Source organism: Mustela lutreola, chromosome 10 (assembly GCF_030435805.1).
Source record: "Mustela lutreola isolate mMusLut2 chromosome 10, mMusLut2.pri, whole genome shotgun sequence".
Classification (NCBI taxonomy): domain Eukaryota; kingdom Metazoa; phylum Chordata; class Mammalia; order Carnivora; family Mustelidae; genus Mustela; species Mustela lutreola.
In genome coordinates, this window is record NC_081299.1 from 16,282,672 (window position 1) to 16,558,395 (window position 275,724).

The 275,724-nt window shown below is 53.5% G+C and overlaps 4 protein-coding genes, 1 long non-coding RNA gene and 1 pseudogene across 11 annotated transcripts in view; 3 read left to right on the forward strand and 3 right to left on the reverse strand.

Moving 5' to 3' along the window:
• The window catches only part of C1QC (complement C1q C chain), a 3,119-nt gene extending 662 nt beyond the window's left edge, over positions 1-2,457 (forward strand). Inside the window, exon 3 of the mRNA XM_059137446.1 lies at positions 1,613-2,457. Coding sequence (XP_058993429.1) covers positions 1,613-2,169 — 557 coding nt within the window. The 3' untranslated portion in view covers positions 2,170-2,457. The remainder of the gene's footprint in view (positions 1-1,612) is intronic.
• A 4,253-nt stretch (positions 2,458-6,710) lies between these two features.
• C1QB (complement C1q B chain) lies at positions 6,711-12,071 on the forward strand. 4 transcript variants are annotated; one of them, XM_059137020.1, is made up of 4 exons: positions 6,720-6,869; positions 7,407-7,541; positions 9,988-10,185; positions 11,346-12,071. In XM_059137020.1, the coding sequence occupies exons 3-4, from the start codon at positions 10,011-10,013 to the stop codon at positions 11,918-11,920; spliced, it is 750 nt and encodes a 249-aa protein (XP_058993003.1). In that variant the 5' UTR covers positions 6,720-6,869; positions 7,407-7,541; positions 9,988-10,010; the 3' UTR covers positions 11,921-12,071. The 4 variants fall into 4 exon arrangements, with proteins under 4 accessions (XP_058993002.1, XP_058993003.1, XP_058993004.1 ...); XM_059137021.1 differs by lacking the exon at positions 7,407-7,541 and adding an exon at positions 9,813-9,898 and having other exon boundaries at positions 6,725-6,869; XM_059137019.1 differs by lacking the exon at positions 7,407-7,541 and having other exon boundaries at positions 6,711-6,869.
• A 40,271-nt stretch (positions 12,072-52,342) lies between these two features.
• EPHB2 (EPH receptor B2) lies at positions 52,343-235,971 on the forward strand. Of its 3 annotated transcripts, none has more exons than XM_059136590.1 (16): positions 52,343-52,567; positions 115,175-115,239; positions 118,319-119,003; positions 191,518-191,673; positions 192,833-193,168; positions 209,859-209,983; positions 217,848-217,917; positions 219,932-220,040; positions 220,625-220,692; positions 227,385-227,507; positions 228,085-228,332; positions 229,319-229,534; positions 230,439-230,588; positions 231,671-231,864; positions 233,579-233,734; positions 234,193-235,971. In XM_059136590.1, the coding sequence occupies exons 1-16, from the start codon at positions 52,507-52,509 to the stop codon at positions 234,299-234,301; spliced, it is 2,871 nt and encodes a 956-aa protein (XP_058992573.1). In that variant the 5' UTR covers positions 52,343-52,506; the 3' UTR covers positions 234,302-235,971. The 3 variants fall into 3 exon arrangements, with proteins under 3 accessions (XP_058992573.1, XP_058992570.1, XP_058992572.1); XM_059136587.1 differs by having other exon boundaries at positions 52,344-52,567; positions 217,755-217,917; XM_059136589.1 differs by having other exon boundaries at positions 52,346-52,567; positions 217,755-217,917; positions 220,628-220,692.
• On the reverse strand, positions 179,475-187,746 carry LOC131809472 (uncharacterized). 2 transcript variants are annotated; one of them, XR_009345185.1, is made up of 5 exons: positions 187,319-187,506; positions 186,213-186,301; positions 182,729-182,859; positions 181,606-181,697; positions 179,475-180,285 (listed from the first exon to the last, which is right to left on the reverse strand). It is a non-coding gene; the product is annotated as an uncharacterized LOC131809472 (long non-coding RNA). The 2 variants fall into 2 exon arrangements; XR_009345184.1 differs by lacking the exons at positions 186,213-186,301; positions 187,319-187,506 and adding an exon at positions 187,519-187,746.
• On the reverse strand, positions 205,357-205,824 carry LOC131809471 (large ribosomal subunit protein uL23-like; annotated as a pseudogene).
• Positions 235,972-251,731: 15,760 nt separating the features above from the next.
• LACTBL1 (lactamase beta like 1) lies at positions 251,732-262,712 on the reverse strand. The gene is made up of 6 exons (XM_059137456.1): positions 262,649-262,712; positions 260,167-260,276; positions 258,195-258,352; positions 256,969-257,204; positions 253,618-253,723; positions 251,732-252,713 (listed from the first exon to the last, which is right to left on the reverse strand). The coding sequence occupies exons 1-6, from the start codon at positions 262,695-262,697 to the stop codon at positions 251,732-251,734; spliced, it is 1,641 nt and encodes a 546-aa protein (XP_058993439.1). The 5' UTR covers positions 262,698-262,712.
• Positions 262,713-275,724: the final 13,012 nt, after the last annotated feature.

The following is a 275,724-nucleotide window of genomic DNA, read 5'->3' on the forward strand; positions in this document are numbered from 1 at the left end:
GTGAGTCTGCCGGCCTGCTGGGGAGGCATCACTGGAGGCCTGGGGGCAGCGGGCAAGTGTCCATCGGGGGCTACAGCTGGGGGGAGGACGATGGCCACTTGCTAGCACGTCTGTGCAATCCTCTGCTGCACCAGCTCTCTGAGCAGAGGCCAGCTTTCCTGGCAGGTGTCACCCATCTCTCCTCAGACCCCAGGACTCGGTCCCCCTGTTCCCCAATTTTGTGCCTCAGTGTCTCATCTGACACCAAGGAGAGAATGAGAGCACCCGTCCCAGGAAGTGGGGGGAGGATCACAGGAGATGATCCCGGAGACCTTTGGCAAATTCTAAAGTGTTGTGCTCTTTGATTACAACCCCTCCACCACCTGCTCTGCAGCATGGACCTCAGGGCGGGGGGGTTGCTGGGGAACCCGGTGGAGTGGACATGGGGAGTGTCCACAATGCACAGATGGCCCTACCACTTCTTTGTGCAAAGAGCCTCAGTGTCCTCATCTGTCGAATGGGGAGACAGTAGTACAGGCGGCCCCGGGGGCGCTGGGATGATTAAACAAGTTGGAATGTAAAACAGGACCATGCACGTGGTAAGGTCTCGGGGACGCGTAAGCTATGCACGTTCAGCTGTCATCATTGCTTTTATGGGAGGTCTGTGCTCACTTCCCTCCCTAGGATCCTAAGGAGTTGGGGGCATGAGGAGAAGTCGGGATTGCAGAATGATGGGCAAGTGCTAGCATGAGCAAAGAGGGCTAAGGACATGGGGGGCGGTGTGGGTGCTGGGCAGGTGCTGGAGTCTGGGGGCGCCTTCTGGGGCAGGTGCATATCTGGGATGCAGGTGTGTGTAGAGCCAGCATGGGTGAGACTGGGGTGAGGTTGGATGGAGGTGCTGGGGGGCGGCAGAAGCGGGGGTGGGCAGGCCAGGGACAAGGAATGTCCTTGGATTTTCTCCACTGCCATTCCCTCCTGGCACTAGAATGGAATTTTGCCAACAATCCAGAAGGAATTCTTCGATTCAGGGTGAGCCAAGTGAAGCCCCCAGGTCTGCCATTTTTTCAAGAACTTATACTACAAGGCTATCTCTGGCCATCCTGTGGCCTGGGTGGCTGACGGTCCCCAATTATTGAGCTCCTACTATATGCCAGGCATGGTTCCAAATGCTCAGCATATGCCTACCTTATGGAGTAGGTAAAATTGCTAACTCTGTTTTACAAGTGAGAAAACTGCGGCCAAAATCCTTTTTTAAAGTGCCATACGGCCATTTTATAAATGTTAAAGCTGAGGTTCAGAGAGACTGAGCAACTTACCCAAAGTCACACAGCGGAATCTTGTCCTATGCCAAAGGCCATGCCTTTGGCCACCACCCCCCACTGCCTGTCAGGCCCCTCCCCCAGCACGTCTGCCCCCTCCCAAACAGTTGCTGGAAGCTGTCCTGAAGGATGAGACAGGGCCCTGCAGTGCCTCCAGGCCTCACCAGGAGCTGACCTTCCCGAGCACTTCCTGTGCGGTGCCCGGCTCTCGCACGCTCCCGCTCCAAGCTCCCAGTGGCTCTCTGGGATCTGATCCTTCCTCGGGATCCCTGTTCCCTGTCCCATCACTTCCTTCCCACCTGCTCTCTCCCCAGGAATCCCAGCTATCCCGGGAACACGAGGACCCAAGGGTCAGAAGGGAGAACCCGGCACACCTGGCTTTCCTGGGAAAAATGGCCCCATGGGAACCTCTGGGATTCCCGGGGTTCCCGGCCTCATGGGACCCCCAGGGGAGCCGGGCGAGGAGGGTAGATACAAGCAGAAGCACCAGTCCGTGTTCACAGTCACACGGCAGACGGCTGAGTACCCCAGGCCCAACAGCCTGGTCAAGTTCAACACAGTCATCACCAATCCACAGGGGGATTACGACACGAGCACCGGCAAGTTCACCTGCAAAGTCCCGGGGCTTTACTACTTTGTGTACCACACGTCGCAGACGGCCAACCTGTGCGTGCACCTGTACCGCAGTGGTACCAAGGTGACCACCTTCTGTGACCACATGTCCAACAGCAAGCAGGTCAGCTCGGGCAGCGTGCTGCTGCGGCTGCAGGTAGGGGAGCAGGTATGGCTGGCAGTCAATGACTACAACGGCATGGTGGGCACCGAAGGCTCCGACAGCGTCTTCTCCGGCTTCCTGCTCTTTCCCGACTAGGGCGGTCAGGCTGGCTCCAGCCCCAGGGCCACCCCGCCTCCCTGAGCTTCCCCGAAAAAAAACCACTGTGCTCAGGCCATTCTCCCTACCTGATGGACTCCTCTTCCAGGAAGCCCGCCCTGACCCCCTGCCCCACGTTTTCTCTCTCCTCTGAGCTCCTTCAGGAGTCACTGCTTTGAGACTTAACCAACACCTTCTAATACTGTCAATGTTTTTTGCCCCCCCCCCCAACCCCAAGTCTTGGGAAAGGCAAGGAGATATATAAATAAATAAATAAGTTGATAAATATGCAAGTCTCAGGCTTCTCACTGCCAAGTTCTCCAAGAAGCGGCCTCTTCATCCTCAGCTTTGCACCTGCCGCCGCCATCTGTGGGCTCTAGATTTAGACAGAGCATCTAGCTGGTGCTCAGTAAAGGTTGGCACTCAGCATCCCGTGGCCATTTGGGAGAGTGTGATTGAAGGCCGCCAGAGGTCCTCAATGGGCCATCTGCTGTCACTTGTTTGGGTGAGAGGTGCTCCTGTCATTAAAGCTGTCCATGCTCACGGGTAAACAGCCGTGTTCGAATTCCCAGACCCATGCGGAATTGTGGCTGCGCCTGTCACAGGAGGGGTTTGGGCTCAGGTAAGCCCAATGTAGACCAAGAGCAGATGGGCAGTGAATTTGTGCCGAATTAATGAGTTAGTTGGGGCGAATGAATGATTAAATAGTGGGTAAATGAGTGACTAAAAGCAGAGTAAGTGTATGAGTGAGATGGGCACAAGCCAGTAAGAGAGAATCTGTCCCCCCATTTGTCTGATTCACCCCAAGTAACCGACAAAGTCTGGCAGCCCCCAGGAGCTCTGCGAACACCACTGCTGTCCCCAGGCCGGTAGGCTGCCCCCACAAGGCTCCTGATGGTTGGACCCGGATGTCACAATCCTTGCTGGAGGACCAGGAGGCCAGATTCTAGTCACAGCACTTTCCCTGTGGTGACCATGAGAAGGGTTGATAGTTCAAGTTCAAAAAAGATAAAAAGTGTAACTTTCCTGGGCAGACTGCCCGTCCAGCGTTAGAGCCCACCTAGTCCCAAGGAGAACCTACCCGGCCCGGCTGGGATCTCAGCTTGCTTCCACAAGGCCCCCCGGGGCTCACAGGGACATTGACCCACCCAGCAGGGGGTGTCAGAACAATGGCTAAGGCCCACAACCAACACCACCAATTTTGGCTCTTTTGTTCATGAAAGGAGCCATTCCACACCCTCCTGCCTTTGCCATGTTGTTGGGTGCCATGCCCCCCGCCCCGCTCGCACACTAGCCCTCCGTCCACCTGGCGGATACACACTCAGCTGTCAGGGTTCAACATAAAAATCACCTCCTCCACGAAGCCTTCCCTGATTCTCCCTTCTGTGTCTCCGCAGTGCCCTCCAGAGCCTTGGATCACAAATTAGGTGACTTTTTAGAACCTATGTTCCCAAATCCGGTGGCACAAGAAAGTCATGCATGTATACACACACACACACACGTACACACGCACACACAAACACACAGAGTGGGAACAGAGGCAAGAGCCCAGGAACCCCGGCTGGGTCACGGGGTGCTTCTGGCAGGGCCAGGGCCAGGTCACGGGGCCACTCCCCTCACGGCTCTCCTCCATCAGCCACTTAGCAGTCCGCCTAGCAACGCCTCAAGTGATACAACTTTCTTCTCATTTCTCTTTTGTTTAAAAAATCAATACACCATTTATGTAGGCCACAGTGTCAGATCAGAAACCTGTGCTTTGGAAATGACAACTATTGTGCCGTTTTTATTTTCCATAATTGTTTCCTTGTTGTTCTCGCTTTGTCATGAGAGAAGGGCCTTTGAAAATGCCAGCTTGTCTGCTGGGCTGAGCGGAACCCGGCGAGGGCTTCGAAGGGGGGCAGGCAAGGGGAGGGGAGTGGGACCAGAACGAGAAGAGGATGCCCCAAGGCACGGCTTGAGTCTGCTTGAGGTTCTCTCTCTCCCTCTCCCGCGGCTTTTCCCCTTGAACAAAATAAATAAACAAAAACTTTATAAAGAAGACAAAGACACCCCAAGCCTCAAGGAATCCCTCTTAGACCGCGGAAACTTGAGGAATTGTACGTCTCTGCTGCCACACTTGGTAGGGATCATTCCCTCTGTGTCAGGGATGTGAGGCGGAGTTTTACAGGTACAGACACCAGCTGACTCCTACTCAGGGGCCGAGGCCCAGAGACCCCTCTGCTCCTGATCCCTGATCCAGGCATGGCGCCCATGCACCCAGCCTCCAAGAATTCATTCTTCTCTTCGTATATATAACACGGCCCCTGGGTTCCCATGTGGGACCTACAGAAGGCTGGGCCCTAGACATGCCAGGTTACCTCAATGGCCCCCCACAACCCATGCCTTCCATTCACATATGGGGAAACTGAGGCCAGTAAATGTGCCTGAGGCCACATGGCTAGACCAAAGCAAAGCTGGGATTCAAACTTGGGGGAGGATGACTCCTAAGCCCTTTCTGTCCTCCCCTCCCTGCTGCCTCCTGCTCTTAGTCTTCAGCTGTCTCCTTGAACTCCAAGTTCAAGCTCATGTTCTCTCATTGCCAACAGCCACCGAAGAATTAGAAGCCCAAGGCCAGGTGGCCCTTGGGGGCCCTAGAAGAACCCTAGGGTTCAGAAGAAACCTAGACTTGCAATCTATGAATTTACAATTTCATAGGCACAGAGACTAGGTGGTACAGAGCTCTACCCTTCTCCCAGCTCAGAATCCAATGCCTTCCCTCCTCATCCAGGCTCAGTCCCTTTGAGTCTATAGCTGGCCAATCCCAGAGACCCTTTGGTTTTACCAAACTAGTTTCTTCTTTCCCTAATACCCACTGCAGGTAACCATTAATTTCCATCAGTTAACATCCACAAGCTCAAAGATGTTCTGTCTCCAAACACAGATGTCAAGTAGGACTCTCCTGACCTGTGGCAGCTCCTGATCTAGCTGAGCACCTATCACTAGGAGGGGCATCCATCCTTGTGAGGGACACCTGTCCACATGAGGGGTACCCATCCCTGTGAGGGGCACCCCTCCCAGTGAGGGGCACCCATCCCAGTGAGGAGGACCCGTCCCAGAGAGGGACACCTGTCTCTGCGAGGGGCACCCATCCCAGAGAGGGGCCCCCGTCCCAGAGAGAGGTACCTGTCCCCACAAGGGGCACCCACCGCTGCGAGAGGCATCACGTTGCCTCAGATGCAGCATCAGCAAACAGGCTGAGACCCTGGCATCGGGGACGGCTGGCTCTGAGTCCCGCAGCTGCCACTTGTATGAGGCGTGGGCTGCAGCAATCTTTTCTTTTTCCTTTTCCTTTCCTTTTTTTTTTTTTTTAAGATTTATTTATTTATTTTAGAGAGGAGAGTGTGTGCAGAGAGGCAGAGGCAGAGAAATAAGGAGAGAAACCAGCGCCCTGCTGAGCAGGAGCCAGGCACCGGGTTTGACCCCAGGACCCATGAGATCACACACTGAGCCAAAACCGAGTCCGACACTCAATGGACTGAGCCACCCAGGCGCTCCTAGTCCCCTCTTTTCTCTAACACTTATCACAGAGGCCGTGAGACCACTGCATCATTCCATGCTTAAACCGGTCTCCCCCAGTAGAAGGAGCTCTCCCTGGGGACAGGAGACACAGCTGATCTGCTTGTGACCATCTCCAGCACCTAGCACAGGGAGGCTCGTGATAGACATTTGTTCAGCGACGACTTTCTCCCCTCTGAGCCTCAGTTTTCCCATATGGAAGGTGAGGGGAATGAGCTAGGTGACCTCCAAGCTCGTGTCCAGCCCGGACCTGGTGTGATTCCAGGATCAACAAGCAGTTAAACCCCTGCCTATGCCCATCATGGTCACCGGCTTCGAGCCCTACTGTAAGCAGAAGGAAGGGCTCTCAATAAATAATGACCACATTCAAAATTCATGATTAGATAATTTTCTGAGAACGGGGCAAGAGCGGAAGTATAGAACGGGAAGAAGACAGAGAAGATGCACCCAGAAAAGGGAAGCCTGAGACATGCGTGATCTTAGCAATTAACACGTACCCTGTTCTTTCTAGTTTATCCTCTGCTTTCTCTTCCATGATCGCAAATGAGCCCCCCAGTGCCCTGTGCTGTCTACAGCACAGGTGTCCTTATAGTCCCATCATCTAGCAGAGGAAATTGGGGCTCCCCTGGGTCCTCTTGGTGGAGAATATTTTGGCCCCCTTTCGAGACCTCAGGAATCAAATTCACTGATGAGTGACAGAGCCAGAAAATGAGTCACGGTTTCTGACTCCAAATCCAGTGCTCAGGCCCCAGGCCAGCCATGTTCTCATGTCAGGGAGGAACGCCCATGTCTGCCGGAGGGGATCGCAAGGCTGGGGGACCTTGGCACGCAAGCCACCGGTTGTGGCCATTCTCCCAGCACAGCCTGTTCCCAACAACTGCTGAGCTGGTGAAACCAAACCGGCCAACCACCCTCCCCATTTACAGTAAAGCCCTCCAGATTGCAGAAACGGGACCTGAAACTGCCTGGGTGGGCCAAGAGTAGAGGGTGCTGTCCTGCTGGGCCCAGGGGAGGGGGCCGTCAGGGGAAGGCCCTTCCTGTCTCTGGGGACTGGAACTTCCGCTTCAGCCTGAGAGCAGCAGGCGCCTAGGTCCTGGTCCCACTGCTGCCCAGCCCAGCGGCATCACCGGACTCCAGGTTCCCAGGTGAGGTTGGGGCTTGGTGCCTGGGGGGAGCAGCAGCAGGACCCATATGGCAGAGGGTAATGAGTTCCAAAGGGGACCCCTTGCGTCCCCTGCCTCACAGCCACCAGGGGCAAATAACTGTGTGGATCCCTGGGCCCAACCCCTGACCCCGGGGAGTCAAACTCCCTGGGGGCGCGCTTGGGGGTCTACGGCTAGCCCTGAGTGATGGGAGGCACCCACATAAGAGCTTTGGAGTCGGTAAGACTCGAGCTGAGTCCCGCTTCTGTCTCTTAGATGCCGGTGACCTGGGGTGAGGCAGGAAACCTCTCTCAGCTTGGACCCTCTCTGGGAATAATAGAACATTCTAGGGGCACTGAGAGCCCCAAAGGAGGTCAGGCTTGACCTGGTTCGGGATATGTCAGAGGCAGAGATGAAATTAGAACCCAGGTCCCCCTCCGCCTAGCCCAGCATTTCTCCAACACCTACCTTCTCTCATTTCCTCCCCGTCTGCTAAGAAAACTCAGCCTGACTCTTTCAAGGAACAAATTTGACTCGTAGGGGGAGTGGCGAGCAGTGAGTAGTTAGCCCTGAGTGAAGCGAACCCTGTTTGTCAAGGAGGGGGTGGGACCACACACCCCACGAGAGACCGCGTTCCTCTCAGACTCCATCTCACGGAATCCTCTGCCCTGACAGGTAAAATTAGCTTAAGAGGTCCAGGGAGGTTAAGGTCCTTGCCTGAGGTCATGCAGTGAGCGGGCAGCCAAGGGGCAGTGTAAGTCCAGTTGGCCTGATTCCAAGCTGGGGGCGGGGAAGGGACTGTTGGGGGCTGGAAGGATTTGGGAGAACTGCTGACACGGAAAAGATGTGAGGGGCAAGGCTGGCGGTGGTGACACATGGCGGGGAGAGGGATCAGACCAGGTGAGTCCTAGGTCCTTGCCCAGATCTGAGACTCAGTGGCCCCTGAGATGAGCCAGAACCCGGATCTTCCCCTCTCCCTCCACCCTACTTCCTGCTTCCCCAGCAAGCCTGAGTCTCATGGTGGGTCTGGGACCACTGCCCTCATGCCCCGCCCCCGTCAGATTAGAGCTCTCCACCCCTGCGCGACATCCCCCTGAGACCTCCTTTCCCCGAGCCCCATCTCCCAAAGGGGCTGGATTCTGTTTTATACTTTTCCAACCATCCTCTATCATATCCGGGGGTTCGTAGATGATGGGGATAATACAGAAACAGCTACTATTCGTTCAGCCTTTCCTCCATGCCAGGTCCTACCTCATCCGTCCTCCCGCGAATCCTACGTGCCAGAGGTTAGTATTATCCCCATTTCGTGGAAGGGGAAACACGCCAGAGAGAAGCGATTTGCCTGAGGCCCTTACCTGGGAGAGGCAGAGGACTGAGTGGGTCCCTGGCAGTCATCAGGGGTCCCTCACCACCGCCCCTGACACAGACCCTGCTACAGCAGCAGGAGCAGTAAGGACAGACGCCTCCACTGAGTGCCATACCCCGCGCTGCTCCAAATGCCACCATACTTAGCCCCATCAGCCCGTCTGGCTCCGAAGCCCACGTTCGAACCACCAGGCTCAGCAGCCTCTTAACAGAACATGCTGTGAGGTTGAAGATGCAAAAGACATGGGTAGGAATCCCAGCCCCAAAGTGGCCTTGTGACCTTGATGGGGGTCCCACCCTCTCAAATACCCAGTCTCCCCATCTGGAGAAGGAGAAAGCCGGGTGCCTCCCTGGGGGTGGATGGGGGCTGTGTGGAGGACCACATGCAATGAGACAGCGGCATGTATCATGTTTGGCCCAGAGCCTGGCTAAGTGCCCAATGTGTGGGTTACTGAAGTGGTCCAATCCGTCATGCTGTAAAACCTCCAGGAAGAATGGGAACTGGTCTCATGCAAAGATAAACAATTTAGGTTTAATTTTTATTATGTGAATGACCATCAATTTTTTAAAAGATTTATTTATTTTAGAGAGAGAGAGTAAGCATGAGCAGGAGGGGCAGAGGGAGAGGGAGAGAGAATCTCAAGCAGACTCCACACTGAGCCCAGAGCCTGACATGGGCTCACAACTCCAAGATCACAATCTGAGCCAAAACCAAGAGTCAGGTGCCTAACCGACAGCACCACCCAGGTGCCCCTGTCCCCTCAATTTTGTAAAGCAACAGTGGATCTGATGAGTTTTAAGTTCCCTTCTGTCTTGAGAATTGATGCTATGGGGGGTTGGCTGTGCTGACCAGATCAAGACAGCACAGTTCTTCCTAGTTCTCTGGGATTCAGAAGGGGCCAGTGTTTCCCTCCTCCCCCAGCCTTTGGAGGGACCTGAGGATATTTCATCTGCAGAGATGGCCTGCTGTGCCAGCAGGCATACTGGCTTGAGAGGCAGACAGGCCTGGGTTTGAGTACTGGCTATAGTCCTTTCTGTATGACCCTGAGCAAGTGTTGCGGCCTCCCAGAGCCACCAGGTCCTCTTTGGTATAAAAATAACAGCTTCCTCCAGGCTGTGCTCTGAGGGTGTAAAGTGGCCCGCTCTGGAAACAGCACTGGCTCCCTGAACTCAGAAGCTCTCTTGAATGAGAACGCTTGCAAGAAAATCCAAAGCCAGAGAACCACAGCTCTGACGTCCGGTTCCGCTGACCCCTCATGCCCCTCCAGCCACACTGGCCTCCCTACAGGGTCCTCGATGCTCCAGGAGCTGTCCTGCCTCTGGGTCTTTGCCCCTGCTTCCTTTCCTCCTGGAACATTCTTGCCCCAGTCCTTGCTGAACCTCCAGCTGTCAGCCCGAACACCCCTCCCAGAGATGCCGCCTGCCCACTCCCAACCCAGAAAACCATCCACCTGCCCCTCAACCCCCGTGGCTCTCCCTCTCCCTCCCAGCACCCCTGCGTTTCCTGCAGAGCACTCTGCAGACTCTCCCTGCTTCCATGGACTTCTCTGTTGACCTGGTTATCATCCGCCTTCTCCTAAGGCTGCCAGCTCCATGCAAGCAGGAGCCTTTGCTGTGTCACCCCAGCACCCTGCACAGGGTCTGGCTTGGTGGAAAGGACACACTCAGTGAGTATGGGAAGGAGTGAATGAATGATGGCACACATGGTGCAAGTCGCCCTGGCAATAACCCACTCCATCTTCTTGTCCTCCCGCAGGCGGTAGCTGAGACGGAGTGGTGATGACGGCCCCGAGGGGCTGCGTTCTGGTGCTGCTGCTGCTCCTGAGTCTGTCGGGCGCCTCCTGGGCCCAGAGCAGCTGTACTGGACACGCGGCCATCCCTGGCATCCCGGGCATCCCTGGTGCACCAGGCTCTAACGGCAAACCTGGGACCCCAGGGACAAAGGGAGAGAAAGGTACTGCCCGCTTTGGGGGATACATTCGTGTCGTTGAGCAAGGCCCCATCTCCTGCCTCCCCGGTCACAGCGGCTGACCCAAGAGATCGCAAAAGCACTTGCAAATCCATCAGCTTGCCAAGCACCCCCTTCTCCTCCGCCCCGCAATGACTTTGAGAAGAGGGAATTCCGATTCCCGTTTTACAGCCCGGAAAACTGATGTCCAGAAGGACTACTGAATTGCCTGAGGGAGCCACGTCCATATCGAGGCTGAGATCAGACCGTGGCTCTCTCACCCCTAAGTCCAGGCAGACAGAGAGCTCCGCGGCAGACACGCACTCCCGGGCTGCCTCCCGGTGGGGTGGCTTCCCCTCCCTGAAATGCAGTTTCTTTACCTATAACATGTGGGCAGATTCTTTTCAGGGTTGTCACAGGGTTCAAATGAGACTTCCCCCCAAGAAAACCCCCTGGAAAATGTTCGTTTGTTCGTTCATTTAACCAAAACCAACTTTTGTCCTCACACAATCCCCAAGTGACCCTCGAAATCCCACAAAGTATCCTCATGAGCCCATTTTACAGCGGAGGAAGCTGAGCCCCAGAGAGTGTGACTCCATCAAGGGCACATGACTAATAATGGCAGATGTCGCAGGACATCTGTCTGTCCCCTGGGCCCATGCTCTCAGCCACGATACTCTGCCCCTTCCCTGGAAAAGAGGTTTTGTCTCGCACTGTGCCAGACAGACGGGTAGCGGCCACATGGAGGGCATGAGAAGGTTTCCAAGATTCAGTTCTAGGCTCCAGTGAAAGGAATGTCGGGATTGATTAAAGATGTCTACCCTGAGGGGGGAGTGAGGAGGGAGAGTATGTGGGCTGAAAATTCATTCTCCGGCTCCAGGCTGGAACAGGGGAGCCTGTATGAGCTGGTGAGGACAGCAGGCCCAGCACCCTCCCTAAGGAGACACCACTGTCCACTCCTTGGGTGTCAGGTCCCATTGCTACGGGGAAAGCGGGGCTGGGAGGAGACCACCCCCCCTTCCACACACAGCAAGCTGGGGCCCAGAGAGGAGCAGGGACATGGCAGAAGTTACACAGCCACGCTCCTGGACTCCTAGCCCGGGGGCTCCTTCTTTGGGTACTCAGCGATCCCTGGCCCATCATGTCTCTTGTCTCTGCTTTTCCAGGGCTGCCAGGGCTGGCTGGAGACCATGGCGAGTTTGGGGAGAAGGGAGACCCAGGGATGCCTGGGAAACCAGGCAAAGTAGGCCCCAAGGGCCCCATTGGTCCCAAAGGTTCCCCAGGCCCCCCCGGACCCCGTGGCCCCAAGGGCGAGTCAGGGGACTATAGGGCCACACAGAAAATCGCCTTCTCTGCCACGAGGACCATCAACAGCGTCCTGCGGCGGGAGCAGCCCATCCGCTTCGACCACGTGATCACCAACGAGAACCGCAACTACGAACCCCGCAGCGGCAAGTTCACCTGCACCGTGCCCGGCATCTACTACTTCGCCTACCACGCCAGCTCGCGAGGGAACCTGTGCGTGAACCTCATCCGGGGCCGGGAGCGCATGGAGAAGGTGGTCACCTTCTGCGACTACGCCCAGAACACCTTCCAGGTCACCACGGGCGGTGTGGTCCTCAAGCTGAGCGAGGGGGAGAACGTGTTTCTGCAGGCCACAGACAAGAACGCCCTGCTGGGCTTGGAAGGTGCCAATAGCATCTTCTCTGGGTTCTTGCTCTTCCCAGACGCAGAGGTGTGAGCTGTGGGGCTGGCTGGCTCCCTCCCCATCCCTTACCCCTGCCAGCAAGGCTCACTTGGACCCCCATCCCCACCCCCACCAGACCGAAACGCACAGTAGGGCTCCGTGGATGTTGCTGAAGGAATGAGCAAATAAACTTTCCAAGGCCAAAGGACAGTGGTCTAATTCAACTTTGTCCCCCAATATCTAGCACACAGTAGGTGCTCTGAAGTGCTGCTTGAACGCTGGTTGAATGAATGAATGAGTGAATGAGCTCTGAAAGCAAAAACTCCATCTGTTAGAAGGTGAATGGAGAACCAGACTGCCCAGCTCTGTGACAGCCACACAGTGGGAGATGGGGAGGGAACACCGGCTACTGAGCACCTACCGTGTTCCAAGCGCTGGATTAGACCCTTTCATTGTCTCATTAAGCCTCACACTCATGGGGGGAGATAGGGTACATCATGCCCAGTTTATAGAGAAGACTGAGGATCAAGCGGACGAAGGGATTGTCCTTCATTCCACAGGGAGAACTGGGTCGGCCCACTGATGACTTGAGACCCCTTTCAAGGCAATGTACTGAGGCTGGACACTACAAAGGTTGTTTTGTTTGTTTGTTTTTGTTTTTGTTTTTTAAGGTTTTATTTATTTGACAGACAGACAGAGATCACAAGTAGGCAGAGAGGCAGGCAGGGGGCGGGGAGCAGGCTCTCCGCTGATCAGAGAGCCTGATTCCGGGTTCAATCCCAGGACCCTGAGATCATGACCTGAGCCGAAGGCAGAGGCTTAACCCACTGAGCCACCCACACACTACAAAGGTTTTGTCTTTTCTTTTCTTTTCTCTTTTCTTTTCTTTTCTTTCCTTTCCTTTCCTTTCTTTTTTTAAGATTTCTTTTGAATCTTTATTTGAGAGTGAGGGAAAGAGAGCATGCAAGTATGGGGAGGGGCAGAGACAGAGGGAGAGAGAATCTCCAGCAGACCCCAAACTGAGCACGGAGCCTGATGCAGGGCTCCATCCCACAACCCTGAGATGGTGACCTAAGCCAAAATCAAGAGTCAGAGTCTTCATCGACTGGGCCATCCAGGCGCCCCACTTACAGAGTTTTTCTGCTTATAACATCACATCCCCCTGCCCAAGGGATCAAAGGGTCTTCCTGTAACATCTAAACTGACTGTGAAATCAAGACCCTTCCCCTCTTGATTCTCCCCACACGCCCCCCACCGAAATCCTTCCCAGCCTGGCACAAACTTGGCCATCCAGTTAGAACAAACATCACTACCCTGCTCACTAACCTGTTGTGGTTCCCCACGGTCAACTGGATAGACTCCCAGCCCATGAGCCTAGCCCTCCAGGCTCTCCGTGGACTGGACTTCCAGTCTTACCCCCGCCTCTCCTGGACAAGGACTCCACTGGGGACCGCTGGGTCCTCTATCTTCAGGCAAGCTCTGTGCTGCCCCACCTTGATGCCCTTATGCTCACAGCTCCCCTCGGCTCCTACACAGCCCCACTCAAGTCACATCATCTCCCTGTAGCTGGGCCATCCCTGAGCTCGCTCTTCTGGCTCCTCTGATCTCCCCCCGCCCCACTTCTCACATGTGCAGGGCTGAGCACATACAGCCTGCCTCGGGCTTTTCACTCATGCCCAGCCCATCCGCCCAGCTTGGCAAGGCAGGTCTCACCGAACCCCACAGAGCCCAGTGGGCACCACAGCCACTCCATAAAGACCAAGGACACAGGCATAGGACCGTCCACTGTCGCACTCCTCTACCTGCTCGCTGTAGCCCCTCCTTCTAGCGCTAGTCCACCAAGACCAAGGACCGATCCTGACCTGGGGTAGGAGGGATTTAAGGCTCTTTGGAGATGGGCCTGTTTCTCAGGACTCCGTTCACGGGGCATCGCTTCTGGTCTCCTGGGCCTCAGGCCTGGCCTTGACAACCTGCCCCAACCTCAGACTCTCCAACAGGGACCGGCAACCTTTTCTCAACGGGGCTGGGCCTTCTTTTTTGCTGTTCAACCCTTTCCGTACAAAGCATCTGCTTGGTCTTTGACTCAAGGAGTGACCGTTATCACATCACAGTGGAGTTACTGAGCCCCTGTCACTCCGGGTACCTTGTTCATTCAAGTTCCTCCACAAAGCCCAGGAGATGCAAAGTGCTCTCCCCCTTTCACAGCTGAGAATCTGAGGCTCAGAGAGAGCAGATGATTTGCCCAAGGTCACACAGCGGCAGGGACACAGTGAGTGCCGGAGCCTGTGAAGCCACCCCCCTTCCTCCCAAACCCATCAGACCTTGGGCGGGGTTGGGGGGGTGTGGTTCTTGAGCCTTTGCAGTTGGATCTCTCCATACAGGGCTGTACTCCCCGCCCAGGGGCGGACCCGGCTGCAGGTGTCAAGCACACGCAGGGCACCCCCTCTTGCTGCAAGGACCCAGGCACAGCCGGCTGTGGCCCAGAAACCAGCGCTTGTCTCCAGTGGTGCCTCCAGCCCGCTGGTTCTCTCGCAGGACCCACGCTCCCTAAGGCCTGACGCTGCCGCCTTTCCTCCACCGGAACCAGCACCCCCACCCCAGGCAGGACCCTCTTCACAGGGCCCCTTTCGTGCCCTCCTCAGTCAGCTCCCAGATCGGCCAGAAATCCAGGGCTCACTGTGTGTCCCGCCACACTCACCCCGTAAAATACACGTGAGTGTACACAAACGGGAGTACAGGGAAACCCTTCACCTTTATTATTGCTGTTTCCCAGCCAGGGGGGAGGGTTCACCTCGACGGCTCTCTGGGGAGAGGCTTGGGGTTTCAGCACAGGAACCAGGACCAAGATAACGGAGGAGCCCCGAGGCAACCCCTGACAGCTCTCAGGACCGGGCTAGCCCATCACTGCCTCAATGCCCCCTTTTCTCCATTGCGCCCTTCTCCTAGGGAGCAGGATGAGGGTTGAACCTCAGATCTCCTGGCTGGGCCAGCAGTTGGGCTAGGGAAGAGAGGGAAGTGGTTCCCCTCAGGCCTATGACCCCTGACCTCGCACACTCCCCTTGACCCTGATTCCCAGGCCTCCACATGCCAGAGCCCTCTAAGATGCAAGTGACAAAAACCGCTCATACTGACTTAGGAGCAAAGGAGGAACTTCTCAGGAGAGGCCAGAGGTGTCCTACTGGACCCAGGAGCAGGTAGGACAGCCCAGTCTCTGTGGACATAGGATCCAGACATGGGTGACCCCAGTCTAGGGCCATCTGGTCTCCCTTTGAGATGTCTCAGCTCTGAGCTTCTCTCTGCAGGTTGGCCCTCTCGACTATTAAGGCAAGTGGAGGGAAATGCATGTCTCCAAACAACAGTTTTGCCCAACAACTTGGGCCCTTCCCCTCACAGGCGTGACACAGAAACTAATGTCTCCAATTTCCAGATCCCAGCAGAGGGGATCCAACTGGCCCTTTTTGGAGCAGGGATACTGCCCGCCCCATCAGCAGAGGCCCAGAAGGCACAAGCCTGGAGCAATGACAGCAGCTACTGGAAAGCATTTTCTCCTGTGCTGTTGCAATAAGCCTAACGGGTAGATGTTCTCACCGGTGGTTCTCAAACCGCGGGAATGTCACAGTCCCTGGGAGGGCTGGCATTAGCATTGCTTCTGAGCTCCCTTGTCCTGGTGCTGTAGCAGCCTCTCAGGACCACGCTTCAAAAACCGCTGCTCTAGGGGCGCCTGGGTTGCTCAGTGGGTTAAGCCTCTGCCTTCAGCTCAGTTCATGATCCCAGGGTGCTGGGATCGAGCCCCACATCGGGCTCTCTGCTCAGCAGGGAGCCTGCTTCCCTTCCTCTCTCTCTGCCTGCCTTTCTGCCTACTTGTCATCTCTGTCTGTCGAATAAATAAAATAAAAATCTTAAAAAAAAAAAAAAAAAAGAACCGCTGTTCTAATCTTCCTGCTCCTGTTCTATAGATAAGAATGTTGAGGCGCCGGGAGGGGACATTACCTGCCCATGTCACACGGAAGATCTAGAATTTAGATCCAGGCCTATGTAACCCAGCAGTCCTCATATTTAGCTCTATCCCCTTTCCCCAGACCCCAGGGGCCCGCTAAGAAGAGGAAAGGAGGATAATGGACAAAGAAGGCAGGTGGGGGCTGAATGACCCTGCTCCCACAGGGTCTGAGAACTCTCCCGCTCTGAGAACTCACGTTGAGTCCTGTAACCTTTACAATTATGTTCCCTTTTCACAGATGGGAACACTGAGGCACAGAGCAGTTTAGTGACTTGCCCATACTGCACAGTAAGTAATAGAACCGGGATTCAACGCAAGGCAGTTCAGCTCCAGAGGCCACGCTCTCTGCTGCAGGGGGTGCAAAGCTTCCTGAGGGGTTGTGCCGTGTTGCCCTTAAGAGCACTCACTCTCGAATGGGACAGACCCAAGTTCAAGTCCCACCTGGGCTTCTTGGCAGCTCTGTGGCCCTGGTTTCCTATTTTACCCTCTTACAAACAGCATAGCCACGAGCAGCTGGCTTGCATCCTTGATTCTTCTCTTCCATTAAATGCCAGCAAGCGGATTCCCTAAGGGCAAGTGCGTGCAAACTTTGAAAGCTTTGAAATGCGGTTCCAAATGCAGGGACCAGTGGTGAAGGCTGAGCGTGCCAGGCCAGCTCCAGGTTTGCTGCCACCAGGGGGGAGCAGACACCACAAGAAGGACAGCCTGGAAGAGGGGCTCAGATGGTCTTTGGAACTCTACCTCCCGCTCTCTCTCCTTCCCAAGACCCCCCCCTCCCCCCCGACTCCCAGCCTGCGCTCTGAGCTGCTCAGATGGGGCCAAAGGTCAGCTTTGAAGCCCGAATGTCCTCAAATGTCCTCAAATCGTGGCTCCAGCGTCAGCTGGGAGATGGTTAGAAAGGCAGATTCACGAGCCCCTGGCTGGGTGACTCAGCCTCGGGAGTTGGGGGCTGTGGGCGGGGGGCTGCAGTCCGTGTGTCTGCAGCCCTGCAGGTGATTTTGAGGGAGCTAAAGTGTGAGAATTACTGCTGTAGATGAGCAGTTGCCAAACTTTTTCCATAAAGGGCCACACAGGACCAATTTCAGGCTTTGTGGGCCATAAATACGGTTTCTGTTGCAACCACTCAGCCCTGCTGCCGACGTCCGGAAATGGCCGTGGACGATCTATAAATAAGCGAGGACGGCTATGTTCCAGCCAGTCTTTATGGACACCGGCAGGAGAGTTTTACACTCCTTTCACGTGTCACAAGATATTTTTTTCTTTTGATTTCTCTTCATCCACGTAGAGACGTAAAAGCCATTCTTTACTAGCGAATGGCACACACATCTGTGGGCTTGATTTTCAACCTGCTCTAGACCCAGGTATGAATCTAGGCTTGGAAGAAGAGGAGGGGAGACTTGAACCCATCACCGCCGGATTCCCAAGTCAAGGACGGTCCCCAGAGTTCCAACCTTGGGACATGGACAGAAATACTCTCGACTGTGGAATAGGCATCGCAATCCCCGAGTGATCAGAGGCACGGGGGCTCCAATTGTTAGACAGTGAAATCCCCTGGAGACTGGCTAGTGTCCAGGCCCCATCACAGACATCCTGATTCCACAGAATCCGGAGGGATCTGGGGAAGGGCCTGCACTTTGCTCAGATACCCCCGGTCACTCCCATGGAGAGGGTTCTCTGCCCCCAGTGTGAAGGCTGAGCCAACAGATCCAAGATGAGAAATGCAGCAAATGAGGCAAACCCGGGGCCTCAGGAAGTGGAAGGACAGAGACGCTGAATTTAAATCCCACCTTTGTCACTTACATGCTGTGCGTTCTCCAGCTGAGTACTTAACCTCTCTGGGTTACAATTTGCTCCTCTGTAACATGAAGGCGATAATCCTATCCACCCCAAAAAGCTGATGAGGCTTAAATGAGATCCTATGTGCAAAGCCCGTGGCACCCAGGATGTCCTCCACAAGTCTGAGCCCCAGCTCCCGGCAGGTTGCTCTGAGAATTGAGGTGTTGCCAGGGGCGGGCGCCTCAAGCTTTGATGATTTGCACCTGGAGTCTTGGGAAGATGTGTATCCCCATTCAGGAAGGGGCCGAGGGTGGAGTCCGAGAGTTTGTTTTTTCTAACAAGCTGGGGTTGGGGAAAAGGTGATGCCACGGAGCCAGGAACCACTCTGGAAGCAGCCAGGACTAGGCCAGAGACCATTCTGGAAGTGGCCGTGGTTGGGAGCTCTGGTTCTGCTTGCTGATGGCCATGAGTGGGAATTCTCTTATACCCGGGCAAGCACTTGGTGGTGAACCTCTCACTGTTACTGCTGCCACTGTGGTCCCTGTGAGGACATCCTGATGGGGATGGCAAGGGAGTTGGCAGGCAGACAAAGGAAAGGACAAAGCGTGAGCAGTTGGTTTCCTGCCGCTGCGCACCCCTTGCTCTGAGCACTGCGGGCCTCACTCTGTTTCTCCTCCACGTCCCCGCCTCTCTGGTCTCCTGCTGACAACGGGCACCAGGTGCCCTGCCTCCGACCGCCCCCACCCAACGTGCACACAAACACATGCCCTCCTCGGAGAGCAAGCTGCGAGCTGCGTTTATTTCTGCACGTAGCCAGGAGGCATATTCATAGACAGCCCTGTTAGCCAGATGCAGGAAAAAAGGGGGTGTTTGTTCAAGAAATCCGGCATGGCCCACCCAGGCAGGGACACCCACAGCGAGGGGACCTGGCAGAGCAGGAAGCCCCCACGATGGCAAATCAAGAGCTCCCAGTTCTAGTCTGGCCTTGGAACCTGACTTACTGTGTGACCTCAGATGGCTCGCTACCCCTCTCTGAGGCTCGGATTTCCCCACAGAAAGAGGGGCTGAACTAGATCAGTGGCATTGGACTCGCCCAGGACAGACACAGATTCTCAGTCCCCAAGCCCGTTGATTGGAAACCGAGGGGAGCTTGGGACACCCTTAAAAGAAGGGAGAAGGGTTCTGAAGGCTGGTGATGGGGGAAGAAGCTGAGTCCCCCATTCTACCTCACCTATCCCGCTGCTGCACCTACACAGAACACAGCGAGGACCCAGGCAGGAACAAAGGAGGCCAGACAGGCTCACTCACAGCGCAGAGAGCCCAGAAGAATCAGAGGAATGAACGAAAGCATGGATATACAGAATCATTTATTGACGGATGAATCTTTCTTACTCCAGAGCGTGCAGGGCCTGGAGACAGACATCAAACATGCCCAGAAAATGATTCGATGCAAGGAAGAAAGAAAAAATGGAAAGAATGCCAAAATTATGTCTTATCTGGGGCCCCTAGGTGGCTCAGTCGGTGATGCATCTCACGCCTGGTCTCAGCTCAGGTCATGGTTTCAGCTCAGGTCGCGATCTCAGGGTCCACGCTGAGTGTGGAACCTCCTTAAGATTCTCTCTCTCTCTCTCCTACTGCCCCGCCCCATATCTCCTTCCCTCTCAAAAAAAAGAAAAAAAAAATATATATATATATATCCTGCCTAGGAGAGGCTGTATAATAATATTTCCTAGACCCTTGGGGCAATTTCGATGGGAAGACTTGGCACTCCAGGGGAAACAAAGGCAGGCAGGGAGAAACATAACGAGGTCATGAGTGGGCCCATTTAATTCTCACAACACCCCCACCCATACATGGGTGCCGTTGCCCCCCCCCATCAGATGCACAGAGACTAGGTTACACCGTGATGTTGCAGCAGGGAAGGGAGCCTCAAGGGCTTTCCAGAGGGACGCACTGGCCGCAGGTGTGCAGGTCCACAAGGAACAGTGTTTCTTGGGAGCCCCCTTCTTCCCTTCCATCCGAGACCTTCCTGCCTCCCCCACCTTGTTTTCCTGAAGTCTGTCACAGAGCCGCCACCTACTCTTTCTTTTTTTTAATTTTTACAATTTTATGTATTTATTTGGCAGAGAGAGAACGAGAGAGTGAGCACAAGCAGGGGGCGTGGGAAAGGGAGAAGCAGGCTTCCTGCCGAGGAGGGAACCCAATGCGGGGGTTCCTAGGATCCTCAAATCATGACCTGAGCTGAAGGCAGAGGCTTAACGACTGAGCCACCCAGGGGCCCCGTCACAGTCTTCTCATCTGTGCCATGTGGTCACACTTGTCCCAGTGAGCACTTACAGTATATGGGGAGCAGGGAAGATGCATACGGGCCACAGCAGACTGAGGGCAGGAGAGGCAGATGCGGCACGTGAGGCACCATGTTCCTGCCCCGAGCTCCATGCACGTTCCCTCCTGGCTTCTCACAAGGGCCCCACCGGGCTCAAATCCAGCTTTGCTGGGCGAGGACGTCACCCACGCTCTGGAAAAGGGAGCTGTACTGGCTAATACTGGTGTGAGAAATGAGCCAGGGGATACACAGTGCCTGTCCGGCACACAGTAGGCACACAACCAAGAATGGTTGTCATGAAGAACCACACACCACACCCAACACATAGCAGGTCCTCAACTCATATTAGCACTGTCGTCTGTAAAATGAAACTATTTGTTGTGAAGTTTCTTGGCATGGTCTGCAAGGGACCAAAAATCTTTGCAGCCACAAAGGTCCTGGGCTCGCCTTGGGACAAATTTCCCTTCCTCTGTCCCATGTGGGCTGGTAGCTGGGGAGCGCAGGCCGTGCCCCCCGGGGCAGGCATATCTGCGGCTCTGGGTCCCGAGGCAGCACGTCTGGGGCAACTCTCCCTATCTGTCCAGGTATCCACGAGACAGCTGGGCCCTTGTTAGGAGGGCATCTGCACACCTTGTTTGGAACGTGTCGGCTAATGTGATTTAAGACAATACATAAATGTCAACTTGGCCGGGACTCACCCCAGCTGGTTTCCAGGGAAAGAGACCTGAAAAATATGTCTTCATTCCTTCTGTGTCATGGCTCAGGCCATCGATGGCTTGTAGGGGGACGTTCACGGGGTTGGAGGATTGTACGGAGCCTGTGGTGAGCGGCAAGCAGGAGACTCTGCCTTCAGCCTGCAGAACAAGAGTGTGACCCAGCGTCTCCTGTCCCCTTAGAGACTGCTTCCGCATCTGTAAAATGAGGACAATTAAAATAAAATAAAATAAAACAAAACAAAATAGGGACAATAATCTATGTATCATGGGCTACTGAGAAGATAAAAAGAACATTCAGTACCCAGGGCAGCGCCGGGCACAGAGGAAGCACCCGCTGCAAATCAGGAAAACAAAAACACGGACACCGGGAGATCAAGCCGCATGCTTTGTATACAAAGGTGCTCAATGACTATCTTTTAATTGCATGCAGGTTAGTAAGGACTTTGAGATTCTCCTGAACTGATATTGGAAGAGAGTAAGGTTCAGCAGCACTGGTCCCAGAGTCATTGACCCCACTATGTGACCTCGGGTAAGTGACTCTACCCTCTGGGACTCAGTTTCCTCATCTGTAAAATGGGGAGCTTAGCCCTGGCCTGCCCAGGCTCTTCCTTCTGGAGCACTGTGATTAAGATTGGCCTGCCGGGTCCTTGCAGGCTCTGACAGACAGAGCATAGAACATGCTCGGATTTTGGAGCTTCCCAGGGTTTGAATCCCGCCCCCCCCCTCCATGGGCTGTGGGCCTATGAACCTGTCCCCTCACATCTCTGGTTCTCCACACGCTCAGAAAGATTGAGCATTCGTATGGCCAGGCCCCCCGAGGGAGCCAGGCATAGAGAAAGCACTAGATTGGCAGCCAGAGGTCAGGTTCAAGTTCTGGCCTGAGCTCTACTTGCCATGGGCCTTTGTGAAGCACCCTTCCCCTCTGGAGCTCCAGATGAAGGGGACGTGAGGACGTCTGCATCCGCAGACCCAGGTACAGCAGGATGAGGGCAGGGGCAGGAGTGAAGACTGCTTTCCTAACTGCTTCTTAACCTCAGAAGCAGAGAATAAGAGCCCTGGCATTGGCTAGGCTCCTCCTTTGTTCCCAGCTCTGTTTTCAACACCTTTTAGGTCTTCACCTTGTTTAATTCCCATGAGGCAATCACTGGTATTAGGCCCATTTCGCAGGTATAGAAACTGAGGTACAAGGAGACTACATAACCTCACAGCTAGTACGTGGCAGAGCCGGGACACAGACTAAAATAGTCTAAACAGACTAGAATGGCCCCTAAGTGGCTCTCTTGAAGTATTGGTGATGAATCAATGAATGTGCGACAAGCCATCTAAATATCCATCTTTATTGGGCGATCTCTTTTCACTGTAATTGTAACAGCATCCTTAGGGAGAAGGTGTTTCATGGATCATATTTCGTGGATCGGGACGTGAAGGCCCAGAGAGCTGCGGGGCCTACCCATAGTCACACAGCCAGAATGCTGGGATTCCCACCCAGACCTGCCTGTGTCTAGGGCCTGGACAGGACCCCTCCTCAGAAACCCCGAGGCGGTGCTAAAGCATGTGTCAAGAGAGACACAGCCACGGCTGTGTGGACTGTGAAGAAAGGCCTTCAGGCCCTACCTCAGAGCCAGGGAAGGGGGGGGCCGGAACACAGCGAGGTGGTGGGGGGCCCCCACGAAGGAAGTTTGGGAACTTGAAGAGCTGCCGTGAAGTTCACACAGCACCAGAGTCACGAGGGCAGGCATCTTTATTGAGTGCCTGCTGTGTCCGGGGCATGAGACTAAATTCTTTGCATCTGGCGTCGCTGAGTTCTTACCTGTGATGTAGGTGCCATTATCATCCACCCTCATTTTCTGGATGAGGAAATTGAGGCTCAGACAGATGGACTCATCAGTCCAGGGTCACACACGTAGCAGGAGGCAAACTCAGGTCCGTACGTCTCAAAGTCATTGCCTTTCCACAGGGTAAACCTTCCCTCCCGAGTTCAAGTGCTCAGCGCCTCAGAAGTGCATGGTATCCAGGGCCGGGTGCGTACACTGTGAGTGGAAGCCTGCCCTGCCCCTTTCTGGCTTCCTCCCAGGGCCCTCAGAGGGTTAACTTCCCTGCAGCCTGGCGTCAACCCCATCAGACCCGGCCTCTCCCCTGCATTATGAGGAGCAGACCGGCTCCTTGCTCCCGGCAGCTGATGCGTTCTCTGCTCAGTGGTTCGCGCCCCAGATATTAAATTACTCATAAAATATTTGGCCTGTCCCCAAAGTGGCTGCTGCCTCCTCCCTAGGTCTGCCACTCATCGCCCCCTCCCCACTACCAGGTCAAGTTCTTCTGTATTGGGGGGAGGCTCAGAATATGAACTGAACTTTGCCTGGAATTAGCCTATGTTAGTTCTTCGGGTTGCTGGGGAGGGAAGAGGCTCTGGTAGGGTTGGGATTTTTCAGGGGCAGGGATCCTATCTGTGACCCTTGTTCTGGGTTTGCCAGACCTGGCCTGAGCTGAGGCTATTCCCCCAGATCCTGTTACTGCCAGGCGTGGGGACCCCCGGACTCCTGACCACCCCAAGTCCCTGAAGACAAGGCCAAGGGTGATCTGGATCGGTTTCCATTGTCTGAGGGGCAAGTGGTCTCTCCTCTCCTCCTCCCTCCCCCACTCAGTTGTCATGGTAACCACAGTGGGGGGTGGGAGGCTGGACCGCTCAGCTCCTGGCCAGGCTACCCAGCATGCTCCGCTTTCACCCAGTTTTCTCCCTCACTGCCCTTTGACAGGCGAGGAGGGGGAGTGGCAGGGGGGGTCGATCCTGCCCTGTCACCAGCCTACGGACGGTTCATATCCAAGGGTCACCACTTGCAGTCCCCTGCCTTTAGGCAGGAGGTTTTCCTGCACAACCCTCAGGAATGGGACTTTTATGAATGTGGTTTGACAGAGAATGATTTGGGGGGTCTCTTTCGAGCCCCCTGGAGTTAATGAAGTCAGTTAAGCCCTAGGATTAGAAGGTCGGGGTCATGGGTACAGCCCATGTTTGCAGAGTAACACCCCACCCCACCCCTAGCTCCCACCAGCTGTTTCAGAAATGCCTGATGCTGGTTGTCTAGGGAACTGGTGAAGGGGTGTGGATGGGGCCTGGCAACCCCAAGCCCAAGTACCACAGTCACAGTCCCTTAGAGCCCACACCCTACAGGCTGGGCATTGGGAGCCTCACTTCTTTCTTTCTGTCCAAGAGAAGGCACATTTTTACAACAGTAGTACCTCTATTAACGACTTCTCATCACCCCGGCTTGGGGGTTCTTAAATGCAACACCCAAATAAACTGGGCTTTGGCCTTTATCATGGCACTTCCATTTGGGGTACACTGCCACCAGGTGGCGGTAGTCACTGCCAAGGTGTAGGGTTTCCCTGAGATTCCAGAAGGTGATTTTCCAGTTCCTATTCTTCCACAACCTACAAAACACAATATCTTTGCTTCTTTTACTTTTATATTAAGGTTACAGGACTTTATAAATCGCTGGAGTTAAGCAGGCTTTAAACAAACTACATGTTGGTGTGTTAGTAGCAGGTAGCAAAGACTCAGAAACCAGACCGCCTGACTTCGAATCCTGGTGCAGCTACTTGCTAGCTGTGTAGTTGGGCAAGTTTCTTGTTCTCGCTGTGCCTCAGTGTCTTTCTCTGCAAAACAGAGATACTAGACGGTCTCTCGCCCCCGGGGCTGTTGTGAGGACTTAATGAGTTAAGGCACTCGTAGTGCTTAGAACAGTGCCTGGCGCAGCATTAAGCTCTTAAAAGAGATTGGTTATTAATATTTAAAGATGATGCATGACAGCAAAGTTTCAAAAATAGTTTGTATTCTGAGATTTCACAGACATAACTTTATCTATTCGGTCTTTTATCTGGCTTTTCTAATCTGGTGATTTGTTTTAGAGCTGCACTGCTAGGCACCCACAGTCTGTCCAGATGCTGCATCCAGCTCGCTCAGCCCCACATTTAAGCCCATATCCTAATGTTTTGCCTCCTAAGTGTCTGTGGGGATCTGCCCCCTCCACTCCAGACTCACTGACATCCTAATCTCACTCTTGAACCTCTGCCACTAGCCCCTGACTCTCCAGCTGCTCCCCGCAGACCCCATCTCCTCCCTGTAGCCATAATGATTTTTCTAAACTAAAAGTACTCCTCTGCTCAAAGAACCTGTATGGCTCCCCAGCACCTCCACGTTAAAAACCAGGCTTTGTAGCTGAGTCCCACTCCATCCCACTTCTCATTCCAGCCTCATCGGCCTCCCTTTGCTGTCAGAATGCCATGCTCCTGCACCAGCAGACACCTTGCCTTTCCCCCAAAGCCTCAGGCGCCCTGCAGCTCTATGGCTGATGCAGGCGGGAGGTGGGGGGGAGGGCTGTGCCCTCTTTCCTTATCTGTTCTCTCTCTCTCCTGCCTGCTCAGCCTCAAGACTTGGCTCCTGTCTCCCCTGCTTTGGGAAGTCTTTCCTGATCCCTCAGCAGCCTCCAGATCGGGTGAAGGCCCTTTTTTGTGTGCTCTGACCTGTCTGCACTCAGGAAGGGCCTGTCTTCGTCCACCTGCGCCCTCGGAGATGCCCTGCACAGAGCAGGTCCTCTGTGAACCTCTGGGAAACAAATCCAGGATGACCATCCCATGCTGTTCAGCCTAAAATGTTCCTCTTTTCCATCTTCTCTGTTCCAGTACCTTCTATTGATCCTTCCAGGCTTGGCGAAATGTCTTCTCGGAGACTTTTGATCATCTTGACTCCCAGTTTTATCCATGCATGACATTATTTCACTCCCTCCTCCAGCAGGCAAACATAATGGGCACGAACTGAACACTTGGAATGCCACAGCTGAAGCCGCAGGTCCTACCAGAGCCCCCCGCACACCCTCGGAGCCCAGCAAACACATCAAACACATGAACAGAAGAAGGACAGAATTATTGTCCAGACCAACGGTTTTCAACCAAGGTGATCTTGCTCCCCAGGGGATATTTGGCAAAGTCTGGTGGTTTGTCACACAGTCGGGGGTGGTGGTGGTGTAGAATTGCTACTAGAACTAGTTGGACAGGGCAGCCCCCCACGATACAGAAATGTCTGCCCCAAAGTGTCGGAGCACCCCTGGTTTAGAGCCCGTCACACTCAAATCTGTCCCCCTTGCACACTGAGGGCCCTTAAGGGTAGGACCTGATCTTAGTTCTCTGTTTCCTCTGCATGGCCCAGAAAGTATGCACTCAGCAGTTTTTTAAAGACAAATTTTATTTATTTATTTATTTATTTTAGCATTTTTATTTTTTTTTATTTATTTGTTTATTTTAAATATTTTATTTATTTATTTGATAGACAGAGATCACAAGTAGGCAGAGAGGCAGGCAGGGAGAGAGGAGGAAGCAGGCTCCCCGCTGAGCAGAAAGCCTGATGCGGAGCTCCCGGAGCCCGAGACCATGACCTGAGCCGAAGGCAGAGGCTTTAACCCACTGAGCCACCCAGGCGCCCCTATTTTAGTATTTTTAAAAAACTATTTATTTGAGAGAGAGAGAGAGCGCGCACAAACTGGGTGATGGACAGAGGCAGAAGCAGACTCCCTGCTGAGCAGGGAGCCCAACCTGGGCCTCAATCCCAGGACCCCAGGATCATGACCTGAGTCAAAGGCCAACCCTTAACTGACTGAGCCACCCAGGCGTCCCTAAATAACAATTTTCAATCATTCTTTCATCGGTAAGGTGATTCCTGTCCCTTTCCTCTCCGCAGCTGCCACGTCTTGCTTGGAGCCTGGTCTCAAATGCTGTCAGATGTCCGCGCTAGGACAATTCCCTGTTTCCCGGCTCCAGCCGGCCAAGTTTCCCGTTTCTGCTGGCCCCAACCTTCCTTCCACAGCTTTTCCTGATCCCCACACTCATGAGGAATGAGCCCTCAGAGAAGGGAGAGCACATTTTGAAGATGGAAGGGAAACGCTGGGTGATGCTCCCCAGGGATGCTCCCCCCTCCCCCAAGCAAGAACAGGCAAGGCACTAACTTGCCCTGTGACTTGGCTATGTCCCAACCCCTCCGGGTCTCGGGCTCTCAACGAGGTGATGAGTGCGGACGCAGATCCTCTCTGAACATGTCCTGGGCATCACCCCCTGCTCCCTGCCTGGGAGCATGCTTTCCGCTAACCCCTCAGGGGATCCCAGGACTTCTGGTCCTTCCCAGAGCCCGGGCGCTCCAGCACACACAGGGTGCCGCGGTCTCCCAGGGCGCCGCTGTCAGCTGTGACCCCTGCGCCCCCGGAGGCAGTCAAACAAGCCGCCTTTGTGGTCTGGGCTCAGGCGGCCTCAGGGAGCGGCACAAAGGGTGGGAAGAAAGACGCCAATCCTCTTAGGGCCAGCGCCGCGCTTTCCCACTGCGGCCCATCTGCTCCCGGGGAGCCGGGCATACCCGGTCGGCCGGCCCCACGGCAGAAAGCAAGCAAAAGCTGCCCAGGAATGAAAGACGGGCCTGGACGGCCCAGATCCCCACGGCAAACACAGGCCTGGCCCAGGGCCTGGGAGGGAGCAGGGCTGTGCCGGCAAGAGAAGGCGGTTAAAAGCACCGCCCCAGGAGGGGGACCCCGGGCTAATCCCTGCCTGCCCTGTGCCTTCCCTTCCCACACCCATGAGCCAGGCTGGGGCAAGGGGACTGGGGAGGAGGGGAGGGGCTGCGATCCAAGGTCCTCCCTAAGCGCCAGGCCCTCAGTGGGGCCCTTTGTACTCAGACTTTCTGTGTTCCTTGCAGCACCCTGTTTGACAAATGGGCTCGGCAAGGTGGCACTTGCCCAGAGTCACCCAGCTGCTATACGGCAGAGCTGGGTCTCAGCTGGGGGCCAAATCTCAATTCACTCATCTGCGTAACTGTGGTTCACTCAGCCAGAGCTCTCCCACACCTCTTTCTCGCAACCACCCTTGGACAGATGGGGAAACTGAGGCCCAGGGCAGAAGGTGATCTGCTCGCAGTCACAGACCTCATAAAGTCCTGACTGTACCCCGGTCCCGGGTCCCAGCCCCCGTAACTCCATGGGTGACCTTGGGCAAGTTAGCCTCTATGGACCTCAAGGACTTCACCTGTAAAATGGAGTAACATTAACCACCTCATAGCGTTGTTCCAAGCACTAATTTTTTTTTTTTTTTTTTTGACAGAGAGAGAGAGATCACAAATAGGCAGAGAGACAGACAGAGAGAGAGATAGGAGAAGCAGGCTCCCTGCTGAGCAGAGAGCCCAATGCGGGACTCGATCCCAGGCCCCTGGGATCATGACCTGAGCCGAAGGCAGAGGCTTAACCCACTGAGCCACCCAGGCGCCCCCCAAGCGCTAATTTAATTAAATCATTACTTAGAGTCGCTTAGAATGGTGTCTAGTTCGCCTTTAAGTGTCCCACAGTGTTTGCTGTTATTGGTTGCGGAACGGTTCACAGCGGCTTTGAGGGGGGACAGGTCACGTTATTTGTCCCATCTTGTTAATGAAGAAGCTGGGGTTCAGAGCGGGAGGGTGATGTCCTTGAGGGCAGGAACAGAACCGGGACCAAAGTCATCTCTCTGGCTGCTTGTCCAGCCTCTCTGTAGTGCCAGAGTTGGGGTGGTGGTCTGGGGAGCCCCAGCGTCAGCCTCCGCCTGAGGTGGGCCCCAGGGCCTGCTCTGCCATCTGAGACTCACATCCTCAGCCTGGTCCCTGCCCTGCCCCAGCCTCCCTGCCCTCAAATGTGAAGTGGGCACTGGCAGAGAGGGTTTTTTTTTAAATTATTTTTATTAACATATAATGTATTATTTGCCGCAGGTGTACAGGTCTGTGAATTGTCAGGCTTACACATTTCACAGCACTCACCATAGCACATACCCTCCCCAGTGTCCATAACACAACCACCCTATCCCTACACCCCGCCCCAGCAACCCAGAAAGGGTTCATGAGGGTTTGATGAGAGGACGTATTTAAGATGTTAGTTCTGGGCCTGGCACACAGCAGGTGCTCAATAATGGCAGCCACAGTCAGTATTGGATGGCCTAGAGCAGGTCGGATCCCAGAATGGGAAGAGAAGGAAGCACTGAGTTTCTACCCGTTGATGGCTGGCCCCAAAGACTCCTTTTTACACCCCCCCCCCCATGGTTGGGGTTTATCTGGCGGAGTGAAGAAGGACTCAGGCAAAGGGTAGGGAGGTGCTGGGTTGGAGAAGGGGAGGTAGCAGCTGAGATCCAGGCTGAATCCCTTCCAGAGAGGGGACTGTGGACCAGCTGCCCCCGCCCCCGACTTCCCAGCCCCGTGAGGCCTTGAGCCCAGGAGTGCTGGAATCCAGGATATCAGAGGCAGATGCTGTCCTCTACACACACACACCCCCGCCCCAGCCCTACACCGACCATGTTACAGACGCCGAAACTGAGGCTCAGGAAAGGGGCCACACACCTGTCAGAAGATCACCTACCTCTAGAGCACAGCCCAGGCCTCCAGCCAGCCTCTCCCCTCCCAGAGGGGATCTGGCCCTGACTCCCACAAGCCTCCCCCCGCTGAGGGGTCACACAGGGGCGAGGCGGTCAGGGTCTTCATGTTCGGGTTGAAACAGGCCTATAAACTGTCCCAGCCTCTCCATTGCCCAGCTCCGGAAGTGGGCTCTGCCCAGAGAATGGAAGTGAGTCTGTGGTTCTCTCCTCTCTCCTCTGCCTCCCCACTGTCTCCCTTGCTATTATTTTGCTACTTGCTTTCCATTTCTGTCTCTTCTCTCATACACTATCTCCCCTGTCTCTCACAATGTCTCTCCTCTCTCTTGCTTGCTCTGCCCTGCCCCCACCCATGGCACACTTTGCCCCAGAGAACCTAGCCGCGTGTCCCTTGCCCTGAACCAGGGGCTCTCCTGGGAGCTTCCCAGACAGGTCTTGTCCCTCTTGGTCATCGTGTAGGGCTAATCCCAGGCAACTCTTTGCTCTTCTCATAGACCTTCTTCCTCTGTGTACCCAGCTGGGGGGTACATGGCCTCACAAACACTCCATCCCCAAGAACCAGGGTGCTCGCTTTGGCTGCACATACACCATCCCCAAGAACCAGGGCCATTCGGTGATTTGAGAAGTTACGTAAGAACTGTATTCACCTTTGGAAAAGTTTCTTCCTCCAAATCCTAGTGTCTTTTTTGGCCTCCCTGGACAAACCTTCCACACCCTGTGCCCCCCAGGGACCCCCATCTCAATCACCCAACCTGACCTCCTGCCCAAAGCTCTTGGATTTCCCCCCTTCCCAGAGCACAGTGAGCCCCAGTGAGGTCCTGATTCTGATTCACCCCAAGATGCTACCAGCGGACCACAACATTCCCAGTTAACCTTGGCATTGAGGTTACAGAAATAAGTAAGACTAGGAATTTGATAACCACGGTTCAAATCCCGTCTCTACCCCATACCTGGTTGACAGGGTCGGACAAGTTACTTCCCCTCTCACGGCCTCACTTTTCCTCCTCAGTAAGCTGGGGATAATTACCGATTTGTAGCTGAAATTTGGGAAGCGGATATTGTGAAAGAATCAGGGCTAAGGTGACATTTCGTTGAATTCATGGATGAGCTAATTAACATACAACAGAATGTCTGCTCAGCATGAGCCTTTTTCACTGGAGAAGAAACTGAGGCTGGGAGAAGGAAGGCCCCCTGCCAAGGGTCCAAGAGTGAGCAGCCGCAGTGCCCAGACTTGAATTCCGGCCTGGCTCTCAGCAGTTACTCAGTGCAGACTATCAAAGACAGCCAATTCCAGAAGGGACATCAAAGACCTACTTCTTTATTCACAAAGAGAAATCCTCATTAAAACATGGCCAACGGCTGAGGCAACCAGGAAGACGGGCCACGTATGCACAAAAAGAGAATTAATGATCCCAGGCAGACCGTGCTGAGCGGCAAGGGAGCCATTCAAAGGGTCAGCTGTGGAGAGCTGGGGTCAGAGCGAGGGAGGTCTGGGAGGGCTTCCTGTAGGAGGAAAAGACTCGGGCCAGCCTCATGGGGAAGAGAGGATGTCCAATGAGAGTTGACTCTAGCTACCATTTATTGAGCACCTACTGTGTTCTAGGCACCAAAAGGATGGGGATCCTATCCCCATTTCTAGAGAAATAAACAGAGAGCTAAGGGACCAGTCCGAGTGATGTCCTTGGGCAAGCCAGGGCCAGAATTTAAATCAGCTCTGGGGTCCCCACACCTCCTGTCTCCACTAGACTGCACTGCCCTTGTAGGGACAAGGGTGTGTCTAGGGGGAAGAAGGGGATGGGAACATGGCCTGTCACCACTGCAATTTGCCAAAGCAAAATCCCTGGGAGGTTGGGGGGAAGGGTCTGGGAAGGGCCTAAATGGAATGGCAGGTTGGGGCCAGGCCGAGAAAATGTCCTCCAAGAATGCCAGGCATTGGATTCATGCATTCAGCCATTCTTTGATTTGGCCAAATGTTTCGTGAGCATCTCCTGTGCAACAGGTCGTGTTCCAGCTACTAGGGACACAGCAGTGATAAAAAGAGATGGCGCCCATGGAGTCTCATGGTGTCTCATGGAGCTGATCCCTTGTGGAGAAGCATGGGGAATGAACACATAAATAAATAAAATTTTGGATGCTGTGCTATTGTCCTGGGACTGCTACAACAAAACGCCACAGATTGGGTGACTCGGAACAACCAAAGCATAGCATCTCACAGGCCCCAAGCCCCAGGGTCTGGATCTGCACTGTGGCGGGGCCGCGCTCCCTCAGAAGGGAGAACCCCTCTTTGGCCCTTCCAGTTTGTGGAAGCTCCTGGCTTTTCCTGGCTTAGGACAGCGTCCCTCCAGGCTCCACCTGGAAGACAGGCTCCACCTCTGTCTTCACACGGCCTCCCTCTGTGTCCTCTTACAAAGACTCACTCCCTTCCACAGAGGAGGAAACTGAGGCCCAGAGAGAAATGACTCCCTCCAGGTCCCACAGCCGGAGGATGGGCAGCTGAGATGGAAGCAGAATCTGACCGACCCTCAAGTGCTATGTGGGGACCCCGGCTCTACACTGCATGTAAGGGGGGGCTGGGTGCTCGTTGCTTCTGGGCGAGGAAGGCCCTTGGCTCTGTGGGCTTCAGTCTGAAGGAACGGTTGTCAGTGGCCCGAGGCCGCGCCCCTTCTTCAGGCAGCGACCTCCCAGATTTCCTCTGGGGAACTCCTGTCCCCACTGGGCCCCCCCCCACCCCCCCAATCCAAGAGCAGGCACACATCCCAGGCCTGACCAATCCACACAGCCTATTACTCTCAGCCCGCGGGAACCTGTTCCAAAGCGGGCACGTGACTCATGTCCAAGCGACAACAATCTGTCTGGGAATTTTGTGGACAAATATTGAGAAGAAGGTGTCCTTTTCCCCCCTTGGCTTACTATGGAGGAAGCCGCCTTGCCAACGCTTGGGGAGAGAACACTTGAGGACAAAGCCCTTGAGGAGGGAAATCGAGGCAAGGGGACTGCCAACCTCGTGTGAGGGCCTGGAGCCAGCTGTGCCAGGGTGGGGCTAGCAAGTGGGCGGGTCTCACCCTGTTGCCTGAGGAAGGACAGGGGCAGCCTGGGGTTGGCATTCCCATGGCCCGACTCAGCCATAAGAGACCATAGTCTCTTCATCAGTGAAGGCCTGCACATGAATGTCTCCCACCTCTGGACATATCGTACACCCTCTCTGGACCCCATCTTCTGGGCCCCCAGCTCACCCCTCACTGTGTCCCCACTTCCCCTCTGGGCTGAGCTCTCACTAAGCCTCTCCTTGGCTGCCCCTCCATGGAGCTGGCTTGGATCAGGCAGTGTTTGCTCAGCAAGCTGGAAGGAGACAGAACCCCACAGCTCCCCCCCACCCACCATGGCTCCCGGTTGTCTGGCGAGCAGGATCCAGGCCACACCCCCCCTTACCAACCTCTCCCCTTGGTCCCACAACAGCTGCAGGTGTACCCCAGATCAGGGACCATTCCCCTGGTCCTCAGTGGCACTTTCTCTCCCACACAAACCCATCCCACCTCCAAGGCCCCAGTGCCAATCTGTGGGGGGGAACCACACACACTTTGAGCCCTGGAAGTTCCAAACATGATTTATCATCCCCTTCCCAAATTGGCTCCTGCAGCAGAGCCCTGGCCCAGCCCTAAGCAGGCAGCCAGACTCTGACTCCCAGCCCTCCTGTCCATCCGCCCCCATCTCCCTCCTCCCCCAGCCCTCAGTTGTCACCCTGCCCTGCTCCCAGGAGGGGAAGTGATACAAAGGCCGCCTCCTCACTGGCCCCTGTTTCTCCAGGATTCCCTCATCCGTTCATCTGCCTCAGAGTGTGGATCCCCAAGACCCCTTCGGGGAGTTTGTGAGATCAAAAGTTTTTCACGATAATAAGCCAGACATAAAAGAGATCTACAAGGATTTAAAACAATGCCACTCTGCCCACTAAAGACTCTCATGTTGGAAAGTACAGTTATCTTTAATAAAAATCTATTCTTTATTTTAATGTGTCATGGGTTTATTATTGCTACTTTGAAATAATAAATATTTCTTTTTAAAAGTTTTTTTTATTTTTTATATATTTGACAGAGAGAGACAGACACAGAGAGAGCACAACCAGGGGGAGCAGCAGAGGGAGAGGGAGAAGCAGGCTCCCTACTGAGCAGGGAGCCTGATTCGAGGCTCGATCCCAGGACCTCCATTTGCTTATCCGTGAGATGGCATCAGTGACACGACTGCTCCTCTCTACTTCACAGAAATGTTTTGTAAACCATAAGGGGCTATGCATTGTCATATTTTCATTATAACTCTTGGCAATGGGAAGGAACTTGGAGATGGTAGGATAGCCTTAATCTCAAGGGCTGAGAGAAGAGCTACCCAACACAATTAGCCAGCCTCCTCATTGTACAGGTGAGAAACTGAGGCTCGGATGGAAGGAGTTATTCATTTCATGCCACAGAGTGACATGGAACACAGGAGGAGCCTTTTCCATTCTTGACTCATAACCCTGCATCTCCCTTTATCAACTCAAGGGACCCCAGGATCATGGGGAAACCTCCTTTCCCAAGCATTGGAAAACTTGGTTTCCATTGTGGGTTTTCCCTAACTTGCTTGGGGAAGAAGTTCCTCACCTCTGTGCCTGTTTTCATAACTGTCAAAATAAAGGGCTGGATAGATAAGCTCCAAAATATTTGTCAGTATAATTGATCAATAAGCATAATAACATGTCCAAAGAAATACAAATTAAACAACAATGAAACAAAAAGCGATAATACCTAGTGCTGGCAGGCATGAGTTGAAATTGGCACTCTTGATATTTTTGAAGGCAACATTCATCAATACTGTCAAACCTTATAGCCAAAGCCTTTTAAAGATGTATTTATTTTATTTATCTTAGAGGGAGAGAAAAAGAATGCGTGTGGATGGGGGTACAGAGGGAGATGGAAGGAAAACTCAGACTCTGCACTCAGCACAGAGCCTGACACTCGGCTCAGTCTCACCAACCTGAGATCATGACCTGAGCCGAAACCAAGAGTCAGATGCTTCACTGACTATGCCACCCAGGTGCCCCGCCAAAGTCTTTAAAATACAGTATGCAAAGCCTTTGGCCTAGAAACTCCACTTCTAGAATTTCATTCTGAGGCAATAATGAAAAAATTGACTTCAGGAATGTTGTTGATTGTTTGTAATAGTGAGGAAGCCGATAAGAGAGAGAGAGAGAGAACAGACGTCCAGTCTAAGGACTCACAGTGAGATACTTTGCAGCCACTCACACTGATGAGGTAGCCAGTGGTTCATGCAGAAAAAAATGCTGAGTGGAAAAAAATCCTGAATGGAAAAAAATATTGAATGAATTATAAACAACACAGGTAACACATTCCTGTTAATGTTGTTTTGAAAGTATGTTTGAAATAACAGGCAATATATTCACTAAAATGTTAAAGGTGATTATCACTGAATTCTTGTTGCTTTTTTTTTTTTAAGACTTTTTAAATTTATGTGTCAGAGAGAGAGAGAGAGCACGCACAAGCAGGGGGAGGGACAGGCAGAGGGAGAAGTAGGCTCCCCAATAAGCAAAGACCTTGATGTGGGACTCGACCCCAGGACCCTGGGATCCTGACCCGAGCCAGAGGCAGACACTTAACTGACTGAGCCACTCAGGTGTCCCAGATTCTGGTGGCTTTTAAAAATATACAGAGGGGCTCCTGGGTGGCTTAGTAGGTTAAGCCTCTGCCTTTGGCTCAGTTCATGGTCTCAGGGTCCTGGGATCGAGCCCAGCATCAGGCTCTCTGCTAAACAGGGAACCTGCTTCCCCCTCCCCTCTGCCTGCTTGTGACCTCTCTCTCTGTCTACTTGTGATCTCTCTCTCTGTGTCAAATAAATAAATAAAATCTTAAAAAAAAAAAATACACATATGGGGACACTGAGTAGCTCGATCGGTTAAGTGTCTGCCTTTGGCTCAGGTCATGATCTCAGGGTCATGGGATGGAGCCCCACGTGGGGCTCCCTGCTCAGCGGGGAGTCTGCTTCTCCTTCTCCCTCTGTTGCTCCCTTTACTTGTGCCCTCTCACTCTGCTCTCTCTCTCTCTCTAGGAAGTAAATAAAATCTTTTTTTTTTTTTTTCTTAAAGATTTATTTATTTATTTATTTGACAGAGAGATCACAAGTAGACAGAGAGGCAGGCAGAGAGAGAGAGAGAAGCAGACTCCCTGCTGAGCAGAGAGCCCGACGCGGGACTCGATCCCAGGACCCCGAGATCATGACCTGAGCCGAAGGCAGTGGCCTAACCCACTGAGCCACCCAGGCGCCCCAGTAAATAAAATCTTAAAGAAGAATATACACATACCATCTATACCATCTTTGGGCGTTGTTTTGCAGCGATCGTGGGTTACTTGTGAAATAAGAGAAAAAATAGAATCAAGTCCTTTCAGCTCTGAAATTCTAGCATGCTCCCCCCACCTCCTTGGCTGCCCCCTCATTAACCTCGGCCCGTCCCTTCCAGCCCTTGTGTGAATCAGGGCAAACAGGAGGGATATAGTCAACTGGACAGGAATGTGGATTTGGTCGGGGTGGGGGGTGCTGCTGTGAACCTTTGGCCAGGACGTGAGCAGTGGAAGCTGCCCAAGTGTGTCATCCATGAGAAGGCCCTTCTGTGACGGCAGAGGCAGGAAACCAGGTGTCAGTGGAGACAAAAGAGTCCTCGGCGCGTGAAATGGGACTTGGAGCAGGGCCCACCGGGAGGGGATGGAGGGTGGCTGCCGGGCCGCGCAGCCCGGTCTCGACGGGGCGAATTCCAATCACCAGAGCATCTTGGGGTGATCTGGCTTCAGAGCTCTTCGCAGCACTGCGGTTCTGTCACCGCCTTCTTATACTCGGGAAACTGAGGTCCAGCAACGGAAATCTGAAATGCCTGTAGACCCACCTGGGCAAGGAGGATGGGGCCCTACCCTCTGCCCTTGGTGACCGGTGCTTCTCACACTACCATCGCGAAGGACCGTTTTGTTTTTAAATTTCTGATCTGTCATAGACTGATACTTTTATGAAAGACAATAAAAATGAACTACTAGAAACGAGCCATCCAAAGGGGTCCCATTCATAGAAACGGCAGCATGGTGGTTACCAGAGGCGGGGGGCGGGGGGAGTTGTTGTTGAAAGGGTATAGATTTTTCCATTCAGAAAGACGAAACCATTCTCAGGATCTGTTTCACAAGCCTATGAATATACTGAACAACTAAACTTAAAAATGGTTAAGATGGTCAATTTTATATTATGTGTTTTCCGCCACAATTAAAAAGAAAAGTTTTATAGCTCACAGTGATACGGATGTCGATATAGAAAATCTTCTGAAATGGTACTTAAGGGACACCTGGGTGGTTCAGTCAGTTAAGCGTCTGCCTTCAGTTCAGGTCATGATCCCGGGGTTCTGGGATCGAGTCCCACGTCAGCCTCCTTGCTCAGCAGGGAGCCTGCTTCTCCCTCTGCCTGCTGCTCCCCCGCTTATAGTCTCTCTGACAAATCAATAAATAAAATCTTAGAAAAAAAAATGAAATGACAGTCAACGCTTCCTAAAGCAACAGCACTAAAATTAGACAGGAAATGAGAGAAACATATTTGTCTTAGAACATTTCATAAAATAATTACAAAAAAAGAGAGGAATTACTAGAATGGCGAACGCCAGCGCTATGGCTATAAAAGTTTTGAAACCCTCTGGGTTTCTGCCAGCTCCTGCACCAGCCACAGCCCTACCAGACCACACAGGAGGGACACAGAGACCCCCATGTCACAGACACAAACAATTGATTAAGGAACACGTGCAGCCCCGGTCACTTGGCATCCGCACAGCCCCTCACGGTCAACACCCGCCCTCGTGACTGATGCGGCTCAGGCCCCAGGGAGACGAGGAAAACGCTTTCTTGCTCATCTCTCGCTCCGTGTCCTCGACACAAAGAACAGCTGCGTCCAGGTGCCACCAAAGCTTGTAGACTGTGGGGTGACCGACACTGCACGGGGACCGCCTTGGAGCACAAGGAAGAGGCTTTCATCAGGGCGAGGGAAGCCTTTGCTCTTAGGTAAGAGAAAAGACCAAATAATTTAAGTCCTTCCTCTCAGGACAAATGACATCGGTGCTCAGTGGGACCAAGCGTGCATCTCCTTGCTTGGCTTCATGTCCCAGTTTGTGGTTCCGGCGGTACTCAGAAAAGGCCCTGGTGTCTGCAAGAGCTGCACAGCGTGGTTGGAGAACATTTCACGATATCACAATATCAAATAATTCATAATCCCTTATATTTGTATGTATGGAGTCGAGAGGTAACACGCTTACAGCACAATAACCAGTTGCTTCCATGACTGACTGTTGGGTCTAGATATTGCTTTGACAGATGGTAAAAATCAAGATACACATGATAGGATTTAAATGATGAGCTTCAACTGTTTGTAATATTTTCCACAATAATCATAACGTATGCAACCCCATTACGGCATTCGAGCTCACCGTGTAAAATGCATGGCTCATTTTCTAATCTAAATATTGCTTTAAGGATATTATGGACAATTTGTTGCTACCTTCTCAACAGAGCAAGTGTTTCCCAAACCGAAATTAATTAAAATCCATCTAAGGAATACAATGACTTGAGAAAGATTGTCTAACTTCACATTACTATCCACGGAACAGAAATTATGTGAAAATCTTGATTATAACAACACAATTACTGATTTTGCTTGAGTTAGGCAAGAAAAACAAAATTGATAGAGTAAATATATAATTTATGAATCACAGGAGGTTTATTTGGAAATTTTATCACTCAATGTCATCAACCCCTCATGAGACAACCCAGACATGTGATAATAATTTGATCCAATAGTCTTTGATATTTTGCTGACTTTCAGTCATACAGAAATCATAGCTTTACACATACTTTAAATTTTGTTATACCAAAGGTATATTTGTCATAACTCATTTACTATTGATTGGTTTCTTTTTGAAATTTTATTTATTTTAAAAAATATTTCATTTATTTATTTGCCATAGAAAGAGAGAGCACAAGCAGGGGGAGCAGCAGGCAGAAGGAGAAGCAGGATCCCCACTGAGAAGGAGCCTGATGCAGGACTTGATCCCAGGACCCTGGGATCATGATCTGAGCCAAAGGCAGACACTTAACCAACTGAGCCACCCAGGCATCCCTGCTTTTTACCTTTTAAATGTTCAGATATATGGTATGAGGAACTCCATTTGTATCTTGCCTCAGACCCCACATATGTCTGGATGAGTTCAGCCAAGGGAACTGCCCAGGGCCACACGTGTTCCAAATGCCTTGTCTCTCCTTCAAACACTTACTCAATGAGGTTGCCAGGTATGGGGATGAGATTAAGATGTGTAGCTTACAGCCTCTGCTCTTGGGAGTCCGCCGGCTTATAATGGAGCCCAGGAAGACCTGTACTCAATCCCGGGAGTGCCTCTCGGAAGTGTAGGACACAGACTTCCACTCGAAGCAGCTCTTAATTTAAATGAGCCAAGGCTGAGGTCTTGAGCCCACCACATCCTTCCTGAGTGGCTTTAAGCGAGAGTCTTCTCCTTTCTAGGCTTCAATGTTCTCATCTTTAAAATGGGGATAATAACACCTACATATATGTTACAAAAGTTAAATGTGATCCTATGTGTGTTCTCATTATTACATATAAACTTCTTGGCCTCAAATAACAACCAGTTATCACATGGCGGTTTCTGTAGGTCAGGAACTCGGGAGTGGCTCGGCTGGGTGCTGGTGGCATAGGGTCCCACCAGGTCACAGTTGGAACGCCAATAGGGGCGGCGGTCATGTGAGGGTCTGGTTGCAGGTGGCGTGTCCCCTCACCGGATGCCTCCCCCAACCAGCTGACGGCAGGGCTGGATTCCTCTCCATCTGGGCCCTCAGATACGTACCTGAATGTCCTCAGACATGGGAGCTGACTTTCCTCAGAATGATCCAAACAAGAGGAGAAAGTCAAATGCCTCCATAGGACCTAGTCTCCAGAGTCACATAGCGTTTGCCTTATGCTATTAGTCAGAAGCAGGTCGCTAAGTCCCAACCATCCTCCAGGGGAAGGAATCAGCCTCCACCCCCTGAAGGGAGGAGGACCTGAGAATTTGGGGACATATTTTCCAACAACAACAGCATGAAAATGCTTGGCGGAGGATGAGTGAGTGTCCCCCAGGAAGCCCCATGATCCTCTGCCCAATTTGTGTTTCTTTTGACAATTAATAGTGTTCTTTGCATCCCTTAGTACCCTGCATGTTCAGAAGAAGCCTACGGGGTCATTATTTCCATTTTACAGATGAGAAAACCAAGGCTGGCAGAGATGTGATTTGCCTAGAGGCACCCAGACTTTGGTGGCAGAGCTGGGCTTGAAACTCGGCTCACGATCAGCTTGGTGTTTCTGTTTCTGTTCCTGCTTCCCCACGGGACAGGAGCTCAGGGTCTGCGTCCTCAACTATGGGGGGATGTTTGAGAAGCCATGGAAATCCGGCCGGTCATGAACAAGGCCGTGACTCTTCCGGAAGAAGAGGACGGCACAGGATGAAAAGGGTCTGGTGAGTGTGCGAGCGGATTGGGACGAGACAGGGCGCGGCCGGCGCAGAGAAGTGGCCATCGGAGCGTGAAGTGGCGAGGGATGAGGGCGGGGGAGTGATGGGGAGACCTGTGCCAGGTGTCAGCTGTACCCGAGAGCAGACGGAGGCAGGTGATCACATCCAAGGGTTTACAGCAGGGTGAGGGGAAGGTTGGGTGGGCTCTGGGGCCTGGGGATCCAGGCCACTGTCCTTGGAGACAGTCCCCCCCCTCCCCAGCAAAGGAGGGGGTAAAGCTTGAGTTCAAGCCTGGGGCTTGGAGTGAGGCTGTCCTGACTCTACCACCCCTGCACTGTGTGCCCCTGGGCAATCTCTAAACCTCTCTGAGCCTCTGTTTCTACAACTGCTCAGAGACAGCAAGATCTACGAAGCCCCATACCCTGTAGGAACATACCTACCAGAAATCCTCTAGCCTACTGGGGTGCTTATGTGCCTTCACGGGGCAGAAAATCTTAATGGTCTGGAGATCTGCCATCTGTAGGTAGCTACTAGCCACAGGCAGCCACTTACACTGAAATATAAATTAATTAAATGAAATAAAATTAAAAACTCACTTTCTCAGTCACAATCGTCCTATTCCAAGCTCTTGATGGCCGTCTATGACTTAGTAATACCACAGTGGACCATGCAGAATGGCCCATTGTATCACTGCAGAAATCCCTATCAGCACGGTCCAGAAGGATTAAACTGCCCACCAGCGGATAATTTGAAATCTTCTGGTAGCCACACCAAAACAAACAAACAAACAAACAAACACCAGGTAAAACTAATTCTAATAACATTTTATTTAACCTAATATATCTTGAATATTATTTCAACATGTCACCAATATTTTTTCAAAAAACTGTTAATGAGATATCTTACATTCTTTTTTTTTTTTCTTACTAAGTCTGCAAGATTTAGTGTCTATTTACATGATGGCAATTTCAGTTGGTACTAGCCACGTATCAGTTGCTCATTAGCACGTGTGGTCTGCGGCCACCATGTTAGACAGAGCGGTAGGAGAACACAGGCCCTGGGGACCCACAGAAGCTGGGGTGAGGCCCCCCCCTCCTTCATCTGCTGCCGTGCCATGTGGCCTTGGGCAAGTAATTCAGTTTCTCTGAGCCTCAGAGCCTCTATCTGCAAAATGGCTATGATTTCTAGATGGGCTCTGATTCTATAGGTGGTACCATTATAGTCCACGTGTGCCACTATTATTAATATATCACTGGTTTATATATTATGATTATACCAGCCAGTGATTATGGCGAGGATGTACAAGAAGGATGAGCATAAAGCCTATAGCACGGTGTACACTATGGGGTACGCTTTGAATAAACGCCACTGCTGGCAGTGGCAAGTGTAACTGTCATAGGTCTGACTATCCCACCAGGCAGTGCGTTCCTGGATGGCAGGACCCAGGCTCTGTTTTCTTCTGCCCTCCCCCCACCACACGCACAGCCTAGCCCCTGCCCCGGCACCTGACCCAGAGCTCCCCGTCTGTCTGGGCATCTCTCTGTGGTCAGACAAGCGGGAAGGCCGTTCAGCTTTCGTGCCTGTCCCCACCCCAGGGTCTTGCTCAGAGCTCATGACTCAAGTTTGCAAACATTCTCAGCCCGTGAGGCTGTTAGTGGCTCAGAAATCCGTTCCCCTGTGTGAGTGGGGGCAGGGAGGGAGGAAAACTCTGGGCTGGCCAACAGAAGACCTGCTCCTAATGCCAGCTGCTACCCTGGATGGGTTATTTTCTCTCCAGGAGCCTCCAGTTCCCTCACTGTAAAATGGGCAGGTCAAACCTGATGAACGTTAGGGCCCTTCTGTGGCATCGAAACAGCTGGTAATCAGGGGTGTCTGGGTGGCTCAGTCAGTTAAGCCTCTGTCTTTGGCTCAGGCCATGATCCCAGGGTCCTGGGATGGAGCCCCACATCAGGCTCCCTGCTCACGGGGAACCTGCTTCTCCCTCTCCCTCTGCCTGCTACTTGCTCTCTCTCTGGATGTGTCAAATAAATAAATAAAATCTTTTAAAAATATAAAATAAAATAAGGGGCACCTGGGTGGCTCAGTGGGTTAAACTTCTGCCTTCAGCTCAGGTCATGATCCCAGGTTCCTGGGATCGAGCCCCACATTGGGCTCTCTGCTTGGCAGGGAGCCTGCTTCCCTTCCTCTCTCTCTGCCTGCCTCTCTGACTATTTGTGATCTCTGTCTGTCAAATAAATAAATAAGATCTTAAAAATATATGTATATATATATATATATATATATATATATATATATATAATAAAATAAGCAGCTGGTAATGAGGACCCCTGACCAGCGAGGCTCTGCTCAGAGGAGAGAGCACAACAAATTGTCCCTCCTTATGCACATACTCCCAGGGAAGCCAGCATAGGACACCCAGGCCCTGTAGTCTGAGGGAAAGCCAGACCCAGACCCTGAATCTCCTGACCTTGAGGTATCTGCCATCCCCTTCCTTAGCTGAGGAAGGTGAGAGAAACATGATCGCCCTGCTCATAGGTGGGAATCAACTAGCCATCCCGGCTCGGCAACTTACCAGCTATGTGACTTTCAGCAAGTCTCTTAACTTACCTCAGTTTCCTTATCCATTCAATGGGTGCATTGTATTTACCTCACAGGGCTGCTCCGGCCTTCAAACGAGCTAGCGTCCGTGCGGAGCTCAGAACATTCTCCAGCTCCTGTCGGTTCTCCTCAAGCGTTTGCTGCTCTATGACACCTGTTTCTGTGTCTGTTTGATGTTATGTTATTACACTGTTTATGCTACTACCATTATAATATTACGTGAATCATGGTTATGTTCATTCCACATGAAGCAGGTGGCCAAGGAGACCCACCATGTAACGGACGGCATCTCCTCTGGTGCTCACCTCAACCCCAGGAGGGTGACGCTGATGACAGGACACGAGGCTTCTAGGAGTGATTCGGCGCGGCCAGGGCCGCACAGCCAACAGGTAGCAGAGCAAGGATGCGGATCCACAGGCTTTATCCTTTCTCCTCTGCCTCCGCCTGCTTGGAGAAGTCCGTTCCGCTTCTCTGGCTGAGCTCCTGTAAGGATGGTCAATGCAAACTCCTCTCTGCCAGAAAAACCTGCCTCCAGATTCCTTCTAGAATTTCTGGCCCTTGGCTGGGCCCTGTGAAGTCAGGTTCCCTCCAATCCAACCGCCTCCCCGTGGTCCTTGTCCCTGCTTGGGCCATGCTGGGTGCTTTCTGGACGGGCCTTTCCTGCAACCAGAGCAACCGGGAGCTCAGGAATCTCCCTTTCTATGGCCTCATTTGCATAATCCCCACAATCCAATGCAGACTCAGCGTCTCTTTGTGATATTAATTATGTGGAGGAAAATGTCCTGGACAGGGAAGACCGGATCCTGATTTCCAACCGTTGTCCCCTCGTGCTATCCCGACTGCTCACCCCTCTCAAATATGGCATGGTATGGAGCAGAATCGGGGTTCGGGCACCAGAGGTTTGAACGGGCGGCCGCGTGTCCCTCCAACTCTGCGTTGCCCTGGGGCTGCTTGGGCCCCTGGAGTTACTGAAGGAAGGAAGGTCTGGCCCCCGCTCAAAGATCAGCTATCGGTGGATGTTAAGTGTTCGAGTGTGTGATAAAACATACCGTTTGCATTTAAAAATTAATCCCAGAGGAAAATAATAGACTATTAGTTAATAGGGAGAATTGACAAGCTGGCTGCTTTCCAAGGCCATCTCAGACAGTTACAACGCTGAACTTCATTCACTTCGCCTTCACGATGGTCCCAGAAAGAGGAGAGCCCCCTGCCTGGGTCTCCTTGGACTCTCCTTGAGCTCCTTGTCCCGGCCCCATCGTTGGAAGCCTGAAACCATTTGCTAATTCTACTTCATAACCCAGGGAACATCTTATCACTAACTCGCTGTGTGACCTTGAGTTAATCACTTTCCTTCTCTGAGATTCAGTTCCTACATCAGTAAAATGAGACGGGTAGAGAAGCTGATGCCAGGCTCTTGCGAATCTAGAAATTCTCCGGTTCTATCCTTCTCATCATTTGCGTGGAGACACATCTTGAGGCCTCTTTCCAGAAACAGTCTGTCCGAGAGAAGTCTGGGAAGGCTGAGAAGTTTGGGCCCACTGACCTCAAAGCCCCTTCTTCTTTTTTGCTTCTCAGAACCTATTCTGGACCCCTGCCTGCTCCTGGGAGATCTGAGTTCTAGTCCTGACACTGCTCCAGCCCACCTGAGATCCCAGACAGCACAAGACCGAAGGGCAGCAGGACTTTGGACTGGTCAGGGGTCCGGGAGGAGGATGGACACTGTCTATGCTGTACACAGATCTGCGCCGACCCCAGACTCTCCCAAAAAGCAGAGTCAGGCAATACTGGGGGGAACAGCCTGCAGAGAGAAGGGAGGGCCCAGAGCCCCAGGCAAGCACCCTGGGAGAATTTTTTGAGGGCTAAATGAGCTCACATTGGTGAAATGCTCAACAGAGCCCTCATTATGACGCTCATGATCTCAGTGGTTAGAGATGCCTTCAACTCTGAATGATCACAAGTCATGTTCAGGCCTCCTTTTGCTGGGTTCTATTAAGTCCCAATCACGGAGTAGAGCTTCCTGGTTTTTGATTGCCAGATGTGTCCTGAGTCCATTTCTCATGATCCAGAGAATTGTCACGATCGTATGCCAACGCCTCCTGGAAGCAGACCTTCTGTTTTCATCCTCCCTCCCTTTCAACCATCCAGCCATCCACCCGCCCGCTCTCCTGGCTGGTAAATACTTCTAGAACACCTCCCTGTGCCTGCTCTTGTTTCGGTGGGAACGAGCTAGAATCTTTGCCCTGCTGGACCTCTACTCCTCCCCCAGAACCTTTCCAGAGAGCTGAGCTACACCTGGTTCTATGGCTTTTTCTGTTCCCGAGCAGTGGTCCTTAAACACTGCCTGAGCCCTCTCGTTTTCTCTGCAATCCGGCAACCCCAGTGCCCAGCTCAGCCTGGGTCTTTTCTGAGTGTGCCTGGAGGAGGGCAGCTCTCCTAGTCTTCAGCACCTCCACGCCCAGCACCCAGCTTTCCCGCCCAGCGACCCCACCCTGCTGCACCTCTCTTGCCAGGCACCCACCCAAACCGCTCTTTCAAACTCCAAGAGAAAGGTGAATCGGGAAATGGCCCGCCAGGTGACCAGCCATAAAAACCCTGTGTACTCCGGAGTGGCGCAAAGATCAAAGCATCTTCTATCGGGCTAGATGGGCCACCTCACAACCTTTTACCTGGATCCAGCACCCACAGTTTACAGAGGAGGTTCCCATCTCCCGGCGCCTTTCATCTCCCAACGGGGGCCCCGCCGCAGGGACAATGGGGCTCAGGAAGTGACACAGCCACGCAAAGCCACGCAGAATGTAAATGGCGGCATCAGGATTTGAACTCTGGTCTCCCAACATTTCATCTGATAACTTTTCAAAGGGACTTCAAAGGGGCCTTCACCTGGGGGTCAGGGAAGCTGGCTCCCGGTCCAGCATTCAGGAGTCTGTTGAGTGACCTTAGCTAAGTCACTTCCTCTCCAGGCTGCTGTTTCCTCCACCGTAGAGTGGGGAAGGCTGCCATGCTCATGAGATTGCTGTAAGGATCGCAGCAGATGAAAGGTGGGAACAGGCTGTGGAGACAGGCTGCCCACTGGGACCCTCACCCACCCTCCCCTACCAGGACCCTGGGCTGCACACTGCTTCCTGCAGGGAGTGACTCTGGCCCTAAGTAGTAATTCCCACGGTCATGGATACTGAGGAGTATTTTACCACCTGTTTCCAAAACCAAGCAGGTTCTTTATGCTGTTGGGGAAGAAGTTTCCACTCACTAGAGTGAGCAATTATTCAGTCCCCAGGTGCCAGGCCCTCTGGGGTTCAGAGGGGAACAGTACGCCGTCCACCCCAAAGGGGATTCCTGTCTGGAGAGAGCATGAATTAGCAGGAAAAGGAAAGTAACATCCTGCAGGTTCCTGCTTGGGGCCAGCATTTTGCATCATGCCCTCTCATTCCGTACTCCTGACAAGCCTTGAAGGATTAGGCCCATTTTGCGAAGAAAGAAACTGAGCCTTAAAGAGGTTCGGATCACGCTTACCTGAACCCAGACTCTTTCCGCCCTGTGAGGCTGCAAGAACACAAGATGAAGGACAGCAGGCTGTGTGCCATCAGTGCTGGGGACCCTGAGGGGGAGTGACCTGTGGAAGGCTTCCTGGAGGAGGTGGAATGTGACCAGGACTTTGGAAGCTGAGTAATCTTCTGAAGACAGGATGGAGAGAATGTGGTCTAGGGTGAAACAGGATGTGAGAAGAACCTGGATATGAGAACATGGAGGGTACTCCTGGGGCACTGAGGACAACCCTTTGGCTGGACCAGAGGGAACCCAGAGGAGAACAGTGGGAGGTGAGACTGGGAAGCTGGGCTGGGTCCTGTTTCTGAAGGACCTCTAATATCAACTACAGAGTTTGTATTTCTTTCAGGGAGCAATGGGGAGCCATTGAAGACTTTTGAGCAAGAAAGTGGCTCAATTGAAGATTTAGAGTTTCAGGAAAACCTTCCAGGAGCTGGAGGGTCGTGAGCAAAGACCTAGACAAAAAGGACGAGGCTATATAGCTTTCCTCTGACATCAGTTCATTTAAAACACGGGCTCTGTGGTGAGCATTTCATGTAATGTCTCATTTCACCACTCTAGGAGATGGACAGTATCATTAGCTTATGTTATAGATGAGGAAAGGGAGACACAGAAAAGTGGAGTGGCTAGCCCAAGGTCACAGGGCTCAGAAAAGGTAGAGCTGGGTTTGAACCCAGGCTGTCCCTCTCCCATACCTGTGGCCCTTCAAAATGGGAGCAGAAGGGAAGCTCTTCTCCAGAATAGATGCTCAGATGACCTCCACTGCAGAAGGCTGATCACAAAGTCTGGTGGAGACCCAGATGTGGAAATCCTCCACTCCAGCACCTCCTGCCTGGGTCTCTCTACCTTCTGCCGGCGCTCCCGGAGGGTGCATTAACTTCCGAGGCCGCCAGGTGGCAGTGAGGAGTCTGTCTGCTCGGAGCCTCAGCCCAGCCCAGCCTCCCGCTCCCAGCCACAAAGACCCAGGGCTGCCAGTGAGGAGTGAGGCACAGTGAGACTTTCAGGGGACCCTCCCCTCCTGGTTGCTCCTCGCAAAATCCCTGCAGGCTCTGTGCTCAGAGGGGCATCCAAAGCGGAGTTGGGTTTGCAGGTATCTTTAGGTGAAGCCGGAAGGTGCACAAAGTTGCCAGCTTTATGGTCATTCGGGCCCTGGAATAGTACACAGCTGATAGCAATACGGCTGCAGGAGAGTTTTTGGTTTTCTTTTCCTAAAGATTTTATTTATTTATTTGTCAGAGAGAGAGACAGAGAGCACACAAGCAGGCAGAGTGGCAGGCAGAGCCAGAGAGAGAAGCAGGCTCCCTGCCGAGCAAGGAGCCCGCTGCAAGACTCGATTCCAGGACCCTGGGGTTATGACCTGAGCCGAAGGCAGCGGCTTAAGGCAGCGGCTTAACCGACCGAGCCACCCAGGCATCCCTGCAGGAGAGTTTTTAACAACCCAGGGAAATGCACCCCCACCATAGCAGGCGGGGGGGGGGGGGATAGGACAGAACACAGTGCATTTGGAAAGCTTCTAGTTATGTGCAAATTACTTGCATCTAGAAAAATGCCTGAAAGGAAATGGATCAAAACATGAATAATGGGGGCACCTCGGGGGCTCAGTGGGTTAAAGCCTCTGCCTTCTGCCGGGGTCATGATCCCAGGGTCCTGGGATGGAGCCCCGCATTGGGCTCTCTGCTCAGTGGGGAGCCTGCTTCCTCCTCTTCCTCTGCCTGCTTCTCTGCCTACTTGTGATCTCTGTCTGTCAAATAAATAAAGAAAATCTTAAAATAAATAAATAAATAAAATCTTTTAAAAAATAAAATTCTTTAAAAAAAAAACATGAACAGTGGCTCTCAGGCTGGGGAAATGATGGGTGGTTTTTGTTTTCCCCCTAAACTCTTTTATATCTTCTTTATTTTTATCAGTGGGTATGTTCCACTTTTCTCATGGAGGTATAAAATGTTTTCTTAAAAGAGAAAGGAAAGATATGGACCATCAGTAAGATTCTTTCGTCTTTCAATTGTCACCTCCTCCAGGAAGCCTTCCTTCTCTGGAGGGAGGGAGTGACTTCGTCCTCTGTGCCCCTCGAGTGTTTGAACAGCTTGTATTAAAGAGCACTTTTTGCTCCGTAGGGTAATTATTGACGTCAGTGTCTAAATCTATGCTATTCAATATGGTAACCACTAGCCACTAGTCACATGTAGCCAAGGGCAGAGCCCTTGAGATGTGGCTGGTGTAAATTGAGAGATGCTAAAATATAAAATACACACCAGGGTGCCTGGGTGGCTCAGTGGGTTAAAGCCTCTGCCTTCGGCTCAGGTCATAATCTCAGGGTCCTGGGATCAAGCCCCACATCGGGCTCTCTCCTCAGCAGGGAGCCTGCTCCCCCCTCTCTCTCTGCCTGCTTCTCTGCCTACTTGTGATCTCTGTCAAATAAAAAATAAAATCTTAAAAAAAAATACACACCAGATTTCAAAGACTTAGTACGAAAAAAAATGTCAAATGGTTCATTAATTGCATGTTAAAACTAGTATTTTGAACATACTGGGTTAGATAAATATATTAAAACAAACTTCACCCTGTTTTTTTTTCCTTTTTTTAATGTGGTTACCAGAAAATTTAAAAATTGTGTGTGGGTCTTAATTATATCTTGCTGGACAGTGCTGGTCTGTGAATTTCATGAGAAGGATCTGTGAGGAAAGATCTGCCCGTACCAGTGCAGGTCCAGAGAGGGGAAAGGCCCTGTCCAAAGTCTCACAGCAAAGGAGCAGCAGAACTAGAACTTGAACTCTGGCTGGTCTCGCAGTGGCTCCAACTGGGGTCTGACCCACCCCTGGCCGTGTCCCCCACGGGTCCTGCGTGTGGGGAGAGAAGGGGCATTGGGATGGAAGTTAGAGACATAGTTATACTGTGAAGTAACCTCTACGTCTGTCACTCAGCATAACAAGTTTTCTTTTCAGAAAGCCCTCAGGAAGAAGGCCTCAGAGCCCTGAAGACCCAGGACTCATTCTGCTGGTATGGGGGAGATGAGGACACAGCTTTTGTTGTCTCCGCTGAATCCACAACAATGGAGTCAGAGCAGAAAGTGGCCTCAGAAAGCCACCTCAGCCAAGGCCTTCATTCTGTGTTCCTGGCAAGTGGGGCCCAGAGAGGGTGAGCGCACTGCCCAAGGTCACACAGCGATTCTCTCTTTATAATCCTTGATTCCTCCCCATTGTGCTTAAAATACAATCCATTTTTCTTCTCTCTGACCTAATCTGCTCCACACTCCGGTTGCTTGCCATGCTTCAGCTACGATTCCTAGAAGGTGCTCAGGATAGGCTCACCTCAGGGCCTTTGCATTTGCAGTTTCTCCTTGGAACTCTTTTTTCCACCCTTGTACATGGTGGCCCCCTCATCATCCAGGTTTTAGCTGTCATGTCTATGTTTCAGTCTTCAAAGAGGACTTCTCTGATTCTCCAGCTAGAGTAGCCTCCTCCCGCCCCAGTCACCCAAGTTCCCATCACCCTGTTTTAGCGTCTTCCTGGCATGTATCAGTACCTTAGTTATCTTTTCCGTATAAAGGTCTTATACGGCAGAAGGAAGGTTCTAGAAGAGCAGGGCCTTCTCGCGCCTGGCCTTGCCTCCCCCATGCCTGGCATGTAAAAAGTGCTCCATTGATGTTTATTAATCAAATTGGATTGGAAGAGATCTGGATGAATCGGGTGACTGAAGGCTAGTTGCAGCCATACATCTACCCCCAAATCTGCTGTGTGTCCTTGGGTAAGTACTTTTTTTCCCCTCTCTGGGCCCCAGTTTCCCCTTCTGAAAAATGGAGCTTCCACTGCTGCCAGGCTGGCTGGCAGGATAGGCTGGTTGAATTAGCATCAGTCGAGCTGATGGGTGTGAACACTGCTTTGTAAACTGTTAAAGCGTGATTGCAAATGTGAGTAGCTGTTGTCATTAGACAAATGAAGTTAAGCCGTGTCTTCCTCGCAGCTGAGGGGAGTGGGTCAGCTGCTTTCCTGGGCCTCCTGCCCTGCGGGTTTATTATTCTGAATCCCAGTGCTGCCTGCAGGCAGCTCACAGTCTGCAGGGGTGGTGGAGATAAGATGCAAATCAGAAACAAACAATCTGAGACCCCAGCAAAGGTTCTGCAGGGGGCTGACCATCTTTCAGGAAACTGCCACGACGTGCAAAAGCTCGGAGAGGGAGTGAGGCCAAGGTCAATTAAAGCTCTTGGTGGGGGGTGAGAGGGGCCAAATTGAAGCCTTGCAGAGCGGAGGGGAGCACCCTGGCAGACTGCACAGCAGGGACAAAGGCATGGCCAAGGGCAGTTGCCTGAGATCCGTGAGGAGAGGCGCAGCCAGAGGGTCCCAAATGGGGAGTAAGATATTGTTTAGGGAGAAAAAGATGGGAGCTAAGGGGGCTTTATTTTATTATTATCATTACTTTTCTTTAGAGCCAGTTAAAGCCCCTGGACTGATCTGTATTTAATTATATAATGTTGAGTAAGTCATTTCCCTCTTCAGGCCTCAGTTTCCTTATCAGTGTAGAGGGGATATAGGAAGTTGATAAATGGGTTCCTGAGTTTGAAGGATCCATGAAAGTCCTGAGAGGGGACGGAGCTGGGCTCAGACAAGCCTGGCGTGGAACCCTAGCTCTGACTTGCTGTATGACCTTGGACGAGTTTTCTGGTCCTCCGTTTCCTTGTCTGAAAAGGTGAGCACCTACCTCACAGGGCTGAAAGTTTCAGGGAACAAGCTATAAGGGAACAAGGATCTGGTACCAGATCCATGATTAATGCCTCCACTGTCCCTATTTTGGGTCAAAGGAGGAGGTACTGATGGAGTGGGTAGGTGGTGACAAGGGCACAAGGAGAGAAACCATGCAGAAGAGCTCGGTCCACGGCGCACATAGTAACAGGTGCTCCAGAAACATTTGTTGAATTGGGAAGGGATGGGGCACCTGGGTGATGGCTCTCAGTGTGTGCAGTAGCTTGGGCTGCTCTGCGCAGGAGAGGGAGTCTTGTCCCAGGATGGGCCAAGCTCAGGGTCTCCCAGACCCTGGATCCTCTGCAAAGCCTGACAAAGCAAGAACTGCCCTACCTCCAGCGGATCTTGACCCTGGTCAAGGAGGAACCCACGGGCTTGGGAGGGGGATAGACCCCCCTACCCCCCCCCCCCAATTTCTTCCGCTGGCTCCTTCCCAAGCAGTCTACCCCAGCCGTCAGGGCCCACTTCCTCCTGGTGACTTTCTAGGATCGGACTCCCGAAGCTTCCAAAGATGACCCAATTTTCCAAATCTTAGATGGGCTCTCAGAGTCTGTGGTCCCCTTTTCTTGGTATGGAGAGGGCTCTGAAGGGAGGGGATTGTGGGGACATTTTGAGAGTTTGTGGGACAAAGGGGCAGGACAGGTCTGGGTGGTGTGCAGTGAATTTAAACTGTCCATACCTCTACTGAGCTCTTACACCCACTCCACAGAGCAGGAAGGTCCTGGTTAAGTCTTGTTTGTCAGGAGGCAGCTCAAAAAGGCCAGGGGCCCTGCCTGGGTGATTCCCGCAGGCCCCCCTGAAGCTTGCCCACCATCCAGTCTTGCAAGGCCTGTTAATGATGATAGTGATGAAGGCTGTCAGAGCTGGGCTGGGCCCACAGGGATGGAAAAGGGGTTGTGTCCTCCCCGAAGGGACAGCCGTGCACAAAACCATGGCCGCACCGTGAGGTCCATTCCACCCAGGGAAGGCTTCCGCAGATGCCCCCCATCCGCCTCTTTCACCCCCAAACTGCATTAAGAACAAGACGAACAGAGAGAGAGAATCCTAATGTACAGATAGAAGGGTCTGCAGGGAGGGGCTCGCGGGCTCGCTCAGAACAAGGCGGGGAGGGTAGGCCTGGGGTCTGTCTGCCAGGCCCGGCCCACCCCCGCCGGAGTGACCCCCCCCCCCCAGGCCCTCGTGTTATGCGCCAAGGCCCACTCTCCCGGGCGGAGGCCCCAACCCAGCCCCAGCGCCTGGGAAAGCCGCCTGTTTTGTTCCCATCTCCAACCCCCCTTCTCTCTCTCTCTTTCTCTCTCTCTCTTTTTTTTCATTCATTGCAGTTCGGTCCCTTTCGGAGCCGCAGGGACCCGGGTGGCAGGGCTGAGGCAAGGGGGTGGCACTCCCGGCCCTGACAGGTAGGGCCAGCCCTCGCTTTGGGCAGCCCCTTCCCCGCCCTCCCCCCGGGTCCCCTCTCCCTGCCCCTGTCAGCCGCGCCAGACGCTCTCCGGCTTTGCAGCATTCAATAAAAATTCAGAAACATTTGGGCTGAAATCGCTGCTTTATCTGGAGGAGCCACAGCGCCGGGAGAGACCACTGCTGCGCGGGGGGAGCTCCGGGTCTCTATCGCCCCGACGCGCGAGGTCTCGGTGCACCAGCGCCCGCGCCGCCCCCGGGGTGGGCCCGCAGGCGCGGGGGGTGCTCGGGCTCGGGGGGCGTGCGCGGCCAGCTGGGGTCCCGGGTGCGCGCGGGGGGCGGCGGCCAGGCCGGGCTCCCCCCGCGCCCGCAGCTCAGGTGGGCCGTGCCCAGCGCTGGCGGAGCCCGGGTCCCCGTTCTGCCCGGGCTGGATGGCTCATTCTGCTGGCTGCGCGGTGGCGGCGGCTGTGTGTGCGCCGCGCCTCGCCGCTCCCCCCCGGCCCCCCGAGCCCGGGGCGCGCGCTGCCGCCCGGGCCCCGCGGCGCCGCGGCCCGAGGCCCCGGGAAGCGCAGCCATGGCCCTGCGGAGGCTGGGGGCCGCGCTGCTGCTGCTGCCTCTGCTCGCCGCGGTGGAAGGTGAGCGGGCGGGCGGGCGGGCGATGGGGGCGGGGAGCGGCCGGGCACGGGCGGCCGCCGGCGCCCACCTCCGCCCCGCGGCCCGCAAAGTTTGCCCCGGGGCTCGCGCCGGGCGCAGGTGGCCGCGGGGAGGTGTGTCCGGCCGCGCCGGGAGGCGCGGGCCCCGCGGGCGCCCGGGGAGCGGCGGGCGCTGATTGACTGTGCCAGGAGGAGGCGAAGGGACCATCTTGCCGAGGCTTTGTAGCCAGCCCGGCGAGCGCCGCCCAGGGCCGGGGGCTGCCCACGCGCGCTCGCCGCCCTCGGCCCGGACACCCCCTCCGTGCGGGCCTGGCCTGGCTCGGCACGGGGTGCAGGGGCGCCGGCCCGGGGGCCCGGCGCGCAGTCGGGGCTGGAAAGTTTGGCAGGGAGCAGAGGGAGGGCGGCACCGCGGCTGGCCGGGGCGGGGGCCCGCGGTCTGCGCCCCCGGGATGCGGCCGGCGCCCCGAAGAGCAGGGGTGGGGGGGGACTGGCAGAGTGAAAGTGAACGCGCCAGCCCCCCTGCGCCGGTGCCTGCCCATCGCCCGCGGCGTACAATGAGGTCCCCTCCCGGGGAGGACTCCGGGGGGCGGGGGATGGGTCCGTGGGCATCTCTCCGCGGCGCGGGGTCTCCGGGCACCCCTGCCGGCCACCGCCCCGCTGGCGGCAGAGCTCAGCGTGGCCGCTGGAGCCCCGGGAACTCTCCAGCTGCCGCCAGGGCCGGACCAGATGCTCTTGCCATGTGTTGGCCTTGGCCGGGGTCGCCGGTCCCTCTCCCCATGGCTTCGTGTGTTGGTACTACCCGACCCCCAAGGGGTCAGGGTGGCTGCCAGGTCTCCCGAGCCAGCTTGCTCTGGAGGGAAAGTTAGTGGGCTCTGGGTGTGTCCACAGAGATGGCCAAGCTTGTAGGGCGAGAAATGAATACGAATAATGATTCTCATGCGTACTGCACTTTACAGTTTCCAACCCGCTTTACAGTTTATGAAGTACTTCGCACTACATGCAGCTCTCAGTGGTTTACAACGTGCTGCACAGTTGACAAGGTACTCTAAGCTTTACAAAGTGCTTTCCCACCCACAATTTTGTTGGATTCCCCAAAATAAGTCTTCCGGAGAAGCCGGGTGGGTATGATTGTTACTCCCTTTTAATAGAAAGGGAAATTGAGGCTCAGAAGGGTCAGCGGCTCGCCCATGGCCTTTGCCTGATAAAAGATAGAACCCAGGGCTGGGGTCTCTGAAGCCTGGGCTCTGCTCATATTGCTGGCTTTTCTTGCCCCTGAACCTGGTGAACCCTTCTAGGATTCTGCCACCCCAGGCTGAGGGGTGAAGCATATGTTCCCTTCATCTCAGGCCATTTTAGGTGGGTGGGGAGCCCCTTCTCCTTTTGCAACTCAAAACAAAAACAAAAACAACAGAACAAAAACCTGATCAGACCAGGAGCAGGACTGTGGGTGCTGCAAAGGGCATGATGGGGGACCCCATGCTGTAACTTTAGTTTTGCACTTTTGTGTGTGGTGTGTGTGTGTGTGTGTGCTTTAGTGACCACAGTTTGGGGGTAGAGGGGTGTCCCTAGATGGCAGCCGGTTTCTCGAACGCAGGCAGCTGTCCTTCAGCTCCTAGAGGATTTGGCGGTTGCCTGTGGTTTCCCAGAGTGGGGCCACTGGGGCACCAAGGGTGGCACGGGCCCTGGGTGTGGAGGGCAGCCCGGGGCCTGGCTGCTGGCGGGAGTTCCCTGGAATATGGCTGAGGTACCACTTATTAACTATGGCTTTGGGGAAATGACTCATGTGTTGGCCCCGCTATACATTGGGATGTTTACAGTATTATGGGGAGCTTGGCATAAATATTGCTCTTTAGGTTGCCGTCAGCGGTGCTGGAGGGGAAGAAAATTGGCCCCTCTCGCGTTGGAAGAGGCCTGGGTGTGTTTTTAATTACCATGGGGTGGATGGAAGGCCCGTGCCTGTCCGGCCGTGGCCCTGGCTGGGGATGGTTGGGATCTGGTAGACCGTGGCTTGGCTGGACTATGGGCCCCGGAACACAGAGCTGATCGGCTGCTGACATCACTGGAGGGGACCGCTGCTGGGGTGGGGGAGGGCACTCCAAACCTTGCTTCAGGCCCTTCCTTTGCCCCTCCACCCCCAAGATACGAAGCAATCTTGTCTGTTAGGAGTTAACCAGGAGCTAGCCAAACAGATGGGGCTGTGGTGTGAGGTGGAGGTCAAGGGCCCTGCTTCTAATTTACCCCAGGACGCTGGGCTATCTCCCTCCCTTACAGCGGCCTCAGTGTGCCCCTGTGTAAAATGGTCTAGGAGGTCTCTTGGGGTTCCATGATATGCACCCACTTGCTCTCTCTGAGCCTGTTTCTTCCTCGTCAGGCGAAGGCGCAATTATAGGGCCCATCCTTTCTGTCTCACGGGGGTGTTTGTGAAATTCAGACCACACAACGGACAAGAAAAGCCCACCTTAAGGAGCTGTGTATGGCCCTTGGGAGGTGGAGGATGAGGATGGGCAGGGCTGCTCGTGGCTCATCCCAGAAGAGACGGGGTTCAGCTGGGAACAGTGCAGTCTGTGGAGACAGGTCTGCAGCTTGGGGTGTCGGGAGGACTGCCCCCGAGACAAAGAGTCCCCCGAGTCACATGGCCAGCACTCCCTTCCCTCCCTGCTCCTCATACCCTGTGCTAACAAGGTTGTCCCGAGGGACGCCTGGGTGGCTCAGTTGGTTCAGCAGCTGCCTTCGGCTCAGGTCATGATCCCAGCGTCCTGGGATCGAGTCCCACATCGGGCTCCTTGCTCCGCAGGGAGCCTGCTTCTCCCTCTGCCTCTGCCTTCCACTCTGTCTGCCTGTGCTCGCTCTCACTCTCTCTCTCTCTGACAAATAAATAAATAAAATCTTTAAAAAAAAAACAAAAAAACAAAAAAAAAACAAGGTTGTCCCGAGCATCAAGATCTTAGGAAACCCCCAGGCTTTAGAATGAGAGAGGGGAGAGAAGGTGTATGTGCTCCAGGGGGAATGGGGGGCGGGGGGCTCCAGGGTGAGTATGGCAAGCTCAGTAACTCCCCCAAACCATGAGATACTCCCCGCCCCCTCACCCAGGGAAACACAGTCTGGAGCATCTGGAGTGGGGGCTTAGAGAGGGATGGAAGTGCTCTGGGGACACGTCCAACAGGAGAAGAGGCCAGTGACAGACCAGCCACTAGATGGAATCCCAAGGTTGAAGTCTAGAGAAAATCGGTCTCTGTGCATTTGCTCATTTGGTCTCCAAATGTTTGTGGAGTTTCCTCTCTGGCTGCTGTGGTGCTAGACCCTGGGGCCAGCAGGGAGATAGGGGACAAGCTGATAGGGAAAGCAGTTGGCAGTATATAATGTGATAAGTGTGCCCCAGAGTGTTGCCAGGAGGAAGTCGGGCACCACCTGGGGCTCAGGGACCGTTTAAGGATGGGAGAGGGCTATTTCCTCTTTTATGGCTTTAGTTTTTGCCTCATTCTCTCTCCCTGTTTCATTCTTCCTGCAATGAAACTTCCCCAACCACCTGTCACAATAAAGAACTGTGTTCTCTAAAAGTGAAGGAAGCTGCCTTTGGGACCAGAGGACGAGGAGGATTTTACCTGGAAAGAGAAGCAGTGTGTGGACGCACGTGGAAGCGTGGGCTGGGGGCTCACTTGGGTGTGCGTCCGAGGACGGCGGGTGTTGAAGGCAGCAAGGGGGGGGGGCGTTGAGGCTGAAAGTCGAGGGCAGGAAAGTCCCGAAAGGCTAGGACGGAAGGCTGAGGAATTTGGGCTTGATGCTGAGGGCAGTGGGGAGCCATAGAGGGACCTGGGCAGATTTGTGTTTGGAAAGATCTCCGCCAGCCAGTGTGTGGGATGTTCAGAGGAGCCAAACGTGGCCCCACGCACTTGAGAGAAGGCCGGCTTGGCTGTTCTCAGCTAGACTGTGAGCTCCCTGAGGATACGTACCTGGCTTACTTTATGTCCGCAGTTGTGGTAAAAAGAGGTCAGTTCCAATGGCACCTCCCCAGAGGCCTTCCGTGATTACCTCATCTAAAACAGACTCAGTCCCGCCACTTTCTAACCCACCTGCTTTGTTTTGCTTCCTAGCACGCACGGCCACGCGACTCGGTACCACGGCGTTGTTCGTTTCCTTGTTTAGTATTCACCTGGCCTGCTAGACTGTGAACTCTGGGAGGGAAGAGGCTGTTAGCGACCGTGTTTGCTGTGGCATCCCCGTGCCTAGAACTGCACCCGGTCCCATGGGTCCCCGGGAATTGAATGACACAATGTCATTCAATGAATGTGTGCCGAGTTGAGCGCGTGAACGAATAGATCACATTGTGTTCTGTGGTAAGGGTCAGGGGGGTGACACAGAGATGAAAGAGAGAGTCCACCTGGCCGGAGAGAGGAAGGAAGTCTCTCCGGAGGGAGAAGCTGCGGGTCCGGCTGGAACAGGTACGCAGGACACAGCTCAGCCAGGCCTGAGGGTTCAAATAGGTGAGCAGCCCCTATGTGCTAGACGTTGTCCCCTTCTTGTGAGGGTGGAGGGAGCCCGCCCTCCCCGCAACACCCTTCTGGTCTCTGCCACCACCCCCTCCTGGCTCTCTCCTGGGCCTACCTCTTGGGCATTGCCTAAGGCCCAGCGACCTTCAGTGGGATTAATTTGGAATTGGTTTTCCTTTTATGTTTGTTTCTTCCGCTTTTCATTTTTAAAGGAGGCTGCTTTCATGTATCCGTCTTAGCCAGGAAATCTGGGCTTAGATTTAAAACCCAAATGCTGTATAATTCAGAAGCAAGTTGACTTATTCATTCATTCCCACATCCATCCATGGGCACCCACTCCATGTCAGGTGCAGGGTCGGGGGAAGGCGTTCTGGCTTCGGAGGGGAAACAGAGCCAGCGTGGGGTAGAGAAGAAACACCACGTTCTAAGGCAGTCGGATCTGGGTTTAAAATCCCAGCGTGCTGTGTCCTAGGCAAGGAACTCAGATCCCCGGGACTTCTGTTCCCCCAGGGGTTTCAGTGGACACCCACATAAAGTGTCAGACACTCAGGCACGTGGCCGTGAACATCCGGGCCCTTTCAAGGACCCCTCCCTTGGAGCGTAGGCGTAGTCTGTTATGGCCATGTCCTAATATGGCCTCCTTTTTGGCATTTGGATTGTGCAGGCAACAAATCAACCCTCAGTGTCTCTCTCAACCCATGGTGGGGGCTCCCAGCGCCCCCCAGTCTTGGGATGGCAAGCCCCAAGCGTGGGAGGGCCCTGAGCTCCATCTCCGCCTCCTCCTCCACGCTTTGTTGGGGGCAAGTACTTGGGTTCTTCTACCAGAGGGACTCTCAGCAGGGGTCCACAGGCCTCCTTAGTTCTGGGCATCTGTGATCACCCTGTGAATGTAATTGAGTACTGGATGTTTATACAGATTTTCCTAGGAAGAGGGTCCTTAGTTTCAGAAGTTGCTCACTAATGGTGAGAACACTAACACACGCGGTGGGGGGCTTGCTTCTCCTAACTCTGGAATCCCAGATTTGCTCCCACCCCTGCCAGCCCTTCTGCTCTGCTGTGGCCCCAGGCCCTCCCATGAGGTGGTTCTTCCTGGTGCTTTTGCCTCTCTCCCCCCAACAACTCCATGAAGGTTTTGCATCGGCTTGAGAGCAGGTAAGGTTCTCTGGGCAGCTGTGCTGGGCTCTCAGCAAAGCCCAGGGTGGCAGCAGGGCAACTCCGCCACCCAGGGCTCACCTATGAGTTTAGGCTGCAGGTCCGACCCCTGCAGGAAGGTGTGGATGGAGCTGGCTGGGGACAGGAGGCCTGGACCGGGCAAGGTAGGGGAGCTATGCTCTCTCCCTGGGTGGAGGGGTGAGATCCAGACGGCCTCCTGGCAGAGGTGGGCCTGGCCTGCTTGCCTGACTTAGCTGGAGATTTGATAGATCAAGAACAAGGCCTAGGAGTCTGTATCTTTAACACATTCCCCTGGTCTTTTCCATTGGGCAGACAGATTTGTCCCCCAGAGGCCTAAGATAAACCACAGGACTCCTGGGAAAAAGGAAGAGAAGCCGCAGCGGGAAACTGGAAAAGACTGAAATGAAGCGAAATCAATCAGAGTTAGCGCCACCTGCCCGGGCTGCCTGCCTGCTGGTGAACGGAGAGGCTGGGCTGGGGGGAGGGCAGGGAAGAATGTTTGCACAGCTCCCGGGGGTGGGGCAGGCCGTTGATGCGACAGCACCTAGAAGCTTCCTGATTGGGATCGGCTCAGTCTGATAAGGCGGCTGGAAATCCCTTTAGGGCCTCTTAAGGCAGCTGCCTTCTGGAGGGTGGGAGAAGGGACACCTGTCCCTTTGGCGCCCCTGTGTCACCTGGGGAGCTTGGGCAGGCCACGTTAGCCTGGCCCATGCGAGGTGAGCTTCCTGGAACTATCTATCACCCCGCTGTAGCCCCCTGGGGGCAGGGGGTGTCCTCGGGGAGGAGAACTTGCCTGCTCTGTGGCCCATGACAAGTGATGTGCCGAACCTTAGCTCCCTCACATTAACCTGGAGATGTAAATGTATTTGCTTCGCTCCGGCTCCTGGAGAGGATTAAATGAGATGCTATAACAATGACCAGCCGTGCAACCTGCCCCGTAGTTGTTTCCGGATGTTCACTGGTTGTCATTACTGTGAAATGTCAGCACCTTCACTCCTCACCAGAGTGCTTGCTCCTTTCTCTGAAACCCCACGGCCCTTTAGCTTAGCCCTGACCACTTTCTCTCTTGTTCCATAAACAGCCTAGCCTGGGAGCTACAGGAAGGGGTTCTGGAGTCAGACCATCCTTTACTGTGTGTCTTCTGGTGGATTACTGAACCTGTCTGAGTCCCAGCACCCTGTTCTCTAAAATGGGGATAACAGCAACACCTGGGTGGCTCAGTCGGTTAAGCATCTGCCTTTGGCTTAGGTCATGATCCCAGGGTCCTGGGTTAGAGTCCCGCATCAGGTTCCCTGCTCAGCAGGGGGGGGGGTCTGCTTCTCCCTCTGCCTCTCCCCCCGACCCAGCCCCCAGTTTGTGCAGTTACACACTCTCGCTCTCTCTCACTTTTCTCTCTCGAATAAATAAGGTCTTAAAAAAAAACAAAACGAGATGGGGATAGTTTCCTGCTCTTGAGGTGGTTGTGAGGAATGAACGTGTTCATCCACACAAGATAAAGGCGAGTGTGTGCGTCAGGGCTGATGGCCATGGGGTAAATATTAACCGGTCGTTACTGCCCTATACCAACAGCAAACGGGCTTCCAAGTGGGGAAGCATGGGTGCTGACTCACTGGGGGACTCCGGCTCCGGCTCCCCCCACACCACTTCACTTGACCATCAGGAAAGACCAGAGATACAGTATCAAGTTCTGAGCCTTCTAGGGCAAGGATCTGACTCTTCCTGGGTAGTTGAGAGACCCCTTCAGCCTCTCTCTCTCTCTCTGGGACCCATCCCTTCCCCAGTTCTGCCTCTCTAATCTCAGGAGAGCGGTGGGCTCCTCTATAGCTATGTGTTCCTTCTTGTCTCTGCCTGCCTGGCAATGTGCCATGGTAATGATAACGGCCATTGATTCTTGGGCCAGACATCGGGCATCGTGTATGTCATCTGGTGCAAGTGCCCCAGGAGACACCATCTGGTTTTAGTGTCATGCCCATTGTACAGATGAGAAAACTGAAGCTCAGAGTTTTAGCCCAAGGACCTAAAGCTACGCAATGGGAGTTGGGAATTCAAACCCAGGTCCAGATGACTCCAAAGCTCTTGCTGCTTACTGCCATTCAAGCCGCTTCTGGAATGTGCCTCCCAGCCCAAAGAAAGGGCTTGGCTCTGGTGAGGGTCTCCAGGGCAGCTGTCCAACCTCTGACTCCATCAACATCCTGAGATAATGCAAGCGGGAGGGTTCTGGAACTCACAAACCTGCCATAAAAATGCAATCTCTGTCATAATGGCCAGAATAATGTTGTTCTAACTTAGACAAATCGGGTGTTAACTCGTTATATTGTAAGGGGCGCCTCCACAGAGATGGGAGACGCTGCGCCATTTGTAGCTTGTCCTTCCAAATCTATTAGCTCATCCGGTTCTTGCAGCAACCTAATAAGTGGGCAGGAGCCAGGGGGCCCATTTTAGAGATGAGAAAACTGAGGCCTGGGGGGATAACACTGCTTGCCCAAGGTCAGCAGCCAGACCAAGCTGGAAGCCCAAGGCCAATCTCAATGGCCCAGAGATCATCAATCCAATTTGAATTCTTTGCCAACATTTAAAAATCAAGAGATTTTAGAGAGAAATCCTCTTTCTGGCTTCTGTGAAAAGTCAGACAATCTGGCTTCGCTGGGCGCACATCCGACACGGCCACAGTTGGTGGAGCTGAGTAGTGGCTGCCTCTTCCAACGGCTTGAGAGCTGGGGGTAACTTGCTAACAACTTGCGTTACACCTTTGTGTAACTCTTCTCCTCCTCCTCCTCCTCCTCCTTCTTCTATTTCTTCTTTTTAAAGATTTTATTTATTTGGGGTGCCTGGGTGGCTCAGTGGGTTAAAGCCTCTGCCTTCAGCTCAGGTCATGATCTCAGGGTTCTGGGATCAAGCCCTGTATTGGGCTCTCTGCTCAGCAGGGAGTCTGCTTCTCCCCCCCCCCACCCCACCCCCTGCCTACCTCTCTGCCTACTTGTGATCTCTGTCTGTCAAATAAATAAAATCTTCAAAAAAAAAAAAAGATTTTATTTATTTATTTGACAGAGAGAGAGAGAAAGTGAGAGAAGGAACACAAGCATAGGGAGGGGGAAAGGAAGAAGCTGGCTTCCCGCTGAGCAGGGAGCCTGATGCGGGGCTTGATCCCAGGACCCTGGGATCATGACCTGAGCTGAAGGCAGATGCTTAATGACTGAGCCCTCCGGGCACCCCTGTGTAACTCTTCTTGCCCCTGGAGGCACAAGTTTTCCTTCTAGATCTGCCCCCTTCTAACTGTGTGATCTGGCGTAAATTACTGCTCCTCTGTGGGCCTTAGCTGCCTCTTTTCGTAAGATGAAGGGGTGGGACTCCATGGTTTGGGAGGCCCCTCCCAGCTCCTGCATTCAGTGCCCAATGCCAGGCTCCAGGCAGGAAGGGAAGGGGAGAGCTATAAAAAGCACAGGGATCTGTTCCTGGAAAGTGTATCAGTTATCTTTTGCTGCGTAACAAGTCATCCCAAAACTTGCTGGCTTAAAACAATGGGTTATTATTTGTTCTGATTCCATGGACAGACTGGGTTTTGCCCGGCATTCATTCTGCTCCTTGTGGCATTAGCTGGGATCACTCTTGAGCCCACACTCAGCTAGGTTGTGCCGGAAGGTCCATTGTGGCCTCATGTACCTCTCCAAGGCCCTGGTCAGGATGGCGGGGGCTGGGCCTGCTCTCACCTTCCTCAGGATCTCTCACCAGCAGTGGTCCAGACTGACTTGCTTTCCATGGTGGTTGGCTCTCAGGATGGGGAAGCAGAAACCACCCAGACTTCTGAAGACCCAGGCTGTAATGTTACAAAATAACACCCCTGCCACCAAAAAAAGGTCACAGAGCCATATTAGATTCCTCCTGGACTTCCTTATCAGGTTCAAGGTGGGGGGAAATAAACTGGGCTGGATTTTCTGCTCATTTGTTAAAGGAAAGTCCCATTTCTTTCTTTCTTTCTTTTTCTTTCTTTCTTTCTTTCTTTCCTTCCTTCTTTCTTTCTAAGTAAGCTCTGTGCCTTGTGTGGGGCTCAAACTCACAACCCTAAGAGCAAAAGTCGCACATCCTGCTGACTGAGCCAGCCAGGTGCTCCCAAGAAAGCCTCATTTCTAGCTCAGTGGTTTAACACATAAAATTTGGCTCTGCATTGCCCATGGTCTTCAGCACATCTTTGGAGGAGATTGGTATCTCCCACCCACCGGCACACATCTCCAAGTGCTCTGAGCCAACCTGTGGGCCAAACTTGGGCTTAGACCCCCCCCCCCTTAATGGGAGGAGTGGCTTTGTGTCTAGCCATGGCAATGGGAGGCATTAGCAGTGGCCATATTTGGAGACGATCTGCTACAGGGAGCTTATAGTCTGGTGCAGGGGTGTGTAGAACAGGAAGCCAGAAACCCTACTCCCTACCTTCTCTTCCCTCCCACTCCACCCCCCCACACTACTTCCCTGCACTGGCTTCCAGGGTGATCTGTCTCCCCCGAGAGGGCGAGGGACTCTTCTCTTCACCTTATCCCATGCTCAGCACAAAGCTCGTGACAGGCATGAAATAGATGTTTATGCAGCAAATGACAAATAATTAAACGCGGCAGCCAGAATCACAGATATTCAAGATCTGGCATGAGGCATAAGATCAGAGAAGGGGGCCCTGGTTTGGTGGAACTGAATTTGGAGAATGGGGCCAAGACATCCCTGTGGCCTGGGGCAGGACACATCACCCCTCAGGGCCTCAGTTTCCTTATCAGTAAAATTGAGGATCATGATTTCACCCACCTCAGAAGGCCATGGCAAGGAGCAACTGTGTTCTTCACTGAGCTGTAAAAGAACCCGTAACGGTGTGACCGGTTTGTCACTCCCACCTTGGCCAAGGGCCACTACAGGGGTAGGGAAGCCTTGGCGGAAACTAAGAAGTCTAGAGGCATTGGCCTGCTGCTACCAGATCTAAGTTTGGACCATAGGTTGGCTCAGAGTGCCCAGATACGTTGTGCCAGTGGGGAGATGGAGTGGGTTGGGGGGGACACTGAGCTCTGAGTGGGAGCCGATTGTTAGATGACAGTGTCCCAGAGATAGGACCTGTCCTCCAAGGAAGGCAGGTGCTACCCCCGCTCCTGACTGTGTTGCTGTGCTGGAATTGGGGTTCAATTCTCTCACATCCTCTGATTTTTCAGTGTTTTGATGTGTATGGGAAAAAAGAGCTTTTACACGTTTGTGCAGTGCATTCTAAAACATAGTCCTGGTCAACCCAAACCGTGTTTGGGGGCTGGATCTCGTTCACTGACTGGCAGTTGATAAGCTCTGGTTCAGGTGTGTTGGGGGCGGGGGCAGGGGGAGGAGCCAAATAGCAAGAGCATCGTTATCCCCATTTTACAGATGGAGAAACGGAGGTGCCAAGAGCTGAAGTGACTCACCCCAGGTCACACAGCTCGTAGGTAGGGAGATTGTCGGAAGTGGGTGTTAATCTTGAATTGGGGGATTCCTTTCCCTGTAATTTCGCTCCACACTTCCTCTTCCTGCCTTCCAGAACAACCCAGAAGCATAAGCTCCTTCTTGCAGCTATCTGCCGTGTTTGAAAGCAAAGGGCATGTCTTCCGTTGGGTTTCTTCTTTGAGGTAGAGTGGCTGGAGTGGAACTGAATTTGGTCTTACAATAGAACCGTGCCAGGTTGGACCTTCGGCTTGACTCCACAGCATGACCTTGGCCCTTTAACTTACCTCCTTGAGCCTCCATTTCTTCCTCTGTGACACGGGGCTAGGAAAGTCTTCCTAAGAAGCAACTTCTTAGATGATTCTTAAGGAGGAGCCGGGGAAGACGCGGCGAGGCAGGCATTGTAGGCGATGAGATGGCATCTGCAAAGGTCCGGGCAGGGGGCCTCTGAGTGTGCGGTGCGCCGGGGAGCTGGAGAGAGCCCTGTGTGGCTGAGAACAGGGCGTGCCAAGCACCAGGGCGGGGTGCAAGCTGCCTGGCCGCAGCAGGGAGAGAGCGTGGGGTCAACATTCCCATTATGGCGACGACATATGTCCACAGCACCAACTTGTCACTTGGCCTGAGTCCATGGGAAGCCGGAAGGACAAAAAGCATCGGAAACATGTAAGTGGGGAGAAAGCGGCTTAGCGCACAGTGGGATGCGTCCCGCCTGAATGGGGCTTCTCCGCCTCTCACGGGGAGGCAGAGCCTGGGAACAGCCTCGGCCAGAGCCCGCAGGGCCTTTCTGGAACCCACGAAAGGCCGTGGCCCAGGGAGTCTGTTCGAGTCAGGGCCCCGGCCCATCCGTCCTCTTGCCTGTCCCCATCAGCATCAGCTGTCATTCCCCCACGGCCTCAGATGGCAGCTCCCGTGGCTCTCGGGAGAACAGCCGAGAGGCCCTGACGCTGGGTGTCCCCGAGCCGGCCCGGAAGCCCGGCCATGCCAGCAAAGCTTGGGACTCCCTTCTGGAGTTGAAAGGGTTCTGATGTCCCCTTGGCCTGGGTCCAGGGACGTGGAAGAGGCAGGAGACCCCAAAGGAAGATCCTGGACGTTGGAGACAGGCAGACCGTTCCAATCCCGGCTTCTCCACGTGTCTGTCGTGTCACCTGGGGGTAGGTCACTTCATCCTCCTCCGCCTCAGTTTCTCTCGTCTGTAAAATGAGGATGATCTTGCCTGCCCTGTGGCATCGTCTGGGGGAGTTAAAAGAGATGACGTATGAAAAGCAGGTGTTTGCTGAACCCCTCCCCACCTCAGCTTCTCAGCGGTTCCTGTGAGAAGAAGAAGAAGAATCATCAGAGCAGCAACTAACATTTACCGAGGGCTTGCTAGAGACCAGCCACAGGATTTGGGTGTTACTAGGACCTGCGTCCTAGAGACAAGAAAATTAAGGCTCAGAGATGTTAAGTAATTTGCCTACAGTCAGTAATGGAGCTGGAATCCTATCTCAGGGAGCCTGACTTTACGACAGATCAACAAAGAGTTGATTTCTTCTTCTCTTTAATGTTTCAAATATACAGGAAAGTTGAAAGTGTAGTACAATAAACACCTATGGATCCTTCATCCAGATTCAACAGTTATGGAAGATTTTGCCCCATCTGCTCCCCTCTGGGTACGGGTATGTGTGCACGTATGTGCGTGTTTGACCAGAAGTTACAGGCGTGGACAAAGAACTAGTATTATTGAGAACTGACATATGCAAGTCTAAAGCCCACGTTCTTTTTTTTAAGATTTTATTTATTTATTTTGACAGACAGAGATCACAAGTAGGCAGAGAGGCAGGCAGAGAGAGAGGGGGAAGTAGGCTCCCTGCTGAGCAGAGAGCCTGGTGCGGGACTCGATCCCAGGACCCTGGGATCACGACCTGAGTCGAAGGCAGATAAAGCCCATGTTCTTAACCACTATGTTAGATCACATGCTGAACCTTGGCAGTGCCTGGGGAGAGTAAGTAGGGTTCCCTCCAGCCAACCAGCTACTTCCCCCTGGTTTGCTCATTCAGTCCCCACCATGGCCAAGGCGGGAGCCAGTCGTGGCTTTTTCAGTTTTGGAAGAGGGAAGGAAAAAATCAGAGTTTAAGTAATTTCAAGCAAAATATGAGGTTGGGATTTATACCTGCATCTGCATGACAGCAAAGCCTGTCCCACAAAATGTTGGGGGACCCACTTTTCTCCCTTCCGGATGTACCCCTATTGTCACCACCAGAATGCAACCCAGGTCAGCAGAGGGCAGTTTGGTTCCCAGCTACAGAATAATGTGGCCCTTTCTTTTTGGGTATCGAGAGGAAATTATAGAGTCCAGTGGACTTGGAAAAACTGAGAACTGGCCCATGGTTCACAGTTAACCAGGTGGTTATAGGGACTCAGGCCTTTGGACTTCTAGAATCCACCATGCTGTTTCCTGATGACCCCTTTCCTGGGTGGCCCTCTCTCTGGCTAATTTCTGCTGCTTATCAAGACCAAGCTTGAGCATCTCCTCCTGTTTGAAGCTTGCTCTGACCTCTCTCTCTGGTCCTTCCTGCTGCTGTGTACGATGTTGAGCCAACTATCCTTGGTGGCCTCTGTACATACCCATTTTATAATGTGTACTGTGTCGACATGCCGGTCTTACTTCCCCATCCCAGCCATACTGGGAGGTCCTCAACCATACTGGTTGGGTAGTGTACAATTGGATGAGTGGATAGCAGCTCAACAGTTGGATGGGTGCTTGAGCACCCATTGCTTGATTGACGGTTGGATGGGTAAGAGGCTGGATAGAAAGAGGATGAATGAATGAATGAATGGATAGTTGCATGGATGGATGGACGGTTGGTTGGCTGGCTGGCTGGCTAATGGCGGATAGCTGCATATTTTAGATAGCCGGATGGATAAATGGGTAGAAAAATTAGCAAACACCGAAACCGCAGTGCAGTTCTCCACCTCTCTAGATGCCCTCTGGTATCTAGACTGTGATATTTCCTTATTCTCCAGTTTCTGGCCCTGGAAAGTGCTGGCAAACAGCATACTCCCCAGGTTTGGAGAACTCTTCTGAGCCATTGACTGTGGATTTGCCAAACTTTCTGCACTGGGGAGTTCCGGAGAAGTTGGCCCCCAAAGTGAATTTCTGTAAAGTAAATCCTATTTTCCCATTGACTTGGCTCATACTTTTGGAGATATGTTCCTGCTGTCAGGGGCCGGTGCTCTCAGAGGCTGGTGACAGGTGGAGGAAGAGCGGGAACTCCCCTGGGCATCAGCTGCCCTGAGCTTCCACTCGCTCAACCTTGAGAGCAGACTGATGCTGGCCAGGAGCACAGGAGCTTGGAGCCAGGGGGAACAGATTTGGCATGTGGTCCCAGAATCCTCATCTGCCAGTGGGATGCCGTGCTGCTAGGCTTCTGGGATAGCACACTCAGTCACCTCCAGACCTCTCTGTTTCTGTTCATCTGTCCACACACCCTTCCTTCCTTTCCATATTCCACCTTCTTTCTATCCATCCGTCTGTCCATCCATCTATCCATCCATTGTCTATTCATTCAGTAGTCCTTAATGAAAGCTTATAGGATGCCAAAGGACATAGGAATTCAACAGAATTCGCATTCTGATGTCAATGAGTTGTATCCCAGTAGAGTAGTAGGACAGGTCCCCTTCCTCTTCTTTCGTTTCCTCTCTTGTTCCTTCCCCTTCTTGTTCTCTTTCTTCTCTTCTCCATTAACCTCATCATCAGAACCGCCTCCCACCACCGAGTCCCTGTTACATGCTAGGCCCCATACTGGCTGATTTTCAGACACGTTCCCGCTGACTCCCCGCAGCAGCTGTAGGTAATAGTTATCAGCACTTGCTTTGCAGATGAAAAAGCAGGTTCAGAGATGATGGTCTATACTGAGTGCTACAGGGGAAATGTCTTCCAGCCTGGGCTGTCGGGGGAGGCAGGTTTGTCGACCTAGGATTTTTGACACACAAGGAATGGAATGAGGAACATGCTTCGCAGTGGGAACAGCCTGAGCAAAGACCTAGAGGCTGGGAGAGGGCAGGTTCTCAGGAGCCACAGGGAATAGAAGTGTGTTAGGGAAATGGGAGGTGAGGCTGGCAGGGAAGGTTTGAGCCACGGAAGAGAGCCCTTGAGTACAAGCAAGGGGGTTTGGACTTGGAGGCAATAGGGGGCCACTGAAGGAAAGCAAAAGCAGGGAAGGGTTCAGGAAGGTGGCCACAGAGGCTGGCATCCAGGGCAGATCCAGAGCAAGGAGAGGCAGGCTCGAGGCTGAGGGGAGGGGCTGCCCAGGGCTGCCCTCAAATAAGCCAGAGCCTGGGTGCAGAGCAGTTGGCCAGCTACTCTGGCTGGGTGTGGGGCCAGAATGTAGCCAGTATACGGGGGGAAGGTGGGCCAGAATGGTGGGGACCCTGACAGAGTGAATATATCAGGGGAGGGCAGCTGCCTAGCCCCTTCTTCCCTCCCCAGAGCCTCCCACCTTCCAGAATGTTCTTTGGGATCCTGTCCTCCCTACCCCCACCCTCACCTCACCCCTCTGCGCCAGGGAAGGGTTGTGGCCACTCTGCTAGGGCTCAGCTCTTCTACAGAGCCTGGACAAACAGCACACCTGGAACCATCACAGCACTTAAAATGCTAGAGCCGGACATATGGGGAAACTGAGGCCCAGAAAGAGACAGCACACCGCCTGAGGTCACACAGAGCCAGCCACTGGCCTGGACCTTAGGGCTCGGTCCATAGCCGCTAAAACTCTTTACGAGGCAGATAGGAACGGTAACCTCAGCGGCTCCCTTTCCCCGCTCTAGGGACTTGGATTACGCATTTCATATCTGCCTCTAGTCCTTTCAAGAGCAAGGTGTGATAAAAATAAGTAACGGAGGGCGCCTGGGTGGCTCAGTGGGTTAAGCCACTGCCTTCGGCTCAGGTCATGATCTCGGAGTCCTGGGATTGAGTCCCACATCGGGCTCTCTGCTCAGTGGGGAGCCTGCTTCCCCCCCCCTCCCGCCATGCCTGCCTCTCCGTCTACTTGTGATGTCTCTCTGTCAAATAAATAAATGAAAGATTAAAAAAAAATAAAATAAAATTTAAATAAATAAATAAAAAATAAGTAACGGAGATGTTTAAAAATGACTTAAAACCATTTTGGTCTTCAGTTTACCCTTCTGTAAAATGGGAATAATAATAATGGGGAAAAAATTTCAGAGCATCCGATAGTCATTGTTTTTCTCCCTGTAAGACTGTAAGCTTCGCAAAGGCGGGGCTTTTGGTCTCTTGTTTGCACGTGTCCAGCTTGGTGTCTGGGACATAGTCAGTGTCAGTCATCGGCAAATGCGCGAATGAATAAGGGAGCATCGTCCTTTGTGGACTCCTTACTATGCGCCAGATGCTGCACAAAGGCTTTTACGTGCAGACGGCCGCTTCGTCTCAGAGCCAGTCAGAGGGGTGGCTGTGATGACCTCCACCGCACCGCCAGGAAGGCTGAGGTTCAGCGAGTTTCTAGGACTTGCCCCTGCTTCCAGAGCCCCGGAGCGATATTGCTGGCCTGGAAGCCCAGCCCTGGGGGACCGCGCAGGTGCACAGGGGTTGCAGAGCTGAGCGAGTGCCGTGGCGTTTCTGGGACCTAGTTCAGGGTCTGGCACCAAGCAGAGCTGGAGGTGTTGCCTGTCGCTCCGTTCGTCCCCCTTCCCCTTCCCCGGACCTCCATTTTCCTATCTGGAAAGCTCCCGAGCTGGACACTGGCCTTCCCGGGGTCCTTCCACATGGAGCTCTCCCACTAAGGAGGCTTTTCCCCTTCCCTCCTCCATCCCAGCTGACAGCCCTATGGCCAGCTGTCCTGCCGATGGTGACCAACTCCCATTCCAAAGAGAAAAGGTCTCCGGAGGTCACTTGACGCTCGCCTCCTCTCCTGGGACGCCAGCATTTCCGAGGTCTCTCCATGCACTCCTGAGGGGCCCCGGTTTGGCCTCCAGACAGATCCACCTGGATGGCAGCAGCCGGTGGCCCTCGGGAGGGGCGTCTTCTCCCTGATGGCGTCCGTCCCAAGGTGCGAGGCTCCAGCTGCATGCGGCGGCCGGGCTGCCGCTCTGTCTGGAGCGCTGCTCGGAGAAACAAACACAGCTGTGTTTATTCCAGAAATTACACATCCTGATAATCTGCTCACTGGGGTAATGCCTCCCAGATCACAGGGGGAGCCGCGCCGAGTTTCCTGAGTTTCTGGGTGGATTTTAATTCTCTGTGACAACTGTTCTGTTGGGCAGACCTTGGGCAGCAAGTAGACCTCAGGCAGCAGACACCGAGACCGCTTTGGAAGGCTCAGTCCTGGCAGGTGTTCTCACCTTGCCCTGAGATGCTGCAAGGAGAGGATCTTTTGCCTTGAAGCCCCCAAACCGGGGTACTTGAGTTTGATCCCACCAACCCTGACTACGCTGTGACACAGACACAAATATATGCACCTATGTTAAGGGAGCATTACCTGGAATTGGATTTTGAATCCCATCTTCTCTCTCTCAAACATTCCTAATTCTTTTAGGATAAAGACCCACCTCTGCCCTTTCTCTAGCTTGCCTCCATCACCCACCTCAGTTAGGGGTTCCAGCCACTCTGACCTTTCATCCCTCACACTCCCTTCTGGCACTTGCTTTGCACTGGCTGGTCCCTCTTCTTGGAATGCTGTTCCCTTCACTCATCGCCTGGATAATTCTTACCCATCCTCCATTTCTCCAGGGAAGATTCCTTGAGTTTCCTGAGAGCTCCACAGGCCGATCTTGTGCAGCATTTGTCCAAGTCATCATTTTAAATATAATTAATGTGTTTCTTTGCTCATCCGTCTGTCCCGCCAGACTGTAAATTCCATAAGAGCAGGGACCCTTATTGAATTGCTTTATCACTAGGTTCCCCAGACCTAGCATAGGGCCTGGCCCATAGTAAGTGCTCAGTAAGTATGTATTGATTGGGAGAATGAATGAATGAGCGAACAGTTCTCAGGATAAACGAAAGGAGGGTACACTTCTGTTTGTTCTTTTGGGTGACAGTTGGCTGAGTGCTGTGACATCCGTCATCTCTCTTTAATTGAACAGACTGGTATTGAAGTCTGCAGGGGCTTGGCACAGGGCCAGGAGCCAGGGTGGGGGTGGGGGTACCCACAGTGCTTCAGGCATCATGGGTTTTGCCTTCAGGAGCTCAGCACACTGGATGTGCCCAGCCCCCTGAGAGGCAGAGCCCACGGGGAATATACTAGACAGAGGGAGGAGGCTTTGGATACTCAGAGAGGAGATATAGTTTGGTGGGGCCACACAGTAGGTAAGTGGGCACAGATGTACCCTAAGATATGGTGGACATCAGCCTACTGACCCTTCCCCTGCTTCTCACTCAGATGGGGGCTGCCAGCAGGTCCCTGGCCTCTGGGGGTCTATGGCCTGGTGCCTTGACATCCAAGTCTCTTCCCGGTGGGATTGGAGGCGGCATGGACTGTCCTGCCCTAGGGAGGTTTCCTTCTAGTGGGCAAGACTGGAAATAACATCCAGTGAGTCGGGTGAGTGGTGAGGTTGCTGAGAAGACTAGGGCAGAGGAGAGGGGTCAGGAGAGGCCCTTTAGAGGATGTGATATTTGAGCAGAGGCCTGCACGAAGTGAGGGTGTGCTGTAGAGACCTCGAGGAAGGTGTTCTAGGCAGAGGGGCAGTCAGTGCAAAGGTCCTGAGGGAGGAATATGCACAGAGGCAGGATGACCGGGGGTGGGAGGAGGCGAGTGGGAGGAGATGACATCAGAGGGGCAGGGACCACTATCAGGACTTGGCTTCCATCTTGAACAAGATAGGAGCAATGGATGGTTTTGAGGAGGTGGTGGGATCTGATCTGTATTCAGAAGGCACTGCCCTGACTGCTGTCAAGGGAACAGATCTGGAGACACCGGTGAGGCGGGGTCCAGGAGGAGATGATGGAGGGGCGGGTGGCAAGCTGTTGATAGACTGCTCTAGTCTTACTCCCTGAACTGCTTCATTCAGTTTGGGAGGAGGGGAAGAAGCACGGTACATTTCTTCTGGTCCTGACCCTTTAGCCCTCCCCCCGCCCTAGGAGGCCCTATTGGCATTTGCGATGTGGGAGTATCTGTCTTCTTGTTTCTAACAGAAATTAATAATTTATTGATGACTCGATCTCCTGGCAGCCATGTTGGCAGCCCCAGCAAACACTGGGCTGCTCTCGGGGACTGGCGGGCAGAGGGCAGGGGACAGGCCTGGCCTGGGTCCCGTCCCAGACCTGGTCAGGACCCACAGGGTGACTGTACCATGCCTTTCCCTCTTTGGGCCATGGCCCATCTATCTAGAATGAGAGAATGAGACTTAGGACCTTCTGCCATGGCCGGTATGACCACTGGCTGGCATCCCAAGGCCCGTGCTCAGGAAGCACCTGCCACGTGCCGAGATCCGTAGAGCAGTACAGAGAGGACTGGGCCTTGCTGCCACCCTCAAGGAGGCCAGTCGCAGCCAGCCGACTGGGTTGAATAATAGATGTATAGGAGATCCTGGGTGGTTAACGAAAGCCAGGCTCTGGGCTGCAGTGGAGGGCCGCTGACCAGCTGGTTTCAAGTCCCGACACCAACTCTTGCTAGACATGACCCAGGACAAGTGGCTTTGCCTCTCAGAATCCCAGTTTCCTCGCCTGTAGATGGGCAACGATGATAGCCCACACTTAACTTACTCAGTTCTGACACGAAGTAAGTGCTCAGTAAATGGTCATCATCATTGGGTAGAGCACAGGGCACAGAAGCCAGAGGTGTGAAGGCCTCTTTTTAGGCCGTGCCCCGACCCAGTCCACATCCGAGGAGAATCTGCCTAATCATGGGTCCCTTGGGTCTCCGACCTTGCAGAGCCCAGCTGCCGAGGTCAGGGAGTCAGAGCCCTCTAGAGAAAAGGATTCCGCTTCAGGGCCCCAGAGACCGTGGGCAGGCTGTGTAACCTTAGGCTGTGGACACAGCCTCTCTGAGCTCTGGCGTGATGAGTGTCCCCATCTGTGAGGTGGGGATAAGAAGAGTTGCCTCCCAGGGTTCCTGAGAGGATGAAATTTGGAAAGGGCTCAGAGCGTGGGGCTCCGTGCATTCTGGCTCCCTTCTGCCCAGATGTGTGGGCTAGCTGCCTCCCAGGAGTGGGAGCGGAGAGCTGAGGGCCCTGGGAAAGGTGAGGCGGGGACTGGGGAAGGTGGCTGACAGATCCCTGGAGATGGGAGAAGGGAAGACCTGGGAAGGGCTTGGGGGCGGCCCAAGGGCGGCTCTAACAGTTCTCTTTAATTTTTGAGAAAACCTTTCCCCCATCTTCATATAATTAAGAGTATTTTTAAAATGCTGTGTTGAAACAAAAATAGTCCATTTCCATATGACCTCATTTCATTCCACGCCCCCCAGCGCGCGCCCGCGCGCGCACACACACACACACACACACACACAGAACTAGATGTTAAAACTGCCTTTTGTGCCTCTGCTGGAGGGTTCTTTTTTGGGGGTGTATTTTTTTTTTTTTTTTGCTTAGCAGGTAAATATTTAGGGGACCTCCCCTCTATTTTCCGATTTACAAGCCGAGGTCCTTGAGGGACCCCAACAAGGCTGACACCACAGCTCTCTGCAGTGTAAAAGGCGCGTTCACAGGTCCTGTCCTGTCTGAATTGCCCCCTCTCCCTGCAGTCCTGGGAGTGAACATCACCGTGATCCACCACCTGGAGGGGTCACCACACCGTCATCATCTTTCTGCCAGCGGCATCTGGCCCTGGGCCTGGCATGTTCCACACTCCAACCCAGCTGGTGTCTGTTGAATACAGATGAGGAAGGAAGCCCATGTACCAAGATGGGGAAACTGAGGCTCAGAGAGGTAGGGTTTTGCTCTGATTCAAGCCCAGGACTGTCCACCTGCTCTGTGTCCCCTCTTTGGCTGCCCCTTCATGTCTGCCTTTTCTAGTCAGCCCCTTTATTTTCACGGCGGGGGGGCCAGACCCAGTGAGGACAACGGACTTGTGCACGGTCACACAGGGATGAGTGATGATGGGAAGGACAGAGAGCGTTGAGATGGTGTTGACTTTATAAAGCAGGTTCATATAAGCGACTTGAGCATATCCTGCGGCCTTACCCTGTGTGAGTTCCAGTGCTTTGTTGAATCAGCTGTGAGGCAGGACCATTGTTATCGCTGCCTTCAAGATAAGAAAAGTGAATCTCTGAGAGGTTTGGTACCTGGCCTGAGACCATGTGGCCAGGAAGTGGCAGAGCCGGGATTTGAACCCATGATTTCTGAGTCCACAGCCCATGCTCAAAACTGTTATATTGGGCTGGTGGGACTTGGTGGGGGACAGAGGCAGGAGCTGAACTCAGGACTCTGGACTCTTGGCCCCCTGGCTTCCAGAAATAAAACTGCACCCAAGAGGCTACCTCCATTAGGAGCTCCTGAGTAGGGAGGACAGAGCTATGCCCTGGCCGCGCCCCACCCCCCCACCCCCCGCCGCCTCCACCCACTAGAGGCCAGCCTCGGGTGGGGCAGGGGACTGGTAGCTCTCCCAGGCCCCTTTGTGTGGGGCTCAGGAGCAACCCCAACACTTTGCAGGGTCCTTTTACCTCCACTCTCGACTGAGATTCTGAACCTCCTCTTGAGACCAGCAAGGTGGGGGCTTCCTAGTTTTAGAGAAACTGAGGCCCCAGGAGGGTGCTATAGAAACATCAGTGGTTTTGTTTTTGTTTTTAATATTCTTAACTTCTTTGGGGTCACGAGGAACCTTAAGAAGCTGTGAACTTCCCACGTCCCAGAAAATTGGAGACACGCCCACATGCTTTTGTGTACAACTTTAGGGGACGCAGACTCAGAGCTTCTGTTGTATTGCTCTGTGGTGCCAATGACGATGAAGACAGCACCCTTTCACTGAGCTACTCCTCTGTGGCAGGCAGGGTGTTTGATGCCATAGACACATTTTTTTCATTTAATCCTTGTAACAGGCCTGCGAGGTGGGGAAACTGAGGCTCAGAGACGGTAGCGCTCGCTAAGGCTGCCCAGTAGCGGTTTGAGGCAGTTCTGCCCCGGTCTGCAGGTTGCACTCCATTACCCCCGGCCTGAGGCAGGGGGCCCAGGGTCACAACATCCTCTGGAGGCTCATGCCGAGAATCAGGTGCTCTGAGGAAGCTCGAAGTCCGTGGCCTCTGCAGGAGGAGTGCTGGCTTAACTGAGCCCTTAACTGGAGCAAGGACTGATTCTCTAACTCCCCGTAATTCCCAGCATGGTGACTCTACATCCGCTTCTCAGGGGTCTGATCTGAGGACAGCCCCTCTCCATTCTCTATGACTGGAAAATCTGCGGTTTACCCTGGACTCCTTTGGACTCATCCAAATGGAACTTTATCTAATTTGGGGAGCCTGTCTTCCCTGAAACTGCCCCTCCCACCCCAGGGTAACCTCCTCATTCTTCCAAGGTCCTCAGAGCTCTTCCGGAAATGCGTCTGCCCGAGGGCTGGGGAGGTGATGAGGTCACTGGACTTAGAGGAGAACCCCTGCCCGTTCACCCCTCATTAGCAGAGCAGCCACGAGAGCCTCGTGTGGTGGTTAAGAGCGTGGGCTCCGGAGTCTGACAGGTGTGAGTTTGAATCCTGGCTCGGCCACTTGTAATGCTCTGTTACCTCAGACAGGCCTCTTTCCCTCTCTGAGCCTCCATTTTCCGTTAGTAAATCGAGGATGATAACATAGCACAAAGAGGCCCATGATGGCGTGCCAGGCACCGGGGAAGTGCTGGGTGAAGCCAAGGGGTTGGTCATCATTGTTGTTGCCTTCCACAGAGGCGGGGTGCGTGTGTGGGAGATGGCACTGACTGCATGGGTTCTGCAGGAGGCTGGGCAGGGTGAGGCCTCCCTTTCCTCCTTGGCAAGACTGTACCTGGAGGGGGTTGAGGGAGGAGCGAGCAGCCCAGTGGGGAGGGTGTGGCGGGGAGGTTGGGGACAAGGAGGCCCCTCTTGCCTGGTTGGTGTGGGGAGTGAGGCCTCGGGGCTGGGCCGAGAGGCACAAAAGACTTTCCCCTTCAACTTCTCTCCCAAATAATTCTGGAGGCTGGACAAAGAGTTTCTCGGGGCCCCTTCCCAGCACATCCGCAGGGGCTCTGTTTAGCTCCCTGCCCGCCTCCACCCCCGCCCCGAACTTCACCAGCCTGCCTTGGTCGCCACGCTGGCCCGAGACGGATTCCCCCCGGGGGGGCGGGACGAGGCCTGGGAGCGTCAGTGGGGCCTGCAGGCCGCAGTCTGGTTCCCATAGGAGGCCCCTTCCCAGCTTCAGCGCAGGGCCCTTTGGGGGTGGAGGCAGCCTCTGCAGCCTGCCACGTCTGTGCCGCTGACACTGCGGCAGGGTCACCGTGCATAAAGGCCCTGCCCAGACCCCGGGCCCAGCCTGGAATGGGGCTTTCTTGTCAGAGAGGAGCTTTTCTTCCCAGCGCACTGTGAGGTGGCGGCAGGGGGTCATCCAGCCTCAGAGGATAATGGAACTTCGTTGATGGAGACACAGGACCCCGCCTGCCCCCTCAGTGCCCCTCATCAGAGCGGGGGTAGGGGGGTTGTCGGGGGAGGCTGGGGGGTGCTGGTTGGCTTAGAAATGTCAGCTGCCACCTTGGCAATGGCTCTTTCTGAAGGGAGACTCCCCCTAGAGGCCTCTGGGTATCTGTGAATCCAGCCATTGGCCGGACCAGGACTCTTGGGCCAGTCCTCCAATGCCTCAGTTTCCTAATTTGACTGGCTTATGGATCTTGGGAGAGTCCCCGGGCCGGAGCGAGCACAGTCACCTTCATCTGTGCCTCCCCTTCTCCCTGGCCATTCCAGCGGCTCCCTGACTCTCCATCCCTCCAGCCACCACCTGAGCTCAAGGCCTTGCCCTTCCTCTCCTGGACCATCTCAGGGATCTCTAAATCCCATAGATCTATCACCACTGAGTCTTCTCAACTGCAGCTCAGACCCTCTTCTTCCCCTGCTCAGACCTTGGGTTCTTCGTTGTCTCAAAAATCAAAGTCAAACACCTTCTCCTGGTTTTACTAACCCAGCTGCTTGGTGGCCTGGTCCCTGCTGACCTCCCTGCCTGCCCTCGTCATTCTCACCCTGAAGCTTTAGGTTCCATACATAAATGCCATAAACTCCTGTGCCTCTAGACCTTTGTTCAGGCTCTAGCTATTGCCTAGAATGAATGCCCTTTCCATCTAGCAAACTCCTAGTCATCCTTCAAGGCCCAACTCAAATGTCCCCTCTCCCACCCCCTCTCTCCCGCTTTGTATATCCTGCTTGGCACCCACCCTCGGCCCTTTATTCACAACTCCTTTATGGATGACCTTATAACAATAAAATGTAGCTAATTTTGTCTGCATTAGCCTTCCTGTTAGACTAGAATGTAGAGACTTTTCTGAACTGACTCATCATAGGGCTGCCAATGCCCAGCACAGGGTCTGTTACCAGCACACTCTTAAACCAATGCTTTATGAATGAGGGAATGAATGAAGACACTGTCTGCCCATAAAAATAACTTCCCCCTCTATCCTAGAAGCATTTACAACTCAGCGTGACGCCCTCTCAAGACCTTAGAAGTGGGAGGAAGTGATCACAACGCACAGGCTGTTCCCGATGCAGCAAAAACTAGGCAGAACCTAGAAGGAGCCTGGAACTGGGTCTCGGGCCAGAACAAGGTGGCTCTTTTATCAGCCCCGCCTTCAAAAGCTCTTGCGTTCATGCCCTGCCTTGAGCATGACCTAATGAAGCCATATCCAGGTGAAAAACACCAACTCCTCTCAGAGATGAGAAATCCCCACTTTAGGGCTGGAGGGACTCAGCCTTGGGGGCCCACCCTGGCCCAGCCCCCTCTTTGGGGATGATTTTCACAGCAGCACAGATGGCTTTATTCCCTTGGGAGTCTGGTCTTCGCTTTCCCTTCTTCTCTTCCCTTTATCACTTTATTGTCCCTAAATATGCCTGGCTCTATCCGTGTCTGTGTCGATGATCCTTCCAAAGCTGGAAAACCTCAAATGTCCTTGGTCTCAGGCCCTCGAGCATCAGGGTAATGGTTCTGCTCTGGAAATCCATGCAGATGATGGTCTCTAGACTAACAGCTTCCATCTCCGAGCATGCCTGGACAGCAGGTGCTGGGCTGAATGCTGCTGGTAGCTTAGCCCATGGCATCTTCAGAACAAGCACCCTGGAATGGGTGCTACCATTCTCCCCATACTGCAGATGAGAAAACCAAGGCTCCCGGAAGCCAGGTCACTTCCCTGAAGTCACCCAGCTCGTAAGTGGCAGAGCCGGGATTCAAATCTCCATGTGAGTTCCTTGCACTTTTCTGTCCGGGGACCACACTGCATCCCTCAGTCTTCTCGTTCATTCATTCATCAGCTCACAAGAGAGCTTTGTGCCGTCTTCAGTCATTCCCATCACCTACTCATGCCTTGCATTCAGCAGTTTACTGAGGACCTACTACTATGTGCCAGGGCTCCGCTGCAGAGGTTTCCAGGGGAGAAGAGATCGGTAGAGAGGAGGAGAGGTGTTCTCAAGCGAGGATGGAGGAACCCCGAGGGTCAAGGTGTCCCCATAGTCTGGCAGGTTGGGGACAGTGCCCCTGGCCATCAGCAGTGAGTGAGCGAACATGCTCAGGAGTCCGGGTTGGGAAACTGAGGCATACTCAGGGTTGTGGCCTCATCTCCCAGAGCTTCTAGGCTTACCTGCCACCTTTTCCTTTTCATTACACTTCCCCTTCCCTGAGCCTCATTTCTGGAGTGAACTAAACTGCCCCGCTTGCCTGGCCATTACAAGGCTCCAAAGAGCTCACCTGTGCAGAGGGCACGGCCTCAGAGGTCAGACCCTAGCCAGTCTGGGTATTTCTGGTGGCACACAGGGCTGACCCCTGGGGGGTCAGAATCAGAAGAGACTGGCCTGAGCCCACCCTGCAAGGCAGCCCAGCCCCGGGCCCAGCCCAGCCCAGCCCAGCCCAGCCCCGGAGCTGGGAGCACAGCACAGGCTCCCTGCCCCCACACCCTGCCTGGCCTGGAATCAGACTTGGATTTGATGAGTGATTCATAACCTGACGCTGCAGAAAGTTTGCTGGGCTGCAGAAGGGGCTGCCCAGAGTTTGTGGTTTTGAACGCAGAGAAGAATTCCCTCGTCGGCTCAGGGTAGGATAACTTACTTGTTGAGAGAGACATTTTCACAAAATAAATCCTTAGAGAAACCAGGCGCTGAGGCAAGGAGGCCTGGGGAGGGATTATCTAAATAAACCCCGTTTTTGAAGCTTCAGGCCCAAACGATTTGCCTGAGCCTTTTGTTGCTTCCTTGTACTCAGCTTGAGGTCCCCTGTGACCCTGAGATCTCTTTCAGTGGTACCAACACAGCCAGGTCCTTGCCATCTGAGTGATGTCCCCGTCATTCGGCCTCACTATAGTTCTCTTCACATAGGGTCACTGGGGTAGGGTTCTCCTATTAGGGGGTGGGTGTCATGATTAGTCTAATCTACTTTTATTTTTTAAACAAGGCTGCTGTTCATATCTTGGCCAGGACAGTTCCTCCTCTTGTGGGACTGTTCTGCCCACCGCAGAATATTTCACTGCCCAGGCTCCACTCTGTAAAGGCCAAGAGCAACCCCCACTGGGCCTCCACGGTTCTTCAATGTTGGCCCCATGGCCCTGGGGTCCTGTGAGCTAGCGGGCTGTCATTGGCACTGCCATGGAGTCCATTGTGAGCAAGCGTGCCTGCATGTCTGTCATCATATGGCAACCAGAGCTGCCTCGACGCCTTTCTCCATGCCAACCAGGGGGCAGGGTGCCCAGTTGGACCTACTGCCCTCCTCACGGCCCCATGTTCTGCTACCCTCAATGTCTTGCTCTGCCTCTTACTCACCCTGCCTTTCCACACTGCCCTGCCCATGTGCTGCTGCCGTTCCTGCCCCTGGAATGCCCTTCCCCACCCACTCCGTTCCCTTCCAGATACCCAGTCCCTCAGTCCACAGACCCCTATATAGAGCAGTCAGCAGCGTAGTGTTTTCTCCGCCGTTACCAATGTTTGGCGGCCTTGGACTTTTTCTTGGGCTCCCCAAGGCTCATTGTCTTCATCCCTAAGAGGAGGAGCGGAATAGAAATTTCTGCCTTCAGTTGTGGGGCGGGGTTTGTGCAAAGCTCTTAATTGGGTGCTCGGTCAAGTGGGCACCGGGAGAGGGTGAGCCGCCCCTGCCGTGGCCATGACTTCGCTCACTGAACGCAGGGACAGGCACCCTGGCTGGGGCGCTCTGCTCACTGCTGCCCCCCACCCGCCCACCACGAGGAGGTGGAGGGGGCAGTCCCACATCCAGGGCCTGGATGTGTGGGGTCCAGTGTGCACTGGTGGGAGTGGGCTAAGGGGGGGCGTCTGTGGGGCTGGCACTGGCTTCAGAGACCCTCATCCTCTTATCTTCTTATTCTGTCCCATTGCCCACCCCCCGCCCCAAGGCTCTCCCTGAAGCGGCAGCCTTGGGAGATGTCTCCTCACGCACACCAGGGCTGCTGGGACTTGTCTCCCTCAGCTGACACCTTGAAAGTCTGTCCCCTCTGCTTTATCCTCCTTCTAAGTAAAACTCCTGAAGACCGAGTTCCTAGAGCCATCTGCTTTCCCTCCCCTCCTGACACCTGGCTGTTCTCCCCCCCAGCCCACGTCCCCTCGGCTCCCTCTTATCTAAATCCCAAGCCATCTTGTCTCTCCTTGAGAGATAAGGGGATTCTCGCCCCCGCCTGCCCCCACAAAACCACCGTGGCACGTGAGCCACTCACTCACTGCCTGACACTTAGAATAACTGCTGGCACATAGTAGGCACTCAAATACTTGTTGAGTGAGCGGATGGGCCGTGGGGCCCATCTGTTCCTCCTGTTCAGAGATCTGGAATGAAATCGAAAAGCCTCCGGGAAGGCAGGGTGTGTTCGCTCTGACAGCCCGGTTTTCTTCCCAGCAAAAAAACTTGATCAGTTTCTCAAGTCGCGGAGCAGGAGCAGTAATGACGAGCGCGGCAGGAATAGTCGCAACCCACCCCAGAACTTGAAACGTGCCACGCACTGGGCTAATTGCCTTTCTTGCCCATCTGTGAGGTGGGCGCTATTTTTTTCTCCCTGTTTCAGATGCAAAAAAATTTGAAGCTCAGTGTGGGTTAAAGCACCTGCCCCCGAAGGGATGTGGTAGAGTGGGGATTTGAACTCGGCGTGGGCCTCCAAGGCCCATGCACAACAGCACTGCCCCCACGTCTCCTCTGCTCTGTTTTATTTTCCTCACAACCTCCTCCTGTTACAGATGGGAAGACAGGCTCAGAGAGGGGAACTTACCTAAAGGTCCTGGGTGAATAAGTGGGTGGGGGCCAAGCCAGGGTTATCCCCAGGGCCCCAGCTCCGGGGGTCTGAGCATATCCCCCTGCTGGCCCGATGAGTCCAGAGGCTACACTGGCTCTGGCGCAGTTCTGGGCTCATGGTATGGTCAGGTCCCACAGTCACTGGCCTAGAGACTGCCAGGCTGATGAAGCACGGAGCCTGAAATGAGACATGTTGGAGACAGACGGCCATTTCTGCAGTCAGAGCAGGCATTGGGGGCCGGTCAGGAGTCATGGATGGAATGTGGGTGGCAAGGGTTGAGGTGCGGGCAACACCGGGAGCTAGAGCTCTAAACAGCGTTCCCAGGTCCTGGCCTCCCCCAGCACAAGAGAGGAACAGTGTTTATCGACCCTCTATTCGAAACGCTTTGATATTGTCTGTCTGGGCAGAGAAGTTAACCCCCAACTTTGCCCAAGCGTCCTTGTTCTGTTTCCATCTTGACATTAGCTACACTCACTGGTCTTTCAGTTATTAGCAAGCCTTTCTTGGGCACAGACCTGTGCTGGTATCGTTCACTTGGGCACGCAGTGGCTGTTAGTGGTCACATTAACCTAGGGCTCCATGATGTTCTTAATGCCCTGATCAGCTTCTGACCTGCAACACCAGGAAGCCACTCTTTCTGTGCACTTCTTTTCCGTGAGACCCAGGCTGAGGCACGTCCTTCTCTGAGCCTCAGTTTCCTCCTCTATAAAATGGGATAGTCATTACTGCTTCCCAATACATTTGGGAGGATTAAAGGAAATGAATAGAAGCCTAGTACACAGGACCCAGCCTCTTCCTACACCTCTATAAATGGTCATTTCATCTGCTTCTGGTCTAGAGCCCCCGACTCCAAGTCCGAGAGCCTGACCTGATGTCTGGGTCAGCCATCAATGGGGCCACATTTGTCTGAAACCCCAAATTGCACATAGGAAGTCTGATAAAGAGTTTATAATTGATTTGTGAGTTTCTTTCTTTCTTTTTTTAAATAAATATTTTATTTATTTATTTGACATAGAGATCACGAGTAGACAGAGAGGCAGGCAGAGAGGTGGGGGAAGCAGGCTACCTGTGGAGGAGAAAGCCCGATGCGGGGCTCGATCCCAGGACCCTGAGATCATGACCTGAGCCGAAGGCAGAGGCTTAAGCCACTGAGCCACCCAGGTGCCCCTGTGAGTTTATTTCTAATGGCAATCACCGGTAGTATTGCAAAGAGTCCAGTCCCATGTGATTATTAACACAATAAATCAACTTTATCCAAAATAACCAAATCACCCCACACCATGATTTCCCTAAGAAACAGTTTAGGGCGATGATGGGAGTACGGTCACATAAGACCTTTTGGAAAATAGTTTTGCACGTTCTAATACAGCTAGATGTGTGCCTACCCCATGGCCCAGCTGCCCTACTCCCCATCCAGTGTATACCTAAAGGAAATGAGTGCACACGCTCACCAACGCACGTATTGGGCTAGAACGTTCGCAGAAGCTTTGCTCGTAATAGCCCCAAATTGGAAAAGACCCAAATGTCCATCTACAAAGACTGGAAAAATCAATCATGGTGTATCCACACAAGAGAATACCACATAGCAATAAAAAAGAACAAATTGCTGGCAACACAGCTTTGTGGATAAATCTTAAAATCCCTATGCTGAGGGGAAAAGGCCGGACACCAAAGAATACGATCTGAGTGATTCATTGACGGGAACTTCACAAACAGGCAGAACTAATCAATGGTGGTAGAAGCTAGTGACTGCCTGTGGTGGTCGGTGCGGAGACAGGGACACGAAGAACATTCTGGGTAGTAGTTATGCGGGTATAAACATTTGACCATCAAGCTATACACGTCATATCTGTGCACCTTACTGTATGGGTATTATACCTCAATGAAAAGATTACAATTCAAACAGTGCCCCTCTCCATTTTCTGATACTGTAACTTGGGGTAAGTGGTTCTACCTCTCTGAGTGTTAGTTCCTTTCATCTCTAGAAGAGGGTGACAATCCTTACCTCAGGGGGTTTTGAGAATTTAATGAGAGAATCACCATCCGTGCAGGGCCCTGACACACGGCGGGTGCTCAGCTGTGGGGACTTTGTTGATGTCATGTAGGGCCCAGGCTGGGCCGAGAGGGGCCAGTAGCCTTGAGCCAAAGAGGGGCTGGTGTCTGCCCACAGATGTGACTGGAGGGGCCAAAAGCTCATCTGGTTTCTGTGCTGATCTGCAGCTTCTCTTTCAAAGCCTGTCTCTCTGCCCACCCCCCATTCCCACACCCCTGTGATCCGTCTGTAAAATGGGAACACGGTGGGATCACTTTGACCTCTCAACATGCCACCAAGGCTTTGTGCACAGGACCTCCAGCCACCTAGTGATTGGCTTTGTTGGCTTTGCATTGAGCAAGATCCAGTAAGGACTGGGCATCCACTGTGGACCGGGCCCTAAGCCAGGGGCTTGACCCAGGAGTGGCAAGACCACGCAAGACGCCTGCCCCTCAAGAAACATAGAGCCTGTTGACTGAGCAAACAGTCATCAGAGAACCTCATAGATGTGGGACAACCCCTTCTTAGCTACTTCAGAAGAGGTTGTAAGGGAGGACTGGATGTGATAGGGAGGTCAAGGAAGGCTTCCTGGAGGAGGTGACATACAAGTGTGGCCTGAAAGATGAATGGGAGCTGACCTGGCCTAGAGGGAAGGGAGGTTACACCAAGTGGGGGCCATAGCTTGGGCAAAGACACAGCAGGAGTGTGGATTATTGGCAGCCGAGAGGACCTAAGGGGTTGGAAAGGGAGAAGAGGGGATGAAGCAGGGAGGCCTGCAGCTCTTGCTTAAGCCCCACCCTGTGTATCCTCATATTTGGGGCAACAGGAAGACATTCCAGACTTTCCTGCAGAAGAGAGAGGAGGTGGTGAAATTGGTCTTTGAGAATTACAAAGCCTCCTCACTGACCACCTGGGGTGTACCGTGCTGGCCCCTGGGCATCTTCCTCTTCCTGACCCTCTCCTGCAAGGGGGTCTCCCTCCCTTTCAGGTGCAGAAGTCCGGTCAGGAGGGGGTGAAGCCTTTCCTTCGCTAGCGTCCAGCTAGGGAGTGGAAGGGCTGGGCTCCAAACCCAGCTCCGTCCGAGGCTGTGTCCACACGCTTCCCGCTGCGCCCTTCTTTCTACAACAGCCTCGGGGTGTAAATCCCTTCACTTCTCACTCAGTCTTGCTTTCCTCCTCTCTGGAGGGGGGGTCAGGACCCACGCTGCCTCCCTCCTTGGTGGTGTCGGGAAGCCAGATGAAGTAAAGGATGAAATGACGAGGGGTCAGGGTCGGGGAGCCCCTCAGTCCCAGCCCCTTATTTTATAGAAGGGGAGACTGAAGCCCAGCGAGGGGGATGGACTGACCCCAGATCACACAGCCAGCCGGAAGCAGGGCTGGGATGGAAACTCTGCTTTCTGCACCAACTGCTTTATACCAGAAGCCCAGGCAGAGCGGTAGACAGAACAGAACTGTCTTTTGCTCTGACCTCCGTCGCTGGGCTGGGGCCCTAGTAAGGCAGGCTCGTATCTGTCCACCATGGTCAGAGCAGCTGTGGACCCCAGAGAGGCCCAGGCCAGGTTAATTGCATTAATATCACCCTAAGGTACTTTCTATGTGCCAGACACCATTGCTTTTACTGAATTATTTTAGCCGGTCCTTGCTGTTCCCCCCCTAGTAATGAAGTTACCTGCCCAAACTCCATTAAGGTCTGTGGGCTCTGGACAGGCCAGGCTCTTCCAGAAGCTCTGTGATCCAGGTGGGCAAGTTGAGAGGGGTTTGGGATCCTCCATATCCCTTCTGCGGACACCCCACACAAGCACAGGCAGGAGGCAGGGCTTTGAGATTACTCACCCGCTCAGGGGAGCAAAGCAAACACCTTGGCATGGCTTGTGGCCTGTGTTAACCGGCATTGCCAGACCCCCCAGTCAGCAGGGACCTGTGCCGACAGGGGACGGCCTCTAGGTGAGCAGACCGTCAAGCTACCAGGATGCCCCTGCCGTTTGGGGGCTCAGATGTGACCTGTCTCATCACCGGGAATGAACCCTTTGCTTCCTATTGTCAGTGGCATGAACTCTCCAAGCTGTCGTGCCATGGAGCTGAGCCAGTATTTGAGGAGGGAAGGACAGGGAGGTTGGCCAGGGCCCACTGTGCTATTGGCACGCTGTGTAACTTTGGGGAGGTCACTTTACCTCTCTGTGCTTTGGTTACGTCATTTGGCAGATGCAGATAATCATGCTGCCTGGTAGGCCTAAGGGAAGCCAGGGGGAAAGCATGGGAATAAGGCCTGGCAGAACGGCGTGGTGTCTCGCCGCTGGCGTGGCTCTAGAGCTACATTTCCTAGTTCGTGTCTTCACTTTCCAGTTTGCTGGCCCCATGAGCAAGCGACCCAATCCTTTCTTGCCTCCATTTCTCCATCTGTACAATGAGGCCAATGATCTTATCTCTTTCACAGGGTTACTTTGTTATATCGCTTCCACACATAAAGCTCTTAATGCCTGGCACAGAGTGAGCACTCAGTAAGTTTTGACCATTGTTGTGATTTTCCTTCCTCTTCCCCCCCACCCCAACCTGTTTCCTTTCTCACTTTGGCTGCCAGGAAGCTCAGGGCAAAACATTGTTTCCTGATTACAGTTATGCTCTCATTCCAGATTTATGGAACAGTTCTTTTTCCCTTACCTCTAAGCGTTTGGGGATTTTTTTTTAACTTAAGTGTAGTTTAGCTGTCATATATAGATTTTTTTTTTAATTATAAATTTCTCTCAAATTCTTTCTAGAAAGAGCCGAGTATATAGTATTTTATAAAAGCCAACAGGGCAGGCTACACATGTCATGAAGTCTCTTCTCTGTGAGCTCCTACCATCAGGGCCTGTCCCATTCTTCTGTACCTCGTGACTGCTGGTCACCAGCACATGTTGATGTGGAGAAAGAGGAACGGAGGGCAGAGACTGGGATGTGCATTCCCTTTGGCCCTGTCTCCCCTCACACTCCATTCATAAACCCCCAGCAGAGACAAGGGCATGAATCAAGGGCTCCAGACGAAGGTGTTCAGTTTTGGGGGTGACTACAGAAGATGTTTTTGGTTGTGTGACATCACAAATCCTAGCATGACATCAGCGCCCACTGAGGGGAGTTGTCCCTCCAGTGTTATGTTCAGGGAAGGGGAAAGGAAACTGAAGGGATAAGGTCCAGTATGGCGAAGGGTGGACACTACCTTGCCCTGTCCTCAGGCTGTCTTAGGTCCCCCGAGCCATGACTTCATTCATTCATTCAACAAACTCTTGGGCAGCTGGGCTTCTGGGGCGTTCCCGCCCTATACTGGTGGCTGAGGGCACTGACAGGAGCCAGCCGGTCCCTGTCCTCACGGAGCCCTCAGAAGGACAGACAGACGGAAAGGTGGGTATGAGAAGGGGAGGCATGAAACATTACAGTTACTGTAATTAAGACGCAGGGTCGGACAAAGGACTTCTTTCTCCGATTTTGCATTTATCTGAAACAACGACGACCACAATCACTGACTGTGCTCGATCACTGACTGTGTGCTCGTTCTGTGCCCAGAGCTGTGCTAAGCCCTTAAGCAGCACTGCCGTGCTGATGCCTGGGCTAACCCTCGCAGGTAGGTAGTTTAGCCTTATCTGGCAGCTGAAGAAATGCTCCAGAGCCCAGGATAAGACTCTTCCGAGGCAAGTCAGAAATGAAATTCAAAGTCCCAGAATCTTTCCGCTCCACGCCTCCTGGGGAACCACCTCCCTGCGAAGAGAAACAGAGTGGGACAGTTGAAACGGGGCTGACGGGGAAAATCCAGATCGGGCGGTGGGAGAGCAGGACAGGGAGGGCCGTGGGGGTGGGGAAGGGTACCCTGGCCCAGACCCTTGTGTGGCGTCAGAGGTTTGCTCTCCTCTCTTCCTGGAGTCCCAGGCCAACAGAGCCAGGCTGGGGTGGATGTGCTTTACCCTGTGTTTACCGGAGTGTCCAACAGCGCAGAGTCTGGGGAGGTGTGGGACGGGGTGGGGTTAGGGGGGAGGGGGAGACACGGAAATGGCATTAAATAACACCAAATCACCTGGTAAGAAAGTCCCCCTTCCTCTCTCCTGCGTGCCTGTTGATTACTCACGGAGAAAGTCTCTGTTTCCTGCCAACATGTCTCTCACACCTCTGTGACAGCCGCTAATCTCTCTTTTCAATAGGGAAAAGCAGGCCTCAGGCTCAGACCCTACTGGGGAGCTGGAATGCCAGGGCGTCGTCTTGCTTCCAGGGTGCCTAGCTTGTTTTCATATTTTTATTTTAATAGACACATCTATGGGCTTTGCAAATACAAACTCCTTTTATCCTCATAACAACTTTATGAGATCAGCATCGTTATTATCTGTATCTTACAGATGAGTAGGCTGAGGCTGTGTTCTCCACCACCTCGCCAAACTACGTCTGGTTACAGGAATCAGTGCTGGCTTTCTTCTACTGACAGGGCGGCCCGGTTTCTCCTTTGCTAATGAGCGTTATTTCAGTAAAAATAGGTGAGTTAATTGAAAGGTAAACCAGAGTTCAAGTGGTTACATAGATGCGGCCAAAGTCCTAAAAATAATTTGGGAGTGACCGGTTTTGAGATGATCCATGCTAGTCCAAGCCCCTCCTCTACCAGATGGGGAAGCTGAAGCCCAGATTGGGGACAGGACCTGCCTGAGGTCACACAGCCTCCAGGGCGGATGGGGGCGGTGGGGAGGGGGGCTCACCTGCGGCTCACACCTGTCTGCATCCTGCAAGGGGCTGATGGGATGCCAGGCGGCGGGAGGGCTGAGATGCTCTCCCCGCCTGCAAGTGTGTGGGTAACATGATCCCCGTGTCTGCTGTGCCCAGCACAGACAGGCCCTCACCCCAACAGCCTCCGGGTCACCTCTGAGCTGACTTTCCTCACATTTTCTACCTTCTCTCCCAGGACTCCTTTCAGCCTGAGTGCAGAGCTCTGTCCTCAGCCATGTGTCCCTGCTTACCTTCCCACTTTCATACCTTTCCAGTAGATTCCACAGCCTCTGCTTTGCAGAGGCATAGCTGACCTGGGTTCAAACTGTGGTCCTGTGATGGACCCAGATGCTTCGCCTCTCTGGGCTTTGCTGTCCTCCTATGTAGAGTGAGGATGAACAAAATCAGGGACAGTTAGTGGGGTGGGGTGTGTGTGTGTGTGAGCTGAAGTGGGCCCAGCTGCCCAGAAAGGTGGGAGTGGGTGTCACGGCTCAGCTAGCTTCTTTCACAGTCACTGAAAGGGCCACCTCTGTCCTGGAGGGGCAGAAGGCTCTGCTGAAGGAAACTGAATGGGGGGGGGGGGTCACTGTCTCCATCACAGAGATGAGAAGACCTAGGTCCTGTTGGGGGGGGCAGCTTTTCCCGAAGCCAGGAGGTGGTCTGCATGTCACCCTAAGGGCGGTGGTCCCACTCCCTGGCTGAATGCTAGAGCCTGTGGCCTTGGGTAGGTCGTTTCTCCTCCTCAGTCTCCATCTCCTCATCTGTCAAACGAAACCTACCACACAAGGCTATTTGGAGACTTACGTGATGAATGCTCTCTGTAAGGTCCAAGGCCCTGTACAGATGTTACTCATGACCGTTTACATGCCTCGTGTGATAGAAAAATCACCATGCGGCCCTCCTACCATGTAGACAGGACATACAAGGGAATCAGAACCCTTTTTCAGTAAGATGCTTTGGAAAGGACCATGAGGAGTTGGATCTGAGCAGATACCTGGTTTCCCATTCATTTTCCCGGCCCGCGGTCATTGTTCGCCCACAACTCGGGTAAGGTATCGTGGTGCAAAAGAAAGAGCCTGCGCTCCGTGCCCTTCTTTCTGGCTGTGTGACCCTGGGCAAGTTGCTTCCCCTCTCTGAGCTTCAGCATCCTTATCTGTAAAATGGGGATGATGAGAGGCCCTGACTCACCAGGCTGTCATGGGGCTTAGATGAGTGGACACGTGTGGAGTGTGTAGTGTCCATCCTGGCCCACGGTGGGCACTCGCTAAATGAGGGCAGTTCTTGTTGTCCTATATTTCGACACCCTGGGCCGTCCACTAGACTCCTGGGGCCGAGTCCAGTGGCTGGGCAGACATACGAGACAATCCAGCCCAGGCACTGGAGGAGGAAGGCCAGGTGCCACACCCAGCCTGGGTGGCCAAGGACGGCTTCCCGAAGCCCCGTGAAAGGGGACAGGAAGAGCACACCAGGCAGAGGGCTGGGCTCTTGGCGTGCTGAGGGGGAGCCATCTCTGCCTTTGGCCGTGCTTGGACGGCCGTGCTTGGACTGCGTGTGGGGGAGAGGCAGGAGATGAGGCTGCTGAGTAGACGGCCCCCCCGGGGACAGTTTGTCGAGGAGCTTGACAAGGTTAAGGATCTTCCTCGAACATCCTTTCACTTCCCCTCAATAACCTGGCGCGGATCTATCATCCCCATATTTATCTAAACCCTTGCTGGACCCATTTATATCCTCCGACTCTCCAGCTTCTCGGCATAATGAGCTGCAGATGTGGTGAGGCGGCCTTCCCAGAACCTCTATCTCGAGCCCAGAGGGTGCTGGGATTGGGGGGGACAAGGGAAGGACTCAGTCTGCTCCCTGACCCCGGCATCATCTTTCCCCAGGCCAAAGACACTTGGGTCAGGGTAGGGGCTCCAGGCTCTGCTATGGGACCCTGCAGCCTGGGCCTGGGCCTGGGCCTGAGCCCTCTGCCCGCCGGGGCATTGGTGGGCCCCTCAGGGCACCCCAGAGAAGTGGGGCCCTCTGTGGCCACCACAGGAGAGAGACAGGGCAGCCAAGAAGCTATTTCAATGCACAAAAATAGCAGAAATGTCCCCAGACTGAACCAGAACGTTAGGGCTTAAAGGGGTGCAGAGACCTTTCTCGTCCTGTGGCTCCCAGGGGTCAATCTCAGCTTCTATCTGCTCGAGCCATGTTCTCAGTGCTGTTCTTGAAATACCTCACTTTTCTGTTTACTGGAGTAAAGGTATTAGAAGGAAAGTCCATCTCCCGGCAATCAATAAAACAGCACTACCTCTCGACACAAGCAGAAGGGAATGAACTATGAACACAGCAGAGGGAGGACAGCATGGCTGTGGTCGGGCTCCAGCCCACGCTCCCTCTCCTAGCTGGGCCCTGGCAGAAAGGAACGGAGCCCGAGGCGGGATTTAGGGGACCAGAGGGGCACCAGGAAGCGAGCAAAGGCCATGCAAGGGCATGGCCCAAAGCTGGTCATGGCTGCAGACACCTGGGGCTCAGTCTCACCAGGATGTCGGGACGGAGCCTCAGACTGGCCCCGTCCCCCTCCCTAGCCAAGGTTGCTCATGGGAACTTGCTTCCCGGGCATGTCCCTGTTTGCTAAAAGTGAGACGGTAGAGGCCCCTCAGGCACTGGGGCTGGAAGGAGAGGGCCGCAGGTGAGGCGGAGAGCTGAGCACCAGGGGCAGCTCTTCATAGACCCTGAGTTCGAGGCCCGCTTGCCACTCACTGTTAAAAACCCCAGCGATATTTCAGGAAGGCGTTGAAGTCTCAGCAGCCCCCAGTGGAGGCTTTCACTTTGCGGTCAGGGGATTGAAGGGAACTGGACAGGGAGAAACGTTCTCACTGTGCAGCATTCTAGGAAACGGTTTCAGGTCCCGCTGAATCCTCTCGCAGATGGTCCCCGTGAGAAACGGGTCTAGGAGCAAAAGGGGCTCGTCCACGTCACAGGGAACCTGGAAAACTCGGTCCTCCTTTCACGACCCTGACCTGCCTGCCCCCAATCCATTTGCACGCACTTTTACAGGGTTTTCAAATATAAAGACCAGGAAATATTTTTGACATGGATGCAGGAGAGGGGAGGTCCCCAAAACTGAATAGGCAGGGGGCTGCCTTCAGCAAAGCTGTGGTCTGATGGAAAGGACAGAGCCCCGGAAAGAAAGACTTCTGTCCCAACTGTCCCCGCCCAGGTTCAGTGTCCTCAGGGTGACTCTGAATTCTTGCTATTACAGAAATGACGTTAAGACAGAGCGAAGACCATCTCCCGAAGCTTCCAAAGGCTTTTTGGAGGAGAGGTTACCTGGGGATGCTAGGTGCCCAGGGCTCAAGTTTTTGTTCTGCCCCCCTCTGCCAATGACCTTGGACAGTTACTTCACTGCACTGGACCTCAGTTTTCTCATCTGTGAAATGGGGAAAATACGGTGCCTGTCTTACAGGAGTGTTACGATTAAATAAAGTGAGATACATGTAAATGTTTCCAGCTGTCCGGGCACAGGCACTACGTGTGTTTGCTGATACGATGATCGCGGTGATCGTGCAGGAGCACAGGGAGGAGAGGAAGGAGGTCCTTCTGAAAGGCCAAGCCTTGTGCCTCTCATGGGCGTAGCTCATTCTTTTTTTTCTTTTTCGTTTAAGATTTTTATTTATTTGTTTGGCACTGAGAGAGATCACAAGTAGGCAGAGAGGCAGGCAGAGAGACGGGGTGGGAAGCAGACTCCATGCTGAGCAGAGAGCCCAATATGGAGCTCAATCCCAGGACCCTAAGATCATGACCTGAGCTGAAGGCAGAGGCTTAACCCACCCAGGCGCCCCTCTGCATATCTACTTCTATGCAATGCCCACAACTCTAGAAAGGCAGCTCCCTGTCCCATAAGAAGATAGGGCTCCAACAGCACAAGTGATGTGCCCACAGTCACATCATTGTCGGGTGCAGCCCACATCTGTCTCTGGGTTCATGGATATTCACCACGTGGACTTAGGCAGAGTGGGGAGGTGGGAACATGCAGTGAGAGAAGCCGACCCCTCTTGGTTGAGGGGCCCTGGGGTGTAGGGGGGGAGACATCAGGATGGAAGGGCCGCTGGGGCTGGCTCAGGAATTCCGGGGGAAGAAGTTCGCACTTTCTCCCACAGGCCCCGGGGAGCCACCAGCCGGCCACAAGCAGGGAGTGATATGATAAAAGGGGTGTTCAGGAAAGGTCTGTGTGGCTGCGGTTTCAGGATGGATGGGCGGTGGAAAGGTCCAGAGGGGAGGCTGAAGCTTGGCCGGGCAGCTGGACTGGAATGGTCCCCTGAGACGGGCACAGGCAACCTTCGGTCAGATTGACCCCGAGGACACCCCCCCCCCAGCCCCCTGCCGCCCCGTCCAGGGCAAGCCCAGCTGGGTCAGGGTCTGGGCCAGAAGTGCCAAACGGGCCCTAGAGACCCAGCCCTCTGCCCGTTTGCAGCTTTATCTGGGAGTCCCTGGAGAGTGTCCCGGCAGGTTGAGCAGGCCTGGCTGTCTGCAGATTTATGAGGTGTGGGGGAAGTGGGCCGAGGCAGGCGGCGGTAGTGGGCGCGGGAGACAAGCCTGTTAGAAGAGGGGAGAGTGGGAGGATCTTCTCTAGCCCGTGGACCTGCTCTGACCCCACTTCCACCTCGGAACCCAGCGGGCCCAGCAGAGGGCACAACCCCAGGCCATTCCACCCGCCATTCCTGGAAGCCCCTGCACCTGTTGCCTCAGTTTCTCCTCACAGACTCCCTGAGGGGTGAGCAGAGGGGGAGCTGCATCCTCGAATCTTAGATAGGATGAAGCTGTCCCACGCTAGATTACCAGTCGCCAGGAGAAAGAATGCGCCAGAGCTTTCTGTACCAGGGTCAGAAGGTGTCTGTAAAACGTTGAGAGCAGGTTACAAACAGTATGTTGAGTATGATGTCGTCTGTGACTTTCAGAGGGAGAGATATGCATTTATGCCTCTCTATATACATTTTATGCACGGGAAATGTCTAAATGATTCCTAATTGTGACTCCCTCTGGAGAAAGAGCTTTGACTTTCCATTTTATACTCTTCAATAATGTTTCAATGTCTTATAATAAGCATATACGTCTTTCACTTAAAAACCATGTTTTTAAAATTCAGAGTAATGGCGGGGTGCGATGTCAGAGAGAGAAGGGAGGACCTTCTCCATGCTCTGGGGGATGGGCAGGCTGCTGTTGCCAGGGCCTCAGGGTTTGGGTCATTCTGCCTCTGCTGAGATCGCTGCCCAGGCCCCCTTCAACCCCCCGCCAGAAGATCCTACTGACCCACAGGCAGACAGGCTGTAGGGAGCATTTGAGGGGAATCGGGCCACTAGAGGAGGGTTTCCCAAAGGCAGTGGCCCTTGTAGTAAGATTTGGCTAGATGGGAAAGAGAGCTAAGGGCATTCTAGAAGGACTGGAGCAGATTAGAGTCTGGATTCAGATGTGAATGTAAGTCTTTGCTCTTTTTACTTAGCAACTGTGGGACCCTGAGTAAATTTTGTCCTTGCTCTGAGCCTCAGTTTTCTCATCTGTGCAGTGGGGATCCTAAAAATAAGACTGTGCTTACTATGTGTCAGTCATTATTTTTAGGTATGGGGGTCCCCAAAGCTGGGGATGACCCTGCAGAGCTTGACGCCCCCTGCCAGATCTCCAGCAGCTCAACCTGGAAAGGCAGTGGGTCAGAGAGGGTTGAGCGGAGCAACACAGAGGGGAGGCAGTTCCTCCTGGAAAGGGCTTCCTGAGGCAGCTGGTCGAGGGCAGGGAGATTGGGTGCACCTGGCGAGAGCACCAGGCAAGTCAGTCCTTGGATCAAAGCCCCTCAGGCCTGGGTATCTAGAGGCAGCCGGCGCTCATTTGCATGGGCGCTGCCTCCCAAATGGGCATACGGGACACCCAGAAGTAAACACCATGGTGCCCATCCTCTAGGTAGCCAATGAACACTCTGGAATCAGATAATGAATACGCCCTCCTCAGGGCCTTTGCACTTACTCTTTCTTATGCTTGGAACATTTGTTCCCATAATCTTCCTGGCTCACTCCCTCACCAGCCACAAGGCCTCCCAGAAGAGCACAGCATAGCCATCAGTCGCCATGGGCCTTGGCCTCACCTGTACAATGAGGCCACCAAGAACTGTTTCCCGCGTGGCCCTGTGTGCCCCCCTTGAGGCAGTACCTGTTACCCTTTATTACACATAAGGGGGCTCTGTCTGCCCCATGCACATCCTGTCCCCACCTCCTTGTAGTCGGCATTGCCCCAGGGGCTGGAACCCATTCCTCCAGCCCGAGGCAGATAGGGGATGCTCAGGGAAGGGGCGAGGAATGAATGAATGTCCGTGTGGCAGAATTGTGGTAAGAGAAGCACTAGATGATGAAGGGGCCAGTGCCTTGTAAACTGTGGTGCGCTGGGCCACCATCTGGAAGGAGTCTCATCTTGGCCTCTGGCCACACTGACCACTTACCCTGTATGGCTCTGCCTTTAAAAGGGCCACTTCTCTAGGTGTCTCTGAGCCTCTGGGCAGAGAATTCAAAGCATTTTCCACCCCCACCCGCACTGTGTTCTGCGCCACACTGTAGAGGAGGTGTGGGCAACGTTGTTCTCACACGGAGCAATTAGCAGCTCACCTCCCCTAATGACAGTAGCGCCCTCAGAGGGCCCCCCACCCCCACCACAACCACATTTTCCCGACGGCTCCTGCAGGCCATGGCCTGCAATGCCAGACTTTGGGTTTAGCTGACAGCAGGCCTGGGTGTGTGTGTGGGGGGGGGGGGGGCAGGGACACCTCAGGGACCTGCTTCAGATCCCACCCATGCAATTCTGCCCGCCAGCTTAAGGCTTATGTACTTACAGTTTTCAAAATGCATCCACACCCTCTAATTTACTATAGATGACAAACCTCTGAAGCACGTGAGAGAAATAACATGACTCGCCCATTTCACAGCTAGGAAAACTGAGACTCAGATTGCCGCTTCTGCTTGGTTTATCCAGACAGAATGGAATCTGACCCAACCCCGCCCTCCTAGACCCCACAGTTTGCTGCGGGTGGGGCACTGAAACCATTCTATCTCAGCATGAGTCAGGGGCGGGGACACACAGAAAGGGGCCTGGAGGGAGCCCAGCAGGTGACCTTGGAGCCAGGCCCTGAGAGTGAAAAGAATTTTGGCAGGTAGTGTGGGCTGGGCTAAGGTCATTTCCAGGCAGGGTAGGGGGTGTTTAAGGGACTAGAGTGGTTGGTGTGTGGAGGAGGTGGGGCAGGTAGGAGCAGGGAAGGGAATGCAGGAGCTTCATTCTGGAAGCTTGGTGCCTAGTGGGTTCTCAGGAAGTCTGTGGTAGTGAGGAGCCACCGATAATCCTGGAGTGACAGGGTCTGAGTTGTGCCTTGGAAAGGGATGCTCTGGGAAGGCAGAGACGGGGTCTTGATCACATATATTGTGCTTTTCCTTCTCAAAGTGCCCCCTGCCTCACCTGCGCCCCTCTCCCCTGGCTCCAGGTGGCTTTACATAGGCCTGGCCTCAGGGAGCAGCCTCCCACCCTTCCCAAAGCCTGGTCCCCAAGAATCTGCACCCTGTCTTCCCTGCGTCCTGTCTTCCCCACCTTGTGTCCTGCAGGAGGGATGGCGGGGACCTGTGGTTCCCACGTGCTCCTGAGTCCAGGAGGGCCGATGTGCCTGGGGACATGAGACAGCTGATCATATCCCAGATCTTGTGGTGTTGCTTCCTCTGTTGTACCCAGTTCTCTCTCCCCTGGGGCCCTCTCCACCCTACCAGCTGTACCCAAGGAATGTGGCCTTAAGACCCTTATGTTGGTGGTTTGGGGACAGTTTTGATGACAGCCTTGGGAGGGTGGCCATGTGTTAGGCAGATGTAAGAGCCTGTTTGGCCTTTTCCTCTCCTCCCCATCACCCTGCAGAGGAGGTTCCCATTTTCCCAGATGAGGAAACTGCAGCTCAGAGAGGGGGATTCACTCATCTAAGGCCACACAGCTCAGACCATGGTCCGGGCAGGTGGATCTTGGTCCAGCTCACGGCCATACTAAGTGCAGGTGGGCTGATCAGGTCTGGCTGCTCCCCTATTACCTGGGAAGCTGGTTGGAAATACAGATTCCCAGCCAGCACCGAGTGCCAGCCGTTCCCAAGATTCTAATTCGTTCTGTCTTACAGGGTAAGGGACAGCCGGGATCGGTGTTTTTTAAAAGGCACCTGTGTCCATTGTGATGCACAGCCAGCTGCTCCCCTGTGCCACCAGCAGATGCTGTTAAAAGCATCACAAATTATGTGAATTAAAAAACAAAGAGCAGAAAGAACATACCAGAATGTTAGCAGTAGGTCACGTAGGGGTGGAGGGACAATAGCTGAGGAGATGATGATTTTGTATTTCACATTCCCTTCTGCCTTTTCTACATTTTCCAAATCGTCGGTAATGAGCATATACTGCTTGTATAATGAGGAAAGTAAATAACCGTGGACAGGAGCAGTTTGGAGAGGGCCAAGAAGAAGCGGAGATGTGCCCACACAGACCCCCTCCCCAGCTACTGGGCTCTCGGGCAGGGCCTCTTGTTTCCTCATCTGTTAAATGGGAACAGGAAATCCCCCCGAGTGTGGCTGGAAGGGTTAAACAGCATCATCCCCCACAGCCGGCGACTGTCCTTCCTGCCCGTGCACGTCACGCCTGTCTTTCCCTGGCGACGCTGCCCCCGACGTTGGACACCCTTTGCCGCCAGCATCCAGGGGAGCCTCCTCCCCTGCCCCAACCCAGACCCTCAGAGACTGTGCAGCCAGCAGGGGCTTTGGGAGCCGCCTCAGCCGGCCCCGCTTTGTGGCTGGGGAAACTGAGGCACAGCGCAGCTGCAGGACCTGGTCGCGGCTCCAGTCGCCCCAGCTTGGGGAGGAGGGGTGTTCGTGTGTTCGCTGCGCATCTCTCCTGCTGGCGCCTCGCTCCGTGTGTGAGGGGCAGCAAGTCACCATCTGTGTTTTCCAATAAAAGAAAATGAAAATTGAAGCACATTAAAAATAGCTCAATTGGGATTCCGAGCGGGGCTCTGAGGCCTGCTGTGGCAGAGACGCGCCGCCTGCCTCCTCCCTCCTCCCAGCCGGGCACCGACACCACCGGGAAGTCATCTGAGGCGAACAGCTCCTGGGAGGGGCCGGGGTACAGCCAGTGTCCCCGTGAGTACCAGGGCTCATTGGGGAACCTCCAGTTCCAGCTTCCCAGGTCCTAACTGTTTGTGCCCCGGCTTGTGGATGCATTTAGAGCCATATGCCACACCCCCTGGGCAGACTCAGAATCCATCCGCCACCCCCAGACTCCCAAGGCATTCAGCTGGAACCCCTGCCTTCCAAGGGTGTCACACAAGGGATGCCCTGTGACCAAAAGGAAGGCGAACTCATCGGAGGCCCGGAGACCTGGGTTTGCGGCCCACTCCTGTGCTCACTCTCTGGGCATGGAGCAGGCCAGGAGCTTCCCTGGGCACATTCGCTCTTCTGCACGGCAAGGACATGAACAGAGGCCCAGGAGGGGTGCAGGGCTGGGCTTTTGAACCCCAGTGTGCTCGTTGAAAACAAGCATGATTTCAGAGTGTCCTCCTAGGGGAGGTGTCACAGGACAGAATGAGAGGACAGCGGCTGGCGTAGCCTGGCGCCTGATGTGGCCAGGGGCTCCACAAATGGCCCTTACCAGAATCATTCTCCCTCTCGTTTTCTGTGCAATGGGAACGGGCTGGCGAGCTGGAGGAAGCCTGATTGAGATCCTATGGGAGAGGGCTTTGCACAGAGCGGCAGCCGCTCCCCATGAGGAAGGGCTGGCTTCCATCCAGGGGTCCTGGTTCTGCCATTTCTCAGAGCGCCTCTTCCTCCCCAGCAGCGCCCAGCACTCTGAAGGGCATCCGGCCCCTGTGACCTTGGCTACCGTGCTGACCTCTGTGAGGCAGACGTACCCCTGAGGCCCCAGGGAGTAGTCCCAGGTGCCACAGCCGCCTGCAACGGAGGGCCCCAGGCTGGGACTGGCAGAGCTGCGTGGCCTGGGTGCAAACAGGGAATCCAGAGAGGGCCGGGGCTGCCCACACCTGTGCTTGTACGTGTGGAAGCCAGACAACCTTGGGCATGTTGCTTCATTCTCTGGGCCTCAGTTTCTTCATCCATAAAATGGGGCTGGTTCATAGTTCTCAGGCTCTGTGAAGACTGGGTTCTGGGCAGGGTTTGGCACATGGTAAGTACTAGAGAGACGGTAGCGCCTAGAATAGCCCGTCCCTACCGGCTGTCTCATGAGTCCAGAACAGAGACTTGCTGGGCCTCCCTGGTGCCCAGTTACATGGGACCGGCCCTTGGCCTGCCACAGCCACAGGCCACGTATACCACTGGCAGGCAGGATGGGAATGCTGGAGGTGGGGGGTGGGGGGGCAGCTGTCATCACCGCAGCCGCGGACCCCCAGCCTCCACCACTACCCTCTCTCCGCAGAGGGGCTGGGCCTTTCCTTGGGTTCTGAAGGATGGAGTGGTTGCCAGTGCGCAGGAAATGAGCACTTTCTTTATTAAGGATGGTATCGTGGTTTCCTACTGGTGCCATAACAAGTGATTAAAACAGCACGATTCCTGTCTTATGGCACTGGAGGTCAGAAGTCTGAACTGGGTGTCAGTGGGGCGGCATCTCCCCAGGAGCTCTGGGCACGAATCCATTTCATGGCTTCTTCCAGCTTCTTTCCCTGGTTTTAAGCCCCTCTGTCTGCAATGTCCCACGGTGCCCTGTGCTCATGTCCCCCATTTCTGAGACCTTGGCCCTCCTGCCTCTCACCTCGATCCTGGTGACTGCGTCGGACCGATCTGGACAATGCAGGGAACTTTCCCCCACCTCGCCATCCTCAACTTGATCTTGTCTGCAAAGTCCTTTTTGGTCTGTAAAACCGTCACAGGTTCTGGGGATGAGGTCATGGACTTCTTTGTGGAGGGGGCATAGTTCTATCTACTGCAGACCTAGAGTCAGCTTTGGCCTTGACCTGAGGGGTCTGGCTAATGTCGGGGGGGGGGGCAATCACAATACCAAAACTTCCTTTACTGAGTGACTGTGCCAAGTTGTGTAGAACCTGAACTTCTAGTAACGACAGCCACTTTTTTACTAAGCACTTACTACAGCCAGGCACTAGGCTCAGCATCCTCGTGCATGAGCTCACGTATTGTCATGGCCACCTGCACGGTGCTAATGTTGTTCCCATCCCGCAGCTCAGAGGTGGGGAGGAAGTGGCTAGCCTGAGGTCACAGGGTAGGAAGAGGGTTCAAATGTAGCTCTGGCCACTGAGCCCACACCATCCTGCAGGATATGCTTTTTCCCTGTGTTTGGACCCAACACCCAGCTTCCTGATCTCCTGCTCCCCTCGTCCCCCAGCCCAGCATATGCACCTCGCCCTGATGGTAAGCACAGAACTGCTTGCTGGGTATCCCTCTAGCAGCCTGGGAGCCTCCAGGCAGGGGCTGTGGCCACACAGCATGCACCCAGAGAGGGAGTCTGTTGAGATCAGAGGAGAGAAGATTGGGGGTCAGGGGGGCATTGAGACCTCATGCAGGAAAAGGGAGTGGGTGTGTGCCTGAATCATTCTGTGTTGGATTGGGAAGAGGGGGATGGGCATCCAGACTACCTGGGCTTGGGGTCAGGAAAGGAGTTTGGGTTACACAACCCAAAAATCGAAGTCTACCTTCCTCACCAACCTGCACAGGATCTTGGCCCACTGACCTCTCTTCACTGAGCTTGATGCTGACCATACCCTCTAGCGGCCGACATGCAGCCTTGGCCCAGCCCTTCCTTTCTGAGGATTTTCGTCTGTGGGATGGGACTCCAGTGACGCTCTGTCCCCAGTAAGGCCTTCAGGAAGCAGCGGCCCATTGAAAAGCCCGAATCCATTCTGCGAGCCCTGTTACTCTCTACTCAGTCCTCAAAGCCCTTTCCCAACTCCCTCTTTCCACCTCTCAGTGGGCTTTCTGAGGCCCTTCTCTGGGTCTGTGTCCCACGCACACTGCGGCTTCAGTCTCCCCATCTCTACATTGGGTGCTATCTCATCCTTGACCCTTGGTATGAGCCCTTTGCAGCCTCGGCAGGACTGACAAGGCACCATCCACTCTCCCAGCCCCCATGCTAGCCTGGCCAGCTCCCTGGGGCAGGGGCAGAGGGAGAGAGGCCCAGGAACAGGATGAGAACACACATCCTCTGTGCTCACTTAGTCGCAGGCTCAGAAAAGGATTCCTGAGGAACTCCCTGTTCATGGCATCCTCCATCAGGGTCTTCCCACCTCCCCGGAGAGCTCAGCTATATAACCAGCAGGAAATGGGACAGATAATTGCAACTTTAAATAAGGCCAAGTTAATGCTCCCTGCCAGGCCCAGCACGGGGGACTTCCTGAGTGTTGATGGGAGGCAGCGGGAAATCCCAGATCTCGCTGAGAATCCCCATGCTGCCACCAGCTCCCTAGAGACCACAGGCAAGTCACTGCCCTTCTCTGAGCCTTAGTTCTCTCATCTGTCGAATGGGGACCAAATAGCATCACTTATGGTGAGAAGCTAGCAGAGTGCCTGACACCTAGTAGGTACTCAATAGCCAGATGTCCGGATTACGACAATTATCCCTGCTCAAATGCAGCTGCCCATCCCACCGTACCCAGAACTTTCTTCGGGAGCTGTCTGCAGTCCCATTGGCGTCCTGGCAGGCAGGGGTGATAAAAACTGGTACTAACCTCTCCCGAGCCAGGGTGACCGTACCAGGCCCTGTGCTAAGATCAGAGCTTTGAATCCATACACATAGGTAAGTCTTGTTTCGTGCTCCCATGTCCCAGATGAGGTCACAGCAGGGGGCAGACCTGGGACAGGTTCAGGAGCTCCAGCTGGCATGAGGGCGCAGGACCACCCACCACACACCTTGACCCTGTCAGAGAAGCATCCCGTCCTAGCAGGGTACACACAGCGGGCTGAGGGCCACAAGGCAAAGGTTCCAGATCCACTTCCTTAATTAGAACAGGAATCCCTCAGCCTGCTCCCAGCATCACGTCTGCCAGAGCTGCCGCCGCCCCAGAATTCCTGGTGAGGAAGAGGCCCATGTGGGGCTGGGGGATTGAGAGCTGATCAGGGCAGGGCGCTGGCCTGACTGCAGCCAGCAGTGCCGTGGTCTCAGTCCCTGACGGACTTGTCTTGACGGACTTGGTCTTGTCCCTGACGGACAAGCCAAGAGGCACAGCCAGCAGCTTGGGAAGGCGCCTGTTCGGCTCAGCTCTGAGGCAGGCTGAGCCTGCCATGTTTGTGAGCTTGAGGCCATCTGCTCCCTGTCTCACATAGCCTCCCCTGGTGCCCAGTGGAAGCCAGCTCCTGGTCACCCTGGACACCAAGGGCCACCATGTTCCACTCCATGGCCAGCCTTGCAGGACCCCTGCCCCGTCCAAGTACCAGCTTGGAAGGGGCATCAGACAAACTCAGGTGACTTGTTGTCCAGAGAAAGGCTATAGGACCCAAGTTGGGGAAAGGGGTGAAGGGGGTCAGGAAGGCTTCCTGGAAGAAGAGACACCTGAGTTTAAGTCTTAAAGCGTAAAGAGGAATTTTCCAAGTTAAGAAGGTAGAGTGAAGGGGGGCCTGGGTGGCTCAGTGGGTTGGGCCTCTGCCTTCCGTTTGGGTCATGATCTCAGGGTCCTGGGATGGAGCCCTGCCTCGGGCTCTCTGCTCGGCGGGGAGCCTGCTTCCCCCTCTATCTCTGCCTGCCTCTGCCTACTTGTGATCTCTCTTTCTGTGTCAAAGAAATAAAAATAAATAAAATCTTCAAAAAAAAAAAAAGGAGGGGGGGGTGAAGAGGGAGGCAGCTTCGGCAGGTGATGGAGGCAAAGGAAGTGTCTAGAACATTTGGGGAGCTCCTCTTCCCTGCCCTGGGCCCTGCTCCTGCTGCCTGCCTGCTATGCTCCCATCTTTTCAGAGAGGGTATTCCAGGCAGGGGTATGAGGAAGAGAAATGCCTCAGCCATGGGACAGCTGAAGGCGTGGCCTCCACTAGGGAGCAGCCTGGCCCTGTGGGGTAGGGGGAGGTGCTGTCGGGGTCAGAGGCCAGGGCCCACCCCTAGAAGGCCTTGACTGTCAGATGGGTCTGGAGCGGGTCCCCTCAGGGCAACTGATGGCGGCATCTCTGCCTGGCCAGGCGGGGTACCTGGTCAGCTTCCCAGGGCAGTGCTATAAAATCAGAGGTGAGGAAGAGGGGCCCTGCCCTCCCAGCACTGGGGCCAACTCCCCTTGGAAGCCTTCCATGACTTCATGAAATGAAATGATCTCTCACATGGGCAAGAAGTCTGCTCTGCCACCAGCCATACCAGAAGCCCAGAAAAGCCCATTGCAGGTGATGTGACTGTCACCGCCCGCCCCGGGTCCCTCCTAGAGCAGGCAGCGCCCCCCTCCTCACACTATCAGGCCTCAAAGGCACCCAGCAGTGGTGGTGGGAAGAGCACCAGACTCAGCGTCAGCAATCACCTTCCCTGGCCACAGCCTCCTGCCTCCAGATCAGACCGAACCTCCCTGATTCCATGCTGCCACCCTCAGGCCTAGAAGCTCCCACTTCCTGACCCTACCCCCTGCTTTGGCCCTCACCCCCTAGCCTGTGGACTCCCCAGAGTCATGAAAGGAGTTTGGGTCACTCAGCTCAGACATTCGTCCACTGTCATCGCTGACTTGCAGGGGATCCTTGCCCACTAACTCGGCCTCGCTGAGCCTCAGTTTGCTTATCTGCAAAATGGGGGTGGTGATACATCCCTTGAAGGTTTGGGGGAAGCTTGAATGAACTTAGGTGCGATCCTGGATGTCCACGGCATGGCACGGGGCCTGGCATAGAGGAGGTGCTCAGTCAACATCTCTCCATGGTGATGGGGATGCTGGGGGGAGGCGGTTATATTCCCTCCCTGTCTGGCCTGTCCCCTTCCTGCCTGGCTCAGGGTGCCCCTCTCCCAGTGTCCTCTCCACCTTTCAAACCCTGTGCCTTCCCAGTCCTTCCTCTGTTCATCTATGCCTCTGTGCACAGCCGTGTCACGAGCCCCAGCAGCCCATGCCAGCTCTTCTTCTGGCATCATCTCAGGGTGTCAGGGGCCGTGAGGAATGAACAGTAGCTGATGACAAAGACATGGAGGCTGTGAGCACGAAGACGATGACAGGAGCTTGCTGGGTGGCTCTCCTGTGAAACATGGACCCATGAGAGAAAGCCCCAGCAGAGCCATGGTTGCTAAACTGCCCGAGATGCTGGGCGCAGTTGGCAAGCGAGCCTGGGGACTGAGAGGAAGCAGGTGGAGTCACGCTGAGCAGAGACGGCGCCCTGGGGGTTCTGTCACTGCACCCATGCTGCCAAGGGCCATAGCCGCGGAGCTGGAGGGGAGTGTTAACATAGGAGGGAGGCATTCTGGAAACTGCTCCTCTGAGACAGCAGCTGCTCTCAGAATGAGTGAGGGCTTTGGAGCCATCAAAACTGGGGTGGAATTTTTGTTCTGCTTGTGACTAGCTGTGTAGCCTGGGACAGTCCTCTGTATCTCTCTGACCCCCGGGCTGCAATTTCTTCATCCATAAAATGGATCAGGGGCGCCTGGGTGGCTCAGTGGGTTAAAGCCTCTGCCTTTGGCTCAGGTCATGATCCCAGGGTCTTGGGATTGAGCTCCACATCTGGCTCTCTGTTCGGCAGGGAGCCTGCTTCTCCCGCTCTCTGCCTACTTGTGATCTCTGTCAAATAAATAAATTTTAAAAATCTTTTTAAAAAAATGGATCAGGGCGCCTGGTGGCTCAGTGGATTAAAGCCTCTGCCTTCGGCTCGGGTCATGATCCCAAGGTCCTGGGATCGAGGCCCACATCGTGCTCTCTGCTCAGCGGGGAGCCTGCTTCCCTTCCTCTCTCTCTGCCTGCCTCTCTGCCTACTTGTGATCTCTGTCTGTCAAATAAATAAATAATTAATTAAAAAAAAAAAAAAAGGAAAAAAACCCAAAAATACAAATAAAAAAATGGATCGGTTACTCAAGAGAATTCAGTGACAGCTGAATCAGGCCACCCTCCCCCAGTCTTCCAGAGGCTCCCTGCTGCCCTCAGGATGATCTCAGCCTGTTGGCCAGGCGTTCAAGGCTCTTTGTGGTGTCTGGAGTTCTTCTAGGCCTTCCTTCTCCATCTTCGGACTCCTTGTAGGGGCCATGCACATTCTCTCCTTCCGGCGTTTACACAGTTTGTTCCTTTCTCTTTCTCTTTTTCTCTCCTTCCAGGCTGGCTGTCTCTCTCTGAGTCAGTATTTGGGGTTCAGGTCAGGTATCACCCATTTGGGAAGCCTCCTCTGAGTCTGTCCCAAATCAGAACACTTCTTGAGGGAAGTGACAGTGTCTGTTTTTGATTCCCCGGTATTTAGCATGAACCTAACACATATATGCAGCCCAGCCGGGTGGCAGAAGTGGATAGACAGGTAGCAGATTTTTAGGTATGTAAGTGGTGTGAGTAGAAGGACAGGTACATGAACGGACAGGTAGATAGACAAAAGGAAAGAAAGGCGGGGAAGGAGGTTGGTTCAATGGAAAGATGGATGGCGGAAGGCGGGGCAGATACCTGAGTGGGATGCTAGATGTTGGGGTGGCAAGTGGATGGTGGATTATTGGGGAATAGAAGAACAGACTGATGAATGGGGTGAGGGGGGAATGGATGGATGGACGGATGGATGGATGGATGGACGGATGGACGGATGGATGGGTGGGTGGATGGACGGATGGATGGATGGATGGATAGGTGGATGGACGGATGGATGGATGGATGGGTGGGTGGATGGACAGATGGATGGGTAGATGGACGGATGGATGGGTGGATGGACAGATGGATGGGTGGATGGACAGATGGATGGATGGGCAAATGGCAAGAAGGCAGAATGATTTCAGGAGTATTTGCTTGGATTTGGTGGTTCAGTGGACGGACGGGTATGAGAATGGGTAGGTAGATGGACAGGTGGGTGGACCATTGGGTAAGTGAGTGGGTAGACAGATGGATGGAAGGATAAGGGTGCGCAGGTGGGTAAGTAGGCAGGTGGATGGGTGAATAGATAGCAAGAAATTTTCTGGATGATTGCAAGGATTCGACGGTTGGAAAGACGGATGAGTGGGGGTGCAGGTCAGTGGGTAGATGAATGAACAGTAAAATTTCATGTAGCTAAATGCCTGACATCTTGCCCAGAAGCAGAGGGGTGGTCTGGATTCTGGGATTTGAGTTAATTGTCCTTCACTGGGAGAAACCAGTGCCAATTAGGCAAATAGATCCAGTCCCAGCAGGTCCCATAGCAGGCTTGCTAATTGAGTCCAACCTGACAGACCCTGGCTTGGACTTACAGTGGCCCGTGTCTTACTGATTTGTAATTTACACTCCACACACATATCCAAAAGGATGTGAGGTGACAGAGTAGTAAACCTGCGTGCAACGGGACGGTTCAAAATAAAGTGAGAATGTGGGAGGCTACCAAGCAGCATGGTTAAGAGCATACCTGCGTTCGGCTCCCGGATGTGCTGCTGGCCAGCTTTGTGACACTGGGCAAGGTACTTCACCTCTCTGAAGCTCGTTCTCCCACGTGTGGGAAGCCGGGGAGGAAGAGATGACGGAAGGAAGGGAAGCTGGCTTCACGGAATAATGTATGAATGATGAATGGCTTCCTGAAGCGGGATGCTAGCTGTGCGGGGTGGGTGGGCGAACCAGCGGTGGGTTATGGGGCCCAGGGAATGGCAGACAGATGGAGAAGGTGAGTGAGAGTGAGTGGGTGAATGGGTAGATGGATGATGGGTGGTTGAGCGAATGGGGACACTAATAATTCTATCTCAGGTGACAGCACAGTGGTTGGCACTGAGTAAGCACTTAGAATGATATAGTAGTATATGGAGTCATCTTGATACCGGAGACTATATTTCCCAGAGGAAAAATCCAGTCACCCAGACGGATGGTGTAAGAAGGAGAGAGCATGTGATGTCTGGGTCATGGGGATGAGGTGGGAGAGTAGATGGTCTGAGCAGCGAGCCAGACGCAGCCGGGCCCGCAAGGCGCTCACAGTCCAGTCGGGCTGACGAGTCAAGGTCACAGGGCAGGGTGACAAGTTTCCTCTCTTCTTACTTATTTTCTTAATTTTTATCGTTGAAGTATAGTTGGCCTTCTCTCCTCTCCTTTTAAATGGCCTTGACCGTTGCTCTCAACCAATCCGTCATTGTGAGGATCTTATGAAATGAAGTCAAAGAGCACTCAGCACACACGGGGCGCGCAGTTGGCGCTCAGTAATGCCCACGGCCATCACTATTTTTATTACCTACTCAAGGAAGGGTCTGCGGATTCACTTAAGGAAAGGGGCTTTAAAGGTTAAAAATCACAGAGCCGATGCTGGCCAGCGGGAGGCAGCTTGGGGCGTCAGGGAGGCTCAGGGGCAATTCGCTTCGGTTCAACTTCTGAGGTGCTGTGTGGCCTTAGCCAAGTCATCTAACCTCTCGGATCTTCAGTTTCCTTGTGCGTCAAACGGGGCCCGGAACCGGCATCCCTCGGGGTTGTCGTGAGGACTCCTGAAGCTCTTCTCCGTGCAGAGCCGTTCCGTCCCTGCTTCTCTTCTCCCCTTTCCCCAGGCAAGCCCTGGTGTTCATTTACCGCCCGCCCCACCCCCAGCAACCCCTTCCCAGACCTCCATCCATCATCCTGTCCTTTGCGGAGGTTAAGTGGGTCCCCAAGCAGCGAATCCAAACTCTCCCGAAGCCCCTGCCGCACAATGCGGCCCGCTGTTAGCGAGCAACCCGGCTGCCCCGGAGGATTGGGTTTCAGGCGGGCGGCCGGCGCTGGCGGATGCCCAGGCCGGCAGCAGGCAGGCGGGGGACGCAGCGGAGGACCCGGCGTCGCGGGGACTCCTCCGCCTGAGCCTGAGAATGAAAACAAGAGCCGGCTCCAGGCAGGCAACCGAGGCAGAGGAGGGCCTCTGAGCGGCAGGAGGACCAGGAGGGGCAGGGGCAGAAGGATTTTCCATTAGCTGGGTCCCCTTTCCGTGAGCCTGAGGGCGGAACTGGGGTAGGGGGCGGGTGGGCGGTGAACTGGAAAAACAACGCGTTGCCTGTTGGCTGTTTCACCTTAGAAAGCCCGTGTTCTTCCGGGGGGGCAACTCCTCGGGGCTCCTCCGGCACTGCCACCCTCCCTTCAGCACCCCCACCCCACCCCCGCTCTCCTTGCTTGGGGCCGAGACTCACTCAGCCACCGATCTGCTCTGGTTTTCAGGGGAGAAGCCTGGGGGAAGCCGATGGGGCTGATCTGGGTTCAAATCCAACTCTGCTGCTTTCTGGCTGGGTGACTTTGGGCAAGTGTGTTAGCCTTTCTGAACTCGGTTTCCTGATTCACACCATGAGCTCACTAAGGCCAGCTTTGCCAGGGGTGTGGAGTGACTGGCTCAGGATCTGGCACCGAGGGCGTGGGACACAAACTGTGATTTTTCCCTCCCCTTTGTGAGGCAGCATAGCTGGTCAGACCAGAGGGGTCAGATCCTGCCTCACCCCTTACTGACTATGTGGTCCCAGAGGAGTTCTTGATCCCTTCAAGTCTCGGTTTCCCCAGAAGCTTGCTCTGGCTACAGTGAGACAGACAATGTTGATGAAGTACCTTCCCAGGGTCAGCCTTCAGGAGTGTTCGCGGGTTTCACTGTTGCCTCCCCTTCGCAGGGCGCCTGATTGCCTCAGTGGATTAAGCATCTGACTCCTGATTTTGGCTCAGTCGTGATCTCAGGGTCATTAGATCGAACACCATGTCTGGCTCCATGCTTAGTGGGGAGTCTGCTGGAGAGTCTCCTCCTCCCTGTGCCCCACCCCTGCTCATGCACTCTCTGTCTCAAATAACTTTTTTTTTTTTTTGTAAGACTTTATTTATTTGACACAGAGAGAGGGAATTCAAGCAGGGGGAGTGGGAGAGGGAGAAGCAGGGAGCCCGATGCAGGGCTTAATCCCAGGACTCTGGGATCATGACCTAAGCTGAAGGCAGACAGACTCTTAATGACTGAGCCACCCAGATACCCCTCAAATAACTAAATAAATCTTAAAATTTTTTAAAAAATGGTTTGCACCCAATACCTCCTTGGATCTTCAGAGCAACCCTGTAAAGTACACAGAGCAAGGACCTTGTGGTCCTCTCTTTACAGAGGAGGAAACTGAGGTTCAGAGAGGTGAAGCGACTTTTCCAAGTCACCCAGTTTGTCAATGGCCTTGAACTTTATCTCCTGGTTCCTGCCTGTTGCCTCCTCTTGGAATTTCTAATATGGATGTGGACTGTGGAAAGAGAGTGCCAACTCCCAGACATCGGCTGCTGGTGTTCGAGTCACCACAGCCCTATTAGCCCCAGACAGGGAGCAGCCAGAGCTGCCAGAAATGGTCCAGTGCAGCACCAGGCTGATTTGCCACCTGGGCTGTGGGATGCTGGCCGGTCTGGAGCAAAGACCCCACGTGTCTGTCCATTTTCAGGAGAGACCACATCACTCCCCTTCTCAGGAATCCTCCGAACTCCCCCTTGCCTATGGGACAAGATCCAAAGTCCTTAGCCCCACATTCAAGAAGGCTCTAAAAGTTCTGTCCCTACCCTAAGCCTTCTGTGAAGCATTTTGCTCCTACTACATGGGACAGAAACTCTAGCCTGGTGCAAGTTTAAGTACTGCTCTCTGATGGACGGCAGACCCAGAGGCACCACTTCCTGGCCATGCAGACCTTGAACCATCTCTCCTAACTTCAGTTTTCCCATCTGTAAAGGGAGATAACCAAGTACCTACTTTACAAATCAGTATGATGAAATGAGGTAATGAATGCTAAACCCTTAGCTCCGGGCTCATGACTGAGAACCAGTCCTCAGGTCTTACTATGGTCCAAAGTGCCCCGGAATTTTCAGGCATCCATGAAAATTGGATGCCGCCATGCCCCTGATATTCCCTGATCTTCCCTTGTCCATCTCAAACACTATCTCCACTTTGCTAATTCCCTGCTCAATAACACCTTCTGTCCTTGGGTTTCCTGGTCCCTCACTGGGACCAGCATTCTCACCTCGCCTCTTTGTGTAGAAAGTTCCTGTGTCAGGCACTAATCTGGAAGGTCCTTGAGGGAAGTGTTTGCTCATCTATTTTGATATCCCCAGTGCCCAGCACAGGGCCTGGCACACAGTAGGTAGAATAGATATTCATGGAATGACCATGTTCTTGTTACTTAACCCAGGAGAATTCAGGAATAGCTGCCAGGAAGAAAGAGACTTTGAGTTAAGTTATGGAAGAGAAGTTAGCCAGGCTAACAAAGCTGGAAGGGCCAGGCATTCTTGGCAGAAAAACCTGGAATGGTCAAGTGACCAGAGCCATGCTTGCAGAAGGAAATTGAGGGTGGCTGGACACTAGGGACATAGGAGAGCATGGCTGGAAGATAATTAACTGACCTGGTCAAGCAGCAACCTTGAAGGCAGGGAGCTAGGAGCTAAGACTATCTCTTGGCCACCAGTGGAAGCTCTGAAGGGCATAACGATGAGTTAAGACGTGATCAGACATGGACTTCAGAAACATCACCCAGCTGCCACGTGGAGGTCAAATACAACTACTGTGGGCCAGAACCAAGTCTCGGTCCTGGGATATAGCAGTAAAGGAGGCAGACCAGAGCTCCCCCAGAGTGAGGACCCTGGGAAACGGCAGATCAGCAGGACTCCCCCATCTAATGCTCACATGACCCATTTTACAGATGGGAAACTGAGAGCCAGAGAGGAGCACAGGCTTGCCTGTGGTTACACCCTGGAGAGTGCCAGAGCCAAAGTTCTAGCCTGGACAGTCTGAGCGCTACTCCCCTACTGCCCTTCCCTCTTCTCCTCCCGTCCTCACCCAGGCCTACACAGAAGGAGAGGGTAAACACGTACAGGGAGTCCCAGTGATTGTGTGTGTGTGTGTGTGTGTGTGTGTGTGTGTGTGTGTTGTCTGTTTTTTTTTTAGGCTATACTTGCAACATCTTAAAAATTATGCAGATGGGGGTGCCTAGGTGTGTGTGTGTGTGTGTGTGTGTGTGTGTGTGTGTGTTGTCTGTTTTTTTTTTAGGCTATACTTGCAACATCTTAAAAATTATGCAGATGGGGGTGCCTAGGTGGTTCAGTCAGTTAAGTGTCTGACTCTTGATTTCAGCTCAGGTCATGATCTCAGGATGATGAGATTGAGCCCCATGTCAGGCTCTGTGCTAAGTATGGAGCCTGCTTAAGACTCTCTCCCTCTCCTTCTGCCCCACCCCTCCACTTGTTCTGTCTCTCTCAAAAATAAAAAAACCAGTCCTGCAGATGTGATTTCAGATGCCAGCCTCGCCTGTGGGCCCTTGTGAAGGTTGCTATATCTCCCTGACCTCAGTTTCTACATCTATAAAATGGGTTTAATAGCATATACCCAACAGGTCATCATGAGCCAGAAGCCATATTAAGAATGCCCCTCTCGGTGCCCTGCACACAGTAGGTGCTCACTGAAAGTTCCTCCCCCTCTCTTTGGAACTCACACACTGCCATTCATCCAGACAGTGTCCATGGCCCCCATGGGGGGGTCAGGCCAAGCTGACCGGGGCTCAATTGGCGAGCAGAGGGTAGCCGTCTGCTCCAGCCTGAATCAGCGGCGGTGGGAGCCTCGGCCAGCGCCTCCTCGTACAGCCACCCTCCTGTCGGCTCCACACTAACGACTTCAGTGTGTCTCCCCTTTTAGCTCAAATATTTCTGAAATGCACACTGCTCGTTCACACATAGCCAGAGGGGCCTACAGGCCTCCCCAGCCTGTGCAATCAGGGCCTCCTGATTGCTTTCTTCTGTGCAGTCTCCAGGAAGGAGAGGGGGTGCGGGCGCAATGGGGCTCGTGGCGCAAACCCGGTTTTCCCACCGAGGCAGGCTGCCCAAGTCAGCGGCTGGAGACCCTGGTTCCGGCTTTCTCCAGGGTGCCGAGAATCTGTCCGCACAGCCTCAGTCTCCTCATCTAGCCATTGGGATTTTGAAAGATGGTCATGGAGCGCACTCAGCGCTTGCAAAGAAGACCCTTCCACAGGGCTCGCTGGGGTGGGAGGGTCCAGGGGTGAGGAAAGGGGCAGCATGGGGCAGGGCTGGGCTGGGGGTGCACAGAGAAGTGGGCAGGGATGTGGGCAGATGGACGTGGTCCAGCCAGGGGGCCTCAGAGAGCTGCCGACCGTTGCCAGCTCTGACCCATTCCCACCACGCTGTTGCTCACCTCCTCGCCTTTGCCTCTACTGTTCCCTCTGCCTCACATGCCCTTCCCATTCAGCGTCTCTGACTCCCTCTTAACTCATTCTTCAAGCCTCCATTCAAGTGTCACTTCCTCCAGGAAAGCCATCCCTAAGTTTGAGGTTTTCTTCCTCTCTTTCCACACCCAGTTCTCACACCCACGGTACCCCATGTGCGTCCCTGTCACAGTCTTTGTCACATTGTGTGGTGATTAATTATGTGTACAGCAAAAACAGCTTCCCCTGCATGAGGGATTGTCATTGTCACAGTGGGCATGGGATGGGGACATTTCAAGCGCTTCGGAAGCAGCTCGGCACCGTCCCGCGGTCCCCAAAGTGTGGGAAGTGAAATGACAGGTACTTTTCAGAGGAACATTTTTAATTGTAGTAGTTGTGTGTTTATTTTCCTTCTTTTTATGGCAAGTGATATTGGTTTCCCATTTATAATAATGATAACTCTTTCCTCTTTAAAATACACTTAAAAGAAGAGTCAGCTGGAAGAAAAATAGTAACTAAATATAGTGCAGGTTGTAGGTGGAACTGGCTGAAGTCAGGAATGTTGTTCTGATGGAGCCGAACATTAGCCTGGGGACGGTGGGGGTTTTGGCTTCTGACTGTAGACCTTTTATGTGCCAAGCCCCTGTGCTGGGTGAGGGCAGCCAGAGGAAGTGTGGCGGGGGAGACGATCAGAAGCAACAGTGTGTATGAGGTACAAGGGTGAGAGAGCCCCACACAGACCATGCAGCTAGAGCACAGCTTGTGAATGCAAGATGTGTGACCTTGGGCAAGTTCTTGACCCTTTGTAAGCCTCAGTTTTCCCATCCGTAAAATGGGATGGTATCAACTGTGTCTTGGCATTTTGGAAGGACATTGGTGAGGGTCTCCACCTCCTAGTAGAAAGGTCTCCGTCTCAGGGACCATGAGTTCTCTCTCTCCCTTTTGCAGATTTTTGGGAATGGAGGGAGATGTCTGGGTTGATATGGGGAGAAGGAAGGAAGTGCTGGTGGCGGAGGGAGTTCTGGCTTCCTGAACCCACCCAGGTTCCTGGGGCAAGAGCTACTAGCCCCAGACTCCCGAGGAAACCGAATATGACTTTTGTGCTCGTTTTGAGAGGAACAAAGAGGAAACTCAGGGCATCCCAGGAAAGCAGCGTCAGACGGGCCAGGAAAGGCTCCTCAGAGGCTGCGGCACGGGAGCAAGATGCTGATGTTTGTCAGATGTTGGCAGGCCCCGTCTGGAGTGTGGGGGGAGCCTCTCGGACCTGCCTTCACTTTCAGGGGCCACCTCATGAGCCCAGAGGAAATGGCGTATGCACAGACCCTGGGCCAAAAAGCATAAAAGCACCGCGCTCCATCTAAAAAAAGAGCATCTGCCACTCACCAAGGCTCTGCTTTGTGCTGGGCTCCAAGTGAACACACTTCCGTGTCCTTCTGTCCTCCTGGCCCCACTCAGAGGGCACTGTGGCCATTTCCCAGGTGAAGAAACTGAGGCTTAGGAAGGTTACAGGTCCAAGGTTACGAGGCAAGTAGGTGTCAGAACCGAAGTCCCTCTGACCTCCCGCCCCCTGATTCATCTGCTCTGCCGACCTGCCTTGCATGCAGTGGGTGCAGGGAGGTGTCAACATTGAAAAGCAAAAGGCGGAGGGGAAGCTGCAGTGAGAGCACCCATGGGTGTCCTCTTGCCCCAGCCCCGAGGACTAACAGCTTTCCCAGAGGCAGGCTTCCAGGCAAAGCCAGGACTGGCACCGGGAGAAGGGAACTTCTTGCATCCCTCCTGGGGCATGTGCAAATTTCACATTCCCTCTTCACCCCTTCCTGTCTGAACCCAACTAGCCCTTGACTTCCGGCCTCCTGAGATCCTCCCTTTGCTTGTTACGTGTCGGGTGGGAGACAGAGGGGGGCTATGGAGCACCCCCGAGGCTGAGGTCCCTGGGAGCCTGGAGCTTGAGCACCAGCCTTTAGTCCATGACTTTCGGCCAGTCATTTGCCCTCTCTGGGCCTGAGCTTCCATCCCTACAGTGAAGTTGTCAGCTCACAGCCCCTCCTCTGGGCCGTGGAATCCTCTAGTGCTTGGCCTCTGGGTCAGCCCAAGAATCCAGCCAAGGGGTGGGGCCACCTGCTTGGCAGGCTTGCCTCCCCCACCCGAGCCCTTTCTAGTCCCAAGCAGAGTCTTCTCTCCCTTGTTCCACACGGCTCCCAGCAGCTGTTCCTCAGGCCCAGGCAGAGAGCCCGGCTTGGCGCGTCTCTGGCTGAGGCCGATGAGAGAAAACAGGTTAAAAGTTCAGCCCTTGTTCTCTCCAGGAAGAAAAATCTGTAGCATTCGGAGTGTGAAAAGGAACCCTTTTTTCAGCTCCAAAGCAGCACAATAGAACTTCCCTCCAATTTGCCATCAAAAAGATGCCCTTGGCACTGGACTTCACCGTCCCTGGCACCCCTCCTTCCCCCTTACCAGCACCCCCCCCCCAGCAAAAGGACACAGTGACCACAGACAGAAGCCGCAGGCGGTCATGGGGACATTGCTGTTTCCTCTGTTGTCAACTCATGGGTCTGACTGGGGTCACTTCTGGCTGAATGCGTCCTCCCATCCACGCTGCTCCTGCCCTAGTTCAAGACCTTGTTGCTCCCATTTTGACCTTCACAGCAGCCTGGGCACGGTGCACCCTGCCCCTACTGTTCTCACCCAAATTCATCCAGCCCAGGCCATCCAACTAAGTATCTAGAAGTTTAAAGGGTTGGAGGCAGGAGACCTGCCCCTCCCAGTCTGCCACCAACTCCTGTGGGATCTTTAGGAAGTCTCTCCCCCTCTCTGTGCCTCAGCTGCCTAATCTCCAAAATGAAGCCGTGGGGCTCAGCCAGGAACAGCATCTCCCATGGTGTGGGTTCGTTTCCTGGCTCAGCGACCAGGAGCATCTGTGGCCACAGAGTGCAGGGATTGATTGGTGAGGTCTGCCGGGGCGCAGAAGTGGGGGCACGGCAGCAAGCAGACTTCACCTGTGCCCGCTGGGCTAGATGGTGTAGAAGGTCCAGCTGTGACCTTCTACGTTTCTCTGCCTCCTCTGTCTTGGCTATTTGTAGTCACGCCTTATCACCACTACTAGATTGCGAACAACTAGGGTCTCACTCTTCACTGTTTTCTCTCTCAGGGTCCCCAGTGTATCCGGGTCTATTTGTTGAATGAATGCTTGAAAGGGGCCAATTAAATCTGCTCAATGCAGTTCAGCTCCAGAAGTGTTTTGAATTCCCTATGGCAGCAAAGGGGAAGTGGGAAGGGGCCCTGGGCCATGTCTGGGATGACTGAGGCTCTCTCCGGCCCTGGGGGTCTTCTTCACCATAGGTTGTGCAGCTCCTTCCTTCCAGCTACTGGAGTTGGGGGAGGGGCAAGCCCCCCCCCCTTCCTGGGCTGGTTCAGAAGCTCATTTGAATTTCCTCAATGCCCCCCCCCCCGCCCCAGGGGACAGGTGACAGACTAGAGCAACTTTCGACAGTGCTCGCCCTCAACACCACCACCCCCCACTCCTAGGGCCCTATCCTAGGAGCAGTTGACTTGGCCTTCTGGGAGGGAGCCCCAGTGTGGGGACACTATGGAGGACTCCAGGTGCCTGGAGAAGGGGGAAGGTGTCCCTGATAGGAAGTTTGGGCCAGAGAGCCAAGGTGGGGTAACTGATGGGGCTCAGCTGGGACCAAAGAGAGGCCTTTCCAAGGGCCACATTCTAGTTTTTGAGAATTAGATGCAGGCAAAAAAGCAGACAGACACCCTAAGTCTGATGTAAACTTTCCAGGGCTGCCTGGTGGGCTCTCTGAAGCCCCCCCCTCCACCCCAGCAGAGTCCAGGTTAAGACCCTTCTCCACCAGCAAGGGAGGGAAGTGGCAGTAGACAGGTTGGTGTGACATGATGGGCGGTGAGGAGACACGACCATGGGCAGAAGGGCTGGAGCTGGGCTTCAAGGGGGTGGAGCCTGGAGGGGGATAGAATCAGATGATTGGCTGGAACGTGGGAGTGGGTGGGATCATGGAGTGGGAGACCGAGAGGGAGGGTAGTCTGCCGCAGTACAGCGAGATGATTGATTGATGCGATGGAAGTAGGTGGCGCTCTGTAAAGGAGGCCCTTGAGGGGTGGGGGTCTTGGGGTGATTGACAGCACTCGGTCGGTGGACAGCAGTGACTCTTTGCTTTTCCTCACAGAAACGTTGATGGACTCCACCACAGCGACCGCGGAGCTGGGCTGGATTGTGCATCCACCATCAGGGGTGAGTCGGTGGTCCCCACACCCTGCCCGGTCCCCCAGAGGACCTCGGGTTCTGCTACAGGGCCTGGATGCCCCCTAAATTCCAGCCCCTTTCCCTCCTTCAGGGCCCAGGGCTGGCCTCTCATTGCCTCCTGGTCCCCTACTATTGGTGGAGTGCCGGTTACCATGACAACATGCTGGCAGCTTGCAGCCTTTATCCCGTGGCATCCTCAGGGTGAGGCTGAGAAGTAGGAACCCACGCTGCCCCCATTTTACAGATGAGGAAAGTGAGCTGTCATTTTCTGAGCACCCACTGTGTCATATACTGTATCAAAGAAGCACCTTTATACACATCCAATCCAATCATATGGGGAAGAAACACCTGCATTTTACAGGTAAGGAAACTGAGGCTCAGAGACTTGTAGCTTCCTGACAGGAGTATTTACCTAGTTAGTGATGGGGGTCTGGTTTGTATCCAAGGCTCTGACCCCCTTTCTGGGCCCCCTTTCTGGGTCCCCATAACACGAGGCTCCCCTTCCCTGAGCTCTTATCATCACACTTCCGTGAGCCCATACTTCCCTGGGACCAGTGATCTGAGCCCAGGTAGGCTGTGAGTCCCTCAGGAGAAGAGGAGGCACAATCTGAGATTCCTCTTTCTTCCAGCACCAACTTACATGCAGGCTGTGGGGCCAGATGTGCCTGAAATTCTGTCCCAATTCTGCCACTCAGCAGCCACGTGATTTGGGGCCAGGTGCTTAACCTGTCTGAGCTTCAGTTTCCTCATCTATAAAATGATGGTGGTCATGTCCTCTGCATTGGACCGCTGTGAGATTTTCACGGTGTCTAGCACAGTGCCTGGCAGAGGGCGCCCCCGCCCACGATGAATAGCTATAGTTGTACCACCATCATATCATCATCGTCACGGTCAGCAGTTTTTATAGCATTCCCTCCTCATCTCCCTGGGCTCCCCGCCCCCCGCCCATCCCTTCTCTTCCCCCCAATCCCAGCTCCTCCCACTCAGCCGCTGCCCCAAGGAGCTGCATTCCCCCCCCACCAACCACCCTCACCTCCCCAGCCCAGACCTGTGCTCTCAATAGGCAGGGCCCTAGGGTCAGGCTTCTTTCTGGGGCTCTTTCTTGTCACCAGTTTTCCATCTGCGAAGGCGGCCGGGCCCGCAGCCCCACCCCAGCAGGAATGAGGCCAGGCTGGGCTGCAGGGCCCCCGGACGCAATTATTTGGGGTGTTTAGGCTGCAGGGCCTCAGCATGTTAATTAGAGAGAGGGGAGAAAGGCAGAGTGCTCTAATTAAGTGCTCTAATTAAGTTCTGAAGAAGAGCAGTGGTTGTAACAAGGGGCTGACTTTGTCACATGGTGCCACCAAAAAAAAAAAAAAAAAAGGCAATGTAGGGAATTCAGAGCCGCCATGGATGTGGAGGCTGGGCCAGCAGGCTCCAGCACAGCCTTCTCTACGGGTGCTGGCCCCTCACAACACCAGCCCTCCCCAGGCCGGCAGCCACTGCACGCCTCACACGGACTTGGCCCAGATATCTGAGGAAGGCAGCAGAACAAACAGCACTTACTCGAGGGTGACAGCTCTGCCGCTACCAACCTCACCACTGCCACCCATGGTCCCATTTGGCAGTCGGGCAAATAGAGGCTCAGCAAAGGGAAGTGACTTGCCCAAGGCCATGCATTGAGTTAGGAGAGCTGGGACAAAACCCAGGACTCCTGGGTTACCTGTGGGTCGTTGTGTTTCCAGGCAGCGTGCACAAGCATGGGAACGGGTCTAGTTCTATGTGACCTGGGTCAAGCGGCCTCACTTCCCTGGTCTCTACTCGCTCACCTGTAGAATGGAGATGATGCTACACTATGCGTGATAATCATGACAAAGAACTGAGGTCCCCCTCCAGCACCCACCCAGGCCAGCATGAGTAGGAGGGGGTGATCTGCTGTTTCAGCTCTTTTGGGAAAGCTAGCCCAGTACCAAAGGGGATACAGGAGAAGGAGGGGGTGGGGAGCTACTCTCAGCAAGCTCTCAGCCCCACTGGGGAGACCAGGCCGAGAGGCCCAAGGGTGCCCGGCCCTCGCCCAGGCTGGTGGTCCCCAAAGGCCCACCGGAGAATCGGCAGATGCAAACTCTGCAGCCAGAGAGAGCCTGCTCCAAGAGGCTCCAGAAGGATGGACAGAGAAGACAAGAGGGTACTCGAGGAGGGTACAGAATTGTGAACAAAAGCTCAGCATGTGAGTGAGCTTGGCTTGTGCAGGTCTGTGAGGAGATACCATGGGGTCGGGGCCCTTCATTCCAGCCTTCCGTGGCCCTGCCCAGGCCCCTTCTGCAGCAATGGGGCTCGGGAACTCTCAGCTGCATGTGTGAAAGACAGGCTGGGGCCCAGGGAGAGTGCCAAGGCACCTGCCATAGGCAGGAAGGGTGGAAAGTCTCTCTCCAGGTCCCCTAACCACTTTAGTGGTATCATAACCAGCCCCAACAGACTGCCTGTCTTCCCCATCGTGGGGTAAGGGCTCTTCTTCTGTCAGACTGGGAATCCTCTGAGGCAAGGACTGTCTCCCTGATCAGAATAGGAGCTCCCAGTAGGCAGATGTTCTGACTCCCCCATCAGACCAGCACTCCTCAAGCACAAAGCTGTGTCTGCTCTCAGGAGAGGGAATTCCCTCAGGGTGGGCCTCTCCCTTTTCTCCCTTCCAGGTGGGTGCCTCCCACGAGCCGAGCCGGGGCCATGTCCCCTTTATCACCGGGGGAGGGGGTGAGGGTCACATCTCCCAAGAACAGGGTGTGTGCCCTTCCCATCAGATAGGCATGTCTCCCTCTACTCACAGACTGGGGAACTCCTCAGGGCCAAGGCCATGTCTCTCCCTCCCCTCAGGACCTCTCTGATGATAGGAATCCCGTCTCCCTCATCAGACTAGAACATACCTAAGACAGAGTCTGTGCCTCCCGCATTAGACTAGGAGGCCCCCAGTGGTGAGAGTCCTACTTCCCCCTGTCAGACTGAAAGGATTCCCTGAGACAGGATCTGTGTCTCCCCCCTAGACAGACAGGGCTGAGCTCCCTCCCCCACCCCCTGACTAGCATTTCACCCACAGTGGGAAGAAGTGAGCGGCTACGATGAGAACATGAACACGATCCGCACGTACCAGGTGTGCAATGTGTTTGAGTCGAGCCAGAACAACTGGCTACGGACCAAGTTCATCCGGCGCCGGGGCGCCCACCGCATCCACGTGGAGATGAAGTTCTCGGTGCGTGACTGCAGCAGCATCCCCAGCGTGCCCGGCTCCTGCAAGGAGACCTTCAACCTCTATTACTATGAGGCCGACTACGACTCGGCCACCAAGACCTTCCCCAACTGGATGGAGAATCCGTGGGTGAAGGTGGACACCATCGCGGCCGACGAGAGCTTCTCGCAGGTGGACCTGGGCGGCCGGGTCATGAAGATCAACACCGAGGTGCGGAGCTTCGGGCCCGTGTCCCGCAGCGGCTTCTACCTGGCCTTCCAGGACTACGGCGGCTGCATGTCCCTCATCGCGGTGCGCGTCTTCTACCGCAAGTGTCCCCGCGTCATCCAGAACGGCGCTGTCTTCCAAGAGACCCTGTCGGGGGCCGAGAGCACCTCGCTGGTGGCCGCCCGGGGCAGTTGCATCGCCAACGCTGAGGAGGTGGATGTGCCTATCAAGCTCTACTGTAACGGGGACGGCGAGTGGCTGGTGCCCATCGGACGCTGCATGTGCAAAGCGGGCTTTGAGGCAGCGGAGAACGGCACGGTCTGCAGAGGTGAGGGCTGCGGCGGGGCGGGCACCCCTGCAGGGGTGTAGAGTTGCAGCTGGCTGCAGACATGGGCTGGGGGGTGCTCAGGCTGGCCAGGGCAGTGGCCTGGAGCTGACTGGGAGGCCCTCTCTTGGCTGGGCCTCCCCAATCCGCAGCCGATGTTCCGTTTCTTAGAAGGAAGCGTTTGAAGGGTGCTTCTAGAATGGTGGCAGGTGTATGTCCCAGGGGGAGCATGCAAGGTGATTTTCATAGGTGTGGGGATAAATGGTTCTCATTTTATTTTTTTATTGTTTTGTGTTTTTAAAGATCTTATTTATTTATTTGGCACAGAGAGAGAGGGAGAGAGAGAGCACAGGCAGGGGAAGCAGCACAGGGAGAGGCAGAGGGAGAAGCAGACTCTCCCCCCCCATCCCGCCCTGGTGAGCAGGGAGCCCAATGCGGGACTGGATCCCTGGACCCCAAGATCATGACCTGAGCTGAAGGCAGACGCTTAACCGACTGAGCCACCCAGGCGCCCCTAAACATTTCTCATTTTAATTCTTACGTGAATATTAACAACAGCAAGCCATGCTGTAGGTCTTCATTTACAAAAGTGATGTCATTTCATTGTGAAGGAAATAAGGCCCAGGAAAGAATGGGGGTAAGTTGACATTTATTGGGCTTCGGCTGTGTCCGTCAGTACAGGCCAGGCTCGACGGAAGTGACCAAACAGTCAAAAGTTCATTTCTCACTCACGGCTGCCTGTCCATCGGGGGTCAGCTGGGGAGTCCCCGCTCAGGGAGCCAAGCGGGATGGAGCAGCTGTCATTTGGAATTTGGCGACTGTGAGGACAGAGAGAAGGAGTGTGAGGTGGATGGTATGCTGTGGTCCTTAGCTCCGCCGGTGGTGGCACGCACACCGCTCCGCTCCCCTGCATGCTTCAGTGGCCGAGGCGAGTCACACACTTCCTTCCGGTGCAAGGAAAGGGGAAGGGGGGAGGGGACACGCAGGTCGGCCATGAGCCAGGCCTCCTGACCGCCAGTCATACTGTGTGCTGAGCACTTGTGTATCTAACTTACTACTCCTCTCAAGAAGCCTGGGAGGGATGGGGCCATTTTACAGGAAGAAATCGAGGCTCAGAGAGTTAAGTAGGGGAGCCAGGGGTCTTATCCAGGTAGTGCAATTCCAAGCCCACCCCCCAGCCATCATGCCACTTGGGATGATTTAAGGAGAGGTCCCAAGGAAGCAATAGTGCAGGTGCTGTTGATTGGGGCAAACAATCATGAAGGTGGTCGGCAAGCCTAAGAAGTTTGTAGGAGGGATTGCATGGTCGTAAGAAGGCTGTGAAGGTAGATAGACCTGGGTTCAAATCCCAGCCCTGCCTATTATTGGCTGTCTGTCCTGGGCTATGCCGGAAACCCTCTTTCTTAGGGCACCTGTGAAGACTCAACAATTCAAGACTATAAAGCACTTAGAATGGCTTGTGGGTATGCAGTAGGCGCTTAATACATGTTAACTAAATGGGATGCAGTGGCTACAAAACCTGGCCTGGGGTGGGTACTCCACAATGTGAGCTGGGTGGTGATTTAAAGCTTACTTCTACCACCTCCTCTTGCCTTTCCTGTTGGGATCAGATCCTGGGGGTCCTCCAAATGCCAGGCTAAGGTTTGGACCCAATTCTGGGGTTCCTGAAGTGCCAGTCATTGGGTGGCCTCAGGTGGCTGCAGTGACCCTCCCTTTCATAAAATGCTGCTGCGTCCACCATCGCCATGGCTCCTCCCTTCGTGAGCTGAAGCAGCATTTTAGAGGTCCCTGGGCGGTAAAACAGGGGGGCCTGAGAGAGGAGCAGCAGCCCGTGCTCTCCAGAGGTGGTGGGTATATGGACGGGGCACCCATGGTGCTAGGATCAAGGGATGTGAGGAGGATAAAAGAGAAGGATGACATGAACACGTGGGCTGGAAAGGAGGAAGGAGGCATTTCCGGCTTGCGGGGAGGTGATGGTCCTGGAAAAGACTCAGGGATGTTGGGTGAAAAGGCTGGTTTCTGGGGGAAGATAGCAGAGCTGGTTTTCTGTACTTGAGTGTGAAAATGGCACAGCCTTGGGAGGTGGCGGGCCATGGGGGGAGGCACAGAATCAGTCCCTCCTTGCTCATTATTTATTCACTCATCAAACCTCACCCACGCCTGCTCTGTGTGAGACCTTGTGTGGATGGTCAGGGAAGAGAGAAGAAGGCAACTGTGCCTCTGCCTTCTAGGAGCCACAGGCTAGCTGGGGAGACAGGCTAGACGTGAGCAAGGGAGGGGGTGCCTTTGACTGGTTCTGACTGGAACCACCTGGGCTGGGGTGATCGGTGGAGGGAGATGGGGAGGCGACACAGAGGAGGTGACATTGGAGCTGAGTCTTGGGAGAGGGATATGTTGACTAGGTGGCCTGGGCCTTCCAGAGGAGGGATCTGCAAGATCTGGGGATGTGAAGCAGCATGTTCCACTGGGGAGACTGGCACGGCGTCTGGTAGGTCCGTGGCTAAGGACTCGGGGAGCAAGGAAGGAAGAGGTGTTCTGGAAGGTGCCTAGAGGAAGAGGTACATTAGTTACCCATTGTTGCCCAGCAAGCCACCCCAAAGTGTCATAGCTGAAAACAACAAGCGTTTGTAATCTCACGGTGTCTGAGGGCCAGGGATCCAGGTGTGGCTCAGGCAGATGGTCCTGGTGCAAGGTCACTCCTGGGGCTTCGGTGTCCTCCAGCGGCCATGCTGGGGCAGGGTCTGCTTCCATATTCGCCCACATGATTGTGTGCGGGCTTCAGTCCCTCGTGGGGAGTCACGTGGGCAATGGCTTCCCCCAGAGCAAATGACCCAAGAGAGTTCAAGAGAGCAGCCACGACAGAAACCATCATCCTTTTATGACCTCATCTCAAAAGTGGCATCTCATCACTTCTGCCATATTCTCTTTGTCAAAAGCTAGTCCCCCAGTTTTTCCCCAATTCAATTACATGGGCTGAGAGTGCCAGGACGGGGGGCAGGGGGCGGTCACTGGGGCTAGAAGAGCGGTCGCCTGGCACAGGCAGGTCCTCCAAGGCTGAGCTTCTCTTTGTGAGTGGATCTGGCCCCCTCCTCCCCGGACCTCTGGCCTGACCACCCCAAGCATCCACCCTGAGTGGGGGAAAGGGTCGTCAGCAGAATCTCTGGGAAGATCCATTTGATATCAAAACAGAATTTGATAAGCAAAAATCCATTGCTTCGTTAATACAAATTGGAGATGATAAGGCCGCTTAAAGTCTGTTTGACAGATGGCAAGCTCGTGAGTCCTCATGGGAGTGGCACAGACATCCCAGGGGTGAGCAGGGTGGCTGAAGAAGGGCGGGGAGGGGGAGCTCCCAGTGCCCTGAGCATTTCCCAAAACTGTAGGCTCCCCCGAGGCAATGTGACCGGCTTCCTCCAGGGCCAACTGTGTGCAGGGCAGAGTGGGGAACAGAGGGGCCTGGAGAAGCCAGTCAACCACTCAGCAAGCGTGTATGAAGGACCCTCTCTGTGTGCCATTGGCCCTCCGGCCAATACAGACCATCCCGATTGACGATGGCTCGACTTACAGCCGTCCAACTTCTCGTTTTTCCACATTCCGAGGGTGCCGTGGTGATGCATATTCAGCAGAAACCCTTCTTGGGAGTTTGAGTTCTGATCTTTTCCTGGGCTGGTGACGGCTGGTCTGATTCTCTCCTTACGCTGGGCAGCTGGGGGTGGTAAACAGGCGATCCACGTGCGTTCCTTCTGCATCCACGTGACCAGTCTTTTTTCCAGTTCAGTACTGTGTCCGGTCAATGGCATGAGATGTAACAGGCTTTGTGTTAGACGAGGTTGCTCAGCTGAGCAAGCTTTAGGTACACCAGGCTAAGCCCTGATGTTCAGGGAGTTAGGGGGGTTAAGTGAGCTTTCCACTTAAAATATTTTCAGCTTACAGTGGGTTCATCAGGATGGAACCCCATGGTACATCAAGTCAGATCTGTCTATCTTGAGTACCGTTTATGAACCATGCACATACCAGTGGTGGGGAACACAGGTTGGAATGAGAGGCATACTTTCCCTGCCCTTCCAGAATTTTTAGTCTGAGTCTCTAGACAGAAGAACATGGAGGGGAAAAGTTAGTGAGCAGATGAATAAAATAGTTATAAGCTGTGATGAATGAAAGGGGGGGTGGGGAGATGTAGCAGTAGAGATCAAAGGAAGACTCGTGTTAGCCAGAGGGGCCAGGGAAGGCTGCTTGGGTGAGCAGTAGACTGAGAGGATGGCCGAGTACGGTCCTTCCAGAAATGAATTACAGCCAGTCACAGCATTTTGAGAATGTGAGAAGGAAGGCATCTTTTCTGACTGGAGGTCTAGGAAGGCTTCAAGGAGGAGGTGGCATTTGAATTAGGCCCTGAAGAGTGAGTAGGATTTGGATGGGTGAAGGGAGGGAGGTCATTGTAGATCAAGGAACCAACCTGCATGAATAACGCCCCGAGGTATGATAGTACTGGGTGTGTTTGGTGGGTATCCAGTGTCTCACCCGGGGCGGGTGTCAGGGTATGACACCTCCCTACTCATGCGTTTGTCCAGTTTTTATTGGGCACCTGGTCAGGACCTGCAGTGGCCATACAGCTGCCAGGTGAGGGACTCCGGAGACTTTCTTCAGAAGAGCTCTGGCCTCCTCTCCTCCAAAGTCCCCAGCCCCGTCACGGTCCCCACTGAGGTTTGTAGCCAGCAGATCTGCTGGGGGCGGGGCGGAGGGGCAGGGGGCTCTGGGCTCTGGAATTCCTTCCCTGCAGCAGCAGCTCCCCCCAAGCTCCCAAGTCTGTTTGCCTGACTCTTTCCAGATGTTCATGGGCTCGATGGGGAAGGTGCCTCTGCCTCAGTGTCTCCAAGTATGTCTCCATCGCCCTATTTCTCTTGGTCTCTCCTTCCCTAGCTCAAGCCCCTACTCTGCCCCTGCCCATCAGATTCCCATCGCGTAACCCCTGTTGGGGGCCCTGCCCTCCTCTCTCCCAACAGCAGACCCGCATCTAAAACCGATCAGGAGGGAGCTCCACGGTGATCGTGATTGCTGCGTGCTGTCGGGGTGTAACGGGATTTTTAATATTTAGCTTGGACAGGGAGAGGGGCTGCGAGCCAGTGGGAAGGGGTATGGGGCGGGGGTGGGGGGAGCGGTTGCACGCACATGTTGATCCTCTGGCTCTAGCTTAGACTCCCAGTTCCCAGCTGCTGGACTTCTCACAGCCTCTCCCTCTCCTCCACCCTGCCCTGCCTGGCAGCCCCCAGCCCTGCTCTCCCCCATCAGCTGTGGCCTCTCCTTGACCTTGGCCGTGGAGACCAGGTTTCCAACCCCAGCTTGGCCTAGCTGTGTGACCTTGGGCAAGCAACTGACCCTCTCCCAGTCTTTGTTTTCCCGTCTGCAAAACAGGATAAACCCAAAGGGCTGCCGTACAGAGTAAAGGAGGAAATACCTAGAAAAGTGTTTCAAAAATACGAACAGGGACTTCCACCAACACTGTCTTCTGCTGTGAATGTTTGAGGTTTTTTCTGTTGTTGTTGGTTTTTTATGTTTTTTGTTTTGTTTTGTTTTGGGGGTTTTTTTGTTTGTTTGTCTCTGATGAGCTTTTTACTTGGAGGAAAAACAAACTTTTTCTTATCACAAAAGCAGTGTAGGTTTGTTGTAGAATCTTTAGAAATTATTGAGAAGCAAAAGGAGGAAAATAAAATCATTCAGAGGAGCCACTGTGAACAGGCTGGCAGAGATCCTTCGGGGTGCGTTCATGCACATTGATTATGTTTAAAGAAAAAGTGAACTTCCTGCTAAAAATACGCAAGGGTTTTTGACTGATTAAAATTTTGTGGGCACTTTTGCATGTCATGTTATATCTCCAGCATCATTCTGGAAGGCTCTTGGAATTCCATAGGAAAGATGTGTCATAACTTATTTACCAAGCCTCTGTTGATCGACACGTAGATTACTGGCCATTTTCCACTATCTTAACAAATGCCAGGATGCACATCATTGTCCCTGTATTTTTGTCCACTGTTATTGGTATTTGAATAGATATGTTTCCAGATGTGTAATCATGGGGTCAAAGGTATGTATGTTTTTTAGAGCTTTGACGCACAATGCCAAGTTACTCCCCAGAAAGCCATGGCCCGTGTACTCTCCTAGCAGCAGACGTTCTGAGTGCCTGTTTCCCCACAAGCAGGAGATATTCTGCCTGTCGCTTTATTTTCTGCTTTTCTCCCAGAATCCTGTGCTCCCTCAGCCAGGGTAGGGAGAGGCCCAGAGCGATGTCTCTGGGCCTTCAGGGTTGGATCCTGGGGACTGCTCGGGTGGCCGCCTTCCTACCATGCTCTCATCTCTAGCCTTTCCCATGGAGGCTGGACCCACGGCTCAGATGTATCTGGTGAGGCTGTGGGGTAGGGTGCGGTCAGTCTTGGGGTGAGGAGGAGGGAGGCCGCCAGCTGGCAGGGCCTGTGCTGGCTAGGGAAAGGGTGTGAGGGTTGGAATGCTGGGTGGGTGGGAAGAGAGGCCCAGACCCCCACACAGAAGTTCTGCTGCATCTCTTGAAGGGCAGGGTGGAGAAGCCCAGCTGGGGGAGGGGGTTGCTAACAGACTTCCCTCCAGAACCCCAGGCTAGGGCCAGGCCTGAGACCACACAGGCCATCCTTGGGAGAAGGGATTGGGTGGGGAACCTGGCCAACCCTCTCAGCTCATTCAGTTCTTGGCTCTTAAAAATGGAAGTGCCCCCTTCCCCCACTTTCCCTTTGCGTATGTTCTCTGAGCATCTTTGTGGACAGCTATCCATCCCTCTGTCCCTACACTGGTCTGCCTATCCAGCCAGATAGCCATCAGAGATTCACTAAACACCAGCTTCTGACTTTTTTTTTTTTTTTTTTTTGCTTCCTAGGGGGGGTCAGTGATGTCTTCATGGAGGACCAGGAGGCTAACATAGAAATGTGCCAGGTGCTGTGCCAGGCAGTGGGGTTTTTGGAAAGATCAGTCAGAGACCCTGTCCTCGAAGACCACCCAGTCTAGAGATGTCAACAGATATGTGTGCAGATAGTAGAGGTGGATACAAAGGCCCCAACCCACCCAGCAGAGCACCAGCTCAGGGGAAGGCTTCTGGGAAGGGGAGTCTGTAAGTGGAAGCCGAATGAGGAGCAGGAGTTAGCCAGGGGAGCGGGGAGCAGGTGCAAAGACCCAGAGGCAAGCAGAGTGCGTGTTCTTAAAAAGGGAGGGAGGGCTACTTCTGCCCAGTTTCCTCTTTAAGTCAACCAAGTGGAAGGATCTGGGTATCAGGACATGGATGATGTGGTCTTCATATTCCCTCAGAGGTCTGGACAGGAAATAGTGAGCAATTTTGGCCCCTGATACTCATAACACCCCTCCTCCCCCCAAGAACCTTCTGTGCACCAGACTCTGGGCCAGATGCAAGGACTGCAGAGGTGATGAAGGCCCTTCTTGCCCTCCGAGAACTTCAAGTCAGGGGCGGGGGAGATGGCTCTCAATGTGTAACTGTAGCCTTGGAGCACTTAGGAGGGAGTCACGGTAAGATGGGGGAGGCTGCCTGGAGGAGAAGCCATTTCCCAGGATTCTGGAAAATGGAAGGAAACAGGAGCAGGAATTAGTCCAGAAAAAGATGATCAGAAATGATACAGACTTTTAACTCTGGTCTCTTGCTGAGCCTCAGACAAGATACAGCCACCTGGGGGAGGGGGTGGGAGATGGGGAGAGGAGAAACGTTGGCTAAAGGACAAGGGTAGAGGGGCTGCCAGGCTTTTTAGTTCCATGCTATCAAAGGACTGCGTGAGGCAGAGGCTACAAGGAGTCCTAAGGGCCAGGACTGAACAGTCTCTCCTCTGTGCCCGGCACTGTGTCCTATGCCGCACTCCATTGTCTTTTGGAATCTTTTGTTGATACGATTAGCTCCATTTTACAGATGATAAGACTGAGGTCTGGGGAAGTTCAGCCCGCTGCCCAGGACCACACAGCCAGCAAGCAGCAGAGGCAGAGTGGGAACCTGGTTATCTTCAACTGTTGAAACAACTGATTAACCAGAATGGGGAGAGGCCTGAATGTGCTCTTTCGGCTCACCTCCCAGATTGCCGCGGGGCGGGGAGATGGGGGAAATGAAAGGTTTGACAAATAACTGTGGGAGGGACTCTTGCTCAGGACTTCGGGGCCACCCTGCTGGGGCAAACTGGAGGGCTTCAGGGTGGAAGAGGGAGGCTTGTGGCTGGGCCTTGAAGGACAAGTTGCTTTCCTATGGAGATGCTGGGCACAGTGGAATGTGGTCCCAGGGCAAAGGCTCAGGGGTGGAGAAGAAGCCCCAGGGGGTGTCTTCTCCTGCTCAGGGGGAGAAGACCTCCAGGAGGGAGACGCACCCACCCGTGGCTAACCTCTGGCCAGAAAAAAGAGCCTGTCCACCCCCACACGGCTTTTACCAAGCGCTCACCTTCTATCTCTAACTGCATGCTAACCTTATCGAATGCCCCCCTCAGAGTAGGAAGCAGACTGGGACCAATGGTCACACTCCTTGGAGGTGACAGGCAGGTGTGCACTCTCGTGCCGCCCACTTATGATTTCTCCCGCTCTTGAAAGTGGCAGGAGGGCTCTGTGGCCAGCAGCCAGCACTCACGTTTGTTAGGAGGTTTCCGTAAACCAGGCAGCTCTCTCTCTCTCTCGGGGTCTCACTGACTCTCAGACCCTCTTGGGGTCGGGGATCATCATTCCTGTTTTACAGAAGAGGAAACTGAGGCCCAGAGAGAGTGAGCAGCTTGTCTGAGGGGACCTGGTTAGGAAGGGACCGGACTGGAACCCAGGTCGCCCTGCCCCTGGAGCCTCCTCCCTGCTGTCCTCTCTCTATCCCCAGCCTGGCGGGGGACCCCGAAGGCACCAGTTGACGGTTTGGTCCCAGGCTCTCTCCACAGCACTCCAGCAAGACCATAAACAGCTGGGGAAGCTTCCCTCCCTCCAGCCGCCGCCTTTATATCTGGCGAGAGAGAGGCCCGTTTATTGAGGAAGTTTATGCATTTAACAGTTTAAGCCTTTCTAAGCCTGTGGTACAACAGGATTTGGGAGCCGTTAACAATTCTGTGTGGTTAAGAGATTTTCATTGCTCTGCGGCAGCTGGCTCAGGCCCCACAGGCCCCACTCCGGCCTCAACCCCGCCCTGCTGGGGCACCCCCTGCTCCCTGGGGCCCTTTGTCCTCAGCCCCCCCCCCCCAACTCAGAACTTATAGGGATGAACTTTGACCTCGAAGGAGGAAAAGGCCCAGAGAGGGGAATTCCGGGAGTTGGCCAGGGCCACAAGGCAGGTAAGAGGCTTGAAGTGGCCTGCCTGCCTGTGTGCCTTCCCCCACCCCTGACGGCTTTCTGGGCAGAGAAGGGGGACATTATACTGTTAATTCCTCATCGGCAGAACTGACACAGCCCCTCCGGGAGCAACATGTATTCCAAACCTTCCAGGGCTTTGGACAGGCGGTGGGGGATGGGGTGACTTGCCCACACTCATTTACCTTGTCAGGGACAGAGCCGGGATCAGAACCCAGGCCTCCCAAAGTCCTAATGAGAATTCTTTGCACTCTACCAAACTGGTGGGTTTTTTCCATAGCTCGGGGCAGGGGGTGGAGGGGGGTACTGTTTGTAATTATAATGTCTTACATATGTACAGTATTTATGTACTCACACCCTGCCCTGTTCCAGAAGAGATTAGAGGCCGCTCTCATATAGCATTTGGCCTCACCCAATATGAGATACTTTGATCTGCATGCTGCACACAGGAGAGAAGCAAAGCGAACGTTCCTGTCGCCATTGTAGAGACAAGCGAAACGGAAGGCAGGAGAGGACCCAACTTTCCCAGGGTCACACTGCACTCTAGAGCAGAACCAGGACAAGAACCCAGTTCTCTGGGGCTCTTTCTGGAGCCCCTCATTGTCTGCGAGATGTTCAGAATCACGGCCCTCCATCTCTGCAGGGATGAGACCCTGGGTCCCCCATGAAACACCACAGGGGACCTCAGTCTCCATCCCAGCTGGGAACAGGTGGTTCGCCCCGGGAAAGGGTCCCCTCACAGCTCAGAGAATGTAAGGTTTGTGTGCAGAGGGGTGTGGGGGAGGGTTTGGTGAGATGGGCCAACGTGTTCCTGACAACCTTGCCAGATAAACTAGCTCATGCCCAAGAGACCAGCCAGGGTCCCTTTGAAGTTGGGCCGGCCTTGGGACTCCTACCCTGTCTGGTACATCTGGCCCGTTGTGTCTCCCCCAGGCCCTTCCGAGCCCGTCCTGGTGGCTTGTCTGTCCAGCCAACCGACAGGCCCACCAATAGCATTGCTATTGCCCGACATCTGAGCAGCATACTCGCTCTGTCTCCCGTCCTCTCTGCTCCCTCACAGGAAGGGCCCATGGCAGCTGATCACCAGCCTCATGGTTATAAAAACTGAGGCTCAAAGGTGTCAGAAGAAATGACTTGTCCAAGGACCCTCCGGTCAGGGTCCTACCCCAGCTCCCCGCACCTCCTTCCAGACCGCAGTTGTGGATACCAGAGACAAAAGCCTGGGAAGGAAGGAACATGCAGTGGCGGTGTGTCTGCTAGTCGTCAGGCCTTCTGCCCTAGGCTTGCTTTGGGATATTTCGCAGAATCCTTGCAGGCTCCAGACGCTGGCTACGGTTAGTACTCTCGTTTCTAGAGAGGAGGAAGTGGAAACTCAGAGAGGTTAAAAAAAAAAACCAGCCCCAGAGCACAGCTAATGAATGATGAGCCAGAAATGAAATCCAGAATCGGCCCTCTTCCCCCCGGAATATATGTACAGTGTTTCATTGTTAGTAAAATTTTCTCACAATTCTTGACTTCATTTGATGCTCAAGAACCTGGGAAGTATGGGGGTCTTACCCCCACCCTTCAGATGAAGAAATTAAGGCTCAGTGACGTGGAGTGAGCTGTCCCAGGGTCACAGCTGGGAAGGGTCAGAGCCGGGACCACGGCCGGTTGCCAGGCCTGTTGGACCCTGGTGCCCAGGCACTTACCTCCCAGCCTTGCAGCTCAGTCCTGTGCCAGGTCCTCTCTTGAACCCACTCACGTCATACCTTTGCATTAAAACAGCTCAAAATTGGGGCGACTGGGTGGCTCAGTCGGTTAAACATCCAACTCTTCGTCCCCGCTCAGGTCATGATCTTGTGGGTCGTGGGATCAAGTCCCACATCGGGCTCAGCACAAAGTCTGCTTGTGATTCTCTGGCTCTCCCTCTGCCAATCCCCCTGCTTGTACTGTCTCTCTTCTTAAAATAAATAAATAAATAAAATCTTAAGAAAAAAAAAAAACCTGCTCCAAATCAGGTTCCCCTATGACATCCGCGTCATAAATCAGGGGTCAAGTCCCAGGCCTCAGCTTCCTGGACCTGCCTGTGGCCTTTGACAAAGCGACCGCTATGTCTTCTGGGCCCGCGCTGTCTGCTGGCGTCCCTGCTGCCTCTCTTGGTGCTTCTAGCCAGTTCCAACTCATCGTCGCCTCAAAGGACCCAGTGCTGAGTCCTTCTGTTCCTCTTCTCTCTCCCATCTGTGGGTGATTCTGTACAGGCCTTACCTCTGGCCTGGGCTCCATGTCTGAAGCCAGACTCACATACCCAGCTACCTCCTGGACATCTCCATCCTACTTCCCTCCTGTCCCCTACAGTATCCTCTGCACCCTGAAGCCGGGGCTCCATCTAAAAATTAGGGACACCATACCTCTGCTCGGAATCCCTGAGGCCTCTCATTGCACACCAAGCAAAAGCCAAGGTCCTAAAAATGGCCCACAAGGCCCTCCAAATCTGTTCTTCCCTTCTGTGTCTCTGAGATCTCCCTCCTTCCCCCCTCCCCCAAGACATACAGGTCTCTTTGGTGGTCTCTTCTGCCTGGAAGGTTCTGCAGTCAGCCAGCCCTCGCCCCTTCTTCAGGTCTCTGCCTGAATATCACCTTCTCACCAATGCCCCCCATTGCCCTAGCTCTGAAAACAGTGCTCCTGTGTACACACACACACACACACACACACACACACACACACACGGTTATGCACCTCCGGCCCCCGTCCCTGCTTTATTTCTCTCCACGGTCCTTGTCACTGTCAGACACGCTGTGCGTTCACTTGCTTGTTCCTCTACTGCTTGTCCCTCCCAGCTGGATGCAGCTCCTTGAGGACAGGCATTTCCGTCTTAGGTGCCCCGGTGTCCCCTTTCTAGAGTAGTGCTAGCTCCTCGGAGCTACTCAGGAAAGATTTACTGTGGAGCCCGCTCCCCCCGTCTCAGAGGCTGGACCCTGCCAGTCCCGATGTTCAAGATGTTACTAGCAAAGGCTCTTGGTGAGGCTCGGCTTCTTCCTACCACCTTCAGTGGGCTCTGCGGGGACCAGCATGGCCAGCAGGTCTGACTGTTGAGACCGATGTTTCTAGGCGTGGATGGAGGGTCCTTATTCTTAATACTCTGCATTTCCCATAAAATCCCAAATCCCTCTCGGAGCTGCGGGCCTCAGAGAACAGCTTCTCATCTTACTGTGTTCTTACAACACAAAATGTAATTCTGTCTCTCTCTAGGAGCTTGGGGGTGCCCACTGTGTGCCCGGGTCTGTGCAGACAGAGAGCTGGGGGAGACGGGGAGGAGGCATCCAGCACCCCAAGTCTCTCCAGGTCGGGGGTTCAGGCCCTGACCTTGCTGCCTGACTCAGTGGGTCAGAGCCATAGTTTCCTCATTGTTCAATGGGACCTGCGTTCCCAGCTTCACAGAGTTCGGGAGAGGCTCAGAAGAGTGAAGGGCGCTCAGAAGACAGGGGAGGGGCAGAAAGGGGAGGGGGAGCTCCTGCTCCAGGAAGGAATGTTTCTCAGGTGGGTACCTGTGAGTACCCTGGCAGAGCTCCTGGAGCACAGGCTGCGTGCTCATGTCTCAGGGGGCAGGGGCTGGCTGGTAATCTCCTCTCAGTTACAAGCAAGTCTGGGCAAACAGCAGGCGTCTAATACGTACTTGTGGAATGGCATCATTTTAACCAGACTGGGTACTTTTACTTAGCAGCACAGAAGCAGCTCACAGAGTCAGGGTGCCTGGGTCCAAATTTGGGCTGTGCCCCGCTTGCCCTGGCTTCCTGGCAGAGGAAACCCCTGCCCTCCTGCCTCAGTGTCACCACCTATGAAGGACTCTGCTACGCTAACAGCCTCTGCTTCTGTGATGCCGGGTCCTCATAGTGCGCCCCTCCCTCCCCAGTGAGGCCAGCAGGACAGCCATGACCGTCTGTGACATGAGGATAATGACCCCACGTTGCCTGCCAGGAGGGTGTAGTGACAGAGGCAAGAGCCATCTGCCTAGGTACAAATGCTGGCTCCAATATTGACTGCCCCTGTGACCCTGGACAGGTGACTCACTTCCCAAAGCCTCAATCTCTTCATCTGTAAAGTGGGTATAATACTGAATGGAACGTTACCAGAGAAGCCATGAGGAGGCGATGATAATGAAAGTAGGGCACTGGGCACAGCACCCAGCAGGTGGCGTGTGGTCAGTACCTGGAACTTGCTATCTAAGTGCTCAGCGCTGTTACCAACCCCTTTTACGGAGGAGGGAAGTAAGGTTCAGAGAGGGCAAGTGACTTGCTCCAGGCCACACAGCGAATAAGGCTTATAACCCTATTATGCAGTAGAGCGTGGGTGGTGGGCTCGTTGGGCCTTGGGGGCCCTTAGAGCTCTGCTCACTTCTGTTTCTATGTCCTCACGTTCCCCTGGTGTCTTCTAGGAAACCAGACCCAAGTTTCTTCCCTTAAAGGTGTTGCCATCTGTTTAGCAACATTTTAAAGACCTAAGAGTGGTCGCTGGCCTTTTTGCGCTGCCTGGGCGGCCATGCGGCTTTGGGAGCCCTGCATCCGTATCCCTGGCAACCCCAGGCCTGGCTACCCTCCCCCCACCCCCTGCCGTCAGAACTGTCTGTCTGTGGGAGCTCCCTGGAGGCCTGGGAGGGGTGTGTGTGCACACATGTGCTGGGTCAGCACAGGGTATACTGGTATGTGTGTGTGTGTACACACGCGCGTGTTGTGTGTGTGCACTGGCCCCATCTGGTGTGTGGGAGTATTCACTGGGCCTGCTGGGAGTGCATTTGTGTGTCTCTATGTGTACAAGTACACGCACTGACCCAACATCCACATGTGTGGCTGGAACATTTCTGGGCGTATGAGCAGGTGCATACATTTCGGGGGTGGGACGGATACATGCTCTTGTCCAAGCAGGTCACCCTGGAGCCCACGGCAAGTCATTATCGCCCCTGCATTCATGTGTGCCTCTTGTCTCCCTGACCTGCCCTAACATGTGTGTGTGCAGGGGGGCGCACACTCACGTGTGTGTTGGATCAGCGGGACCGGTATGTGTGAAGGGAGGCGTGTGCTACATCAAACAGGTGTGTGCACCCATCCTCGCACATGAGGGCCCCTGTCTTCGTCCTTGGGCGTGTGTGTCCTGGGTCAGATGGTGACCCAGTCAGAGTGTATGTATTCCTGCGTACATGTCTATGTTGTAGCAAGCTGGGGTATATGCACTTGTAAGTATTTGTGAGCATGTAAGTGTGTGTGTGTGTGTGTGTGTGTGTATGCACACACTGGGTCAATTAGCAGACCGTGCACGCACGCGCGCACACACACGCGCACACATGCACACACACACACACACACACTTTCTAGGGGCCAGGATGTCAGGGCCATTGATTTTCTGTCTCTTAGAAATTCCCTTTGAGGTTCTCTTCATGTCTCTTTCATGAACCAGAGTCAGCGATTGCAACATTCTTAAAGCAAATAGAGCCCGTTTTGTAGCAAGGCTGGCCGACCTGCCTCCCCCACCCCCGCCCCAGTTGTGCAAAGGACTCGTATATGCAGAATCTGCTTATTAGCATTCACAGGAAAGCATGGCAGACCCTGGGGTACTCGATAATAGTGTGGGGCTGGGGTCAGGGTGCTCATCCTGGCTCCCCTGTTTTCCAATCGACTGGCCTCGGGCACTTCCCTTCACTTCCCGGAGCCTGGAGTTGTGGAGAGGGCATGATGACAAAGCCCCCCACCCAGGCTGGGGATTGTCATTCCCCTCACATGTGTCTCGGGTGTTATGTTTACGCAGCACTTTCTCCTTCTGTGTCTACACAATACCCCAAAGCCAGGCGGGTCCTGGACAGGCCAGTGGAGGAGCCGTGGTTCTTCTATGAGACAAGGAAGGGCATATGTGAACTGTGCACCCCTACTGTGCATGGGCTCTGGGCGCCAAGGACTGGGCTAACGTCCCTTCTGTGTCACTGATGTCACCGGCCACTGCCCTCTGTGGCAGCTGGTGTTATCCTCATCCCACAGAGGAGGAAACTGAGGCCAGAAAATCCCGAGGACTTGCCTGAACCCCACAGGGAGTAGCAGGTGGCAAGCCAGAATGGGGATCCAGGCCCATCCATCTCCTGAGCCTTCCAGCTGCATTCCAAGAACACGTCCTAGAGCAGGTGGGAGTAAGAGGCCAGGCCTTGAAGGATGCCCAGAACCCCCCTCCCCCCCCCCCGGTGGCCAGGATGGCGCACAAGCCCAAGGCATGGTGTGAGCGAGGTGAGGAAGCAGCAGGCTGATGGAAAGCAAGCCCGTGGGTTCTCTGCCCCGGCCGCCTGCCTGCTTGGGCTTTCCCTGCCCCTTCCCCCTCCAGATGGGGTTCCCCTCCGACCCCTCGAGCTGCAGTCTTTGTGGCCCAGGAAGAATGCCTCTCTTTATCTCCCCAATGCCCCTTCCCTTTGATTCTCTTCTCTCCAGCGTTTCTGCTGACCTCTGCGTGTTGGGAATCCAATTAGGGGAGCGGACAGAGAGAGTGACAGCCGCGCCGAATCCCGCCTCGGCCGCTCAGAGCACGCCCGCTGGAGCTGCAGGCGCGCAGGGCCTGCTTGTCATGCCGGGCCCTGCGCTGGGCTTTGTGGGGATTAGCTGCCCAGGGTGGGGGTGGGGGGCGCTCTGCAGATGGGACCAGCAGTGACACTGGTGAATGTCACGTCCCAGTGGAGAGTGGAGGGAGGCCTCACGGCTCAGTGCGAAACCCAGCTAGGGGAAGAGGGGGGAAGGAGGTGGGAGGCAGGCCGGCTGGGTAAGGAGTGGCCACCCTGACCTGCTGGGGTGCTTGGGGATGTGAGGGTCCACTAGGGCCCTTCGGTTCCCCATTTGGGGCCTGGAAGTTTAAAGCCCAAAGCTAGACTGAAGAAGAGCTGGCCACCAAGCTTGGGTCCGCTTGCTGTGGGGGACAATATGAGAATAGCCACCTAGGAGGGGCTTTTGGGGTCGATGTGATTGCAAAGATGGGCTATTGTCTAGAATTTCTTTTGCTAAATACTTTACATATGATGAGGGGGGTGGGAATCCCAAGTGATGGGGAGGGGCCAGCCAATGGAGAGGATATCTAGAGAGAGGGCCACCACAAGCCACTCCTCGGCATGGCCTCCAGGCTAAGACCAAGACCCTGCCCTTCTCCACCTGCCGCCTCGAAGCTACCCTCCGGCTGTACAGCTAAGGAGAATGAGGCCTGTCAGGGCAGAGCTGGAGTTCCTTATTCCCTGTTCCTAATCCCGATGTCACCATGACCCCACCCCCAACCTCTTGATCCCGAGGAGAGTCCCTATGTCCCCAAGGAGGGATATGGTATCTGAGAAAGTGGATTTTTGTCCCTCAGGGACGGCAGCAGCCTCATCCCTGTCCCCAGGAGCACCAGACAGAATACGGTCTGGCCCTCTGCCCATGATCAGCAAATGCCCCAGCGCCTCTGGAAATGGAGAGCCTATAGCTTAGCGTGCGGGGCCTCATGCTGGGCCTGAACACAGGAGGGGCTCTGACATGGTCTCTGCTTCCAGGAGAGAGACCAAGAGAGATGAGACCCTGAAGTCCAGAGGTTGGAGGGTGTGAAGGGGGGAGCTGAGGACTATGAGAACCCACAGGGGGGCCTGGAGGGTAGCGAGGAGACCGCACTCAGCCTCAAAGTCCCAGAGGTCTTCCTGAAGGGGGCACCTGAGCAAAGACCTGGAGGACATGCAGAAATAGCTTGAGGAAACCCTGGGTCTTACAGGCCTGAGAGGCAGGGCAGGCGTGGGGCTTCCCCACCGTCCCCCTCCTCATTCCACAGCTGCCTGGGCTGGGCAGGGCTGACCCACCGCCCTCCTCAGTGCCCCAGCGGGGGTTGCACAGCTGTGGCCGCCTCCCCAGCCTGACAGACTTGGCAGCTTCTGGAGGCTCAGCATCGTCAGTAAGAATCACCATAGGATGGGACTGGAGAGCCAGAGGGGGTCCCCAGGCGGCCCCGGCCAGTGGTGGTAGTGAGGAGACCCCAGCGCCTGAGAGCACAGTGCTAGAGGACCCACACCTGTCTCGCCAGGCCCCTTCCCTGCAGTATCTCCTCATCCCATACCAACCCCAGGGGGCAGGAATCGCCACCCGGTGTAGCTAGTGAGAAAATGGGTTCAGAGAGGCCAAGGGACTTGCCCCGACTCACAGAGCATGTCAGTTTATGGACCCAACACTTAAGCTCAGGACCCCATGGACCTCTCCCACTCCTCCAGGCTGCGGCAGTCGCTGCAGATCTGCGTGGACTGGCTTTGCGGTCTGGGTGCTCTCCCTTGCCCCCCGGGCCCCCCCCACCGCGGTGGCTGGCGCATGGTGGGTGCTCAGTGAGTGAATGGTGGGTGGATGAGACCTATCAATCCGTTGATCGATTCTTCCTTACCTGATGCCTTTTTTTAAGACATAAACTACGCCAACCCCCATCCCGCAGCAACGGCTCTATTAAATATGAATTAATCTTTCAGCTCGGTTCTTGTGAATGCAAAATGAGACGGGCATGTAGACTCGAGAGAGCAAGAAAAGACACCCCAGTGTGCTTCCCACACCGGCCTGGGCCTGAGAAACACACGCACACCCCGAAGTACACACATGCGGCCATACAGACCCCCTCACGCCCTACCCCCCAGCCGGTGCGTCAGGTTAGGACAGGAGCTCCAGTGGCAGTGGGCCTCTCTGGGCTCAGCCCTGGCCTGCCAGCCCTTCCCACTGCAGCAGCAAACCCACTCCTCCACTCCCTGTGAACTTGACTCCTCCCCGCCCCCTTCTTCCCTCCTCAGTCCTTCCCCTCCTCTTCCGTGGTCTGCTTTCTTCTCTCCTCTCTTGGTGTCTGCCTTGATCCGCCTTCTGGTCTAAGTTGTCTTCTGCCCTCCCTGCTGCCTTCCTCACTTCTTCCCTCAGGCCCTAAGGGGACCACCTGCCCCTGCCTGGATGCCTAGTGAGTTGTAGGCTACGGAGTGTTCTCTACCCAGACCCTTAGGGGTCCAGCAACAGCCCACCTTCCCCTTTAGGGAGGGGCATGGTGCACCCATACAGGTGGGGGGAGGGGCTCTGGTGGCCTCAAGTCTCTTCATCTGCCAACTGGTGGAATCATCTGGCCAGGCTGGACGCACTGCCCCCTCAGCAGCTTGTTGGCTCTACACACTTACTGAGCAACCCCAGCCCAGGAGAGGCCTAGGAGAAACCCAACCCGGACTCCACAGGATTCACATAGCCCTGGTTTGGATTTCCTCCATGTCATGAGCCAGGAGCCTCCAACTTGGAGCCTCAGTTTTCTTGTCTGTAAAATGGGGACAGGAAAGGTGGCCTGGAAGGGCTGCGCGAAGCTCAGGTGAGCTGGAGCCGGCTCTAGCGCATTGTTTCTGCCTGACACAGTAGGGGCTCCGGGGTGGCCGTGGAAGACGAGAGAGAAGTCTGGGCTCTGCCCTCATGGGACTAAGGGTGCAGTGGAAGGCAGATATCTGGGAGAATTCGCCCCCCTCGGGCTCTAGAGAGCTGGTACAGGCCTTTGCCCCTGAGGTCAACATGGAAGAGCAGGTTGAGGGACCCAGTGGGGGTCAGGGGTCCTAGGGAAGAGGTCAGCCTCAGTCCTGGGTGATGCTGAGTTGGGGGCCTAGGTGGGAGCCATCGCTGAGGGTCCCGACTAAGGCCGGGCCCATACAGAGTCCGTCTGTCCATCGGCTCCTCTCCTTCCCACCACGGCTAGATTCCCACAGGTTTGCATCGGTGTCCCCTGCAGGGATGGAATGAGTCACCCTGTCCCTAGAGTCCACATTCACCCACCTGTCATCTCTATCAGTGGGCCTGGCCTGCTCATTCTGAAGGGACTGTAGACAATGGGCTCTGAAGGGCCAGAGTGGTGTCCTGGTTCGGTTTGTGCCACATCAGCCTCTCTGAGCCCCAGTTTCCTAGTCAGGGCCTTTGAGTCAATTAAACAAGGGGCTGTGGGCCCAGAGTGGGCGTTAGGTAAAGCCCCAGCCTCCAGCAGTGCCCCTCTGAGTGCAGATTCCAGACCTGCCCTCCCCTGGTGGCCCGACTTGGGCCCTCTCTTTCAGGAACTGACCTCCCCTCCCACTGCCTGAGGAGTCTGGCCCCAGGACGCTAGCGCCCTCCGCCCCCTTCCTCCACCTCCCTGCGACCACCCAGCCCAGCCAGCTGGGCCGCCGGGAGGCCATCAGAGGCTGTGAGCCACCTCCCCCCGCCCCTCCCAACCCGCTCCCACCCACCCTGGACCCAGGAAGTCCTCAAGCCTTGGAGAGGGGGAGGGGGACAGAGACTGTGATTCTGTCAGGTGGGATTGGGGCTGAGGGCAAGAATCAAGCAGGTGCGTGTGTGCGTGTGAGAGAGAGAAAGCAAGAGATCGCCAGTGCACGTGTGCCTGCTGGGGGCTTGCAGATGTGGCGGAGGACCCGGGGAAGGCAAGCCTGGGAGAGAGAAGACAAAAGAATGGAGGAAGCTGGAGAAGCCGCTGGGGTGGGAAGCTAAGCCCATTTGTATGCAGCAGGAGCAGGAGCCCAGCGAGGCGGGCTTTTCAGAGGAGTCTCGATTCCCAGGGCACTGGAGGGATCACGGAGACGTCTGCGTCTGCCAGAGCCTCCACATACCTCCTTTGCATACCTCAGCCGCAACTGTACAAGTGGAGAAACTGAGGCTGGGAAGCCACATGACAAGTAACTGACAGATCTGGGCCTGGGGCCCAGCCAGTCTCCTAGACCAGGGTTCCCCCGAGGAGCCCCCCCGCCTCCACAGGGACAGAGTTGGATGAATGAAGGACCGGTGACGATTGGTGTTTGTCACGTGGCCTGGTGGGCAAACATTTTAGGCTACCTCGGGAATCCTCACACAGCCCGTGAAGCATGGGCGGTGTTCATCCTCCTCCTCTGACGGATGTGGAAACTGAGGCACAGAGCAGCGACGCGACTTGCTCGAGAATGTACAGCTCACAGGCGGCAAAGCCAGGGTTCAAGGCCAGGCTTGTACCTGGCAGTCGCCGCAACGTGCAGCCTCTTAGAATGTGGAGTCCCCGAAATGTGGGGACCATCCCCTCACTGCGCCCCCAGGTCTGAGCCGCGGCCCGGCACATGGCAAGTGCGTGACCATGCTTGCGGAGTGACCAAGCAAGCGGTGGGGGGGCGGGGGGGCTTGACCACAACGACATCTTCCCAGGCCCTGGAGCCCAGCTCTCTCATTCCAGCCCTACTGCGTGTGCTTGGCTCCCGTCCCCACCCCCACCAGGCAGGTGTTGGCTGTGCCCTCCACAGGGCCAGGCCCCATGGGGACAAAGCCGGGGGCGCGCCTGGGCCGCCCAGCCTCCGCGTAGGCTGAAGCTGCTAACAGGCTGGAAACCTCTTTTGTCAAAGCCCGCGCTGCCTCCAACCTCCTTTAATTAAAGACAATCAGTGCTTTCAGCCCCTCTGCACAGCTCAGCTCCCCTGTTTGCAAACACACAGCTGCGGGAGCTTTGTGGGCCCCCCCCTTACCACCGCCCCGGCCCCGCTTCCCCAGAGACACACAGAGGTGCCTTTATTATCAGCATGGAGGCTCCTGCACCAAGAGGCGGGCGCCTCACGCAAGAGAAGGGTGGGAGCACTTTCTGGAGAGGCTGGGCAGTGGGAATGGCTGAGGACCCCCAGGGCGGCCCATCCCACGTGGGCCATGGGTCCTCCTCTTTGAGGAACAGCCTGTGGGTACCACTCCAGCTGGGTACCTTCAAGGAACCTGCCACATTCCTTTCTCCTCCTCCGTCTCCTTAGTCTTCTGGGCCCTCCTTTTAAGAATACCAGCTACCTGTGTGTTTTCTTCCAAAACCTGTGTCTGATCCGGGCACGGCAGGGCACTGATGCTGGCCTCTGTGTCGCCTTAAGAAGGAAGGAAAAGGGAAAGATGGCTTCTGTTGAGCATGTGCTGTATGCCAGGACTCTTTGAGTTTGCAGAGCATAATTCTGAGGTAGCCCCATTTTATAGGCAGAGATGCTGAGGCTCAGAATGGCTCAGTAACTTATCCAAGCGCGGCAAAGGAAGGAGCAGCACCAGCCTGCAAGGCGAGGGGTTTCTGACCAGAGTGTACTCGTTGGATCTAAGCATACTAGAGGCCCAACCTCCTGGGGGGGGTCAAAGGGTCGTCTGGTCCTGCTCCCCACCTGCCTCAGCCCCCAAAGATTGAGTCTGTGCCATGTGCCAGGCATTCTGGTTGTTCTGGCTGTGGAAGCGGGCACAGACATAGCCGTACCCTCCAGGAGCTGCCATCGAAGGGAAGATGCCCCAGACAGACCCGTGTACGTGGCAAGGCCCTGAGGTAGCAGAGAGCTCTGTGGAATTCTGTGGCAGCACAGAGCGGGGAGTGACTGTTTGCCGGGAGAGGTGGGAATATTCGAGCTAATGCTCAGGGATGAATAGTTATTCTCGAAAAAAGAGGACAGTGGGCAAAAGCATTTAAGGCAAAGGGCAGGGAAATAAAAAAGGAAAGCAAATTTCAAGCAAGGTGAGCCATCCAGGCAGGACAAGTGTCACTGTGCCCATTGTGGATGAGGGGACAGAAGCCCAGGCTGACTGAGTGACTGGTCTAAGGTCACATAGAACAGTAGTGCTAGAAGGGGGGCCTGTGCCCTGCCGCCAGGCATTACTGCAACCCCTTCCCCTTCTTGCCACTTTCCATTGTTCTGAATTGCAAGGACTTTTGAGACCAGCTAATAAGAGACCCCCCCGCACCGAACTTTTTTTTTTTTTTAAGATTTTTTATTTATTTCTTTGACAGACAGAGATCACAAGTAGGCAGAGAGGCAGGCAGAGAGAGGGGAGGAAGCAGGCTCCCTGCTGAGCGGAGAGCCCGATGCAGGGCTTGATCCCAGGACCCTGGGATCATGGCCTGAGCTTAAGGCAGAGGCTTTAACCCACTGAGCCACCCAGGCGCCCCTCCCACTGGACTTTTGATGCCATTGGGAAACCACATCCGTTTTGCTCACCATTATATCTCGGGGCCTAGCCCAGGGCTAGCACCGGGCGGGAGCTCAGTCAAGACCTGCTGAGGAAGGAAACGTCCCAGGGAAGGTGTGTGATAGGTCCCTGGGCTCCCACACTCCACTCCAGGCCCAGGCCAGACATTCCAAGTCCATCGCTCTACCCCTCTGCCCCGTCCAGAAGGGCTGCAGGCAGGCGCCGTGGAGCTGGCTCGAGGGATGACGAGTGTGTGACTGCAGAGTCAAGTCCAGGTTCACAGTCTGTAGGGGAGAATTTCCAAGGAGGCCGCTTCCGAGTGGGGAAGAAGGGATGGTAATAATAGTACTAATAGGTTCACATTTACGGAGTGATTTCCACATGCGTGGCATGGTTCTAAGCTCTTCATGTGTGTTTGAGTCCCACAACACCCTGTGTCCTGAGTCGTCTTCCCCCTCGTCCTCCTCATTTTACAGAGGGGGAAGCTGAGGCATAAAGGGGTTGAATAACTGACCGAAGGGCAGGGCTGGGATTAAAACCCAGGGAGTTGGGCTCTCGACCCCTACACTACCCGGCCTCTCCTCTCTCGGCATGGGACCTCTGGGCCCCCGAAGCTGCCATCCCGAGAGGGGGTGTGTGTCCTGCCTTGCTGTGAGCCCCCCGCTTCCTTCCCTCTAAGTGGAGACCCGAAAGCTGAGTCAGAGCCGGCAGGGCCAGGCTGGGCCTGGGATCCATCTGCCTTTCGGCAGCTCCGGGCCCACTTCCTCCAGCCTGGATCGCTTCCCAATGGTGCCTCTGCAGGCCCTTTCAAGTCCCCTGGCACCCCCAGCCCCACTTCCTGCGACCCCTGGCCCCGGCCTGACCCGCTTCACTCAATTTCCCAAGATAAGTTGCAGAAGCTGCAGGGTCTGTATGCAGAGACGGGAAAATTAACGAGCTGCTCCCCGGCAATTGGCGGTTTCCAGGCACCAGCTGGCCTGGAGTATTTACTCGGCACCCTCAGAGCAAGACAATTAAGTGGAGCTTAGGCTGGGGTGCAGAGATGTCTACGGATCAGATGGAAACCCTTCTAAGATGTTTTTCCAAGGGATCAGTGCCTGAGAACAAGTTTCCAGGGAACCGGGGTCTTTATTCATTCTTACAAGTATATGATATATTAATACATATAACATATATCTTATATGTGTGTGTATATCGTGTGTGTCTGTGTGTCTGTGTATGTGGATACACACATACATTCATTCACTGAGCATTTTCTCTGTGCTGGGCTCCTTACCTACATTCCTTTGTCGAATCCTCTCCTTCTTTCTGCAAGGTAGACACAGTTATTCCCATTTTCCAGATAAGAAAACTGAGGCCCAGCAAGGTTAGGAGACCTCTCCCAGGTCACACGGAGGAGCTGGAATCTGGCCCCAGGTCCATCTGACTCCAAGGCTCTCCTTCTTACCATAGTGGGTCTCCTTCCCAGTCCGAGTATGTGTAGCACTCTGTTAGGCCCCTAGGATGGTTCCCCAGCAAGAAAAGACCCAGTGGGTGCTGCACACCTCCTCTGCACCAGGCACGGAGAAGAATACGAGTGTGAGACCCCTTCCCTGCCCTGGGAGGGCCCATGTTGGAGGGATACATTGTCCACTACATGAGCCAGGAAGGTATGGTCAGTTTGAATAGATCTAAGGGTTGGTAGGATCTCACTGAGGAAATAAACCTTGTTTTTGACTGTGAAGGCTGAAGAGGAACCTGCCAGGTGAAGATGGGCCAAAGGACATCCCAGGTGCAGAGCTCAGCACAAACCCTCCAGGGCTCCGTGTGCTGGGGAAATGGCCCCCAGTTCAGTCTGTGTCTGGTGAGATCACTGGGGTGCGGAAGGAGGAGAGAGAACATAGAGGACAGTGGGGCAGATGGTTAAGGGTCTTGAAGGCTAAGCAGATTGGACCGGGCACTAGAGAAGGGACCTGGAGCTGCTCCCAGTAGCTGCTGACACATCCTATAGCAGGAAGGGCCCATCTCCCAGCGCAGGACCACACAGCTGGTTCCCCAGGCCACCGGCCTTTCTTCTGTTTCCCTGGTGGCCAGGGGAGGAACAAGGTGGAAGCTTGGCCATTGAGACACCTCCTCCTTGCTGTCCTCCAGGAGCTACAGATCCATCTGTCCTCCCTCACTCCCGAAATCAAGCCGTCACTAACTAACTCTGTGACCTGGGACAAGTCACTTCTCTGGCTCATAGTCTCCCCAGAAGGAAGTAAACCGGAGGTCTCCGAAGGGCCGTATGCCCCTGCATCCCAGAGTTCTGTGAGAAAGTGAATGCAAAGCTGGGCCTTTGGGGAGTTCCTCAGTCGTGGGGACAGGGCGGGGAGTGTAAGGACTTCCTGTGACAACGGCCCCCGGCAGCGCTGACAAGGCAGGAAGATTGTCCTCTAACCTCTCTGCCTCCCTGACCCACCCCATCTGGGCCCCATCTTATTCCTTGTCCCCTAATCTCCCCTGAGGTGTCACTTAGCCCTGTCATCCCACCCGAAGGCTGGAGAAGCTCAAATGAGGGGCTTTCAGATATCCTGACACACCAAAGAGGGTATATATTTGGGCAGGAGCCTGATGGCCTCAAGTCTTTGTCCCCGCCCCACCCAGCCCACAGGCAGCCCCTGAGGGACCTCTTATTAAAAAATGCCCTTTACCCTGTCTTGGGGTGAAATGATAAGGGTCTACACTGGGGAGTCAGAAGAAACAGGGTCTGGTCTCAGCTTGATAGCCCACTTGCTCTGTGACCCTGAGTGGGCTCCTTGTCCTCTCTGAGCCTTTATTTTCTCGTCTGTACAATGATACGGGTTCGGCTAGGTGAATGAGAATGTTCCAGGCCCCACGCCTATCTCTGATTCTCTTGGTCTGAGGAGGGGCCCAGCCATCCTGTGCTTCGAGCACTGCCGCCCTAGGGCATCCCTGAGGGCCAAGTCCTGCTCCGGGAAACTCTGCTTCTGCATTTAACCCAGTTTGGACCGCCCACACCCGGACGACCAGGACCACAGAGCAGGTCACCGATGGCCCCACCACCCTCAGGATGTCCTGGCCAGAATGTCACCTTTTCCCTCACTTTCCCCTCTCAATGTGGCTGGTCCCTGAGCCAGTCTGTGCTCCTGAGTAGCCTGGCCAAGATAAGGAACTGAAAATAACCCCCATGGGCACCGGGAGTGGAGGGCAAAAACCATGTACACTAGGCCAAGGGGATAAGCCTGCAGACCCGGCCCGGGCTTAGCCTCTGCCCCAGCCCTGCTTAGCTGTGTGGCCCCGCTGGTCAGCTCTCATCTCCACACCCCTGGGCATTTGATGTAAAATGCAGGCACCTACCCCTTTGGATATTGGGAGGAACAAGAACTAACTGCAAAGTTAGGCCCCACCAGCTGAGGCTGTCTTGCCCCAGACGCCCTGTCCAGCCGAAGATAGCAGACAGCCTCGCAGGAAGCAGGGAAGGGGCAGCCCTGCTGAGGGAGGTGTCACTGGAAGAGTGGGGAAGTGGGGGGCTCCAGGGCCTCCTTGGGAACTTTCTCCAAGTCTCCCACTCAGAGCGGACAGCAGTGATGTCAGTGAAATCATGGAACACATATTGAAGGAAAATTAATAAGGGACGGAAGGAAGTGGAAATTGTGAGCCCTTGGAACCCGGGGGGAAGGGGTGCCAAACCCACCCACCTACACCAATGGCAGTGGAGGCAGTGTGTGTGTGTGTGGGGGGGTCTTTCAGAATGAGGGAAGTGAGGAGTGGGTGCTGTGGAGAGTGAGGTGCTCGGAAGTCACAATGAAATGACGTTGCCAACGAAGACAGTAGGGCCAGCCAATGAGGAAGAGTGATGTGGCACAGAGGTGAAGAGGTCCTTCCCCGTCACTGAATCCTGGCCTCAGCCTCTCTGAGCCTCAGTGTCCTCATCTGTAAAATGGGCGTGAGGATTAAAGCAGGACTGGGAACAAGTCTGGTGTCACTGGGGCTCCATGATCAGTAGCTGGTATTGGCCTTCATTGTTGGGGGGGGGGGGGCGCACTGCTGCTAACCCCATCCGAGCAAAGCAGGTGCAAACACCCTGCACCCAGCAGAGCTTTGATGAGTGTGGGTAGAGTGGCCAGATTGATGCGTGGTGGACTGGTGGGTGGACAGACTGACAGACAAAGAGATGGATGAATGACTGTTGACCATACTTACTGGGCCCAGGAGCTTAAATATGCATTGTACGTTTCTCTTCTTTTCCCCTCAACCTCCTAGCCAGCTGCTGACACCATGACCCTTTTCAGTGATTGTTTGTAATTAATTAGAATGAGGCGTATTATATATTTGTGTTTTCATTTTGGTATCATAATCCATTGCAGATCTCTAAAGTCCACTGCCTCCCTAGTATTTTTCTGTTTATAAAACACGTCCACACTCCTCAATTTGCCTTACCCTCACAACAACCCGTCGGGCAGGTCCTCTTCACCTCCTGTTTTCCAGGAGAGAAATCCAGGCTCAGAGAGGTTCAGCAACTTGTCAAAGATCACACAGCTCTTAAGCGGCAGGGCCCGAAGTCAGAGTCTGGGTCTTCTGCATTCATGGGGCACTGCCAGCTAGAGTGGATTCCTTCTGGGTGGGACATTCCAGGCAGTTTGGAGCCTGCCATAAAGGAGGGAAAGGGAGCTGCTGGGGGTGGGGTAAAGAAAAAGGGGGATGAGCTTGGCTATCACAGGTCAGAGGCTGAGGCTGGGGGCCAGCCCGTCGCCCAGAAGCGCTCGGGGCCCCGGGGCTGTATCCCTGTGAGTTACCTGTATCCCATTCCAGCTGCCAACCCCTCCGCCCCCCACTCTGAAATATGCCCCTCACCCCCGGTGATCGCCAGACCACACCCCTCGATCTGAGCTTCAGAAACAGTAGTCACCATGTTTGTTCTTACACATTTACTGAAGATCTGTCGAGGGCCACCCTCAAGCCACACTCGGTGAAAACAGTAGGGCCCCCGTGCCAGTGAGTCAGGCTTGGCTGGGAGAGGAATAAACAGATGAGGACAGTTCAGGATGCTGAGGGATCCGATGCAGGGAGATACATTTTGGGGGAGGGGGGGGGGTGCCGCCGCAGCAGGGGGCGGGGGCCTCTGACACTGCCACGAGGAGGTGGCCCTCCTTGTGGTGATGCAGGGGTGACCCTGAAATAAAGGGAGACGTGGAGGCAAGCTGGTGCCTGCTCTGCACCACGCCCTGCCAGTTCTTGCCTTCTCACAAGGCGTCATTACAGCTTCTTGCCCATTTTCCAGATAAGGACGCTGAGGCTCAGAGAGGTGAATGCCCTCGCTCAGAGTCACACAGCCAAGAAGCTGACCCGAGTTGAGTTGCAACCACCTCCCAAGTTGCCAGGGTGGGGGTGGGGTGGGCCTGAGGTGGGGCCGAAAGATACTGGGAGGAAGCAGGAACTCCAGGCCCAGGGCAGGTCAGAAGCTATGTCCTCGCCAGGCCAGCCGAGGCCACCGGCCAGCCGTGGTTTACAAGGTACAGGGCTGGCTCGAGATGTTTTGCTTCACAAATGCATGACGGGCTCATCTGGGGTAAGTTTGCGTCTTTATGAGTGTTCTTCAAAAGCCCAGCTCGGCTCCATGCCCATCACCATGGAGACGGCTCTGGGTGGCTGAAATCGGCCGCCCTCTGTGGCCACGCGGAAAGGCTGCCAGGTGCTGGGGTCGGCGCCACGCTGGGTGGGGCACCCACAGAGGCCTTTTCCTGAGACACACTCGTTGAGGCCCAGGGGTAGGGGTTTGAATCCGGCTCCCACGGAAAGCGAAAAGGTCGAGCCTACACCATCGACCATAGAGCCCTGTGGGCTGGGGGCGCCTCTCTCAGGCACCCCCATGCCTGCTCTACCCAGTGAGGCGGTGCTTTTTCCCCAGCCCACTGCCCTTGGCCTCTGGATAGGCTGAAGCCAGGCGGGGACTGGTGGTGGGCGGGTGGGGACCGGGTTTGAATCCCAAAGATGGGCTGCACATCCCTACACCCTAAAACTCTCACACGGCTACCCCATTCTATAAGTGGGGGAAACCAAGGCCCGGACAGAAGTGATATGATCGAGGTCACTCAGCAAGGTAGAGGCCAGAGGAAGCCTGGTCGCCCTCTCCTCCAAGCCCAGTGCTCATTCTGGGCCACCGTGCAGCAGCTCGGTCAGACCTGAGGTGTGGCTGGGCCCAGCAGCAGAGGCCACGGCCAGAGTGCAGCCAGCCCACGTTTGGAGGAGGGCTTGCGGGCTGGGAAGACGGCCTGAGTCCTGCCTTGGCCCCGGGCCCTTTTTGGCTCTCAATTTGGGTCCAAGTCTCAGGGGCTGTTCAAAGATTCCAAAGGCATTTGAACATATTGGAAGCAATTTGTCAGTCCTGGAAGCTGTTTGGAGGCTCCAAAAACTATTTAAAGTTTCCAGAATCTGTTGTGTTTACAAAGGCTGTTGTTCACGGTTTCCAGAGTGGTTTGAGGTCCTGGGCGAAGGTCCCCGAGGCAGGGTGGGGGTCCGGGGCTGGCGGCACGCTGTGAGGCCTGCGTGGCACTGGAGGCGGAGCTCCTGGCAGCCCGAGCCCCCAGTTTTCTCTCCCAAGACCAAGCCTGCGAATCCGCTGAGTCCACTGGAGCTTCTGCTGTTCTGAGGAGCAGAAGGAGCGTGGGTGTTGGCAACAGCGGGACAGACTTTAGAATCCAGCTTTGCCACTCACAGGCTGTGTGACCTGAGGCCAATTGCTTCACCTCTCTGGGCGCCCCCTCTCTCCCACTTGTTCCTCAAGCCCAACTCTCCACTCCCATCTCCTCTCTGGCATATGTGGGATGAGTCAGAGAACAGTCCCCTCCAGGGCTGGTCAACACTTGCCTCTGATGTGGCTTCGACGGTCCCTGTCCAAGCTGGAAGCCTGACCTGCAGTCGTGGGATGGCCAGCCTACCTTAACCAGGTCTTTCTGACCCTGAGGCCCAACCCTTCTGGGTCCTATCATGGTGGAGGTGGAGGGGGGGAGGCGTGAGCTGGGCTGAAGGCCTTGGTGGCCCAGAATGCTCATACCTGCCCGTGTGCCCCTGGAAGTCTCTCTCTGGTCACAGCCCCATCTCTGCCTTTTGGGCTCTCCACACCTCACTGCCATCCCTAGGGTTCCTCCTTCCAATTGTTCTCATTGGCCCAAGAGCCCTATCGCTACCTACCTGTCCCTGATGTCTGCCCGGTGACTCCCCACAGCACCCACGTTGGGGTAGGCCTGGGTGGGGAGCCAGACAGACCCAAGGCCTGACTAGACCTCTTACCTGTAGCATGACCTTGGACAAGCTAGTGGCTGAGCCCTCCTGAGACTCAGTTTCCCCCTCTATAAAGAAGGGATGATAAACGGTGTGCTGTTCACCTCCCAGGGTGGTTGTGAGGGTCAGATGAGGTGATGGACAGGAATGAGGTTTATAAACTCAGACGCGACAAGGCGGGTGGTGCCTGAGTGATGTGGCTGAGGCCATCCTGGGGAGCTGGGTCCCAAACCAGATCCACAATCCAAGGTTCCTATAAGGACTTCGAAGAGGGCTTCCACACCCTGGAGCCCTGGACTATCCTCCGGGCCCCTCTGCGAAGTTTCACTTCCTCCCACTTCCTGACCCACTTGCGGAAGTGCAGGCGGACGGGCGGGTTCCCAGCCGGGGCGACCCGCCAGCGCTGACGGATGCGCTAAGTGCATCTCACCTTCCTGGGAGACAGAAGATCGATGCCGCGGAGGACGGGCCGCCTCGCTGCGTGCCACAGCCAGCCCCCAAGGGGCACAATGGGCCAAGAATAAACACAACCAGGCCTGCTCCCTCTGCAGGGTCAGCCCAGGCCAGACCAGAAAGACGTGGATTTGATGTGGCCATCGCCATCCTCCCCGGAGCCAAGCAGCATTGCTGGACCACCCAGCACGCTAAGTTTGCTTATTTTTAGCAGTTTTAACTCAGTGGATCCGCACAACCCCCCTCCAAGGCAGGTTCTGCTCTCATCCCGATTTCATAGATATATAAGGTGACACGGAAGGTTTAGTGCCATACCCTGGGTCCCACAGCTTAGGAAGTGTCCCAGGCAGGACCAGAACCCGCTACCTTTGCTTGACTCAAAACCCATGCTGCTGGGAGGGTATTTGGCCTTTTTCGTCATGCAGAGAGCTCCGCGCCACCCCCCACACACACACACCCGGCCGAGCCCTTCTCCAAATGCCCACTTGGGGCCCCATTCCAGCCCTCTCCGTAGTCTGGACCCTGGAGCTTAGGCTCCGGGGCTGCATTTTCAAGACTTGGAATGTGCTTTGGCCAGGCTTTCCTGGACAGGTTGAAAGAAGCAGGTGCCCCTCCTCTGCCAGAGCCCCCACGGCAGGCAGGATTAAAGGTAGGCCTGGCCCCCAAGGTCACTTGACATGGAAGAGCCCGTGACTGGCACAAATTCTCAGGGGCCTAAACCCTTAACCCACAGTGAACTCAGCCTCACTGCCCATCTGCCACAGGATGGCAGGCCTGTAGCCAAGAATGGGCCAGCCTGAGGCTTTGCCAGCCCCATACCTCCCAGGTGAGGCAGGAGAAACCGCAGCCCTAAGTAAGCTTCCTAGGCTAAAAACAGGGATAGATGGGCAGGGCACAAGATGTGGAATTGCTGGGTGGGAAGGGCCCGGCCTTTCGATCTTCTCCCTAAGTGGTGGGAAATGTTGTAGGCTTTGGGGTTAAACCCGGCTGGGCCCCGTCCTTGCTGTGTGACCTTGGATAAGACACTTAACCTCTCTGAGCCTCAGTCTGTCACCTCCCTTTCCCCTTTCCCCAGGCCACGTGGTTCCACCTCATTCAGAGTCACGGTACCCGTCCCTTCTACCCCTCAAGCCCAGGGCCCCAGGCCAGTCTCACATTGCCTCCTCCCTCAGCCCCATCCGAGTCCTCTGCCAGCAGTGCTCACCTCCATGACTGCCATCCAGTCAGGTGCCAAATCCTATCCCCCCCCACCCCCGCTCCCGCCGAATACTGGCGTGGCCGCCTTCCCATCAGGTCCCTCTGCACCCCTGCTCTGGTCCAGGCCTGTTCGTCTTTCCCCTGGATTTGTGCAGCAGCCGTTCAAACTGCTTTCTGCCTCCTCCCACCTCCCCTCTGGCAGTTCCAGAACCATCTTTCTAAAATGGAAAGCTGGTCGTGTCTACCTAATGCATCCTGACTGCGCACAGAGGCAAGCTCACACTCCTTCCCCTGCTGCAGGGAAGGCCTGTCACCATCTGGTGACAGCCCCAGCCCCCTCACTCCCCTCTTCCCTTAGCGCCCCTCTGCCTCCCGCCAGGCTGGGCAACTGGATGTGCTTGGGCCTACCCCGGAGCCTTTGTACACACCCGCTTTGCTCTTAGCCTAGAATTCCCTTCTCTCCTTTCCCCCCTCCTCCCCTCCTGTCCAATACCCTCTTATCCCTCAGGTGTCAGTTTGGACATCACCTCCTTCCGGAACCTTCCTTAGCCACCACTCCCCAATGCTGGGCCATGCTGAGCTCCCACAGCCCCGTCGCGGTCGCTATCCCTCCGCATTGTCATTGTCTATTTACACGTCTCCCTGCCCACTAGACAGGAGATCGCATCTCCCCTAGGCTCTGAGATGGCCTCTCCAGCCCCAGCGCCCTGTCCCAGCTTGAACTTCACTTTCCTGCTCACTGCACAGCCAGTCAGGTTCTAGTCCCATCTCCCCCGTGGCTGTGCTGTGAGACCTGGGGCCACTGCCTTCCCCTCTCTGAGCCTTCGCCGCCAAGGATCTGTTCTAAAAACATGAGGCTGAACTAGGAGACTGCTCAGGGTCCTGTCCACTCCACAGTTCCACGTCCTTGGTCTCCTGTGATGCTCCTCTCTCCGCGGCCCTCTGTGCCTTTTCATTCCCTCTCCAGTCACCACCTCTCATAACTTCTCTTTCAGCCTGTCTGGTGACTCTTTCTGTCCCTTTCTGCCCCAGACTTCCTTTGAGGACTGAGGCCTCCTTCATGCAACCCCAGATCCAGGTCGAAGGGCAGGCGTGGAAGGCTCTGAGTCCCCCTACCAGCCTCCCATCACGGGACCTGCCATCTGCACAGCCCCAGTAGGGCCATTAACTCACTATGAGTCAAACGAAGCCATAAATAAATAAAGGGGTGAGGGTCCCAAGGGGGACCGAGCCCAGCTGGCTGCCCTGTCTCTGGCCAGATCTGGGGTCCCGACTGCCCCAGGACGAACTCAGCCTGACAGATCTTAACGTGTCATCACTGTCCCCAGAGAGCGATGAGGAAGTCACCAGGCCTCTCTGGCCCCCATTAGTGTCAGTAATTGCCAATCAATTTCCTGGGATCCTAGTGGGGAAGAGGCCCCTGGGTGTCTCCAGTGGGGAAGCCACATCTAATGGCTTTTATTTAGATTGCTGCAAATTGATTGGGGTTTTTTTGTTTTTTTTTTTTTTTTTTAATGGAGATTTGGTTTTTCTCCGGGCATCCTAACCACCCCCTCAGGGCTAGTTAGGCCAAAAGATGAGTGATGGCATGACTTTACTCTCCAGAAAAGCCGAGAGCAGGGCTGGTCATACCCATGCTTCCCATGTCCCATCCATTCAGCACTTCCTGAAGGTGCAGTCTCAGGTCCCACTTCCTCTGGAGAGTGACCCCACCATTGGCCCTTCCTGGAGTCACAACTTTCGCTGAGCTCCCAGGGAAGAGGTGAGATGATTATAATAATATGGACAACAACAGCAGCTATGACCTATTGAGCCCTTAATTGTGAAGCAGAGACTATGCCAATAGTTTTCCGTCTGTAGGTCATGTCCTACTGAGAAATATGCTTCATTATAACCATTTCGGGTAGGGAAACTGAGACTCAGAGGTTAAGTGACTTGCATCAGACCTTTCAGGTTGTTGGGGTTAGAACTAGAATTCAAACTGGGTCTTTTTGAATCTGCAACATATGCTTTTAACCAACTGTTTCTGTGGACTATGAATGCAGAAAACCAAATATCAGTGACTTAAACAAGATAGATGTTTATTCCTCTCTCAACTAAATGAAGTCCCGGGTAAGTCATTCAAGGCTAGAATGGCAGCTCCACCATTGTGAAGATCCCATGCTCCCTCTGTCTTGGTTTCATGGTCTGAGTTGGCTACTAGAGCTCCAGTCATCACATCCACATCCCATCCTGCAAGAAGGAAGAGAAGGTAATGACAGACATGCATGTTTCCTTTAGGGACACTTTCCAGAAATTGCACCTACCATTTTTGTAACATCTCAGCGGCCAGCACTAAATCATATGATGTGCAACAGAGGTAGGAAATGTAAGCTTGATTCCAGGAGACCATGTACACAGCTAAAAATCAGGGGCTGTTACTGAGGAAGGAGAAGAGACTAGATTTGGGACAGTTATTAGTGACATCCATTAGCATCACTCTAATTGCCCCCTAGATGTATAAACAGAATTTTAAGTACAGTCTGGAGAGTCACTAAACCCAACTTCCTAATAGCCCAGAGGAGGCATCTAAGCCCAAAGAGGGGCTATGACTTGCCCAGCATGAACCAGAAAATTGGTGCAGAGCCAAATTCAGAAAGGTATCTCAGTAGTAAAACCCAAGCTCTTGGCACAACACCCTTCATCTCTCCAACATTCTGGTGCCTTTCTTCTGGTGCTTGGATTATTTCTCTCATTTTCCCCCTTCCCCCCTTCCACCTCCAGGGCCTTTAGTCAGTGGCACTTTGGGGCTTCTTTTAACCCCCAGTAACAGAGAACTTTATTCTTTTCCCAACATCTCTACTAAATAAATATGGCTGACCTTGGCCCTTGGTATTCTGGTCTGAAGATCTTGAAGACCTTTCCTGCTCTGATAGCTTATGCAATACTCAGAAGCTAGTAGTAGTTCTTGCTTAGTGGATATAACCCTAGTGCTAGCAAATGAGGCTCCAGAGGCAGAACTTGGGGGAGGGTCAGTGGGTACCGAGCAGTAATGGATCCTTGGGTGATGCTGGGAGGAAAGAATAGTCTTTGTCACACATTTCCTAGGCACCAATACAGTGCTACACTAAACGTGAATAGGTTATATCTCCCAATAATGGACAAGGACTCTCATATAGACCTAAAAATAGAATAAGTTCAGCTCCATGTTCTTTTTGAAAGACACATCTAAAGCAAAACGGTGAAAGATCAAAAGTAAAGGGATGAAAAGAGACAAAAACAAGCAAAAACAAATTAAAAATCCAGACGGGAAAAAAAATGCTAGAGTGGCAATATCCTGCTTGTCCCTCGGCTGAGGCTCAGAACAGTAAGGGGACTCCCCTGAAGTCATGTCTGCCCTAAATGGCAGAGGTATGATTTGAAACTGGGTCTTTCTGTCTCCTAAATTCCTGCTTCTTTGGGAAGAGCTAGTTGCCTCCAGTAAAGCCGTGACCTTAAGCTGATGGAGCCAGGTGCCTGCCATCACAGAGCGAGACTGAAGCAGGCAAGAGTGAAGGGAAAGATGAATGACCAGCCCTGGGTAAGACATACCCTGGCCTCTGGGCCAGAGCTGGGACTCACTCCCAGAGTGCCTGCTCTGCCCTGCTCTGGCCTGCTCTCAGCTGGTTCCTGCACTATTCTAGGCCCAGTGCCCACGGAGACTCCCACCCCTGCTTTTCAATCCCTACCCTCAGACAGGCTGGGATGAGGGCGGCTGTGGCCCCAGAGCCTCACGGCTGAGGTTCATGCCTGGAACAGAGCTCCCTCTGCCTGGCCAAGGACAACAGGTCCCAGGGGTCTCTGAGAGGCAGTCTGGCAGCAGTCAGGGCCCATCCCCAAGCTGAAAGCCCCTGAGTCCCATAGGGACCAGAGACAGGTCCTCATTGTTTCCTGAGAGGAACTGGACAGGGAACCTGGGTTCAAGTCTTAACTCTGCCATATCCCTGCACATGGCAGGGCCGGTCACACCCCAGCCCGCACCCCTACAGGTCCCAGGCAGCGCCCTCCACAGTCTCACTCCTACTTGACTGGCATGTGCATAAAGCATGCAAACAGAGTTGGGCTGGCCTCCACTCAGCTAACCCTGCCCATCTTTTCCAACTTAATGTGGTTATCACCTCCACCAGGAAGCCTTCAGTGACCCCTCCTCACTCTGTATTACAGCTGACCCTTGAACAACATGGGTTTGAATACACAGGTCCACATATATGCAGACTGTTTTTGATGAATACAGTACAATACTGTACATGTACTCTCTCTTCCTTTGGATTTTCTCTTTTTAAAAGATTTTATTTATTTATTGAGAGAGAGCACATACACGATCGGGGTGGGAGGTGGGTGGACACAGGGAAACAGAGATCTCAACTAGACTCCACACAGAGCACAGAGCCCGGGGGGGGGGGGGGCTCCATCTCACCCCCCGAGGTCATGACCTGAGCTGAAATCAAGAGTTGGATGCTTAACCAACTGAACCACTCCAGGCTCCCCCTTCCTTATGATTTTCTTAAAAACATTTTCTTTTGGGGCACCTGGGTGGCTCAGTGGGTTAAAACCTCTGCCTTCAGCTCTGGTCATGATCCCAGGGTCCTGGGATCGAGCCCCACATCGGGCTCTCTGCTCAGCCAGAGGCCTGCTTCCCTTCCTCTCCCTCTGCCTGCCTCTCTGTCTACTTGTGATCTCTGTCTGTCAAGTAAATAAATAAATCTTTAAAAAAAAATTTTTTTCTTTTATCTAGCGTACTTCATAGTAAGAATACAGTCTTGATCCAGAGAACAAAGAAGATGTATTATTCAACTATTATTAGTAAGCCTTCTGATCAACAGTAGGGTGTTAGTACTTTTGGGGGCGTCAAAAGTTATACACAGATTTTCAACTGTGCAGGGGTCACAGGCTGTAATCCCTATGTTCAGGGGTCAGCCACATCATGTGCAGAACTCGGAGCTTGATGCTGTATTTCCTTGTGTGTCTCCCCAACCAGCACCGTGGGTCTTGATCTGAGCTGCGTAGGGGAGCTTTCAGGAGGTCTGTAGACCCGCTAGACTTGTCCGCAGAATGTTTTCTAGGTGTGCTTACGGGCACTTGGCAGGGGGCAGCTTTCGCCGGTTTCCTGGAGAATCACTGCTCTAGGCTGTGTGCTCTTGGCTTTAGGAACCCCGTCTGTCACTGTACCCTCGAGTGGTGTGTAATGGGCAGTTATTCCTAGTTGCATGAATAATTTGATGGGTGGCCTCTTTCTTGGTTTCCTCGTCTGTAAAGTGGAGATGAGAGTAGGGATCCCAGTGTCTCAGCTCTTCCTCATTTCTGTATTCCTTCTCTTGCTCTCCTGCGTACATAGGGCCTGGCACACAGTTAGTGTTCAGTGGACGTGTATGAGAGGAGTGGATGGGTGAATGGTAGGCAGACAGAGGTGTCCGTGTTTAGAGGGGGGGAGGGGTCCACCTGGTATGTGAACGAACATTCAGGAGGTGGACCAGGGAGTTCATGGATGGGAGGTTGACTGGGGGATGGGTTCACAGAGGAGTGCACGGGTGAATGTCTAGGTGAGTGGATTAGCAGAAAGGAGGATAGATATTTGGGGGTGCGCTCATAAGTAGGTGGGTTTTTGAAGAAAGGATCCGTCAATGAATGAAAAGAATGAATGCAAGACTTACAGATGGGTATGCCTTGTGGATGGGTAGAACTGATAGCTGGTTGGATGGAAGGAAGGGCGGATGGATGGCAGACAGATGGACAGAGGGATGGATGGAAATTGTAACCAAATTGGGATGTGTGCCTATAGGGGATCATGGGATGTTTGACGAGATGAACTGATGGGTAGTTGGATGGACAGACCAAAGACTGGACAAAAGGAACAGGGGAATGGAAATTGTACGCAGAACGTGTGTGAGCATTTGTGTGTATGGGAGGTAAAGATCGTTTGGGTGGAAGGACTAAAGGGTGGACGGATGTACACGAAGGACGAAAGGGAAGACGGGAGGGAGGGGGAATGGCCTCCTCCTACCCCAGACCCAAGGGTGGTAAGGGAGGGAGGGGGGTTCCCAGTGCTCAAGGCTGGTTTGCAAAACAGATAAGCCACGTCGCTTCTGAAGCCTCCATGTGTTGGGCCCTGGCTGAGCTCTTCCTTCCCAGGAGTCCAGGGTTCTGGCAGCATCCACACTGAAGCTGGTATAGGAGGGAACAAAGGGAGTGAGCAGACACAAGGGCCAGAGGGAGGGAGGGAGCCTGGGTTGGGGCTCAGGCTGCCAATGGGCAGCCGCCCGTTTACTCAGCTCCAGAATGAAGCCCCGGAGAAGGGCTGTTCATCCTTCTCTCTTGAACAGGGAGCTGACATTAACGAACAGCTAATTAACATCTTGGAGTGCGATAGTTCCAGTGTCAGTGTCCCTAATTAGTCTCGCGCTAATCTGCTTTAATTAACTGTCCCTGTCGTGGCTTTAATTTAATTTTCAGCTCCTGCCCAGGATGGCAGCCCGGTGAGCATTCTGTCCCAGGGCTCCCCTGGCCAGGGCAGGGTGGGCTGGCCAAAGCGAGGTTCCCGGAGTGGCATTGCCCAGCAGCCCAGGGTTGGGCTGAGCTGGCCACAGAGCGTGGCTCCTCCTTGGCCCGGGGGGCAGAGAACTTGGGGACTGGACACTTTCCTCCCCGTCTCAAGGGAGTGTTCTTGTGTCACCAGTGGCTCCCAGAACATTCGTCAGGCGGGAGCACAGACTGTGACCTTGCCTTGGTCTCAGGCAGGCTCCATAAACCAACCACACTTTCTGGACATGGGCTCTGTGTTCCGAAAGACCGAGATTCATATCTTAGTTCTGGTCCTTTTGAGCTGTGTGGCCTTAAGAAAAGTGCCTGACCTCTCTGAGCCCCTGTGAAATTGAGCTGATGATCTAGGCGTTGCACTCCGTTCCTAACAAGGATGCATTCATCAGGGGTGATCTGCACACCCAACTCCCTCACTGACCAGGCAGAGCCACCCTTCCACAGGAATGGAAAGGGCTTAAAGTGAACCCACATCAGGTGAGGGGAGCACTGGAGCAGGAGTCTGGAATGCCCCGGTCCCAATCCCAGCTCTGCTACAACACTAGATCTCACAGCCTCTCTGGGCTTCTGCCCCACTCCCATCCGTAAGCTGGAAGAGGCAGGGGAGGGAAAAATAAGATGCGCTGAGCCCCGTTGTGCTCTGACCAGGGTTGGAGAATCCCTGTGCAGCCGGCTCAGAGAACCCAACTCTGCAGCAGGAGGTCTAGGTGGGAACTGGGAGCTAGGGGTCAGGTGAGGTCTGTGAACTTTGCCTTGCAAAGTAGGCACTACAGGGAGGAGGTGGCTGCCTTGGTTACAAGGTCCTGCTGCAGGTGGGAAACAAACATGCCTGCCCCATGATGGGAGCCAGAGAAGCTTCTGCCAAGGTAGTTAGACAAATGAGGAACATCTCGTGGGAGCCTGGCAGGTGGCAGATGTGGGGAGGAGTGAGAAGCTGAATCAGGGCCCCTCGTCCGCCTTTTCTTAGCTGGGAGCTGTGAGTGCAGGGCAGGGAGTGGGGTCCCAGGCTTGAGGGGTGAGGAGGCCATCTCTGAAGCAGGTATGCCAGCTAAGGAGTTTAGCTGTAATGTGGAGGGTACTGGGGAGCCATGGCAGGGTTTTGAGCAGGAGTGTGGCAGGATCAGGCGATTGGCCGCCGGCGGGGGGGGGGGGGGGGGGCAAGTGAAGTGAAATGAGGAGCAAGGAGAGGAGGAATGAGGAGAGAGGAGGCCGCAAGGGGGCTGCCGTCTTACTCAAGGCAGTGAAGCCTCACAGAGGCCGAGCCGGCTCAGCCAGACTTCCAGAAGTAGCAAGCTAATAGACGTAAAGTGCATGCTCTTTAGAAAAGGCAGGGTGCACCTCCCTCGCCCCATGGCCTTGGGCTTGACGAATATGTTCTCTGTGAGTAGTTTCCACGTGGCACCGGTTCCGAGGTTGTAGCTCACGCTTTCTCAGACTGCATCTGCAAAGTCCAGGACGGGGTCTGCAGAGCAGAGGGAGGGAGATGAATTCTCAGGGGTCTAGGAATTGTAAGAGAATTTAGCATTTGCATTTAGATTTTCATGCTGATCCCCAATTGTTTGTTTTGTTCCCACCGCTTGTAAAGCAGCACGGATCCCATGATGGTGGCCTCACACATCCCTGTTTCCCAGCCAGGCATCCTAGGTCTGGAGAGATAGCCTCCAGGGTCCGCGGAGGAACAGTTCCCTTTCCAAAGGGCCCGAGCCTTGCCCAGCTCTGAGAAATGCTGTCAGACCCGCCTTCTCTCAGGACAGCGAGCTCTTCCAACACCGAATCTATTTCTGGCCCGTCTTGGCGTCTCCACGGCCCGACACCGGCCTGAACCCAGGGAAGGTTTGTGAATTGAGGTGAATTCTCTCTCTGGATGCCCCACAGGCCCCCTCCCCACTGCCTTTGACCTCCAGCTGATCTTTGTTTTCAGTCCAGTGGAGCCAAACCAGTTTTTCCTGAAATGCTCAGTAAATTAGTGTGGAATTCAGAGCTCCCACACCACCCCCCACAGACACACCGGTGCACAAGACTCCTACAGAGAAGAAAACTTGCCCTTCTCTCCTCCTGGGCCCTGCCCCGTGGCAACCCTGCACGTTTCCCCAGGTCTAGTTCACACCACTCCCGGTGCACTTCCAGAGAGCCCCACCCCCACCCCGCTGCTTTCCCCTAACAAATGCGGCTGTCAGACCTCAGAGCCCCAGGAACATGTGCTGCTCCCCAGACCCCCGTCTTGCCTCGTGTCTTCCGTCTTCAGGGCCAGGAACTGAATTGCTTCCACGTCTGTGTCCCCTCCTCCCTCCTGACCCCACCCACCCCCGCCCCGCACCACATGCCTGGCTCCCAGCAGGGAGACTATAGAGCAGGGGGAAGAGTGTCCCTTACCCTGAGCTAGGGGGAACAGACACGCTCTGGGAGCTGGATTCTTAGGAGAGAGGCCGGTGGCCTGGTCAGCCTGGCTGACAGCATGACGGTCAAGGATGGCTTCAGGCCTCGGCTTCTCCAGCACTTCTTCCCCCAGCTCACTGGCAGCCTTGGGCCGCATCCCTTGAAGTCTCTGTTTTCTCATCTGGAAAATGGGTAATGAGAGCACTTACCTCCCGGGGTCTCTGCGAGGACTTAACTGAGGGAATCCAAGAATAGAGCCTGGCATGTAGTAATTCCTCCAGGAAACCAGCCAGTGACGGCAGGGAGGAAGCACGAGAGCCCCAAGCCAGCGCCCCGGGATCCCCACATCTGGGGGCCGAGTGCTTCACACAGACCCAGCGTGGAGTTCAAAGCCTAGTTCTCAGTGTAGGGGCTGGTCCTGCGTGAGACCCGTGCTGCCCTCTCTCACTCACCGGGAGACAGCTGGGCCAGGGTTCGTGCGACTGCTGGAGGGATTACCAGCTGAAAGGTGACCAGACCCTTGGCTTTGGCCATGTCCCATGGGGCTTTAGCAGAGACCCACATACCAGGGACATGCACAGAGACACCCCCAGAGACGGACCAGAGCTACAGACATGGCACCCACCATCGTGTGTGTATGCATGCGCGTGCACACACACACACACACACACACAGATGCGCACACACTTAGAAGAAGGAGACGGCTTTTGATGGCTGCCATGCAAAAGCAAACATTTCAAAGCAGGAGCTGCAGGGCTGAGAACCCCACTGTCCCCTGGCTTCCTGGGTGGGGTTCGGCCATAGCTGCTCGGTTCTGTCTAGGCTGAATCAGCCCCCAGGGGTCGGGGCTGTTTCCGTCTCATGTTGGCACCTGGAACAGAACCGCCACCAGGGTCTTGGCTCTACAGGCACTGGGGGGACTTCATGGTAGTTTGGCTTCTTCTGACTTGGGGCTTCTGGGGGGTACACACGTGTGTTTGTCGATGCTGGTGGGATGTATCAGCAGGGTCTGGGCTGCTCCAAGACCCTCCCAGCAATCAAGGCAGGAAACCAGCCAAGGCATCCAGGCCTCGTCCAGAAGCCCCCGAGTCCTACCCACCCCAGTCCAGGAGCCCCTGAGGCCTCTTTCACATCTGTGCTGATGAACATGGAGTTCGCCTGATCCTCATTCTGGCAGGAAGAGGCCCAAGGGCCCAGACTCTGGAAGAAAGCCCGAGACCTTTCAGAGGGACCGTGAGTCCTGCTGGAAGTGCAAACAGCCAGGGGCTGGAGGTCGGGGAATGGCCCGGAATTGCCAGCTCCCGGGACGTTCCAGTCACTGCCCGTTATGGCCGTAGAATTGTGCGGCGTTAAAATCACAGGCAAGCAAGAATTTTAGAATGTTACAGGCCTGGAAAGGTTATAATCATGGCATTATAGAATGTTACAATCATATAATCATAGAAGCTCTAAGAAGACTAATTAAGCACATAAAAGCCTAAGAAGCAAGAGTTTCAGAACGTTGCAGGCATCAAAAGGTCATAATCATAGAATTATAGAATTTTACAACTGTGGAATATTAAAAATTTAGCTTTACAAGCAGGAATTTTAAAATGTTACAGTCATGGAACTGTGGCCTGTTACAGTAAACACGCTCATACGCACAGAACGTTCACTCGTAGTCTTGGGAATTCCAGAATGCTCCAGGAGTAGAATGTCCTCGTGGAGAGTACAGAGTCTTTCAGTCTTCAGGTGCTATAATGTCACACTCAAGCATTAGGGAATGTGAGAGCTGGGGGAACATCTCACTTGTATTGTGCAAAGCACCTGACACCCACTAACTCCTTAGCCCCGACAGCAGCCACGAAGCACCTGCTCTGGGACCTCAGGGTAGAGTCTGGGGGGCAGGAGCTCGAGTCTTAGCTGGGAAGGTGGGAGCAGTTGCCCGGGCCTGTTCTTGGCCCCTCACAGCCCCCAACATATACCCAGAGCAGGGAAGCATGGAACAGTGTTTCTCCTTTTGTTAACCTGAGTCTTAGGGGTCTGCTCAGTCAGCGTCTAGTGTGTGGGCAGAAAGCCTGAGGCCTCATGGGGTTGGCTTTGCAGGCCCCCGCCCAGATTCCTAGCCAGGGTGTGAGGGGCTGTGGGTGCGTGATTCCCAAAGACCTTCCCCCACGTGCCCTGACCCTCACCTTCCTGTCTGGTGCGCAGATGACCACGTTGATCTTCACCCAACACCCTTCCCCCACCATTCATTCATTCATTCATTCTCTGTTTTCAGATAACCTTCTGAGGGCCAATCCCTGTTCTGGGCACTGGGGAGATGAATACGAATCAAAATATCCCCTTGCCCTAAGAAACAGCATGATGGGGGCTCTTTGGGAAAACAGAGAAAGTGCGGGGGTCAGAGGTGGGAGAAACAGCCAGAGCATCATGGAGGCCTTCCTGGAGGAGGGGCTGGGTCTTAGAAGTAGGCAGAATCTGAGTATATAGGGATGGTGATGAGGGCACTCCAAGGAGGGGAAGCAGAAGGAGCAAAGGCCCAGAGACAGCTGTGTGTGGGTTGTGTTCGAGAATCATCAGGGAGCTTTTGCTCAGGCAGTGCAAAAGGTGCCAACTGATGGAAATGGGGCAGGAGAAGTAGGTTGAGCACTGGGTGGAGGCTTGGAGTGCCAGGCTAAGGAGGTTAGGATTTGTAAATGTTAAATGGCTACGCAGGTTCATGATGGTGCTCCAGTCTGACTGTCGGGAAGGAGGACTAGAGCTTATGGTTTGCTTTTCCTTTCTTTAGAAATGAAAAACTACAAATTCCTTCCCAGGACTGGTGGGCCGACCCTGGGCTGGGTTCCAAAAACAGAGAAAGGGCTTTCGCGGGAATTCCAGGGCTGGGCTAAGGGGTGCTGGCTCTGTAGCTTTTGTCCACAGGGGCCAGCAGCAGACACCATGCTCTGAGGGCCAGGGGGAGGTGTTCAGGCTTTGAGCAGGTCCCGCTCGGGGACCGCATGATTCCTTCCAGTTCTTGGCAGTCTCTGTGGTTGTTTTCTCAGAGCAGGAGGCCTTGCACACCAGGAAAAGGGCCAGACAGCTCTGTGCTCAAATCCCAGACTGGCTAATGTTGCTGAGTCAGTTGAGCAAGCTACATTATCTTCCCAAGACTCAGTTTCCCTGACTGTAACGCAGGGCTGATGACCGACTCTCCCCCACAGGGCTGCCAGGAGGGAATGGATGCCTGAACCCTATAGGCTTGCAATTCCTATATGTTCCCTTTATACCAGTAGTCCTAGAATCGGCAATAAACATTTAGTCCAGCCACCCCATTTGACAGGTTGGCAAACAGAGACCAGAAAATCTCAGAGGCAGAATGGCCCATTATTTGGCTGCCCAGAGTGGGGGAGCTAGGAGAATGAAGAGGGGTAGTGTATGAAACCCCAGATCCAAAGCTGGGATGACAAGACAAGCAATAAACCCCTTCACTGTCTCATGGTTTTTTTTAACAAAGCACCTCACAGAGTATATTGCACAGTTAGGTGTTCAGGCCCTGGGAGGGATTATGGTCGGGTAAGTGAGCACTAGTTACAAACCCAAAACTCAGATGGGAGGACTATCCCCTGCTAAATGGCAGAATTTTGCACAAAAACTCAGCTGTAGGCACTTTGCATGCTCTTTAGAATAATAGCACGTATCTACAGAACAATAGTCATTGAGTTTCTACTACGTGTCAGGCAACCTGCTAGACCTTTGCATGGATGATCTCATTTAAACCCCAAAACCCTTATGAACAAGTCCACTATTATTTCCACTTTACAGAAGAAGAAACTGAGGTTCAGGGAGGGTTTTGCGTGAAGTCACATGGAGCAAGGAAGGAATCCAGGGCTTTCTGAATCAAGAGCCTTAGCCCTAACGTCCTACTGTGGTGACATAGATATCGAGAATTGCTGACTGAGACGTTTCAAGGGAATGTCCAAAATGAACACTGAAATCAAGTCCCCATGGTAGCTACTGGTGGGAGAGGCTAATCTGGGCTTCCTCAAGAAGGTGTGGAATGTTGACACCATCCCCTGGGCTCTTCAAGGGCTCAGGGGGTTGGGGGGAGCTCTGATAGTCTGGGCTGGAGACCGACGGCTGACCATGATGGGTTCCAGAGGGGGGCTATTCGAACCCCTCCACTAGCCAGAGGCAGCCAGGATTCCATTAACCTGATTCTCTGCCCCACATAAACCTGAAGAGGGAGCCCTGGGAGGGAGGGAGACTGGGGAGGGGAAGAATCCGGCTTCCCCAGACCCTGAATGAAGCAGCCAATGGCATCAGTTTCTTCTCTTGCAGTCCTGGAGGACCTTCAAGGCCCCTGGCTCTTTCAGCAGAGAGTGGGGAGAGGGTGCGAGAGCCAGAAATTAGGGGTAAGAGAATCCAGGCTGGGGTGCAGAATCAGGGGGAGAGCCATTAGAGCACAGAGTCACTATACCGGCCCTGTATCCTGTGTGGCCTTGGGTAAGTCACATCAAGTCTCTGATCTTTAGGTAGTTCCTTAGTAGGAAGGGCAGCCCAGGGTCAGCTCTTCATGCTGGGCAGAAGCAACACTGTGCCTGACATGTAGTAGGTACTCAGGAAATGGTGGCTGTTACCGCTGCAGTGATTTTAACACCGTGACCCCAGTATAGCTCTTCTCAGCTTGTCTGGGTCATTCTCATCTATTTTCTCATTGACATCGCAATATTTCTTCGAGGCATGCAAGGATTCTTTTCTTTTTTTTCTTTTTTAATTTATTTGAGAGAGGGAAAGAGAGCATGCAAGTGGGGGCAAGGGGCAGAGGGAGAGGGAGACAAGCAGACTCCCTGCTGAGTAGGAATCCCAACTGGGGCTTGATCCCAGGACCCTGAGATCATGACCTGAGCTGAAATCAAGAGTCCAATGCTCAACCAACTAAAACACCCAGGAACCCCAAAATGTCATAGTTTCTAACCCTCGGGCTAGGCTGCAACCCAGTGATGGTCATAGAGTGGGCCACACCCGCCAGGCCTCTCTTCTTCAGTCTGTTCTTCTCAGGAGTAAGGTCAGGTGCCTCTTCCTCAAGGAAGTCTTCCTTGACCACAAAGCCTAGTTATATACTCCTCCTCTCTTACAGCTTTCCAGATTTCTTCTGTTAAAGCATTTATCAGATGTTGTACAATTGTTAAATACCCCCACCTAAGACTCTGAGGGCCCAATCCATGCTTTTTATAGAAGGGGAGGGGCCACAACAATTATTTTGTTAGTGACTGCAGCTGTTCCCACACAGAGGGGCATGCAAGTCTACGTAGAGTCATGTGTAAGAATTCAGTTCTGCATATACACAGTTACACACATGTGGGCTAGTGAGTACACACATGCACAGATAAAGGGTGAACTTTCTGGAATGTGGCAGATTGAGCTGACGTGGGTGCCCCCATCTCCCCACACACATATAAACATACAACACTGAAGATGATCTCAACAAAAGCTTGAAAGAAAGGGAAATCCTTGGGTGACTTTTTTTTTTTAAATTTAGGGGATTTTTTTAAAGTAATAAGTGGAACAAAAATACAAAAATGCAACCATAAAATGAAAGATAAGAGGAATTAGACTGGAATTAAAACATGCTAGGATTGTTTGGGAAGTAGATGGAGACATCAAGTAACTTTTGGCTTGGTTAAGATAAATATACATGTTAAAAATTTAAAGACAGCCATAGAAGACTTCAATATATAACTTCTGAATCAGCAGAGGAATTAAAGAACATAAAGAAAATTCAACCAATGCCACAGAAGGCAAGAAAGGAGAAAAAAGTTTTAAACTGATGGTAAATAAAACACATAAGATAGTATAAATAAAGTCAAATACAGTTGACCCTTGAACAATGCCGGATTTAGGAGCACCGACCCTGCCCCCAACACACACAGTCGCCAATCTGTGCATCACTTTTGACTCTCCCAAAACTTAACTACTAATAAAAGCCTGCTGTTGACCAGAAGTCTCACCAATAACATAAAGTCGATTAATGCATACTTTGTATATTATCTGCATTCTATACTATATTCTTACAGTAAACCAGAGAAAATACTATTAAAAAATCTTAAGGAAGAGAAAACACATGTACAGTACTGTCCTATATTTATCTAAAATAAATCCATGTATTAATGGACCCACTTAGTTCAAACCTGTGTTGTTCAAGCATCAACTGTCTATTAGTAACCACAATAAATAAAAATGGATTAAACTCAATTGTTTAAAAACAGAGATTCTTAGTTTTGGTGGAGAAAAATCCCACCTCTGTTTATAAGAGACACAACTGAAAGATAATGATGTGCAAAGGGTATAAGTAAAGGGATATAAAATGATGTATCAGAAAATATTCTCTGTAATAAAACTGGGAGCAAGATAAGTGTTGGGGACTAAAAAGACTTTAAGACAAGCAGCATTATTGGGGACAGGGAGGGTCCTTACTAATGACAAAATGAATAATTCACCAGGAAGGTATAATAATCCTGAAGTTGCATAGTTTCAAAACAGATTTTTTTAAGGTTTTTTTTTTTTTTTTAAGATTTTATTTATTTATTTGAGAGAGAGAGAGAGCATGAGCTGGGGCGGACTGGCAGAGGGAATGGGAGAAGCAGGCTCTACACTGAGCAGGGAATCCAAAGCAGGATCGATCTCAGGACCCCGAGATCATGACCTGAGCTGAAGGCAGACGCTTAAACGACTGAACCACCCAGGCACCGCTCAAAACAATTTTTAAGAAAACACTCAAAATGATATACTTACAAGAAGAAATTTTCAAGTTCACGTTCTTAGTAAGCTATTGTAGCATAGCTTTCCCAGAAAGTGACTAAGTAGACACAAATGATTAGACTCGAATGACCTGTGTATAAGACCTTTGAATCGAACCTACAAACACTGCATATTTTTGATGCACTCAGGCAGACCCACCTGCCTTCCCCCAGGTGCAGAAGCACACAGGGACTGAGGGTGACATGTATGGAGGCACGATTGCAGGTCACACCGACCAAGACACCCAAAAGGACGAGGGAAGAGGTCTGGTGTGTGGCCAGGTGGGTATTCAGCTAACTAAACACTTACCTGGTCCATGACCTTGGACAGTGAATTACCCTAGCTAGAATCTTAGTTTCTTTCTATGAAACATGCAGATTCACCATCAGCAAACTGTTACGCTCCGGAGAGTTCATATATAACAGAACGCTGCCATTGTAACAGAAAAGCAAGCACAGACAATACATAACCAAAGGGCATGGCTGGGTTCCAGGAAATTTTATTTTCAAAAACAGGTGGCAAGCCGAATTTGGCCAGCGGGCCATAGTTTGCCGACCCCCACTGTAGAGAACACCTTTTGCCTTCCCAGGATTATGGATGACATAAAGAATAGGACTAGAAGCAAAGTGACTTGTAGGAAAGCAGCTCAATGGACAGCCCATCTCGTGAGTAAAGATGTCACATGAGAGTGTACACACACACAAAGACATATATGTATGAAGGCACATGCCTCTGTGTAGCTCTGTCTGCATATGCATGTATGGAGAAAGGCTGAGATGTACATATGAGCATGTTTTGTGCACACAGACATGTATGTGTGTAAGCCTGTGCTTTTGTAGGGCGGCGAATCTTCTAGAAAATGGGAAAAGAAGAGCATAACCTCACCGGGCAGTGAGGATAAAATGGCAGGGTGCTGGCTGCCGTGCCCGGCACAGTAGGAGCTCGGAAGCTCACATTTACCGAGTGTGGGATTTACCGAGTGAGGGGTGGGTGACACCCCACCCGCTCACACACGTTCATGCGCGTACCCATAACACGGTTTTCTGTGCGCTTGCTTGCAGAAGGAAGCTGTGCTAATGAGGAGGTCGTCCTCGTAGCCAGCAGGTGCCCAGAACAGCCCTGACGGGCATGCAATTTAGCTTTCTCCTGAGATGTTGGGCAAATGAGGAGAAAGGCGTTTTAATCCCTTGTCACGTCTCCAGGGGCTGGAGGACATGTGCTGAGTTGGGATTTTTCAACTTCAGCCTTTTTTTTTCCGTGACACATCCATCCCAGAAACATCTGTGAGATAAAACAGAGAAGGTCTTATGAATTCAGCTCAGACTCGGCCTGTGCTCCCACCCCAAGCAAGCGAGACATGAATCACCGGCCCGGGGGCCCAGCAGCCCCGCAGAGCAGCCTCTCCAGCGGGGGCCCCGGCCTTTCCTGAGGAGCTGCTTTTGATTTCCCCAAGCCTTCTGATCGTCTACACTCACAGAGCGTGTGTTGTCCGAGGGGAGGCCTGCTGAGCGCTCGGCTCACGCTCCAGCGCCGGGGTCAGCCACTCATTCCAGGCCTTGGCCGAGTCCCCCTCGGCACCAGGCCCTCGAGGCGCCAAGATGAACCAGACAAGACATCAGGGCCACCTTGCTTGTCCCCATCTCCCCAGCATTTGGGAACGCTGTGGGGGGAGATCGCCATTGTGGGGCTGGGAGGGGTGCCTCAGTGGTGCGCCAGTCTGTCCTCTGCGTTGACGATTTTTATCCTGCAGGCGGGAGGAAGTGCGTCATGGCGGCCGCTGGGTCAAGGATCAGCCAGCCATTAATTGAACTTGACCTTCTGGGGCCCTCCTGTGCTCTGTGGCCTTGGATCCCACCAGATGGTTCAAAACCTGAGCCCTCTCTGCCGGGGCCCACATGGTGTCTGTCCATTTCTGTGTGTTTCAAGAAAAGGAGGGGATTTGGGAGCTTCTACCTGGGGCTGGGGAGCGGGTGTGATCAGCTCTCTTTCCTATTTCTTCCATCCGGCAAATAACTCCGTAATGGGTACCTGTTACGCTGTAGGCCCTGTGCTGGGCATTAGGGATACTGAGAAGGATAAGACAGAGCCCTGCCTTTAAAAGCCACCAGGCTCAGGAGGTGGGCAGTCCAGGGCAGTGATAAGAAAGGGAGAAAGCTTTTTCATGTTCTCAGAGATGCCGACAAATTTCTACAGGGGTGCAGGAGGTAGGGAGAGACACACGGAGACACCTGCTTTCCCTGGTCCAGCCTCCTGCTGTGTGGAGTGGGGACAAGGGGGTGATTATAGGGTCATATGTTTATAGGAGTTTCTCCACCTGGAGGGTCTGGGTCTCTAAAAAGAAGGTGGGGATAGGAGAAAAGAGAGTGTCTCTGGTCCTGAAGGATTTCTCCCTAGGCCCTTTTTACAGATGGGAAAGTTGAGTCACAGGAGACCAAGTTACATACCCAGAGTTGAAGAGTATTTAGTGTAAGATGAAAGCAGGCTTGTCTAGAGCAGAAGAGAGGGCAGAGCGTGGATGCCAGACAAGGTCCAGCCATTTTCCCGTCTGTTTCCGGGTCAACCCTATCTTCCTGAGGACAGTTCCAGACCAGTCCTTCTGTGTGCCTGCTCACCTTTGCCTTCCCCGCCTCCTTCCCAGAATCCTTAGCAACAGACAGGCAATCTGAGAGGGGCAGGAATGCCCCACCCCACCCCTGGATGGGCTGGCTCCTGTTTACCCAGCTGGTGTGAGCCCAGGCCGGGGTCGCAGGGAAGGACCTGGGAGGCCAGTCCTCTAGCCGGCACCCTGCTGCTCAGGTCTTACGACCCCTTCTCTCCCCTCCAAGGCCTCTCCCTCAAAGAGGAGGCCCAAGGTGGGGCTTGGCCTCACAGGAGAGGAGAGCTTAGCTCCTGTTATACTTCATGTATCTGTCCACTCTTTTATTGAAAATGCAGAGGTGGCTGTGAGGAGAGAGAGCAGAGAGCAGTGGGACAGAGGAACCGGCTGGTAAGGGGCAGGTGGATAGAGCATGAGGTTTTAGAACGGAAGACCTGGGTTTGAGACCGGGTCTGTGTGACCCTAGCAAATCACATGCCCTCTCTGAGCATCAGCGTCCCAGTCTGTCGACGGAAGGTGAAGGTCAGCGCTCTCTCTTGCCAGAGTCCTCGTGAGGCTTGAGTGCAATAAGGATGCTAAAAATGCCTTGTGGAATCAAAATGTAATACTGATTGTGGCTGGGGCCATTATTTGATTGGCATCGGGGGAAATATCTGCTTGGATAGGTATGTGCAACCAACCAGGGGCAGGAGCCACGGGCCTGGGAGTCAGAAGACCCAGGGACTAGAGGAGGCTGTAGCTGGCTCTGGGCATGAACCTTCACTTCATTTCTGTCAGCACCAACTTCCTCATATTAGCCTGGGTGGAAAAGCTGTTCTCCCTCCAGTGTCACAATGACCAAGGACGACTCTTCGTCCCACCAGCATTCACTGAGCACCTGCTGTGTACCAGGCCCTGGGCTAGACTGGCACGTGGCTCCTGTCCCCAAAGAAAGATAACACTAGAAGAGATGCAGGGCTCAGACCCTAGAGTATCAGATATAATTGAGTCTAGTCTCCTCGTTTTGCAGATGGGGAAAAACAAAGCCTTAAAGAGGAAAACGGCTTTCCGGGGATATGGGAAATGAGAAGCATCCATTGCCATTTCTCCCTGACTCCAATCCAGACGTTGAGAATCCGTCATTATACTCTTCTCACTAAATCCAGTGCTACTCCAGGATCCTTCTCAACACAGCGCCAGGCAGCTAGCGATCAAGGGGTTGAAGTGGGAGCACAAGATGAGACTATTTGCATACCAACCCTGAGTTCTCATCGTGCCCTTGTCTGAGGACTTTGACTAGAATCGGCCACGTTGGGACTCAGACCTAGATTTTCTCACCCGTTCTGCCATTCCGCTTATTCCTGAAACCAGCTGGAAACAAGAGTACCCACCACACACCCCACTTGTTGGTAGACTCCAAGAAGAGTAAGGCCTGCTTACAGCCTCATAGCCTGGTGCAGAAGAAAGCCGAAGGGCAATAATGATGGGGGGCGAGTTGGAGATACACACGGGTTTCTGTGGGAATGCAGGGAAGGGAGCACCCTGATGGCCCAGGGACAGGGTTGGGGTGCTGGGCGGTGGTTGAGGACGTCTTCCCAAAGTGGGGACATTGCAGTCAGCACTCAGCCAGCGAACATATGACAAACATGAGGCCCAGTACAGCGTCCAGATACATTGGCTTCCTTGGGGATCAGTGACTTCTGTGGCCCAGGAATTGATAAGAATGTGTTATAGAGACACCGACCCCGATGAACAGGAGTTTGCAATGTTGACAAATGTTGCGATGTTGATGGAGCAAAGATGGGGCTTAGGAGGAGTGGCTTAGGAGGTAGAAGAGGGAGTTTCTAGGTTGCTTTCCTAGTTGGGCTGAAACCCAGCAATGTATACCCAGATTTGTGCTTTGTCTGGCCCCTGTTCAACTCACCCATGCCCTCCTACACTTGTGGCTGTCATCATACTGCTCATTATCTGACAAAGGTACGTTTTCCCTGGTGAGACTGGATAGGTCAAAGACTGTGTCTCGTTTCTTACTGGCTGGGGCTTGAACCTAGCACTGGCACAATGCTTACCTGGCTCATGATGGGTACTCAGTAAATCTTGGATGAATGGGTAGATGGATGGATGGATGGATGAGTAGATGGATGGATGGATGGATGGATGGATGGATGGATGGATGGATGATGGATGGATTGATGGATGGATGGATGGTTGGATGGATGGATAAGTAGATGGATGGATTGATGGATGATGGATGGATGGATGGATGGATGGATGGATAGAAATGTGGGTGGGTGGATGATTGGGTGGATGTTCACGGAGCCTCTGTAAGCCTGCTTTCTCCTGTGCAAAATGAGGGAAATCATACCAACCTCACAGGGATATTGTTAGGACTCAATAAGATAATGCTGCTAAAGCCCTTAGAATATTGCTTGGTATTCAAAAAAAATATTTATTGAAAGGATAATGATGACTGTTTAAACTCAAGTGCAAAGATTCTCTCAGCAGATAGATCCTGACAAATGAATTTTGCATGCTCTCTGCCAGGATCCTTAAAAAAAAAGGAGGGCGCCTGAAATTGTTATTCGGGACCATCATTAGAAATAAATTCAATGGTTCCCACTGGGACAGCAAGACCTTGGTTGGGAAACCCTACAAGTCCTTGAGAACGTGGAAGGACAGAGCTAAGTACTTGGTGCAGACATATTGTCCTGAACACTTTGCTTAGATACTTTTAACTCATTTAACCCCCACGATAACCTAATGTGACTTATGTGGTAGGCATCGTTACCATCTCCATTGCTCATAGGGGTGAACTGAGACATAGAGAGGGGAAAAGCAAGTTGCCCAAGGTCACATAACCAGGACATGATCCGACTCCTAAAACCACTTTCTTAACCACTGGGGAAGCTCCCAGTTCAGGGGAAGAAACAGAGCTGTAGGGCACCAGGGTGGCTCAGTCGGTTAGGCGTCTGCCTTCAGCTTAGGTCATGGTCCCAGGGTCCTGGGATCAAGCACTGTGTCGGGCTTCCTGCTTAGCAGGGGAGTCTGCTCTTTTCTCTGCCCCTCCCCCTGCTCATTCTCGCTTGCTCTCTCGTGTGCTCTCTCTCTCAAATAATAAATATCTTAAAAAAAAAAAAAAAAAAGGAAAGGAAGAAACAGAACTATAGTACTACGTAGCAGCACCCAAGGGGGGGTTGTGTCCGACATCTTTCTGTCCTATGAGGTACATGCCACTTGGCAGGTTCTCAGTCACTGTGGAATGAATGAATGAACAGCTGAATGAATGAATCTTCGCAGGCCCTGCACTTAGAGCACTGTGGCAGGCTCCCATAATGCTGTGAATTCGTGCACAGAAGGCAGTGGTCAGTGCCTGACTCATCCAGGACGGCTGTGTCATATCGAAGCGAATGTCATGGGCAATTTTAAAGCTCACTTAGGACCCATGCTCTGCTGCCCATTCCTGTCTGTCACCACCCATAAGTGGCCTTGTCAGTTACTCCTCCGATCCTCACCAGGGCCTCCTGCTGTCATGTCCGTCTTTGCAGAGCAGGAAGGAACCTGGCTGGCGGAGGGCGCCGTGCCAAGGAGACCAGACTCGATTCAAAGCCGGAGGTGGAGGTCGTGGCCCACTTCTGCCTCCACCGTCCGTGTGACCTTGGGCAGTCACTTCTCTCTCTGAGAGTCTGGCTTTCCTCCTCAGTACCAGGGGCATAAGAATAATGACCCTCTCACGGATCCTTGTGGGGTGCACTGGTGGCCGTGCTCTGGAAACACGGAAGTGGGAGCTGGCGTTGTTCTGGAAAGTTGTGATGTACAGGCTGGTTTCATGAGTGGGCGGGTCAGTCTTGAAGGTGGGCGCAGTAGGGAAGCATAGGAGATATGAACGGCAGCCCCGGGCCCTGTCGGACCCCTCCCCTACCTGTCCCAGTGCCTTCGATGTCCACCATTTAACTCCTGGTATGGAGGCCTGGTGTCTCCAGGAGGGATCTTGTTAGAATGCTTACAGGGAATGGCCAGTGTAACATTTTGATTCCCTGGCCAAGAGGCGACCTTGGCCTCTCTCAGCATGAGCTGAGTTGAGAGAGAATGAGACACAGCCGGGGACAGAGAGCAGATGCCAAGAGATGGGCGAGATCTGAGACCTTGAGCAGGGGTTCTGTGAGACCTCGGGGCAGCCTGGGGAGCCACAAGCTTGGGGTTCGGTGAGAGGCAGCAGGAAGACCCTTAAAATGGGGCCAGGAACTGCCGGCAGCAGCTTTCTTCCTTCCGACTTTCTGCCAAGGAGCAGCATGGCCACAGGCTCCACGTGGCCAGGAGAGGAGAGGCTCTGCCAGCCCCCCGGGCACCTGTCCCAGAAGCATGTGCATTCAACTCGCTGATGGAGAGTCCTTGGGGAGGAGGCACTGCTTGACAAGTAAAGTACTCTGAGGGAAACATGTCCTGTTCCTTCCCAGAAGCAGCATCTCACCTCGCTCCCCCTCTTGTTCACATGGGGTGTTACCATGGGCAGAAGAGGTGGTCACCAGCCCTCGTGAAACCGAACCCCTTGTCATCACTCTGTCCATCCGCTGTCACCTCTGCCTGGACCACGGCTCAGCCCCCCTGCTCTCTCCACACAGCAGACAGGGACCTGTTCCAAACTCAGGTCACTTTGCAGCCCTGCCTAGAACTGTCTAGGGGCTTCCCGTGGATTTAGAGTCAAGCTCCATGTCCTGGGGTTTGGTGTCCTCCTGCCACTCTGTCCCTTGTTCCCCTTTTCCAGCCACACGGGCATCGTGGAGGCTTTCCCCACAAAGGCCTTCTTAGTCCCTCCCGAGGAAGAGCCTTTGCCCGTGCTGTTCCCTCTGCCAGGAATCCTCTTCCCTCTGCGCTCCCCACCCCCAGATCTCAGCCTCAGGGTCTTGGCTCATATGTTGCCCTCCTCAGAGAAGCCCTCCCTTACTACCCCAGCTAGAAGACACGCCCCTCCCCAGCACCCTGTAGCACATCACTGTGTATTTGTGTGCTATCCGTCTATCATCCATCTTCCTCACTTGATTAGAAGCTCTACTAGAGTAAGGAACTATCTTGTCTTATTTGGTGTCGTGTCCCCAGCAGCCAGAACAGAGCTGGCACCTAGTAGGGCTTCAGGTCAGTTGAATGAATGACCCATGCAGGAGGCGTGGCTAACACGAACAGCCACTCGGCCAGCCCTGCCAGGCCCATGGCATCCTCCAGCTATAAGTGCATTTGGTCTTCACAGTATAAAACCCAGCAAGGCCAGGTGTCCATTTTACAGCTGAGGAAACTGAGGCCCCAGGGGTTCAAGCAACTGTCCCAAGGCCATGCAGATCATAGGAAGTGGAGACCCAGATCTGAGTCTAAGTCTCAGCTCCCACGGCTGTGTTATTAAAACAAGTGCTATTACCTTGTTTTATAGATGATGGAGACTCCGAGAGATGGGCCCATGTGCCTAAAGACCTCAGCCAGGAAAAGGTGGGGTTGGGATTTGAACCCAGATGCCTCCTTCTCTACAGGGACAGGGATGGCAGGACCTGGCCAGGCAGCTGTCTGTAACATCAGGGGCCTGGGCAGCGGCTAACTGGTTTGACAACCGGGTCCAGGGCGCAGAGCCCACTGTCAGGGAGAGGAGGACGGAAAAATGCTATCGAACATTTACTGAGCACTTACTGCACATGTGGCCATGTCCTAAGTACTTCATGTGGGCTCACCATCTCCTCGACAACCTCAAGAGGGAGATAGCTTTTTTTTTTTTAAGATTTTATTTTTGATTTGACACAGAGAGAGAGAGAGAGAGATCACAAGTAGGCAGCGAGGCAGGCAGAGAGAGAAGGGGAAGCAGGCTCCCTGCTGAGCAGAGAGCTCAATGTGGGGCTCCATCCTAGGACCCTGAGATCATGACCAGAGCCAAAGGCAGAGGCTCAACCCACTGAGCCATCCAGATGCCCCAAGAGGACATAGCTTTATTGTCCCCATTTTGCAGATGAGAAAGCTGAGGCACAGAGAGGTTATGTGACTCACCCAAGGTCACCCAGTCTGGAAGTGTCAGAGCGGAGTTAAAGCGGGGTACTAACCTCTGTGCCGTACTGCCTCTCTGAGGACCCAGCCAATGCTGGCTGGGCAGGGCTCCAGATCCCTCAGGTTGGGAAGAGGACTCCAAGCCCAGTCAAGTAAACAAAGCCTGCAGCCTAGAGCCGTGGGTTGCTGGGCAGTAAAACAGGGACAGAAGTTCATCGGGATGTTGCAAGGAAAGGAGAGGGGATGGCAGAGCTGAGCAAAGCCCCCGTCCAGCCTGGAGCCCAACCCCTCAAGGAGTGAGCAAGGAACAGGTAAGGAAAAGCACATGCCACCTGTCTCAGCTTAAACCTCTGCACCGCCGCTCGCCGAATCAGTGATGTTGGGGAAGTGACCTGTCACTCCGTGCCTACATCCCCTGCAAACGAGGATCATTGTAGCCTAATTTGAGATTATATGAATTAATCCACATAAGGCACTTAAAACAGTGCCTGGCCCAGAGTAAGCTCTAAGTGCAAGCTGTTATTTATCAGAAGATTACAAATGTTCAAACATTAGTTCTGGCCTCTCTTGTAACCAAGGAGACTCTCTCCAACAGTGTTACCATGAAGTCAGAGACAGTAAACTGGGGAGCTGTGCTCTCCAGCCCTCACTTGGTGACAGCGTGGGCTATCTCTGCACCTTCACCAGAAGTTGCCTCCACGCTCTACATCCCCAGCTTTTTCCAGGGGTTAGAGTCCTTCCCTATGGGTGCTAGAGCTAAATGTTTGTCAAGTTTATGAGCTTTCAAAGACAACCAGGCCTCCCCATTTTTATAAAGACTGAGATAAGAATTAATAAGATTAGAGGTTTATCCTCAACGTCTGCTTTGATGTCTTGTGTTCTCTCTCTCCCTCCCTCCTCTCTCTCTCTCTCTCCCAGTTTCCTCCTCTTTTAAAAATCCAAAGTGCAAGCTGGGAAGAGCAGCCTCGGGCCCTATAAACACACTGTTCAAATAAAGGAGACATTTAGGGGAAAGTGGAAGCATCATTTAAAGGTGATCATTCTAGAATGACCATGTCTGGGCAATTTGTCATGAAGTATTCTGGCTGTTGCCAGAGATCATTTTTTTTCTGTAAATCTTGCTGTTGGCTCATAATTTTCAACTTTTGACCCTTTAAAACTGAGGTGTGGGATTTTTACAAGCTTTGGAGATGGGGTGTTTTTTAAATAACCTTTTAAGAAGCCATCTGTCCCTGGGAAAGTTTGGGATCAGGCTTGAAGGCGCTCTGCAGAGGCGGCTGGAATCCCTGGGTCCCTGCCCCACCGTGGGTGACTTTATGATCCAAGAATGTTCCAGTCCAAGGACTGGACCTGCTTCTCCCCGGTTCTCTGTGGGTTCACAAGCCATCATGCTATAACAGAGGTACTTGAGCTACAGGTGGTCATGGAGGTGTGGGTACACCGTCCAGTGCCGGGCCGGCAGCTTGTTGCTCCCCACCCCTGCTTGCCTGTCCGGCCTCGTCCCCTGCACCCCTGCATGCCCAGACTCTGGGTTCCCACCGCAGGGCCTCAGTCTTGCCGCACAGGGTCTCAATGCCACACTTTGGGACAGACTGCTCCTCTGTCCAGCATGTCCCTCCTTGCATTCTTCTGTTGTGTCCTTCTTTGTCTTGCAAGACAGTTGTCATGTTGTCACCTCTGGGAAACAACAGTGGGAAAATCCCCTCCTCGGGGCACCCCAGCCCAGACCCTCCTCCCCTCAAGCACCCCTTGGCACTAATCACACTGTGTGGAAACTGCCTGTTTACTTAGGCATTTTCTCCCTGAGGCTGGGAGCCTGTTGAGCATTGGGTCCCCAGGCCCCGTCCAGGCAAGAGCCTGCAAGAGGCCATAGGATCGAGTAGTTAAGACCCTGCCTTTGGCCTCAGATGTAGCCCTCCACTACTCTGCTCCCAGCCCTGACGCTGCCTGAGGGGGGATTACGTATCCTTCCTGAGCTTTACTCATTCCTATAAATGTGACTATCAATAGTATCTACTTTATAGAGTGACTCTAAGGATCCTTGTTGGGTGTGCCGGTCTGGCTTAATCAGTGGAGTATGCAACTCTTGATCTTGGGGTCATGAGTTCGAACCCCATGTTGAGCACAGAGATTACTTTAAAAAATGAAATTTAAAAAAAATTGTTGGAGAACACTAACACACTCTATGGGGTTAACTCTGTATCTTCACAAGGGAAGTCCTGTTGGTAGACCCATTTTCCAGATGGGGAAACTGAGGCACAAAGAGAAGTTGCGTAACTTGTGTGAGGTCAGTAAGGAGAGCCAGGGTTCAAGGCCAGATGGACTCGGACTCCAGAGCCTGTGCCCCTGACCACTGTGACGCATGGCACACGAATAACTTGCATGGAGCCCTCCACCTGGCACACAGTAGATCCTCGAGACAGATGGTAGCTGCCATTGTCAGTAATTATTAATAGCTCCATTCATTTTATAGTCCATTTTTAGACAGAAGAGGTGGGACTGTTCACAACACAGGAAGAAGGAGTTGAGAGCTGGAGGAGGAGAGAAAAGAGGAAAACAAGGAGGAGATACAGGGAAAGAGTCAGACTTGGAGGGGGGGTAGGTGAGCAGAGGCCAGAGCTGGGCTGGGGCATGAGTTGGCAAGTGCCTGCGAGGCTGCTGGGGGGGAAGCGCTGAGGGCCCTGGTGGCCATCTGGGCACTACCCCAAGACCCCCACTGGCTTTCCTGCTCTTAAAAAATGAAACCCCAGACTCCACCACCGAGCACACATAACCCATTGTGGTATAACCCCAGATCACCTTTTTCCTTGTATCTTATCTTTCCCCCCACCATCCTGTGCTCGGCCATCCTACCCTGCCCTGCACCCCTCCGTACGTTTGCACACACTATTCATCTGCCTGAAATGTCCTTCATTTCTTCCGGCCCCAGGGAACGCCTGCTTATCCTTCAATACCCAGTTCAAATCACCACCCCCCGCCCCGGAAAACCGTCTTCAATACCCCAAACTGATCATATCCATTCTTCCCCTTTTTGAAGTGGACTTCCAGACTCATGTCTTATTCCACTCCGTGCCGAGCTGTACATAAAGTCATTACTTAGGGAAAAACTTGTTGGGCTTTTTTTTTTTTTTTTTTTTTTTTTGAGTAAATCCATGCTCAAACCAAGGGTGGGCCTAGTGAATCATCACACATGATCGCAAATCTCCAGCGTCCAGGAGAACTAGAACACGGAGGCAGAGGCTGAGCCAGATTCAGGAGAGGACTCATCCTTCCCAGGGATCCAGACCAGAGAATGTTCCAGGGCCAAGTGGGGATCTGGAATTCTGCTGTAGGCCCAGACAATGCTGCCTGGGAGAGTTCATACGAGGGACCTCACCCCAAGCACCCCAGAACAACCCAGAGATGGCTGCAGATGAAAACAAAAAGGAATCTGGTCTGCTGTCACTCACTGGGCCTCCATAAAATGCGGAACTCAAAACTGACCCTGACTGAGCAACAGGGAAGATGCTGGGCTGTCACTCTACTTCTACTCTTACAGTCTAAGACCACATTGGCTTTTTCAGCAGCTTTTGGCTTGTGGTCAACTCAAACCCCCAGATCTTTTTCGCTGGGATGGCTGCCAAGCCACATCTTGTGCATTTGATTTATGGCTTGGGTTAGCTTAGGCCCACTCCTGCTCCCCAGAAGCCAACAGGAGGAGGTGATGGTTTCTATACCCCTAGGAGGGAGAGCGATTGCAGGCCCCCAACCTAAGAACCTCAGGGTGTATGTGGGTAAGCTCCCCCTCTCCCTGTTTCTAAGCCCTTTTCCTCGAGGCAACAAATGCCAGGACCTCTCCAGTGGGATTTTCATTAGCATTAAAGTCAGAGGCCACCAGGGCTCCAGCAGACCAACTTTGGGTTCCTGGGGAAAGTGGTGGTTCTGGAAAGCACCCAGAAGGTCAGGGAGAGAGAGAGGCAGGTATTAGAGGCCTGGGCTCCTGAGCTTGCTGTTCATATGCCCTGAGAAAGGCCCTCCATTGCTCTGAGCCTCCATTTCTCAACTGCAGAATAGGGGTGACAAATCCCGAACTCGTGGCATTGTTAAGACAGAGGTGCTCAGGTCAAGTGGGCATCAAATGCCCAATAACTATGTCCAGCTCTTTCCCCCATGACACTGAATGAGAAACTGAGGCACTACGTTTATCCTACCTTTGCAAATACTACTCCTGCTTCTGTCTTTTCACATGCCACCTCTCAGAAAGGCCACACTCCCTAAGGTGACCCCCCCGTACACCTGCCTCAGCCCGTGGTAGTCCCCGTCATGGCCATCACAGTCCGTGGACAGCGTTTGTGTTTGTCTGGTGCCTGTCTCCCTCCGTCACTGTCCTAGACCTTCAGCTCCACGAGGGCAGAGCCCCTTCTGCCCCCCCCCCCCCCCCCCCCCCGTCTTCCTCGGCTCCCCACTGTGGCATCCCAACTTCAGCACCGCTGGGACTTGGCGGCGTGTGGCGAGTGACTGGGAGGGTCTTTGGAAACATTCCTTCGGACTTTGGCCACAAATCCGAATTGCGTTAAAGAAGCATATTTATTTCCACAAACAAGGTCACTTCCCCTCCCTGGGTCTCTGTTTCCCCAGCTGTAAAATGAGGTGTGAAATGAGAGACTGAACAAGCTTTTCTCTAAAGTCCTTCTAGCCCTGAAGACTCAAAAGTCGGCACAGAAAGCGGGGGAAGGTTGTATTGAATTATATTGCTTATTGGGTTGAAAAAAAAAGAAAAAAGAGAAAAAAAAACAGACTCTGCCAGGAAATCTCTCTCACTGTGTCACTTTCTCCGTGAGCCTGGAAAAAACCATCCTGCCCAGGCCCAGGCCTGTGGAGCCCATACTGAAAAAGTCACAGGCTCCTCCTGCCCTGGGCCCAGGCGAAGGGGCCCCCCGAAAGGTGTGTGGTAGCTGCTTCCCCGGGGGGTCCCGGGCTTTGTTGCCTTAACCGAGCACACAGAGCAGGTAAAAAATTCCAGACATGTTCTCCGCTGACAGCTAATTGTGTCCTTTATTAATGACCATGGCTTTCTTGGGGCAGGTGGGAGGAGGGAGGAGGCCCGTCTCAGCCCAGGGGGCTCCCTCAGGTGGAGCTGATGACCACATTTCTGGATTCCATAGAAAGGGAAGTGCTACGTGAGGTGACCCCGAAAATCCACCCCCACCAGCTGAAGAGGGGAGGGGCCTTTCCCGACTTCCCGAGCCCGGGCAGGGGCGGCTGGCTCCAACAACAAGTTGCAGGGCTTATAGAATCTAGCAGACGAGGTTCTGGGTCCTAAGTTGGCCTCTTTGAGCACAGCCAACAAAGTATAGCAGGTGGCCCAAAGGGGACCGGCAAGAGGACGATGGCCTGTGGGCAGCGTGGGAGATGCTCCCCAGCTTCATCCGGCCATCACCCCCCACCCTCATGGCACCGGGACTGGGCCCACCAGGCCCTTCCTCAGTGACCCACAGCACCACCTGTCAATACAGCAGCCAGATGTGCCGGGGGACTAGGGCTGGCCCTGCCAGATGTGTCAAGCTTTCCAACACATCCGGCTTCCCCTCCGGCACATCGTGATTATTATTTAACACTTGCTTTCCCAGCATCTGTGAGTCCCGAGGACTGCAGGCTGGGAGTCTTCAATGTGTCGATCCAGCTTGAGGTCTGCGGGCCTGGAGCTCACTGCTCATCAAAGGGCCTGTTTTCTCAAGGACCCAGTGAGGACCTTTACAAGCCCTCTTGCAGTGATAGCCTAGAGCTGGAGGGAGGGCTTTTATGGAGCTCTCTGTTCCCTGCTCTGTCGTCAGGATCCCGTGTTAGCCTGGGGAGCAAGGCGGGGTGGGCAGCATTAACCCCAATTATAGATGAGGGATGTGAGGCTCAGAGAGGGACATAGTGAAGTAGTAGCTGAGCTAGGATTTGAATCAGGCAGCGGAAACAGCATGTGCAAAGGCCCCGGGGTGAGATGGGCTCCAGAATAGCCAGAGGGCCAGAGAGGAGTAAGACGCAAGAGGAAAAGCAGTAGGAGGTGAGTTCAGAGAGGGGAGGGGGATGCAGTTACATCGAAAAGAATAAAATACCATGGATAAATTTAACCGGAGAGGCAAAGGGGGCTTTGTAGGCTGTTGTTTTTTCACTCTGAGGTGGGAGCTGTTAAAGACCTTTGAGCAGAGGAGCACCACACCGCTGATTCCTGTTCGGCAGGATCCCTCTGGCTGCTATGTTGAGAACAGATTGCAGCCAGAGGCCAGTGGAGAGGTAAGCCGGCAAGGTTGGGAAGTAGGAAACCAGTAATCTGACAGCCTCCACTCCTCTACCCTCTAGCTTCCCTTCCAGCCTGGGCGTCGGGATTCCTGGGCTGTAACCCAGGCTCCATCAGCCGCTAACTGGGCCATGTGACTCGAGGCAAGTCACTGTTGTCCTCTGGGTTGTGCATTCTCTAGTGATAAAATGAGGAGCTTGGACCAGGTCCTCCTGACTTCCGGTGACCCAGACCCCACGTGCCTCCCCAGCCTCGAACTTCATGCTCCAGTGGCCCTGAACTATCTGTAGCTCCCATACACACACCATGCCGTCTCACACCTCGGTGCGTGTGCACAGGCTGCCCCCTCCGCCTGCGACACCCTTTGCCACCAGCCCCCCACCCCCCTCCGCATGTGGAGAGCCCGTGTTCTTCAGCAGATCCCAAGCTCATGTGGCATCTCCAGAGTCTTCCCCTGACCCGCCCGCCTTCCTCAGTGACCCTGGGCACTCTGACAGCCCATACCCATCTCCAAGAGACAACAGATGAAGTGGTTGTGGATTCAGAGCTACCTTCCGATCCCAGCTGCATCTCTGAAATGTTATTGAACCTCTGTTTCCTCCTCTGTAAACGAGACATAATTCTATTTCCAATACCCAGGGTCAAGGTGAGGCAGCAGTTTGACCGTTAAGCGTCTAACCCAGTGCTTGGCACAGCATCGCTGGGTGGGGTCTACGAAGCCAGATTCTAGCTACGAAACATGGCGGGTGGCCCTGGACAGTGTGGCCCCAGATTCCTGCAATGGCCCAGGCCAGGACCCCAGGACAGCCTCCCAGCAGCCTCCCAGCCCAAGGGCACTCCTGTCCACTCGTCCTGTCACCAGCCGCTCCCTCCACTCACCTCCTCTGTCGGGGCCTGGTCAAAGCTGCCTCCCGGCAGCCACTCAGCACTTGAAAATGTCCTTAATTGCTTCACCAGAGTGGGGAGTCACCCTGCAGGCAGATAATTAAAAAGTTCAGAGCTTGATTAATTGGGAGGAAATTGGAGGAATGGGGCAGCCTGCGGGGCGTGCGGGAGCTCTCAGCCCCTGCGTGGGGACGGCACGAAGGGAGGCAGACCAGAGCCAGGACCCGGGCCTACGCTGGGACCCAGCGGCTGGACACACCAGGTGTGAATCCTGCCTGCGCTGGTTGTGGGTTTCAAGGCTGGTTTCCCAGGAGACGGTGAGCACCACCCTGCCCCACACACCACACGAATACAGCTGGGGTGTAGCCATCAAAAGACCCAATGGTCAGGAAAGTTCTGGTGTCTCTAGCCTTGGGCCTGAGGCACCTACAAGCCTTGTAGCCTGTCATTCAGGGAGGTGTCCCAGAGGGCCTGCCTGGCAGTGAACCGGGCGGGCATGGCGGCTGCCCTATGATGCTCATAGTTGGTCAGATGGAAAGGGCGGAGTGGGAGGTAGAGACAGGTGTCAGCCAAGTGCCAAGAAGGGTGAAGGTGAGATGGCTTGAGCCCCTATTTCTGGGGGTGGAGGGAGCAGTTCTGGGGCCTCTGATGTGGTCTGGGGGCTCCAAAGGCCTAGAACCAAGTCTCCGGTCCACACACTGGCTAAGTGACCTTCAACCTAAGATTCCATATTTCTGAGTGTCGATCAGTCAATCAACACACACATTCTGAGGCCTCCTGTCCATCACGTCTCAGCCGCTGGGGCTGGGAGGTTCTAGACATCGCCGGTACCTGCTGTCCCCAGGCTTACAGCCAAGTGCAGGAGGCAGACACTCAGAACCGTGTAATCACGCTGCGGGAGAGGCAGAACACAGGTGCTTCGGGAGCACAGGCAAGAGGCCCCAAACCAGGTCGGGGATGGCATCCCAGGAGAAGGTCAAAAGGTGATTTGGGCGGAGCCGAGATTGGAAGGATAAAAAAGGAGCAAGCCAGGCTGGCACTGGGACAGAGGAAACTGCCTGAGCAAAGGCCCAGAGATGGGAGATGGAACCCAGCTGGTGGGGGAGCCGGAAACTACCTCCTGCAGCCGGGCCCAGGCTGCCGCTCGGAGGTTCTGAGGGTACAGGCTGGCAAGGTGGTCCGTAGAGGAGAGGCCAAAGAAGGCTGGGCTTGCCACAGGCACCAGGGAGCCGTGGAAGTGTCTTTGAGCTGAGAAGAAAACGCCACAGATGGCCGGTGTGGTGACTGGCTTTGGGAGGCCCTGGGATCCCCCCTCAGGCAAAGGGGAGACGTGTTAACACAGTTCCTGCCGCTGCCTTCTGACTTCTGTAGTTCTGCCAGCTGTTGGCAAGGATCCACAGAGCCTGGGACCCGTCAGGGGCAGGCAGGGGTAGCCTGGGCATGTGAGGGAAGTCGGGGGGTGGCGAGATGACTGACATCCCCTGGGTGGTCCCAGCAGGAGCGACCACAGCAGGGGAATGAGCCTGCGGCACTCGCTGGACTTAACCTGGCCAAGCAGGGCCCCCCCTTCTCAGGGGAGGAGCGAGGGAGAACCGTGGAAAGACGGTTGCGGGGAGGGGGGGCACTCTTCGTCAAGTTAGAACACCGAGGGCTTCGGAAGCAGGAGGTAGAAAGAACATAGACTGTGGGAGCACAGGCTCTGTGTGACTTTGGACAAGGCATCCCTCTCTATGAGCCTCAGTTTCCTCATCTCTAAAATGGGGACGATGCCTCCTGCTACACAGGGAGATGGTGAGGACTGAGTGAGGTTATGCACAAGGGAAGCTGCTGGCCCAGCACCGGCCAGGCTCATGGCAGGTACCCAGTGATCAGAAGCTCCTCCCGGCCCAGAAGCTTGCCACCTGCTTCCAGCATGTCTGTGCCCATGATACAGAGCCTCAGGCACCCTGGCCAGCTCTGACCAGGGCAATGACTCCATGGGTTTAACTTCAGCAGCAAAAGCAGGAAGCATGAGAACTGCAAAAGTCACTTTGCATGAGGAAGGCCCCCCAACCCCTTTTGCTCAGCCCAGATGTACTCACAGTGCAAAGCCCTAAAAATAAACAAATCAGTTTACCCACAGCTCAACCAGAACATAGGACTCAGGGTTGGATGCTTGGATCCACGGCCAGAGTCTCACAGGTGGCAGAGGCCTTAGAGATGGTCCAGCCATACCCAGAGTGGTTAGGAAGGGGTATGGGCTCCCAGAGCAAAGAGAGCAGGGAGCCTCAGGGGCAGCCGAGCCCAGCCTCCCCTCTCTGGTTCCAGGACTCTTCTCTATCCCCTCAAACTCCTCTCCCCAGCCCAAACCCAGAACGTCCTGGAGACCCTGAGGCAGGAAAGTGAGCCAGCTGCTCATCAAACAGGGCAGAGCTAGCCAGGAACCCACTCCCTCCAGTCCCAGTGGCCAGCAGTCAGGCCCGGCTAAAGGAAGGTGCCCAGCCCCCTGCTCAGTCAGCCTCATTCAGCCAAGGCCCGGGCCTTTGTCTCTATGTCACAGTGCCTGACACATAATAGGGTCTTAATAACATGCCTATTGGATAAATTCGTAACTCACCAGCTCTCCAACTGGACCCACGCGCCTGGAGGCAAGGACCACAGCTTCCCTGTCTCTGCATCCCCAGGGCTTAGCACACAGCAAGTGGCGGGCCCGGAGTGAACGGAGATAGTACAGCAGACACCTGTGCCGTGTTCACTGTCACCCAGGCAGGTGCGGATGCACATGCTTTCTCTAGATTAACTCATGCAATCCTCCCTCCAAATAGAGGGTCAGGGTGATCCTTCTCCCTGTTCCACAGACAAGGGAACTGAGCGCGAGGGACCTCGCCCCGGTCACACTGTTAGCAGGCCTGGGATTCAGCCCTGGCAGCCAGCTCCGCGGTCTACACCCAGGTCCAGTTCCATGGGACATCCTGCTCAGGTTTCCAGGAGCTAGATGGTGAGCCCACCTCTGCCCAGACAGAGCACCCGGCTCCACAGGACCCCCAGGAAGCCAGAGAAGCTCCTTCCTCCCCCACCAAGGCTGGCACACGGAGCCTGAAAGCAGTGGACTCCGCTGTGCCCTCAATGGTTTGGGGATTAAAGCCGCGTCTCTGGGAAGAGAGTGAGGAACCCGGTGGCAGGCCTGCCAAGGAGGCTGCAAAGATCACCCAGTGCCAATTAGCGGCCCCGCCGTGCCAGGTCCAGATGGAGCCCTGCCTCGGCCTGACTCAGGGCTCACTCGGTCAATTATCACCTATCCCCGGAGCCCAGGGGGCAGGTGGGGAGAAAATCTGTTTCCCCCTAATCCTCCCTCCCTCTCCCGGCCAGCTGCCATCCCTGCCTTGGGTTGCCTGGCCAAGGGCTCTGGGCGTCTGCAGAAGGCGCGTGCTGGCTGCCCGCTTCAGTCCCAAGGCCTGTGTTTGGGGGGTCAGGCTTTGCGTCTGTCTTGCTGAGTGACACAGCAAGCCCCGTCCCCTCGTAGGCCTGACGACAGGGTCTCTAGTACTGACCCTCAAGTCACTCGATGATTTCTACGTTCAAGAGTGCCTGGGAACGAGGCCTTTGGAATCACAAAGACTTGGAGTCAAACCTCAGCTCTGCCATTTAGTAGCTCTGTGACCTTGGTACGGTCATTTTGCCCCCTCAGGGCCTCAGTTTCCTCATCTGTAAGATGGTGGGGGTGGTGATAATGGCACCACTTCGGTGGATAGTCACATAGATTTCATGAGAGAATCCATGCAAGTCACCTGCCCGGGCTCGGCCCCTGGAGAGCCCATGACCCCTGGGAATTTGGATTGTCCTTGCCAGCTTGACGAATAATAACAGCTGACATTTACATAGTGCCTGCTGTGTGTTCTGTGTGCAGATCAGCCCATCAGACCCACAGCCCCGGCCTTTGAGTCCCTCACTATCCACTTGGGGAGACAGACCTGCCTTCATTTAGCAAACCGAGCTGACTGAGCACCTATGATGTGCCACACCTTGCACTAGGGGCTAGAGAAGTGGGGATGAAAGACCCAGCCCCCTCCCCCAGGAGGGTTCCCCCACCAGTGGGCAGCACAGAGATCAGTCACAGAAGGGTTAGGTCCATGGTAGGATGAAGCCAGTTGGCTCCAGCTTGGCTGACAAGAGCCAACTAGGCTCATCTCTTCCCAACTCAGTGGTCAGTTAGGTCAGATGGGCAGCTTGAAATTTGCCCTGGGAGCCTTGATGCCACAGAAATTGGCAAACAGAACAAATCAGGGCTCCCCCCCAATCCCCGCTGTAGATAGCTGTGGGCCAGCACAAGGCTGCCCAGAGTGTGTGTCTAGGGTACTGAGTGGAGGTCGGAGGCGTCTGCTGTAGCTGGTGGAGGCGGGCCTCCCCGAGGCATCCACGTCAGACCCCATCCCAGGGGGCGGCTTGATGGGGAGAAGGGCATTCAGGCAAAGGGACCTGTGTGTGTGTGTGTGTGTCTGTGTGTGTGTGTGTGTGTGTGTGTGTGTGCGTGCGCACGCGCGCACGTGTGGCCAGGGCATCTAGGGAACCGTGAACTGATGAAAGGTGACAGATAGGGCCAGAGACATGTACCAGAGGCTTACTAGAGACTGAAGCCATTTCTGGGACACGGGACTTCCAGTCTGAAAAGTAAGATGTGTTGTCACCATAGTGGGCAGTCTCCTGGGATGACCTGTGGGGAGTGAGGACGAGAGGTAACTGGATCTGAGCAGCTCTGCAGCCTGATGAAACTGACATGGTCATGGTCATGGCCAGTGACATGACATGGCAATCACTGGCCACACATTTTCTTAGGACACCTATAAGGGGCATATTCGTTCATCCAACGAGTGTGTGTATTGAGCACCTACTATGGTCCCATCAATCTGCCAGGAGTGAGGGAACCAGTGAGAGCCACACCAGCCTGGTTCCTCTTCCCCTTTGAAGGCACTTCTACGGGAAGGGGAAAGATAGCACGCACATTGATAAGCTCCTTTCTAAGATAATTACAGCTTGTGACAAGGGGCAACAAAGGAAACAGAGACTGAGACCGAGTCGTGAGAGAATCCCTCTGACCAGGGTGGTCAGGGAGGGCCTCTCTAGGAGGTGACATTTAACTGGGGGCCTAATAGAAGAAGACCAGCCATGGAAGCAGGGACAGCGCTCTTGCCCACCAGGGGCTGGAGCACATTTGAGCGAAGGGAATGTCCAGTGGCGACAGGAAGACCACAGAGCCAGTCTGGCAGGCCTCGTGGGCCAGGCCTCATGTGGGGTAGTTCTCAGGGCAGTGAAGAGCCCCAGATGAGTGTAAAATAAGTGGAGTGTGGTGAGTCTGATTCATTCTAATCACAGCTCCCCGGAAACCATGGGGGATTGGTGGGGAGGTCAAGTGGGGCAGGGAGACCCACACAGAGACCCTGGCCGCACCCACATCTTGGAAGTGTCATCAGCCCCTTTTCCAGAGGTGGGGTCCGAGGCTCAGGGAAGGCACCTGCCAGAGGGACAGCTGCTAGTTCTGTTCACTTCCCTGTTCTGTGCCTGAAACCCAGCCGTTGGCAGGACTGGATGCCCTCCCAGCTGAAAAATCAGAGCAGCGTGGTCCCTGGGGCACTGGGTGCTGAGAGCAGGCAGCTGCTCCAGACTGTTCTGGGGGCGAAGAGGTGGCCAGCCAAAGCGGAGGCCCCTTACACCCCACAATCACATGGGATACCTGGGATCAGAATCGGCCTCTGCTGCCAAAGAGCCATGTGTGTCTGGTCCTCTCTGGCCTCTGTTTCCTCAAATGTCGCACAAGGTGGTGACCTGGACACTCTTCCAGCTCCTCACCCACCGGGTACCCGGCATCCTGCTGGGAACTGAACGTACAGCCAGGCACTTACAGATTCACGAGTAAGTAATTAAAATAGGCACCTGGATGGTGGCTTAGGGAAGGCTTCCTGGAGGAGGTGGTACCTGCACCAAGTCTTAAAGTGTCGTAGGAGTTTGATGACAACAGGAGTGAGGACAGGACGGACAGAGGAGCTGGACCTGGGCAGGGACCATACGTAGTCGACAGTGTGGAGCAGCAGAGATGAGGCTGGGCGTGGCGGGCACTGGGAGAGGGGCAGGCGCCCGCGCTGGGGTTCTGGAGGTCTTGAGGCGTTTGGAGCGCTGTTGCAGATTTTTCTAAAACAGCTGTTGTATTGTGACATCGTTCACGTTCTATAGAATTCAGCTATTTAAGTTGTACAGTTCAGTGATTTTTAGTGTATGCCCAGAATTGCAACCATGACCACAATTTTAGAACACGTTCATCACCTCAAAAAGAAACCCTGTTACCCATTAGCTTTCACCCCCCCCATTCTCTGCTCTCCCCGGTCCTTGGCAATCACTAACCTGCTCCTGTCTGTATCGACGGCTCTGCTGGACACTGTTCTATAAATGGAAGCACACACTGTGTAGCCTTTTGTGTCTGGCTTCTTTCATAAGCACAATGTCGTCGAGGTTCATCCATGTTGTGGCGCGTACCCCTACTTTATTCCTTTTTATGGCCGAATAATATTCCATTGTGTGCCATTGTGGGTTTTTTAGTGACACAGAAAGGTGTGTGCTTTAGAAAGCTGGCTGGGGGGGGGGGTAGGAGGAGGCGAGATGGTCACACAAGACTAAGGAGTCCGTAGGAAGAGCTTTCTGGATGCCCACAGGCGTAGAACCGTGGTGGGGAAGAGCCAGAATGGGGTACAGCTAGGGGAAGGGGGGGAAGACCTGGTCATTGGCAGCAGGGGGGGAGGGTAGGGAGGAGGTATCCGGGGTTCCTGGTGACTGGGTGGAGAATGATCTCATCTTCCCCGATGAAAGATTGGTTTTGGGGGAGCAAATCTCGAAATCTTGATCTCGATAGATCGAGAAAACATAGATGCCCAGGGAGAGGGTGGAGGGTGGCCAGCAGCACATCTAATGAGGGAAGGCTTCTGGAGGAGGTAGCCTGAGGAGTCTGAGATGGAGCCAAGACATGTGACAGGAGAGGACAGCCAGGAAGGAGGCCCAGATGGAGGGGCTGGCACGGCACGGAGGGCAGAGTAGACAGCCACCCACTAGCCGGGCCCAGGGAATTGCCAGCAAATGGAAGAAATGAGCTAAGCTGGGCAGGCTTTCCCTGAGAGGGAGCCAGGGGGGTCCTGATCTTAGGACCAAAACCTTTTGGCATCTATTGGGATGATCCTAGATCCCCACAGGAGCCCTGTACCCCCATCCTACAGGAGAACCAACTGAGGCACAGAGATTATCTGTGCACAGAGATCATCTCAGCACTCATGGACCATTGACAAGAACGCAGGTTGCACAGGGCCATGTAGTGTGGTGGTTAGGGAAGCCTCGAGGGTCAGACCACCCGAGACGGAGCCACTGTAAGCTCATATCCTAGCAAATGACTTCCATCTCTGTGCCTTTACGCCCCCCGTCTGAAAAGGGGAGCAATAACCTTCCCTCCGTCACAGGGCTGGGTAAGGACTAGGTGGGTCACTAGGGGTCAAGTCCTTAGAAAGGTGCCAGGATTTCATACAAACTCAGTAAGTGTTGGCGGTTTCATATTTACACTCTGGAGCCCTGGTTTCCCCATCTGAGCAGTGGAAGGCTTAATAAGCCCCCAGAGGGCTCGTCGCCATCCTCCTTGGCATCCTGAGAGCCTGGGTGGTTAGTCCTGACCCTGCTCTTGCCGCTAGTTCCTTAAGGACGGGACTGGAGCTGGACCCGAGATCCCCACGGGGCCTGGGAAGGGGGCATCAGCTAGTGTCTTTGTCAAGTTGGCTGCCGCGTTCTGGAAGCCGCCTCCAAAACGTGGGTAAACTCAAGGCACCAGGGTGTTTCCTAGTGTCCCGGGGGAAATGTCCGGGGCGTAGGTACTGAGTACTTGTTTTATCCAGCAAGCCCTGAGATTATGACTGTAGCCTCTCCCCACTCCATGCCAGACACCATCCCTCGCATGGAGTCCTCGTGGCCACTTTATGGTTAGATGCTGTCATCCCCGTGAGAAAACTTCAGCCCAGAGAGGTTGAACTACTTGTCTGAGGTTACCCAGCAGCCTGGTATTTGAACCGGATACAGTTCAGTAATGCCAGGAATTGTTCTAGGCACTTTTGCCTAAATTTAACCAACATAATCCTCGCAACAACTGGAGATAAATACTATTGTCCCCATCTTGCAGATGAGGAAATAGCTCTCGCGACTGGCCCGAGGTCACACGCTGGCACAGGCAGAGCTGGGACCTGCCAAGCCGCTGGCGCACTAACCAACAGTCTTCACTGCCTTTCTGCTCTCGTGGTCCCCAAAGCCCAAGCCCTTCCCACGTTAGCGAGCAGCTTCAAGATGTGTGCTGAGTGCCGACCAGGCTCTGCGCTGGGGACAGGGGAAGGAACTGTGAATCAGACACGCCTCCCATCCCGAGGGGGCCACGAGCATGGCCAGGGGACCCCCCGAATGAATAATTGTGGCAGGGGAGTAAAGCTTTCTGACCTCGAGTCATGTAAGCACCAAGGAGGGCGGGGGTCTCTGAGGCTGAAGCTGGTAGAGGGGCCAAGGGGAGGGCCGTTTGCTGATTTGAACGTGGAGGATAAGCTTAAAGACCGGGCCTAGAAAAATGATTTAGGGAAATTGATGTTCGCCATTTACATGGGAGGAGATGGGCGCTCCGAGGGATGGTGTCGCTTGCCAGAGGTGACACAGGCCTGGAATGTGATCCAGGCAAGCGCCCCTGGCCTGTACTTTCTTGAGCCGCCTTCGACCCCTACGAGGAACTTGCCTGTTGCAAAGCTCTTCCCTGTCTGCCTTCTCACTTACCCCTTATGTGATCTCCCCTCCCCAGGCTCCACAGCAGTGCTGGGATGATGAACCCCAGGAAGCAAAAGAAACAGAGGCCAGGAAAAGTGCAGGGCCTGGACCCCGGGTCTCCTGATGCCCAGCCCAGGGCTAGAGTAGTGTGGATTTGCACACAGGTCTGGCCATTGTTTGTAGAACCTAAGCCCTGAGCTTCAGGGCCTGAACCCACATCCTGAGCACCCTGCCAGAGCAGGGAAGAAGGCCAAAGCCCCTGGAACAGCCCAGATTGCCCAATGCCCCATCAAGTGCAAACACTTCCCTCCGCAGGCTGTCCCTGGTACTGCAGGCTCCCTTTGGTGGAATAAATTGCTCCAACCCCTTCTGTAATAACAGCCACTCTTCACTGGGCACCCTATACTGTGCCAGACCTCCTGCCATGTGCCTTACACACGGGACCAAATTCCCCCAGTGGCCTTCAGAAATGGGTCTTAGGATCATAATTTTACAAATAAGGAAACTGATTCTAAGCATGGTTTAGCCGGCTTGTCTATGGCCCCACAGCTAGCCCAAGGCCAAGCTGGAGCTCCAACCCAGGTCTACTTCCAAAGACAGTGTTCTTTTCTGCTGTACTCCATCACGTTTCTATGTGGCCTGCGCTGTGCTAGGACTTTTCTAACGTAATCATCACGATCCTCTGGACGCTGGGGATCTAGTTACAAGAATCAGGACTCAGTCAGCCATCAGTGAGCAAGACTGGGCCCTGGGTCCTGCCCCAGACTTCTTCAGGGTCTTCAGAATAAGTCAGGAATGACCTTAGAAGCACTGTCACAGCCAGCCTGGGAAAGGGGAAGAGGGATTGTTAGTGGCCTCTGATGAAGCCATAGACAGCTTCAGAGACAAGAAACCAGGCAGCCTGGAACCTTCTGGGCACAGATAGGACTGCCCTGTTGGAGCCTGGAGACCCTCAAGAGCCTTAGGCGATGGGAATTCCCAGCAGCTGCATGGCCCCTCCGTGATGCCGTGCAACCCCTCGGAGAGACCACACGGTCTCCCCATGCCTTGTGGCCCCCGACTCCTCATCTGGATTCCCCAGACTCTCCTTGTCTTTTCTCCCAGGTTGCCCATCTGGAACCTTCAAAGCCAACCAGGGGGACGAGGCCTGCACGCACTGTCCCATCAACAGCCGGACCACCTCGGAGGGGGCGACCAACTGTGTGTGCCGGAACGGCTACTACCGAGCCGACCTGGACCCCCTCGACATGCCGTGTACAAGTACGCTCGGGGCCCCGGGAGTGTGCGAGGGCCCCCTGCGTCCCGAGCCCCGCTACGGAAAGCTCGGAGCAGGGGGTGGGCCGGCGGCGGCCTGGCTCCAGCCAGCCTCTCCTGCTCGGGGAGCGGCCAGGCACCTGGCGGGAGGGGAAATGAAAAACTGGTTGGAAAGGGACCATCCTGGGGTCCTCGTGCTGCCAACGCACAGCGACCGTGGAGCTGGCATCTGGCTCCGTCCCTCCTCCTGCCAGTTGCGTGGAGCATGAAGTCAAGGTCTCGATTCACAAAGGGACGGTGAGTGGGAGGCTTGGCAGAAGGAGAACCAACACAGGTGGTGTCTGTGACAGAAAAGGCTGCCCAGTGTTCTAACCTGGCAGCGGCCCCCTGAATCTCAGGCCAAGGTTCTCTAAGAAAGGAGTGACGGGGAGGACGATCTTACCACCCCTGTACAGACAGGAACAGAATTCAGCTGCAAGCTCCAGAGAGCCGACCCCAGTGACTTAAACCATAGGACTTTATTCTCTCACATAGCAGAACCCCAAAGATAGGCAGTCCTGGAGATTGTGGCAAATCCACGGAGTTCTCTGGGATCTGGCTCGCTCTTTCTGGGCTGCCATCCTCCGTGTGAGGTTCCTACGCTTTGGGGTTGCTGCATAGTCCAACATTGCTGCTGAAGCTCCGGCCATCACATACCTTCTAGAAAGAGGAAGAAGGAAAGGGACAAAGGAACATTTTATAACGGTCTCCTTTTAAGAAAAAGTCCTGACCGACAACTTCTACAGTGTGTCAGTGGCCAGCCCTTCCTCACAGGAGGCTAGGAAATTAGCCTTCTAGCTGGACATCTTGCCACCCTGAATAAAATTGGGTTCTGTTAAAGGAAAGAAGGGGAAAGAGATCTCGGGTGGGTATGCCCCCCAACACATGAAGACCAGCCCTTGTAACAGACACCAAGGAGGCTGGAGGCCAGGGGGAGAGTGTTAAGCAGATGTGCAGCATGATGAGAGTTATATTCTAGAAGCATCCCACAGTGGGACGGAGGGGAGAAGGGATTTGACGGAAACCTTGGGGGCCCTGGGCTAAAGCCAGGGCAGGGGGCAGAGAGCCGTCTCCTGGGAACGGACCTCCTTAGCCCCCACTGACCAACACCTCTCCCCACCCGCAGCCATTCCCTCCGCGCCCCAGGCGGTGATCTCCAGTGTCAACGAGACCTCCCTCATGCTGGAGTGGACCCCGCCCCGTGACTCAGGGGGCCGCGAGGACCTGGTCTACAACATCATCTGCAAGAGCTGTGGCTCGGGCCGCGGTGCCTGCACGCGCTGTGGGGACAACGTGCAGTACGCACCGCGCCAGCTGGGCCTGACCGAGCCGCGCATCTACATCAGCGACTTGCTGGCCCACACGCAGTACACCTTCGAGATCCAGGCCGTGAACGGCGTCACCGACCAGAGCCCCTTCTCACCTCAGTTCGCCTCCGTGAACATCACCACCAACCAGGCAGGTAAGCGCTTCAGATGCCCGCTAAGGGGGAGCAGGGCCGTGAACCCGAACGGGTACCCTGCCGGCCCCGGTCAGGGCCTCCGTCCCCTCTGTGGAGTGGCTCCTGCTGCTCCGAGGCTGCGCTCGCCTGGGAGAGGACGCATTACCCCTGCCTTGACGTGCGGTCATAGCAATTGCTGTTATTTGGCGAACATGCGCTGTTGAAGGCTCCCTCTGACAGGGGTGAGCAGTCCAGGCCTGTGGGCAGGTCGGATCCACTTGGAGACGCGGGGACCCAGGTTCTTCCGTTGGCGTCAGCCACCCTGAGGCATCAGGTGTGTCTGTCTGCAGGAAGGTGGGAGAGAGAGGGCCCAGGGAAGCAGGAGTGGAACCCATCCCTTCTGTGCATGGTCCCCTGGAAAGAACCTGGTCATGTGACCTTGCCAGGCCACAAAGGAGACTGGGCCATGTGGTCCTCTCCAGGTGGCGGTGGGGAGATGGTCAGTAGATATCCAGCAGTTTCCATAGACGCCTTCTGGGAGCCTTCCGCCCAACCCAGTCCCGCTCCAACAAGTTTTTCTCCCTCAGCTCATCTTTCCTCGTCCTTTCTGGTACCTTACACTGCCCTCCATCTTCTGCCTGCTTCCTTCATGGCAAATAAAGTTGCCAAACATCGCAGTCTCACTACTACTGTCATCCCTCTTCAGTCACACCTCTTAGGCTTCTGACCCCTTCTGTCCAGCGAGGCCACCATCCCCTGGGTCTCCTGTGACACTTCCCAGGCTCATCCCCAACCAAGGGCCACGAGATTTTCGAGGACCTCATGGTACCTGTGGAGTGTGCCCCTCAGTTATTCACTCAACAACCCTTGGCAAGCCCCTGCTGTGGGCATGGTCTGGACCCTGTCCAAGGAAGAGCCAAGGGAGGCCAGACTCCAGGAGAGAGGGTGAGTGGGCTACCCACCTCGTCTTTCAGATGTCAAGTGGGGCCCATACCATAAGTGCTCAGGGGATTCAGAGACAGAAGTCTAGGAAGGCTTCCTGGAGGAAGCAGGATTTGGCCTGAAGTTTAAAGGACCAATGAAATGTTTATGGGAGTAGTAGAAAGAAATGTCTTTTGAGAGTGAGAAAGCATGTGAACAAGGAAATGGAAAGAGAGGGGCCAACCAGCTACACCTGGTTGAGGGGTGCTATCTATACATGATCTCATTGCATACTCCTGGCCTCCTTGAGTAGGAGGCATCCATGTCCCCATTTTACAGATGATGCTCAGAAAAGTTGAGTCGCAAAGCAGGAAGGGTAAGGGACAGGAATTAACCAGGTCTACCAGATTCCAATGCTTGGGTGCAATCCAGCATATGTTCAAGGAACCTTGAGGTGAGACTGTGGGTCTGATGGTACGTGTGAGTGAGCTCATTCATAAGAATGTGTGGGTGTGTCACTCTATGTGTTTGGGTGACCATGTGTTTATGATTGGGATCGCATGTTCTGTGGCCATGTGGCTTCTTATTTATAAATGCATTCAAGAGCATGGGTGTGTCTGAAGCCGAGGGGCTTGGAACGGGATGTGTTGGAGCATGAATTTGTGTGTCTGAACGTGGCCCTGCCTGTCCATGTGTTTGTGTACGAGAAGGAGTGTGGTTTTGTTCCCGAGTGTTTGCGGTATTGCTGTGGCGGAGAGGACATAGTTGTGAGCGTGTGCCTGCTGTTCCTGCAGGGTCGTGGGTGCGTTTAAGCCTCCGCTCAGAGTGAGGTCCAGAAGGAGTTGACTCAAGGCAGGCAATGCGAGAGAACCCTCCGAAGCCAACAGCTGTTGGCAAAGACACCTAACAGATTACGAAGCCTCAGCTGGGAGGCTCTCCAGCTTGCCAGGGCCCTGAGGTAGGGAAGCCTAGGCTTCCAAGTCCTCTCCCAGGCTCTCGGGGAAAGGGGGAGGTGGGAGTTCTTTCTCTGGCTCTAGGGACCTCTTCTGCACCCATGTAGAAGTCCTGGGGGTAGAACTGTTTACTCAAGAAGCCTCAGCTTATTAGCAGCACGGGGTAGAATCTGGGCTGCTTGACAAGCTGTACCCTTCCTTTCTAGAGCTGGATATTCCCAGAGAATAAAGATGAGGCAGAGTGGAAGTGAGGGGCTTCCAGAAAGAAAAGTATGGGGTGTGGGGGAAGCCTCCGGATTGAAAGACAGAAGCAACAAAAAACAAGCACTGGATTCAGATCTGGGTTTGAATTCGAACTTTGCCATTCATTTGCTGTGGGACCTCAGTGTATCAGTCAGTTATCACTACGATGATGCTGCATAACAAAACCACCCCAAACCTTAGTAGTTTACAACAATAAATATTTATTTTCTCACTCACTCATCTGTGGGGCAGCTAAGGTTTAGCTAATCTGCAGCAGGGCTCGCTGAGCTGGGCAGGACTCCAGAATGTGGGTTGGCTTCAGTCTGTTCCACATGTCTCCCATTCCCCTTGGACCCGCCGCCACCCAGGCTGGTTTCTGTCATGGTGAATGTTGGGAGCGCCAGCAACTGCGCCAAGCCATGACACACAAACACTTCTCTCTAATGCCTGTGGCGCAGTCACACACAGCAAATGAACCCTGCAGAGTGACTTGGCAAGGGGTGTCGGTACACAATCCTGTTCCAAGAGGCGAAACCGAGAAAAGTGATCCAACCCATCACACTCATGGAAAGCACTGCCTCCCTCAGGGCCTCAATTTTTCCACCACACTGTGCATCAGAACCCTGTGAGAGCTTCTCCAGAACATAGGTTCCTGGACCCCGCCCCAGACCTATGGAATCCGAATTCCAGGAGTGGACCCTGGGCATCTGCATGTTTAATGAGGGGCCCAAGTGTTTCTTACTATTGGACAGATTTTGGAAACTCGGATCTAAGCCTGTGTATGCCCTCAAAGCCCTGAGGCTTTCTGGGTCATAAATACCCTTTCTCCCTCCTCTTTGTTTCAAGCCCCTAGATAAGCTAACTCTTTCTCAGATGGTCAGAGCCCAGCTGGGGACCATGCAACCTCACCATGCCCTCACCCTTTACCAGATGAGGAAACAGAGGCCCAGAGAGGTAGAGTCACCACTAAGTGTTCTCAACTGGGATTTAAACCCAGCACTATGGGACTGTAAGTCTACACTGGAGAAGAGGCGGATCTTGCCCTTGACACTTTATGCCCTCATTGGGAAGATGAGACACAACACAGCATCTACAATGCTGTGGCATAAATGAGGGCCCAAGGAGGTAGAAGGGAGGGGAGAGAGATCACAAGCAGAAGAGATCCTTACTTCCTGGAGAATGGGAGAATGGCAAATCTTGGAAGGCTTCCTGGAAGAAGAAGTATTTGAGTTTAACTCTGGAGAATGGAAACACTTATAAGAGACAGAGATGGAATCGTGCAGAGAGAAAGGTGTCCCAGGGGAGGGAAGTGCAGGAGGCAGGCTGGAGGGCGAGCTCTTTCTGTACTTCCTGAGCACAAGGTGCCTTCACACATGGTCCCTCTAGCTGGATTGCTTTTCTCTGTACCATTTTTTCAGACCTTAGCTCATCGTTACTGACCTTCTTCACCTGATCACCCCACACACACACCATGGCCCTCAAGCCTCCCTGGTTGGGATTTTAGCCTTATGTCTTTGATCCTGTCCTTCCCGTCTGTCTCCCCCGCCATCAGCATGTGGTGGTACACAATGGGTCTGCTTTTCCTTACTTACCACGGTTTTCCCGGCACCTGGCCAGGGGCGCACCACAGCAAATGCTCAGTGAACATTTGCAGAAGGGCTCAGAGAAGCGTGGAGTGAGGTGGGGTGTAGAGAGGTACCACAGGCTGGAAAGCAAAGCTGGGGACTTGATTTCCAGACAGATGCATTCAGTGGTCGGTTTTAATCAGACCCTAAAATTCAATATATAAATATCTAGCTCATTGCCTTAAAAGGAAAAAGTATTCCTTTTGGGCAAGTGACTGGGCCTTGCTCACACTCCCTTGGCACTCACCGGGGCCAGAGCTGTCTTCTGACATCATAAAGCCATCAGGCCACCTCCGAACCACACTCCGCCGTTCCAGGACGCCTTTCCACCCCGTATTCCTGCGTCCTCTCAGGGGCCCCTGGAGAAAGGAGGCCAGGCTGGGCCGCACATCCCCACTTGACAGAGGAGGAAACGGGCGTGGGGAGGGGTCAAGCACGTGCCCGGGCTCACTCGCTGGGAAGGGGCAGACCCAGGATTCAGTCTGCTGTCCAGAGTCTCTGGTCCTTGACACAAACCAACCAAACAACACAGGGGTTGGGAGGGAGGAGGCAAGCCTCAGAATGGGCTCCAGAAGAAATGCCCTCCTCTCCGAGGTGGTAGCATTTAAGCCGAGATCGAAATCACAAAACAGAGACAGCCACACAGACCGGGGTTGGTGGGGTGGGCACGTGCGGCATTTCAGTAACGTGGGGCTTGTCCTCGGGGCCACGCCCAGTCCTCTTGGCCGGCCTCCAGGGCTGCAGCAGACACGGTCTCACCCAGAGCAAGCTCGGGGCAGCCGCACCTCTGCCCAGTTCCAGCAGGGCCGGGGAGGGTCTGGGTTTGGGAATCTGGCAAATAAACCTGGCTTTGACTCAAGCCTGGCTGCTCACTGGCACACAGCCTTCGACAAGTCACTTAGCCCACGTCTGAATGCCTCTCCTCGCGAGCGTCCACACCCCTCCTCACGGGACTGCTGGGAGGCTTTGGGCTCAGGTCTCAAGGTGCCTCCCGGGCTGCCTGGTACACGCAGGCGGTCAGAAAGGCGATCATTCTGTATTCCCCCAAATCATGACAATGGCCCCCAAGTAGCAGGTGATTCCTACGTGCCAGACAACATCCCCGGTCCTTGACGATGAGCCTTCACGACGATGCTATGGGGTGGGCCCTATTATCCTGTCTCACGGGGAAGGAAAATGAGGCATCGAGAGTTAAGTGACTTGTCCCCGGGCACCAGGCAGGCACTGGTGGAATAGTTCTAGCACCACATTCTTGGGGCCCCGTGCTGGCCAGACAGGTCTTCTGCAGAGGTGAGGGAGGCTGTGAACGGGGCCTGCGCGAGCCACAGCCCCCGCTGGCAAAGGCAGTCTTTGGCATCACCCGTGCTGAATAAGAGATCGACTAGTTAGGAAGGTCCCCTGTCGTCCCGTCCTTGTGGGGCGTGTGGGCAAAAAAGGCGTCTCCTGTGCTGGGCTCAGCCTTCTCTTCCAGCACGGGCCTCTTTGCTATGTGACCAGGCTGCATGGGAGGCTCTGCTTCTCCCAGCCTCGGGGTCCTCGCCTCCGGAACGGGCACCGATCTGTCCTTCCCGCTGTGCCAGAGGGAGGCGGGATCAGCGACAACGGAGACAGAGCACCCAGCACGTAGTTCGTGGGTGAGACGCGGCATCCAGGCCTCAAGAGAAACCAGGTGTCTTCATTTCCTCTTGCTGCTGTAACCAAATGCTGCAGACTTAGCAACTTAGCACGAGCCTCGGTTCCTGCCTCCCGGCTCTGTAGGGCGGGAGACTCGTCTGGATCTCCCCAGCCCAAATCATGCTGTGGGCAGGTGGTGTTCCTTTCTGACAGCTCTAAGGGAGGATCCGTTTCCTTGCTTGTTCAGGTGTTAGCAGAGCTCGGGGCCACGGGATGGTAGGAGTGAAGTGCCCCTGTCCTTGCCAACTGGCCACTGCCGTTGGCCCACGGGGCCCTCTTTCCAGTCCTTGCCCCTGGCTCCTGAATCTCAGAAGCTACAATGGAGTTCAAGCCCTCTCTACGCTCCAGTCCTCTGGGTCTCTGACTCTGGGCTGGGAAAGCTTCTCCTCCTTTAAGGACTCAGCAGATTATACTGGGTCTACCTTGATAATCCAGGAAAATCTCCCCATCTCGAGAACCATAACCTTAATCACATCTGCGAAGCCCTTTTGCTGTGTAAGGTCCCATATTCACAGATTCTGGGATCAGAATGTGGACATCTCAAGAGGGGCATTAGTCTGCCTGTTGTAGAAGGTAACATAAGCCAAACTAAAGCACGTTAGCATGGTCAGGGGCCCTGGAGTTCAAACCTCTCTTTTTCATAAAGAGGTAAACAGAGGCCCAGAGAGGTTCCTAAGTGGCTGTCCGAAATGACACAGGTCGTGGCAGAGCCAGTCTCCAAAGCCCTGGGCAGGCATCGCAGCCCCCCGTCCAGGACTCCACTCCACATGGCTTTTCCATGGAAAGACTTTCAACTTTCCAAAGCCCCTTCTGCCAGCTCATTCGCCTCTGATCCTCCCGCCCTCCTGGGGGGCAGGTATATAGCGGCTCAGTCTGTAGAGCTCGCAGAAGCGTGTACTCACCTACTCCTCTCCCTGGAGGCCAAGAGGATCAGAAGGGGATATCGGCCAAGAGAGCCCCCCGTGAGACCCAGGCTGGGAGAAATGAAGAGAGAGGAAGAGGGCACTTTCGTCCCCAGGCCAAGCCCTCCACACGCACCAGCCTCTTTGATCCAGCCTCGAGTCTCAGTTAAGATTGAGTTTGGCTGCATAGAACTGGAAGAAAGATAACAGATAGCAGCTGCCCCAGTAACGCTGTTGGACAATCAATCACAACATCAACAGCAGAAAAGCAAGAGGAATTTTTTTTATCACATGGTCTCTGGATAGGCCGGGTGGGTCCTGGTGGGGGGATACATTCATAGGTTTGCGCTCCCATCGACTCTGGGTCACTCAGCAGATCTTTGGATATTTTCAGGGCTTTGTTGCATATTTGGGGTTGGCTGCTGTCGGATGGTCAGAACGGGCCTGGCTGGGACCACTAGGGCAACAACTTGGTTCTGCAAATCTCTAGGTCAGCCTAGGCGTGTTCTTGTGGCAACCACAGGGAACCAGACAGCCAGCAGACGTGCACAAGGGCTTGTCCAGCCTCCGCTCAGATCATGTTTGCCAGTATCCCATTGGCCAAGGCCAATCACATGGCTCAGCCCAGAGCTGGGGGGCAGGATGACACAAGTTATAGGGCAAAGAGTGAAGGTACAAGGGAGTGATTAATAATTCAATCAGTCTACCGTAGTGGCTTAGACAAAATGGAAGCTTGTTTTTCTTCTATGTCAAGGATGTCAGAAGGTGGGAGTTTGGGTACCTCCGTGGAATCATCAGGGATCCAGGCTCCCCTGTACACAGCTTCTGGTCCTTATGGACCAAAATGGCTAGGAGAGCTCCAGCTATCACATCCATGTCCCGGGCAGCAGAATGGAAGAAGGAGCGTGAGAAGTTCCTTCCCTTTAAGAGAGACTTCCTGGAAATCCCACATATTACATTACCTTTATATCTCATTGGCAGTCCTCTTGTCACATGGCCACTTGTAGCTACCAGAGAGTTTGGGGAAAATATAGTCTTTTATTGGGCCTAATGTGCCCAGCTAAGAACCAAGATTTTGTAAATGTGGGAAAGAATGGGTATGTGGGCAGGCAGAAAGTCATGTCTGCCACATCCCATGTGACAGGTGAGAAAAAAAGGCTGAGAGAGGAAAGTGACTGGCCCGCGGTCACACGGTCGCCAGGGCATAAGAGAGCTGGGATCTGAACCCTGGATCCTGTGTCTTCTCCTTCCACCAGTACCAGCACCACCACCACTCAGCTACTCACAGTACTGCTTATGGGTCTGAGTGCCCAGGGATGCCTGGCTGGCTCAGTCAGAGTGTGACTCTTGATCTCAGGGTCGTGAGTTCGAGCCCCACATTGGATGCAGAGATCACTTAAGATAAATAAGTAAAATGAAAAAAAAAAGAGAGAGAGAGAGAGAGATTCAAAAGATTCTGAGCAGCCCAGACAGCTCCATATGGCAGACATCCCCCAGCCCTGACTCTGGACTGAAGCCTATGCTAAGCATTTGACCTGCAGGTTTTCATTTAAACTTCCAACATCCATGCCCTGTCCCTGTTCTATACAGGAGAAGCTGAGGCACTGAAGGGTGAGATATGTTGCCTGGGCTACCTGATCTGAAGCTCAGGTTCTTACCATCTTGCTAGTCCAGGTGCTGGGGTAGGACTGGGTCCCATCCAACAGCCACAGGTAAGATCAAGGCCATCCAGCATCCCACGGGCAGGTGGGCCATTGGATGTATCTGTAGTACCAAGCCCAGGGCCTGACCTTAACCTGCTCTGATCATACACAGGGTTCAGGCCAAGTAACCAGGGAGTATGAACAACTCGGGCTATAGAATCAGACAGACCTGGGTCCCAATCCCGCCCGTGAGCTGAGGTACCTCAGGCAGGAGACTTGACCTGACTCTCACTTTCCTCGTCTGTGAAACGGGTGTGATTAACCTCACTCCATCTGCTTGCACAGCCTCTGGAAGGTGCGGTTCAATCTAAGCCAAATCAAGGGATGAATGAATGAGCAGATGAACAGCCACCCAAGACAGGAACTTTTCTCGGGTTCAAGGAAAAAGACACTATCTCCTAGACCTGACTTCTCTTGCTTTAGGGTTTTTTCCCACAAAAAAAAATTTTGTTCCACAACTTCCTACTTCCAAAAGACATTAATAGCTATTATGTGAAAAAGGGTTTCCGCAGCCAAATGAGACCTCAGCTGCCAGGTTAACTGGGTCTCTCCCCTGCAGGACTTCTCAGAGCCTTGAACAAAGGAGGGTATCGGGTGGGTCTCACAAGCAGGGTTCTAGAACACTCTGTGTTTCTCTACCTTTCTTGGCCACAGAACTCCTTTTCTTCGTAGCAAAGTGCCACCGTGAAACCAGTTCTCAGCTTTTCCTTTTTTTCCACCCAAGCAGCACAAATGTTTGGTCCAATCAGAAAGAAACAAAGCCCATTTTCTGGAAGCATTTTATTTGTGGAACTTCTGTTGTGACAGTTAGGATCAGGTTACAGCTGGATCAGAATTGCAGCTGGATCGTCAGGAGTTTACTGCATTGCTAACAGTCAAAACAGCGACCCTGTTACCAACCGGAAATGTCAGGAGTCTTGTCGCGGGCGAAGTGCTCGTGTTGTAGATCCTGGAGCATTCACGCGCAGTTGGGATGCAGGATTGCATCGTGTCGTGGGCCGGCGGGTCGGCGAGAGGCTCCAGGCCTCCGCAGCAGGTCACATCACCGGTGGGGCTCAGGGTTGAGGGAGAGTGAAAGGTTAGTGCCCATCACACAAACTGCCCTGCCTGAAGCCGCTGCTCCACGTTCCAGCCCCCAAGGTCAGTGACTCAGCCAGGTTCCCGGAGGTGCTAGAAAAGGAGAGAACCTGCCCTTCCTCCAGTACTATGGATAAGTGCTTACTCTGAGCCACACGCTGCCACACTGTGTCAGGCACCAGGGATAAGGGATTGAACAAGAGAGTTCAGGTCGCTGTTGACACTGCAAAGCCAAGAAAGCCGCTGTGGGACAGCAGGTGATGGGAGGGGGTGGGTGGTCGGGGAGGGCTCTCCGAGGGGGCCATGGAGATCTGGTGGGGAAGGGGCATCTGGGCAGAAAGACCGTGGGGCCAAGGCCTTGAGCAGAGAATGATGACCTTGGTGTGATTGGGAACAGAAGGATGGCCAGTGGGGACAGTGCTTAGGAGAGGAAGGGCACGTGCGGAGGTGTTGGGTGGCAAGCAGGTGGGCCCAGAGGCCATGTGGAGCATCTGGGTGTTATTCAGGGGGCGGTGGGAAGTCACGGCGGGCTGTCGACAGCAGTGACACTGTCACAGAGGCAGCAGGATCTGAGACTGTGCCTTGAGGTGGGGGACTCACACTGCCAACACCCAGCAACTTCTCCCTCCTCCTGCAAGCTCCTGGGGTCTTCTGACTCGTGAAAGGGTAAAGGCCGAGTACTCTCGGCGGTCTCCTTCCTGCCTTGGAGCTCCGGGAGACTAAGCTGAGCAGAGCCCAAACCCCCACCCTCTAGAGGCGGCCAGGATCACGGGCCTCCTGTCTTCCTGTCTCCTCGTCCCTCGTCCTAGTCCCTCCTCATTCAAGCCCTTCATGCCCAGAGGGGGAAACGGAGGCACATCCGGAAGGCTACTTCCCCAAGTCTTGGCTAATGAAGGGACTGGACACTCTCTCTGGGCTCGCTGGGGGCAGAGCAGGGCCCCTGACCACCTGCTCCAGCCAAGCCGGCCTCCCCTTCCCCTCTCGGCCACAAGCCTCTTTTGTACTTGCTCCCTGGGGTTCCATCTCCTTGCAGGGGTCACGGGGCACCGCTGACCCCAGCCCCCTGCCGGCGTGCCCGGCTGGTAATTGAAAATACCAGAATTCCCTGCAGACCAACTTGCAGGGAAACATGATACCCCAGGGTGGGCGGTGGATGGCAGAGGGATGGAGAACATCCAGCTGTTCCCTTTTCTCCTGCATTAATCCCCCCGGATTCCAGGAGAAAGGCCAGCCCTGCTTGGCCCCCACGGGCCCGCCTTGATCATCTTCCCAGCAAATGCCGCCTCCTTGCCACGCCCAGGGTTACGGGGCTTATGGGATCAGAGCCCGGGTGAGCTGCCTGTAACCCAAGCCTGCCAGCTAAGCCCACCGAGCCCAGACCCCCATGGCTGTGTGGGTCCTGCCCCCACCAACAGCTGAGCTCCTGGAGCCGAGGCGGACTGGGTGGTGGTGGGTGAGGTGAGTCAGCGGGAGCCGGGCGGAATGCGTTTGCAGCAACAGTATGGGAGCTGGACCAGAGTGTCCTCAGAGGCCCTCGGATGTCCACTGGTTTCCAGACCTCCCTGCTCAGCCTATACCAGCTGCAGCCAACAGAGGGAAGGATGCGCTGGACTTGAGTGGGCCGGGGTTCAAATCCCAGCTCCACTGCCTACTAACTGTGTAACACTGGCAAGCTACATCACTTCCGTGCCTCCATTTCCTCATCTGTAAAATGGGTATAATAATAATACCCGCCTCATGGGGTCCATATGAGTGTCAAAGGAGTTCAGTATGTAAAGCGTCTGGAAAAGCGCCTGGCACAGAGTGAATAAGTAGGTGTTAGGGGTTGGCCTTTGTTTTGTTTTTCTGCAGGGCATCCTGGGGCACACAGATGCTGTCAAGATGACAAGTTTTTATCTGAGGAGGAGTTTGCCTACGGCAGTCCTTCTGTGGCTCCCCAGGGCCTTCAGGACAGGGCAGGCTCCTGGGCAGCCTCAGCCTGGCACCTCCCCTACAACTTCTTATATCCTACCACAGGCTCTAGAAGTTCTGCCTGGGCAGATGAGAGGGCCAGTCTCTACAGGAGCCGGGCTGTGAGAAACAGTGGGGGGGGGGGGGGGTAGAAAATATACTTGCCCAAGATTCAGCTGGTGTAGGCTCTAAGAGTCAGCCCCTAGCTGCTGTGGGACCTTGGACGAGTCACCTTCCTTCTCTGGTCCTGGATCCATTCATTACTCCTCAAAGTGTGGTCCACACACCAGCAATGTCAGCATCCCTCAGGAGCTTATTAGAACTACAGATCCTCAGGCCCAGCCTTACTGAATAAGAATCTTGGGGTTCGGGGCTGCTGAGCCCAGCAAAGTGAGTTTTAACAAAGGTTATCTCCCTAGGCCCTCTCAAGTTTGCAAAGTGCACTAATCATTAGGAACACGTTCTGCCACTTTTCTTCACAGGGAGAGAAGTGAAGGGAATGGCGTGGCCCCTTCTTAGGCCTGGATCACTTTGGCTGAGTCCTGACCCGGGGGCTTGGACCTGGGAGCTCGGACCCGGCAGCTCCAGCCTGGAGAGCCAATCATTGTGTGAAACAAATAGGCTTTCTTCCGTTAGAGCCTGAGCCCCTGGAAGGCAGGGACCTGAGAGGTTCCTCTCTTGAGCCCCAGAACGTCATGGTCATGCTGGCCTCACAGCCACTCTGTGAACTGAAATACTTTTTCCAGCCTTATTGAGATACTATTGACAAATAACATGAAAGTGTAAGGTATACGATGGGATGTCTGAATAAATGTGTATTTTGTAAAATGATTACAGCAGAATAGTTAGTTCACACCTCCCTCCTTCCACGTAATGGCCGTTTTTTGGTGTGTGGTTCTAACATTTAAGATCTACTCTCTTAATAACTTACAATTACACAGTGCGGTATTGTTTCCTACAGTCGCCTTGCTGTCGGTTAGCTCCCCGAACTGACTCTTCTTACAGCTGGAAGTTTGTACCCTTAGACCAGCATCTCCCCCTTTCCCCCAGCCCACAGCCCCGGCACCATTCTACACTCTTGAAATGTTCCTTTTTATTTTTGTTTTTTTATTTATTTTATTATGAAAAAACTGTATTTAGATTTAGCTAGCTGGGGTCCGTTTAGATGATCCCAATTTTGTTGGCAACATCCAAAGCATCATAGTCAGGGGCCAGCCGAACGTATGCCTTCTTCTCTCCATCAGGCCTGATTCAGGTGTTGGCCTTGGCTACATCAGTGTCGGAGAGCTTCTTCACAGCCTGTTTGATCTGGTGTTTGTTGGCCTTGACATCCACAATGAACACAAGTGTGTTGTTGTCTTCTCTTTTCTTCACGGCTGACTCAGTAGTCAGGGGGAACTTGGTGATGGCATAGTGGTCAAGCTTGTTTCTCCTGGGGGCGCTCTTTCGAGGGTATTTGGGCTACCTTCGGAGACGCAGAGTCTTGGGTCGTGGGAACGGAGATGATGTGCGGATCTTTTTTTTGTGACTGTGGACGCCTTTCAGCACCGCTTTCTTGGCTTTCAAAGCCTTTGCTTTGGCTTCGGCTTTGGGAGGGGCAGGGGCTTCCTTCTTAGCTTTGGGCGCCATCTTCGTAAAAGTGAAATGTTCCTTTTTAAAAAGATTTATTTATTTATTTGAGAGGGGGAGAGAGAGAATCTCAAGCAGATGCCCGGCTGAGCAGGGCACTGGAAGTGGGCTTGATCCCATGACCCTGAGATCATGACCTGAGCTGAAACCAAGAGTCAGACACTCAACCAAGTGAACCACGCAGGTGCCCCTCCCCCATCGAAATTTTCTTTTTTTTTTTTTTTCTAAGTAAATTCTCTGCCCAGTGTGGGACTCAAACGAGCCCGAGATCGAGAGTCACACCCTCCACAGATTAAGACAACCAGGCACCCCCTGAAATGTTTTTAGTAAGATCTCCCTCCCGATGGTGCCAGGTACCATGGTCAAGTTTTTATATGTATTTCTCCGTTCATGCTCATATCAGCCTTGCCAGGGAAGGGTCCACTTTGGACACAGTTGGGGGTTGGGGGTGGACAGCCTGGGCTCACAGAGGACCCGGGGCCTCCGGCAATCTGGAAAAACCGAGTGCTCATCTCTGGAGGAAGAGACAGGTCTGGGCTGGAGACGGGGTCACAGCATGAGGGGACAGCAGCAGGGACTGTCCTGAGGGCCAGCTGGGAGCTGGCTGGGGCCAGATAACTTGGCTCTAGGCCCAGCTCAGCACCTCACGAGCTGTGTGATCTTGGGGAAGTCACCATGCTTCTCTGAGCCTAGTCCCCTCCTCTGAAAATTGTGGCTATTAACCCCCATCCTGCATTGCTGTTGAGAGGACCGAAGGAGGTGACACAGGCCAGCTGCTCAGGGCACAGTGGTGAGGACCCAGTGACACAGGCAAATGCTTCCGACGCTGAGCACCCAGCAGATGCCCCACTGAACAATGGACACGAGTTCCCACATCTGCTCCCCCCAACAGCCCTCGGGAGACGTTACCCTCAGGCTCATTTCACAGATGAGGAAACTGAGTCACAGAGCTTTCGGACAGCCCCTCCTCTGGGCTCTAGTTAACCTCACTCACTGATCCCGGGGGGGCATTTCCCCGGAAATGCTTGTGAAGAGCCTGAGTGACCGGGTTCAAGTCTGGCCCCGCACCACCTGGCTGCACAACCCTTGAGCAGGCTACTGAACGGCTCCAAGCCTCAGTTTCCCCATGTATAAACTGATGATGTTAGGAGCCCCCAGCGAATGGAGCCATTGTGAGAATTCTCTGTGACACCCATGTTAATAGGTGTAAAGAGCCCAGACAGTGCCGAGGAAATGCTCAGTCAGTGTTAGGTTCGTGGCTTTCTCACTGTTACTGCTAAACATGTATGCACAACCCTGAAAGTCCTTCCGGTGACTTCATGGAGTCCGAGAAATGTCACTTCCCATCCCCAGGCTTCTGGTGAGAATGTATTTTTTATGCTGCCACTGACTTTCTCTATAGCCTCAGACAAGACACTTTCCTTGATGCTCAGCTTTCCCATCTGCAAAATGGGCTGAAGAAGGTCTGCTTTCAAGGATGTAGTGGGAATTAAATGGGTTAATTAATGCATGTCCAGGAAATAGCTCAGTGCCCAGCATGTAGTAGGTGCTCAATAAACAATGGTTAGTGGGGCCCCCTTGCTCTTGGGGTCTCTTGATTCTCTGGGAGGCAGTAAGGAAGACAGAGTCCCCCTGTTGGAGGAGGGAACTGCGGGGAGTAGGGCCTGATCTTCCCAAGAAGCAGGGCCAGGAGCCAAGCCGGGAACCAGACAGCGCTCCTTTGGGTGCAGAAGAAACAGAGGCTTGTCAGGGACACTGGGACCAAGGTCCAAGTCCTTCTTGCTGGGGCTGCCACCCTATCTCGGGTATCTGGGTATTTGGGGTGATAGAGGGAAGCTGGACCTGCTCAGATTCATGCTGGCCTCTGGGCTGATCCAGCTCCAAGCTGAAGGCTGCCCAGGAGGGACAAGCAGGGAGCACTGGAGCTGCAAGACCTCAGGGATCTTGCATTCTGTCTATGGTGCAGAGGATGAAACCGGGTCCAGAGGTGGGAGACGGCTTGTCCAAAGTCACACAGTCAGTGAGCCCCAGACCAGGAAGCAGAGCCTGGGTCTTCTAAGCAACATAACGTTCCCTCCACCCTGAGCTGAAGGGACAGAAACAGAGCAGGGAAGAGGTGAGTCATTGCCAGACTTCAAGTCCCGATGGGCCCCTACCCACCCCTGCTCCACGCTCACATCCACACCTGGGAAGCCAGATTTGGATGAGGAGGAATAGGGTCCGTCTCGACCTGCAGATACCCCTGTGTGGGCCGAGACAGGGCACCTGCTTGTCACAAACTTGCCCGGGAGCCACGAGAGACTGCAGGAGGTGCTCCCTTCTCCCTGCTAAGTCCTCAGCGGCTCCTGAGACCATGAACACCTCGGGCCAGAGAGGCAAGGGGGCTCACTGCAGTCACACCATGGGGAGGGACCGCGTCAGGAGTCTACCCCTGCCCCAGCCAATGCAAGGGACAAGCCCTGCCCCCTCAGACCTGGGTTCAAATCCCAGCTCCCCCACTGAGGATGTGGGGGCTATGTGATCTCAGGAAGCCCCTTGCTCCTCTGAGCTTTAGTGTCTTAATCCGTCGGTGGGGCCCATACTGCCCCCCTCCCCAACGGTCAGCTCAGGAAACAGGTGCGAAGGCCCCCGGGCTGTGGGTGACACGTAGTAGGTGCTTTGCACGGGTTTGTTCCACTTGAAAAGGAGGCCAGAAACACAGGATCGGGTGAAATACAAGCTGAAGAATCCAGAAAAAGGCCGTGTGTCATGAACTCATCGTGCAAACTTCGGCAGCTCACATGCCCTCCCTGGACCTCAGCCTCCACGTCAGTAAAATGAAGGGACAGGACTACATTATTTCTAAGAGACCTCCTAGCACGAAACAGGCCGCCCCTGACTCCCTGTCCCCTTCCTTTAACCTCCATGATGGTGCTAACAGCACGAGGGGGAGGGACGGAGGGACGGAGGGAGGGGTTTTGCCAAGGTAGAATTCACGTAGGATTAACCAGTTTAATGTGTACGATTCAGTGGCATCTAGTGCATTCGCAGTGCTGGGCAACCATCTCCTCTATCTAGGCCCAGAACATTCTCCGTTCCTCCCTATCCTCAGCCCTGGCAACTGCCAACTGCTTGCTGTCTGTGGATTTAACCTATTCTGAGTATCTCATACAAAAGGACTCATCAAATGTATGAGCTCCGTGTCTATCTTCCGCTCTGAGTGTTTTTGAAATTCATCTACAGTGGAGTGTATGTCAGTACTTGGTTTACTTTTATGGCTAAATAAGAGTCTTTGGTATGTGTATACCATAATTTGTGTACCCATTCATCCGTGGATGAACGCCTCAGCTGTTCCCACCGTTTGGCTATTGCGAACAGTGCTGCTATCAACATTCATGTATGACTTATTTGTTTGAGTACCTGTTTTCAGTTCTTGGGGATATAAAATTAGGAGTGCCAAGGCTGGGTCATGTGGTAATTCTATGTTTAACTCTTGAAGGAGCTGCCAAACTGTTTTCCATAGGAGCTATGGGTTTATTTTTATAAATTTATTTTTGGCTGTCATTTTTATTCAGTGCTAGATCCCTGGCACGTAGTAGGTACTCGGTGCACGTTTGCAGAAGGAAGGAGGGAATCTCCCACCCTCTCTGCTCCCCTCTCCCGGAGCCCCATCATCGTGTGTTGGTTCTCTGAGTTCCCTAGTCCAGCGGGCTGTAAGCTCCAAGAGAGGATGAACACCTTTCATGCAGCTGCTTTGGGCCAGGCCAGAGAAGGGCCCAGGGCATCTGTCTGTCACCTGGTGTGGCTTGAGCTCCCCTGGGATGGCCAGCATGGTCTGGGTCTGAAATCTGCAGGTGTTTCATGAAAGCAGCAGGCACGGTCCTCCCCAAGTCCCTCTGGCCCCCATCAGCCCCCTAAGCAGGCTGTGTGGCCTCAGCCAGATGCCGACCCCTCTCTGATCCTCCACTCTCTCTGCCTGGGCACCTCGAAAGTGGGACCAGAGGCTGCACCCTCTCCAGCGGCCCCTGACCCCTGACCTCTGACCTCTGTTCCAGCTCCATCAGCCGTGTCCATCATGCATCAGGTGAGCCGCACCGTGGACAGCATCACCCTGTCGTGGTCCCAGCCTGACCAGCCCAACGGTGTCATCCTGGACTACGAGCTACAGTACTATGAGAAGGTACCCGTGTGCGCCGGAGTGCACTCCCCACCCCCACCTCCCTGGGCCCTGGGGTTCTACCATCCCACGAGACTGGACACAGAGAGAGCACTGGCCTCGAAGTTGGGCTGCCTGGCTCAATTCTGACTCTGGTCATCCTCAGCTGTGGGAGTTGTGCTTTTCTGGTCTGGGGCACTGGGCCAGCAATCCCAGTGGAAGCCAGTGGTCATGGCCCTTTTCTCACCAAGACCCTCCTTCCTCTTGACTTCAGTGGGCCTGAGGTTCTGAAGAATTGGTTTCCTGAAAAGCTTCACCCATTCCGAAGCCAAGATGTAAAACCGCTCAAGAGAGCTTCTGTCCATGCTGGGAGTAGAGCTCCGATTCCAGCTAAAACACTTGTTTTCATTTTTCTGGATGCCATTTGTATGGGGAGAGAGTGATTTCTCTTTGCACTTTTAAATCAGACCCCCGTTACCCCCTCAGGGCTCCCTAGGACTTGGGGACCGGGGTTGGAAGGCGCTGGTGTTGTAGAAGAGCATTGGACAGGGAGTGAGAAGCCTTAGGTTTGGATCCCAGCTCCATCCAGAACCAGCCATGTGACCTTGGGCAGACATCTTACCTCTCTGAGCATCAGTTTCCTCCTACGCCAAGTCGAAAGGAGATAGCCTGTCTTAACTGGGGGCTTCACAGGCTAAGAAGAAAAGGCAGGTTCAGTGCCTAGCATGGCTCCTGGCCCTAGCAGAGGGCAGTTTCCCTTCCTCCCGTCTGCCCTGCCTGCTGCACGGTGGGCAAGAGCTACACCTGTGAGCTAGGTGAAGTCCGTTCCTTTGAACATGCGGCCTGCTCGGAGTAGGGGCCCGGATGTGGACAGAGCTGCTCAACAGCAGAGGTCCAGGAAACTCTCTCTGTGACTGGAGACTTTTCCTACCTGTGTCCTGAGGCACGAAACAGCCACAGAGGCTGCAAGGGCCCCTGAGAAAGTTGTCATTGGGATCGCATTCAGACTAAAGTGTGAATGACTACAGGAAGTGCTTTGGTTGTGGGTAAGGAGCTAGAAATGGGTAGGAAGGCTCTCCCCCAAGGCTGAGAGGAAAAGACAGAAGCAGTTCTGGCCCTGGCAGGACCTCTACCTTCTGAAGCCCAGCCCCACCCTCCCTCTCTTCACTGCCAGCTCAGCCCCACTCTGGTGAGTCCCACGGGGCTGCAAACCTGTAGCCAGCCTCCCCCAGCTGGTTTATGATTGCTTGTGTCCTTGCTTGTCCCTTGCTCTAGGCAGTGTGTTCAGAGAGGCCAGGGGCCACATCTGCCCCGTTCACTGTCTCCCCAGCTCCCTGCCCAGCTCCAAAGATATGCTTGATACTATTGGTTGAATGAATAAGTGAATGGATCTCTTCCCAGGGCCTGTTCCTCCAGGGTGGAGAGTTTGCCTTAATCTCTGCTATTTCCCCAGCCTGGCACACAGTAGGTGCTCAAGCAGTGCTCTTGGATGGCCTGAGCCGAGGCTGATGCCAGGGGAGCTGCTCTACCCCTCGCTGGGCCCTCGAGCACCTTAAAGGAGCCAGGTGTCCTATAGCCTGAGCCAGACCAGCTGGTCCCAGGCCCAGGAAGCCCCAGGCCCTGCGGGAAGCAGCATTTTCACCCCCTCCGGCAGGGACAGCTTAGCTACTAAGAATTCAAAAAAAGAAAAAAAAAACTAATTAAGAAGCTTTATGATTAAACGAAACTGAAAGTGTTTGTCCCCAAAGACTAGAGAGGAAATGAGGAATCCCGGCGCGGGTCCTGCCTCCGACCCATTTCCTACCAAGATGGGAGGGGCCGGGGAGGCTGCTGCAGGTGTGAACCAGGAGGCCACTCTGCCCTACTTTCTGCTGTGGCCCGGCATCCCCAGGCTTCTGATGTGGTGGCAGGACCAGCAGGCCCTGCCTGCAGAAGCTGCAGCCACCCCCAGCTCGCACATCCTGAGCACACATCGCCTCCACCCTGTCGCTCCTCTCACAGCAGTGCCATTCATCCCCTTGGATGGGGAGGGAAACTGAGGCACAGAGAATTTGTGCGACTTGTTCAAGAGCACCCAGCTGCTAAGTGGCGGAGCACGGATTTGGGCCTATGTCCTTGCTCTTCGCCTGGCTCTCCTGCCTTCTGGTTTTCTCTCAGGAATGCTTCTGGAATGACCATTGAAAGGTGGACAAGATCAGGATCTGAAGGAGAGTCTTAGGTACAAATGGTGAGAGAGGGACAGGCCCGAAGTATGGCTATGGTGAGACATGGCCCTACTCGGTCAGCCCCTCCTCCCAGGGCCTGGGGTGCAGTGAGGGGCAGCTTGGCCCTTGCCAGTGGGACCTGGACACTGGTTCATTCAATATTCAGTCACCAACTTTGGGTGGAACCTGGACTAGATACTGGAAATAGTGTGATTAGCCAGACATCTCAGAGGCCTCAGGGCCTTCACAGTCCAGGGGAAGAGACAGATCCAGACATAAATAGCCATGTGACCATGTGACAGCTACAGAAGGGCCAGCAAAGGTCCTTAGGGGCACCAAGGGGGGGCCCATGATCTGGGTATAAGTGTCATTTCAGTGACATTTGAGCTGAGCCCTGAAAGATGCTCAGCCAGACAGACACGTGTTGAGAACAGTTATTCCAGACAGCAGGAACAGCACATGCAAAGGCCCCGGGGCAGGAGAAGGCAAGTGTGGAGGAGCAACATGAACAAGAGCAAGATTAGTAGGGAAGGAGTTGGAGAGGGAGACAGAGCTGGGTTGTGGTGGGCCTTCCATGCCTTTGGAGTCTGGATTCAATTTAAAGTACTCCAGGAAGCCATTGGAAGGTTCTGGAATGATGTGATCTGACTTTGATTATGTTAAAGATCCCTGTAGCTTGCTGTGTGGAGAACAGACTGGAAGGGGTTCCTGGGGACACAAACTCTTTAGAGGGCTCTCACAGGACACCAAGTGAGAAACAATGGTGGCGTGGACTAGGGGCTGGCAGCAGAGAGGTGAGAGGCTGGCAGATTTGGACGGTATTCTGAAACTCAGGGGACCAGGGAAGTGTGAAGGACAACTCCCAGTGGATGGTGGGGCCTTTTCCTGGGGCCACTGTGGGTTTATGACGCGGAGATGCACTTGCGGTGCTTGCCAGGGGTGGAAAGGTAGAGCCAAGAACAGAGAGGGGGGCGTGCAGAGATAAAACAGAAATAGATGGACCAAATCAGGAGGATGGCAGGTCTAAGGAGAGAAAGAAAAAGGAGTGATGGCTGGTGTCGGAGGAGATGGCCTCGCAGGGAGAGGAACGGTCTCGACCCCCAGCTTCTCGGGCTCCCTTCCATTAGGGAGGGAGAGCTAGAATGTAGGATGGATTCCTGACAAGTCCACAGCCGACTCTTCCCTAACACTTTGAAATCCTCTTGGTGCCTGCAATTGATTTCTTTAATGAAGGCCGCAGATCTTCCCAGGTAGGGAAGTTAGGCAGCGAGCCCTGCAGTCCCATGCGGGCCCTGCCCCCACCCTCTTTCCCACTCCTCCTTTCCTTCTTTAGAAAGGGCTCTTTTTGGAGCAGGCTCTCCGTTTGGCCTTGCCCCAGCTCCGCTGGGGATTTCCCAGCCTGCCCGGAGCCCGGAGCTAAAAACCACTTTGCTGGAAGGCTTCTGGATGCGGCTGACGAATGGTGTTGGCCAGCCTGGTGCTGGCTGTTTCCATCAGCTCCGGTGTCCTGGGGGAGGTGGCCTCCTTGGGCAGCTGTCCCAGAGCACACAGGTTCATGCTGGCTTTGGCTCCCCCAGAAATCCAGGAGAAGATTCCTTTGTGGGGCCACCTATGGCACATGGGCCCCTGTAGGCCTCCTCGATTCGTGTGTATTCAACAGAAATCTCTCCTTGGCAGAGCAGAAGGGAAGGAAGCTTGAGGGCAGTGGAGATGAGCTATGACGGCCCAGGCTGCCTTGTGGTCCAGGGTATGTGGAGCAGTGTGGACGGTTGTCCAGTGTGGACGTGGACAGGCTTGTTCCCACACTCGCTCACTTTTGTATTCGTTCATCCATTTCATGAGCACTGGTGAAGGCTTATCCTGTCCCTGTGCTGATAAGAACAAGGACAAGAGCCAATATTTATTAAGTCCTTATGTGAGCTGGAGACTATGCTAAAAGCTTTACCCATTTTTTTCCTATTGAATCTCCACACCCACTCTGTGTGGCATATGGTGGTGTTATCCCACTTTCAAGACGAGAAGACCAAGGCTCAGAGGGCTTAAGAAATGTACCCAGTGGCTCATCGGCCCGTAGTCTCCGGATAAGGATTCAAACTAAAGACTAATGGATTTCTTTCTTTCTTTCTTTCTTTTTTTTAAGATTTTATCTATCTATTTATTTGTTTAGAGAGTGTGAGTAAGTGATGAGGGAGAGGAGGGGGAGGGAAAGAGGGATTCTCCAGCAGAACCCGTGCTGAGCGTGGAGCCCGACGTGGGGCTCCGTTCATGACCCTGAGATCGTGACCTGAGCCGATATCAAGAGTTCTACACTTCACCGACCTAGCCACCCAGGTGCTCCAGGACTAGTGGATTTAATACTAAATTGCTTCCCCTAACTTGTTGATGCTTAGTCCTTATTCAGAAAAGGTGCTCCAGCCCCAGGGGGAGAAGAACTAAGGTCTTTCCGGCAGCTGCTTTGGGCCAGATACTACCTGATCACATCAACCCTGAGAGGCTGGCATTTACTGTTCCTTTTCTGGAGTAGAAAACAGAGGCCCAGGGGAGTGAAGGGTCTTTCCCAAGGTCACAATGCAAGTAAGGGGAAGAATTGACATTTGAAATGACTTCCAATCCCCCGCTCTGTGCTGTTTGCTGCTTTAGAGAAGCAATCCATGAGGTTCGTTCCTTATTCTCCTGAGGCGCCTATGCCACTGGCATGACCTCCCATCTCCATCCTATAATCAGGAACTGAAAACTTCCTCCCTCTCTAAGTGGACCCCCCACCCACGCAGTCTGCAGAATCCATCCCCTTTTCAAACCAGAGCGGATGCCATGTTGGCTGGCGGCACCTAGTGGACAATCCTGGTACTGCAATCTGCGTTCATAGACTTTTTTTTTTTTTAGTCTACAATGTTCATTCATTTGTTTCCCACGGTTAGTTAGTGAGCGCTTACTGTGTGCTGAGCCTGCAGTCCCAGAGATAAATGAGACAAGGTCTCTGCCTTTGGGAAACCCATAGTCCTTGGAGAAAACACACGCATATCAGAACAACAGGTGGGAAAGGAGACAATGGAGTTGCAACTCTTTCTGGGACATCTGAGAAATTTCCCCAGCAAAGGTGGTCCTCGTACTAAGTCTTGATGAACAGGCAGATGGGGAAAGGGTATTTCCAATAGGGGAAACAGCACTTGCCAAGGCTCAGAGTGTCCAGGGAAGGTAGGGTTGCCAAATAAAATATAGGACACCAGTTACATTTAAATTTTTAAAAAATAATTTCTTAGTATAATTATGTTTAAATATTGCATGGGAAAAACTTATACAAAAGAATTATTCATTGTTTATCTGAAATTCAGATTTAACTGAGCATCCTGCATTTTTATTTGCTAAATCTGGCAGGCCCACCAAGAAAGGGAGGGGAAGCCTTTGGGTATGACTAGAGCCTGGAGGACTCTGGGGATGTGGCAGGCAAGACTGGGAAAGGGCGAGTCGTGAAGGGTCTGGAATGCCAAACTAAAGTGTACAGCCTTTATCCTGTGGGCTTTGGGGCAGGTCTCTGTGTGTAAGCCTCTGTGCTTAATACAGGGGGATAGAACACAGCCACTTCCTTCAGGAGTTTATGGTCAAGGTTGTGTGATCAGCCTGTGCCTAGGATGAGGGGAAATAGCAGAAACCCCATCCTGGGGCATCCACGCAAGTGCTCCAGGGCTCAGAGGAGGAAAGGCACATCTGGCTGAGAAGTCAAGTAGGCTCCTGGAGGAGGAGGCAGATGAGCTGGCTCAAGAAGAGAGATTTCCTATGTGCTGCTCCCCGGGAGGTGTGAGGGGGTGGGGAGGAAGCTCTTACAGGTGAGCCCCTTCTCTAGCCCCCATGTCCCAAGTTTTCTCACCTCCTTGCCTTCACACCTGGCACTCCTTGCCAAGCATGCCCTCCCCCTTTTTGACCTGGGTGACTTGTTTGTTCTTCAGAATTCCATTGCACAACCCCACCCTGCAGAGAACGTTGCTTGACTTCACCTGATGCCCCCGCAGGCGAGGACACATGCCCCCCCCCCCACACACACACACTGTGCTTACCCTACTGGTATCAGTGCTTTATTCACAGTAAGGCATTTCATTGAGATGGCTGTGACCCTTCTTGACCCCATTTTACAGATGATGAAAAGGAAGCAAGAGAGGTTAAGAAACATGCCAAGGGGAAAAAAAAAAAAAGAAAAAAGAAAAGAAAGAAACATGCCAAGGTCACGAAGGTAATAAGTAGGAGAGTCAGGCCTTGAACCCAGGAAGTCTGGCTCCAACTTGTGATCTTAACCTCTAGGCTCTGGTGCTTGTCATGACATGAGGCACCCTGAATTTAATTGTTTTGAGAGAGTTCTCAAGGGCTCTGTGCAGCGCACATGCACGAGACTGGCATGCACAATCAGGTGTGCATTTTTCTGCACAGAGGCTCGTAGCTTTCATCAGCTTCTCAGAGGCGTTCGTGATCCTCCAAGCGCTGAAGGCTCCACACTGTTTGTTTTTCTGAACTGAGCTCTCTGAATCCAGCACCTGTGCCTTGGTCCCTGGGAGTCCCCAGGGCCTCGTGCAAAGAGGGTGTCTGGGGAAGGTTTGGGGGCGGGTAGTGGACAGCTGTCTGCACGAGCATCATACAGACTGGTGGGCACCTGCCTCCAATTCAAACAGCTCCATTCCCATGGCAGCATCTCATCTTTGTCTTATCCCGTACTCCTTGGGTCACCCTTGGTGGTCCACAAGGCAGAACTGGAATTCTGCAGCCCTCAAAGGAGGGAACATGGGGTCTTGGGTATTCAAGCCTTGGATGTTAAAGGTAGCTCCCTGTAGGAGCCTGGTTTTGAGTCCCAAAGCAGCCACCGGCTCATACATGACCTTCAGCTTCATTTCCCCTATCTGGGCCCTAATTCTTGCCACACTCAAGTGTGCTGTAGCCGAACAGGGATCCTTCCACATAAGCTATCAAGGCGTGGGGCAGGAAGCAGGTAAGGCAGGCCCTCTTCCTATTGTCTCCAGGAACTCACAGCCTAGACCTCAGGGTCTGCACGAAGTGGCCGCTGGGCGTGTGTGTACTAGTCAGCTATCAGCGAGGATGGTGCTGCGAGATAAATAGTCCCCAAAATACAACGGCTTCCAAACACCTATTTTCTTACTTATTGGTTGGAGTCTGTGCGTCAGCTGAAGTGGCCTAGGAGTTAGGTCAAGGTCTTTCCTACATGTTTCTTATTCTGGAACCAGCTGTTACACCATGCTCAGCCCCATTATGGCCGAAGGCAGGAGCACAAGAGGCCAAGCCAACTCAACAAACACAAGTAAAGCTTCCACTTGCATCATGTCCTCTAGAACGTTCCAAGAGCCAAAGCAAGACACATGGATAAATTTGGCATCCACAAGTGGAGAAATATAGTCTGCCTTCTTTTGTGGGAGGTCCTGGGAAGTCACATGCAAAAAGTATGGGTGTGAAATTCTGTGACAGGGAGGGCATGAAGAATCGGGAACCACAGATGTTTATCCAATGGCCAAAGTCACCCCAAGTGGCAGGAGTGGGCTCTGGGCCCACTGTGGGCAACAAGCTTGCTAACAGTCTTCTCTGTTCCTCGGCAGGAGCTCAGTGAGTACAACGCCACAGCCATAAAAAGCCCCACCAACACGGTCACTGTGCAGGGCCTCAAAGCCGGCGCCATCTATGTCTTCCAGGTGCGGGCACGCACCGTGGCGGGCTACGGGCGCTACAGCGGCAAGATGTACTTCCAGACCATGACAGAAGGTGAGCAACATCCAGAGGGCAAGAGGAGGCCACTGGCTCCACCAACAGAATAAATCAGAAGGCCTCCATTCTTTCCAAGTGCCTTTGGACAAATTAAGAAAAGGTGTCCCCTCTTCTAGATGTCAGCCCTTCCCTGCTGGTCAGGAACGAGCCACCCAGAGAGGCCCCATGTCTGTGGCTGGAAAACACGTGGACTCCCCCATCACCATCCCATCAGCCAGGCGGCTTCCTCTTGTGGGACTGTCAGAGCTCTGCCCTAACTTGCAGAGACACTCTGAGCAAGTCACTTCCCTTCCCTGGTCCAAATTTTTCTCATCTACAAAATGAAAGCGTCATATTCAGTCTTTGAAAGCACACCTCGTTTATCTGTGTGCTGTTCCAATGACTTGTAGTTGGGTCGAGATGAATCCTGAAGTTCGGCAGGAAGAAGTGCTGGGATGGATCAGTGATGTCTGCCCTGGACAAGAGAAGGGGAGGCGGCAGCCCATGAGCTATGTGTCTCCCAGTCTGGGACCCCACGGTCTCTCAGTATACTTCCTGCTCTAATAATTTTGAGGAACAGCAGAATTAAGAGAATGGACAGATGGACAGATAGAAATTATAGTGCTCAGTCAGCGCTGTATGGCCATGAGCAGCTCTGAGTCTCGGTTTTCTCATCTATACACGGGGATGGTGACAGCTATCTCATTATCATGATCATCATCAAACTAATGTAAAGATAGGGGCTGAACCATTAGAACCTGGCCCAGAGTTGGAATGAGGTCTCACACAGAGTTAAGGTCACAGTTGTCGTTCCCGTGAGTCTGGTAGCCCTTTCACCAACCAGCCAAGCTCCAGAATAGCTTTACTTATGACCAGACTCTGGCAACGTCCCCTCTTAGCATCTGCTTTTACCACTGGTCATGGGCCTTGGCTTTTGCCTAGCTGAGCATCTCAGAGGTTTGGAGACCCATGAGTTCTTGTCTTACCACAAACATCCTCCCTAAGGCTAACAGTCTTAGCCAGGACACTAAAGCTACCTCCTCTGTGAAGCCCCACCCCCTTGTGACCAGCATCTTCAGCTTTCTAGGCCCTCTTGCATGTTGGATGAGTGTCATCGACCTGGGGCATGGGGGACTGTCACCAGATCCTTTATTAACTCAGCAATGCACACTGGTGTTGAGGACCCAGAATTTACCTGGTCCCTGACTTCAACAAGCTCTTGTCTGATCATGGAAGCAAACGAGGTATAATAATAATTACATTAAAAACAATGATGGTCTTGATGGCATTGAAGATGTGCTAAGTGGTTTCCAAGAGCCGAGCCAAGGCTGGGGGCATTTTATGCATTATCTCTTTCAAGCCTGGACACAAAGCTGGGTTCACATCCTGGCTTTGGCCACTTCCTAACTGTGTGACCCCAAGCCAGTCATGGCATTGCTAAGCCTCAGTGCCCTCATCTGTACGTGGGGCTCTCATAGGCACTGAATCATAGGAGGATTCTGAGAATCAAACAAGACACGTAACATACTTAGTACAGTGACCCAAAAATAAAGCACTCAATAACAGTAATAATTCATATTTACTGAGCGGTTACTATCCTATTACCTGTCCTTCTGAGTGCTCTACACAGCAGCCCTCGAGATGGGCACTATTGTCCGCAGAGAGGTAAGTTCCTTTACCAGAGGTCCCAGGCAGGAAGACACTGCCAGGATTCAAACCTAAGGAGTTTGGCCTCAGAGTCTGGGCTTCCGGCTGCCTCTCTGTATGTCAGCTTCTTATTATTATTGATTTTCATATCAACATTGAGGTATGATGCCCATTTTATAGATGAGAAACTAAGGGTTGGCTCAGTCCACAGACTCGTTCAAGGTTACGTGTGAGTGAGTACTGGCTCATTCTCCATCTGGGCATGGGACAGGTGCTGTCTCAGGAGCAGGAACAGAGTCTGGGGATCCCAGGAGACCTCGCGGGGTGGGGGGCATTAGGACTCCCAGAGCCAGGCTGACAACACTCCGCGTGCTTTCTCCCCCAGCCGAGTACCAGACCAGCATCCAGGAGAAGCTGCCGCTCATTATCGGCTCTTCGGCAGCTGGCCTGGTCTTCCTCATCGCTGTGGTCGTCATTGCCATCGTGTGCAACAGGTGGGTGGGTGCCCCCAGCCCTATCCAGGCCCAGCTGTCCATCCAGTCAACCGATCCTGAACAGTGTCTGTGAGCCGAAGGGATATTCCCATCATTCCCAGGGCCAGGGAGAGGTCCGGGCAGGCCTCCTACCTAAATGGCCACGATTCGCTCCAGTCCATCCCTTCGGGCTAGAGTTGCCTCGACAAGTCCATTATTCATGGAGGGGGCACATAGAGACACTAACACTTCAGTGTGAAGGAATGTTCTTCTTCCTTAGATCCGGCTGTAGAACAGACAGGGCCATAAGGTCAGATGGACAGAAGCCCCTGGCATTTCCGGGGCCATGGGAGATGACTTTGAAAGGGGCTTGGCCGGAGAGGGGATGCGGAAATAGTGAGCCTGGACTTGAAGTGGGAGAGATGGGAAGCGATGGAGTGGGGGGAGTGTCCAGGAGGGGTGAGGCTGCTAGGCCAGGGACTGACAGGGAGCCCTCTGGCAGGGGTGTGGTTTTGAGGGCCTGCCCTCCCTCTCCCTATCACCTACTGTGGCTCCCAGCTCCCCAGGGGCTTGCAGGTGGCTCCAGCCCTTTGCTCTTGTTCCAGAAGACGGGGGTTTGAGCGTGCTGACTCGGAATACACGGACAAGCTGCAGCACTACACCAGTGGCCACAGTACGTATGCCCCAGTGGGGCCGGCACCCTTGGACCCTTTGCTAGTCAGTTCCCCAGCAACCTCTCCAGCCTCCTGCCACTGCCTCCCACCTTGCTGCAGCCAGACTGAATGTTGAGCTCTTCCCAGAACGGGACAAGCTCACTCTCCCCTCTTGGCCTCTGCACCTGCCGTCCCCTCTGCCCGGAGCATCGCCCGCCTTCTCTTTACCGGTGTGACCCTCCGTCTCCCTCAGCCTCAGCCTCAGCCGCCGCATATACAAACCGCTCTGAGCAGCCTCCCCTGACCCCCACCCCACCCTGACTTTAGGGCCTGGTCTGTGCTTGCATAGCGCCCCCTTACCTGGCTGCCTCATGATGGCCATGTCCTTGTCTCCCCAACATTTTGGTGGGAGGTCCCAAGACACTGATGCTCACCAGTGTCCCTGAACGCCAGCACACTGCCCGGCACTTAGCACACAGTAGGTCCCTGTTTATACAATAAATCCATGAGTTGCATGAGATGCTGAGGACCCCAGGCTCTGGCCTGAGAGGTGGCGGGCCCTGTCACTCTTTCCTAGTGATCCCTCTGACAACCACTGCCCCCTATCCAGTGCCTCCCCAGTGTCCTATCCCATCTCAGGCCAGGGCTGGGGGCACACAGGTGCCACACCCCCAGAGCAGATGGCCCCTCTCAAGGGGCCCTGCAGAGACATAGATTCCTCTCGATTTTACCCTTGCAGAACCAACATAGGGCAGGCTGGGGTGAAGGGGGCAGTGGGGAGAAGCTTCATGCTCACTTCCACTCACATAGTAGGCAGGAATTCCACATGGGTCCAATATAGCTTCTCAAACTGTACTCAGTGGGGTACAGCTTCTGAGATGCCACTGGGTAAGACAGGCCATCAGCGTAACCCTTCACATGTCACACAGTCTTTGTGACCTACTGTGTATGCCAGGCTCTGTTTTAGGTAGCTGGGGATACACAAGTTAGTGAACCACATATCCCCAGCCTTGCAGAACTTAGATTCTGATGGGAGGGACGGGGACCAAAAGAAATACATGTAGTCACTGAGAAAAGCGCATGGCCTGCTAGAAGATAAAAGCACTATGGCAAAAGGCAAAATAGAACAGGGTGACAGGTTGAGAATTGCAAGTTCAGATCAATAGAATTGGTTATTCAGATAGGACTGTTGGGGTTGGCCTCACTGAGAAGGTTTTAGTTGAGCAGACACATGAACGAGCTGTGTGGACAGACCGGAGGGAAGAGCCTCCCAGGCAGAAGGAAGAGCCAGTGCAAAGGCCCTGAGGCTGAAATGTGCCTGGCAGGTTTTAGGAACAACCAGGAGGCTCGTGTGACTGGAGCAGAGTGAGAAGGCAGGAGAGACCCCAACATGCAGATCCTTGTCAGCCATTGCAGGGCCTCTAGAAGGGTCTGAACCAAAGACTGACATGGTCTGAGTTACAGTTTTGACAGGACTTCTCTGGCTGCTGAGGGGTAAGTGGAGTGACAGGGCTGCAGGGTGCCGGGTACGACAGAAGCAGAGAGAGCTGTGAGGTGGCTGTTGGCATCACCCAGGGAAGATTCTCGATTCTGGCGTGTTCTGAAAATACTGGATTTGCTGCAGGATTGGATGTGGGGTGTGCAGGAGAGAGCAGAGTCAAGGAGTTCTCAATAGCAAGCCTCTGGGTTAACAACCAATTTGAAGTAAAAGTTCCTGAGCTTAAAAAATCATTTTAGACATAAATGTAAAAAATCATTAAACCATTAAAAATTTCCAGGAGACAAATTAGGTAACTATGTCACTGATATTCTAAGCCTAAAAGCAGTGGAAGGCTCACAAGAAAAAAGCGGAACGATTTAACTACACTGAAATTTAAAAAATCACCTGTACGCTAAACGTAAAAGTCATAAATTACATCACCCCCTTCTCTTCCCCAAGTAATGAAATCATGGTTATAGATAGAGACTGACTGTACCAAGTGTACTCTATTGCCCAGACCTGTTTAAATGCTTTACGTGCATTTGTTCATTTAATCCTTAAAATTATCCTTGTAATATGATTGAGTACGAGGGAACCAAGACCCATAGAGGTCACACAGCAGTTCAGGGCCAAAGCCAAGGTCCACACTCCTTGCCACGCCATGTTGCCCACACCTGGCTAAGCTGGAATAAGGGGGTCCTCACACGCTCTGCTACCTGGAGCCACGTGGGAACATCACTGTTGAGCATGTGAGTCACCAACAAGGAAACAGGGGACAGCAGGGATTTATTTTTAAAATAGAGCCCAGGATTTGTTCATGGATGAACACATTCTAAGGCTCAGCTCCTACGCCCTCCATCTAAAGAAGGGCTTTGGTTTTTTCAAAGCACTTCCGGCCCTGTAGCCTAACATCCACTAGCAACCCTGTGTGGTCAGGACCCAGGAAGAAGCTGAGGCCTGGAGATGCGTGTGACTGACTTAAGCCACCCTCCCTGGCTCACATGTGCCGTCGTTCAGCAGGTGCTGAATGAGGACCAAGATCTGTGATTACTGGATGAGGCCCAGAGGCACCAACCTGGTTTCTCATCCCTGCTCCACCAATGGCCCGCTCTGTGACCTTGGGGAAGTCATCGAGCCTCTCTGAACCTTGGTGTCTTTACATGGGAAGTAGCCAGAATGATGCTTCTTTCACAGAATTGTGAGGATTAAATGAATTAATGGATATGAAAGTGCTTCCTAAAAATATTTAATAATAGCCAACTCTTCTCTATAGACAATTATATAACACAATTATTCAGTGTTTTCTATCCCCCGACTACTATACTAAGCCCTTTAAAAAGATTCTCATTTAATCCTTGCAGTCCCCTTATGAGATAGGTACTGTTTATTGGTTCCATTGTAGATATGAAAAAAAGTGAAACACAGAGAGGTTAAGTAATTTCCCCAAGGGCACACAGCTATATCAATAGTGCGGTTGATCCTCAGTTCAAACTCATAAACTCAGTTCAAGTTCATAACATCATTAAACTGATCCTCAGTTCAAACGCATAAAGCAGCTTATTTGTGACTGTTATTACCAGCAGATCCAGAACTCAAACCAAAGATCTCGGAATGTCTGGTTCCTCCTCCCTCCTTCATCCTGAATGTCCCCTCTGGGTTCAGGACAGCACGTAGTAGCCCTGGCAGTCGTAAGTTATCCAAACAACAGCCCAGTATTTTCTGGAGACTCGGACTGCAGAGATCCTCAGCCAGCTTCAGTGCAGCAAATATCCCGTCCTGGGAGCTGGGCCTGGAGCTTCCCTTCCATTCCATGTCCACGACATGTCCTGTGTCCCCTTCCATTCCAGGACACAGGATGGGAAGGCATCCAGAAGAAAACAGTAGCCTGGCGGCTGAGAGTGTAGACTCACAGCCACACGACCTGAATTCAGACCCCATGTCTGCCATATCAGCTCTGTCCGTGTCATCTTGGGCAGGTTGTCTAACCTTTCTTATCCCCACAGTGTGCTCATCCAAACAATGGGGATAATATTAGGTTGGGCCAAATGAAATTGCCTGCTTTGTAGGTCAGCAACAGTTAAATACTAACAATTTCATAAGGCTCAGCCTAATAATAGCATTTCCCAGGTAGGGTTGTCGGGAGGGTTAATTGGATAGGTATCTATAAAGTACCCAGACCAGGGCCTGGGGCCTGGCAAACCCACAAGGAATTGTGAGCAGATTGTGATATGAACGGTGAGATGAAACCAGAGGGTCACAGAAGCAGGGACAGCTCAGAGCCATGGATCCAATCAGTGTTTATTAAGCATCTACTAAATACCACCTTCACACACATACTCCAGAGAAAACATTCTAGAGCAAGAGCTCATAACTTGGGGTTCACAGACCCCCAAGAGCTTCAAGGGCCCATGAACATTCCAAAATTATATGCTGAATCTGGGAGTGTGACACACACATGAATAATTTCTGTTTCATAGAAATTCTTAGCTTCATAGCTAAGAATTCATAGCTTCTGTCAAGTTCTCAAAGTCATCCATGACCCCGAACGGGACATGTCCGGTAGGCAATGCTGTTACTCTTTCAATACGCATTTCATGAGCATCCTCTATGTGCCGGGTTCTAGGATTTAGCATGAACTAGACAGACGTGGCCTCTGTCCCCCTGAGGGAGAGAGTGGAAAGCAAGTCCGCACAGGCAGCAGAGTGGTCCAGAAAGGGGAGCCAGGAGGCTGTGGGCATGCGTATGGGAGACTTAGTACAAGGTAGGAGAGCCATATAGACATCAGGGCCGTACAAGTGGCTGTAGAGACAGGGCTTCAGAGCCTAAAGAGAGAGCATGGATCTCCACTGTAAGGATCCAGGCAGGTTTCACAGAGGAGGTGACATTTGATCTGGACACAGAGAGGAAGAGAAGGGCATTCATTGCAGGTGGAGGTAACCCCACAAACAAAGCACAAAAGCCAGAAATTATAAGGTGTGTCTGGGATCTCTGGACCAATAATTCTTTTTGGTGGCATATAGAGGGGCAGGGACCTATAGCTGGGGACCAGCACGGAGGGCTTGGAATGCCAGGTGAAGACACTTGCCTTAACTCTTGCAAACAATGGAGAGTCCTCCTGGGCAAGGGTCGGGGATGGCATCTGAACAGTTGGCAGTGCCTGAGTGGGCTTTGAACTCCTGCTGTGCTTCTCCTCAGCTCCCGGGGCTCCCGGGGCTGACCCATTCCTGTCCTCCCTCTGCAGCTGGCCTGACAGAAGGGCTTCCCCCAGTCCTATTGGAGGGAGGCTGAAAGTCAGTCACCAAGACCCACAGAGCCCTGAGTTTGAGCCAGAAAAGGAGCATCTCCCAGGAACTGATGTCCCTGCTCTGGGGAGCGCTGATTGGGAGTTGTGGCTGAACAGTCCAGGAGGAAGAGGCCTGGGCCAGATCTAGTTGGACTGCACACAGGAGGCCATGAGTCTGATGATTAACACTATGGCCCTTGGCTCAGGTCTGACAGACCTGGGTTCAAGTCCTAGCTGTCCCATTTGCTAGCTATGTGGCCTTGGGCAGATCACTTAGACTTTCTTTCTGAGCTGCCGTTCCCCCACGTATGAATTGGGAATAACGATTCCCTTCCCCCAAGAGTTGTTGAGTGCGGATGAGATAATGCATACCGAGAGCCTGTCGCAGTGTTGGGCACAAGGGCTCGACCAGCGGTAGGTGCAATCATTCTTTTATCTCAATTGCCTGGATTCTGCTCAGCTCTGTAGACAATGAGTGTCTATTGCATGAAGAGCTTTGTTCGAGCCCCACATTGGGGGTGGAGATTACTTAAAAATAAAACCTTTTGAATAAATAAATTAAATGATGGGCTAGACAAACACACACATAAAAAATCCAAAATAAATCTAATGTATCAGAATGGCAGTTGGCAGACTTTTCTGTAAAGGACAGGAGAGTAAATATTTTAAGTTTTGATAGCTGTGTGGTCCTATTGTATCTATTCAGTTCAGTCGCCAGAGTGTGAAAACAGCCACAGGCAAAGGAATGCTGGAAGTTGTGTTCCAATAAAACTTCATTTAGCAAATGGTCAGTGGGCCGGTTTGCCAACACATGTGTTAAAGGTTCCAACCTTTGATTCTTGGAATGTCTGAAACAGACACTGAGAGTGGTCAACTAACATGTCCAAGGTCACACAGCTGAGCAGGGTTGGTGGCCCCACTCACCAACCAGTTAAGCCTTACTCCAGTCAAGCCCAGGAGCTCCAGCTCCCTACTCCTAGAGCTACTGCCTCCAAAGTCATGGCTCCTGGAGCAATAAGAGAATGTGGGCAGGGAGCTGGGGAAGCCAGAGGGAGGCCTGGACAGCGGAAGACCAGTTACCTCGGAGGGAGAAGGTGGGATGGATCATCCTTCCCTTCCTTCCAAGTGTTTTGCTGGCTCAGTGCTAGGGTCAGAATTAGGTGTTTGGCATCCAAGTCTTTGGTGTTTGGCACCCTTAATTTCTGCACCAAATAAAAAAGTACATCAAATCAAGAGTCACATTAATTTGCCACATGTCCTGCCTTATGTTGACCACCAGGGAATTTGAGATCTAGAAGGATTTAAGACCTAGCTCATGAGGGACTTGGGAAGTGGCCCCAGAAACCATGGGTCCTCAGACCCTGGTGAATGGGCAGCCCATCCAGGCTCTGGGCCCTGCCTAGGAGAGCTGAGATAGCCAGGAATTTTCCTAAGGGAGAGGATGCTTTAATTAGGCCTAAAAAGACAGAGAGGTCTCTCCAGCAGACACCCAAGAACATGGGCTATTGCCTACTCTTTCTGTATTTTTGTTCCAAATCTCTCTCTCTTCCTTCTTGACTTCCTTTTTCTTTGCTTTGCACCCCTAATTCTCTAACACAAGAGTGACAAACCTATCTATCCTTTTATGCCCACACCCATAACAGACATTGCTAATCAATCCTGACAGTCCTTTAGCTCCTTCGGGAAGACATTACTAATCATTTAGAGTTGGAACAAGAGCTTGAACCTATTTCTTCTCCTGCTAAGCTCTCTGTTCTCACCCTTCTACTTAGCTCAATTCCCATCTGCTCACTGAAGCCCAGAGAGGCCAAGTGATTTGCAAAGGGTTGCCCAGTTCTTATGGGGCTGCACGGGTGTGTATTTCCCTCCACAGAGAGACTAGTGCTAGCCTTTCTGTCTGTCCACATCTTGAGTCTGTGCATGTGACCAAGGCTGGTCTTATCCCTTAGTGACCCCAGGCATGAAGATCTACATCGACCCTTTCACCTATGAGGACCCCAATGAGGCAGTGCGGGAGTTTGCCAAGGAAATTGACATCTCCTGTGTCAAAATTGAGCAGGTGATTGGAGCAGGTAGGTGTCTGGGGCTCTCCCAGGTACCATGGCCTCAGCCATGAGTGGGGAGTACTCTTGGGGCAGAGGGTAGGATGTGGGGCAGGAACTTCAGAGGATCCTCTAAGACCTGAAGGTTCACAATACCAAAGGTAGAAAAGTCCTCAAAGGTCACCCAGTAAAATCACCTCATCAACATATGAGGAATCTGAGGCACAGGGCTGGGAAGGAGCTTACCTATCATGTCAGAGATTGACCTAGGTCTAGGACCCCATTCTCTGGACTCAGTCTAGTCCTTTGTCCTTCCCACCATTCATCCAGGTCCCTTTCTCCATCTTCCCAGGTTCCCCTACAGCCTTGCCCCATGCCCAGCCAAATACCATGGGACAGCTGTGAAGAGCTTACTCTTACACCCAGTGGTGGGTAGGAGCTTTCTGGGCCCCCACATTCTACAAAGGGGTTCTTTGTCTAAGAGGATAAGTTGACCACTGGGGAGAAGAAGCTCCTTCAGGACCCAGAAGTGGAGGTTACAAGGAGTGGGAGGTGGCACTTCCACCTGGCAAGTGACATCCCTCCTCTCTTGGTGTGTGTGTCCCAGGGGAGTTTGGCGAGGTATGCAGTGGCCACCTAAAACTACCGGGCAAGAGAGAGATCTTTGTAGCCATCAAGACGCTCAAGTCAGGCTATACTGAGAAGCAGCGCCGGGACTTCCTGAGTGAGGCCTCCATCATGGGCCAGTTCGACCACCCCAATGTCATCCACCTGGAGGGTGTTGTCACCAAGAGCACGCCTGTGATGATCATCACCGAGTTCATGGAGAACGGCTCCCTGGACTCCTTCCTCCGGGTAGGGGAAATCAAGAGTGCCAGGGGCCTGCAGATGGGGAGGAGAAGGAGCAGTGGACATAGCTTCATGGTGTCAAAGCCTGGTGGGGTCTTGGGAAAGATCTAAGTCAGGAATGGCTTCATGCTGCCTCTTTCCTTTCCCTTACCCATGGCAGGCATTGCTAATCAATCCCAGAACTCTGTCCCACTAAACCAGTAAGCCATCTCAGAATCCTTTTCATTCTAGGAAACCACAAGCAATCAGTCAGAGTTGGTATACAACTGAAATCTGTTGCTGTCTATGCTCTTAGCCAGCCTTCTCATTATGCACAAGAGAAAAGGGAGACTCAAAGACAGGTAGAGTTTGTCTAGGCTTATCTAGAGGGTCAAGATGAGAGCCAGGACTGAAACCAGGTCTCTTGAACCCTGGTCCAGGGCTTTCACCAGATTTGGATTTCTCCAAAGCTATATGTGCTGGGGGGTGGAGTCTGGAGCTTAAGGTCAAGAGAGGAAGGTTTTCAGACCCCCCCACTCACCCCCCCCCCGACCCCACGCCAGGAGATCACAGTTAATCAGCTGGACAAAGAGCACAGAAGCATGTTACTAAACTAGCTGCCATTGAGCAAACATTTACTGAGCATCTAGTATGTGCCAGGCACCTTCCATGCACCTTCTCATTTAACTCAGCCCTGGGAGGTGGGTGTAACTTATCCCCATTTTACACCCAGATGGGAAAACAGACTCAAGAAGTCAGGTCACTTGTCCAAGGCTGCACGGTCAGCAAAGGCAGACCCAGAGTCAGATCAGCTGTATCGACTCTGAAACCTGTGATCTTTTCTCCACCCTGAAACTGGCCTCTCATGGGCCTCTCTAAGCATCTGAATCCTTTCCACAGAGAGCATGAAGCCCAGGTGGCGCGTCCTGCTCTGGTTTCCCGTTGTGTGGATGGTCCAGAGCTCTGGGTCACGCCCTTCCGCTCACTGTGTGTTTCCTCCACTTCTCCCAAAGCAAAACGACGGGCAGTTCACAGTCATCCAGCTGGTAGGCATGTTGCGGGGGATCGCGGCCGGCATGAAGTACCTGGCAGACATGAACTACGTCCACCGCGACCTGGCCGCCCGTAACATCCTGGTCAACAGCAACCTGGTCTGCAAGGTGTCTGACTTCGGGCTCTCACGCTTTCTGGAGGACGACACCTCAGACCCCACGTACACCAGCGCGCTGGTAAGATGGAAACAGAGAGCCCTTTTCGGGGGTGGGGTGGGGGGCGGGGGGCGTGGTACCGGGCAAGAAGGCTTAGGTGTCCCTGTCTCCCTACAATATGTTTTCACGGACTTCTGCTCGTACCAAGCACCATGCTGGGCCCTGGAAACAGAGACACAAACCACCGTCTCTGCCCCCTTGGCACTCACAGGCTGTGCGGGGACACAGATGTGCAGAGAAACATGGAATAAAAAGAGCCATGAGTCAGGGCACCTGTCTGGGGAGGCCAAGAAGGCTTGCTGAGAGGCGGCGATATCTGAGCTGGAAGCTGAAGGGCCAATGAAAGGTGGTCAGATGCCACGTTCTCAAAGCAAGATGAGACTAGAACACAGACTGTAAGCGGGAAGGTGGTGGGCAGTAACGTGGGAGAAGCAGGCAGGGCTGACCCTGGAGAACCTCGATGCCAAGTTCAGGACTCTCTCCTGCTGAAGAGTTCAAAACAAGAAGAGCATAAGGCCCAGCCCCTGCCCAAAGAGCTCAGATGGGGGACAAGAAGAGCCAAGCACGCAGGCAAATGATTTGAGTACTGCTCTGTAGGAGAAGTGCCTCCTGGATGGAGAGACACGGGCCACAGGATTAAAAAGAGTGGGCAACTCTTGGGGACGTAGGGAAAGATTTTCAGAAACACTTAAAGGATGAGAAGAGGATTCCAGATGGCAGAGTGAGAAGAGGCATTCCACGCAGGGGGTGGGGGGAACAGCATGTGCAAACTCCCAAGGCCTGAAGCAGCACAGTGAGTTCGAGAAAGAATGAGGTGCTTCATGGGATTGGTACAGCACAGGGCTGAGGGCGAGGAGTAGCATTGAGAGCAGAGGCCACACGGATCAGCCTCCTACCTGTTAACCCTCCTCATTCTGCTCCCCAGGGTGGGAAGATTCCCATCCGCTGGACGGCCCCAGAAGCCATCCAGTACCGGAAGTTCACCTCAGCCAGTGATGTGTGGAGCTATGGAATCGTCATGTGGGAGGTGATGTCCTACGGGGAGCGACCCTACTGGGACATGACCAACCAGGACGTAAGTTTCCAAGGGCCGGGCCCAGCCCAGTGTTGAGTGATTCTAATGTCTGTGCAGGATCCCAGACTCTCTGGGGGTCAAGTAGGAAAGACCTACTCATCCACAATTCAGCAAACCTTCAAGATGCGTTCACCTTGCGGCCAGCCCCGAATGAGACCATAGCTGTCCCTGAGGTATTTTCCGTGTAACTGAGGGACAAGGCGATTATTCCAGGAACCAGTTGTTATCAGGAACTTTACGAGCAGGTGCTAAATTGGAGAAGGCGGGTGTCGAGTCCTGCAGGGGTTGAGGCAGGGGCCACGTGAGCAAGATCAGTCAGGAAGTGTTCCCAGGACTTGGAGACATGAGGATGTCGAAGGGGAAGAATAGGCTGTGCAAAGGCCCAGAGGTAGGATGCTGAGGGAGCAGGCTGGGGAACAGTAGGGAGGAAAGATGGTCAGAAAGGTTGATAAGGTTCCATAATGGAGTGTTTGAAAGCCAACCCAGCACATTTGGATTTGCAACAACACAGAACAGGAAGGACTTAAAGAAGCTTCTCGAGCAGGGAGGGTGACCCACAGTCCAGCTGGGAAAGGTGAGTCTGGGCCTGTGGCAGGACAGATTGGAGAGAGGCATTTTTAGCTCCTTTTCCTGACAGAGGAGTGGGCGGAGCCATGTAGAGCCACGCGATGGGGTCCGACCCAGGAGACATGTCTCACCTGGAGCAGTAAATGGCACCAAAAACAAGAGTTGTTGTCACCCGGGGGTGAAGGGCCAGAGAGAGGAGTCCTAGGAAAGGAAAAAGTGGTCCACAAGAGGGTCAGCCTGGTAGACATTGAGGCAAAAGGTATCTCGGGGTGTCGGCTTTCCCGGGATTGGGAGAGGGGGCAGGCACGCAGCCCCCAGGTCAGAATGAGGCCACAGATGGTGGGAACCCAGGGGAGGGGCATCCCTGGGGCTGTGTCCAGGAGGCGGAGGCAGCTGTCATGGCAACCAAATAGGTCTGCCTTGCTGCAGAGGTCGAGGGGAAAAATAGGTCAGGTGAGAGGCAGACGCTCTTTATCCCACCCACCCCACCCCCTCTGGCCCCGTGTCGTCCGCAGGTAATTAATGCCATCGAGCAGGACTACCGGCTGCCGCCCCCCATGGACTGCCCCAGCGCCCTGCACCAGCTCATGCTGGACTGCTGGCAGAAGGACCGCAACCACCGGCCTAAGTTCGGCCAGATCGTCAACACGCTGGACAAAATGATCCGAAACCCCAACAGCCTCAAAGCCATGGCACCCCTCTCCTCTGGGTACGGCTCTGGTCTGGCCTCACCCCCTCTCCCAGTGCGTCTCTGCCCCCGTCCTCAGCCGGCCCTTCCTCTCCCCGAATCCCAACCCCTCCCCAGCCCTGCCCAGGCTCCCCCGGCTGCAGGCAGCTGGGGGTCAAGGAAGGACAGCACAAGCTTCCTTGGGCACTGACCCTGCCTGGTGGTGCAGAGGAGGCCAGGACACAGTAGAGGAGAAGGAAGTGGTAGAGACAGTGAAGGAAGCACTTTTTAAAGCATGGCCGTGGTCAGAGAGGACGGCATTTAAGAAAAAATTATCAGAATCTGGGGTGGTAAACAGGTTGACTGGTCACTGGGCTTCCTTCCTAGCTCCCTTCCTGCTCAAATCTGGACCCTCTGACCTACCTCTGCGTCCTCCCCAGCACTGCCATGCACACGCGTGCACACACTCACAGGCACACTTACACAGTCCTACGCACCGTCAGGCACAAGAACTCATGCTTGTGCTCTCCCAAAATGGTCTCACACATGGATACACACCCATTTGCAGGCCCTCATGCCTACCCTCCCTGCGTGTTCAGAAGTACAGACACAGGGACGCCTTGGTGGCTCAGTTGGTTAAGCAGCTGCCTTTGGCTCAGGCCATGATCCCAGCGTCCTGGGATCGAGTCCCACCTCGGGCTCCTTGCTCAGCGGGGAGCCTGCTTTTTCCTCTGCCTCTGCTGCCACTCGGCCTGCCTGTGCTCGCTCTCGCTCTCTCTCTCTGGCAAATAAATAAATAAAATCTTTAAAAAAAAAAAAAAAGAAGAAGTACAGACACACACGGACACACACAGACACACACAGACACAAACAGACGCACGCTCACTCACCGTTCCTGACTCAGCTGGACGAGCGTTATCCCCGGTGATCTGAGGCCTGCCTCCTCCCAGTGGTCCCCAGGCATATGCTCCCTCAGACCTGGGTCACCACCACCTTGCTTGGGTGGCTGCGCCGGACCCCTGTCCCCGCCAGCCCTGCACACTCTTTCTCTTTGGGAACCTATCAGAGTTTCTCTGGGGCATCCAGTCAGGGGTGCTCAGGGTCCAGGGCTGGCTTTGTCCAAACACTCTTTGGGCCCAAGTCTTTCACCTGCCAAGTTCTTATGGCCCATAGTTAGCGTTTGTCTCTACCTGTCGCTTCCCACCAGGACCCCATCAGCCACTCCTGGGTCTCCGGATAAAACCCTTCTGAGCTTTGAGCCCCATGAGGGTCACTTCCATCCTGGCTTGCTCCCACGAGCACCGCTAGCCTCGTCTAGACTTTGGAGGTACAACCCACAGTTTCCCAGAGCACACCCAGCCTGGGGAAGGACAGGGGACACAGCGACTCGTAGCACAGTTAGTCCGGCTGAACTCCCCCCCTCCTGATCATCAGAGGCTTGGAGAAGCATCTCGCTCCTCACCACTGTGCGCCGGCCTCCCAGCAGCCTGTTCAGAGGCACCTCTGGACTTCCCAGGGGGCCTCATTGTTGAGTCCTGCACACACACGCCCGCATAGTCACACACAAACGTGTCCCCTTGACATAGGTGCAAATGCACACCCACTCTCATACAGAAATACATACACACACACTCACCTTCGTCCCCACAGATGGATACACAGGTGCAGGTACAAAGCCCGCAGCAGCGCCCCGCGCTCACCCTTGCCCCGCTCCCGGCACCTGCCCTAACCATCTGTCGCCCACCCCCACCCCCAGAATCAACCTGCCGCTGCTGGACCGCACCATCCCCGACTACACCAGCTTTAACACGGTGGACGAGTGGCTGGAGGCCATCAAGATGGGACAATACAAGGAGAGCTTCGCCAACGCCGGTTTCACCTCCTTCGATGTCGTGTCACAGATGATGATGGAGTAAGTGCCCGGCTGTCTCGCCCACCATTACCAGTACTGCTCCCCAGCCATCCCAGCAAGCCGGGGTCTCTGGAGGGCGAGGAGTCACGTTCAGATCAACCCCCAGGTCTGCCCGTGGCCAAGGGCAAATCAGAACCTCCCTGCGCCCCAGCTGTTTTCTGTAAACCAGAGGTCGTTAGGAAGATCAAAGGGATATACAGTGAGTGTGTACTTCATAAATGCAAGTTCCCCTCCCCTTCCCTGGAGCAGAGGAGACCCCGTGCACCTGAGTGTCCTGACTCCCAGTCCCAGGCTCCTTCCATCCCCACTAGTCAGTCCAGCACCGGCAATCTACCTACTCCGCCCTTCCCTTGCTCTCTCCAGCAGGAAACCCCTGGAGAAGCCCAGGCAGCTCTCCACCCGGCCCAAGGGCTCCCCCACCCCCACATTTCCCTAACACACATGCTTCTCTCCCAAAGGGACATTCTCCGGGTTGGGGTCACCTTGGCTGGCCACCAGAAAAAAATCCTGAACAGTATCCAGGTGATGCGGGCACAGATGAACCAAATCCAGTCTGTGGAGGTTTGACGCTCACCCGCCTCGGCTCACCTCTCCCTCCAGGCCCCCGCCCCCTCCGCCCCACACGCCGGCCCCCTGGTTCTCCGTCCACGTCCACCGCGGGCTCAGCCGCCTGCCAGGAGGCCACGGGCAGCAGGAAGAACCGAGCAGCGCTCCAGCCACGAGACCTCACCAGGAATATGTGAAACTCAAGAAAACAGATCCTGGGAGGGGGCGGGAAATACAAGAAATATTTTTTAAAGAGGATTCTCATAAGGAAAGCGATCATTGTTCTTAGGGAAAAATTTGAAAAAAAAAAAAAAAAAAAAAAAAAAAAGGGCTTGGGAGATCCACGCGATTAGTCCCAACTGGAGACCAAAAGCAGTTTCTCTCCAATTGCCTCTGGGAAGGCGACCTGGCCAGAGCCAAGAAACACTTTCAGGAAAACCAATGTGAAGGGAGAGACAGGGGCCACCCTTCTCTCCCGACCCTGGGCTGCTCTTCCAGGATTCACTCAACAGCCACAGGCCAGGCAGAGGTGGCCGCCGTCACAGGAACCGTTCCCACTGCCGCTGGGCAAACAGAATTTTTCTGTCTTTGGAGAATATTTCAGAAACTCTGACGAAAAAGACTGGGCTTCTCCTGTCGGCTCCTGGGGCTGAAAGGGGGCTTTTGTCCTCCTCAGTCGGAGAGACCATGGGGACACCGGAAAGGTCAGCCTTCCTGAGGATGACCGGCCCCCCAAGGACTGCCGCGCCACGTCCCTGTCGCGCCGTGCGGTGCCCGGCAGCCCCCGCCTGGAGGCCTGTTGGCTGCGGTGACTGCCATCAGCTACGACTGCCACTGAGAAAGGATTGCTCCTGCATTTGGGTTTGTTTACAGCAATTCGTGGACTCGGGGGTATTTTGGTCAGAGGTGGATTTGGTTTGGGGGGTTTGTTGGGGTTGTTTTTTTTTTTATGACAATGAAGTGACACTTTGACATTTCCTACATTTTGAGGACTTGATCCTTCTCCAAGAAGAAGGTGCTTTCTGCTTACTGACTTAGGCAATACACCAAGGGCGAGATTTTATATGCACATTTCTGGATTTTTTATATGGTTTTCATTGACACTCTTCCCTCCTCCCCCTGCAGAGTGTTTCCCTCCCCTGCTGCCAGGCCTCACCAAAGCCAACTGCCACGGGGCCATCTGGGCCATGCAGAGACCGAGTGAGGATGAGGGGCTGGGGTAGAGGAGCCCCCCACCCAGGACTGCTTTGGAAAGCACCAGATTGAGAAGGAAGCAAGCCCTAGGGCTGCAGAACCACACACCTTGTCCACTTCCCCACCCCCCTGCCCCAGTCTGCCCAGTGCTTCCCAGGCAAATAGGCCCCTTTGAGGTTCCCGAGAGCCCTCAGATGGCCAGAGCCGGGTTCTGCCTCTGGGAGCCTGAGCCGGGCCTCAGATCATTCACTGTGATATCCCAGCTCTCCAGAGTGTCACCCTCAGAGGCGTGTCCTTTCCTCCCCTGAGGGGAAAGTGTATGGTTTCTCTCCGATCCCCCTTTGCCCAAAGTCTGAAGGTCTTAGCCGGGCTGGCAGGAGAGAACCATCAGCTGTGGGGTCTGGCCACAAAGTCCCTCCTGTGGGCAAACGCAGGCACCTGAGCGGAACAATCGGTTAGTGAATTGAATGGAAATAAACATTTTAGTTATAAAACGACCCCTGTTCTCTGTAAGTTCCAAGAGAGACTCTGGCACCCTGGGACATGTCAAGTGACCCACGATGCTCTTCTAAGGGACCCTTCCTTCCTCGGGCTTCTAGAAGGCCCAAGGCTGAGAAAATGGATGAAGGACACCGAAGGTCCACGTGACCTCTCTGACTCTGGCTTGGCAAAGGCACAGGCAACAAAAGAAGCAGGTTGAAAGTGGCTCAGAATTCAGCGTCGGATGCCCTGCAAATTAGGGTGAGCCTCTACGGGAAGCATCAGGGCCAGGGAGTAGACAGGGGTGCCCTCGGCCCTCCTGGGCCAGAGGAAGGGGGTCAGGGTGTTACGTAAGCTGTGATTGTGGTAGTGTGAGGGTCCCGGAGTACCCATGGACCCCTCCAGCCAAAGCTGCAGGTAAGATCAGCTTATCCCGGTCAAGGCTAATCTCTGCAAATGCGCTCCTACGCACACGCCATCCGGAATCTTTGTGTGGAAGGAGGAGGCCGGAAGGCGTATGTGCTGTGGATTTCAAGTCCAGGTGGGGAGGGAGAGGCAGAGGCTCCACATCTCAGACCTTCCCGCTTTGTCCATGGGAAGGATCCTGGCCGCAGGTGGCCCCGGGGGGTGGGGGGGCAGCCTGAACCAGCCTGTCGTCTGTCACTCACCTGTTCTCCAGAACCCAAGATGCAAGGGGAAGGAAGGGATTAAGAGGGGAGCAGGGGCCCCTGGGGGGCAACAGCAGAGGGAGCCACAGGGAAGGCATTGGCTGGCTGCCCACGGACTGGCCAGCCTTGGCCCAGCCAGCCACCCTTTGTGCCCCAAAGCTGCCCAGCACGGGTGGCAGCTGTCCTAGCACACAAGGTCACCTTCTGGAGGAGCTGCCCTGATGCTCTCTAGATTAACTCCATCTCCCCAGCCCGCCCCCCACCACTCTGGGACCCCACAGGGGGCTGGCACTCGGTGCTTGCTGTCAGATGGCTTCCTGTCCTAAGCTGCGAGGCTGCTGTCCGCTAGCCAGCTTGTTTGCCCATCCACCCTTAAGGGCAGAGTCCTCCGTGGGCCTGAGCCCCCACGTGCCTGTGTCTCAGAGTGCAGGTGCCACCCAGACTGCAGGGAAACGCGATCACTGGGACCGTCTCGGGTGCAGGCAGATGCCCATCTCTCCCTGCTGCCCCCCACCACCACCTCTTGCTCGCTGCTCCGCAAGGAGGGGCAGGCCCTGCTGCCCACTGGCCTGGGCACACAGCTCTGAGCCTCCCGCTGCCTGGTTACTAATCCTTTCCTGGCTCAACCTCCCCGAGTGCCACCCCCCACCTGCCCAACAGTGTCAGAGGGGTTTCCGGCTGCTCTGCACACAGTTGGTACTGGAGGAAAGAAAGCTGCCTTGTAAACACGGGCCAGGACACCATGGAAATGGGGACCAGCTGCTCTCAGAGGGTGTGACAGGCAGATTTATGGAGGGCTAGGCTGGTAGTCCTCCTGCCCCAAACCCCCCCCACCCCCAGGGTGGGGTTATTGTTGATCATCAGGCTTCTTCCTGGGGGATGATGTTCAAAATTTCTATCACCTGGTAAGATGTGGGCAGATCATTCAGAATAGAGAATGGTCTTAGTGCTAGACCCAGAGGCCTCGGAACGGGGGCTGGGTGGCGAGGGCAGTCGGGGACACTTCAGGGACCGGCATGGTGCTGTTTGCTAACCAGCGGTACCTCCCGCTCAGATGGCATCGGCCGGCCTTTTCCCTGCATTTCTGCTTGGTCTCCATGCTGTCACCTCTCAGGGAGCTCTCTGCCACCCCCTTGTGTGCAGCCACTAGCCTTGCATCCTCTTAGATCAGGGTTTCCTCCCGGAAGACTGGGAGGTCCTGCACTCTCCCAGCCAGCCCTTCCTTCCTCTGCCCTGAAGCTCAGGAAGGTCCCAGGGTCCAGACCACCGCCCACCCCACTGCTGGGCCCTCAGTCACTCCTGCCTTTCTCCTGGGCTCCTGTGGTTCCCAGACTGTACTAAAGGCGAGAAGATTCTTGCCGGAGGAAAGAATGTAAATGCATTCAAAGGACAGGATGCCCAGTGTGCTAGGGAAAATGCATCCTGACCCCAGAGTGGCAGTGTAGCTCCTGTCACTAACTTGAGATATGGATCTGGGTGAGTCATTTGTCCTCACTGAGGCTCAGTCTCCCATCTGTGAAATGAGAAGATTGGGCTGGGTGTGTCAGGCATGCAAAACACTTGGTATATCACAGTACTGTGAGGAGGGACTATTTCCTCCCATGGGTAGGGGGAAACTGAGGCTCAGAGAGGGGAAGTGACTTGCTCAGGATTGCACAGCCAGGAAGGGGCAGAGCAGGGCTGTGTTCATCTGTTCCCAATGCCCACTCCCCGTACTCGATTAGAGGACATAAAGCACGCGGTGTCTGAGGCTGGCTGGTAAGTGAAGAGAGAGCTCAAATGGGCTGGGGTTGTCAGGGAGGGCTTCATGGAGGAGGCTGTCTTGAAAATGACAGAAGCTGAGAGAGAGGTCATTCCAGGTGGGAGGTACAATGTAACCAAAGATACAGAGTCCAGAATGGTCCAACCATGAGTTGTGTCTGGATGAGCCACAGGAATGGTGAGAAGTAGGGGTTGATCGAAGAGGCGGGTAAGGTAGCTTAAAAGTGATGCCCAGTCTAGCCACAGCCAGCTCTTGGCCAGAAGAGCAGTGACAGCAGGAGCAGTGGGTCCTAGGAGGAAGAGTCAGTCCGGCCATCGGATGGAGAGCTCCCCCTCAGAACTCCCCCTCTCCTCCTGGAGGAAGAGCCCCCTGGAAAAGCCCTCATTTATTCCAGGAGAACACAAGCCTTGCTGCTTCACTTTCCGTCCTCACTCACTGAGGCAGATAATCCAAAGAGTCACGTCAGCTGCTTGCAACAGCGGGGTTGGATCTGTGCTACCTGATTCTTAATTCAGCTGCATTCGATGGATGCTCACCCCATTTCTGCCTGGCCTCGCTGCAAGCAGCCGGGCATGACCCGAGTTGAGTAGATATGGGTGGCGGTGGTGGCATAGGAAGGCGGGCCGGTGATCACGGTGGAGCCCTGGGGGCACAGAACGGAGAGCAGGGGTGAGAAGGACCTAGGGCTTGGGTGGGTGGCTTGCACACTTCTTGGGAAGCTCCTCTCGACTCTGGGAGGCCTGGCCCTGCTGAGATGAGCCAGACACACTGGAAGGGTCTGTCTGGGGTCCTGCTGCTTTCAGTAGTGTGTTATGCTGGGGCGACCCAGAGGGAGGTTAGGGAGCTGCACTATACATGCCTACACCACTTGCTGGCCTTGACCCAGCCTCCTGTGAAATGGCTCCTGCCGTAATACTTAGCATGAAGAGCGGCCTTGGAGCTGGCCAGTGACTTGGCCTCTGCTGTGTGACACAGGAAGGCTCAGGGACGCTGCTGTGAGAGTCTTGCCTCAGGAGTTTGACGCCACAGACATTGCACTGATGCTGCTCCATACGCCAGGCCCCCCGTGTGGGGCTCTTACCAGTGTTACCAACCCCTACTAGTGAGGAAACAGATTCCCACGGGTGATTTCCAGAGCATTCCAAACAAGCCATCTGCCTTTAGTGTTCTCTCCTTCCCGCATCGCGGGTGGATCTCTCAACACGTTGGCCATGGCCCATCTGTATTAGAATCTTCCTCCGGGCCATTTATTCATCTTGTGGATTCCTGGGCTGCACCGTGACCCCCTGAGTCAGAATCCCCAAGGCCACCCCCAGGGGCATCTACTTTTAACAAACTGCTCCAGGAGATTCCTCCAGATACGGAAATCTCTTCACTTCTCCCACGACAACCTATGCCCTGATGTCTGCCGGGAGGGAGGGTCTGGCTTAGACAGGGATTTGCAAAAAGCAAGACATCGTCAGATAAGATGTCTGAACTCAGACATGGATTAGGACCCATGAAGGGGGTGGGGGCGCTGAGCTGACCCTCAGGAATGTGTTCAGACTGAGCTAAGCTTTCAGGAAAGTTAGACCCCCAGACCCCGCATCTCTCTGAGTTTAGCTTCACAGCATGAAGGCTGCCGCGGGAAAGCTGATATAGTAAGAAGAAATGGGAACTTAATACTTCACAGGGGCCCACCAGCCCACCCAGAGCCACCCTATGGAGACCCCGCGGCTCCCAAGGCTATAATCCAGGCCTGTTCACTCAATACCTGGCCGGGTGGGCCAGGCGAAGTCAGTGCAGGTCTTCCAGCTAGGCCTGGAGGGTCCTATATGCTGCCCCCTTCGAACTCTCCTGCCCAGACCCAGACATGGCTTTCATGGGAGGGAGAAGAGCAAGGGAAGGACCCTGCCTCGGGGCCTCACAGCCTCTGCTGGAGGAGGGGGACGAACGAGGGAGGAGGTCAGAGCCAGGCCACGCACACTGGGGACCCCGCTGAGGCTGTAAGGGTCCAGGCTAACATTCCACAAAGGAAAAGACTCCGAGATTTTAAGATTGCAAGCCCTGTAATTCTAACAGAAGGATTTCATATTTTTCAGATTCAATCACCATGTGATTTGAGACTGATAGCTCTTAAAACTTAAAACCTAAAACTTTAGGGCCCATCATGGGTCCCTAAAGCTCAGGGGTCACAAAGAGAATGAAAGACACTGAGAAAAACAGCTAAACTCAAATACTAGGAAAGCTCCATTCTGTGAGTCAGAGAGGTACCCTCACGAGGACCCGGGACCCTTTCTTTTGAGTGTGATGTTGAATTTCTGTCCTGGGAAAGTAATAGAAATACTTCTGGTACCCCAGCTGAGCAAAGCCCACAGGTGGGCTGTAGTGCCTACTAGCTGGTAGACAGGACAGGCCAGCTCAGAAGCCAAGAGGGGACCCCCATGGGCTCCATTTGGGAAGAGACTTATTTGGGGTGGAAGGTGCAGGAAACTTAGTTTCCTCAAGTTTGTTGAGGAAACTACCCCAAGTCCACCACCTTTCCTTTCAGCGCCGGAGTCTTGACACTGGGCAACCACGGAGTCTTGCTATGAACCCCAGAGCCAGGTGCCCTGCCACGAACCCTTGGGATGCAATGTCCATGGCCACACAAGCCCCTGCCTGATTCTAAGGACCCCTTCACCTTTCCAGTGAGGCCACTGCCTATAGGATCTGGCAGACCAGGGAGGTGCCTATGGATTGGTAAGAACTAGTGGTCAGTCTGGCTGTGCTCCCTTCTGTGGACGGGACTCCAGTGAGCAGGGGGCATGAACTTGGGCAGGGCACATCTCTTTGGATTCCAGAGAAGAGTAATTACTGGTGGATCCTACCCAGCCCCGAATCCTAATCATAGCTGCTATGTCTTGAGTGCCAACAATCTGCCAGGAAATGCTCTTAACTTTTGATACACATCGTGTTGCTTAACCCTCACGTGGCTCTGTGAGACAGGTACAATTAGAATTCCCACTCCACAGACTAGGAGACTCAGAGATGGGCGCGGTGGCCCTTCCAGGTCACATAGTAGCCAGTGGTCTCTGACCACAGTACCTGCTCTCATAAACACTGCTATCTGCTGCTACCAGTGGCCCCTACTCAGCCCCACTCCCCGTCAGACCCTTTGCCAATCAAACCCTAGATCTCCAGGAGGCACTCTGTTCAGGGCACACTTTCTTTGACCTTGGCCTCCTAGAGCCACTGTCAGAGCCATGGGCAGTGGAGGTGAGGACCTGGATTCCCCCCTCCTCATGCCAGGTGTTTACTTGAGCCTGTGCTATGCAGGCCAGATCTCCCATCTGGAGGCCAGGGGGCCTGTCAGGGTTTCACAGAACCCTGTTTCCTTTGGTCGTGAACGTGGGTTTTTCTGACAATGCTGGGGGGTTGGGAGGCAATGCGGCTGGGGTTCCGAGGGCTGTGGGTCAGACCTGGCTCTTCCAGACCCCCACTGCTGTGACCAAGGAAATCTCACCAGCTGTGTCCATGAGCAACCCTGACCCTGTTACTCCAATGCCTTTGTAGGAGTATTTTTAGCAGAAGCTTTTTTTTTTTTTTTCCCCAAAATAAATGTGAATTGTAAAAATTATCACCTGGACTTGTGGTTTGTGGTAGTTTCTTTTCTTTTTTTTTTTCTACTGAGGTTCCCTGGGGAACGAGTGGGTGCTCCTAAAGGATCTCCATGGGGTCCTGAAGCCTGACTAGGAGTTTTCCAAGGCTAAGAATAGAGCCAAGGCTAGGACTGGGATTGGCGGTGGGGTGGGATTTGGCCTGAGCTGGGGTTGGGTGTGGAATCGGAGCAATACAGAGAATATTCAGTCATGTGTGGTATTTTGAGCTCTTCTGTCTGGGGTCCTAGCCTCAGAATCGCAACTCTGCCATCTGTCAGTTCCGTATCCTTGGAGAGGTCATATAATTGCTCTAAGCCTCATTTCCACGTCTGTAAAATGGGGCAATAATGCCGAACACTAGAGGGTAGATAAGGAGTGAATAAGATGAGCATAGCAAGTCCTTCGTGCTCACGGATGTCAGCGCTTGGTATTTTGCTGAGCAGAAAGCAAGGTCCGTGTCTGTCATATGTTCTGCAGGACAAGGCCTGACCCATAGTAGAGTCTCCATAAACATTTGTCAAATAAATGTCAGTTGAAGTTCTGTTTGGTAAAAAAAAAAAAAAAAAAAAAGCCTGGAGAGATTCAAAGAGGGTTCATGGTCAAATCCACTAGGCAAATTCTGGACTTCAACAAGTTGCCCAGCTTTCTTTACTTCAGGATACTGAAGAGCCTTGAGTATGCTAAAGAGCATGTCCAAAATGGTGTAATCGGGCCACCTAGGTGGCTCAGTCGGTTAAGCATCTGACTCCTGCATTGGGATCAGGTCACGATCTCAGGGTCGTGAGATGGAGCCCTGTGTCGGGCTCTGCGCTCGCTGGAGGGTCTGCTGGAGATTCTCTCCCTCCTCCTGCTCTAAAATAAATAAACAAATCTTTAAAAAAAAAAAAAAAAGTGTTCTCATTTGCTGCATTTGCCATTCTAAAGAGAGCATCTCATGGGACCCGTTTCCCTGGGAGCAGATTTGGAGAAGTAAACCAGCTCTTGGGTAATGCTCTGGGGGTTAGAGGTAGAGCAGGGCTGGGGCTGAAGTCAGGCCTAGGAACAATGTTGGGTAGCAAGTCAGAGAAGATGGGATCTAGGAGGTTGTCTTTTCATTCATTCGTTCAATATTTATTCATGCATTCAAAAAGTACTTACTGTATTCCCCCTCCACAAAAGGTGCTTTATGAGATGTCATGGGGGACACAGAAATGACCCACGCATGCACCTGGAGAGTTTCTCAGGGCATTTGTACCACCTCACGGCATGTGAACTGGCACCCACAGGGTGACAGACGCGAGGCTGGTGTAGTAATTTACACACATGCCCTCACTTACAGAAGTCCCCTGTCAGTGGAGGAAACCAGTAAGTACTCAGGTCATTACAACATGCCTAGGAGTTCTCCTGGAAGCTAAGGATAAACCATTCCATGTAGAGGGAACAGCAGATGCAAAGGTATGATGTCAACATGGAGGTGTTTTGTGAATTACCATGTAAGTAATGCAAATACAAACATGACTACCATATTAAACAATAATAATTGTTTCTTTTTTTAGTATTTTTTAATTTTATATTTCTTTTTTTAGTATTTTTTTTAACATATAATGTATTATTTGCCCCAGGGTTACAGGTCTGTGACTCATCAGGGTTACACATTTCACAGCACTTACCATAGCACATACCCTCCCCAGTGTCCATAACCCAACCACCCTCTACCTAACCCCGCACCCCCGAGCAACCCTGTTTGTTTTGTGAGATTAAGAGTCTCTTTATGGTTTGTCTCCCTCCTGATCCCATCTTCTTTCATTTTTTTCCTTCCCTACTCCCCAAACCCTCCACCCTGCCTCTCAAATTCCTCATATCAGAGAAGTCATATGATAATTATCTTTCTCTGATTGACTTATTTCACTCAGCATAATACCCTCTAGTTCCATCCACATCGTTGCAAATGGCAAGATTTCATTTCTTTTGATGGCTGCATAGTATTCCATTGTATGTATGTATGTATATATATATACATACATATATATATGTATACATACATATACGTATATATGTATACATATATATGTATATATGTACATACGTATATGTATGTATACATATATATGTATGTATATGTATATACACATATGCACATACATATGTGTATATATATGTGTGTGTGTATAAATATATATATATATATATATATCACATATTCTTTATCCATTCATCTGTTGATGGATATCTAGGTTCTTTCCATAGTTTGGCTATTGTGGACATTGCTGCTATAAACTTTGGGGTGCATGTGACCCTTCTGATCACTACATTTGTATCTTTGGGGTAAATACACAGTAGTGCGATCGCTGGGTCATAGGGTAGCTCTATTTTCAACTTTTTGAGGAACCTCCATGCTGTTTTCCAGAGCGGCTGCACCAGCTTGCATTCCCACCAACAGTGTAGGAGGGTTCCTCTTTCTCCACATCCTTGCCAACATCTGTTGTTTCCTGACTTGTTAATTTTAGCCATTCTGACTGGTGTGAAGTGTTATCTCATTGTGGTTTTGATTTGTATTTCCCTGATGCCGAGTGATGTGGAGCACTTTTTCATGTGTCTGTTGGCCATCTGGATGTCTTCTTTGCAAGAATGTCTGTTCATGTCTTCTGCCCATTTCTTGATTGGATTATTTCTTCTTTGGGTGTTGAGTTTGATAAGTTCTTTATAGATTTTGGATACTAGCCCTTTATCTGCTATGTCATTTGTGAATATCTTCTCCCATTCTATCAGTTGTCTTTTGGTTTTGTTGACTGTTCCCTTTTCTGTGTAAAAGCTTTTGGTCTTGATGGAGTCCCAATAGTTCATTTTTGCCCTTGCTTCCCTTGCCTTGGTGATGTTTCTAAGAAGAATTTGCTGCACCTGAGGTTGAAGAAGTTGCTGCCTGTGTTCTCCTCAAGGATTTTGATGGATTGCTATGTCAAATTGAGGTCTTTCATCCATTTTGAGTCTACTTTTGTGTGTGGTGTAAGGAAATGGCCCAGTTTCATTCTTCTGCATGTGGCTGTACAATTTTCCCAACACTGAAGAGTCTGTCTTTTTTCTATTGGACATTCTTTCCTGCTTTGTCGAAGATTAGTTGACCGTAGAGTTGAGGGTCTATTTCTGGGATATCTGTTCTATTCCATTGATTATGTGTCTGTTTTTATGCCAGTACCATACTGTGTTGATGATGACAGCTTTGTAATAGAGCTTGAAGTCTGGAATTGTGATGTCACCAATAATAAGTGATTCTTTATACCCATTTGTACTTACAGACTGTGAGCTGCCATCTCGTGTCAGGGGCTTAGGGGTACTGGGTGAAGGAGATTCTGAGAGCACACAGTGAGGCCAGTTAGGTCACACAGCACCCATGGGCACACAGCACAGTTAGAGCCTGGCATGCAAACCTTGGCCCCTCCTTCAACAGCCTGGGGCCTCTGACAGCTTCTGTCTGTCCTAGGCCAGTTCCTCTGAGAAGTCTGGATCCTCTTCCCACTTCCACCTGCCCCAGTCCCTGGTCCATCCTGGGCTCCCCGTAGACTCTCCTGCCTATTCCAAGATCCAACATAATCTCATGAGGGCTTGCTCCAACTCAGGGACACTGACCTGGGTCTCCTGCTCCATCCCCACCAGCTCCCTCACCAAACCCATGTTCCTCTCAACCTTCCTCTTTCCCACCCAGGGAACAGCCGGAACCTGTCTTTGCCCCTCCTGGCTCTAAACAGGCATCCACAATCTCGGTCATTTCACAGGGACAGAGAGGTCCCTGTAACAAAAAGATGCCATCAAGGAGAAAAGAGAAACAGTGAAAGAGATTTCTCCCATAGACTCTCACTAGGTTTGGCATCATAGCCATGGAACCCCCTCCCCCCACACCAGGTGGGACTGTAGCAAGGGTCCACCCCCACCTTCACCTCCTCCCCCAACCCCCACCAATCCCATCAGACTAAAGTGTCTGCCTGGACCAACCCTGCTGGAGAATCCTAATGACTCAGCACACGGAGTCCTGGGCCAGTAGCACCCCTTGCCCACCCCCATCCTCTGCTGACCCTTCTTCCTCTGCTGTCCCCTGGATGGCACAATGGTAAAGCCCGAGACTTTATTTCTACCGGTGCTGCCGCCATGGCCACTCTCCACCCCCACCTCGTGATGGAAAGTCCTAAGAAATGTGCTGAAGCCTGCCCAACCCCCTCGCCCAGACCCCACCCCTATATATACTCACCCACATGCGTAAGACCCCGTCTCACCCAGAGGCACCCATGTGTTAATACACACCCATTTTTGCCATCAGCTGCAAACAGGCACACACGCACTCACACACATGCACCCATAGCTGCGGGCTCATATACAAACACCCCCCATACACACCAAGTCACGTATACACAACACTCACCCCCACGGGATGACCACAGGGAACCCTCAGAATCCTTCCTCTGTGCCAGAAGTGGTTCTGAGTGCTCTACATGTATTGTCCTGCTTAATCCTTTAAATCCCTGCTTCTCAAACTCTCTGTGGTGAAAGACTAGGTTTGTTTTTGAAGGGTTTTATTTGGTTTTTAATTTCCACTCTTTTGTGGATCAGTATATGGTCTGACTGCGAACTCAATCCCCAAACTTGTTTGTACCCTGTTCCATGAGACCGGTCCCTGATCTCTCACTGGGGTGTGACGGCAATGTCACAACCCCACAAATATTTCTGAAGTTTCTGTGCCTGTGTTGTCATAGACCAGAGACCAACAGTTCTGGGACAGGCACCAGTCCCATCGCTATTTTGAGTAGCAATTCCCTAAAGCATGCCAGAAAGTGGACAACAGACATTATCCCCATTTGATAGATAGAAAACTAAGGTACACCACTTTGAAGATTGCCCACAGTTACATCGCTGATAAGGACAGGAGCCAGGATTAGAACCCAGGTGGTCTGTCCCAAAACTGTGCTATCTCATATCCCTACACACTTGGGCACAGTGTTACACTCATTTACACAAAAGAAGACACACACCTGCAAATACACATAGGGAAAAGCACTCCAGGCACAAACACACATGTGTTTATCCACTACAGTTAAACAGTTATGCGCACAGAAATACAGATCCAAACATACAGATGTATCTGTGCTAATTATTATGTCCCTGGTGCTGGTACACTGCCTGGCACACAGTAGGCACTCAGAAAATATTCTGAATGGATTAATACCTTCGTGTCCCATCCACATCCCTTCCATAAAGACCCATGAATAGGAGTGTGCGGATTTGCATTTGTGGAGGGACTAATGCCGCAGGTTAAGAGCACAGTCTTTGGGTTCAAACAACTGAAATTCAAATCCTGTCTCTATCACTAATGCTGTGTGACATGGGGAAGTAGTTTCACCTCTCTGAGCCTCAATGTCATCATCTAGAAAATGGAGACTCAGTATTTCCTGAACAAATATGTATTGACTGCCTACAACTGATGGTCGGTTCACCAGGCGCTGGGAATACAGTGATAAACAAAACACAGAAAACTTTGTCCACGTGGAGTGCGTATCCTGGTGAGGGAAGATAGGTGCTTAAACAACTGAATACAAGTATGTCTGGTGGAAATGAAACCATGAGAAAAATTAGTGGGCAAAGGGTCTGAGGAGTTCTCAGGACAGGGGGGCTGTGTTGTAATTTTAAAATAGAGGAGTGACACAGAAGAGTGCATAGTCTAAGATTTTTTTTTTAATTTTATTTATTTGAGAGAGAGAGAGAGCGCACAGGAGTAGGGGAAAGGGCAGAAGGAGAGGGAGAAGCAGACTTCCTGTTGAGCAAGGAGCTCAGCTGGGGACCCGATCCCAGGACCCCGAGATAATGACCTGAGCAGAAATCAGATCTGATTGAGCCACCAGGCGCCCCATCTAAGATTTCACTTTTAAAAAGATCAAGAAAAGTCAAATTAATCAATGGTGGTAGAATTCACGAATAGTTATTCCCAGGAAACCACAGGAAGGGATGGAAACATTCCACACCTTGATCTCGGTGGCAGTTATGCAGCTACAGACATAGGTTAATAAATAAATAAATAAATAATCAATTTGCAAGAACGGGGTGGAGAGAAGGGCTCGCTGAGAAGGTAAGGGACCAGTAACTGACTTTCTGGAGAAGAACACAGGGGCAGAGGAGACAGCGGGAGCAGAGGCCACAGACACCTGACATGTTCAAGGAGCCACAAGGAGGCCGGGAAGGCTGAGGCCAAGAGAACAAGGGTGGGAAGAACCAGGGTCCTCTGCAGGCCATGATAAAGACTTCAGCTTTTCTTTGAATGAGATGAAAACCCTGGGAGCGTTGGAGAACACAAGGGCCGTGATGTGACTTTTAAAAGGATCATTCTGAGTGCTCTGTAGAACGATGTCTGGACTGTATTCATCAGGGGTCCTCCAGAGAAACAGAACCACTAGGATATATATGAAGAGATTTATTTCGAGGAACTGGCTTCCATGATTTGGCTGGCAAATCCAAAGTCTGTAGGGAGGCTGGCCGGCCGGAAACTCTCGGGCAGGAGCCGATGCTGCATCCAGAGGCAGAAGAAGCTTTCTTCCTTGAGAACTGTGGTTTTGCTCCTCGGGTCTTTCATGGATTGGATGAGGCCCACCCAGATTATCGAAGGTCATCTCCTTTACTTCAAGTCCACTGATTGGAGATGTTAACCGCATCTACAAAACACCTTTGCCGTATCACCTGGATGAGTGTTTGAATGACCGAGTATCTACCCGGGTCATGATGACACAGAAAACTAACCATCACAGGGGCAGGGGTGGAAGTGGGGAGACAGAGAACCGTTATTATGATGGCTCAGAAAAGGCAGGAAGAGCAGAGGAGGTGAAAAGGGATTGGATTCTGGACACAGTGTGAAGGTAAGCCAGTGTGACTTGTGGGTAGAACGGATGTGAGAGAAAGTGAGGATCCCGGAGTCCGGCCCGAGCAACAGCAAAGACAGAGCTGCCACCGAGATGGGCAGACTACAGGAGGAGCTGGTCTGGGGTGCGACTGAGAGTTCTGTTTTGAACACAAGGTAGAGATGCCTCCTAAACATCAAGTAGACAGTGGGACTCGTGAGTGGGGTCAGGAGAGCAGTCAGGGGCAGAGATGCAAATCTCTGCCCAGGGTTTGGCCAGGGAAGTATGGTAAAGCCAGAAAGGAACAAGGAACATAGAAGACACAATGGCAATGACCCAGGGGCCAAAGCTGTGCCTACGATGAGATACCACCACACACTTGTTAAGAGGATGAAAAGACAAGCTGCCGACTAGAACATATTTGCAAACTAGGGCCTAGTATCTAGAATGTATAAAGAACTCTCAAAACTCAACAATTTCTTAAAAAGTCCAATCAGGAAATGGGCAAAAGACACAGAGACATTTACCAAAGAGGCTATACGGATAGCAAAAAAGTACATGAAAAGAAATTCAATCTCATTCATTATTAAGAAATTAGAATTACAAAAACAATGATAGTGACAATACCAAATGCTGGCACAGATGTGGGGAAACTAAAAAAAATAAAATAAAATGAAATATATATATGCAAAAAACTGGTTCACTCTATATTGCCAACCAGAATATAAAATGGTACAGCTACTCTGAAAAACAGTTTGACACGTCTCTTAAAAACAAAACAGAACAAAAGCAAACAACTCCCATTCACCTCCTCAGTTGCACTCCTGGGCATTCATCCCAGAGAAATAAGAACTTATGTTCACACAGTTACCTGTAAACAAAGGTTCATAGCAGCCTTATCCTTAACAGCCTAAAATTGGAAACAAGCCAGATGTCTTTCATCAAATGAATGGTTAAATAGACTGTGGTCCATCCATACTGTGCAATCATTAGTCTACAACAAAAAGAAAAATGTTGTTGATACTTGCAACAACTTGAACAAATCTCCAGAGGATTATGCTGAGTTTAAAAAAAAAAAAAAAAAACTCCCCAAATTACACACTATATGACTCCATACCTATAATATTCTTGAAATGGAAAAATTACAGAAATGGAAACCAGATTGGTGGTTGCTAGGAGTTGGGGGGGGGGGTGTTGGTAAGCAAATGGGCACAGTCAGAGAAGGGCAACAAGAGGGATTCTTGCCCTGAGGAAAATATTCTGTATCTTGACTCTATCAAAGTCAATTACTTGCTTATGCTATTGTACTACAGTTTTGCAAGATGTTTCCATTGGAGGAAACTGGGTGAAAGATACATTGGTTATTTCCTTCAACTGCATGTGAATCTATAATTGCCTCAAAATAAAAAGTTTAGGGCACCTGGGTGGCTCAGTGGGTTGAGCCGCTGCCTTGGGCTCCGGTCATGATCTCAGGGTCCTGGGATCGAGGCCTGCATCCGGCTCTCTGCTCAGCAGGGAGCCTGTTTCCTCCTCTCTCTCTCTGCCTGTCTCTCTGCCTACTTGTGATCTCTCTCTGTCAAATGGATAAATAAAATCTTTAAAAAAAAATAAAAATAAAAAATAAATAAATAAAATAAAAAGTTTAATTTTTAAAAGGACATGCGAAAGACAAGCCTAAATTTTATATTAGATCCAACAGGCATAAAATTCATCAAAATTTTAAAACTTTAGCTCTTCGCCCACTTCTCTCATTAAGAGAGAAACTGGAAAAGCAAACCAAAGACTGAGGGAAAATATTTATAATACCCGATCTGACAAAGCGTTTGTATCCAGAGCATACAGAGAACTTTTACAATACAAGAAATACAATACAATTAAAACCGCAGTGAGATAGGACTTTGCAACCGCTAGCATGCCTAAAGCTGAAAAGTCAGAGAGAAATCAAAGCATGTATTCACAAAATGACTTATACAGAAATGCTTTTTCCCAATAGCCCAAATATGGAAACAACCCGAATGTCCATCAGCAGGTGAATGGATAAGCAAATGTGATACACCCATACAATGGAATGCTACTTAGCAAAAAAAAGGAACAAACTATTGATACACACAAAAACATGGGTGGACCTCATAAACATCCTGAGGAGGGGCACGGTGGGGGGGGGGGGGTCCATTTATATGAAATTCTAGAACAGGCAATGAAATGATTCCATTTATATGAAATTCTAGAAAAGGCGAAACTAATCCATTGTGCTAAAAATAGATCAGCAGTTGCCCAGGGCTGGGTGCAGCAGAGGAGACTGACAGCAAAAGAAGTTTGGGGGACACTGGAAATTTTCCATATCTTGATAATAGTGGGCATAAATATCTGTCAAAATCATACCTAATGTGTGCATTTCGTTTTATGTAAATGTATATAGATCATACAAATTAAACCTCAGTAGGGTTGATTTTTAAAAGACAAAATACAAGCCCATGTTTTGCCTTATATTCAACAGACACAAAGGTACTCTGGGGAGGAGGGTGGCTCAATCCGTTAAGCAGCCCACTCTCGATTTTGTCTCAGGTCGTCAGATCGAGTCCCACCTCCCCTCGGGCTTAGCCTAGAGTCAGCGTGAGATTCTCCCTCTCCTTCTGCCCCTCCCCCTACTCGCTCCCTCTCCAATAAATCTTTTAAAGAAAGTACGCTGTCAGCTTGCTATGAAAGTTTCTAAGTGCGTACTCTAAATGTCTCTATTTAACTCTTCCACCCACCCCCACCCCGGCATAACGAACAGTTCAAAAGCCAGCTGGGGTCGGCTTCTCCAGAGCCACCTCCGCAGCTCCCCCTTCCACACCTCGCGGAAGGGGAAGGCTCAGGAGGGCCAGAGCCCCGCGTCACTGGGGCTGGAACACGGGCCTGCGCTGCAGCCTCAGCACCCGGTAGGTGTTAAGGCCCGGCACGTCGAAGCCCGGGGACAGCCCGTGGCGGTCCACCGGGTAGAAGCGGACGAGCTGGCCGTGCTGCGCCTCGAGGGAGAGCCAGGCGTCGCCGAGCGGCAGCGCGCACGGGAACTCGCGCGCCACGTGCAGCTGGAAGACGCGGCCGCGCAGGTGACGCAGCGTCAGCGTGCGGAAGGCGGGGGGCACGAGCGCCTCGACGCGCGGCCCGAACTGGCGCAGGCGCAGCTCGCCCGCCGGCCCGGGGCGCACCTCGTAGAAGGTCTTGTTGGCGAAGGTGAAGTAGCCCACGAAAGGGCGCGCGCTCGGCGGCGGCGCGGGGCGGGGCTCGGCCTCCCGGAAGGCCCTCTCCATGGCGGGCAGGAGCACGTCATAGGCCTGCGCCACCAGGTCGCGCCCAGGAGGCCGCGGCCCGGCCAGCAGCAGCACGAGGCCCAGGCGCAGCGGCGGCACCAGAGAGAAGGTGGCCGCGTAGCCGTCCAGGTCGCCGTCCTTGCGCACCACGCGGTAGCCCCGCTGCGCGTGGAACTCCCACGGTGTGCCCGTCTCGTTGGCGAAGTAGGCGCCCGAGCAGGCCAGCAGCGGCGCCAGCAGGGTCTTGGCCGCGTCGGGCCGCAGGAGACGTCGGGGCCCGCTGCCCAGGAGCACCATAGCCAGCTTGGCCAGGTCGGCGGGAGTGGAGTACATCTGGCCGGACGGCCGGTACCAGCCCAGGTCGTAGAGCGGCGCGGGCCGCCCGCTGCCGTAGAAGCCGGCGGCCAGGCGGGCGCGCACAAGGGGCGTGAGGTCGAAGCCCGTGTCCGCCATCCCCAGTGGCTCCAGCACGTTCTCCGCGATCCAGCGTTGGTAATCACCCTCAGCAGTGTGCGCTGCCAGGACGTGGGCCAGAAGAGAGAAGGCCAGCGTGCTGTAATGGCACCTGGAAGAGGAAGGGTGGAAACTGGGATGTGGCCTTGGAGGAGTGTCTCCAGGCCCTAAAGAGCCCCGTGCCACCTGCTCAGACTGTCTGAAATGCCACCAGAGTTTCGTTGGACTGGATGGGGTTGAGAAGAAACCTGCTTCATTGCATCCCCGAAGGTCAGACTCAACAGCGACTCTAGAGGTCATTGAATACAAGTCATTATCCTACATCTGGGAAGACTAAAGCCCAGAGACGGGCAGAGAATTGCCCACGGGCACAGGGCAGGTTGGGGAAGAGTTGGACTCAGCGATGCCCCTAAGAGAGTGATAAAACAAATCTTAGTTCTTTACACTTTAGTATGATTTATTTTATCAAATGGAAAACTAGAGACGATTGTAGGGCAAAAATGACAGGGAGCTCCTAGCTCAAGTATAACAAATAGGAGGCAGGATTTCACCCCATCCTTCTCCCAAACCCTACTGCTCCCAAAGCCGGGGTTGGGGGGAGGGCTGGGGGATGTATTTCCATTATGGCACTTGGCAAAATCTGTATTTCCCTCGTTTATCTGTTCACTGATGAAAATGTCCAGTGTTCACTCAGAACAATGTACACTTGGCGAGGAGCAGCCTGGTTATAATGTTCCCTGCCATATCTCAATAGCCAGGTGCTGTATCTCAGTTGAGTAGATGCTCAATGAAAGCTGAGTTGATGAATCGACAGAATACGGAGTTCACACTAGATCTGGGCCCAGCTTCCCCATGCCTTGTTGTGCCCCCTGTCTGGGCCTGTCCGCCCAGCTGTGGAATAGGGAACACATTCAGGGATCCCTGTTTAGGACAAAGTGATACAGACTCTGTCCTAGGAGGGCTATGTCACCTTGGGTGGCTCCTATTTTGTGTGGGGCATCAGACACACTCCTCACCTGGTTCCCGGGTCTGCTACCAGGACGTCATCCTTGAGCAGGCTCAGGGCCTCCTGGGTGCTGCCCGTCCACAGCAGCGAAGTGGATCGGAGCCTTCTGGGCAGCCCTGCAAAGGAGCATCAATCAGACCTGCTGGGCCAGCTGATCGTGGGATAGTGGATCCCTGGGTGCTCTCCCTCTCCCACCTTCCATGAACTGAGAGGTAAGGACCACAAAATCACTTAAAAAAAAAAAAAAGTCTAGCCTGGACTCTAATCGTGCCTTAGTTTTATTGGGCAAGTCACTTAACCTCTCTGAGCCTCAGTCCCCTCATCTGTAACATGAGGGAAATAATTTCCTATATCGCTGGGCTCATGTGAGGATAGTTGAGATAAAATGCTCAGCATGGGGTCTGGTCATAGCAACTGTTCAAAAAATAATTGTTATCATCCACCATAGAAGTTTGAGTCCACCAAATTCTTGGGGTCAGTACCCGAGCAGGTTTTGTGGAACCAGTTCGCTCCTCTGCCCACTTGGAATTTTCTGTTTATTGGATGTGACAAATATGGGAAGGGTCACGGGACTGGGATTCTTTCCATTCTTCCTCTCAGTAGTTTTCAGGCATCCCTTTTGTTTCAAGGACTGTTCTGGAAACTGGGGGTTCAGTAGTGAGCAAAATAAAGTCCCTGCCCACATGGAATTTCTATTCTAGTGGAGGGGACAGGCAAGAAATAAATATTCATCCTGTAGAGAAAAATAATTGCATGTAAGAAGGGAGGGATTGTTATTTTATCCAAGGGTATATCAGAGAAAGGCCTCAGATATACCTTGAGCAGGTGAGAGCTGTGTGGGGAAAGAATGTCTCCCACAGAGGGAACAGCTAGTGCAAAAGCCCTGAGGCAGAAATGCCTTGGCATGTTTGAGGACCAGTGAGGAATAGCCAGTGTGGCTGAAGAGGAGTGAGAAGGGGAGGACTTTGGAGCTGAGACATGACAGGAATATGCCACAGGGTGCTAGAGGACACTGGAAGGACTTGGCTTTTCCTCTGAGTGGGATTTGACCACCACAGGGGTTTTGAGCAGTGGAGTGATGTGATTTGACATATATTTTATCAGGATTGCTCCAGTTGCTGTTTGAAAACAGACGTTGGGGATGAGGGGGCGGAGGGAGGAGCAGTGGCAGAAGCAAGGAAGCCTGTAAGGAGACTTGAAAAATCCATGTTTAATGGATGGTGACTTAGACTCGAATGCTAGCAGCAGAGTGGTTGGATTCTGGATATATTTTGAGTGGGGAGCCAACAGAATTTGCTCCTGGAGGAGATGTGGAGGGTGTGGGGATTGGAGGTGTCCGGGTGACTCAAAAGGCTTTTGGGTTAAGCAATTGGGAGATGGAGTCTTGGTCCTGGGTTTAAGTTCCGACTCTAGCACTTCTTCTCTTCTTTTCTTTCTTTCTTTCTTTTTTTAAGAAGAGGAGGGAAGGGCAGAGGGAAAGGAAAAGAGAGAATCTTTAGCAGTCTCCATGCCCAGCGCAAAGCCCAACATGGGGTTTGATCCCACAACTCTGAGATCATGACCTGAGCTGAAATCAAGAGTCAGACGCTCAACCTCTGAGCTACCCAGGCGCCCCCTGACTCTGACACTTCTTGCTGTGTGGCCACAAACCATGTACCTTACCTCTCTGAGCCTCTACTTGCTCATCTTTATTTTTTTTTTTTTTTAAAGATTTTATTTATTTATTTGAGAGAGAGACAGTGAGAGAGAGCATGAGCGAGGAGAAGGTCAGAGAGCCGAGAAGGTCAGAGAGCGAAGCAGACTCCCCATGGAGCTGGGAGCCCGATGCGGGACTCGATCCCGGGACTCCGGGATCATGACCTGAGCCGAAGGCAGTCGTCCAACCAACTGAGCCACCCAGGCGTCCCTACTTGCTCATCTTTAAATGGGCTGAAGCACTTGCTGTGGTGTTGTGTTGAGGTGAGGTGTTAGAAGGCTTAACTTGGAGAGGGGATGAAAAGCTCCAGGAATGGGAGAGAGCTCCAGATAACAGTGAGAGTCAATCACAGAAGACATTGAGAGCTTAGAACCGAGTTATGCAGGCAGCCGTTGTTCAGCTAGTCTCTTGGGACTGTAGGAGAAGACATGTGGGATGTTTTAAAACTAACCAAGCACAGGGTGCTGGGGTCCCTGGGTTTATGGGTAAACAAGAAGCCACAACACAGCCCCAAGAGGGAGCCCTGGAGTCAGAGTTCTAACCCCCTGGGGAGGATTTAACTAGAGCCTAAGCTTCCAGGCTCCTCATCTGCATGGCCCCTTCCAAGACCTGTATCTAATTTTGATTTTGTAACAATGTATTCTTAAAGAGGACCCCAGGGTTATATCCACATGAGGCCCCACCAAACATAGGTCCAACCCTGGCTATAATAACCAAAGCTACATTGACAAGGGCCTGCTGTGTGCCAGGTGCCCCGCTAAGTATTTTACAGTCATTAGCTCATTTAATCCCCAGGAATAATGTAACCCACACTCATTTTACAGAGGAGAAAAGTAGGGCTCAGAGAAGTTCAATGACTTGCCAAAAATCAAAGAGGGCAGAGATGGAATTTCAGTGCTCATGCCCTTAACCACTGGGCTATTCTCCCACAAGAAAACTGGTCCTGGGGCACCTGGGTGGCTCAGTGAGTTAAGCATCTGCCTTCGGCTCAGGTCATGATCTCAGGGTCCTGGGATGGAGCCCCTCGTCAAGCTTCCTGCTCAGCAGGGAGTCTGCTTCTCCCTCTCCCTTTGCCCCTCTGCTAATAAATAATATCTTAAAAAACAAAAATGAGAAGACTGACCCTGTCCTGCATAAGCTACTTCCAGTGGCTCCGTCCTCTCGCTGAGCCTTGGGTACACCATCAGGGCTCAGAAGTGATAACCAGCCACACCCATCAACCGAGACTTCAGGCCATTTTAAATGATGAAATTGCTGGTATGTGTATATTCACATAGTTTATATAAGTGTGTCATGTAATATGTACATTGTACTTTCTTACACATACACTTTCATACACCCATATGCACTCTATATAGTGTATATTATTTTATCCATTCATATGGTAGCATATGACATGTTGTTTGAGCTTTTTTGTCCCACTTAAATTAACATTATATCTTATTCCATCTCGTAATAAAGAACATTGTTACCCCTTTTTTCTCGGGCTGCATCTTATTTGATTGTATAGCTCTCTCCTAGGTTTTTGAGCCATTCTCCATTTGTAGATATTCCCTGGCCTGGCATGGGGAATGGGTGGGATGGCCAGGCTGGGTGAGGGCCTGCTGCTTGGTTCCCGCACCTGAAACGGTTTGGGTTGAGCTGGGAAAGTTCAGAGCTGCTCACCTGAGAGCTGGCTGGCCATCCTTCGGAGGGTGACCGGCGAAGGCCTGGGGGCTGGGCCCACCTGCTCCAGCCCATCCATCAGGCTCTCTTCAGGGGCTGATGCCATGCCCAGCGGGTTGTTAATGGTGAAGGTGCTGGCGTACCTCTCTAGAGGGTCATCTAGGGAGGCCACGATGCCCTCCTCCCACAGCCGGTACAGCATGAGGACTGGAAAGATCTTGGAGATGCTGGAGATCCTGAACAGTGTTAAGGGCACAACGGTGCAGAGGACATGCAGTTGGCCCTACAACGCACCTCCACCCTGCATCCCCACCCCTCCAACTTTCTAGAGTTCTAGGAAAGCACCGAGTCTACCCTCCCCTAGTGTTTCAGATGGAAATTCACCAGCCTCTGTAAAACTGCCATTGGGATGTTTAAGAACATACCACAGTGGTGGGGGCACACTCCTGACCTATCCCCATGCTAGCCCTTAACCCAAGCCCTTCCCAATCTGGGACAAACGTGAATTGGGCTCATACCTCTGCCTCACACTGGCCAAGTGGTCTTGGGCAAGCACTAGATCTCTCTGAGAGTCATTGTCCATTTCATAGGTTGTCGTAAAGATTGAATGAGATTGGGCACGTAGAGTGCTTGGCAGCATACCCGGCAGGTATGTACGTGTTCAGTAAGTGATAGCAAATGTAATCGTTGGCCCGGTGCCTGGCACACCAGGTGCAGTGTGATTGGAACCCCTGACATCCTCGAAGTATCTCCAGGAGTGACCATGTTCACTCTGCATGGTCAATTTTAAGGATCTCACAGGCAGCTCCTCGGAGGGGAGACTCTGGCTGTGCAGCAGAGGGTCCCACGTTTCTTCCATCTGGACCACTGCTACTGACTGACAGGGACCTGGGGCAAGGAGCCAGGAACTGGTTATAGTCCCTTTGTGGCCGATAGAAGGGCAGGGGAATGGAACACAGGGAGTCTTTTCTAGTTAGGAAGGTTTAGGGTTAAGGGCTCTCCAGAAGGGATTCCTTCCTGACCTATTATCCCTGTGGTGTGATGTTGGGCACTCTCTGGTTCTCTCTGGACCTCGGTCTCCTCATCTGTAAATTGTCAGGACTTAATAACAGCCCTGGCATCTTGGACCCACTGTCATGATTCTCTTGAGTCCCCCTACCTCCTAGGTCTCCCGTGTCCTCCCATCCCTGCCACCCTCCAGAGGACTCGGTGATCACCCAGCTGACCGGTACATGGTGTACTCATTAGGGGGCCCAGAGGCTGGGTCTGAGCCATTCTTCCTCCCGAAGTTCCCAGTCCAGAGCACAGTGTCATTGTGGATGACCACGGCAGACATGGCAGCCAGGCCCGGGGCAGACAGTGCCTGACGCAGGATCCGGTCCACCTTGGAGGAGGAGAGCAGGAGGCTCAGAGCGCAGGTGCAGAGACACCCCTGACTTGTTCTGCACACCCGGCCCACTCCCACACCACCCCTGGCACACAGCAGCCCCGACCTGGCTCCCCTCCGTTCTCTCCCCACTATTGCTGGAGCCTCCGGACCTCTGGTTCTCAGAATCCCCCTGGCATGGGACCCCCACCCACTTGCAACCAGACCAGCTCCACTAAATGTGTTTTCTGTGTAGGGCTTCCTCATAAGATTTCTGTTCAAAGAAATATTACTTTGACAAAATGCAAAAGGAGGGAGGGGTTAAACTACTAGTCTAGTTGAACCCTGTGATGCCCTAGAACACCTCCAGGAGGCCCGTTCTGACCCCCTAATGGTGGAGAATTCATGATAGAGGGTGCACAGGCCCTCTCTGAACATTGACTGAAAAGACATTGTTTTCAATAATGAAATGCAGTGCCGGTGAGAACTCCTCTATCTGTTGGACACTTGGCATGTGCCAGGCATCATATAAAGTTATTTTCATGCATTGTCTCACTTAATCCTCCTAACAAGGCAGTGCTCGCTTCTCCCCATTTTACAGATGAGAAAAGTGGATTCTTGAAACCCGAAGTGGCTTGCGCAAGTGGCTAATGGTTCGTGGAGTCAGGATTCAAAGCCCAAGCGAACTCCAGCCCTTGCTCCTAATTCACAGCCAGACCACCCCGCCAAGCGACTTCGCAGCTCAGGAGCTGAGCTCTGTCCACCTGGGGTTCCCAGCCCAGTGCTAGCTTTGCCTCCATGCGCCTCGGTGTCTTCCTCTGTAGACCAAGGCTCAGGTTCACAGAAAGAGGTCCCCAGACACTAGGTGCTCACTAGAGAGCAGCCATGGGGATCGCTGGTGCTTTGTTTCATTTCCTGACTGTGACCCTGGAGCCTCAGAGCACCCCTGCCTCCTCTCCGTCACTAAACTTTTCACTTATTTGCAGGCACTGATGGTGTCTCTCTGTGCTGGCCCACGCCTTCTCTCGTGTGCACATCTGTCCCTTCCACCGTCCCAGACGACAGCGTCACATCCCCACGCCGTGCTGCTGCTTGTAGATTTCCAGTCGTGTTTCACCTCTGTGCGTGTCTCCTGAGGTGAGTGACCTGGGAGTGGGGTCTGACGGGCACAGACCAGCACCGGCCAGCAGCCCCGTCTCGTGTTGGCGACCACGTATTAGCCGCACTAACAGTTACGCTGTAGGGTGTGTTTAAGGATATGGCCCTGGTCTCCAGGGGTCGGGGCTCTGTCTTCCCCGCACATCCCCTCTCCCTCCCCCACCTCTGGCCCCACCGGCCTGAATTGCTCTGTAGCTCTCTGTGTGTGCCTTGCCCTCACTCCGCTGCCCCTGGACCCTTGCATGTGCCGGCCCCTCTCTCCAGAGCACACGCTTGGCTCCCCCAAGCTCCCTTACTATAAAAATGCTTATCATCTGGGTATCTCCTACTTGTTCACATCTCAGTGTAGACACCACTGAGCCCAGAGCTAATTCTCTGTACCCCATAATTCCTAAACTTTCCCTACCCTCACTCTCACACCCCCCCGCCCAGTTATCGTTGTTACTTGTCTTGACTATTCTGGCCCTTCCAGACTAGTACTTCTTTACAGCAGGACAGAACCTTCTTCCTGCCGTCTCCCTGGTGCCTAGCACAGAGCAGGTGCTCAAGAATTGTATGTTGAATGAATGAATGATTGAGAGAGTGAATACCACTGCCAGTGCCCAGAACGTGCCCTCCCCTTCACCACCCAGGCCTAGCCCACACACCCAGGTCCCTCTTGGATCACCACTGACCTTTTCCAGGGCCTCCTTCAACACAGGGAGGGGGTGAGCCAGGGGCACAGGCTCCGGGTGCCGGGGACACATCCTCACAGGGGTAGAAGTCACCTCTGGTCCCAGGGAACCTGGAAGGAGCATCACATGGTGAGCGGGAGACAGAGATCAGGATAGGAGTCCCGGGGTCATCCTAGAAGAGATGCGAAGGTGGCAGCAAAGGCCAGAGCCATGCCTCGGGACCAGCCCTCCCAGCTGGCAACAGCCTCCCCAGAAGACAGTGGGGCACAGTGACCTAACATGGGCAGTGAGGGGCAAAAGGCAGAGTCTCCCTGGGAGAAGGGATAGTGCCACGCCCACCACATGATGACTGGCCTTCAAAATGCCAATCACACCACAGCCCTCAGTTGGCAGCCCCTGTCTCTTGCTTGACCAGCTTCCTCCCTCCATGTAATCAGCTGACTTAGAAAAGTCCTGGCTCCTTGGGTCAGGTTCAGCCACATCTGTCTGTTTGTCTCCTTCTCTAGTTCTGATTCTGTATTTGGGTGGAGAAGTAGACTTGGGCTCTACTTGGGCTTCAGGCCTAAACCATAGGGGACAGTGCCTTCTGTCACCAGAGTGGTAACAGGGATAGCTGCTCTAAGTCGCATTCTGCTTTGGTTCAGGTGTATGGCTTCCTGGGGAACTCGGGGTGGGGGGGGGGGTGTGGACCCTGGCAGGACAGGATTCAGGCTGAGAGATCATCATAGCGGCCCCAGACCTCCCCCTCAGCCTCGAAAAAGTGTAGAGTAGGATTGTATAAGTGCCCAGAGGAGCGGCCCTCTTCCTGAACCCTCGCACTGCCTCCTAAGACTACCGGGACTTGGCCCTGGCCTTGAAAGAGCCCAGGATAGACTAGCAGCAGAACCGCCAGCAAGCCCTCAGAATAAGGAGAAGGAATAAATCACTTTGTTTGAAGCCGGTAGTTTTGGGGGCTTACTCAGCATTCAGTAAGTGATAGGGTCCCAAACAGAAAAATGACAAGCCTGAAGGAAACTCTCTCAACAACTCTCTGACACAGGTCTAATAGCTGGAGTAGGGAGAGCTCAGCCAAAGTTGAGTGTCACTGGGGTGACACCCCTGGGGTGGGACCCTGGGGGGGCTGGTTCCTCCAGCCCTGCATTAATAGGCACAAAAGGTCACGTGAGAATCTTAAAATCCAGATTTGAGGGGCTCTTGGGTGGGTCAGTCGGTTAAGCATCCAACTCATGATCTCAGCCCAAGTCTTCATCTCAGGATCATGAGTTCAAGCCCCATGCTGGGCCCCGGGCTGGGTATGGAGCCTACTTTTTAATGAAATTCAGTTCTGATTCAGTAGATACGGGGTAGAACCAGAGCGTCCTCATATCTAACAGGCTGTCAAGGGGTACCCACACGAGGGAGAGTACTTAGATCCCCATGCTCAGCAGACCCAAACAGGTCCATGAACCGCTTGCTTCCCATTCAGAACAAATTAAGGAGAAAATTTGAGAGCACGCATTTAGAAATTTCGACAGCAGTTTGATGGAGTAATTTTGTGTTGAGTCTTAAAACTTGGGCTTCTATTTTATAGTCTTTTTTTTTTTCATTTAATTTTTCTTTTTTTTTTCACTTAATTTCATTTGTATCTATTTATAGTCATACTGGTTTGCTTTGGGATGCTAGTTTGTTGGTTTAAGAAGCATGGCCCTAGAGGACAGGCTGACCCACCTACTCGGGGACTTTTGCTTAAGGGACTAAGAAGCCCCGAAAAAGGAATTTACTCCAGAAAGCACAGGTTGGGGTGGGAAAGGAAAAACCAACAGGAAAATAAAAGGAGCCATTTCAGCACAATTTCCACGGGACTTTTTAGGAGTTCAGACCACCTCACTGAGGCCTGGGTATCTGTAAAATGACAGGAATGGAGCGAGACATTCTCTGGGTTTAGCGGAGAGCTGGGGTTCTGGATGATCCAGGATCCCCGCAGGATGGAGGTCAGAGGAGTTGCTATAGCAACAGAAGGCGCAGTGGGCATTACCAGCAGCAGTGACTCATTTGCCAAGCCTTGACCAGCCCCTGATGGAGAGGCTCCAAGAAATGGCAGCATCTCTCCATTTCTTGGACACCTCATTGTTCCTCCCAGGGTCTTAGATACAGCTGGGGGAGGATCTTTAAAGGGGGCCCGGCGATCCTACCGTGAGGGCTGAAGACCAGGCGAGAGAAACTCTGTTTGCACATATTGGAGGATCCTGAGTTTTAAAGCCAGACTAGGTAGTTTAAGGAAACCCGAGTGGTATTGGGATCCACAAGAGCATCAACACACAGAAAAGTCACAGGAGTGGCCCAAAGATACACAGCTAGGGAGAGTCGGAGTCCTCATGAAAGCCAGAGCTTCTGGGTCTAAATCTTGTGGCCTTGCCCCTATACCTTCAGATCAGGAGCGGCAGCTCCCAGCCCACAGAACCCACAGGGGTGGGGAGCAACCCAAGGCTGCGGGTGCACTCACTGGTCTTCAGTTTGGGAAGGTGGTATTGCCACAGGAAGCAGCCAGTCATAACCACAGAGAGCAGGAAGAAGAAGCTGCAGGAAGCTGGGAAGAACCACTTCTTTTTCACTCCTGGCAGGCGTGGCGGCTGGCCTACCTAAAAGGGGAAGGACACAGGTTACAGCTCCCCCAGCAGTCAGCAGGACCCCTACCGTGCCTTAGGTTCACCCAGACATCACAAGAGCCCACAGTTTGGGGGAAATATCACACCTGTAGAAGCAAGGTCCTTCCCAGTATGACCCCTTCAACGGGCGGGCCACACGTGTACCTCTGTACCTCTGTGCCTTTGCACAACCTGTTTCCTCTGCCAGGTATGCTATCTCTCTCCTGTGTACTTAATAAAATACCTGAGACTAACTGAAATGCCACCTCCTCCATGAAGCCTTCCCCAACTGTCCTCATCCAGGTCCCCTCCACGGCCCTTTGTACAAGTCTCCATCGTGATACAAGTCCAACTCCATAATACAACAGTTGTTGGACTACTATGATGTTCCTAATGGAGTACGAGTTCTCCAAGGGCAGGGCTGGAGTTTGTTAGATCTTAACATTTTACCCTATTTTCCTCTATCTTTACACTTTAAAAATTACCATGTCAGTTACTTGTTTAGTGTGTGGTCGTCCATCCTGTGCCCTGTTTGTCCCACCTGCAGACTCCGCCTCCTCCCTTTCTTCCCGGATGGAGGGCGCATTCTGATCCCGCGGTTGGTCATTGCCAGGATGTTCTCATTCGTTTACTCTGCGTTTGCATCTGCAAACAGCATGTAGTATCGCTTTGCACATTTTAAAACTTCTGTAAAGTATATCCTACTGTGTTATCCTCCTTTTTCCCAATACAATGCATGTAGCTCTGGGTTGTTCTCTTCAACTTCTGTAGAGCATGCTGCTGTATGAATATACCTCAAAGTGTACTAGTTAGACCATGGAGGCCTCAAAAACATGCCCCTTTTCTGGCGCTTTGAGTGGCCCAGTCCATTAAGCATCTGCCTTCGGCCCAGGTCATGACCCCGGGGTCCCGGGATGGAGTCCCAGGTTGGGCTCCCTGCTCAGCAGAGAATCTGCCTCTCCCTTTCCTTCTGCCTGGCCCCCCCTACTAGGTGCTCTATCTCAGATAAACAAGTAAAATCTTTTTTTTTTTTTTTTAAGTGCCTATTTTATGCATTTGAGTAGAGCACTGTGGCTGGCAGTGCAATTTCTGAGTAGCACGGTGTGCCCCTTTCCAGCTTACCTGGATACTGTCCAGGCTCTCTGGTGCTGTCATTCCAGCTGGCACTCCCACCACCTGTGATTCTCATTGCTATTTCTCATTGAGAAGGTTGACCACTTTCTCCTGAGTTTACTGTGTATATTTCGGTTTGCTTCCCTGTGAATGGACTGTGCTGATCCTTTCCCTGTGTTTTCCTATTCAATTTTCTTTATGTATTAGAGTTCTTTGTAGGTTCTGGATACTCTTGCTCGTGTTTTGTCTTTTTACATTGTCTTTATGATAACTTGTTGAGAGGCAGAATAGTGTAGTGGCGAATCCGTGGCCAGATTACCTAATTTTGAATGTCAGTTCAACCACTTCCTGATTGTGTGGCCTTAAGAGGGTCACTTACCCTACTATGCCTCTGTTTCTGCACCTGTAAAGTGGAAATGATAATAGTGCTTGTCTCATAAATTAGTAAGGATTTAGTGAGTTGATATATATGTAAAGTATATTTTGTTTGACACAGTATAAGCTCTAGGAGATACTATTGTTAAATAGAGGGCTTTGGGGGGTGCCTGGGTGGTTCAGTTGTTAAGCATCTGGCTTGGGCTCAGGTCATAATCCCAGGGACCTGGGATCGAGCCCCTCATCAGATTCCCTGCTCAGTGGGAAGCCTGCTTCTCCCTCTCTGACTTCCCTGCTGTGTTCCCTCTCTTGCTGTCCCTCTCTGTCCGTTAAATGAATAAAACCTTTTTTAAAAAAATAAATAAAATAAGGGCTTTTAGTTTTGGTTTTGGCTCCTGCCAATCAAATCAAATTCATCAATATTGTCTTTTTTGTTTGTTCTGTGTGTGTGTGTGTGTGTGTGTGTGTGTGTGTGTGTGTATACAGAGGTTGTAAATGTGGATTTCTAGACTTTCATACACAGAAATATTCGGGGTTATGGTATAAAGAAGAAATCTAATTTTATTTTTTCCATGTGCATAATCAGTCATCTCAGCGCCATGTATCACAGACTCCAGTCCTGTCCCCCACTGGCCTCTGTGTCGTCCCTGAAACACACCAAGGGTCTGTACCTACCAATGCCTGCTTTGTAGGCTCTGTTCTGTTAGGGTCTCACTGAGTTGCAATTCCTTGCCTCTCCGTCCAATCCCACACACTTTTCCATGAGGAAGGAAGCTCAAACGCTGAGCCCAGAACCATGACACTGTCCTGCAGGAAACAGTCCGGCTGGAGAGGCTTGCTCTGAGCTGAGCCTAACTGGCTCCATGGGCCCATTTCCTGCCTCTCCCCCTCCTCCCCTCCCCCTGGCCTCTTTATGCGTCGTCCCCCTCTCCAGGGCTTTGCACCTGTCATTCCCCTCTGGGAGGCCATTTCTGTCCTTTTCACCTGACAAACTTCTCTTCTTCCCGTAAGACCCCTGGGCATCTCTAGAGCCTTCTCATTCTCCCCTAGGCAGAATTGAGGGCCTCTTGTCTCTAAGGCACACGCCATCCTGCCTCGTAATAGCAATCCGCCCTGGTCACTACTGGCTTCTTGGTCTGGCCCCCTCCTTGGGGCAGATGTCGCCCGCACCAGGGTCTTTCCTTCTTGGCCTTTACAGCTCTTAGCGCTCTGCTGGGGATGCCCAGGAAATACGTTTTGGATTTTACATTGTTCTGCACGCCGGATGTCTTGGGTTCAAATCTCAGCCGCATTTCCTGAGCTGATTGTAACTACAGACAAGTCCCTTCCCCTGCTGGGCCCCAGTGTCTTCAGCCGTTGGAGCAGGATGGACTATTTGTAAAGAGTTAACATTTCTACCTGGAAATTTTATTCCATTTCCATCTCTAGAATTTGGGGTTCCCACTAAAGCCCTCCTTCATTCGTAATTTCCAAAGATCGGAAACAACCCAAATGTTGTTTGGAACACATGTTGAACTGGTGAATGGATAGACAAACTCTCTTACATCCCCACAATGGAACACGTCGCAGGAGTGTCAAGGAACAAGCTATTGATACACCCAGTAACGTGAACGAATCTCAAATGCATTCTGGTAAGTGAAATAAGCCAGACTCAAAAAGCCGTAGCCCGTATGATCCCATTTTCATAACATTCTGTAAAAGGCAGAACTGTAGGGACAGAAAACCACTCGGTGGCCATCTGGGGGTAGGGATGGGGTAGACTATGGAGGAGCAGAAAGGACTGTGGATGGGGACAGAACCGTCCTATAACCAGATCGTGGTCACAGGATTGGGTGCATTTATCAAAACTCATAGAACTGTCCATCCAGAAGAGTGACTCTCGAATGCACATAAACTATACCTCCATTTTTTTAAATGAACCCACTAAAGAGCCCAAGAGCGTTAGGATGTCTCCCCACCTAGGTGTCAGAGGGGTAACATCAGATGCAAGACGGGGCTTCAGGCACAAGGAGTGGATGGCGCGGTTCTCTGACATTGTTTGTGTGGGAGGGATGTTGGAAGGGGCTTCCCTTTGAGTATGAGCAAAGACCCCTGGGGCAGGGCCAGGGAGGGAGCCCTAGTGGGAGAGCAACCTGATCTCCCCCAGCAGGCCTCTGTCACAGGGGCCAGAAGATGGGCGTTTCATTTCCAAGTGCAGAACGAAATTCAGAGACTCTAAATCACTCACTGAAGTCGTGGACAGCACATGAGCTAGTGGGACTCGAGCTCCGTGCTCTGCAGCACCGCACCCCACCTCACCACGTAACTGGGCTCGCTGCACTCCTGATCCATAGCCCTCCTCTGGGGCCCAGTCTCATCTCATGCCTGTCTCCAGCCTCAGGATTTATTCCAAGGGACCCAAAGGCGGAGTCAGTATTTCACCTCTAAGCTGCTCACCAGCTGCTCACATGCTGACTTGCAGTAGCCACTAGAAATCTCTCCCCTCTCCCTTCCCAGCTGGAACATCCTGGCAAGGGGAGGGGTTCAGGAAGAGTCTGACTTCCCCCAAATCCTACCCCTCGCCAGCTCCTTCCCAAGGCAGTCTACAGACCCAAGACACTCACCTCCGTTCTCCTTCTCACTGCCCACCGTGGTATAACCCTCCTTGTCCAGTCACTCATCCAGAATACAGTCTCCAGGGGTCAGCTGTGTGTTGGGCACAGTGCTACAGAGCCTTTGGCCAACCTCTGTCACCCGTGGAGCCGGCAGGATGGGGGAGTGGCCACACAGAAGGGCTCTGGAGTCAGGTGAAGCAAGACTCGATGCTGGCTCTGCTCTTACTGGCCTTGAACTTCACCTCTCTGAGTCTCCATTTGTTTGTGTGATGGGAATGGCCATCATTCCTACACCTCATAGAAGTTAGATGTGGGCAAATGAGATAATGCATGCAAAGCCCCTAGAAAGCTGTCCACTAACTGGTGCTAGTGCAGAAATGTCTCTAGGAGGGAGATGTAAACAGAACATGAGCAGACAGCTCTCGGGCCTCCAAGGAACCCAGGAACTCAGCCTCTGGGTGGGAGGGGGAGGAAAGCTTCACTGAGCAGGTAGTGGGATGAACGGGGGGCACTCCTGCCAGGGGCCTGGGGATGTGAGAAGGAAGGGCCGTGATTTCTGGTTGGTTTTGAGAGTTCAGTGGGTTGGTACATGTAAACGACTTGAAACCGTTCCTGGCCTACGGTGCAAACCATGGAAGAAATGTTAGTGAGGACGATGAGGGTGATGTGGAGTGATTTAGGCACTATTTGAAGCAAGCCTTGTGGGGCTCTCTCTCACCTGGGTCTTCATTCTCTCCATGGTGTGAAAGACTCCAGCTCCTTGAGGATTCTGGTCTACAGCCCCAGAGACCCTGTGAGTGGAAAACTGAGAGGAATAAAGGCCAAGAGAGGTCCTGGAGTCTGGGAAAGAGAGGAGGGGAGAGAAATGTGAGAAGGCGATGGGAGGGGGGTGGGGTGTGATGTGGATGGGTTGGCGTGGGCGAAGCACCCGCCCCCCGCCGTGAAGCTCCACTTCCAAGGCAAGGGGAGCCACCTCAGAAAACCTGCGAGCTTGACCAGCTGTGCAGGTCTGCCCGGCTCTGTCATGATTTTAGCACTGAAAGTTCCAGATCCCTCCGTCCTGGGAAAATCAAGTTAGCTGGTTATCCTCCTGGCCCTGCCTCCCCTTCCAGCCTCAGAAACAACCCTATCTGACCCCCAGGTCCTTAGCCCCAACTCACCCTTTTCTGGAAGGCTCAGGAAGGACAGGGCAACTCAGGCCCGGCCATGGCTGGCCAGGGCCTCCATGAGTCCCCGTGGTCCAGGGGACAGGAATGGCGTCCTGGGCTCCGAGAGGCAGACTTCACCCAGGCTCCCCAGAAGCTGGCAGATGTAGTGTGGATTACCCCAGCATTAATCCCTCCACGTGCCCCCCACCATTAGGATTAGTTCCAGGGGTCCGTGAGCGGCAGGGAGGGGGGCACATCTGTCAGGGAGCCTGGGCAACACCACGTGATCCAAGATGCTCCAGGCTGGCGGGCAAGGGAATGCTCTCTCCGGAAGGAGTGTCTGCCAAGCCCAGTGCGCCAGAGAGATGACCCACAGGCCTCCCAGACCCATCCATGCCTCCACACCAGCTCCTCAGCTGCCTCTGAGGCATCTGGGGTTCCAACGAACATAGTTTGAAGACCACCAGGGGTCAAACCAATTGTTAAATATTCAAATAACCAGTTCTGTCACTGCTCATGTAGACCTTTTTATTTCTTCATCTATAAAATGGGGATAATCCTATCTTGGTGACAGGAGGATTAAATGGCAGCATGCTGGTGAAGCAGGTAGCCTAGGACCCTTCACTGAGTAAAGACCCCATAAAGACCAGCTTCTTGTGATCACGTAGCTTTGTGGTGCAATTCTCCCCAGCCCCCGTGTCAGACATCAGATCCTTCTCGGTGAACATTCTAGAAAGTTACTATCCCATTGGGCTTCCTTGACACAAAAAGTGTAAATATATTTGCTTTCCTGCCCCTAGACACGGCTGCACATTGGAATCACCTGGAGAGCTTCGAACCCACTGGTATCTGGGTTCCACACCTAGAGATGCTCAGGGATGTGGCCTCAGTGATGCCACTGTGTGGTCAAGGTTAGGAAGCACTGCCCTAGAGCAGTATGTCTCCAATTCACTTTAAATGTCTGTAGGAACAGCCTGGGGTCAAGTCAAACTACAGGCTCTGAGTCAGGGGGTTGGAGCAGGACACAAGATTCTGCACCTCTAACCAGCTCCCAGGTAAGGTCGAGGCTGGGCCTCGTGGACCACATTTTGAGGAGCATGTCTCCTCTACAGTTCGTGGATCACACCAGCTTCCATAGCCTTATCTCAGTAGGGTCTCACAGTTGTCTGCCAGCCACCCCCTGGTTGACAGGACTGGAACGATTCTCCCCACTTTGTTGATGCTTAGGGTCCCCTATGTGAAGGGGTGGAGGCAGGCCTTCTGGATCTCAGTCTGCATCCCCTGTGGCCAAAAATCCGGGCTGGCCCAGAATAGAGACTTACTAAATTAGAACAAGAAGAGGCCTGAGTGGTTTTTCCCCAACTCCATGTTGTAGGGCTGGTGAAACCAGCTCTAAGAGAGGAGATGACTTCCTAGAGTCACATAGCAAGCTTAGGGACAGCAGCGGGGTGGGAACCCGGGTCTTCTGTACCCAGCCCACTTGGTCAGTCTTTGCCGGACAGCCTGCTGCTGGGTCACAGATTGTGTGCCGACACCGTTTCCTGAATATCGGGGCGACTCCCGTGTTGTCTCCCACCCCCTCCAGGGTGAGGACCACATCTCACTCTGGTTTGTCTCCAGATCAGGGCCAAATACTCACATCAGTCCACATCACGGTTCCACACCTCTGCTGACAAAGACCCTCACCCCCAGGACACCAGCTGCTTCCAGAGCTCCTCCCTCCCCAAAGCAGCCACCTGTCATCAACCCAGCCCAGTTTTGCCCTTTCTGAAGTTAAGCCAGGGAGAATCCGCAGCATGTCATACAGCAAAACGGCCACACGATGGCAGCAGAGGCCCGTATGTAGAACCCTTGGGCCCGGGAGCGCTTCCTCTTCTCTAGGCATTTGTCCGGGGCTTTCTGTGCGTGAGCAAAGATAATCCCCACAACAGCCCCCCGAGGGAGGAGTCGTTGTCCTCTTTATACGGGAGACATCATATCCGTCCTTTACTTAAATAACCTTCCATGCCTGCCCACTGCTTTTCGAAAGAATCAAAATTCAACCCTTGAGCCAGACTGCGAGGGTTGGAATCCCAGCTCCACCACTGACTACGTGCCCTTGGTTGGATTTCTTGGGCTTCTCTTGGACCCCCAGGTGTTGATCGGTAAAGAGAACAATAAAATAGCGCCTGCCCCCTTAGGGTGAGAGCGTGGATTGCACTAGCTAAGCACATGTGAGCCCCTATGATGACCACCATCCCATTACGTCTCCTCCCAGTGCTCCCTGCTCATGCCCCTGCCCCTGGTCCTTCCCCTTTCTTCATCCCGGTTCCGCCCACCTTCCCCTTCTCCCCCGCCTCCCCTTCCCATCCTTTCCACCCTCTTCTCTCCATCATTCTCCCTCTAGTTTCAGAACTCGCTCCAGTTGTCCCAACACTTCCTGGAGGTGTTTCCTGATGTCTCTTTTCTGAAGACCATGCTCGGGTTTTTAGAACTAGGAGCAGGACTTGTAACGCAGAGGGGGAGAAGAGGCTCCCGAGTTCACGTGGACTGTGGGCTTGAGGGACTCTTGCTGCCTTCCTCTGTCTGTGCCCGTCCTGAAACTCTCTCCGGAGGTCCCCGGGGCTTGCTGCCTGGATTGTTTTGAGGTTGCTCTCTTGCTCCAAATCCCAAATCCACTCCAGAACATCCCCAGAGAGAGAAAATGACTGTACCTACCCTCAGCATCAGGATTGTTTGGAATGGAGAAAGGGGCCGAAAAGATGGCAAGGACAAACTAAACTTGAAAAAGGAAAGTGTCTTCCCGAGAGGATCTGGGAAGATACTTAGCATCTCCCCCTGGTCAGGCTTGTATTGATTAATTGATCCATCTGTCCGCTCACTTTTCTTTCTTTCTTTTTTTTTTTTTTTAAGATTTTATTTATTTATTTGACAGAGATCACAAGTAGGCAGAGCAGCAGGCAGAGAGAGAGGAAGGGAAGCAGTCTCCCCACTGAGCAGAGAGCCTGATGTGGGGCTTGATCCCAGGACACTGGCATCATGACCTGAGCCAAAGGCAGAGGCTTTAACCCACTGAGCCATCCAGGCGCCCCTGTCCGCTCACTTTTCCACTGAGTCACCCAACAAACACTTACCAAGGATCTACCATTTGCCAGATCTTACGCTCGGATCTGGGGGTGGACATAGGGCAAGGCAGAGGTAGCAACAAGCACTCATTGTCAACACATGTGTATTTTTAAAATGTATATATGTAAGTAATCTGTACACCCCATATGGGGCTTGAACTCATGACCCAAGACCAAGCGTTACAGGCTCTTCCGACTGAGCGAGCCAGGCACCCCAGCACGTAGTTGTTCAGCACCTACTAAGTGCTGGACACTGTTCCTGGTGCTTGAACTATCTCTGTGAACAAGACAGGTCCCTGACCTTGTAGAACTTCCGTTCTAGCAGAAGCAGCCGAGCAAGTAAGTAGCGCATTAGACCGTGTTGCAGGCTATGCAAAGTAAGCAGAGCTGGAGGTGGGGGTTCTAGGGTTACACTGGGAGGTCAGGATGGCCTCCCTGAGAAAGAAACATCCAGTAAACCACCCAAAGAAGGTAAGGGAGTTGGGTATATGGCCAGGAGAGGAAGAGTCCGTGGTGGGGTGAACATCCAATGCAAAGACCTCTTGGAAGGTGAGAATGTTCCCAGTGTGCCAAAGGAAAAAGCAAGGAGATGGGCGTCTGGAGCAGCCTGGGGGGCAGGGCAGTCAGCCAGGTGGGGAAGGTAATGGGCGACCGGGTCATGGGAAACCTCGTGGGCTGTGGGAAGGGGGCGTTGGTTCTCACTCTGAGTGATATGGGAGCCCTTGTAGGGTGCGGAGCAGAAGAGTGCCAGGACTTGACTCACATTTTTAAAGGACCACTCAGGCTTGTGTGTGGAGGGCCAGGGTAGGGGCGGGGAGGCCAGGGCTCTGTTCAGAAGCAGCGGTGGAGGCTCCTAGAGTCCCAGACTCTTGATATGCTTCAGAGTTGGACCCCATAGGACTCGCTGGTGAATTAAAGCCAAACAGGAGAGAAGACGACTCAGGAAGGGCCCCAGAGGTTTTGGCCAAAGCCACCAGAATGGGGAAGCCTGTGTGTGGGAGGGGTTTGGGGCAAAGGGACAGTGTTCAGGACTGTCATTAATTCTGAGCCAAGTGCAAGTACAGAAGTAGGCACTGGGCCATTTGAATCTGGAACTTAGAGGTCCGTATCAACGATATAATTTAGAAAATCACTGACATTAGAAAATAGAGAATATTTAAAGCCATCACCAGGGAGTGAAATGAAGTGGAGGAGGTTCTGAGCCCTGAGCGCCGAGGTCGAGGAGCTGTGAGTGCGGGATGGAGGCAAAGACCATGAAGTCATGCATCGTGGGTGCGAAATGGGCTTTACCAGGGGACCCAGATGCGGCGGGTCAGCAGTTTATGAGGTGCTGGTGCATTATGCTGGCTCTCATCATCGTATGGAGAGAGGTTCAAGGTTCAAGACGGAAAGATCCTGACATGTGTTCCAGAAGATTCCACCACCCCAAGCCAACACCCCCCCACCCCCCCACCCCTACCACACTGCTCTACTGTATAGACCGAGTGAGGTCGTCAGCCTTGCAAGTAAAGAAAAGCTGGTCTGAACTCAGCCACCAGGGAAATTGCTTGTGGGGCTGAGGTCCCTGAAGGCCCTGAGGGAAGGGGAGACCTTGTGCAGTGGTTTCTGCTTTGGGGATGGGAGCCACCGCCTGGAGCCCACCTGCTGTCATCTCATTGCTGGAACCTGGAGTGAGCCCCCAGGGTCTTCCCATACAATCCAGATTTTTCCAAGGTCCATCCCCTGACCCAGGGCTCACCAACATAAGCCTTCCCGCTAGGGATGGAGCTCAGTAAGAGTGTAACACACAAGGGGGGGAGAAATCAGCTGGGCTCCTAAGAGGATTTCCAGCTGTTGTTGGCCAATGGGGGGGTGGGGAGACACCGGAGGGGGAAGGAAGAGCCTGGAGTGATGACACAATGTCCACGATGGCCGTGCAGTCCACACCAGATGCGAGGAATTATCCATCCCTCTGAGCAAGGGATGGAAACATGGTTGTGGAGGCCCAAGAACAGCTGTTGGTGGCTGCGGCCAGCTAGGAACAATGTCCTTGCCATTGTCAGAGAGTGAGTCGCTGGTAAGTCTCCTGTAGCTGGGGATGGTGCAGGGTGGGGAGGTTGGTCAGTGTGGGGGTATGTTCAGCACTGTGATAGGTTCACGCCATGGGCTCTGGCCTGAGCAGCTGCTAGAAGCCCTTCAGTGTTGCCTGGCCCACTCTGGAGAAGAAGGCAAGTTTATTTAGCCCTCCAGCCTGGTCTGTTGCCTCAGATCTCTGGCGTGTGTTTCTGACGGATCATCACCTGTGGGCTGTCATGAACCCGGGAAGAGCTGGATCGTTTGTCCTTTCCAGAGCTCTACTCTCCACAGGAACCCAGAAGTCAGCATTCCGCCTGACACGTCAGGTGTACCCTTCTCTTTCCTAGCTGCCCACAGAAGATGAGGGAGTGCTGATCTAATGGCACCTTGAACGAGCCATACCAAAGCTCCCTTGTACCCACCATCTGCAGGGGGCAAGTGTGGAAGAGCAAGAGAATTCCGTACTGACAGAGCCCACAACTGGGCGGCAGCAGCTTTAAACAGAGTTCCATTGTCAGATTGTGTCATAGCAGGAAATCTTAGTGTTGGGTCGGAGGGCTCCGGGAGTGCAGGAGGAACAATAGAAATGACAGGAAATGACAGCCGGCCTGCCATCTTCCAAGCCCCCTCCCTCCCTTTCCTTAACCCTTGACTCTCCTGCCAAAAGGATGTATGCCCAGGTCACAGCTTCATAGGTAACCCGATACCTATGCAGGAAACAGAAGTATTAGGACCCCCCCACCCCATACCCTCCGATCACCAAATACCCTAACATATATGTGAGCCCATGCCCTGCCTTGGCCCAATAAAAGACCCCCCTGCCGACTCCCTCCCAGTGGGACTATCCCCCACTCCCCTTTCCAGAGTCGAGGAACCTCCCCCGAAGAACCTCGCGGGGCGGTGGGAGGGGGCACCTCCTCCCCTCACGACTTTCCTGGCTACCCTTCTCCTGAGCCCTGAAACTTCGCCGGAATGCACCTTTAATATAATCTTGCCTTGTGCCTGCCTCGCCTGGTGTCGTCTTTATCTCGCCTATAAAACCTTACACTTACACTTACACCCCCTTTCCTAAATCAGGTCTACGGCAGTCAGAATCCACTGCCACCAATTTGGCTATTATGAACTGGTCAGATGACCAAGTTCTTGAGATAGACCTTGAGCCACAGGCCAGCATTTCTTGCAAGTGAGTCATACTGTGTGAGTACGAGTGCTTCATGGGTCAAGTGGATCTTCACTGGGCCACCTCGGACCTCCATGATGGTTTTGTTATTGGTAGGTCCAGGGAAGGATTTAGTGTCCAGTGTTTTACTGTGAGCTCATTCACATATCACCTCCTTTGGACTTTGTGGCCAAATTGCTTTATCTGTTTCCACAGCAGAGATGCTCCTAATGGTCCAGTTCTAGTTGGTCCCATGACCTGGCCATACAGCAAGACCATTAGCAATGGCCCATGAAGCTACGTGAAAGGGACTGTTGACAAAGGTGTGAGAAGCATCTTAAAAAGAGTGTAGTCCCCCTGGGCTGGAAAACGGGGGGGGGGGGGGGATACACCTCCCCCCGGCTCCAAAGGGAACCTGGAAGAAGACGGTCCTGTTGAGAGAGCCTCCCTGAGAGGAGTGACCCTGTGTGAAGGAACCCAGTCAGCCCTAAAGTAGCCTGACACAACCCCAGAGTGGAGAGTGGACTTGGAGAGGCAAGGAGAAGGTACCTGACCCACAAGGGAGGCTTGTGGTTTTAGGTAGGGAGGTCATGGGAAGACAGACCTGAGGGCACGTGGTAACTCACCAAACCCTCACAACATGCAAGGAGGGTGATAGTGCTCCTCTCCCCATTTGACAATTGAGCAAACTGAGGTACAGCGAGGACGAACAGTTAGAATTGTCTGAGAGCACACAGCTGGGAGTGCATAGAGGTGGGATTTAAAGCCAGGCTGTGAGGCTCCAGAGATCCTGCTCTTAAAAAAAAAAAAAAAAAAAAAAAAAAAAAGTTATAAGAGAGTCATTATAAAAGGAAGGTGCAGAAAACCCATAAGACTGTGATCAACCATCAGAGATGCTATTTAGGAAGCACTAATTGACTGTATACCAGCACCAGCACCAATGTTGGGTCCTGTTGGGGGCAGTAGACAAAGGAACAAGATGCCGTCCTTGACTCCAGAGAATTTATAATCTAGTTGGAGGATGGGGAGGGAATCCAGAAATGTGTGCAAATCAAATCCCAGCAGATCGTGATACTTTCTACTGCCAAGCTGAAGATAAAATGCGGGAGCTCGCCAAGGACAGACACTATTCCCAGCTGGGTTAGGGAAGCTCTCCGGAGGTGTAGTTTAGGAACTACTAAAGAAGTTTAATAGTTGAAAGGGGAAGATAGGGGCGCCTGGGGGGCTCAGTTGGTTGGGCGTCTGCCTTTGGCTCAGGTCATGGTCTCGGGGTTTTCAGGATCCTGGGATCGAGCCCTGCATCAAGCTCCCTGCTCAGTGGGAAGCCTGCTTCTCCATCTCCCACTCCCCTTGCTTGTGTTTCCTCTCTTGCTGTGTCTCTCTGTC

Bases quoted from the DNA above. Each gene is read 5' to 3' on its own strand.
- LACTBL1 (XM_059137456.1), bottom strand. From the start codon at position 262,697: ATGACTGGCTGCTTCCTGTGGCAATACCACCTTCCCAAACTGAAGACC. The intron at 257,205-258,194 runs GTCAGCTGGGTG...AACACTGTTCAG, and splicing joins AATGAGTACACCATGTACCG to GATCTCCAGCATCTCCAAGA. The intron at 253,724-256,968 runs GTGAGCAGCTCT...GCTCCTTTGCAG, and splicing joins GATGGCCAGCCAGCTCTCAG to GGCTGCCCAGAAGGCTCCGA.
- EPHB2 (XM_059136587.1), top strand. From the start codon at position 52,507: ATGGCCCTGCGGAGGCTGGGGGCCGCGCTGCTGCTGCTGCCTCTGCTC. The intron at 209,984-217,754 runs GTACCCGTGTGC...GTTCCTCGGCAG, and splicing joins AGCTACAGTACTATGAGAAG to GAGCTCAGTGAGTACAACGC. The intron at 220,041-220,624 runs GTGGGTGGGTGC...CTCTTGTTCCAG, and splicing joins ATTGCCATCGTGTGCAACAG to AAGACGGGGGTTTGAGCGTG.
- C1QB (XM_059137019.1), top strand. From the start codon at position 10,011: ATGACGGCCCCGAGGGGCTGCGTTCTGGTGCTGCTGCTGCTCCTGAGT. The intron at 10,186-11,345 runs GTACTGCCCGCT...CTGCTTTTCCAG, and splicing joins AGGGACAAAGGGAGAGAAAG to GGCTGCCAGGGCTGGCTGGA.